At 42.7% G+C, this 288,358-nt stretch overlaps 5 protein-coding genes, 4 long non-coding RNA genes and 1 pseudogene across 24 annotated transcripts; 3 read left to right on the top strand and 7 right to left on the bottom strand.

Moving 5' to 3' along the window:
• Window positions 1-17,115: 17,115 nt before the first annotated feature.
• On the bottom strand, window positions 17,116-24,280 carry LOC134478985 (uncharacterized). The gene is made up of 4 exons (XR_010051821.1): window positions 23,936-24,280; window positions 22,730-22,946; window positions 18,079-18,253; window positions 17,116-17,762 (listed from the first exon to the last, which is right to left on the bottom strand). It is a non-coding gene; the product is annotated as an uncharacterized LOC134478985 (long non-coding RNA).
• Window positions 24,281-64,603: 40,323 nt separating this feature from the next.
• LOC102550849 (uncharacterized) lies at window positions 64,604-70,392 on the bottom strand. Of its 3 annotated transcripts, XR_005504787.2 has the most exons (4): window positions 70,283-70,387; window positions 69,798-69,833; window positions 68,304-68,419; window positions 64,604-64,794 (listed from the first exon to the last, which is right to left on the bottom strand). It is a non-coding gene; the product is annotated as an uncharacterized LOC102550849 (long non-coding RNA). The 3 variants fall into 3 exon arrangements; XR_010066527.1 differs by having other exon boundaries at window positions 68,304-69,833; window positions 70,283-70,369; XR_010066525.1 differs by having other exon boundaries at window positions 68,304-70,392.
• Shoc1 (shortage in chiasmata 1) lies at window positions 70,314-166,249 on the top strand. Of its 5 annotated transcripts, none has more exons than XM_039111043.2 (28): window positions 70,314-70,574; window positions 74,160-74,243; window positions 77,643-77,754; window positions 81,566-81,647; window positions 92,047-92,225; window positions 96,821-96,974; window positions 97,163-97,247; window positions 98,268-98,418; window positions 103,125-103,226; window positions 104,578-104,686; window positions 110,473-110,567; window positions 112,588-112,830; window positions 120,378-120,782; window positions 123,590-123,715; window positions 124,252-124,428; window positions 126,499-126,603; window positions 128,457-128,635; window positions 129,709-129,781; window positions 131,733-131,802; window positions 133,469-133,647; window positions 133,853-133,967; window positions 135,439-135,550; window positions 137,062-137,183; window positions 148,410-148,503; window positions 154,939-155,070; window positions 155,272-155,421; window positions 156,263-157,178; window positions 160,209-166,249. In XM_039111043.2, exons 2-28 carry the CDS (start codon window positions 74,178-74,180, stop codon window positions 160,307-160,309), a joined length of 4,434 nt encoding a protein of 1,477 aa, XP_038966971.1. In that variant the 5' UTR covers window positions 70,314-70,574; window positions 74,160-74,177; the 3' UTR covers window positions 160,310-166,249. The 5 variants fall into 5 exon arrangements, with proteins under 5 accessions (XP_038966971.1, XP_038966970.1, XP_038966973.1 ...); XM_039111042.2 differs by having other exon boundaries at window positions 133,850-133,967; XM_039111045.2 differs by lacking the exons at window positions 70,314-70,574; window positions 74,160-74,243; window positions 92,047-92,225 and having other exon boundaries at window positions 77,703-77,754; window positions 97,163-97,233; window positions 133,850-133,967.
• On the bottom strand, window positions 128,795-145,084 carry LOC134486939 (uncharacterized). Of its 2 annotated transcripts, XR_010066529.1 has the most exons (5): window positions 142,156-145,084; window positions 135,350-135,556; window positions 134,766-134,876; window positions 132,655-132,808; window positions 128,795-129,633 (listed from the first exon to the last, which is right to left on the bottom strand). It is a non-coding gene; the product is annotated as an uncharacterized LOC134486939 (long non-coding RNA). The 2 variants fall into 2 exon arrangements; XR_010066528.1 differs by lacking the exons at window positions 128,795-129,633; window positions 132,655-132,808 and having other exon boundaries at window positions 134,357-134,876.
• Gng10 (G protein subunit gamma 10) lies at window positions 163,912-170,805 on the bottom strand. The gene is made up of 3 exons (NM_053660.2): window positions 170,681-170,805; window positions 166,855-166,986; window positions 163,912-164,727 (listed from the first exon to the last, which is right to left on the bottom strand). The coding sequence occupies exons 1-2, from the start codon at window positions 170,759-170,761 to the stop codon at window positions 166,861-166,863; spliced, it is 207 nt and encodes a 68-aa protein (NP_446112.1). The 5' UTR covers window positions 170,762-170,805; the 3' UTR covers window positions 163,912-164,727; window positions 166,855-166,860.
• An 8,245-nt stretch (window positions 170,806-179,050) lies between these two features.
• On the bottom strand, window positions 179,051-201,364 carry Dnajc25 (DnaJ heat shock protein family (Hsp40) member C25). Of its 2 annotated transcripts, none has more exons than XM_039110251.2 (4): window positions 190,906-191,132; window positions 186,803-186,955; window positions 184,136-184,606; window positions 179,051-181,756 (listed from the first exon to the last, which is right to left on the bottom strand). In XM_039110251.2, the coding sequence occupies exons 2-4, from the start codon at window positions 186,923-186,925 to the stop codon at window positions 181,634-181,636; spliced, it is 717 nt and encodes a 238-aa protein (XP_038966179.1). In that variant the 5' UTR covers window positions 186,926-186,955; window positions 190,906-191,132; the 3' UTR covers window positions 179,051-181,633.
• LOC120103300 (U2 spliceosomal RNA) lies at window positions 183,904-184,074 on the top strand (annotated as a pseudogene).
• A 22,936-nt stretch (window positions 201,365-224,300) lies between the features above and the next one.
• Ptgr1 (prostaglandin reductase 1) lies at window positions 224,301-242,912 on the top strand. Of its 2 annotated transcripts, NM_138863.2 has the most exons (10): window positions 224,301-224,325; window positions 225,927-226,042; window positions 228,107-228,152; window positions 229,085-229,141; window positions 230,290-230,457; window positions 232,631-232,748; window positions 235,233-235,388; window positions 237,860-237,968; window positions 240,292-240,410; window positions 242,690-242,912. In NM_138863.2, the coding sequence occupies exons 2-10, from the start codon at window positions 225,937-225,939 to the stop codon at window positions 242,798-242,800; spliced, it is 990 nt and encodes a 329-aa protein (NP_620218.1). In that variant the 5' UTR covers window positions 224,301-224,325; window positions 225,927-225,936; the 3' UTR covers window positions 242,801-242,912. The 2 variants fall into 2 exon arrangements, with proteins under 2 accessions (NP_620218.1, XP_017448631.1); XM_017593142.3 differs by lacking the exons at window positions 224,301-224,325; window positions 228,107-228,152 and having other exon boundaries at window positions 225,930-226,042; window positions 242,690-242,905.
• Window positions 230,646-235,237, bottom strand: LOC134478984 (uncharacterized). Its single transcript, XR_010051820.1, has 2 exons — window positions 234,871-235,237; window positions 230,646-230,904 (listed from the first exon to the last, which is right to left on the bottom strand). It is a non-coding gene; the product is annotated as an uncharacterized LOC134478984 (long non-coding RNA).
• Window positions 242,913-246,412: 3,500 nt separating the features above from the next.
• On the bottom strand, window positions 246,413-263,759 carry Zfp483 (zinc finger protein 483). Of its 7 annotated transcripts, none has more exons than XM_039109213.2 (7): window positions 263,620-263,759; window positions 263,032-263,170; window positions 260,973-261,501; window positions 258,896-259,008; window positions 255,997-256,123; window positions 255,547-255,657; window positions 246,413-252,519 (listed from the first exon to the last, which is right to left on the bottom strand). In XM_039109213.2, exons 3-7 carry the CDS (start codon window positions 261,376-261,378, stop codon window positions 251,075-251,077), a joined length of 2,202 nt encoding a protein of 733 aa, XP_038965141.1. In that variant the 5' UTR covers window positions 261,379-261,501; window positions 263,032-263,170; window positions 263,620-263,759; the 3' UTR covers window positions 246,413-251,074. The 7 variants fall into 7 exon arrangements, with proteins under 7 accessions (XP_038965141.1, XP_038965146.1, XP_038965147.1 ...); XM_039109218.2 differs by having other exon boundaries at window positions 263,122-263,170; window positions 263,620-263,709; XM_039109219.2 differs by lacking the exon at window positions 263,032-263,170 and having other exon boundaries at window positions 263,439-263,701.
• Window positions 263,760-288,358: the final 24,599 nt, after the last annotated feature.

The raw sequence follows: 288,358 nt of genomic DNA, 5'->3' as shown, positions 1-288,358 counted from the left end.
AGCATTTAGAAATCTGCCTGCCTTTGCCTCTCAAGTGCTCAAACTAAAGGCCCATTCCTCCATGATCGGCCACATTTAACTTTCATTAAGGAGCAAAGGCTGTTGAGATAAACTCAGTTTGGGTTTAAGCACTCTACCAGGTAAGCACGAGTACCTGGAAAATCAGACTGACTTCGGCTTTTAGTTCTTCCGCTTATTTGCCACGTGGCATGAACAAGTCAGTTACTTCTGTGCTTTGTCTATAAAGCTGGAGTGATAAATTATCACACACATACATGTACATACACATATACATGTGTGCATGATAATAGTTCCAGGAATATTTTATTCTGTGAAAGTCTTATTTTTATTCTTTAATAGGGATGATACATCCATCAGTCTCATTTTATCTAGATCACTGGCTTTTTGTTTTTTTTGTTTTGTTTTTTTTTTTTAGCTGTTTTCTACCTATAAAAATTACAAATTGAGAAAAAGTGGGGTGGCCCATGCCTTCAATACCAGCACTCAGGAAATGAAGGCAGCAGGAGCTCCATAAATTTGCGGTCAGCCTGTTACATTTCCAGATAGACAGCAGCAATCTGAGAGATCCTTGTTTGCTTGTTTGTTTTGATACAAGGTTTCTCTGTGTAGCCTTGGTTGTCTTGGAACTTACTCTCTTAGGGTGGCCTTGAACTCAGAGATCTGTCTGCCTCTGCTTCTTAGTACTAGGATTAAAGCATGCATCACCACTGCCTGGCTGAGAACTCCTGCGTGTATCAATCAATCAATCAATGTATGTAGTAGAATTTTAGCAGGACCATTATATCTGGCATGAATTCTGGAGCGTTAGCACCTAAGCTTTGAAGTAGCCTTTGTCAGTGATTGTTAGGGGGATTTTTTTTTCCTTTTTTAAATACTCTTCCCCCCCCTCCCCCCCCCCCAGCTGGGCACCGAACCCAGGGCCTTGAGCTTGCTAGGCAAGTGCTCTACCACTGAGCTAAATCCCCAACCCCCTTTTTTTTTCCTTTTTGAAGGATTCTCAGGGTCTTTGCATAATGGCTTAGGTGATGGATCTTTCAAGCCAACCCCCTAGATCAGATAAGAAGTTTGGTATGGAAATTGACTTGCTAAAAGTGCATTTTGTATAGCAATAAAAAAGTTTCTGACCCAAATCCCATGGGGGAGAGAGCTGGACCCTCAGAAGTGTGGATACTCCTGAGAAGTCAAAGGAGACTACCCTCTGCCCACAGTCCAGACCCAAGAGGGAATCGCATAGTGACAACTGTACCCTCGGTGCAGGGACCTAGGAGCAATCAGGGGCAGGACACTTTAATTCCTGCCTGCGCCTAGAGCTGAAAGACAGACTCCAGGAGCGCTGACACACCTGAAATCAGAGCACCTGTTCACAGAAATGGCTGAAAGAAAACAGGAAAACAGTTCTACAGCAGTGCTGACACAGAGGCCTACAGCAGGGCCAAGTCACTCCCAGAAACAGCAAGACAAGCAAACACCAGAGACAACCCAATGGCTAGAGGCAAGCGCAGGAACCTAAGCAACAGAAACCAAGACATCATCAGAGCCCAGTTCTCCCACCAAAGGAAATACTGAATATCCAAACACACCAGAAAAGCAAGATTTAGATTGAAAATCACATTTTATGAAAATGATGGAGGACTTTAAGAAAGACATAAAGAACTCCCTTAAAGAAATGCAGGAGAACACAAGTAAACAAGTAGAAGCCCTTAGAGAGGAAACACAAAAATCCCTGAAAGAATTACAGGAAAACACAACCAAACAGGTGAATTGAAAATGGAAATAGAAACAATTAAGAAAGCACAAAGGGAGACAACCCCTGGATATAGAAAACCTAAGGAAGAGACAAGGAGCCATAGATACAAGCATCACCAACAGAATACAAGAGATAGAAGAGAGAATCTTAGGGGCAGAAATACCACAGAAAACATCGACACAACTGTCAAAGATAATGTAAAATGCAAAAAGCTCCTAGCCCAAAACATCCAGGAAATCCAGGACACAATGAGAAGATCAAACCTAAGGATAATAGGTATAGAAGAGAGTGAAGACTCCCAACTTAAAGGGCCAGTAAATATATTCAACAAAATCATAGAAGAAAACTTCCCTAACCTAAAGAAAGAGATACCCATAGGCATATAAGAAGCCTATAGAACTCCAAATAGATTGGACCAGAAGAGAAATTCCTCCCACCACATAATAGTTAAAACACCAAATGCACAAAACAAAGAAAGAATATTAAAAGCAGTAAGGGAAAATGGTGAAGTGACATATAAAGGCAGACCTATAAGAATTACACCAGACCTCTCACCAGAGACTATGGAAGCCAGAAGATCCTAGACAGATGTCAGATAGACGCTAAGAGAACACAAATGCCAGCCCAAGTTATTGTATCCAGCGAAACCCTCAATTAACATAGATGCAGAAACCAAGATATTCCATCACAAAACCAAATTTATACAATATCTTTCTACAAAAAAAGAGTTTCTAGGAAGCTGTCAGTGTTCAGTCCTGGCGAGGCTGATCCCCCTGCTGCTTGAGAAGACCAGATTCATCCAGCAGTCTCTCTTTCTTTGATCTTTCAGCATAACCCGGAACACCAGCAGGCAAACAAACAAACAAATGAGTACTCTGAAATATTTATCTGTTTGATTATTTGCTTTGTTTTGTGCCCACCCTCCACGCTCTCTCTGTATAACCACCCTGTCTGCCCTGGAACCTCTTTGTAGACTAGGCCGGCAAACTCGCAGAGATCTGCCTGCCTCTGCCTTCTGAGTGCTGGAGTTAAATGTGTGTGCCACCATACCTGGATAAATCTGTTTTGGTTTGGTTTTTGGTTTTCATTGTTTTGTTTTTTGAGACAGGGTTTCTCAGACCAAGCTGGCTGTGAACTCGAAGAGATCTGCTTACCCTGTCTCCCAAGTGCTGGGGTTAAAAGCATGTGCCTGGCTGCCGACTTTCTTTTAATTATATAATTTTTTTTAGATGCTTAGTGAAATTCACTGGTAATGCCACCTAGGCTTGGGATCTTCTCGTGAGGACACAGGCTTGGTTTTCTAAAAAAGATTTATTGACTTACATTTTACATGTATTTTTCCTGCACATATGCTTGCATATCACACGTATGCACTGCCTGCTGAGGCCAGAACAGGGCATTGATCTCCGGGAACTAGAGTTACAAACAGTTGTGAGCCATAATGTAGGTGCTGGAGATCAAACTTGGGTCCTCTGCAAAAGCAGCCAGTGCTCTCTTACATAGGGACAAACCAGTTTAAAATAATCGATTGTTTAAAATTGTCATTTATTGATAAGAAATGACAATATTTTCTCCTGATACCTCAGGGTTTTGAAGTCTTAAGAAAGCAACATCAATTAAGTTTAAAATCTTTACTGTGTGAGAGAGAGATAGAGAGGAGTGAGACAGAGAGAGTGAGAGAGAGCAAGAGAGCGAGAGAGCGAGTGAGAGAGAGCAAGGGAGAGAGAATGAGAGAGAGCGAGCAAGAGAGAGCACAAGAGAGCAAACGAGAGAGAGAGAGAGAGCAAGAGAGAGAAAGCGAGAGAGTGAGAGCAAGCGAGAGAGATTGAGAGAGCAAGTGAGAGAGAGCATGAGAGTGAACGAGAGAGAGCAAGTGAGAGAGAGCATGAGAGTGAACGAGAGAGAGAGCAAGTGAGAGAGAGCATGAGAGTGAATGAGAGAGAGAGAGAGAGAGAGAGAGAGAGAGAGAGAGAGAAAACAGGGTGCAGATGTGTTCCACAGAAAACAGGAGTCAGACCCCCTGAGATGAAGCTACAGGCAGTTTGATCCACCTGACCTGAGTGCTGGGTACTGAACTTGTGTCCTCTAGAAGAGCAGGCACTTTTAACTGTTGAGCCGTATTTCCAGCTCCCTGTATTGTTTCTTATTCCCTATTCCTTAGCTCTCCACTTTCACCTTGTGGGGAAGTTCAGCAGGATTTAAACTGATGATGCTTTCTCCTTTGTTTCCAACACCTCTGTGCTGAGGGAGAAGGACTAACTTTTCATAGCCTGAGGTGCTACTCCACTGGCACACAGACCCGAAACTTTATCAAGACGACTCTCTGTGCAAGCCTTAAGCATAATTAATAGGCTTGTGGAGCAGTTTTCTATTTCAACCACCAGTCCCTAAATTTTTAGGAATTCGTTTCTTTTTAGTTTATATCTATGGGTGTTTTGCCTGCATGTATATCTGTGTACCATATATATGCAGTGCCTGCAGAGTTCAGATTCCCCGGAACTGGGGTTACAGTCCGTTGTTAGCTCCCATGTGGGTGCTGACAACTGAACCAGGGCTGTCTGGAAAAGCAATCAGCACTCTTAAACACGGAGCCATCTCTCCAGCCCCCTCAACTGCCGATCTTTAGTCTCCATAGGGAGACAATATTTTTTCCTACAGTGGGCCCCCCGGACACATCATTAGTCTGTGTTCAGTCCCCAATTAGTTGTTATCTTCCAAGTGCGATAGTGCAAATGGATTAAAGCTAGATCCGTAACCACTTGATAGTGGGATACAAGTAGAAAATTGCAAAGAACGATAGACTAGCAATTGGCAGGTCTGGACTGGATGCCATGGTGACAACAGCGCTCTATTAATGAGGCAAGAGAAGTTAAATCATTTACACGAAGCCGCATTGCTAATAAACAGACCAGACAGCTTGTAACTTGAATGTGTGAAGGGTGAGCAAAAGCAGTATCTTGTTTCGGTGACTTTGCTGCTCCGCCACTGGGATCCCTTGGAGTTCACTTTGGCTCCTCAGTTGTCCTTGCTGTTGTTCTGGGACAGGTTCCGAGATCTTAATGTGTGCACGCACGGGCCAGGCATCTTGGCAAAAATGCAAATTGCAATTCAGTGAACCTGGAGTGGAGCCCGAGAGTCTGAATTTTTAATGAGCGCCTGGCTGTGCACGCAACCTGCTCTATGGATCCTACTTGGAGCAGCAAGGCTCTGACCAGCCGTGTCACCCACATCTGGATTCATGGGATGGTCTGTCCTCGGGTAAGTAGGATAATGTTCCAGTGCGTTTGCTCGCCTGCTTGCTTTTCCAAGGTTCCTAGCTGTGTTCACTCAGTCCTACTCACACATTTCCGTCCCTCCTCCAGACTCCAACCCTCCTATAGTTACGGCATGTTAGCACTGCAGAAAGATAACTCTCTTACTCCCTCTCTTCCTACCTACCCCCCCCCTTTCTTTTGTGGTTTGGTGATTGAACCCAGGGCCTTTCACGTACTAAACAAGCACTTCTTTGAGCTACAACCCTATCCCCTAAAACTGAATACTTTATGTTAACTTGAGATATTTTACTGTGATAGCATGCATATTCGGTGGAAATCAGGCTGTGCCCCAGCAACACTGAGGAGGAAAGAGAAATTTTCACTAACATTTATACACTCTTGTGTTACAATACCTTTCCCAATCTTTTATAACTTTCATGAGTATGTCTGGACCTTGGCTTTGATCTACTCCGTTTTTTGTTTTTTTGTTTGTTTGTTTGTTTGTTTTAATCTGTTTACTTACTTTTTTGACCAGACTGTCCTTGAACTCAGAGAGATCTGTCTGTCTCTGTCTCCCAAGCCCTGGGATTAAAAGTGTACACTAACCAGACCCCACTTCAGCCTGCCTTTTTTTTTTTGTAGAACACAGTACCACCAGCACAGGGCTGGAACTACACTTAATTGCCTGGACACTTCCTTATCAGACACTAATTTTAAAAATGCACTACAAGCTTGCCTGAAGCCTGATCTTATGTGAAGGCATTTTCTCGATTGAGGCTTCCTCCTCTCTGATGACTCTAGCGTGTGTCAAGTTAATGTAAAACTAGCTAGCATACCACTCTTAAGCCATGAGTACATCTTGCCTGAACAAATTGATATTGTCGAACATGGGGTCTAGTGCTGAGTCAGACCATTGATGTCTTTCCTCCTCCAGCAGATTGCATAACACCTTCCAGCACTACAAAAGATAGACAACAGGGTGGAGGGTTGACATTGACTTCTCCATGCCCTGCAATCGAAGTGTGTGGTTTCTTCAGCAATAGGGGTCTCCCCGTCTACTTCTCGTGGGCGACAAAGAGCAATGGTAGTAGCTAGTGTTGTTTTTGCAGATCTTTAGGACCTTGATGACCATGGCTTTGCACTCATAAACTCACAGACATCTGTTGTTACCTCCCTAAACAAACACTATTTGAGCTGAGAGCTGAATGAGATAAGACAGCCTTGCAAATGTGTACAAAATTAGAGTTTGGTGTACAATATCAAGCCAGTAAATTCCAGCTCGGATGAGGTAAGGAGGCTCTCATGGACCTCAACCCAAACTGGGAACACTGGCGTTGATGGCAGCTGACAAAGAGATAGTCACTCTTCTTTGGAGTTGAGGCCACTGTAGATTGCCCATGCTCTAGTGGATGGCCCCATACCCATGCATGTAAAGGCAGCACTTATGACACAATTGGTCTTGAATAAGTATTTGTGGAATGAATGGATGGATGGATGGATGGATGGATAGATGAATGTGCTTAGCTTCTAGGGGGTTCCCACAAAGGAATCCGGAAGAAGATGTTCAGCAAAATCTCCAGAGTAGTCTGGTCAGTGTAGCATAGCACCTTCATTTAAGTGAAGTCAAGCACAAATCAACAAAGGCATACAATTTTTGAACCTGCCATTCACACATTTTTCTCTTTAATTTAATAGCAACCCTACTTGGAAGGAGTCTGCGTTGCCAAACATAACTTGAGAATTTTCTTCCTGTTTCTTCTCTAGAATATTAGTTTATTTCCTAGCTCTTTCCTGCATATATATGTATATATATTTTAGATAAGTTTTTGTTGTTTTTGAAGAATCATACATGTATCTAAAGCATTATTATAGCCCCCTCAACTTTCTCCTCCAGCTTGCTCTGGATCATCCAGCATGCCACCATATCTGGTGAACAATGATTTTAAGAAAACTATCTTTTTCTTGTTTTTCTCAAAGACAGGGTCACGTGTAGCCCAGAGTAGTTTCAAGCTCCTTTTGTTTCCAAGGATGATCTTGAACTTCTGATCCTACTGCTTCCGCCTCTGGAGTGCTAGGATTAAGCATGTATCACCACACCTGTGGGGGTATCTATGGATACCAGATCTACTGGAGGGGGAGTTATAGGCAGTTGTGAGGCAGATGGCATGGGTGCTGTGAACCAAACCTGGATCCTCTGGAAGAGCAGGAAGTGCTCTTAACTGCCGAGCTATCTCTCTCTAGCTCCCCACTCACTGTACATTAGTATAAAAATAAAATAAAATTAAAACTTGGGTGTGGTGGTGCATGCCTTTAATCATAGGGTTCTGGAGGCAGAGATAAGTGGGTCTCTGAGTTTGAGGTCAGCCTCATCTACAGAGTGAGTTCTAGGACAGCCAGGGTTTCATAGAGAAACTCTGTCTCAAGCAAAACAAAACAAAATAACCAAACCAAACCAAACAAATTTAGACACTAATCACTTTCACATTAAAAAAATTGTTACAATTTCCAAAGAGTTAGTTTAGAAATGTTTCCCCTTCACTTGAGGGTTGGTCTATCAGTGGGAGTGTGATTTTGAAAAAGGAATTCTGTGTCCAGTAGCTCAGCACCTGATGAGAATTTTAGGTAGCTGAACCTGTAGTGTAGAAACTTCAAGAAGGTAAAAGGTCACAGTGATCCCGTTTGTAAGTATACTTGAGGTCATGTTGAAGCAGCAAGGTAAGTTCCCACCCACCCCAAACTACCCCTGTGAGAATACTCAAACACTCAGAATAAAGAAAAAGCTCTTTAACAGCATGTGACCAGTTCTAGCTAACACCCTAAGAGAAACCAGCTCCAACAGAGCATTTTAACAGCTTATAGACATTTTAGGATTTAACATTCCACATATCCCACCGTCTTTAAATTTCTTTTAGGTTCCAACCCTATGTTACACTTTGAGCAATTAAAAAGAACCTAGCAAGTTTGGCCATTTTGGATTGGTGGTCGATTTACTAACAAAGATATTGTCACAACCTCTTTTGAACTTGACCAGTGCTATTCTTTTCTAGCAGATTTTATCCAGGGTTTACACAGATCATCCTGCCCGTCAGACAGAATTATACTTATCTTCATAAAGGAACCATGACTTAATGGCCAACCAGGACTTAGGTGTCTGTAACCCAGTGCTGTCCCCTTAGAGCTGCCTGCTAGAGCTGTGTTCTATGATTTGGGAAGAGGGCCTAATTGTCAGCCGTTTTAGTGAACAAAACAAGCATATTCTCAGTAGCCTAAACTTTAATCGTGTTAGAGGCATCAACATTGTCCCACCATTCTAACAGGTCAGGCTGCCTATTCTCCAGTTACATTAAAGCCATGCTCCTTCACCTAGATCCATCTTACTTTGTGAAACTTAGTATTTCGTAAGATAGTTTATGGGTAAATCCTATATATCATCAATTTATTACTCTCAGTTCTTCCTTCTCTTCACTTTCACAGATGCATGAAAGTCTCCCAGTATCAGTATTTTGGAAGCTGACTGGGGCAATCTTTCAGTCTGTTTTAGGAGTGGAAGATTTTTGATGGCCATAAAAAAAAAAAAGAGTCTAGGTTTCAAGATGATGTGAAGTTGATGTTAATAGAGCATGATACAGTCAGTGGAGGAGAGTCTTAGAAGATCTGGCCATAGTGAAAAGGCTAAGACACAAAAGGGCTTTATGACAAGGCTGCCATTAGAGCCTATGATTGTAGTGCTAGTTAATCTGTTTTAATCTCTTGGCAGTGTGTCTTCTGCACCTGCCCAAGAGTTTTGGATTTATGAATGAAAGACATATATATGTCAGCTTATTTTTAATATGTCCTAAGCAGCAAAATGGTTGGGCACTTCCAAACTTCCACATGGCTAACACACTCTCTTGACGAAGCAAGCACAGTCAGACACCGGGTTCTCCAGGATAGGAGCAAGGATTAAAAAAAAAAAAAGGCAATTAGACAACACTGTAGCATGACCCTGCCCAGCTCTTAGATTGAAGCGGGTTTATTTTTTCCCAGTCTGCTTTTATACTATTTTTTCCATTTTTTATTGGATATTTTTTATTTACATTTCAAATGTTATTCTCTTTCCTGGTTTCCTGTCCATAAGCCCCCTATGCCCTTCCCCTACCATAAGGGTATTCCTCCCCATCCACCTCCCCTTACAGCCCCTCAAACATACCTCTGCATTTGGGGTCCAACCCTGGCAGGACCAAGCTTCCCCTTCCACTGGTGCCCCAACAAGGCTATTCTTTGCTACATATGCAGTTGGAGCCCTGGGTCAGTCCATGTATAGACTTTCAGAGGAGGTTTAGTCCCTGGAAGCTCTGGTTGGTTGGCATTGTTGTTCTTATGGGGTTGCAAGCCCCTTCAGCTCTTTCAGTTCTTTAGTTCCCCAAAGGGGGTCTTGTCCTCAGTTCAGTGGTTTGCTGCTGCCATTCATCTCTGTATTTGACATGATCTGGTTGTGTCTCTCAGGAGAAATCTGTATCTGGTCCCTTTCAGCATGCACTTCTTTAACTTCATCCATCTTATCTAGTTTTGGTGACTGTATATATATATATGGGCCACATGTAGGGCAGGCTCTGAATGGCCATTCCTTCAGTCTCTGCTCTAAATTTTGCCTTCATATCCCCTCCTATGGATATTATTGTTCCCCCTTTTAAGGAGGAGTGGAAGCATCCACATTTTGGTCATCATTCTTCTTGAGCTTCTTGTGATCTGTGGATTGTTTCTTGGATAATTCAAGCTTTGGGCTAATATCCACTTATCAATGAGTGCATACCATGTGTTTTTTTCTGAGATTTGGTTACCTCACTCAGGATGATATTTTCTAGTTCATTCCACTTGCCTAAGAATTTTATGAAGTCATTGTTTCTCATAGCTGAGTAGTACTCCATTGTGTAGATGTACCACATTTTTTAAATCAATCCATCTGTTGAAGGGCATCTGGGTTCTTTCCAGCTTCTGGCTATTATAAATAAGGCTGCTATGAACATAGTAGAGCATGTGTCTTTGTTGTATGTTGGAGCATCTTTTGGGTATATGCCCAAGAGAGGTATAGCTGGGTCCTCAGGTAGTTCAATGTTCAATTTTCTGAGGAACCTTCAGACTGATTTCCAGAGTGGTTGTACCAGTTTTCAGTCCCACCAAAAATGGAGGAGTGTTCCTCTTTTTCCATATCTTCGCCAGGATCTGTTGTTGCCTGAGTTTTTTAACTTAGTCATTCTGACTGATGTGAGGTGGAATCTCAGGGTTGTTTTGATTTGCATTTCCCTGATGACTAAGGATGTTGAACATTTCTTTAGGTGCTTCTCGGCCATTTGATATTTCACAGATGAAAATTTTTTGTTTACCTCTGTACCCCACTTTTTAATAGGGTTATTTGGCTCTCTGGAGTCTAACTTCTTTTTTTTTTTTTTTTTTGGTTCTTTTTTTCGGAGCTGGGGACCGAACCCAGGGCCTTGCACTTCCTAGGCAAACGCTCTACCACTGAGCTAAATCCCCAACCCCAGGAGTCTAACTTCCTGAAGTCTTGGTGTATTTTTGATATTAGCCCTCTATCAGATGTAGGATTGGTAAAGATCTTTTCCCAATCTGTTGGTTGCTGTTTTGTCCTAATGACAGTGTCCTTTGTCTTATAGAAGCTTTGAAGTTTTATGAGGTCCCATTTGTCCATTCTTGATCTTAGAGCACAAACCATTGGTGTTTTGTCCAGGAAATTTTCCCCAGTGCCCATGTGTTCGAGACTCTTCCCCAATTTTTCTTCTGTTAGTTTGGGTGCATCTGGTTTGATGTGGAGGTCCTTGATCCACTTGGACTTAAGCTTTCTACCCGGTGATAAGAATTGATCGATTTGCATTCTTCTACATGCTGACCTCCAGTTCAGCCAGCACCATTGGTTGAAAATGCTATGTTTTTTCCATTGGATGGTTTTGGCTCCTTTGTCAAAGATCAAGTGACCATAGGTGTGTGGGTTCATTTCTCGGTCTTCAATTCCATTCCATTGATCTACCTGCTTGTCTCTGTACCAATACCATACAGTTTTTACTCTGTAATATTGCTTGAGGTCAGGGATGGTGATTCCCCTAGAAGTTCTTTTATCGTTGAGTATAGTTTTCACTATCCTGGTCTTTTTGTTATTCCAAATGAATTTGCAAATTGCTCTTTCTAACTCTATAAAAAAATTGACTAGGAATTTTGATGGGGATTGCATTGACTCTGTAGATTGCTTTTGGCAAAATGGCCATTTTTACCATATTGATCCTGCCAATCTATGAGCATGGGAGATCTTTCCATCTTCTGAGATCTTCTTCAATTTCTTTCTTCAGAGTCTTGAAGTTCTTATCATACAGATCTTTCACTTGCTTGGTTAAAGTCACACCAAAATATTTTATATTATTTGTGACTATTGTGAAGGGTGTCATTTCCCTAATTTCTTTCTCAGCCTGTTTATCCTTTGAATAGAGGAAAGCTACTGATTTGTTTGAGTTAATTTTATAGCCAGACATTTTCCTGAAGGTGTTTATCAGTTTTAGTAGTTCTCTGGTGGAACTTTTGGGATCACTTTAGTACACTATCATATCATCTGCAAGTAGTGGTATTTGATTTCTTCCTTTCCAATTTGTATCCGTTTGACCTCCTTTTGTTTTCTGATTGCTCTGGCTAAGACTTCGAGTACTATATTGAATAGGTAGGGAGATAGTGGGCAGCCTTGTCTAGACCCTGATTTTAGTGGGATTACTTCAAGTTTCTCTCCATTTAGTTTGATGTTGGCTACTGGTTTGCTGTATATTGCTTTTACTATGTTTAGATATGGGCCTTGAATTCCTGTTATTTCCAGGACTTTTATCGTGAAAGGGTGTTGAATTTTGTAAAATGCTTTCTCAGCATCTAATGAAATGATCATGTGGTTTCTATCTTTGAGTTTGTTTATATAGTGGATTACGTTGGTGGTTTCTCATATATTGAACCACCCCTGCATACCTGGGATGAAGCCTACTTGATCATGATTGATGATTGTTTTGATGTGTTCTTGGGTTCAGTTTGCAAGAATTTTATTGAGTATTTTTGCGTCGATATTCATAAGGGAAATTGGTCTGAAGTTCTCTTCTTTGTTGGGTCTTTGTGTGGTTTAGGTATAAGAGTAATTGTGGCTTCATAGAAGGAATTTGGTAGTGATCCATCTGATTCTATTTTGTGGAATAGTTTGGATAGTATTGGTATGAGGTCTTCTATGAAGGTTTGATAGAATTCTGCACTAAACCCGTCTGGACCTGGGCTCTTTTTGGTTGGGAGACATTTAATAACTGCTTCTATTTCTTTAGGAGTTATGGGGTTGTCTAGATGGTTTATTTGTTCCTGATTAAACTTTGGTACCTGGTATCTGTCTAGAAAATTGTCCTTTTCCTACAGATTTTCCAGTTTTGTTGAATATAGGCTTTTGTAGTAGGATCTGATGCTTTTTTTTTTTAAATTTCCTCAGATTCTGTTGTTATGTCTCCCTTTTCATTTCTGATTTTGTTAATTTGGATACATTCTCTGTGCCCTCTGGTTAGTCTGACTAAGGGTTTATCTATCTTGTTGATTTTCTCAAAGAACCAACTTTTGGTTCTGTTGATTCTTTGTATAGTCCTTTTTGTTTCTACTTGGTTGATTTCAGCCATGAATTCGATTATTTCCTGCCTTCTACTCCTCTTGTGTTTATTTATTTCTTTTTGTTCTAGAGCTTTTAGGTGTGCTGTCAAGCTGTTGATATATGCTCTCTCCTATTTCTTTCTATAGGCAGTCCGAGCTATGAGTTTTCCTCTTAGCACAGCTTTCATTGTGTCCCTTAAATTTGGGTATGTTGTACCTTCATTTTCATTAAATTCTAAGAAGTCTTTAATTTCTTTCTTTATTTCTTCCTTGACCAAGTTATCATTGAGTAGAGCATTGTTCACCTTCCCTGTATATGTGGGCGTCCTTTCCTTATTGTTATTGAAGACCGGCCTTAGTCTGTGGTGATCTGATAGGATGCATGGGGTTATTTTTATATTCTTGTATATGTTGAGGCCTGTCTTGTAACTGATTATATGGTCAATTTTGGAGAAGGTACCATGACATGCTGAGAAGAAGGTATATCCTTTTTGGATGGAACATTCTATACGTATCTGTTAATTCCATTTGGTTCATAACTTCTGTTAGTTTCTCTATGTCTCTATTTAATTTCTGTTTTCATGTTCTGTCCATTGATGAGAGTGGAGTGTTGAAATCTATTATTATTGTGTGAGGTACAATGTGTGCTTTGAGCTTTAGTAAGGTTTCTTTTATGAATGTAGGTGCCCTTGTATTTAGAGCATAGATATTTAGGATTGAGAGTTCATCTTGGTGGATTTTTCCTTTGATAAATATAAAGTGTCTTTCTTTAACTTTTTTGATGACTTTTGGTTGAAAGTCAGTTTTATTCGATATTGAAATGGCAACTCCAGCTTGTTTCTTCGGACCATTTGCTTGGAAAGTTGTTTTCCAGCCTTTTACTCTGAGATAGTGTCTGTCTTTGTCACTGAGGTGTGTTTTCTGCATGCAGTGAAATGCTGGGTCCTCTTTACGTGTCCAGTCTGTTAGTCTATGTCTTTTTATTGGGGTATTGAGTCTGTTGATGTTGATCAATATTAAGGAATAGTGATTGTCACTTCCTGTTATTTTTGTTGTTAGATATGGAATTATGTTTTGCGTCTCTCTTTTGGTTTCATTGAAAGGAGATTCCATTCTTACTTTTTGTATGGCATAGTTTCTCTCCTTTTGTTGGAGTTTTCCATCTATTATCCTTTGTAGGGCTGGATTTGTAGAAAGATATTGTGTAAATTTGCTTTTGTCATGGAATATCTTGGTTTCTCCCTCAATGTTAATTGATAGTTTTGCTGGATATATAGCCTAGACTGCCATTTGTGTTCTCTTATGGTCTGTATGACATCTGTCCAGGAACTTCTGGCTTTCATAGTCTCTGGTGAGAAGTCTGGTATAATTCTTATAGGTCTGCCTTTATATGTTACTTCACCTTTTTCCGTAACTGCTTTTAATATTCTCTCTTTCTTTTGTGCAGTTGGTGTTTTAACTATTATATGACAGGAGGAATTTCTCTTCTGGTCCAATCTATTTGGTGTTCTGTAGGCTTCTTATATGTATGGGCATCTCTTTCTTTATGTTAGGGACATTTTCTTCTATAATTTTGTTGAATATATTTAGTGGTCCTTTAAGTTGGGAGTCTTCACTCTCTTCTATACCTATTATCCTTAGGTTTGATCTTTTCATTGTGTCCTGAATTTCCTGGATGTTTTGGCCTAGGAGCTTTTTGCATTTTACATTTTCTTTGCCAGTTGTGTTAATGTTTTCTGAGATTCTCTCTTCTATCTCTTGTATTCTGTTAGTGATGCTTGTGTCTATGACTCCTGACTTCTTCCTTAGGTTTTCTATCTCAAGGGTTGTCTCCCAGGGTTTTCTTTATTGTTTTTATTTCCATTTTTTAAATCCTGAATGACTTTATTCAATTCCTTCACCTGTTTGATTGTGTTTTCCTGTAATTCTTTCAGGGATTTTTGTGTTTCCTCTTTAAGGGCTTCTATTTGTTTACTTGTGTTTCCCTGCATTTTTTTAAGGGAGTTATTTATATCCTCCTTAAAGTCCTCCATAATTATCATAAAATGTGATTTCAAATTTAAATCTTGTTTTTTCGGTGTGTTTGGATATCCAGTATTTTCTTTGGTGGGAGAACTGGGCTCTGGTGATGCCAAGTAGTCTTAGTTTCTGTTGCTTAGGTTGCCTCTCGCCATCAGCTTGTCTCTGGTGTTTGCTTGTCTTGCTGTTTCTGACAGTGGCTTGATCCTCCTGTAGGCCTCTGTGTCAGCACTCCTGTAGAACTGCTTTCCTGTTTTCTTTCAGCCATTTCTGGGAACAGGTTCTCTGCTCTCAGTTGTGTAGGCCTTCCTGGTGACTGTCTTTCAGCTCTCGGGGCAGACAGGAATCAGATGGGTCCTGCCCCTGACTGCTCTTAGGTCCTTGCACCCAGGGGGCACAGCTGGCACTAGTCGATTCCCTCTTGGGTCAGGAATGTGGGCTGAGGGTAGTTTCCTCTGATTTCTCAAGAGTTTCTGCATTTCTCAGGGTCCAGCTCTCTCCCGCAGGGGATTTGAGTGAGGGATTTCCAGCTCCCAGTGGAGCTGTTTGACTGGATCAGTTCAGCTCACAGACCAGAACTGTAGGTATTGTCAGCTGACTATTCCTATATTCTTGTATCTAGAGGTACTCTGCAGTTTCCTCTTGGACCAGGGATGTGGGCAGAGTTGGGCAGATGTGATAGTCTGTTCTGCAGTCTCAGGATGGTCTGCACTTCTGGATCGCTTTTATACCATTTTAATTACACGTAATAAGGTCAGTTCTAGGTTAAGGGAACAAGCAAGACAATAAACACAAATAATCAAGGACCAAGCAAGGCAATAAACAAAGCCCCGTGATCACTGTTTCTAGTGGCTCATCAGGATGACCAAGACATCTGAGCCTTCCCTGTCCCAGCCCAAAGTCAAGTTCTTGCCCCAAGTCAGATTCCTGCCTGATCTTACTTCTGCGTTTTGGCCCAGTGTCAAATTCTTGCCTGAACCCTACTTCCTTGTTTGGGCCCAATGTCAAATTCCTGCCAAGTTTCTAGAAGTTGTCCCTCAATCTCTCCAACTCTCCTCTCCGATATCTCTGGATTATTACTTATTAAATCTATATTTTATCTTTGTTGCCTATGCACCCTTTTGGGCAGCTCTTCTGGGGCCACTTTTTCCTTCGTACCTATGTTTTGGCCCTCTCTCCCTCTTACACCTTTTGGCTGTGGTCTATCTCTTATTCCCTTGTCATGGAGGAATCCCCTCTTTCTCCTCTGTGTTCTTTGCCCTGGAATCCTAAAAGTTCTGCCTCTCTCTGTGTGTCCAACCATAAGCTGTTGGCCACTTTATTTCTCGATCAGAGCCAATTGGGGGCAGGCTTCCTTTAGCCTACGTGTGAGACACTGCAAACAGATTTTTGGGTAACATAATTAGCATGAGAACCTGAACTGCTACATTTACCCCCTTTTGTCCTCTAAAAAGGCCTTTTCGTTTACATATACATCGAACATAATTACATAGCAGTCATGTAAATTATGAGATATGATATAGACTAAAGGCATCCAGTCCATCGATTTTGTCAATTTAGATATATTGTTTTATCATCTATCCTGAGCCTATAGTTCTATACGTGAATTATGTTTTGATATTGACTTGCATTACCATCTGAAAACCATCATTTCAAATCTAGATCTTTCTAAATTTTAAACAACTTAGGCTTGATTATGTAACTATAATTAGTCTTCAACCCTGTCAGAGATCTGAGAACAAATTAATTATTACCTGAATATGTAGGAAGCACAAGGACCTAGCTTCCAAAATTATATAATTTGGAGAGACACTTAGCTGTCTGAAAAGTCCTGTAATTTCTTATAACATTGGAGCATCTGCCTTTAGCCTTCTGCCAAACCATCTGGCAGACCTTATATAAAGAAGGAAATATGAAGGACTAGCTTACTCTGTCTTGGCAGAGCTAAGATGCTGACTATCTTATATGTGTTTTCTTTCTTGGACAGTATTCTTTGTCTGCAGGTAATTCAGGGTGACCTTGCCACGATTGGCAACTCTACCTGGAGGCAATGATATTTAATATCTTCTTTGAACCATAAAGGGGGTACTGTCAGGAGCAAACATGTCTTGAAGTCAAATGATCTTTAATAATGAAATAACATTGAATGTCATATTCTGTGGGTTTCTGATGTTTTTGAATATTTTCTGATGATTTTGAAGATCTATGCAAAGTATATCTGAACTGTTAAACCTTAACTACTCTTAGCTATTTTTATTTGAGTAATACTCATTACATTTTATTGTAATAAATCCGAATCTAATAGAACCAGGAGTTTGTTATCTGGTCTTTAACTTGCATTACTTTCTCATCCTAAGTAGTTTGTAACAGCAGCTATAGAAGGACTGGGTCAAGACCTTGTATTCTTTAATGAGTTACATAGGCACAATGCCTAAGAGTAACAATATTTATTTTTAAATTTTGTATCAATATATAAAAATTTATAACAATGAAAACCTTAACTCTATATCAATATATAAATTCTATACCAATGTAAGAAACTATAACTCCAATTTTCTATCAAGTATAAAGATTTCTATCCGTGTAAGATAGAACTAAACAATGTTTTGTTCAAGAATAAATTTAGTAATTCACATCATCTATTTCTTCCCTGTTTAAAATTATGACCATTTCCAAATTATCCCTTAAAATGACAACTATCTATAATTTATAAAATAACCATAACCAGACACCCAAACCCAAGGGATTGGGATGACGACTCTTCACAACTTTTTCCTGCTGAATAGAGGTGTTGACAGATTCTTTAAAGGAGTGGGGAGGAGTAGGAAAATAGCTTTAGTATCTGTTATCCAGTCTTTGTATGCTTAGAAGGCTTGGGGCTTGACTGAAGTTCTTACTGGATCTGTCTGAAAGGTTGGATGAAGCGAGGTCATCTGGAATCACCAGCTATTCCTGAAGCTGTTCTGGAAGCAATTCTCTGGAGATAGCTTCAGGAGGCAGGGGGCTGGAACAGCAGGTCACATCAGCATCCCCAAGGATGAATCCCATCAGAGCTGTATATCCTGCAATATATGAACCTCACAACCAAAATTTTAGTACTATAAAGATATTTGTATGGATTGTGCAAGATTCACAAATTAGTTAAGGATGAATTTTTGCTTCTTGTTTGAGCAGGTAGAAGACAACTGTCTTTTTTATGAGTTCATTTGATCAATAACCAATTGTAATAAATCTTTATTATGTCATATGAAGGAGGGCATGAAGAATCTTAAGGATTCCACAACCAACAAGATTTATTGTCTAATTTTAGCTGAAGTTTTTACTAGAGACATTTTTATGTCTAAGTCAGTTACTGGGCTGTTCCCATGTGGAGGAATCAGCAGATCAAGTTACCTGCCCTGTTTGATGTTCTCAAACTTTTCTTTTCTGTAGCCAAGATCTTCAGGAGGTCTTCCCCTCTCTTATCTGGTCCATATCACTCTGGAAGGGGTCCAGAGCCTTTTCTTCTTTCCTATTAACATGGATACAGAGCCGCTCTCCCAAAATAGCATGTCCTTGGTCCAGTAGCCTGAAATCATCAAAGATATAAATTGATTCAATTTAGTAGCTTGACCTCTCTCCCAGAGGATTTTTTAATATAACCAAACCCAGAGCCACACGCTGAATAGTAGGCAAGATAGGGCGATGGCATGGATTTGGGATGCCGTGGCAGAGGTGAAGATGAGATGACAAACTCTAAAAGCACTTGGGATGCTTAGTCAACAGCACACATTGATCATATGTGGGAGGGCCAGAGGAGTTGGAGATGACATCTAGGTTTCTGTATTGAGCAACTAGTGATGTCATCATTGTCTCCAATCAAAGCTACAGTTGCTAAAAGAGAAAGAGGACACCTCCTACTCGTGAGGGCATCTGACCGAGTTCTAGACCTTGTGTGTAGCACCTTTCTCCTGCTCACTCTGCATAGGATGTGCATAGCTAGCCTCTCCCTCCCCCGTTAAACCACCTCCTCATCACCAGAGAAACGTGTGAGAACTAAGCCCAACTTCGAAAAGGCCTTCAACACATGCACATAAAATATGCCTATGCACATAAAACGTATGTTTTATGTTTACCAAACGTATGAAGAAATTGAGAAAGGCATGTATGTTGGATAGAGTTGTTTTATGCTCAAAATTTGCTTCTCATACTGGTATGAGGGAAATGAGACCCTTACTTCAAGAGACATAAGGCAGTTTTGTTTGTTTGCTTGCTTGTTTGTTTAGACACAGGGTTTCTTTATGTACCTGTCCTGGAACTAGCTCTGTAGATCAGGCTGGCTTCAAACTCTCTGTCTTTGCCTCCTGGGTGAGTACTAGGATTAAAGGCGTGAGCCACCACTGCCCAGTTAGCACATAAAGCATTTTTAATACACCTAGCTGCAGAAAGGGACATTGGCATAGAGAAAAGGCCTAAGACAGTAGTTTTTAAATCTCTGCCCAGGAGAAATTCCTGTCCTTTTTTGAAGCAGCATAGGCTGGGACTTTAGAGATTCCCAGTCTTGCAAAGCCCTCTTCCCAAATGCCTCATCCTATGAGTTTAGAATTAAAAACCTTGTCTGATGGATAACTTGTTACTGCCCCCTTTTCTGATAGTGGGGTCGGTCATGCAGCTGATGGATGGTGATATTCCATTTCTCAGAGTTTTAAGACAAGCAGACACCAGCTCGACCCAGTGTCTCCTGCTCATCTGTAACTCTGATGAACTTTAAATGTGCCTCACATTGAAAACCGACCATAACAGTGTATTTCTTTTACTGGCAAGATGGTTTGGTAGGCAAAAAGCTCACTTCTCGAGTGTGAGGACCTGGGTTTGAAACCCCAGAACCCACAAAGAGCCAGGAGCAGCAGTGATCATCTCTAATCACAGTACTCCTACAGAGATGAGAGGTATTGTGAGAAAATCCCTGAACGCTTGAGGGCTGGCTAGCCAGGTTATACATCAATAAACTACAAGAGTCTATCTTAATCCCAGTACTTAGGAGGCAAAGGATGGTGGATCTCCATGAGTTTCAGGCCAGCTGGTCTACATAGTGAGCTCCAGCCAGGACTGCATAGAAACCTTGTCTCAGAAGAACAAGGAAGGGGGGGGGGGAGGAAGAGGGAGAGGAGGAGAAGAAGAACAACAACAACAACGACAACCAAGCCTAGCATATAGTAGTCACTTAATATACACTTTGTATTGCTTCTGTGAATCTCTATGAAGATGGGAGGTTTCTTTTTGATTTTCCCTTGTTGTTAGGAATAGTGTCTAACAAAGATCGTATAATAAACACTGAACAAACAAGATCCTTGATGACATAATATTAGCTGTCCTCTCAACATGGAGCCTTTTCTATTTCCCTAGTAACAGAATCTGAATTCTTACCACTGGCATCGTCTCCTGGCTCTCTTACAACTAGTTTGGTCACTGAAACCTGAACCGAAATGTTCATGGGCCTTTCACGAGCGCCATAACTGAAAGCGCCCTCTCCTTTTCTCTGCTTTCTGGCTTGATTCTGAAGCTGTCATCGTGTAGCACAAAAACCTTGTGGGTTAGTAAACAGGCACGGAGTTGGGAGACAGACATAGACTAGACTGAGGGAGGAAGCCCTTTGTCCCCAGAGAGCTGCCAGGCCAATCTGAGAGCTTTTCCTGCTAGACTTGGGATGAATGAGAGGAAGATGTTTGGGTAATCAGAAGCATTGTTGTTTTAAAGACTTCTGGTTAAATGCTGTCCAAATAATCCAAGTTAAGCATTTCAAATGTAAATTGAAAGTACAGCTATATAAACCCAATTATTCAATCTCTGAGATTTATAAAACAATCATTAATAGTATTTTAGTGAGAGGTGGGTGGTCAAAAATGAATGGACGGAATAAAGAGGTCTCCCCTAAGAACGAGGAGTTACTCTTTATAAAACATGTTTAAGAGGGGAATGTGACTTGGCTCACTGAAACAGGAAAGCATTTTGAGGACTGAGGATGTAGCTCAACAGTAGAATCCTTGCCTCGCATGCACAAGACATGGGTTCAATCCTCACTACTGAAAGGAAAAAAGGGGGACATTTGAAGCCCAGTATAACCAAAATGTCATTGTATTTGGTGAAGTGAGTCTGAAGAGACCAGCTTTACCCCTCGGGACTTGAACATGGATCACATATCATGTCCATAACAAGAAAATAGGAAAACTATGTAAATTGAACAACTGTGATTGATAAACTTTCCCCACGTACATGAATTCGTTCCAATATCCCATTTGGATATGTAGGTGTTGAGAAATTTTACAAAAGAAAACAAATGCAAACCAAAAAAACAAAACAAACAAACAAACAAAAAAACCCGAGGCTGCTACTATCCGGTTGGCTTGCTCTCAGGCAACCGGCCAAGCAAGTGGTAGAGACAAGATTGAAACCTGTTTGGCTCTGGAGTCCTCCTCCTCCCTGTGTAGCCCTAATCTCTCACAGCCGCCAAGTACATACTCAAAGGCCTCCAGACCTGTGTTCTCACCACAGGCTAAAGATAGTAGTCCCTGTCTTACTCCCTTTGTCCTGGCCTGCCCTGACCTGTTTCCTAGCACTTGGGGATTAACCGGATTTAAGTCAGTTTTCCCTACAATTCTTGATGTCAAACTACAGGATCCCATTCACAGGGTGACAGCGACTCCTTAAGTCTTTCCTCAACTGCTTTGACTGGCTTGAGCCTGCTTTTCCAGTGCCAGCAAAATGCAGGTGACTCAGATTGAGATTATAAACCTCTTGCCAGATAGGAGGAGAGAGTGGCTCCTCTTTTGGCTACACCCAGATTTTCTTCTTTCCCAGAGTTTTTCTTGCTTGGTCAGAAGACTCCAAGCCAGCTCCACCTCCTGTGTCCTCTGTCTCAATGAATGCTGTCAACATCCATCCTGCTGCCCAAACCAGGATCCTCTGACTCACTCCAAATACCAATTCCATCATCTACCACATAAAGGAAGCTCCCAGTCTCTGTTTCCCAACATTTTCTATGAAAATTTGCCTCTCTCCATCTCCTATTTCAGGCCCCTATCTTCTCTCGTCGAGATGATGATTCTCAACCTCTAGGGAGGACCGCTGCATCTGAGCGGTGGCAGACAGTGTGTGCTTATTCCCTTCCTCTTGTTTATTGAGGTATAATTCACACACAGGAAAGAGCCCAAAATGTTTTCAAAAAGGTTCCTAGAACATTTCCAGCACCTCAGAAAATCCTCCGCATGCCCCCCATTTGAGCCATCCGAACCCACAAGGTAGCTATTGTTTCTGACTTCTGTCAGCATAGATTAGATTTGCCTATCTTAAAAATTAATATACATGGATACATATAGTAGATTAATATTCTATTCATTCCTTTATCCTTTTATAATTTATAATAATAATAATAATAATAGTTTTGTTCTTGTTTTTATGTTCATTAGTGTTTTCCTTGCGTGTGCATCTGTGTGAGGGTGTGGGATCCCCTGGAACTGGAGTTAAAGACAGGAAGGAGCTGCCATGTGGGTGCTCAGAGTTGAACCAGGGACCTCTAGAAGAGCAGTCACTGTTCTTGGCCATCTCTCCAGCCCCGGGTGTAAGTTATAGGCCAGTTAGATTTATATAGCGAGACTGTCCCCCCCAAAAAGTTTAAAACATGTTGACTCCTCCAGAAAGTTAATTTTATTTGAAAAGCTGCATTAAATATTATTCATTTTGACTGCTATGATTGTGGCTATGTTTTTGTCTCCGTGTGACTGAGGAGGACAGAGGGATAGCAGACTCCTGGGAGCTAGAGTTACAGTTGTGAGCTGCCAGATGTAGGTGCTGCTGGGAATTGAACTCAGGTCTTCTGCAAGGATGGTGTGTGCTCTTAACCACTGGGTCAACACTTCCATCCCAGTGGATGTGTTTTTAAAATGTGTATTCCTTAGGAAAGTTCCTTCCCCAGTCATGTTACCTTCTGTGACTGTACTGGGTAGATGGCAGTTAGCACAGGAAGGAAAAGATAAAAATATCCGCAGAGAAGAGAAGGAGAACTCACCTTTGCTTTGTGTTCCCCTGAGCAGCGCGCTTGGTATACGTGCCGTTCACTTCTTTATAGCTTTGTACCGTAGTCAGCGGTCTGCGCTTTATAAATGCAGAACTGAGAGTCACGGTTTAAACGATTTGCCCGTTTCTTAAACTGTGTGTTCGTTTTCATTGTTTGGCTTCATTTCATTGTTTGTGTTCATTTCATTGTTTGCAGCGAAAGAAATAACCTTGGGATCAAAGGAAGCAGAAAGGAAATGACAGATATATTTAAAAGGCTCAGTAAATTATCTCTGAATTCTACGTGAAGGCCGTGCAGGGCCCGAGGGTAGCTCCTGTGAGCCGGAGAACCAGTACTTCAAGGTTATCCTTGGCTGCATAGTGAGTTTGAGAACAGTTTGAGCTTCATGAGGTCGGGTTTTTCTTTTATTATTAATTATTATTTTGTTGTTGCTGAGACGGGGTTTATCTGTGTAGCTCTGGGCTGTCTTAGAACTCTACAGACCAGGCTGGCCTCTGCCTCCTGAGTGCTGAGATTAAAGGTATGAACCCTCAAGCACCCTGCCCCCTGCACCCTTTTTTAAGTGAGGGAAAACTGGAGAGGAAAGATACGGTGCTGGTAGTCTTATGCCAACTTGACACACAAACTGGAGTTATCCGAAAGGGGGGGGGGGAGCAATGCAAACAATGTGAGAAGCCTTATTTTCCTATTTCTTCTCGGGCCTTGGCTTCATGAGTTTGGATGGCCAGAGCCTGTTTCTAGAATGCATATACTGCGTGGAAAACTGTTTTTCCTGAACCACTTGATACTCTTGTCCATTATGCATGGGTGCCAACCAGGACTAGGCATCATTTGGTTTTCACTGAAACAGGTCCCACCCTCACTGGGCCTCTACTGCAGCCTCTGACCTTTCCTCCACTGTTGTGTGAAGGACTTGCCCCTCCTCTACATCATGCTGGGATAGATCACTGTCTCTGAGTAACCTTATAGAGAGTGCTTATTCAATTCAGATGCTATTTTCAGAGCTCAACAGACCAAGCTGAAAAACACTTAAGTAACCAAAGATTACTATATAAGCTATCTCAGAAAATCTTAAATTGGCAAAACAAACAAAAAATCAAAGTAGCAACAATAAACCAACAAACCAAACAAAAGAGAAACCCCAAAGATACCCCCCTGACTGTCCATGATGTTGTTCATGTTGAACAGGGCACTCACCCATTCTGGGTCACAGCTTCACACAATAAGCAGGGTCTGGACCGGAGCAGTGTCCTCAGCTCTAATGAACCAGGTGTGGGGGTGCACGCCTCTGGACCGGTGATAGAAGCCGGTAGATCTCTGAATTTTAGGTCAGCCTGGTCTACATAGTGAGACCCTGCCTCAAAAAACCCGTAAAACCAAATGAAATTCCAAAACAAAAGACAAAAAACAAACAAACGAATGCCTGCACCCTTAGTCACCTTCCTGTGCCCACTCCTAATCAAAATCTCAGACCACTTTAGTAACTGTCCCTTCTGCCATAAATCTCACTGAGAACCACGCTAGACCATCTATCTCTGCATATCCCTACCAGAACTCCCCGAGGGGATGAAATAACGCTCTATGTTGTTCTTGAGAATTTTGTGTCCTGTGGTTGAGGCTTGGATGACGGCACAAAACCATCTGTTGGTAACGTCATGAATTGTCCTTTCGCCTGGCTCTCAGCACAAAGAAAGCCACATCCAGTACAAAACCAAGGGCCACTGTGTTCAAACCTCAGCATTTGCTTGTCTTTCAGATATGCTGAGCAGCGCTGTGGGCGCTAAAGGTCTTCTATAGAAGATCACCACGGAGTATACCTTCCTGGTCCCTAAAGACAGTACACATAGGATGAGAAGGTCAGAAAGGAAATCTATAGAAGGGTGACTTGCTTGTCCTTCTTACTGTCACCGTTACTGTGGGGCCCACACATCACACAGTTATCAAACGTATGCACTTGTCTTAAACATGTGCATGCCGGTCTACTGTCACCAACATAGTAGGGCTCTATCTACCACATGCATACTCCATGCTAACCCATTTGTGCATGAGCCTGCACGCACCCTGCCTCCCACACTCTTTGTCTCTCATCTTTTCCAGATAGGACACATAACCTGACACAGAAAATGTTTTACAGAGCTTCCCTATAAATAGACACATATGTCTCAATGCTAGCCCCCCCCCACAGTTGTTCACTACTCTCTAAATCCATGTACACACTAAGCAATGATCACGTCCCTGTCACATGTTTGTCCCATGCTTTATTCATTAGCTCACACTTAGCTGCCCAAGCACACTGATAGTCAATCTATTTACATAGACCTACTTCTCTATTAGACGCCATACTTACCTTCACTCTTGTAAGCTCAGATCACATACGTCACTGTGTTCATAACCAGAGTTGAGTTTCTACCAGCCATTCTTGTAAATCCATATATGCATATGCTCTTATACAAGTACAACACACACACAGAGAGAGAGAGAGAGAGAGAGAGAGAGAGAGAGAGAGAGAGAGAGAGACAGAGAGAAAGATAGAGACAGAGACAGAGAGACAGAGTCAGCCTCCATAGCTGGCATATAACATACTGGGCTACCATAAATTCACATCCATGTTCTGTGAATATCATCCATGTTGCCTCTAAGATAACACATGTGTTGCCCCTACTCCCCTTGACCATTTTATGTCTACACACCGCATGTACTTCTCTAATATTTGCAAAAACTAGAGATGTCACTTCCCTTCATACAAAGCAGTATTAGAAGACTGGTGTGTGTGTGAGAACCCCAGCGTTATGTCGGGGTGATGAGGACGTTCCTCATACCTACAGGTCTTTCTTTCTGTGTAAAAGGACTAACTTGGGCTCCATTGGAACTGCTTCTTTTAGGCAACACATAGCATTTCCCTCCCAGTCACCACACATTTTAAATTGTTACACCATGTTCCTCTTGAAAAGGTCAAGGAAACCTTGGCCACACATAGCAGAGAAACATAGCAACCAAAACAAAACTGGAAAACCAAGACCTTTTACTTTACACAAACAGGAACTGTTTCCTTGCTTTTGAGCTCTGTCAGTCTGAAACCGAGGGAGCGGGCGCCTCATCAGTATGGACGCAAACCGGGTCTGCATTGCAGGCTTCAGGAGAATAAGTCTGCGGCTTATGCAGTGTCTAAGGAGAGGGAAGTAACAGGCACGGAATGTCCTTGATTCCTAGGTTGAGGAACGATCTGACAGTGAAGTCTCATTGTTCCCACTCTGTGCATTCAAAATAATTTTCTTTAAAAAGAAAATCAAGGAACTAAAGGGATCACTTAGTAAGGAACTGATTTCGATGGCAAGAAGCCACAGGAAAATGTCAGATAGAGTAGCATAGCATGTGCCACAATTACAGTGCTGGCAAGGCAGAGGCAGGAGCATTCCTGGGGCTCATTCATCAGCCAATCTAGTCTAATTGGTAAGCGCCAATCCAACGAGAGACCCTGCTTTAAAGGAGGTGGATGGCTTCCTAAGGATGACACCTAGGCTGTCATCTAGCCTCCACACATTTGCACACACATGAAACCTATCCCCTACACATTCACACTCACACACATAAAAATGATTTTCCCAGAGTATTGATGTTAATGGCCCTAGATCTTTTATTCCTTTCCTGTGGAACCAGATCTATCAATCCCAAAAGTGTACAGGGTATATATTCTATGACTACTCCATTCAACAATTCAATAACTATTTATTGAACGCTATGAATTCCATCCACTGTGAGGACTACTTTGGATATAATGGGGGAGAAAAAGACACACTCTGTTGTGAAATTTAGAGACCATGATGCCATAGTTGCTAAACCAAATGACTTGAATTAAGGATTAGAATTATGAGAAAGAACTTGAGTAAATGGGGAGGACTGGCAACATGGACTGGGGAAGAGACAATAGTTGTTCAATAAACTCAGGATCTGCCAGTCATTCTGCTATTTCGTTAGAAGAGAAACCAGATGAGTGTCAGCAAGAGTGCAGGATTGGATGTTAGGTAAAGCTAAGAGGGGGTTGGTCTCATTCAGAGAAGACGGAAAAGATAACCAATTAGGTTATAAGGCAGGTAGCTCCTGGGTGTTTGGAGCTCCATAAAATGCTGACTTTCCAAGATAGAACACAAGCATTCAAAACTGATCCTGAATTTTAGCAAGGCCAATAATTTTTAGTATAAATATGCACTACAGAATATTCGTAACATATGTTTTAAAACTATCAAATTTATGTATGTTATATTTACCTATATGCAGTAAGCGTTCAGGACCATGACAGGTAAGGCAGGTTGAGGTCTCAGATCTGTGTGATGAGATGACATTTGTAACTGTATGGAAAATAGATATAAAGTCCCTGGAGTCACACTGAAGAAGCTATAACCTCACAGACTCCCCAGTGAGGAAAGAGAAGCTGGTGGAGGCCAGACACAGGAAATTGACAAGAGCTGACATAGCTAGAACCACTGAATAGCCATGGCCCATTTCTTGCATGAATTCCATGCTGTAGAACCTATGTCCAAACCAAAATCCATCCCAGGTACTATATACAACCATTTTGATTTAGTTGTGGTGTGTGTGTGAGTGTGTGTGTGTGTGTCTGAATATGTGTGTGTGAGTGTCTGTGAGTGTGTGTGTGAGTGTGTGTGAGTGTGTGTTTGTGTGTGTGTGTGTGCATTGCATGTACAGGCCAGAAAATAACCTCGAATGTCATTCATCAAGAGTTATCCAACTTGTTTTCTCAGAAAAAAGGTTTCTCACTGGCCTGTAGCTCACCAAATAGGAGAAATTGTTTGGCCAGTGAGTCCCAGGGATTAGGCCTGTCTCTACCTCTCCAGCACTGGGATCATAAATGTGTCATCATGGCTGTGGATTCTAGGGATTGAACTCAGGTACTAATACTTGTACCATGACAAGCACTTTTCCCCACTGATCCATCTGCTAATCCCTTGTGTATATATGTCCTAATTTATTACTTTGGGAGACTAAAAATGGTAAACAAGGCTGGGAAGATGGCTCAGAGGGTTGAAGGTGCTTGCTGTACAAGTGTGAGAACCCCAGGATCCACGTAGACACCAGAAGTACAATGCGAGCATCTTCAGCAACTGCTTCTTGCTTCAGAGGTTTATATTAAGCTAATACCTGATTAAAAAGCTGCCACCCTAGTCCATATAGAAATTGAATTTCCTCAGATTCTCTTTAAGTAAGATACATTTCTCTGTACAGAGGTGTTAGTTTCATAGCAGCATTCCACCCAGTTGAAATCATCTTCAAAACTCATTCTGTCATGTTAGATATCTTTACTGGCTTTGAGTCACCTGTAGATTTGGTAATTCTATTACCTGTGTCTTCATATATAGTCCTATTAAAAAAAAAAAGCCAAACAGGGCAGGGCCAGTGACAGACCGGAATCTCCACAGGAGACTTACAGCCAGATGACTTAGTAATTCCATCATTCCAGGTATGGCTCTGGCAAGTATAAGAAAAGGAACTCTCATGTTTCTTTTTAAATAATTATTTATTTATTTAATTTATTTTATTTATGTGTGTACACTGTAGCTGTCTTCATGACACCAGAAGAGGGCATTGGATCTCATTACAGATGGCTGTGAGCCACCATGTGGTTGCTGGGAATTGAACTCAGGATCTCTGGAAGAGCAGTCAGTGCTCTCAACCACTGAGCCATCTCTCCAGCCCAAGTCTCATGTTTCTTATGAGGTGAAAAACCTGGAGAATTGTTTGAAGTTGCTTTTAGGGTTTATGCTAGAAACCTGAATAACTATCTGAAACATTTAAATGCTTTAGGAGTTACTGGGAGTCATAAGAAGTAGTAAGGATGGGCAGAGGAAGGAAGACGAAAAGGAAGTTCAGAGGTCAAGAGAGATGGAGAAAGAGCAGCATTAGCATCCGTTCTGAAAGTCATGTGACGTTCTTTGAAGATTTATCACTTCCTGTCCTGGAATACAAAATAAAGCTAAGAGGCAGGCCTTAAGGAACCTTCCTTCTGACAAACCTGAATGGACTAAAAGGCCACATCAGACAAAAACCAGGCTTCCTGAAGGTTGAGCTAAGCCAAAGCAAAACTTTTTGAGGCTTAGTGTCTACTTGACACAACTGGTCATACTCCCTATCTTATGGGGGAAAACAAAAAAGAAATTACTTCAACTCTGAAAGAAATACTCCCAAGAAAATCAGCTGGAAGTAATCAAGAAATGATTTTCTTGACTGTTCGATTAATGATAATTTCCCACAGCAAATCACAAAAGTAACTACTAAAGCAAGCTCCTACGGATAAACCATTTTCTTGGTGTTTTTTTTTTTTTTTCTTCCTTCCCTGAATTTGGTAGTCATATGCTTTTGACCAAATGATTCAGATTTTAGTCTCCTCAGCTTTGGGAAGGATTCTACGATGTTTAAGATTAAGGAATACTTTGATTTTACTCAAATTTTTTCAGTTTGAGTGACCGGGTCACCTGATGTCTCTATGCTATCTGTGTCTACTTTCACACAATGTCTTCCCAATGTGCAGGTCATTAACAGTCCCAGCAGGGCTCTCCACTGCATACAAAGCCCTGTGGACTGTCCCTCCTGCTTAGATACTCATTTGCCCTTCCCTGCTTGGCTCATTATTCATGGTTGAAAGAATGAGTTCAAGAATTTCCTCGGTGAAACTCTTTCCCCAGTGCCCTCTTGGGGCAATACAGGGGGTGCGCCTGGTTCCTGACTGCCTAAGTGTTTCTGTAGCAGGAGAGACAAAGGCTCAAGTTAGTTCTTGTTCCTTACTCTTTACAGGGCTTGGTGCTAGACAGTGGGTACTTAGGACTTAGGATGGGAAATGTCGGGGGAGGCCTGGTGAGCATGGATTTGTCCTGCGCAGAAGCTTCTGAGACATCAATCAAGAAAGCGAAATCAAGGGGTTGGGGATTTAGCTCAGTGGTAAAGCGCTTGCCTAGCAAGCGCAAGGCCCTGGCCTGGGTTCGGTCCCCAGCTCCGAAAAAAAGAAAAAAGAGAAAAGAAAAGAGAGAGAGAGAGAGAGAGAGAGAGAGAGAGAGAGAGAGAGAGAGAGAGAGAGAAATCAATAACAAAGTAAATTGGTTAATGCCATTGGACCCATCAGGAGGAACGTAGGCAGGGACAAAACTCAGAGGATGAAGACTTTAGACAAGATTTGACCAGAAAGGGGGAAAGGATTGGAATGTATTGAGATGATTTTGTAATCACTCTAGATGCAGGGTAGAGACTCAAGATCTTTAATATGGTTTGTTGTTTGTTTTTTACTTCCTCTGTAAGTTACTAAGTGAAGTCATTTTGTGGTAATTAGGGTAAGCCACTGAAGGAGGAAGTTGGAAGAGAAAAGAAATATTTTTACTAACTGCCACAGGGGCATTAGGAGAGTGAGGGCCAGTGATGTATTTTATGAAGGTCCAGATGCGTTTCCAAATGAGTCAGACGAAAGGCTAAGGTGATAAAAAGAAAGATAGTATTTTCCCAGTGCTCTAATCGGTGGGAAGAACTAGGAGCTCAGGTTGGATCAGGAAGAGATAAGCAGAAGAAAATGAAAGAGAAACAAAAAACAAAGCCCAAAGGTTGATAAATGTTAAGGTGGACAATCAGGTCTAGAAGGAGAAAGTTGTGAGAGGCATGGAAGGTTGAAGGCAGAGAAGAGGAGACCACAATTTAAGCTTCTGGAAGTGAAGTCCACAGGGTTGAGAAGGTCTAGGAGTCATCAGAAAAGTCATCCACCTGGGCCTTGTCATAGCTCCAGATGACTGTGAAGTTAGAAATGAGTCAGGGGTTGGAGGGACGTTGGGGAGAGGCCAGTAAGAGGGTAATCGTCATCAAGGAAGGTAGCCGTAGGCTGGAATAGAACCTAGTGGCCTGCTAGGGTAGTGCTTTGAACAGAGTAAATTTACTTGCAGAGGATCAGTGGTCTACAGAAGGAACTGGCATGTGGCAAGAATAGATGCCGTTTTATGCATTAGTAGTAGATGGAATATGGAAGGATTAATAGGGGGGAAATGTCCCTGGGAAAGACAGTATGTAGGATATGCAGGAAGAAAGGCTGAAGCTGTAAAGTGTCAGTTATCAGGGCCTGGGGAGCTCAGAAGACATGAAGGGAAGCTGGAGACGGGCCTTGGGTGTAGGAGTGTGCTTTCCCTACTCCATCCCGCCTTTCCTTAACCCTTCATTCTCTTACTATTCTGAAAATTAACACCTTACGGTGCACAAACTGAGTGGTACCCCTTGGTATTCATATTGTCTGAGTCATTGTCCTGTTGTTCAGAGATCTTCCCAGATTCAGGAAAGGTTACCGAATTCCCTGATGCCAGCTGGTCCAGCAAGTCAGGAAAGAACAGGACTCAGTGGTTGTGTGCTCTTCAGTGATCCTAACTCACCCTGGTTCTTGCGTCCCTCTTTTCTTTTACTTTGAGCATGACAGGGTAACCCCAAATTGAGAGGAATCCTTGCCAACAGATTCTCTGCTATCCTCTTTGAGGACTCAAGCATTCAACACCAAAAGTGAACGAATTCTTGGGCCTTCTTTAAAAAAAACAAACAAACAAAAAAACCATGTGCATGCTAAAAAGGCAGTCATCCACGTCTACCTCCTATTTCCCAGGGCAATCATGTCCAACTGTACATGTGTCCTGTGCTCTAACTCATCTCCTCCTCTTCTCTTTTCTCCTTAGCCTTCCTCCTCTTCCCCTCTTCCTCTTCTCTCCGTCTGGCAGAATGCTTTCATTTAATATCTCACAGAGCAAACAGCTAATATGAAGGAGAAGGAAGTCACCACCACTCATCTTAGCACAAAGTCAATGTGAATCTAAAGCGGAAGCCACCTGTACTCTCAGGGTAGGGCTTGGGATCCATGAATGCGGCCAGGGCTAGAGCAGCTCCTTTATGTCTTCCTCTAAGACGTTCTCTCAGCTAAGCAGCCCAACTCCCGGAGGAACTCATTTGCCGACTTGTATATACTGCTTACATCAGCAGGCTGAGGGGAAAGGCTGCTAGACGTTAGAGAGGAAAGTTTAAACCATGGTCGCCAAGCCAACAAGGCAGACGTGGCTGACCATGCGGAATTGACTGCCTTTCTAATCTTTTTCTGGTACCCATCTGACAGGAAGAGAAGCCCGGGCCTATGATAGGATGAGGCAGATTAGTAGACGGAATGCTATCCGTCAGCACTGACTGGTCTAACCTCCACCTGCTCTTCATAGTTTCCCTCCACTTAGAATGGATGCCAAGAATTTTTTAGGATCAATAGCTAGATATACCTCTGAGATGAGCTATTCTTGTTCTAGGTACTGGCTCCTCTCTGTCCTGTTCTACGGGACATTTAGTTATATATAGTTCTTAATCTTCACAACAAGCCCACCAAGTTGGTGCCATTTTTTTAAAATGAGAAAGCTGAGACAGTACTTTATTTACTATCATAAAGTTATTAAATAGTTGAGCCAGCTGAGTTTGTAGGCCTTGCTCTTAGGGTATGTCACGCGGAGACCTTTGCTTTATACTGATAGGGCTGTTTATGCTTGTGCAGATTGTACTTCAGTGAATGAAACCTGCCACAGATGGAATGAGGCAGCTGGGACTTGGGGAAATAGACGATTCAGAGTGCCAGAGAATACTAAGGCCCTTTGATGGATACTGATCTCTTCCCTGAACATACATGTAGGAGTCTCATACCCATTATATCTGGAGGCCCCCAGATATACTTGAGAGAGGAAGAATGTTTTTCATTCTGACGAGACTCATAATGAAAACTGTTGGATGTTGCAAGCTACAGTCAGCTGGGTTCATACTTGTGTCATACCTGAACTTGCACCATTAACCAGTTCATCCATTCCAGTGTGCAAATTTATCATAGTTTCTACTGCCATAGGCACACACTGGCACACTGTGAGCAGGCAAGGCAGGGGGCAGGAGGAAAGAAAGGGAGTCAACAGGACTCTCCGGGTCTGCTACTATTTACCTGTCAAACAGAATCTCGATTGATCATCAACTCTATGACATGCGCGTTATTATAAGTGTGGGGATCTCCTCTTGACAGATTAGGAAACTGAGAACAACCTTATTATTAAGAAGGGGGTGGAAGCAGAACTTCAAAACTCCTGTTTTGTTTTGGTTTGGTTTTTCACTGTGGCACCCCGCATACTCACGTATAAGTGGGAGGGCTGGCATCTTCGATAAAGGCTTGAAGAACAAAAGGAGAGGCTATAGCTAAGTGTGATAATGTTTAGTATAACAAGCCAACAATATCCTCGATAACCTTAGCAATAACTACACAGAGAGTGGCTGGTAGAACTCATAGTCCCAGTTGGCTCAGCCAGGATCTTTCTAACCTGAACTTCCTTCTAGATGCAGACACAATGCTTCCAACCTCTGAAAACCAAGCATGTCTAACCCTGCCCTGATAATCAGTCCTGTCTTGGTACAGTCAGGAAAGTAAAGCCCGGAGATGTATGAGGACCTTGTTAGAGCAGGTCAGGTCAATGTCAAAATCAGGCCCCAGGAGGTTTCTCAGATGACAAGTTGAGCCCAGGAAATCAGCACATCTGTGCCTCCTTTCCTTAAGTGTCTAGTGTATTGCTTGAGATCCTCTAACGTTTCTAAAGGAAAACGTCAGTGAGGATGAAGAACATATAGTTCCATGTGGGAGATATTTGATATTTGGAGGATAGAAATCGAACGTGAGAGGTGACTACGAGGCAAAAAACATAGAAGACTCATTATGAAGTCTGCATTTTCATTAGAGATGTTAGGGGCTGGAGAGGTGGCTCAGTGGATGAGCACTGACTTCCCTTCCAGAGGTCCTGAGTTCAATTCCCGGCAACCACATGGTGGCTCACAACCATCTGTAATGGGGTCCAATACTGTATTCTGGTGTGTCTGAAGACAGCTAGTGTTACTTGTGTTCAGAAAATAAATATTTTTAAAAAATGTTGTGGGGTCTTCAAAAGTAAGGGGACACATCAGGAAACCCCTTCCAATGATTTGTTTATAAGAAGAGATAGAATTTACAGCCATGCCAACCCTCTTCCTCCACCCTTCCCAGTGTTTCCACTATGCCTGGTAGATTCCCCGACCTGCTCCCTAAAGCACCATCGTTAGAGAACAGGGTTATGCTTCCTGGAATAGAAAGTCCCTTTGAGGGAATGAGAACATGGCGGCTATCCCCTGAGACCCTAGCCTCATGGCAGCATATGTTCTAGATTTTTTGCCCTGGCTCATTCCTTTGAGTGGCTCACCTGTACAACTGTACCAAGCAGTGAAGTCTTTTTGTTTTTCTGTCAGAGAGCACACTTCAGCCAGGGAGCACGTCTGTTTGCCATGCTGTAACTCCCCACGGAAGCCTATCAGCCAATTCAGGTGCAGGAGATGGCGTTATTCAAGCAAATGTAACTGCGTCGAGCATTATTCAGTTCTAATTCGTATTTTTTCTACTTGCTCCTTTGGCAGTGTCCGATACGACTTATCTCACCTTATCTCCTCTTATCAGCGACTTTCCTAAGTTTAAAATTGGCACAAGATCTTTGGCCTCTTTTTTTTTTTTTAAAGATTTTTATCTATGATATATAAGTACACTGTAGCTGTCTTCATGCACACCAGAAGAGGGCATCAAATCCCATTACAGATGGTTGTGAGTCACCATCCAATTCCCATGTGGTTGCTGGGATTTGAACTCAGGACCTCTGGAAGAGCAGTCAGTGCTCTTAACTGCTGAACCTTCTCTCCAGCTCCATTTCTGGGCTCTTGTTGGAACACAGAGCTTAAAGAGTCTCTGACAAGTGAGGGCAGGATAAATGGGAGAAGGAAGGGGAGGTGAAGAAGAGACTGAGAGCCTTTGTGACAAAGGCCATGTCTCTGTAATGAAGTAGGGCTGCATTTACACCAGTGACACATAATCAATTACCTAAGTGGTGTGTCTCAGTGCCGTGGATTCCAATGTGTCAGTCCTCTACTGCAGATGTGCAACCACTGGAAAACGTTTCAGTGCATGCGTTTGGCATCTGAGAGATAAGAGCACATCACTTAATCATAGGTTTCCTGTGTGTTTTGTTTTGCTTGACTGGTGAGCATTTGTAACTCGCAGAAATGGAGGCTCCTCCCCAATACACAGGTCATTCAACCTCAGCACACAGGACTGAGCGGAGAGACCTGGATTGGGACTACCAAATCTGACAAGGAAATGTCATCTCAAGGATGGTACTTTAGCCTTCGTGGAAGATGACAGTGGTTTTGTTCTGCGTCCTGCAGAAATCAGGGCATTGACATAAGACTGTTGCAGTAGGCCAATTAATCCTGCTCAAACCAGCCCCGCAACAGCCTGTTCCTCACTACCCATCCAACATTCTGAGTTCCTAAATGGAAGACACACACACACACACAGACACACACAGACACAGACACACAGACACACACAGACACACACAGACACACAGACACACAGACACACACACACACACACACACACACACACACACACACGCGCGCCCGCGCGCGCGCGGCCTTATATTTTAATGTGCTTTAAACAGTTCAATGGCCCCTCAAACACTCCTGAGTTACTGCTTACTAAAATCTATATCCTATCTTTGCTGCCCTAGACCCAGTGTTGAGGGAGGGGGATGGGGTCACTCTTCCCCAGCTCTTACATGATTGGTGTGCTCTGTCTTCTGCACCTCTCAGGCCTGGACCTTACTCCTTTCTTGGCATGGCAGTTCTAAATCCTCCTTCCTCTTTTGGTCCCCTTGCCCATGAATCCCAAAGTCCCACCTCTGTCTCCCTGCCCACCCACTGGACACTGGCAACTTTATTTAACCATCAGAACCAACTGGGGGTGGGGACCCTCAGTCCTACATGTGGATTCTCCTGCAATTTGTGGAACCAAATTAACATAATACAAGCATGATGGATTGAGCCGACCGCTGTGTATCTCACCATCGCTGTCTGCATTGTCACCACTACCACCGTCAGTATTGATATCCTTTCCTAAATAAATTTCAATGAGATCTTCGAGTTAAGCAGGGAAAAGCCTACTCCTCTTTAAAGTTCTTCTGTATTAGGCAGAACTTACAGACTGTCTCTGTATATTAAGGGGACTTATTGGAATGACTTGCAGTCTGCAGTCGAGCTAACCCAACATCTGTGAGTGGGACATCCAAGAGTCCAGTAGCTGCTCAGTCCCACAAGGCTGGTTGTCTCAGCTGGGCTTCCACATAGGCTGGGATCCCGAAGAAGTAGGTTCCAACAGGCGCGCTGGCAGGTAAGTGCAAGCAGGGGAAGATGAGAGAGCCTTCCTGCTTCCATTGTCCTTATGTAGGCCTGCAGCAGAAGATACGGCCCACATTAAAGGTGTGACCACCACACCTGGATTTGGAATTGACTCTGTCCCAGGCTGGCCTTGAACTCACAGAGATCTGCTTGCCTCAGTCTCCTGGGATTAAAGGCACGTACTACCTTGCCTGGGCTTAAGCTTTTCATGACCACTATACCTCAAGATCTGGATCAAAATTGAGTGTCATTCCAAGGCAAGATCTGGGTCAGAAACCTGTGTCTTCCAGCCTCAAGATCGGGATCACAGGTGTGCCCTCCATTTCTGGATTGTGGTTCATTCCAGATGAAGTCAAGTTGACAGCCACAATAGCCATCACACCCTATCTGTAGTTGACTTGCACTTGCAAAGGAAAAATTAGTTTTCTCTAACAGAGTCTCATTGGCTATACTGACCACATTTAAGGACAGACCCCCAGCAGCAGATGACCAATGCAAAATGAACTCAGTGGAGACACCGCCGGAACCTGAAGGAAACAGACCGGATAAACAGTTCTCTGCACCCAAATCCCGTGGGAGGGAGAGCTAAACCTTCAGAGAGGCGAACACGCCTGAGAAACCAGAAGAGACTGCACTCTGTGCACATCCAGACGCCAGAGGAAAACACCAAACGTCATCCGGAACCCTGGTGCACGGAGGCTCCCGGAAAGAGCGGCGCAGATCTTCCCGGTTGCTGCCGCCATGGAGAGGACTTAGGCAGTACCCCACGAGCAAACTTGAGCCTTGGAACCACAGGTAGGACCAACTTTTCCCCTGCAAGGAACCTGCCTGGTGAACTCAAGACACAGGCCCACAGGAACAGCTGAAGACCTGTAGAGAAGAAAAACTACACGCCCGAAAGCAGAGCACTCTGTCCCCATAACTGACTGAAAAAGAGGAAAACAGGTCTACAGCACTCCTGACACACAGGCTTATAGGACAGTCTAGCCACGGTCAGAAATAGCAGAACAAAGTAACACTAGAGATAATCTGATGGCGAGAGGCAAGCGCAGGAACCCAAGCAACAGAAACCAAGACTACATGGCATCATCGGAGCCCAATTCTCCCACCAAAGCAAACATGGAATATCCAAACACACCAGAAAAGCAAGATCTAGTTTCAAAATCATATTTGATCATGATGCTGGAGGACTTCAAGAAAGACATAAAGAACTCCCTTAGAGAACAAGTAGAAGCCTACAGAGAGGAATCGCAAAAATCCCTGAAAGAATTCCAGGAAAACACAATCAAACAGTTGAAGGAATTAAAAATGGAAATAGAAGCAATCAAGAAAGAACACATGGAAACAACCCTGGACATAGAAAATCAAAAGAAAAGACAAGGAGCTGTAGATACAAGCTTCACCAACAGAATACAAGAGATGGAAGAGAGAATCTCGGGAGCAGAAGATTCCATAGAAATCATTGACTCAACTGTCAAAGATAATGTAAAGCGGAAAAAGCTACTGGTCCAAAACATACAGGAAATCCAGGACTCAATGAGAAGATCAAACCTAAGGATAATAGGTATAGAAGAGAGTGAAGAGTCCCAGCTCAAAGGACCAGTAAATATCTTCAACAAAATCATAGAAGAAAACTTCCCTAACCTAAAAAAAGAGATACCCATAGGCATACAAGAAGCCTACAGAACTCCAAATAGATTGGACCAGAAAAGAAACACCTCCCGTCACATAATTGTCAAAACACCAAACGCACAAAATAAAGAAAGAATATTAAAAGCAGTAAGGGAAAAAGGTCAAGTAACATATAAAGGCAGACCTATCAGAATCACACCAGACTTTTCGCCAGAAACTATGAAGGCCAGAAGATCCTGGACAGATGTCATACAGACCCTAAGAGAACACAAATGCCAGCCCAGGTTACTGTATCCTGCAAAACTCTCAATTAACATAGATGGAGAAACCAAGATATTCCATGACAAAACCAAATTTACACAATATCTTTCTACAAATCCAGCACTACAAAGGATAATAAAGGGTAAAGCCCAACATAAGGAGGCAAGCTATACCCTAGAAGAAGCAAGAAACTAATCGTCTTGGCAACAAAACAAAGAGAATGAAAGCACACAAACATAACCTCACATCCAAATATGAATATAACAGGAAGCAATAATCACTATTCCTTAATATCTCTCAACATCAATGGCCTCAACTCCCCAATAAAAAGACATAGATTAACAAACTGGATACGCAATGAGGACCCTGCATTCTGCTGCCTACAGGAAACACACCTCAGAGACAAAGACAGACACTACCTCAGAGTGAAAGGCTGGAAAACAACTTTCCAAGCAAATGGTCAGAAGAAGCAAGCTGGAGTAGCCATTCTAATATCAAATAAAATCAATTTTCAATTAAAAGTCATCAAAAAAGATAAGGAAGGACACTTCATATTCATCAAAGGAAAAATCCACCAAGATGAACTCTCAATCCTCATCTTCGATTGGTTTATATACAAGTGTGCAATTTCTAGGCTTGAAAGTAAAATGATGCTATCTGGTGCTGGATAGAGGAGCCTTATTTTTTATTATGGCAGCTTGCTATTTTTGTAACATGGTGATTTGGTTGAACACAATAAAGTACAGTAGTAACTGATCTCCCCCTCTTCCTGGATGAGTGAGGAGATGATTAAATGTTGATGTCAGCATCCATGAGCATATTCAGATGAGCTTCTGCTTCTGTTGAAAAGGATGCTGTGTTTGATTGTGGTCCGAAGCTTTGAAGCACCACTTGGCATCTCCTTCCTTGGCGGTCTCACTGTTTAAACATAACAGATTTGATAGCTTGTTGGTAAGGTGAGGTCCAGCTTGTCTCCACTTGGTCATCTTCATGTGAATCTGGTGGTTATACGGTTTTGTTCTAGGGATATTTCATTTTTTTAATAACGGTTTTAGCTGACATTCATGGAGAGAATGAATCCTTAGAACTGTGCCACTAGTGAAAGGAAATCCTGTCTAGAGTATGTTTCTTTACAAAGCTGTGTCACACCATCCTTTGGGCCCTCTGCTGGAAAAGTAGAATCAAGTCTCAAATAATGCCTTTTAAATTGTATCTTCTAGTATTATAGATGTAGGACAGTACTGTATCATACCTCTGTGGATGTAAAATAGCTTGTACCTGCTTTATGATACGTAGTAGTGACCGTGCTTTATCAGAGCTGTTTTTAATGATGTTGCTCAGAATGTTTTCTTTCCAGATGATGATTGAGAAGCTAATTTTTAAAAAAAAATGGTGCCAGGTACCACAAGAGTAACAGAACTGTGCTGTTTTCTCCGGTTTTGTTTTTTTACTTTTTTTTTTTTTTTCCGGAGCTGGGGACCGAACCCAGGGCCTTGCGCTTCCTAGGCAAGCGCTCTACCACTGAGCTAAATCCCAAACCCCCACTTTTTTTTTTTTTTTAATGGAGTATGCTGGATGTCTCTACAGTTTTGTTCAGATGACTGCAGAACCTGGAAAAGCTGTTGCTGCTGTTGATGCATAACACACTGCTATTATTGGTCTTTTTATATAAATATAAATATATATATACAGATATATAATTTGAATTTTTTGAAACTTTACCTGTGCTGTCAACTTTGGAAAAAAGTATCCCCGTTTACTGTGTTGAGTTGGCACTGTACAGAAATTAACAGCCATATTGGTCTAGAAATGTTGAACTTAAGTTTATTCCATTTGTACAGGGGTAACACACTGTATTAAATATGTAAGGTCTTATATACGTGGGTTTGATTACAAAAACTAATAAAGTATTCTCTTAATTAAAAAAAATGAACTCAGTGATATCTTTGTAGATATTTTTGGTCTCATATAGCTTTGTTTGTGCATTTTTTTGTCTTACTGGTACTTTGCTTGTATATTATGGTTTGTAATTTTGTATTTTATAGGTACTGTTGTTTATGTGTGTGTTTCTTGTGTTATTTTTTTTTCTTCATTATGGTTTGTTTTCTAATGAGAGAGACAGAGAGGGGGAATGGGGGAGTTGGGTAGATAGGAGGAATTGGGGGAGGGGAAGTGTGATCAAATATATTATCTGAGAACTATTTTTTCCAATTAAAACAAATCCTTAAAGAAAGAACCTTAAACACTGGTAGTCCATCAATTTCTGACTCAGGGGCTAGTCCAGGTAGTTCTCCATGGACTCGTTAAATAAAAAATAAACCCTCTGTCTCAAATCTGGAAATACCAAAGTACAAAGAGATAAGTAAATCTCCCTGATAGCTCTGTCACCCTCTTCCAACTTCCTTCCAAGTGATGTTTAATCTTTCTGGGAAACCTTATCTGAAGGACGAGCGGGGTTCTGGCTGACCAATGAAAACACGTCTCTCCTTACAAGCATCCTAATGACTGCTTACTGCTGCCTCCTAGCGAGGGGAACAAATGCAGATGCACCAAGCAGGAGGGAAGGTTTCCCTACCCCTTCACCTCCCTGCTGGTTGTGAGAATTTATGGCCAACGTTCCAAGTCAAAGCTTTTTGCCTTTTATTTTTTTAAGTCACAGAAACCCCATAGAGATGTAGTTCCTTCAAACCATACACATCCCATGGTCCCACCGGATGCCAATAGCCGTTTCTTCAGGCTACATGCGACCTTTCTCCCGCTGCTTCCCTACTTCCTCCTGGTTTAGTCTGGTAAGCCTGTTGTAACAGTTCAGGATTTCTGCTGTGTTCTCTCTGTCAGGATGATGTCCATTCTCAGGCCTCTTTACCTTATCAATTTTATGCAAATCTGCTGACTCTCGTTGACATTCACGGCAATCCCCTGCAGCTTTTTCTCCCTTCTACCATATCTGCCTTATACTCTTCCTTAACAAATGCATTCTGCTTGCAACTGGGTGGCAACCTTTGAACTGAACTGTGCTTCGATTCTTTCCCCAAAACACTGCTCAGCCAATCTACGTTGTCAGGACTAGAACCACAGAAATGTTTTCCAATGCTGAGCCAGATGACAAGTGAGGGTCATATATGTCCCTCCAGTGTCCCTAGGCCATGTAAAAGAAATGGTTGTAGCATTATGATGGCTAAAAACACAGCCGTCGTGGTCAGTAACATGTAAGTTCTTAAAGTATCTTCAATTAAGATGTCATATTTCAGGTGATGGCTTTGAGTGACTTTTGTTAATATGTCTACCCCAGACTTTACTGGGTTGTTTAATCACCGTGTTTAAGAGAGCTATAAGCACTGGCTAGTGAAGTGCGTGTGTGCGTGCGTTCGTGCGTGTGTGTGTGTGCGCGTGCGTGCATGTGTGTGTGTGTGTGTGTGTGTGTGTGTGTGTGTCTGTGTGTCTGTGTGTTCCTGTATATATTCATATGGATGTGCAGGTACATGTACATGTATGTGCACATGTGTGTAGAAACCAGAGGAACATGTCTGGTGTTGTTGTCAGTCTCTCTTCATTTTAGTTTTTGAAGCAGGAACACCCACTGAGCCTGGAGCTCATTGACTGGGGTAGGCTAGTGGTAAGCCTGGGACCTCTAGGGACCCTCCTTTTTCTTTCTTCTCCCTCAGCACTCTGGCTACATATACATACCGCTTTTTACATGGTGCTGGGGGTCTGACCTTTGGTGTTCCTGCTTATGTGGCAAGCCGTAAGAGTAACTTTTATTCTCCTGGAGGAATTGTCATCTGCAGCCTTACTGCCTCTCTCTGCTAACCGAGGCCTACTCCTGGAAGCTTCGTGCCTCCACATAATCTAATCTAGGTCTAGAATGTATTTCCAGTCTCTGACTGAGACTTGCTGCTGAGTAAGCTCACCCTTTCTAGCTCTTTTTGAACTCTGGCTGAATTCTACTCACCCAGCAAGCAGTTTTTCCACTGTGCCATCTCCCTAATCCTATTTTTCATATAGTTTAATGCTCTCATACTTAATCACTGTAATTCTGCATCAAGTTCCCTGGAATGTATTTAGTTTCTAAATTTAATTGTGTTCAATTTAGTGAGTACCCTAAATGTAACACCTTAATATTCCGATGATACAATTGAATCATTTAGGGGCTGGAGAGATGGCTCAGTGGTTAAGAGCACTGACTGCCCTTCCGGAGGTCCTGAGTTCAAATCCCAGCAACCACATGGTGGCTCACAACCATCTGTAATGAAGTCTGATGCCCTCTTCTGGTGTGTCTGAAGACAGCTACAGTGTACTTACATATAATAAATAAATAAATCTTTAAAAAAACATCATTTAGACTTAAGTTTTTAAAATGCATTTACTCTTGTATTTTCTGTATATGAATGCTCTGTCCTCATGCACATCAGAAGGAGGAATGAGATCCCATTACAGATGGTTGCGAGCTACCATGTAGTGCTGGGAATTGAACTCGGGATTACTGGAAGAAAAGCCAGTGCTCTTAATCACTGAGCCATCTCACCAGTCCCTACACTTAATTTATATAGTGCTTCCATGCTATAAATTTACTCAGATTTATAATTGGAACATTTTTAGTAAGTTTATAAAATTGTATCTCCTTCCCACAGTCCAGGTTTAGAGTGTCTCTATATTCCCAAAAGATCTCATGTTTAATTTAGTCAGTACTGGTTCAATTCCTCAGGTTCATGAAATCACTAATCTGTATGTCTCTAGATTTTCTTTTTTGGATATTTCATATAAACAAACCGTACATTCTTACTTAATAAATCTATACGATTTTACAGTTTACAATGTGTGGTCTGTTTAATTGAGTCCAATGTTTGTTTGGCCATGCTGTTCATTCCTTGCTCAGATGATATTTGGGAGGGCAGGGCTTTGCTTGAGTGCGTTTTTAAGTATTTCTTTTGTTTTGCTTGGAGATAAGGTGTCATTCTATAGCCCCGTCTAGCCTGGAACTTGCAGAGATCTACTGAGTATGTCTCCTTAGTGCTGGGATTAAAGTGCTTTTCCACTTACTTCTTATTCTTTTTTTTTAAAGATTTATTTATATATGAGTACACTGTAGATCTCTTCAGACACACCAGAAGAGGGCATCAGATCCCATTACAGATGATTGTGAGCCACCATGTGGTTGCTGGGAGTTGAACTCAGGACCTCTGGAAGAGCAGTCAGTGCTCTTAACCGCTGAGCCATCTCTCCAGCCCTTACTTCTTATTCTTGAGACAAGAGCTGGCTATATGGTCCAGGCCAACAGTGGTGATCCTCCTGCACCAGCTTTCTTGAGTCCCTGGTGTTAGAAGCAACTGCCAACATATCTACCTTGTATATTTTTTATTTCCAGACTTTTGAGTTGTCTCTTTTAGATATGCACCTGCTCTAGATCCATGTATACCTATGTTGTTTATAATCTTATATTTTAAAAGGAAGCTATGTCCAACTTGATGTACATAAGTATCCCCACTTTTGTTTGATCGTCTATAAGAAATTACTCTGGGGTGAATAGCTATTCTGGTTGTCACCTCTCTCAATCCACGGAACGTTTGTGTTTTGCAATTTAAGTGAGAACTTATTACTTCCCAAGCCTTTATCTGCCCCTCTTCACTCTTCCTTGCCTATTTGCTTTTTTATCTGTCCACTATGCTCCCTCAGGCCCTACTTCAGAACTCCGTCTCACAGTAGTAGGCTGCAAATGACATTAAAGGCAGGGAAATTTGCTGGGCAGTGACGGGGTTGGGCACACCTTTAATCCAGCACTCTTGAGGCAGAGGCAGTCAATTCTTGTGAGTTTGAGGCCAGCCTGGTCTAGAAGCAAAGTGCCATGACTACACAGAGAAACCATGTTTCAAAAAGACCAAAACCAAACCAAACCAAAAGGACTAGGGATGGACTGCTTACAGCCAGTGTACGGTGTGCTGGCTCATCTCCTGGTTTTAAGGCTATTACCCAGCCTGGACCCACTGCACTTTATGCCTCTAGCTCATGAGTGTTTGCTCCCATTCAGTAGTTAGAAGCATGCTTTCATCTCTCTTCACAGCACTCGAGGGTGCCCTAACACCCTCTCCTAGTCTACCTCGTACATAACATTTACAACCTCTCTCAGCACACTTGCGGCTTCCGTGCTTGTCTCTGGTGTGTGTTCCCATTCTTTTATTGGATTTTATGTATCTGGTGTTTGAGTGTGGTTACATCTTATGGTTTTCTCCACTTATGCTATATAAAAATTATGTTTAATATTTATATTAAAATAGTTATAAATACTTAAATGGTTGATGGGGATTGTGAGAATAAAAGAGGAGAGCAACCACAGGAGAAGCAGACTGTCCCCTTCAGAATGAAGGGCAGTAGTCTCTTCTCGGAGAGGAAACTGTATGGCAAGGGTATGCTTGCTGAGGGGGAGTCGGTGCTGAATGGCAGAAAGGGGAACTTGCAGGGTGTAAAATACCATCTATTGACCTCCTCCCAATACCTCAGAGTTGTAAATACCAGTGGGGGTTTTGATGTGTTAACCTTCCTGTCAGAAGTTTACCAGCTTCTAACTGCCTAGTGTGTCAACTTTCCTGTTAGGAGTTTCTCAGCTTGCCCGAGGCTTTTAGGTCATTAACCATTCAATGGCTGGAAGTGTAGGGACAGCAATGGTCTTTCATGGTGCAGTTGCATCTTCACTGGAAGTCTGTCTCACACATGGATTGTGACTTTCCTAAGCATTTCTTAATATAGATTCTGGGATTTCTAATTGGTTTCTGTTTCATTTGGGAAGTCATTTGCCTTTTCCCTAAAAGTTTTCAGACTTTATATGGAAAGATGTATGTGGAAGTTATCTCAGAGACATTTGGGATCAGAAAGAGTTAACAATACGTTAGGTCTTGGTGGTGGCCGGTGGTGGGGTTGTGTCAAGCTTTATGCCTGGTTCAAAAGCCATCAGCATCTGTACAGCAGAAGGTGACTTGCAAGGGAAACACGCTTCCCTATGGGAAGCGGTCAAGCTTTGGCATAAAATCTGCAGGGAAGATAAATTCGTTTTAGGTAGAATAAGGAACATCTGAATATTGCTTGTGTATTTCCAGCGTAGACTTAATGAGCTGTTCCTGAATTTTGCATTCCCTTAAGCCATGGTCAAACGATTGAGGCCATAATGGAGCTCTGGTTCACAATAGCTGCACTCCTTCTGTACCAGACAGAGCCAGCATGCTTCCCTTGGGGCAGGATTGCTGAAGTACCTTTCCAGTAGGAGAGTGGGGAGTTAAACTCTTTCCACTTCTGTCTCCCTTGTTTGTAAACAAGGAGTCAGCTAATTGCCTGCTCAGCCCTTGTAGAACATAGACAAGGAAGCAAGGCAATCTCATATCACGAGACGGAAGTTTCTAGGTTGATCTCATCTAGTCAGATTATCACCTGACTTCAAAGCTTATAAACTGATCATGAAAGCCTAACTCCAACTCCTACACGACATAATGTGCACGTCATGGTTACCTCAAGTCTTTATGAAGAGGGTGGCCCCTAGACCAGGTGATTGACAAAGCTTCTAATGGGAAGGGCTGGGGTGATGGGACTATTACATATTTTGAAGCTAACATATGGAGTGACATAATTTTCATTTGTATGAGGTGGCTTAGACAGAGCCAGACGAACTGCTCATAGACTGGCAACTTCCAAAATACACTGAACGGGGCTGGGCATGGTGATGTATCTCCTTAATCCCAGCATTTGGGAGGCTGAGGCAGGTGGATTCCCTTAAGTTTGAGGTCACCTTGGTCGACACAATGAGTTCTAGAACAGCTAAGGCTACCTAGAGAGAGACCCTGTCTCAATAAAAACAAAAACACAGCAAAGCAAAATCAAGCAAACAAAAAAGCTATTCTGAATGCTTTAGCGGAGAAATCCATTTAACCAACTAAACCATCTCCCTGGTCTTATTTTTCCACTTTTTAGTGGACACAGAACTTTTAAAAACTAGATTTTAAAGACCTGTGATAAAATAAGACAAGAACTTCCCTTTAAATCGTACTTAAGTATATCATTGCTTTATAATCTGTAGCATATAATCCTATTTATATCACTGTAGAACCATCACTGCCTCCACAAACTTTTATCATCCAAACTGGAATTCCAGGATATCACCTATGACACAATAACTCTCCATTTCCTCCCCCTGCAGCTCCTGGTGACCACTATGAATTTTCTGTCTCTGTACATTTGCTTATTCTAAATATGTCATATGACTAGAAGCATACAGTATGTATCCTTTTGCATTTGGCCTATATAATTTTATGGGTTTCACTTTATAGGTTCATGCATTTTGTAGATCATGTTGTGCACAGGTTCAATGAAGTACAAACATTCAGGTAGCAATATAATTGGATAAAAAGCATAGTAGCTAATGCTAGTGGGTGGCGTTAGGAAACTGTTAGATTCTTTCTGGCCTCTCTGTGTAGCATCCTCTCCCTTCTTGTAGGTATATGAAGAGGCCCCTGAAATAGTTGTCCTATGGTTTTTATCAAAGTATGTCAGAGAATGTATTGAGATAGAAAGGCAGTTGGAGTTGGGGCAATATATTTAGACTTCATTGCTTGCTTTGGGGAAAATAAGTTTTCATGGCTTGTCTTAGAGAAGAGAAATTTTAGTCTCCATAGCTAAGAGGCTTGTGAGTCAGGGGTCAGAGGAGAACTTCGTTTTGGACACCTCCACTTTGCGGTATTCTTTTCTGAACCCCAACTTCAAAATGAAGTTCCCTCAACATCTGCTACCTGCAGGATTTGAGAAGCTGCAGTCTGAGAGCTTGACCTCAGGTGAGCCTGGGTCAGACCTGAGAGTCAGTCGGCCCTGCTGGAGACTGGGCTCCACAGATTGCGCCATCCCTCCGCCACCACTGTGGGAAGCCTGCTGATAGTTTTCCTGCTCTGCTGTGCCTCCCAGGGCTAGGCAGAGACATCTCGTCCACGTCCTCTTGGGGATGTAACTGGAAGAAGGCAAAGGACAAACACCACAGTGCACACCATGAGGCCAAGATCCTTCAGGTCTTTTCCTGCCAAGAGGTGGAAATTCTACTTCCTCTCAGCTACACAAAATCACTCTCACCTCATTCTGTATCCTTCTGGAGTCAGATGATTGCTGCCTATGCTCTATAGACAGACAGCCTTAGGATTTTCAAAGTCAAGCTTCTGAACTTAAAAATTCATTCCCTTTCATGAAACTGAATGGTTATGATCTAAAAGTTTCTACTTGGAAGTCCATTGTCTTTGCAGTAAATTTCAAGAGCCTACTTCAGAATCCCAAGCCAAGAATTTGAGATTTTGTTCTTGGGTGTAGAGGCAGTGCCTTTTGGGGCCTTTGGATGCTACCTTCTGGAGAGGGTAGTTTGCTTAAGAAGGCCCAACAATCATAAGGCATTTTAAAATATCATATAGCTGTTGAATTGGATATATTATTACTGATCACGGATATCAAGTCTCTTTCTTAGTATTACTCAGAGTATGAGATGAACATCAAATAGTTTCTCAAAACCACAATATAGGGGTTGTAGAGAGGGCTCAGTGGTTAACAGAACTGGTTGCTCTTCCAGAGTTTCTGGGTTCAACTTCCAGCAGCCACATGGTAGTTCACAACCATACCAAGGGATCCAGTGTCCTCTTCTGTCCTGTGCGGTACACAGACATACATACGAGCAAAATTTCCATACAAATAAAACATAAATAAAAGTCATGTATATCAGGGCATCAGAGAGCCCTGGGAGATGAGAAGGCAATAGGATTTTAGTGCATTATTTTGGAAGGAGAAATGGTTAAATGGTGATTTAAACAAAGCAACAAAAAGAGGAGACCATGCTGAAAGTGCATGGAACATGTACCTATACTTAGGGAAAACCAAAGTACAAAATTCTTTCCAACCTAGGGGAGCCAGAATTCAAGAAGCCATTGTGTTTCATTAGATCCTGCTTAGTAAACATTAGATCATGACTCTCAATTAGTTTCAAAACAATCAGAGAGAGCTTTTAAAGTTATAAAGGTGAGACAGGGATGGCCAACACTCAAAGCTGTGCTGTTGGTCAATTCATTTTAGCATAATTACATTGTTTCCTACACAAGGGATCCTTAATTTAAGGACTGAAGTCCATCCCGGCACTGGGGAATAGCTCTTTCTGAGCAACGGGAAAGTCATGTTTGGGGTTCTGTTATGGTTGCTAGTCTCGGTAGCATACAACTTTACTCTCAGCACTTGGGAAGCTGAGACAGGTGAATCTCTGTGTGTTTGAAGATGGCCTAGTCTACATAGTGAGTTCCAGGACAGTCAGTACTGCTAAGAGAACCTGTCTCAAAGTAAGCAAGCAAGCAAGCAAGCAAGCAAGCAAGCAACCAACCAACCAAGAAACCAGCCAACCAACCAACCAACCAACCAACCACCCAACTAACAAACCAACCAGCCAAACAACAAACCAACCAGCCAAACAACAAACCAACCAGCCAAACAACAAACCAACCAGCCAAACAACAAACCAACCAGCCAACCAACAAACCAACCAACCAACCAACCAACCAACCAACAAACCAACCAACCAACCAACCAACCAACCAACCAACAAACAAACAAACAAACCAACTAACAAACAAACCAACCAACAAACCAACCAACCAGCCAACCAACCAACTAACCAACCAACAAACCAATTAACCAACCAACCAACCAACCAGCCAACCAACAAACCAACCAACCAACCAACAAACCAACAAACCAACAAACCAACCAACCAACAAACCAACAAACCAGCCAACCAACAAACCAACCAACCAACCAACCAACTAACCAACCAACAAACCAACCAACCAACCAACCAACAAACCAACCAACCAACCAACAAACCAACCAACCAACCGACCAACCGACCAACAAAAAACCCTGAAAGACCCTATAAGGTTGCTTTTGCATTAGTCAGGATTCTAGTAGCTTTATCACCTATTATTAAACCTGTCTCCCCTAGAGAATTTGTTATAAAGATTGGGAAAGTCCGCTATGATATCTCAAATAGGTATATTGAAAGTTGACTTTGAAAAATGCAGTTGAGAAGGGATGTTTATTAAAGCTCTGCCCACTGTTGGCATGGATAGACACACTTTATAGAGTCCTTAGAAAAACTCCCAGTATTTTGTTGTCGTTATAATTGCAAGAATTTAGCTAATAGGTAATTACATTTTAAAGAATGCCCATGGGTTAAGAAGTCTAGTTTTGATCATCTGTAACTTTTATTCCAGTTTTTGAGCAAGCTTGGGTCAGTTGCCAGAGAACAAGGGAGGCCTTTACCAGACCAGTTCAGGGAAAATGTTTAAACAGTGCCCAGAAGCTGGAATGGAATAGGTTATTAACCTCACATATTAGAAGTGTGGAAGTTATCTCGAGTCAGGTGTAACAGTAGTAAAGACATTTATTCATCTAGCTGTTGAGAGCAGTGTTCAATAACGTGCTAGTCAAATCATTTAGGAAACATAATAAGGCCTTGTTTATAAACTTTGGGGTAATTTTTGAGATCCATTTTAGAAATAGCATCTATGATCCATTCTATGTCCCAAACAACTCCAACAAATACATTAATTTCTACTAATCTGACAAGCTAGGTTAGTGGGTTGTAGTTAAGAGATCAAATTGCCTAGTTGGGTGTGATGGTAACACACCTGCAATCCTATTATGTGGGAGGCAGAGGCAGGAAAGTGAGAAAGTGAGGGGGAGGAGTGGAAGAAGCGGGGATTGTTGGGTAAATTTAAGCTAACACTTTAGAAGTAGCATGCAATTTAGTCTTTGTCCAAAGAACATGAGTGAGTTTTAACCTTATCCTCATTAGAATTTATTTTAAAGGGGTCATTAAACACAGACAGGGTGTTGTAATCAGGTCTGGGGGGAAACTGAATTGTAGTATTATAAAGAAAGAAACTCAGAGAGGGAGAACACAGTGGAAGGGGCAGTTTAGTGAGTAAGAAATAGGAAGTGATGAAGAGAAGATCTCTAAGACTTTGCAAGCTGGCTACAGTGTGGAAATGCCCTGGACAACTGAGTTTTCCATATAGGTGACTTTGTACACTTGGCTGCCTAGATAACCAGTTTAAAGTTTGCTTTTCAGTTGAGTTGTTTAATTCTGTGAGCTTTTTCTATAACCAACCATACAAATCAACCCATTTTAAAATACCAGGAGCAACTCAAACGGACTAACATTGTTTTGTTTTTTTGTTTTTTTGTTTTTTTGTTTTTTTGTTTTTTTCGGAGCTGGGGACCGAACCCAGGGCCTTGCGCTTCCTAGGTAAGCGCTTCCTAGGTAAATCCCCAGCCCCACATTGTTTTAAATTATTAGTATTTTCAATACAGCATGACAGAAATTTACAAGAGGGCCTATAGGTTTTAACCATAAGAAAAGGCAGACTTATGTTGTCTGCCAATCTCATTTGTAGAGAAAGAACTCTCCAAAATTGCATGGGTTCGAAATGAAAGTTGCTGTTCCAAAAACTTGAGTGCTCACATAAGCAAGGGAGTCTTCTACACAGCCAACAGTATAAGGGTGTTTGGACAAAGGTTCAAAACCTGGATTAACAGAACAGGAGAGTTAGAAACTGACACTATGTCTAGCCCCAAATGTGGGGGAGATGATAGCACACTAAAGTGCTCTGTTTGATCCATAACAGCATAAGAAGTAGACATCACGGTGGATTCCACAGGGAACACTTGCTAACATCCCTTACCCCAGACTCAGAGAAAGAAAAGGTTGAAAAGATTAATAGAGTCTTCAGGAGACATAACTAAGTCAATACTGAGGGCAGTTGGAAAAATGAGTGTTTGTGTGAACTATTGTTAAAAAAAGAAAAGAACAAGGGCTACATGACTGTTAAAAGACAGAAGAATATGTAAGCAGAATCCAAAACATCCATTAACCAAGAGTCTGAGAATCTCTTGACATGCAACTTGAGTTTCTGCATATATTATGACTGTCCAGTGTTCTGGTTGTGTCACATGTCTTCAGTCAAAAAGGTTGTGACAAACAAGGTTGACATTTCTAGGAAACAGTTGAAATTTTAAGTCTAGCTTCCAAAACAGTCCCCTGGATCCAATTCAGACTTTCAATGTTGCCTTAATTGCAGTTTTCATTTTATGTTCATGGTAGATCACTGTTTAAAATGGAATTTCACAATAGGTGTGTGTGTGTGTGTGTGTGTGTGTGTGTGTGTGTGTGTGTGTCTATGTATGTGTCTGTGTATGAATATACATGCAAGAGAATGTGTGGAATTTTAAAATACAATTTAGGGCTGGAGAGATGGCTCAACGGTAAAGAGCACTGACTGCTCTTCCAGAAGTCCTGAGTTCAATTCCCAGCAACCACATGGTGGCTCACAACCATCTGTAATGGGATCTGATGCCCTCTTCTGGTGTGTCAATTTACTTTGCTTTTGTTAATCATATAACCCACTTCTGAACCCCACAAACACAACCACAGAAAAGAATCCTACAATCACTAAAGGCTGCCTAAAGTTTATTGAGCAGTGATTGTGGTTTGAAAGCCAGGGTTTACTAGTCCATTGTTATCTCTGCCCTTAACTAGCTGTGGCTTTGACAAGGCCTTGAGTTTTTTTCCTTCACTAGCAAAATCAGATTTACAAGGACTGCTCTCATATTCAAATTAGTGTCCTGGGTGTTCACTAATTTGCTTAACAAGACTTTTCAACGTAAACCACTTGTACTCTATTTGTGATGGATTGATCTACACATACTGCATATTTAAAGGTTTTGGCAAAAGGAGCACTTTAATCAGTCCCATTTCATAAGAAATAAAGGCTTCTGATGGTGCAGCACAGGCATTTAGATTCCTCTCCATGAATGCCGTTCTGAGAAAATGAAATATTTTGTTTTTATTTTTTTAATTTATTTTATTTATCTGAATACACTGTAGCTGTCTTCAGACACAGCAGAAGGCGGCATCAGATCCCATTATAGATGTTTGTGAGCCACCATGTGGTTGCTGGGAATTGAACTCAGGAGCTCTGGAAGAGCGGCCAGTGCCCTTAACCACTGAGCCATCTCTCCAGCCCGAAAATGAAATCTTAATTCCCAGGACCCATGAATGAAAGGCATATTAGCTCTTACTGGATTTTTCATAATATTTAAGCCTCTGTCATCATCATTGTAATTATTAATTATTTTAGGGTTTTTTTTTTTTTTTTTTTGAGACAAAGTTTCACTGTGTATCCTTGGCTGCCCTCTTAGACCAGGCTGGCCTCAAAGTCACAGAAATCTGACTGTCTCTGCCTCCCAAGTTCTGGGACTAAAGGTGTGCTCCGCCAGCGCGGGCTCTGTCTTCCTTATTATGTTCCCTTTGATTTCGGTGAATCCTACGGAGCCCAAACTTCCCAGTGTTTTCAGAAAATGAGTCTAGAAGTAGGAATCATTTTCCCCCAAGCAAACAAAAGTACTACACCTCCTCCTCCTCCTCCTTCCCCTCTTCTTCTTCCTCTTCTCCCCTTACATCTTCCTTTCCTCCTCCCCTACTTTGTTTTGTTTTTCAAAACAGGGTTTCTCTGTGTGGTCCCAGCTGTCCTGGAACATACCAATCTGACCTCGAACTCAGAGATCCAGATGCTTCTTCTGCCTCCAAGTGTTGGGATTAAAGGTATACACCACTACCCCTGGCCATAATCTTCTTTAATATATGGTTTTAGATTTATTTTGTTGTGTGTGTACCCATGTAAATGTGACACAGCAGAAGTCAGTTCTCTCCGTACACCCTGTGGGTTCTGGAGATGAAACACAGGCCATCAGTGGCAAAGCCCCTATTCCAATTCATCTCAGTGGTCCTGAGCTACACAAGCATCTTCCTCTCCTCCTCCTTCTCCCTTCTCTACTTCCTCCTCCTTTTTGAGATGGGCACTCACTATGTAGCCTTGGGTATCTTGAAGCTCACTATATAGAGCAGGTTGGCCTCAAATTCAGAGTAATCCACCCATTTCCGTCCCCCAGGGCTGGGATTAAAGGGGTGCACCACCTCCCTGAGTCTCACAGTCTTCTTAAAGCAAGTGGACACTCATGGGAGTGTCTCCCATCCTTTAATGTCAGGACTACATAATGACCTTCAGACAACCTCTATCAAGTACTCAGCAATGTCCAACACATGAGGCAAAGGAGAATTCTGTGCCTGTAGCCTACTGGTGTCTCCATTCACCTGCCCAGTTTGTTTCTACAAAAGCTTTAAAACTATTTTACATTTGAAGGAATTTAAGAGACTTAAGTTGCTTCTTTCACGAGATTACGAAGTCATAAAGTGATGGAGCCAGTACTGTTTTCCGCCTGTAGGCACAGCCTCAGAGCAGGGATTCCCAGTGTGGGCCGCTCTTTAAACTGTTGTTATTCCCTCACACAAGTCTCCTGACAGTGATTCCTCTGTGACTTAACGAATGTGGCAAGGCTATTTAAGGATGACTTGGTTCCCAGACATCACTTCCACAGGAGCTGGAGAACAAATATTTGCCCATACTGTAGGTAAGGACACACTCTACCTCACTGTAAAAGCCACTTTTCAAAGTTATTTGAAATGACATCTTTCTCCCACTACCTGTCCCCTCCCTGACATTTCCGTGTTAAAAGACATTTTGTTGTTTTTTTGTTGTTTTTGTTTTTTGAGATCTATAGAGGACAGTGAGCCATCAGTATAAGAGTACCTCTTTCGGGCTGGAGAGATGGCTCAGCGGTTAAGAGCGCCCGACTGCTCTTCCAGAGGTCATGAGTTCAATTCCCAGCAACCACATGGTGGCTCACAACCATCTGTAAAGAGATCTGATGCCCTCTTCTGGTGTATCTGAAGACAGCTACAGTGTACTTATATATAATAAATAAATAAATCTTTAAAAAAAAAAAAAAAAAAAAGAGTACCTCTTTCTTTATCCTTGGGAAGATATGGTTATGTCTTGTGGTTTCCATGGTGCCTACGTCTCAGGCATTCAGCACAGATACACTAAGTTATGAATCAGGCAAACTTGTTCTCTCATGTGCTGACATGAGAAGCCATGTGACTATCACATAGACAGAGGAAGACAAGCTTGCTTGTTGTCAGGCCTCTCTGCATCAAATCCCACTCAATTCTCCATTAACCTTGTGAGAATGAGGAAATAACAGACCTGTTAACCTCCATGCTGAAGATCCATCAGCCACACGCTGAATCACTCTGGAACCCACATCCCACGTTACCCTTGTTTTTCTCCTAGGCTTAGGAATCAGCTGAGGTTTAAGTATACGTGAAATTCATTTTCGGTGTTTTATTTTTATGTTGCTTCCAGCTCACATTATAATGGCTAGAAATGATAACCTTGTAAAGTGGAACTAACTTTTTTCCCAAGGACAGAATGACAAACTTTGTTAGAAATGTCCCTTGCTTGTAGGTCACATTTACATTAAAGTGTAGGCTGCACTGTCTGGCTCTGTATCCCACTCTGTGACGGTTTCCAGTTTAAACCAGGTCTGGGTGCAGGGTATCTGGAACACATGAAAGATGTCAAATGGTGGTGCCGGCGGCAGCAGTGGCAGCAGCAGCAGCAGCGGCAGCAGCAACATTCTGTGAGAGGATGGGTCTTGGGTCCTGCAGGGACTGTCACACTTTGCAGCTTCAAGGAACTATTTATAAAACGTAAAATCCATTCTTAACTTGTGGGAGACATCAAAAATAAACAAAATTAAAACTGTGGAATGTGGCCCATAGAGGTAGCCTATAAATCACAGCTGACTGGTGCCTAGACTGCATTCCTGTTAAAAGGAAGAATTCAACCCAGGACATTTGTGTTGGTTCCTAAGAGACCCTGCACTGCACACAATTGACTCCTTTGGAAAATGTCAAAGGCTTTTCTCACTAATATCAGGTACTTGAGCAGTGTTGACCTGAAGAGCCTGAGTGCCTAAATCACAACCTTTGCCTTCTCATGGCCTGTGACTTTGAGATAATCAGACTTATCCTGTGGCTCAGAGCTTGGAGCCTGTCTCATGACACTCCACAGCATCGTTGCTTTAGGATATTCTTGTTGGTGAGAGCATTAGTACACTTGCCTGCATCCAGAAAGAAGAGATGGTCACCATGGTGGTGTACACCTAGAATCCCAGCGCTCAGGAAACAGAGGCAATGGGGTTGTGAGTTCAAATCCTGCCTGGGCTAGATAGTGAAAATCTGTCTCAAAAATAGTAACAGCAACAAGCAAGGATGAGGCATAGACACCTCCCCATGTGAGGGGAGAAAACCATCTGAGGACAGGTTTTTTTTTTTTTTTTAAAGCTGACATGCTTTTGGAAAACCAATTCTAGCTTACACTTTTGGACTTGGTGACTCCTCAAGCATTCCCAAACTTACTAACATTAGTTCATTACTTTGACAACAACTTTTCCTATTGCTGCAGCAAAATATCTGATTGAAGCGACTCATAGGGGATTTATTTTGGCTCACAGTCAGAGGGGGCCGTCCATCATAGTAGAGGCTGGGGGAGCCTGTGGTCTGTGGTGGTGAGAGCTTTCATTGTGGCTTGTTCACACCTTGGAAGATCAGGAAAAAGAGGACCAAAATCAGAGGCAGATATGGCCTTTAAGGTGTTCCTACAGTGACCCCCACCTCCGCTAGCTAGGACACAGTCCCAAAGGTTCCACAGCTTCTCCAAACAGCAGGACCATCTGGGCGCTAAATATTTAAATACGCAATCCTGTGGGAGATGTTTGACTTTTATATCATAACAAACAGCACTATACGTGTGTGTGTGTGTGTGTGTGTGTGTGTGTGTGTGTGTGTGTGTGTGTCTTTCTCTGATTTTAACATCATTTAAAATCTTTGTAGGAGGTTCTTTGCATTGGCATGGGCCTACAGAATGAACACTAGCGAGATTCTGTTCTTAGCCACCTCCAAGGACAAGGATTTCATACAATGTAACTAGAACTACGGATTGATAGGTTCAATATATGCTGTCAGAGTACCTAAAGATACAATTACCAGAGAGAAGAAAACAACTGTTAACTCTATATCCCTGAATGATTGCTGGGAACTTACATGCTGGTAACTTAGGTCAAAACTGAATTGCTACTTTGTAAGTTTTGTATATCATAGTATCATTATTGTTTGTCTCCTGCTATTATTTCCCTTTTGTTTTTTTTTTTTTTTCTGTGATCCACTGTTCAGGACCATGTTCCTTGATTTACACATACTTGTGGGTTTTCCAAATTTCCTCCTGTCAATGACTATCAGTTTGATATGACTGAGGGAAAATAAAGAGACAAGACATGATTTCAATTTTCTTAAATTTGATGAGACTTGTTCTGTGACTTCTTTATTCTGAGGAATGTTCCTTGAGATTTGAGATGATTCTTGTCTTGTGCTGGCTAGGGTTTTGTAAATTTGACACAAGCTAGAGTCACATGAGAAGAGGGACCTTCAATTGAAAAAATTAACTCCATAAAATTGGCCAATAAGAAAGTCTGTCATGCATTTTCCTGATTAATGATTGATTGATGTTCATGCTTCCAGTTTACTGTGGATGATGTCATCCCTAGGTATATAGTCATGGGCAGTATAAGAAAGCCATCTGAGCAGGCCAGAGGGAGCAAGTCAGTAAGCAGCACTCCTCCATGGCCTCTGTTTTACTTTCTGCCTCCAGGTTCCTGCCCTAACTTCCTTTGGTGATAGACTATAATGTGAACTGTAAGCTGAAATAAACATTTTCCTCTGTAAGTTGTTTTGGCCATTGTTTTTATCACAGCAACAGAAACCCCAACTAAGACATACTCTGCTGCTGATAGACTTCTTTGTATAATTCTGCTTGGTGCATTTGGGCTATTGTGTCCTTAAAGACTGCAGTTTTCTTAATGACTCTTCTGTCTGAATGGCCTGTCCATTGTTAAAAGCAGGATACTAAGGCCCCTACTATGACTGTACCTTATTATTGGTGCTGTCCATTTCTCCCTTTAGTTCTGTGAATACTTAAGTAATTAAGTAAAATATACATTTTTCTATTATTATATTACTGGATGATCTGTTCCCTTTATCACTCCACATTGACTCTGTCACCTATCATATTTCGAATGACAGTGGTTTTTTTTTTTTTTCCTGATAAAACAGTCACCCTATTTTGGTTTGGTTATCACTATCATCCTCAATGATTTGTTAATTTTTATAGCTGTATGCTTTAACTCTGTTATCTTTTTTGCAGTTTCTTGAGACCTTTGGTTTTCTTTTTTCAAGACAGGGTTTCTCTGTGTAGCCTTATCTGTCCTGGAACTCACTCTGTAGATCAGGCTGTCCTCGAATTCACAGATATCCACCTGCCTCTGACTCCCAAGCGCTGGGATTAAGGCATGTACCACCACCTCCTCATGCTTCTTCAGATTTTTAATTTGTGGTTATCAAGGGTTTATATATAAAATTTTATGAATATAATAGGCTACTTTAGCCAAATAACTTCAACCATATAAAGTTTTCAATTTGCTTCTCACTATTGCGGATTCTCAGTACGACCCTTTCCATCTTCCTGTGTGGTGTCACCATTAAGAAATTGCTGTTAGGGGTTGGGGATTTAGCTCAGTGGTAGAGCGCTTGCCTAGGAAGCGCAAGGCCCTGGGTTCGATCCCCAGCTCCGAAAAAAAAAGAACCCAAAAAAAAATTGCTGTTATATTGTTTGCTATGGTTATCTGTAGTGTCTATGCCTCTAAACTTTATTCTAAAATTAAAGGTGATTTATATACCACCATTATAACAGCAGCATCAGCCCGGCATTTTAACAAACACCTTCAATTTCAGCACTCAGGAGGCAGAGGCAGGCAGATCTGTGAGTTTGAGGCCAGCCTGGTTTCCATAGTGAGTTCCAGGACAGCCAGAGCTACAGAGAGAGATCCTGTCTCGAAAAATAAATACGCAAATAATCAATAACAGCAGAATCTTCTACATTTGCGTATTTACTTTTAGCAATGGAGCTACCAGATTTGGTGTTTTTGAGACGGTGTCTACTGTGTAGTCGAAGCTTTCCTGGGCGTCACTAAGGAGGCCCAGTTGACCTTGTGTTTACTAGGATCCACCTGCCTCCGTGTGTGTGTGTGTGTGTGTGTGTGTGTGTGTGTGTGTGTGTGTGTGTGTGTGTGTGTGAGAGAGAGAGAGAGAGAGAGAGAGAGAGAGAGAGAGAGAGATCCACCTGCCTCCGTGTGTGTGGGGTGTGTGTGTGTGTGTGTGTGTGTGTGTGTGTGTGTGTGTGTGTGTGTGTGTGTGTGTGTGAGATCCACCACTCTGTGAGTGCTGAGATTGTGGCACCATATCACCCGTGCCCCTTTAAGCTTGCATTTCCCACGCGCCATCTCGAAATGAGTTTCTTTGGTTTGAGAGCCTAGCCTTTAACGACCGAGAGCTTGGCAGCTCGTTCTTTGTTCTCGGGCAAAATATCTGAGCCACAGGACTAGATACAAAGGGTGGAGCTTCCCCTTTACTTTAGGAACAGGATACTGTGAAGCGGCAGCGGTGGAGGCAGCAGCCTGCAGCCTCAGCAGCAGCAGTTTCTGGCCTTCTTCGCTTTCACAGTCCCAGATGGAACTTTTGCCTAATGAACCTACGGGGCAAGAATGACCAGGGCCCCGGTGGTCTTACCACGCTTGGGGTAGTCTTTAGGAAGAAGGGAGAGGAAAGCATAGTGGCACATCTGCCAGGTTTAACTGTCTATAAGTCAAAGCTGGGGTGTGGGCTGAGAAATGTTGGTTGCTTTCTTCTCATATGGGGTCTCCTGACTGGGAGCGGACCAGCCCCATCTTGGTCACATCCATCCAAGAGTGGAGGCCTTGTCTTAGACACTAGGGAAAGAGAGACGGTAGGAAGCATGTCATGGCTCATGTACCATAATCCCATAATCCCTTGATCTCATTCCCTGAATTTTATTTAAAAAAAAAAAAAGCAAAAAACAATTAGTAGGTTTTCATAAATAGATGTTTCTTTACTTTCCAGTGTTCTTAGCACAACTTCCAGATACTTAACGGCAGCTGATTTTAAAAATAATACTCAGCAGTTAAGGGAACCCCCGGAGAGTAGGACATGAACCAATTCGTATCGATGGGCAGGAAGTGAGACACTAGTTTTTGTCTTCTTCCTTTTTTTTATAAAAAAGATTTATTTATTTATTATATATGAGTACACTATAGCTGTCTTCAGGCACACCAGGAGAGGGCATCGGATCCCATTACAGATGGTTGTGAGCCACCACGTGGTTCCTGGGATTTGAACTCAGGACCTCTGGAAGAGCAATCAGTGCTCTTAACCACTGAGCCATCTTTCCAGCCAGAGAGTTTAGTTTTTAAAAGTAATTTGGGCAGATGATTGGCAAAGTTTGTTATATGTCAGATAGTAAACATTTTTTCTTTATGAGAAAAATGGCCGTTTGCACCCATTCAAATATGCCATTGTACCACAAAAGTAGCCACGGATAATAAAATAAAGGTCTGTGACTGTGTCCTAATAAAATTTCCATTGTAAAACAGATTTGGTCCATAGGCCATGAGTTGCCAGCCCCTGCTATAGATCAAAGCATAACATAGGTGATTTGACCATGACAACATAATAATGATCAATTTTTCTTATAGAAAATGTGATGAGGATATATATATATCATATATATATGAGTCATACATATATGTGTGTGTGATCACAAAAACATCAGTGGTCCATGAACAGTACAGACATTTATACTAATTAAAATCAGTCATCTTGCTATTGTTTGCCAACTAAACAGAACTCACAGTTTCACCTGCTTTTCATTGTCCTGACAAAGGTATATTTATAAAGGTCAAAAACCAGAACACATTATCTTTAATAGTATGAAGCATCTGCTCTTTGGTTGACTGTCTTCTTGAGCTCCGTGGTCTGTGGATTGTATTGAGTAATTCGAGCTTCTGTGCTAATATCCACTTATCAGTGAGTGCATATCTTGTGTGTTTTTTTTTTTTTTTTTGTGACTGGGTTAACTCACTCAGGATGATATTTTCTAGTTCCATCCATTTGCCTATAAATTTCATGAAGTCATTGTTTTTGATAGCTGAGTAATATTCCATTGTGTAGATGTACCACATGTTCTGTATCCATTCCTCTGTTGAAGGACATCTGGGTTCTTTCCAGCTTCTGGCTATTATAAATAAGGCTGTTATAAACATTTGGAGCATCTGTCTTTGTTGTATGTTGGTGCATCATTTGGGTATATGCCCAGGAGTGATATAGCTGGGTCCTCAGGTAGTGGAATGTCCAGTTTTCTGAGGAACCTCCAGACTGATTTCCAGAATGGTTGTACCAGTCTGCAATCCACCAACAATGGAGGAGTGTTCCTCTTTCTCCACATCCTCACCAGCATCTGCCGTCACCTGAGTTGTTGATCTCAGCCATTCTGAGTGGTATGAGGTGGAATCTCAGAGTTGTTTTGATTTTCATTTCCTTGATGACTAAGGATGTTGGACATTTCTTTAGGTGTTTCTCAGCCATTCTATATTCCTCAGCTGAGAATTCTTTGTTTAGCTCTGTACCACATTTTTTAATAGGGTTATTTGGCTCTCTGGACTCTAACTTCCTGAGGTCTTTGTATATTTTGGATATTAGCTCTCTATCAGATGTAGGATTGGTAAAGATTTTTTCCTAATCTGTTGGTTGCCGTTTTGTTCTAACCACAGTGTCCTTTGCCTTACAGAAGCTTGGCAGTTTTATGAGATCCCATTTGTCGATTCTTGATCTTAGAGCATAAGCCATTGGTGTTTTGTTCAGGAAATTTTCCCCAGTGCCCATGTGTTCAAGATTCTTCCCCACTTTTTCTTGTATTAGTTTGAGTGTATCTGGTTTTATGTGGCGGTCCTTGATCCACTTGGACTTAAGAGGGTGATAAGATCGATTTGCATTCTTCTACATGCTGACCTCCAGTTGAACCAGCACCATTTGTTGAAAATGCTGGGTTCCCCCCCACCCCAACTGGATGGTTTTAGATCCTTTGTCAAAGATCAAGTGACCAAAGATCAAGGGTTCATTTCTGGGTCTTCAATGCTATTCCATTGATCTACCTGTCTGTCTCAGTATCAATACCATACAGTTTTTAACACAATTGCTCTGTAATACTGCTTGAAGTCGGGGATGGTGATTCCCTCAGAAGTTCTTTTAATGTTCAGGATAGTTTTAGCAACCCTTGGTTTTTTGTTATTCCAAATGAATTTGCAAATTGCTCTTTCTTTTTTTTTTTTTTTTTGGTTCTTTTTTTCGGAGCTGGGGACTGAACCCAGGGCTTTGCGCTTCCTAGGTAAGCGCTCTACCACTGAGCTAAATCCCCAGCCCCCTCTTTCTAAGTCTATGAAGAATTGAGTCGGAATTTTGATGGGGATTGCATTGAATCTGTAGATTGCTTTTGGCAAAATGGCTGTCTTTACTATATTAATCCTGCCAATCCATGATCAAGGGAGGTCTTTCCATCTTCTGAGATCTTCTTAAATTTCTTTCTCCAGAGACTTGAAGCTCTTGTCAAACAGATCTTTCACTTGTTTGGTTAGAGTCACACCAAGCTATTTTATGTTATCTGTGACTATTGTGAAGGGTGTCCTTTCCCTAATTTCTCCCTCAGCCTGTTTATTCTTTGAGTAGAGGAAGGCTACTGATTTGTTTGAGTTAATTTTATACCCATTCACTTTGCTGAAGTTGTTTATCAGGCTTAGTAGTTCTCTGGTGGAACTTTTGGGGTTACTTAAGTACACCATCATATCATCTGCAAATGGTGATATTTTGACTTCTTTCTTTCCAGTTTGTATTCCTTTGACCTTCTTTTGTTGTCTGATTGCTCTGGTTAGGACTTTGAGCACTATATTGAATAAGTAGGGGGAGAGTGAGCAGCCTTGTCTAGTCCCTGATTTTAGTGGGATTGCTTCAATCCAGGACATTTTTTAAATAGAAGAGTATTACATCAGATTATCACACCAGAAATTAAAATTTTAACATTCTCAATGGTTTTATTTCAGAACTAAATCATCAGCAGAACAAGTAAAAAATTAAGAGACATATTTGTACATGAATTTAGCATATTTAATTATATGATAGTGACATAGTTTTTAAAAAAGGGTAAATTAATAGTTGAATGACATATTGTGTTATTCAAGTATCAGAAGAGTAAATTATATGTAAAAACATTACTTTATAAGTATCTTTCACATCATACATACATGTGCAAACACACCCTTATAGTTTCTAAATGTAAAAGACAGCATAGTTAAAACAGAAGGAAATACACTGAACATTTAAACAATCTTTTGGATTGCAGTGGCTTTTCTAAACATAGCTCTTAAAGGAGAAACAGCAAAGGAGAGAATAAATTTTCCTCAGGAAATTGATAGAAAATGAAAAACTTACCCCCAACTTTCTAGCTACCTACTGTCTTTAAATAACATGACGAAACGTTTGTTAAAGGTGTGTTCTCAGGTGTATAATAGACACGCCAACACGTTGCTGCCTAAGACGTTTTATGAGGTGGGAGGGTTTGCTTTCCTTTTGGTGAATGAATGATCAAAGCTTCCCAGGAAGATGAGCCATAGCCTTGGAGTGCTCCTCTTTTCATGACCAACAAACCTCTCATGATTCTCTATCTGCAATAATCTGTTCTGAACACACGTTTACTCACTGGCTCAATGCTTACTCAGTAGCTACTGAGAGAGAGGTGTGTGCTAGGACATACGGTGTAGGAGGATCCACACTCTGAAGTCACAGTAAGTGTCTCGTCACCTCCATTCTTAACCATAACAAAGCAGTCAAGGATATCTCGAAAGACACTAAGGTCTGGGAAGGAGAGAAAAAGAAATATATAGGTATTCCATATTTGACAGATATGATATAGGATACTCTGGATATTTGAGGCATTTGTTATAACTTATTCTAACTTAAGCTTCCAAGTTCAGGGACTTGAGAGATGGCTCAGCACTTGCTGTCCTTGAATAGGGCTAGGATTCAGTTCCCAAAACCCACATGGCAGCTCACAACTGTAACTACAGTTCTGGGGAATTGGATAACTTTTCCTGGCCTCCTTTGCATGTATGTAGTACACAGATATACCTGTAGGCAAAATACCCAAACACATAAACATAAATGTTCTAAAAATTCCAAGTTTCAGCTGAGACGATTCTTGCTATTTCTCAAAAAATATTTTTAGATTTATTCTTTTTAATGTGTATGAGTGTCTTGCACACATTTATGTATGTGTACCACATGCATGCTTGTTACCTGTGAAGGTCAGAAGACCTTCATGCTTGTTGCCTGTTGGATCCCCTGGAAGTGGAGTTACAGTGACTGTGAGTCACCATGTAGCTGCTGGGGGCAGAACTCAGGTCCCCTGCAAGAACAATAAATGCTCTTAACCGCCGAGCCATTGTCTATCTTTGAGATGGGGTCTTTGCAACATCGCCCAGGGTGACCTTGAACTTGCAATCTTCCTTCCTCAGCTTCCTGAATGCTGGGATTACAGGCATGTCACATTGCACTCAGCTAAATTTACAAATCTAGCTGGTGGTGGTGCACACCATTAATCCCATAGGAGAGAGACAGAGGTGGTCAGAGGCAGGCTATATAGCCCATTTCTGTATATCAAATCTCAGGACAGCCAAGCTACATAGAGAGGGAGCCTGCCTAAATAAGTAAGGAAGCAAGGAAATAAATACATAATGCACACATACAGATATATATATATATATAAATACATAAATAATATGTAAGTCTAGCAATTCATTTTATTTATTTTTTAAGCTGACTCACTTTTTATTTGGTTCATAGTCCTACTATAATATGTTCTTTTGTGTTCTAAATGGCTAGATTTCCCAACAGTGTTGTTACTCTCATGCAATATTAGTTATAGATCAATTATTCTTTTGTATCTTTACAGCTTATCTGTTGAAATAATAAGTCATTATTTCCTTGCTATACTTCTGCAGTCTTATGACACTAATTTCCTCAGGGAATGATTGCTTCTTATGTAAAGATGCTGGTTCCCTGAACACTTGACAGCTCTCACCAATTAGCATAGTTCCTTGCATATAATATGTGCTTAAAATAATTTACGAGGGCCGGGCAGACAGTTGAGTGAGTAAAGACACTTGTTGCCAACCTGATGACCTGAGTTCAGTACTTGGGACCCAGAGAGTGGATGGAAGGAAAAGACTCCCTGCAGGTTATCTGCTCATCTCCTCACAAGTGCCCATACACACACCCATACATACCACTCACCAAATACATAAATAAATGCAGTAAAAATCATTGATGAGTGAGTCTATGAGTGAACGATGATACCTTACTGGACAGAAGGCTTGTGTACTATACCTATGTAATTTTGGGAAGATCACTAATTTTGCTAGGCAATAAAATGTGAGACATTTTAGGGGAATATTACTCAAGGAAAGGTTAGATTGTCGTCTGCTTTCCCATCTGCCCCAAGGAAACAGTGAACCAATTATTGTATTTATTTCAGCCGATATGTCAGAATCTAAGCCTACATGAATTCTTCGGTGCACATAAAAGGTGCAGCATCTTTTACGTGAGATGGCTCACGGTCTAAAACCTGAGTAGTTGACCATGTGAGAGAGGCCATCATGCCCACAAAGTTGAATAACGAAAAAACAAACAAACAATCAAACAAACAAACAGCAGCAGGTTCCCACGCTTCATTTCTGGTGTATGCCAATGTGAAGCTTTAGCTTTCTCTTCTGCACCTGCAGAGTTTCCTTAATGCTAGTGTCACTGCATCCACAGCTCTCTTTCAGCGGTAATTATCAACTTTCATCATGCTGAATATGCTCTGCTAAAAAGTTCTTCCTGGTCTATTGATGCAAAGCAGTTCCTTCAGGAGGATCAAAAGATAGTATAAGAAGTCACACCTATACATTAGTTCTCAGAGACAACAAACCCCTTGTGTAACACTGATGCAATGCCCTTTTCCTTCCATACATCCAGAATTTCTGCACGATCTGGTTTGAGCTGATATGCAATTCCATCCCAAGAAGAATATTTGCCACATTCATGCCACGCTCCCTCAGCATGCCTGTGCTCGGGCCTGTGGGACACTTTATACACATCGCTATCCAGGCAAGAACACTGAAAGCCTGCATTTAACAGAAATGCAGAAATAGTTACTTCGAAAGGATTTTTAGAAGAAATGATTAGGTTTTTATTTCAGTGATTACCTTGAGTAAGGCATAAAGATAATTAAGGCATGGCACATAAACCATGATCTCAGGAAGACTATGGTCTGATAGGTAGACATGAGTCAAACAATTATTATTGTGGTTTTTTTTTCTTTTTTTAGTAAAGCACTGCTCAACAGCCTTGAGGGGAGGAAAATCTGTGAAATGATTTCAGACGTTATGCTGTAGGTGGTGAGCTCCGAGAGCTTGAGCATAGTGGTGAGACCCTCCATTAGTTAGGATAAAAATAGCATCCTGGCGACAATACTTAGATTTTTCCGAAGGAATGTTTAGGAAAAAAAAACAATAAAACAACAGAGCCATGTCAGTCAAGGATTTGTGACTGTCCTTCTTAGCATCATCAGCATCTGAGGAAAAGTATGTTTTTATTAAACACAGGACATTTTCATCATGGCTACATGGCATGTGAAGGGAACAGTGATTGCAATGGAGTTTCTCCTTCCCATGATGATTCGTGATCATAGTTTATATTCAGGTATGTGTCTGGGCTTGTTTTATTTACATTTAGATTTAAACTAACGATGGTGAAAAAATGATGAGATAGAATTTACAGAGAAATGTGATTGTTAAGGCTGGAGAGGTGGTCCTTGATTGAAGTGACTCAGAAGACCTTATTCAATTCCCAGCATCCCGTCGGGCAGCTTGCAACAGCCTGTCCCTCTAACTAGAGGAGGATCATAGGATCTCTAACCTCTACAGGCACCCGCACTCACATGCATGACTGCACACACACACACACACACACACACACACACACACACACACACACGCATGCATGCATACAAACACACTTAAAAGTTAAAGAAATAAAAGTAATTGCTAAAACGTTTCAAACTTTTAAAAATCATGATTGAGTCACATCGTGATTTGGGGAGGGTAAATTTTCCTGGATCTTGATAAGGAAAACCATCTGTAGTCACTTACGAAATGTACAGAGAAAGTATGAGGGAAGACACACAGCGGACTGAAAGCAAACATTCTTTTTGGATGATGTGTGTAGCCTTATTAAGATGGTTGCTAAAGCCAGACAACCTGGGTTTAAAATTCAGTATCATACTTCCTAGCTAACTTTGGGTAAGATACTTAAGCATTCAATGCCTGTTGTGCTCATCATATATTATATAGAACTGAGATGTAGCCAAGTGTTTCGGATAAACCAAATTCTAAATAAAACTTGGCACTTAAAAGCTTCTTATTGAAAGAAAAAAAAAGCTTCTTATTGGGGCTGGAGAGATGGCTCAGTGGTTAAGAGCACTGACTGCTCTTCCAGAGGTCCTGAGTTCAAATCCCAGCAACCACACGGTGGCTCACAACCATCTGTAATGGGATCTGACACATCTCCTGGTGTGTCTGAAGACAGCGACAGTGTACTCATACACATCAAATAAATAATATTTTTAAAGCTTTTTATTATTAGCATGGCAGAGATTGCTATATATTTCCCAACACCTGGTCTCTCCTTATTTAAACAGACTCACCCACTTGTAACTAGGTATGTTAACAGTCTGGCATGAACACTGTATAGTCTAGTTTTTACTACAATCACATGTAACCGTGTGGCTAGGGCCTGATCAGTGACATGTACCATTAGTGCCATGGGGTAGCTGTTGAGAACCTTCCTCAAAAGACACCTGGACAATCTACCTACCTCTCAAAAATTATAAGAATGGAATTATTGGGGTTGGGGATTTAGCTCAGTGGTAGAGCGCTTGCCTAGGAAGCGCAAGGTCCTGGGTTCGGTCCCCAGCTCCGAAAAATAGAACCAAAAAAAAAAAAAAAAAGAATGGAATTATTAAAAGTTAGTGCAGATATAGGGTAACAAGAACTGTCACTTTCTCAAAACATGTTGACATTTATGAGCAAGCTCGGAAAATTCTCTAAAGGTACATTCTAGAGAAATATACAAGCGTACTAGGGTACGCATACCAGGATATCAGTGGGAAGGAGCATAATCTGTAATAGCCCTGGGTTACAATAAATGTAGACGGCTGAGGCAGGAGAATCACGGGTTAAGGCCAGCCTGGGCTACATAGAAAAGCTTTATCCTAAAGGCAAGGGTAGTAGCAGAAAGAAAGAGGGAAAGGGGAAAAGGAGAAAGAAGGGAGGGATAGGGGAGAGGATGAGAAGAAGGTGGGTTGGTTGGTCAGTTCTGGCTTTTGTCTTGAATGTTTCTGTCCAAGGCCAGTTGTCTTAGGCCTGTAATGAGCTGCATTTCACAGCAGGGAGTGTGTGACTAACGTTTTCCCTTTCACTGCTGGAAGAGGAAGGGCCAAGGGCCTAGACTAGGTTCCAACACCCCTCCTGAGGTCATGACTTGGATTATCTAAGTCTTTCATCAGTGCCCATGTCTAAGAGACTGTGTCTATCACCTTCTAGTACTGCCAAGTGCTTGGGGGACCAAGCCTTTAACACATGGGCTTTCGAAGGACATTTTGGATCCCAACTAAATGGCATCAGCAGAAAAATAAAATGAGGTATATTTATAAAAAATATTCAACATTAAGCAATTCAATAATATCCACTGCACAGAAGAATTAGGACTAAAGGAACACAAAACGTAAAGATTTAAAAATAGGCAAACCATCATGACTTGGGCAGAACACTTTTGAAGAAACGCAAGACAATGATCAGTATAAGTCAGGATTATAGTAATTCCTAGGGAGTGAGAGAAGCATGCCCCAGGGAAGAGTTGTAATTTCAAGAGGAAATGCAGGGCTTCTGAACTTCCTACGAGGTTATGTTCCCTAAGTAGAGCAGAGGTTTCATGGATATTTCTTAACACATCTTTAAAATTACACATTGTCTTGTATACGTTTGCATATCAGTATCATATTTCACAATTTAAACTGCACACACACAAACACGGATCCTGTAGGCCATAGTTCATTCTTTCCTCCACCATGCTACCTTCTAAATACTGGTTCTCTAAGCCCATGAGAATAAAGGCCACAGTAGACCTATCAGGGTAATGAGACAGAGGAAAAGTAAGTCACCGGAGGACTTGGTGGGAGAGCTGGGAGGACGGACTGACAGACAGGCAGACAGAATTTTCTATCAAATCTGAACCCCTTACCTTTGGACTTATATTATTTTGAAATGTCCTGTTATTTCTACAGCTAGATTTTACTTTAACTAATATACCTACCTAGGGATGGCCTTAGTAGGGATGGCGGGGCTCCAGTCCAATCCCTTCCTCTCCCAATGGTGGGATGAAGAACTTTGTCCTAGTCACGAGCTCCCTGGTGTGGTATTCTGTCTCACCTAGGACCGAGATTTTAAAAAAGACAGACAACCTACCCAACAGAAACATGGATCTGATCCAATACAGACAAACATGCAAATATAATAGCCAGTTCGTGTAAGGGAAAAGCCCAAGGGTCTATAAATACCTAAAAAGTGTTTAATTATCAAATAAATATAAAGTACTTGATATGTTATATTGGTGAAATTTTCTAAAGAGCAATTTATTCAGTATTGCTGTGTAGTGTACTGCTGGGTATTCAGAAAAATTATCCCTCTTGACATTGTTAAGATAAATTGCTATAATTTTTAAAAGGTAAACAAGACATATCCATCAGTTTAAGTGGTCTCATGACTTGAGATAGCAAATCAAAAAAAAAAATCCCATAGAAATTATTCAAGAGCAAATATCTAAGATTCTTTCTGTGACCTTCAGATGAAATCCTGGAAGCAAACGTTAGCTGTGGCATACTGAATAAATTATGGCAAACAGTTACCATGAGATACCCTATTATTCAGCTGGAGTTTTGGGTTTGTTTATTTATTTTTCCAAGACCGGGTTCCTTTGTGTAGCCCTGGCTGTCCTGGAACTCACTCTGTAGATCAGACTGGTCTTGAACTCACGAAGATTGGTCTGTCTCCGCCTCCTGAGTTGGGATTAAATGCATGTGCCACCATTGGCTCAACTGTTTTTGTATTAAAGATGTGTTAGATGGATGGATGCTGGCCTGGAAGGTTGTTCATTATTGTTTAGTGATGAAAGTGAAGTGCCATTTTATATTTCTGACCAACCAACTTTGTATTTATCTAGCTGAGAGGTTTGTATTGACATACAAAGTATCAAAAGACAGAATCTAGATTTTTTTTTAAAGTTATTTTGGGCATATGGGGAGGGGCATGCATGCCCCAGCCAGTGTGTAGGGGTCAAAGGACAACTTGTGGGAGTCAGGTCTCTCCTTCCACCTTGTGGGTACCAGGGTTTGAACTTGGGTCGTCAGCCTTAGTGGCAAGTGCCTTAATTTGCTAACCATCCCACTGGTCCTGAAATAGAGGTTACCTCATCTGGGAGTCAGGACTGAAGTGAAGGTTACTTCTAAACATATCTTTGGATGATTTTACTGGTCCTATTGAGTCTGTATTGTTTTTCTAATTAACAAAATTCTATAATTTTAGTTTTAATAAAATGTGTGGAAGAATGCAAAATAATGTACTCCATTGGCAGGTGGGTCACAAAACTGTTGCTAAATGATAATCCATATTGCATAAACCTGTGCAAAATAGAATGAAGTAAGGGACTTAAGGCAATGAAGTGGCTTATCCCACTGACGTTTCACAATATGCTTTTCAATATTAGCTAGAAAGAGATATGAATTATATAAAATAAATTAATACACATTACTTCCTGCAATCTCCTGGGAAGAAGCTCAGTGCCAAGCTGTACCGTGAAAAAGAAAACAGAAGTTAGAAACACAAAGGAATGAGCTGTTCTTTATCAGGGGTGGTGTAGTTATTCTAAGTGAGAACGTGTGCGGGAGTGGCCATCAATCAAGATCTAAAATCCACACATTCCCATTCAAAGCCCTGCCTCAAATTTCCTTTCCGCCACACCTCAAATGTTCTTTCTCCAGTACTGTACGCCACCTGGCCACACACCTACATCTGTCTCCTCCCTTTTGCCCTCAGTCGATTTCTGAAGCCACTTGATTCCTGAACTCTCTCAGAGTTACCCGTGAAGAGCTACCCGCCATGCATTGCTTCTGGGGACATCAGCTAATTAACATGGTAGCCAGATAAAAATAAGACCAGACTCGGCTTTTACTGACTTCCGGTTGACAATGCCTCCGTCATACCTCACCCAGCCACACCTCACCCTCAGCGTCATACCTCACACCCAGCGCCACACCTCACCCAGCCTACCAAGGTGGGAACGAGGCAGGGACTCAGGGCCAGAACGGGCTGACGGCCCTAGACTGTCACATCCTGGCAACTGATCAATCAACCCAGAGGGCGGAGTCTGGCCTGGCCAATGGGAGTGTTGAGTTCAGCGGCCATCTGAGGTCACGTGTTCAGGGGGCGGGGAAATTGCCTCCTACTAAATCCAAAGCCGCGGATTTTCTTTTTTACCTCAACGAGTGAGAAGCCGGCCAGAGGGGAAGGAAGGCCTCTCTAGCTGAGGGTAAGGAAAGATTTGAGGAGGCCAAAGTATAGCCGCTCAGAATTCTCTAGAAGGCAGATTTCTGAGGCGTGGTTTATGTAGCCGAGGAGGGATGAGCTCTCGAACCCACCTTCGGCCCACTTCGGCTAAGTCCGTAGGAGCAGGGAATTCGAACGGCCTGACAGAGGCCAGTGCGATTGCCAGCCAACTAGCTGCATATGTTAGGGGAAAGAAACCAAAACGCACTTTCTCTACAATTTTACATGCTCCTCCGCCTCCCAACCTCACCCCATCCCCTCACCCCACCCCCCACCCCCCACCCCCTCACCCTCGGTAGGAAACAAAGGTTGTTGTGATTTCTCTGAGGGTGTGTGGAAGGGAAGACAATTCCAGGATGCCTTCATGTAGCGGGAGAAGATGCAGCTTAAACTCAGATTCAGGCTCATCCTGAGTGTTAATATTGGTAAAACTGATTTCCCCAACTTTGTGTCCAAGAGCCTGACCTAATTGTTAAGTATTTTGATCCGCTATTCTGGTAGGGGGGAGTGGAAAGGAAGTATAAAATCTTTAGAAGTAGGTTTAAAACTAAATTTGGGTAATTGCTACAGTTTAAAAGTTAATCTTTAAAAAAAAAAAAAAGTCTCTGGCCAGTGTGGTGTCGCACACCTTTAATCCCAGCTCTCACGAGGCAGATTGTCTCTGGGTTCGAGGCCTACCATAGTGCAACTTTGTCTCAGAAATCAACAAACAAACCAAAAGCTAATTTTGACCGTGAGTATGCTCGTCTATGTGTTTGATTGGCCTTTAAATATAAAGTGTCTTTTCATCCTATCCCCCTACCAAACGAAGGTGGGTTCAGACACCTGTTAATTCAATGCAATAGAGTTAGCATGTGAAATTCTGACAGGGAGTATAATGTACGGTATCCTAAGTAGTTCATAGCATGAATGTCAGTTATCGAAGCCAATACAAAAAAACCCAAAACCTTTCTTCAAAGTAGTCTGAGGGAGTTGCGACTCTAAAGCTGATAGAAACACAAGGCTTTACACGGAAGGATGGAAAGTTGAAAATAAATGCTAACCATAAATTGAGTTGTAGACCGAGTAGAATTGTGCTTGCTTTTAGTCTATAAACCTATTTCTAGGATGATACACAGCCATAATTTCCTGAGAAAATGTAACTTTAAGGCAGGAAAATCTGGAGCTAGAGCTATGGCTTGGTGGACTGCCTACTCTTTCAGAGGATCTGGGTTCGATTCCCAGCACCCAAATGGCCGTTATCAACATCGGTAACCCCAGGAGCTCCAAGGGCACTAGGCACACGCATGGTACACAGACACACACGCAGACAGAAGAACACTTATACATATAAATAAATTTTTGAAAAAGACATGGAAATTGTAGAATTCGTCTGCTTCAAAGACTGCAATACAGTTTGTGGAAAGGCACAGAGGTGTAATGAGTCTAAATTTTCTCAGATAGCCATCAGTAAAAGGATGCCATGTTGACATTAAGGGTGGGTGCAGCACACAGCTGGCACCATACTTAAGACAGTCAATATCAAAATTCATCTGGAGTGCACATTTGCTCAGTTTAATTGAAAGACTGTAATATCTAAAATTTTCTGCTATTAATTAAAATCGTGTTATATATTATTTTAGAAGTCTATTTGCTTTTAAGACTCCAGCAAGTTGAATAATTAAGGTTATTCACTTTGGGCGGATGAAATGGGTAAAGGCATCTGCCAGTGGGCCTGAGGATCTGGGTTTGATCCTTAGGACCTTCAGAATAGGAGAGAACAGAATTCCATGAGTTGTTCCTTCACACACACACACACACACACACACACACACACACACACACACACACAGAGAGAGAGAGAGAGAGAGAGAGACAGAGACAGAGAGAGACAGAGACAGAGAGAGACAGAAAGAGAGAGAGAGAGAGAGAGAGAGAGAGAGAGAGAAATTAACTAAATAAATGAATAGAGATGCAACAAAAGTTTTACAAAAAGAATATTTACCAGATGATGACTGAAAACGGGTTGACTATAGCCCTCTCCTGTGGATAATATCTTCAGGTCTTCCTTTTTTGTTGTGTTTTTGTTTTGTTTTCTTTTTGAGGACAGGGCTTTTCTCCATAGCCTTGGTTGTCCTAGAACTCACTTTGTAGACCAGGCTGGCCTCAAACTCAGGGATCCATCTGCCCCTTGCCTCCTGAGTGCTGGGATTAAAGGCCTGTGCCACCACCACCCAGCTGTGTCTTCCGGTCTTCAGACTTACACCACATTATATAGGACAAAGGATAAGCCTCAAAAAATGAAATAATAATAGCTCTAGGCAAAGGACATTTTATTAAACTATTTATTTAATTTGATAAAACATTATTGACACACTTTATGTAAGAACATCTGACATCTGAATTCCTTGAGACATTTTGGTTGTTTTTTGCAGGGGTAGGGATTGAGCCACAGCCTTGGGCATGCTAGTCAAGCCCTTTGCCACTGAGCCTTCTCAGCATCCCTCAGAGTTTATTGATTTAGAGAGTACCTCACTACACTACGAAGCCCAGACTGGCCTGGAACTCTAAATCTACTTGCCTCCTCATTCTCCCCCCCCCCCCCCCCACTGGAGCTGGGGACTGAACCCAGGGCCTCGAGCTTCCTAGCAAGCGCTCTACCACTGAGCTAAATCCCCAACCCCTTGCCTCCTCATTCTTAGTGCTTGGATTGCACACACACATCACAACATCCCAGTCTTCCCAGACATTTTAAATGGCAAAAATACCAATAACTATTTGATAAACTTAGTAACTTCTGAGGTACTGTTCTCTGATTTCTATGTGAGAACTACCTTGGCCTAATTCATTGTTCTCACCCCAGCCCCTTTGATTTTCTAAGTGAGAGAATGGATATAATTTCAAAACCTAACTATTTCGTTTTTAAAATGGGTTTTAAGAACTTTTAATGCCAAAGCACTATATTATCACTTTTTAAAGATTTTATTTATTTATTTATTAAAGATATGTATTTTTCCTGCATTCCTGTCTGTGTTCCACATATGGTGCAGTGCCTTTGAAGGTCAAAAGAAGGCTTTAGATCTCTTGGAAGTGGACATGCAGACAGTTGTAACATGTGGGTCTTGGTACTTGAACCTGGGTCCTTGACAATAGCAGCCAATGCTTTTAAGCGCTGATCTATCTCTCCAGCCCTTAATTTCTTTATTATAGAGTTTTGGCCTTGGTTATTTAATTTTAAAATCACTGGAGAAACACAGTTTCCCTGGATAAAACAGTGTCCGTTCTTGCCACTCTGGCCTCTTTCAACAAAATTATATGTTAAGCATATTTGAACTCACCAACTTGTACGGATTAAATGACAAGATAAAATTATATATATGTATATATAATTATATATAACACACACATATATTAATAACAATGTACTTATTTTCCATATTAGATTTTCTGTCACAAAAATAAATGTTGCTTTATACTTTTACCATTTAGGACCCTTTGAAAAAGAAGTGAACGAAAGGTTTGTGGTTAAGAGAGTTCTTTCCCCTCTTGGCTTTGCTATTTTACCAACATTTAACTTTTATGTTTCTAGATACTTCTAGAACTTTGTATGGCTTTGAACGGAAGAGCTATGTTTTCAGCCTTCAAATATTATGCAATAGACTATTTATATGAGGTATGATTTTACTGGCTTGCTATCCATTTACTGTGAATTATTCTTAAAAACATGTTAGGTGTATTCAGTACATGATAGTTTTCAGTAATCCATAGGTTAATCTTCAGTTGTTTTCAGAGTCATTAAAATTACCTTATTTTTTATTGTAATTAAAACACTCATTTGTATGTGCAAGCGTGTATGTGTATACATGTTTGTGTTTGTACATGTATGTGTGGTACATACTCTTGCCACAGTGTGTATGTAGAGCTTAAGATGACAGCTTGTGGGGGTTGGGGATTTAGCTCAGTGGTAGAGCGCTTGCCTAGCAAGCGCAAGGCCCTGGGTTCGGTCCCCAGCTCAAAAAAAAAAAAAAAAAAAAAAAAAAGATGACAGCTTGTAAGAATTGGTCCCATCTTCCCACTGTGTGGGTCCTTGGGGCTCAAACTCAGGTTATCAGCATTGGTGCTAAGTGCCTTCAACCTCTGAAGCTGTCTCACTAGCCCTAGTATCAACCTTTAGTATTTCTTTAAAAGACCACTTTTTGTAAGGGACTTTTAAATTAAAACAATTAAATAGCAAAATAAGTCTGAAAAAAAAAACTTTTGGCAAGTTTGAAAGGAGAAGAGACATGGGGAGTGGTGGCTCATGGCTGAAATCCCAGTACTTGGAGAGTTAACACAGGCCCCTGAGGGCTGTATAGTGATACCCCATCTCAGACAGAGAAAAGAATGCATAGAAGGAAAGAGTGGCACAAAAGTAATCCTGGTCATTGTTCTTGTGACAATAGCACATGTCTCGATGAGCCAGATACTTTGTCCACGTAGTGGATTATGTCATTTGATCCCTGTAAGTACCCATGTGTCAAATATTATTCTGTAGGTTTTACAGCTCCACAGTTAGCAAAATAATGTCCACAGAAGCTAAGTAGCTTGTAAAGATGCCAGATGTGCATTTCAAGTCTGGGTAGATTGTTAATAAATGAGTCGTAGTAGAGGTCATGTAATAGTTCACTGTTCTGATAAACTTAATTGACAAGTTAAGATTTCATTTTTACTATTATATTAACCTGCCTCATCTACCAACACAAAAATATTCCAGTCAACTAAAACTCCATTACATTTTATAGGATTAAGACATACATATAGTCAGCTGAGCGGTGGGGGGGGGGGCACAACTTTAATCCCAGCATTTGGGAGGCAGAGGCAGCAAGATCTCTTGAGTTCTAGGCCTACAAAGTGATCTCCAGGATAGCCAGGGCTATGTGGAGAAATCCTGTCTTGTAAAAAACCAAACACAAACAAACAAAAAAAATCAAACAAACGAGGCATATTTTTTCAGGTTCTATTTATTCTCTCATAACTGAGAGACACAATTATGTGGTTATATGCTTAGGTAGGAATCACAACTCAATGTAACATTTATTAATGTGCTGATTACTTACAAAAATGAAGATACTCAAAAGTCCTTAAAGACTTGTGGTGCCTTAATTTCTTGCTAGCATACTGCATTCCTTGGTGATGCTGAGAAATGTCAAATCTTGTAGAAGATGTGGGACTTTAAAGAATCAATGAAGGAATAGTAAAAGCCATCCAAATAACAACTAGGAATAGTAAAAGCCATCCAAATAACAACTAAGGCTTTTATAAAGATCTTGCAAAGTAAGAATGCTTAACAGATGAGAGAAAGAAAATGATATGAATATCCAAGGACTCAGAGATATCTTGCTAATTTAAAATTTTTTTATTTACTCATTTATTATATATAAGTACACTGTAGCTGTCTTCAGATACACCAGAAGAGGGCATCAGATCTCTTTACAGATGGTTGTGAGCCACCATGTGGTTGCTGGGAATTGAACTCATGACCTCTGGAAGAGCAGTCGGGTGCTCTTAACCACTGAGCCATCTCTCCAGCCCTTAAAATTTTCCATAACTGGGCTGAAGAGGTAGCTCGATGGTTAAGAGCACTGACTGCTCTTCCAGAGGTCCTGAGTTCAAATCCCAGCAACCACATGGTGGCTCACAACCATCTGTAATGGGATCTGATGCCCTCTTCTGGTGTGTCTGAAGACAGCTACAGTGTACTTTTATATAATAAATAAATAAATCTTAAAAAAAATTCCCAGTAGGCTGGAGAGATGGCTCAGCAGTTAAGAACACTTACTGCTCTTCCAGATGTCCTGAGTTCAAATCCCAGCAACCACATGGTGGCTCACAACCATCTATAATGGGATCTGATGCCTTCTTCTGGTGTGTCTGAAGACAGTACACTAACCTAAGGAATAAAATAAATAAGTCTTTTTAAAAAATTTTTCCCACAACTTATCTTCTTTTTAATCAAGGAAGAAAACAAATGCCACTCTTATCATCAAATATAATTTATGGGAAAATTATACCAAAAGCAATTATAAACAAAAAATTTTAGATGTAAGTTATTTCTTGTAACTTCCTTTTTTAGATGAAGTGCTAGTCAAGCTTTTTCCCTGTTTACATGTGTCTTTGGTCCTCATTTTACATAGGCCAGATTAAATGATCTTTTATACCACTTATTCTTGGATGATGGTAACCTCTTATTTAACATAACACCTTTGGCAACATAAAACATAAAGAAGAACACAGTCATTTTTGCCTGGTTGTGGAATAATGAATTCCATGGGAAGTCAAGGTCTCAGGAGAAGCCTGAATAGAGGAGATACTTCCTCAGCTGAGAGAGACAGCTACAGAACAGCAATGCCTTCTCCGCAGAGTAGACTGCGGTACTGTGACTGACCACAGTGTGAAGGTGGGAGGTGGGATGGCTAGAGGAGGGACTAGCCTATCGCCACAGCGTAATGGAAGTAAAGTTGGAAGTCAAGGCACAGCCTGGGTAGAACGTGAGCCAATCTGCAGGTTTATCCAACTGATAACATCCTTTCTGTGCTGCTCACTCGAGGCAGGATCTAGCTGGCTGATACTCAGTATGTAGCCCACACTGACTTCAAACTAATAAGCCTCCTTCCTCAGCCGCCCAAGGGCTGAGGTTAGAAGCAGCACCACCATGGCCACCTTAACATCTGTTTAAAGGAAGAGTTTTATTCCTTAGGTTTACTTTTGAAATCAGAAACTTGTTTTCAAGTTTTAGCATAGGAGACAAAATTTAAGAGAATGGCATGATACTAGTTAATGGAAGAAAAATCACATTACTAAGCAATACAATACTTATAATACTAATTTTTAGCTAAGCATGCATATATTTTAGCCTGTCATAGAAAATGCTGTTTGTAAGACAACTTGGTGATATTATTCTCTATTATGTGGTTCTTTAATTTGGCATTTTTATATCAAACATACTGCCTTAAAATTTATATCAACTTATGACAATAATATTCTGAACATTGGTAAATAGTATATGTTAAAATTATTTTACCTTTTCATACAGAACACAGTTAAAGAAAGGCTTTACAGAGATGCTTTATTGCTTCAGATCCCTTCATGTTTAAATCAAGATAGAAAAATTATTGATGATAAATATAGGAGTCCATGGACAAGAGGTACGTTTGGTTTCATTTCTGGGAAATTATTCTGAGTTCGATCTAGTAAGTTAAGAAACTTAGCACTGGGTGAGAAGAAGGAGATCTGAGATGTGAACAAATTTTGTGTTATCAAAGGCTTTGTACAATGTAACATGGCTTTGCTTGTCTATTTATATTTATAAAAACAATAGCCAGAATGTCTATGTGTCCTTGAAACCGTGTTCAAATTTAAGCCCCACTGTGATTGTATTCAGAAGAGTGGTTATGAGGCTGGAGATTAACACTCTCCTACAAGAGATCCTGAAGAACCCCCTCTCCTTTCTGTCCTGAGAACACAGCAGGATGAAGCAGAAGAGAAACTCCAGCAGATACCATATCTGCCGGACTCTGGTTATTGGACTTTCTAATCTGTAGGACCATGAAAAATAAAGGTTCTTAGTTGAGTCACCTAGTCTGTGGTATCTGGGGCGTAGCAGCTCAAACTGGCTCATACAGTACAAATAGGAGAAACCATTGGGCAGTTTTAAGAAAAAGACTGAGAGAACCCTTCTAAAGTTGTCTAAAAAAGGGGAAGGGCATGGGTTGGGCATCAAAAGCAGAGACATGGGGACTAGTAAGACTGCTCAGTGGGTAAGGATGCTTGCTGCCAAATCTGACAGCCTGAATTTGAACCCTGGAACCCTTGGGACTGGAGGTGAGAACTGACTCTGACATACACACACACACACACACACACACACACACACACACACACACACACACACATTGTAGCCTTGCAGTATAGTGGGCAAAGAATGGGAAATGAACACAGTGGGTTTGGGCAGCACTTAAGAAATGTTTGTATGATGTAAAACATTATTTTTTTAAAAAGATTTGTTTATTGCGTATACACTGTTCTGCCTGCATGTATACCTGTAGGCCAGAAGAGCGCACTGGATTATAGTCTAGATGGTTATTAGTGGTTGCTGGGAGTTGAACTCATGACCTCTGGAAGAGCAGCTAATGCTCTTAACTTCTGAGCTATCTCTCCAGCCCCCAAACCTTTCTTTTTCTTTAAAGAAAAGTTTACTGAGTATCCTGCAAGGAGCAGTAGCATTTCCAGTTTGAAGTAAAATGAAGCAGTAGCTCAAAGGGAATGGGATAAACATTTTTCTTTCTTTCTTTCTTTCTTTCCTTCCTTCCTTCCTTCCTTCCTTCCTTCCTTCCTTCCTTCTTTCCTTCTTTCCTTCCTTCCTTCCTTTCTTTCTCTCTTGTTTTGTTTTGTTTTGAAACAGGCTCTCTCTATTATGTTGCTCTGGCTGTCCTGGAACTTGCTATGTAGACCAGGTTGTCCACCTCCCTCTTCCTCCTGAGTGGTTGGGTTAAAGGTGTATGTCACCATGCGACGCTAAGTGTTATTTTGTTAATGTGGTTTTCTTTTTTTTTCAGTATTTGATAAAAAGACAACTTGGAGTGCTTGTTTGCAGAAAAGGGAAAAAGTAACTTAAGAATAAAGAGGAATAGAATCAAGAGCACCAAGAGCTTTTGGGGCTCAATAGGAGCCAGAAGTCTTTTCCCTGTCACAGACAGGGTGATAGGGATCCTAAGACTCACAACAGTAGGCTGGTAGGATTGGTGCTGGGAGATGATTAGTTCTATTTTATATTAATTTTGTATGTTTGCAGAGGAATTTAATCCAACAACATGGCTATTCTGGCCAGGGATCACATCCAAAGATCTTCTAGGTCTGTGTGATCTGGCTGGAATGACACATCTTTAATCCTTCTGACTAGAATATAGTAATACCTTTAATCCTAAATTGTGAAGATAATTTTGTAGAAGGATGCAACCATGCTTTAAAGTGATATCTAATTGAAGGGCAGACCAAGTAATGAATCAGAGAAAGATTTGACAGAATGAGTTAGAGAGAGGATACCACCAACTCTCATGAGAACAGCTCAGGAAAAGAATCGACTTAAGAGAGCAGCAGAGAGATGAGGGGGAAGAGGGGCGGGAAAGGGAGGAGGAGGAGGAGGAAGAGGAGGAGAATGTAGTTTTACAGAGACAGGTTTCAGGGAAGACAAATCAAGCCAGAGAATCAGAAGGAGCCAGAAGATTAGAACAGATTGCCAGAGTTCAATTGAGGCAAAGCAGAGCAATTCAGTGAGAAGCTGAGAGAAGCCAGATTGAATCAGTCAGTTTAGACAAGACTGTAAGCCAGAACAGCTCAATTGAACCAGCCAGTCAGGGTTCAGAAAGAACTAAAAAGGATAATCTTACTCAGCAGTAAGCTGGGATGGCAATTACACCTGGTGATAAAAGATACATTTACATGTATAAAGGCAAAATTATAGACAGAGCAGTGGGGAGTACATATTGGACATTTGAGGGAAGAATGTGTGAAATAACTGTCATAAGCAGCAAGAAAACTGCTTTTAGTAGAGGATGTGTTATTCTTTGTGAACGTTGGATGACTGTTTGAAATATGATGTGCTCTGAAATAAGATAATTAAGCATGGGTAGATGATTTCCTCCATATACATAGAAAGTTGAGGATAGGGCTTTTCTAAGTTAGTACAAGGGAAGGGAAGCAAGGGAATCAAGCCTTTCTAAGGCATTGATTGTAGGACTGACAGAGAAAACTGAATGAAGAAGAAACAAGAAACCATGATGAATATACAAATGGAGGGATTACTGGATTGTAGGTAATAATCATGTTGAAGATATAGAAGAGTAGCTCTCTTTTAAATATATGTTTATTTTATTTTATGTATATGAGATTTTGGCAGCATGCACAAATATGTACACAACATGCATGCCTGGTAGGATGGATGCCCCGGAAATGGAACTGCAGACAGTTGAGCTGCCATGTGGATGCTGGGAATTGAACCTGAGTCCTCTGGAGGAGCAGCCAATGCTCTTAACCACTGAGCCATCTCTCTAGCCCTAGAGAGTAACTTCTATCAGGCTGTTGCTCTGAAAGTAAAGGAGAGAGCTAATCATTTCTTCCTCTTTAAAAAAAAACAGAAAAAACTTATATAACAGCTGCTAAATTTTACTGGGTATTTGCAATATGTCAGTCATCATTTTTATTGAGTGGGTCATCACGTTAAATATCTATAGCACTACTATGAAATAGCTATTGTTCCCAATTCGTATTTAAGGAAACATATATAAAGGTTATGAGATTTACTCAAGATCATGAAGTAAATAAGTAGTAGCACAAGGATTACAGTCTAGGCTGAGTGATTCCCAGATGTGTTTTCTGAACCACTACCATGTTTTTCCACAAGGTGTGCATAAAGATGTAATATAATTAAAGTAACAACCCTAGGCAGAAGTAACATCGAGGGACACTGCTACGCTACTACTCAGGGTAGAATATGCAGCTGCATATTCTGGCACAATAATATAATGCCCCTCTTCTTAAGGAATCAAGGATCTAATTTGAAAAGTAATGTACAATGCATACATTTCAATACAAAGCTGTATATCATTAGGTTGGTGATATTAGGGACCTTTAAGGGGAGTGCATCAGAATGAACTGGAGTGCTTAAGGAAAGCCCTACGAGGCGGAGCACGAATTGTTGAACAGGATCTAGGATCCTACTAGCACTGTCTAAGCAAAGAGAAGCTGTGAAAAGGAGGGAGTTATTGATACATTCAGATGATATTTTCTTGACTGTTTGAGTTTAGAGTAAGCAGATTACAATGATCACTTTGAAAAAGTAATTGTATTTGTGAATAAGTAAAGATAACTCCATATGAAAATATGGATGTTTGGCTTTTTTCTGTTAAGTGTAAAAGGATATTTTAGAAGCTAATATTGACTATTTCTTTTTGACCTCAGCTATTCCAGTTTTGGAAATAACAGATAATTCAATCTTGGATGAGTGGAGAGCAAGATTCTGTGTGGAAGATGTTCTTGAGAAGTATGTATCCTGAATCTCAAATTCTCTTTATCTGTAGAAGACAAACAGTAAGCTCCTCCGACTCCTGAAAATCCCTTTACTTCCCACACATTTTCTTCTTCAGTCTGGTAAAAGCTCTGATTTCAAGCACAAAGAAGAGGCTGATTGCCAGTTATTTATAGCCTCTTTTTATCCTCTCCCCATTTACCACAGTTTAATTATTACTCTCTTCGTTGACGTTACAAAAGATACTCAGAAATTAATGGTGGCATTATTCTTTTAGCTAATATGTCAATCTTCTGAACAAAGTTTATTAATCTGTATTAATATTAAACTCCATTTAATAAAAATGCAGACTTAACACCATTTTCTAATGTATTCTATCAACATTATGTATTATCCGCTCTGTCATCCTTCAGATATTTGCATATTTATGTGTGTATACAAACTAAGAAACAAGCAAAGATATAGCTGTGCATTCAAGAAACAGCTTAGGGGCTGGAGAGATGGCTCAGCGGTTAAGAGCACTGACTGCTCTTCCAGAGGTCCTGAGTTCAATTCCCAGCAACCACATGGTGGATCACAACCATCTGTAATGGGATCTGATGCCCTCTTCTGGTGTCTGAGGACAGCAACAGTGTACTTATATATATTAAATAAATAAATCTTTTTTAAAAAAAAAAGAAAATAGCTTAAGAACAGAGCATCACAATCACTGAGCAAAGCACACTGGCAGAGGAGGAGTGTGGAGCAATGAGAAGAAGAGGATGACTGTCCTCCTGCACCTTGAATCCAGAAGCTACAGTTCTCAGTACTAGTCCAAATAATGAATTGCTTCTCTTGATGCATAATGTGCATCAGACACAGGAGAGATGTTGTTATTATTCATATTTCTAAACATTTGTGATTTAAATATTTCTTTTTACATTTAATTTTGTTACTTATTCACTTTACATCCTGCTCACTGCCCCTTTCCAGTCACCCTTGCTCATAATCCTTCCCCCATCCTCTCACCTTCTCCTCTGAGTGCGTGGAGGCCTCTCTGGGTATGCTCCCACCTGGCACATCAAGTCTCTGTGAGGCTAGGTACTTCCTTTCCCACTGAGACCAGACAAGGCAGCCCAGCTAGAAGAACATATCCCATGTACAGGTAACAGCTTTTAGGATAGCTCCCATTCCAGTTGTTCAGGACCCACATAAAGACCAAGCTGCACATTTGCTACATATGTGCAGGGAGGCCTAGGTCCAGCCTATGCATGTTCCTTGGTTGGTGGTTCAGACTCTGAGAGCCCCAAGGGTCCAGGTTACTCTGTTGGTCTTTCTGTGGAGTTCCTCTCCCCTCAGGCCCTAATTTAAATATTTCTTAATTGCAATGAAAATAAATGACAAAAACCCCATCACATTTACTTCTATGGCTTATATCCAGATTTCGTTTATTTTTATTCTAAATCATAGTCTGCTGTATGGACATACCACATTTTACTTTACCTGCTCATTAGGACAGACATTAAGGTTGTTTTTCCTTTTTTGCAATTGTAATTCTGCTGTTAACCTTCATATTCAAGTTTTTGTGTAAACAATTATCTAGGATTGGAATTACTGGGTCATACAGTAACAACTCTGAGGAACTGCCAGGTGTGATCCAGTCAACTGTACTATTTATATTTCTACAGGTATCATACAGCTTTTGATTTAGTCTCATCCTTGCTAATACTTTATCATCTGTTCTTTGCCTTATAGCTGTACTAGTGAGTTAAGAGGACAACAGGAAAATAAACATAGGGTTAGTATCAAGAGGAAGTTGTCGCCCCCCACTCCCCACCTGTAAACACACAATCTTTGTGGTCATGTATTATCGCTTCCAAACTGATCCAACAGAGATGGGTCCAGGAGGAGTAATAGTCAAACCTGTCCCTCTCCCACATTTGATTTCCTGATGGCTGATCCCAGCTATAAATCAGAGGGTAAAAGCCTGCTTTTAAGTGTTTTGTGTATATACCACATACAAATCCTGAATCAGATCTGTGGTTTGCAAATGCTTTTGTCCTGTGGTTTGTCTTCTCACTTTCCTGATGGTGTCCTCTGACGCACATCTTAAAACTTTGATAGTTGAACTTGTGTAGCTTCCCCTCTCAGAAGTTCATTTAATATTATATATATAAGAAAAATTTACACACCCCAAGGTTGTGAGAATTTACTCCTTTATTTTCTTTTAATTTATTTCTTCTAAGAAGAAAATAAAGAAATTCAAAGAAAAGGAGGCTATCAACTTGAGAGTTGGAGATGTGGGAGGTGCTGGACGGAGGAAATGTTATAATTCTATTTCAATTGAAAACATTTTTAAAAACATAAATTAGATCATGAAATACCTCTAACACACAAATCCCATGAGGAAGAGAGATGAACACCCAAAAGTGCAGACATACTGAGACCACAGGACAGACTGCCACTTATGCACACCTCTGCCCATATCCCTGGTCCAAGAGGAAATTGCATAGTGCGTCTGGACACAGGAATATAGGAACAGTCAGCCGCCAGTACCGGTGGTTCTGGCCTGCATCCAGGACTGAACTAAACCGGCCAAAAAGCTCCCTGCACCCAAATCCCGTGGGGGAGAGAGCTGGACTCTCAGAAGGGTGGACACTCCTGAGAAGTCAGAGGAGACTACCACAGTCCAGATCCAAGAGGGAATAACTGAGTTGCAACTGTGCCCCCTGGGTGCAAGGAACTAGGAACAATCAGGGGCAGGACCCTTCTGATTCCTACCCATGCCTAGAGCTGAAAGACAGTCTCCAGCAGTGCCTACACACCTGAAATCAGAGCACCTGTTCTCAGAAAAGGCTGAAAGAAAACAGGAAAACAGTTCTACAGCAGTGCTGACACAGAGGCCTACAGCAGGATCAAGTCACTCTCAGAAACAGCAAGACAAGCAAATACCAGAGACAACCCAATGGCTAGAGGCAAGTGCAGGAACCTAAGCAACAGAAATCAAGAATACTTGGCATCATCTGAGCCCAGTTCTACCACCAAAGAAAATACTGGATATCCAAACACACCAGAAAAGCAAGATTTAGATTGAAAATCACATTTTATGAAAATGATGGAGGACTTTAAGAAAGACATAAATGACTCCCTTAAAGAAATGCAGGAAAACACAAGTAAACAAGTAGAAGCTCTTAGAGAGGAAACACAAAAATCCCTGAAAGAATTACAGAAAAACACAACCAAACAGGTGAATGAATTGAACAAAACCATCCAAGATTTAAAAATAGAAATAAAAACAATAAAGAAAGCACAAAGGGAGATAACCTGGAGACAGAAAACCTAAGGAAGAGAAAAGGAGTCGTAGATACAAGCATTACCAACAGAATACAAGAGATAGAAGAGAGAATCTCAGGGGCAGAAGATACCATAGAAAACATCGACTCAACTGTCAAAGATAATGTAAAATGAAAGAGCTCCTAGCCCAAAATATCCAGGAAATCCAGGACATAATGAGAAGATCAAACCTAAGGATAATAGGTATAGAAGAGAGTAAAGACTCCCAACTCAAAGGGCCAGTAAATATAGTCAACAAAATTATAGAAGAAAACTTCCCTAACCTAAAGAAAGAGATGCCCATAAACATACAAGAAGCCTACAGAACTCCAAATAGGATGAACCAGAAGAGAAATTCCTCCCGTCACATAATAGTTAAAACACCAAATGCACAAAACAAAGAAAGAATATTAAAAGCAGTAAGGGAAAAAAAGGTGAAGTGACATATAAAGGCAGACCTATAAGAATTATACCAGACCTCTCACCAGAAACTATGAAGGCCAGAAGATCCTGGACAGATATCATACAGACCGTAAGAGAACACAAATGCCAGCCCAAGTTACTGTATCCTGCAAAACTCTCAATTAACATAGATGGAGAAACCAAGATATTCCATGACAAAACCAAATTTACACAGTATCTTTCTACAAATCCAGCCCTACAAAGGATAATAGGTGGAAAACTCCAACACAAGGAGAGAAACTACACTGTACGGAAAGCAATCTTGCAATGAAACCAAAAGAGAGACACAAGCATAATTCCACCTCTAACAACAAAAATAACAGGAACAATCAGTATTCCTTAATATCTTTCAACATCCAAAGACATAGACTAACAGACTGGATACATAAAGAGGACAGCATTCTGCTGCATGCAGGAACACACCTCAGAGACAAAGACAGACACTACCTCAGAGTAAATGGCTGGAAAACAGCTTTCGAAGCAAATGGCCCGAAGAAACAAGCTGGAGTTGCCATTCTAATATCAAATAAAATCAACTTGCAGCCAAAAATCATTAAAAAAGATAAGGAAGGACTCTTCATATCCATCAAAGGAAAAATCCACCAAGATGAACTTTTAATCCTAAATATGTTTGCTCCAAATACAAGGGCACCTACATTCATAAAAGAAACCTTACTAAGCTCAAAGCACACATTGTACCTCACACAATAATAGTAGGAGATTTCAACACCCCACTCTCATCAATGAACAGAGCATGGAAACAGAAATTAAACAGAGACATATACAAACTAGCAGAAGTTATGAACCAAATAGATTTAACAGATATGTATAGAACATTCCATCCTTAAAGAAAAGGATATACCTTCTTCTCAGTACCTCATGGTACCTTCTCCAAAATAGACACATAATCAGTCACAAAGCAGGCCTCAACAGATACAAGAAGATTGAGATAATCCCTTGCATCCTATCAGATCACCATGGACTAAGACTGGTCTTCAATAACAATAATAACGACAGAGAGCCCACATATACAAGGAAATTGAACAATGCTCTACTCAGTGATAGCTTGGTCAAGGAAGAAATAAAGAAAGAAATTAAAGACTTCTTAGAATTTAATGAAAATTAAGATACAACATACCCAAACTTATGGGACACAATGAAAGCAGTGCTAAGAGGAAAACTCATAACTCTGAGTGTCTGCAAAATAGAAACAGGAGAGAGCATATATATCAGCAGCTTGACAACACACTTAAAAACTCTAAAACAAAAATAAACAAATAAACCCAAGAGGAGTAGAAGGCAGGAAATAATCAAACTCAGGGCTGAAATCAACCAAGTAAAACAAAAAGGACTCTGCAAAGAATCAACAAAACCAGGAGCTGGTTCTTTGAGAAAATCAACCAGATAGATAAACCCTTAGCCAGATTAACCAGAGGTCACAGAGAGTGTGTCCAAATTAACAAAATCAGAAATGAAAAGGAAAACATAGCAACAGAATCTGAAGAAATTAAAAAAAAATCATCAGGTCCTACTACAAAAGCCTATATTCAACAAAACTGGAAAATCTGGAGGAAAAGGACAATTTTCTAGATAGATACCAGGTACCAAAGTTAAATCAGGAACAAATAAATCATCTAAACAACCCCATAACTCCTAAAGAAATAGAAGCAGTTATTAAGTCTCCCAACCAAAAAGAGCCCAGGACCAGATGGGTTCAGTGCAGAATTCTATCAGACCTTCATAGAAGACCTTAAACCAATACTGTCCAAACTATTCCAGAAAATAGAAACAGACAGAGCACTACCAAATTCCTTCTATGAAGCCACAATTATTCCTATATCAAAACCACAGAAAGATCCAACAAAGAAAGAGAACTTCAGATTAATTTCCCTTATGAATATCGATGCAGAAATATTCAATAAAATTCTTGCAAACTGAATCCAAGAACACATCAAAACGATCATCCATCATGATAAAGTAGGCTTCATCCCAGGGATGCAGGGATGGTTTAATATATGGAAATCCATCAACATAATCCACTCTGCAAACAAACTCAAAGTTAAGAACCACATGATCATTTCATTAGATGTTGAGAAAGCATTTCATAAAATTCAACACCCCTTCATGATAAAAGTCCTGGAAATCTCAGGAATTCAAGGCCCATACCTAAACATAGTAAAAAGCAATATACAGCAAACCAGTAGCTAACATCAAACTAAATGGAGAGAAACTTGAAGCAATCCCACTAAAGTCAGGGACTAAACAAGGCTGCCTATTCTCTCCCTACTTATTCAATATAGTTCTGGAAGTCCTAGCCAGAGCAATCAGACAATGAAAGGAGGTCAAAGGGATACAAATTGAAAGGGAAGAAGTAAAAATATCACTATTTGCAGATGATATTATAGTATACTTAAGTGACCTCAAAAGTTTCACCAGAGAACTCCTAAACCTGATAAGGAGCTTCAACAAAGTGTCTGAGTATAAAATTAACTCAAACAAATCAGTAGCCTTTCTCTACTCAAAGGATAAACAGGCTGAGAAAGAAATTACGGAAATGACACCCTTCACAACAGGCCCAAATAATATAAAATATCTTGGTGTGACTTTAACCAAGCAAATGAAAGATCTGTATGACAAGTACTTCAAGTCTCTGAAGAAAGAAATTGAAGGTCTCAGAAGATGGAAAGATCTTCCATGTTCATGGATTGGCAGGATTAATATAGTAAAGATGGCCATTTTGCCAAAAGCAACCTAGAGATTCAATGCAATCCCCATCAAAATTCCTACTCAATTCTTTATAGAGATAGAAAGAGCAATTTTCAAGTTCATTTGGAATAACAAAAATCCCAGGATATCGAAAACTATCCTCAACAATAAAAGAACTTCTAGGGGAATCACCATCCCTGACCTCAAGCAGTATTACAGAGCAATAGCCATAAAAATTGTATGGTATTGGTACAGAGACAGGCAGGTCGATCAGTGGAACAGAATTGAAGACCCAGAAATGAATCCACACACCTATGGTCACTTGATCTTTGACAAAGGAGCTAAAACCATCCAATGGAAAAAAGATAGCATTTTCAACAAATGGTGCTGGTTCAACTGGAGGTCAGCATGTAGAAGAATGCAGATTGATCCATTCTTATCACCCTGTACAAAGCTTAAGTCCAAGTGGATCAAGGACCTCCACATCAAACCAGAACTGGGGAGAGGATAGGGGGCTTATGGACAGGAAACCAGAAAAGGGAATAACGTTTGAAATGTAAATAAAGAAATATATCTTATTAAAAACAACTTGAGGGAAGGTCACCCAGTGTTACTTGGGTTTACCCACATATTCTCTTGGCCCTGGAACAACCAGGTCTTGAGGGCTCAATGTTAGCATTGAAATACAAGCAGCATCAGACCTACTTACTTAAATGTCCTGTTAGTGGATTTTTTCCTTTGATGAGTATGTCGTGTCCTTCCCCATCTCTGCTGATTAGGTTTGAAGTCTGTTTTGTCAGATACTAAGATGGCTACACCAGCTCACTTTAAAGGTTCATTTTCTTGAGATATCTTTTCTACCGTTTTACCACCTTTTCTTTTTTCTTTTCTTTTTTTTTTTTTCTTTTTTTCAGAGCTGGGGACCAAACACAGGGCCTTGCGCTCGCTAGGCAAGCGCTCTACCGCTGAGCTAAATCCCCAACCCCTGTTTTACCACCTTTTACTGTTCATCTTTTTACCCTTTTGTCAAGGATGACTATCCTTGGTGTAAAGGTATGTTTCTGGGTGCAGCAGAAGGATCTGTCCTGTTTTCCATCCATACAGTTAGTCACTCTGTTGGGAAGCTGAGACCGTTTGTGTTGAGATAGAGCAGTAAGCAGTGCTTGCTGATTCCTGTTACTGTGCTCTTGAGTTGTGTGCGTGCGTGTGTGTGTGTGTGTGTGTGTGTGTGTGTGTGTGTGTGTGTGTGTGTGTGTTTCCCCACTTTTAGTTTGCTGGTCTAGGATTACTTTTTCATTGTGCTTTTGTTAGGTGTAGTTAACCTCTTTAGGCTGAAGTTTGCTTTCTAGCACCTATGGGGCTGTATTTGTTTTTATCAAGGAATGTCTTATTATCACCATATATTGTGATTGAGGGTTTGCTGGGAAGAGTAGTCCAGGCTGGCATCTGTGGTCTCTGAAAGTCTGTAGCACATCTGCTTAGGCCCTTCTGGCTCCTAGAGTCTCTATTGAGAAGTCACCTATTATTTTTATAGGTCTACCTTTATTTATTTCTTGGTCTTTTACCCTTGCAACTTTTAATATTTTCTTTCTTTTCTGTATGTTTAGAGTTTTGATTATTATGTACCAAGGGGAATTTCTTTTCTGGTCCAGTCAATTTGGTGGTCTTTATACTTCTTCTGCTTTGATAGACATTCTCCTTCTGTAGGTTAGGAAATTTTTCTTCTATGATTTTGCTAAAAGTATTTTCAGTGCCCTTCACCTGGGTTTCTTCTCCTTCTATTCCTATTATTCTTAGATTTATTTGTTTGTTTGTTTGTTTATAGTGCCCCAGATTTCCTGGATGTCTTGTAAGAGAATTTTTTCTTTTTTTCTTTCTTTTAGACTTAACATTTTCTTTAACAAGGTATCTATTTTTTTTTTGTTCTTTTTTTCAGAGCTGGGGACCGAACCCAGAGCCTTGCGCTTCCTAGGCAAGCGCTCTACCACTGAGCTAAATCCCCAACCCCTCTATTTTTTTTTAGTGTGTCTTCCATACCTGAGATTTTTTCCCTTCCATATCTTGTATTCTGTTGATGATGTTTACCCCTTGAAGTTCCTGTTTGAGGTCCTAAATTTTTCATTTCCAAATTTCCTTCAGATTATGTTTTCTTTATTGATTCTGTTTCCACTTTCAGGTTTTGAACTGTTTTGTTGATTTATTTCTACTGTTGGTGTTTTTATAAATTTCTTTAAGGGATTCATTCATTTCCTCTTTAAGGAGCTCTATCATATTCATAAAGGCTCTTTTAGGTCTTTCCCTGGTGTTTCAGGTATGGTGCAATACTCAAGGCATACTGTGATAGGGTTGCTGGGCACTAATGGAGACAAGTGACCTGACTCTTAGTGATTGTATTTTTATGCTGTTGTCTAGGCATTGTAATTTTGGGAAGATCTTAATTCTAGGTGCTGATATCTGGTCTTGTCTATATTGAGTGGGTGTTTTATTCCTGTGTTTCAATTGCTGTCTCTGGTACTTAGGAGAGTGCGTTTGGTGTCTGTGTGTTTCCTGGTAGGAAATTCTTCTAGGATCCTGATAGGTATGTTCCCAAGGGATTCTGGGTAAAATATGTTTCTAGGTATTGAGAGGTGACGGGGTCTGCAGGAGGGAAGGAAGCAGAGTGTTCCACAGAATGTGCTTAGTTCCCTGGAATGGGGATGGGAGAGGCCACAGCAGTTAGTCTACAGAACTAGGGATGAGACTGAGGGATTGGACTTGGAGGAATGGAGGGAGAGGTGAGGATCTGCAGTTAGCCATCTTGCTCCCCTGGCCTGAGTGGCTTGAGGGTTCTCAGAGAGTGCCTGCTGGAGTTGGAGGCTGGGTACAGCAGGTGGTCTGCTACAGGGCTGGGGATAAAACTGGGGCACTGGATTTGGGGAAGAGGGAGAGGTGAAGATATGGAGTTTTGGAGTGGCCTGTGGGTTTCCAGAGGGTTCCTGCTTGGGCTTGGGGGCTGGGATAAAACAATGGGGAGAGGGGATTAGGAGGGGAAGATCTGAGTGATATTGAAGAACAAGCATTGATTATAAAATATAATGGAAGTCTGCCAATGAATAGCAAAAGTTGCAAATAAGTAAGTAAAAATAATCAGTGTAACTTATACAAAACTACTTCTGTTTTTAGGAGATGTGTTGTTAGGAAATTATTAAATAAGCACATATAAATAAATGATGCTTGCATTGTTGCTCATAGTAACAGTCCCAAAAATATACAAATGTCCAGTAGAAAAGATGGTTAAATCAATGACCGTTCATTTCATATAGTAGCTTTCAATCAGCTTAGCAGGTTGCTTGAAGTAATTAAGTGAAAAAAGATTTATTTTGGTCTGCAGTTTTGGAGTCCGTGAGCATACCAATTGATTTGGGCCTGTAGTGAGCTGGCGTACCATGGCAAGGCCACACGGGGGGAAGCAATGATGCTCAGATCATGAACCCAAGTAGAAGAGGAAAGAAAGGGGCAGAGCCCCACTATCCCATTTAAGGACATACTCTCAGAGGCCCAAACACCTCCCAGGCAACCCTGTCTTTCCTAAGCTCTGCTGCCTCCCACTAGTGCCACTCGGGAAGTTATGAAGATCCAAAATATAGCAGTAATATGTGGAATTCTGGTGTTCCTCCACAAATAGAATGTCAATGGTGAACATGTGAATAGACCCACTCTCCGCAGCTCGGTAGGAGAGGGATCATGGGACACTGTGTGTGTGAACAATGTGCGATTCTGTTTAAGATCCTTGATGATTTTGAATAGTCTTGCATTCCTTTCAAGTGGCGGGGACTATAGATCATTTTTCTTAGTGTCCACTGGAATTTGGCAGTTTCCAGGATGAACACATACTGTTTATTAATAAAAATGTTTTAGGATACATACAGATAAAGTCAATACTTTTATATCGCAGAAAGACAGTTACAGGAAGGATGATTAATGGCACATTTGAGGAAATTGTTCCAAGTTCCAATCCAAACTCTCCATCTGGGGTAGAGGACGACAAGTCGGAGCCCTGGAAGGGCTACGTGGAAGACTTTACTCCTGTCAAGTGCTCCCCAGCCTACCCGGGAGTGAAAGTGGAGCACCAAGGTAGCAATGTTAAGTTGTTTCCCACCAATCCCACTGATAGACGTAACTCCATTTCTGCTTCTCAGTTACGTTCTAAACGTCTTTATTTTATTAGGCATGTCTACCTCCATGACTGTTAAGTCTGGCTTTTGCCATGCTAACAGTATTTTCTCTTTCACATTAATATACTTTTCACAGATGGATTTCTAAGTTTAAGTTTGCCAAAACTCAAAATAACCTATACAGACCTGACCCTGGTATGTTCCGGCATGGTCTGCAATATAATCGTCTCTGGGTTCAGATCCTGTGACAGCAGAAGTATTGTGGGACAGTAAGTTTTAGGTTCTAAAGTTATTCCGGTCTGCTGCTTCTCAAAACAACCCAAAGGTACTCAGTCTTATCTAATGTACGTGAAAGCGGACCTCAAATCAGAGATGGAGAAATGCACCAAGTTTTAAAGAGTTTTTGTCAGAATTAACTAATTTATGTTTTATCCAAACTGTTTTCTAAATCTCCTTCCTCTCTAGCTGGCCGAGTTCTTAAAATGTTGCTGAGAACTGGCTTCTTGTATTGTGATGGCCAATTCTCTGTCTAGTGGCAAACTTGAAGGTTCGTTATATAATCATTCCTGCTATTTAAGAAATGCTATAGCCGGGAGTGCTGTAATCCTTAAATTCGGCACCTTTAATTCCAGAGACAGGTGGATCTCTGTGAGTTCAAGGCTAATCTGGTCCACAGAGTGAGTTCCAGGATAACCAGGGCTGTATAGACAAACCCTGACTCAAAAAAGAAAAAATTACTGTAGCTAAGTTACTTTACTGTTGTTTTGTGTGATGTAGTTTGGGGAAAATTGTCATTGAGGCTTGAGGGTAGATTATGGTTTTAGTTTTCTTTTATAATTTCTTTATCTTTATTTATTATCAAAACTTCTTGTAAAATTTTGTGGAGATGAAAAATATATTTATATTACTTTATATATGTATGTAGGGATATTTATAAAAAACTAACAGGCTACACACATGGAGCTGTTATTATTCTGTGGCAACTACAAGCCATTGTTGGATAAGATCAATTAACTAAGATAAAATAATGCTTATTGGGCTGGAGAGATCGCTCAGCCATTAAAGGCTAGGCTCACAACCACAATAATGCTTATTTTCCATTTGTGTCTTGTATCATATATATCATTTTATTATCTTTGTAATCTATTTTTTGTAGTTATATATTGTCTTAGTTTGGGTTCCATTTGTGTGAAGAGACATCATGGCCAAGGGAACTCTAATAAAGGAAAATATTTAATTGGGGCTGACTTATAGGTTCAGTCCATTATCACCATGTCAGGAAGCACGGCGGTGTGCAGGCAGACTTGGTGCTGGAGGAGCCGAGAGTTCTACATCTTGATCCAAAAGCAGTGGCAGGACACTATCTTCTGCAGGCACCCAGGAGGAGGGTGTCTTCCACACTGGGCGAAACGTTTCTCGTTATTTCACTGAGGATAACCTTGGAGATAGAAACATTTCACTGATTTTGTCCTTAGCTTTAGCAAGCACCACTGGCGTAGTGAGAATGGCTTATCTCCGGCAGCCTTGTCCTCACTGGGTTCATCACTGCTGATACTGTGGAGAACACGTAAGCCAGTGTGGTGAGAGAATGTATGTTTTACTTGCATCTTTCAAAGCTACTGGCGTGTAGTGGCTATCTGTATCTTTTTCTTTTGTAAAGTGAGTCTTATTTTTTACTGGCATGCATTTTTATATGTAAAGACACCAATAATCCAAATGCATTTAACTTTAATCTGATTAGTTCTGCCGATGTTTCCCCTTGTCGACTCTAGTACTGCATTTGTGCTTAGAAAAATGTTTCTCTATTATATAACTTTTTCATTAAGGATTTGTTCGATTTGAGACAGGGTCTCTCTGTGTAGCCATGGCTGGTTTAGAACTTACTTTGTAGACCAGGCTGGCTTTAAACTCAGAGAAATCTGCCTCCTGAGTATTGGGGTTTTAAGTGTGTGCCATGACACCCCACTAAGATTTTTAATGTTTTATGTAATTTTATTTCAGCTTTTTTATGTTTTTATGTTTAGGGACATTTGAAAAAATGTTTAAACATTTTGGTGTTTGTTCCAATATCATTTAGCTAAGAGTCTTTCCCTATTATTGATAATGCTTCTATTAAACAAGAAGTTCTTACCACTCCAGCTGAATTCTGAACTGTCTATGGCTTTGTCTATTGTGTCGGTGTCATAATTTGCACTCTTGTATACCTGTGACGTATGTTAACTGTTGGTTTTTCCCTCGACTTGGTGTATTTATTTATCTAGATTTACTTTATAGTCACTTTCCTAGAAATAACAACTGTTGGAAAGTCAGGGTCAGATCCTTTAAAGTGTTTTGGTTAGTTTTCCTGGCTGTTTTCATCTGCTTGACTTGGGTCTCCTGAGTAGACAGGAGTAACTCTTGTAGAGTTCCCTGTCACCAAGCCTCTTGTTTCTGCTTCTTTCATAACTAACCCCGTTGCATTCCTGCTTATCATTTGTCTATAATAGAGTCATACCGTGTGAGCACACATGCTTGCTGTGGAGTGAGAACTCCGGGCATACAGCTCCCTGTATTTGCATAAGGAAGCAACCACCCCTTGTGAAAACAGCCTTTGTCTAGCAGCATTGGTTGTGGAGACTTGCTGACCTCTAGTGGCTGCATGGAAAATGGTAGTCGAATTGAAGGGACTGAAAGGGTATAGGTATGCTGCTAAGTGCGGCAGACATATCAGAATGTGGTTTTATTTGGGATGCCAGGCTCAGAGCTTGTGTTTTAAAGAGTTACAAAGAGATGGGGGATATAAACCAATGTTGTTTCACTCTTAACATGACTCCATTGGTATTTGCAGAATGGGTGGGTGACACAAACAAATAAACCACCTTTAATTTTCTCAGATAAGCCCTGAGATTGGCAGGAACTTAAATGATTTGGATGGTCACTGGGTTTTGTTGTTGTTGTTGTTTTGTTTTTTTTTCCATTCACTGATGTCTCTTTTTCTTTTTTTTAATTGGATATTTTTTATTTACATTTCAAATGTTATTCCCTTTCCTGGTTTCACATCCACAAGCCCCATATCCCTTCCCCCTCCCCCTCTTCTATAAGGGTTTTCCCTACCCATTCATCCCCTTTGTGCCCCCCTCCCGACATTCCCTTATACTTGGGGGTCCAACCTTGGCAGGACCAAGGGCTTCTCCTCCCATTGGTGCCCAACAAGGCTATCCTCTGCTACATATGCAGCTGGAGCCATGGATCTGTCCCATGTGCACTCTTTGGGTAGTGGTTTAGTTTCTGGAACCTCTGGTTGGTTGGCATTGTTGTTCTTACGGGGTTGCAAGCCCCTTTAGCTTCTTCAGTTCTTTCTCTAATTCCTCCAACAGTGGTCCAGTTCTCAGTTCAGTGGTTTGCTGCTGGCATTCACCTCTGTATTTGACATGCTCTGGCTGTGTCTCTCAGGAGACATCTATAGGGGGTTCCTGTCAGCCTGCACTTCTTAGCTTCATTGGATGGCCACTTAAGAGGCTGGTTCATATCTCAAGTTCTTCTTTGATACATGATTTGGCACAGGCAAGGGATGCTCCCAGCTGCTTGTCAGATATTGATTAGGTGCATGCATATCACTTATGTAGTCAGCCATGAGAGACATCACTACCTGAAAACTACATGCTGTTCCTCTCTGAAACTGGCTGCCCCACTTAACCGAAAGACTTGTGTTCAGAACAAGAGACCTGTCCACTCTCCATACTCAAGGAGGCTTTTATGTTGGAGACATTGACTTTCTGAGCATTTCTTTCTCTAATTGTCCATTTTCTTCTCTCTTTTCACTAAGAAATTAATTGAAGAACTGGGCAGGTTCAATGTTCCCATCCAAGACTTAGAAACTCATGCAAGTAGCCAAGAGTCTAACCCAAACATAGAAGGTTAGGAGAGAAAGGAAATTTTACGTTCCCGGTTAATATTACCAGCAGTGGGTTTTTTTCTTTCTTTCTTTTTTTTTTTTTTTCCGGAGCTGGGGACCGAACCCAGGGCCTTGCGCTTGCTAGGCAAGTGCTCTACCACTGAGCTAAATCCCCAACCCCTCCAACAGTGTTTTTAATATGTAAAGTCTATCATAGTTTCTAAGTAGCTGTTCCAGTACACAGTTTTCACTGCAGTTAGCTGTGTGTCAGCCTTGTATGAACAGCTTTATAATGATGGAGTCAGTGGTTTCATATGTGTTTTCTAGATCAGATCCAGGCACTGTGTGTCCTCACAGATGCAGAGAACAGAAAACCAGACTCAGCCAGAGCCCAGGATTCTTATTTCTTTGAACCTTCTGGTGCGGTTTTAAAGACTATTGATTCAGCCGTCTTTGTTGCTAAAGCACCTATCACACAGTGCATCTCTTTCTTGTTCCCATGTGCTCAATAACACTACGTTCTATTGAGATTTTCCTTTTGCTGGGCACCACAGTCTGTGTTTTATATACATAGTATAATGGAGAACTTAACGATTCAGTGTGCTTGAAGAATCTGTTAATATTTAATGTTTAGACATCTGGTCTAACTGTTAGATTTTTAATTCCTTATTTCTTTTCAGGATTACTTATTGATGAGGAAATGATTTTCATGAACAAAGCAATGGATAATCATCTGCCGACTGTGAATACTCTCTTGAGCAGACTAAAGCTCTATCTGGTGAAGGATCCGCTCTTAGAGTTCAAAGAAGGGCCCTGTGGAAAGGATAATTTCATGTATGTAACTCCCAGTCTGTATTTGCTCTAACACCGGAGAACATCCTCTGTACAGCCACAGGTTTAGATGCTGTGGGGAGGGTTCCTCTGCTTCATCTCAACCTACATGAGAGTCTTTGTGTATTTAATTGGCAATGTTTATCAAATGTTTTTAGTATTAATTAATCTTGTTTTATTTTTGATTTAAGGGAGTGCTTCTCTGTTCAAGAACATTCAGAATCTTTTGTGAGAGATTTCCGTATGGCTGAGGAGACCTTTTGTAAGGAGAAACTAGTATGTTTCAATAGAATCATAACACTTGCTTTCAGTAATGTATTTATAGAAATAAGGGAACATACCTTTATAAGTTTTAGTAATTTACTTTAACTGTTTACAACTATCATGTGAAAATATTTTAATACTAAGTTGACTATATATCAATTATAGAGTCAAATTTACTTCTAAATAATGAGTCTCAGCCATAGCTGAGGTTGAAGTTGGACCCTACCCAGTTACATCCTGAGTTAATTGGTCTAGTGGGCAGTCCAGGTACAGAGAACTTTTAAACCTCTTTTAGCAACTTTAATCACTATATTTGGTATAGAAATGTAAGTAGTTACATTTAAAAATTATAAGCTAAATTCTATTATTATCATTCTAATTTAAGTACACATAATGTTTTGTGGACATCTGAAACATTTTAAATACTGAGACTTTTCTTAATACTTTCAGAGGATATACACACAAGGCAGTAAAGGTACTTCAAGGGTTTCCTTACAGATAAAACGTGAACAACTTGGTAAAGATATTAACTTGCTTATGAATTCCTGACTCCATTTAATCTCCCTTCTCTTGTTAGTTCTGAGTGGTGCAGTCTCACATGTTGAGAAATATTATCTATGAGGGTGAGAGAAAAATACAACCCCTGGGGCGTGGTAGAGATGAGCTCTAGTCACAGCCATCTATTCAGTTTGTGCTACTTTTCTATCTCTCATTTTCTGTGGTAATTCTTTTTAATTTATAATTTCTAAAACTTATTTTACTAGTGAAAATGAAGATACAAACACATTTAGAGATACTGTATGTCACTAAGGTGATGGAAATTATAAAAAGATTATTCAACAAAGGCATTGCTTGTAAAAGAAACCTGTTTTTGACTTCTAAACCTCTATTTCTTGAAAGTGTGTATGGCATTCAAGACAGAGTACAACTTGTTTAAATTTTAGTTGCCACTAAACAAACATATCCATTTAAGAACTAAATGTATTTCCTTGGAACTATTCTGTAATTTTTTTAAATGTTATATTATTTCAGCCATCAGTTTTTCCTTTTGAGCTTAAATCCTTGATGTCTACAAATTCCAAACAAGAAATTCTGGTTCTACCACCATCAAAACTGAAGGAGTTATTAGACTCAATACCGAAAACAGTGGACTCTGTAGATGAAAATGAACATTTCAACAGAGGTGAGAGTGCACTTAGAAATGTGTTCCTTGTGAAACTCCTTGTTGTTGGAGTTGTTATTGACTAAAATACTTTACAGAGGTGCTCTGAGTTACCTGACGAAGGCTCGGGGGGCATGGCCGTTAGACTCTTCTCCCACTGTCCCTTTTTCTCTGGTGCTGGATTTGAGTCCAGGCCTTTGTGGCTAGCAGGCACTCTACCACTGAGTTCCGTCTCTGAGATCCGACTTAGATTTGGTTATTCTGCAATTCAGTAAAATGTAACCATATATGTGATCTTCCTGTGGCTGGTCTCTTTCACTTACCATAATTTTTTCAAACTTATGTATGTTACAGGATGTATCAGTGCTTTGTTGATTTTTATAACCAAATAGTATCCCATTGTAGAGATGTTTTCTCACATTTTATTTACCCATGATGCATCTGTTGACAGACATTTGAATTATTTATATGCTTTAATGTTATAAACTTGCTAAATATTTATTTAGAAGTTTGTGTGTTATTTATATCATTTTGGTTTAACTTATTAATGGGTTTTGTCCTATGCTTTTCCTACTTCTGTAGTTTTGTTGGTCTTCCCTCGTACTTCCAATGCTCTGCCCTTCTCCTGCTAATCCCCTTCCTTCCCTTTCTCCATGTCGCGTGGATTCTCTTACCTTTTAACATTCTCTTTCTCTAACTGCACTTTAATAATTAATTTTAAGTTTTTGTAATTATACTTATGTACAGAAAACTTAGCAGGGTACATTTAGCCCAGTTCAGTGGCAAGTTCTTTAGTCTTTACCTTTTTCCAGCTTGGCAGTGTGAGCCACAGACTTAGGGCCTGGGGTGTTGCCTTCCCATAGGCAGCAGATCTCACTATATCTGTCATTATAATTGGTTCTAATAGATTCCACCAGCTTAGCCAGAGCACCCTTGTCTTCCAAGTTACCCTGTGTGAAGGCAGCAGTGGTGCATGTCTTCCTGTGGACCAGACTGGCCTTTCCCTTGATGATGCGATAAGGCACCCCATTTTTTGACACAAGGCAGGCAGGAAAACCACCAGCTCAGTGGGGTCTGTCTACATCATGTGCAGTTACCACCAGCTGAGCATTCTTGTTATCCACCAAGGTGGTGACCATATTGACCCCTGCTCGGAGGACAGGTGGCCTCTTAGTTGGGACGTCCCCTTTGTCAGCAGTTTTCTTCTCAGCACGGGCCAGCAGCCTTTGCTTCTTCTCCTGCTTTGTCTCTGGGCTGTACTTGTGGGCAAGCTTAAGCAGCTGGGTAACTGTTTACTGGTCTAGGGCCTGGGGGAACTGGTTAATGTCAGGAAGCACTTTGAGCAGCTTATAGAGGATGGCGCTTTACCCCTGAAGCCGATATTACCAGAGCCATTTTATGAAGTGGGTGAGTTCTCTTTGGAGCTTAAAGACCTGTCAAATGCCAAAGTTCTTAGACGTTTTCTCAAACTGGGATCACTTTTTGGCTTCTCTTCAGTCTTCTTTCCTTTGGGTACCTTGCTTGGCTAGAGGAGATGAAAGAAAATTGGCTCCAGTTATATAATTCAGCACTTGGTCCATTGCCAGTTGACTTTTATGCTGAGTGAGAGAGATGGGCCTTGTGTCATTCTTGTGCTTGTGGATATCCAGATTTCCCAGCACCAATTTTAAAGAGGCTGGGTTTTCTGTTTGTTTTTGTTTGTTTGTTTTTTAATGTCTGTTTCTATGCTTTTGTCAAATAATGCAGTGACTGTAGCTGTGTTGGGTTATTTCTAGTTCCCTGTCTCTCCTGCTGGCTGACATGTCCACATACACGTGTTTCGTTTCCTCTCAGGATGTGTGTGAGGGCAGAGCTGCTGCATCATGGGAGCCCCACCGCGTAACTTCCTGAGGAGCTGCCAGAAGGTGTGCCTGAGCGCTTGCAGTGGTTTCAGGGTTCTGATGACTGGCCTCCTCTTTTAAACTTGTTATCGGGCATTGAAATACCTGGCCTAGTGGGTGTGAATTGGTAGCACCTGGTAGTGGGCTTTGATGTTCCTGGGTAGATTTTCATGTGCTAACAGCCATGTATGTACTGTCCTTGGCTGCTTTTCATGTGCTAACAGCCATGTATGTACTGTCCTTGTCTGCTTGGTTTAGATACTTTGTCTGCTTTTAGTCTGGTTGTTCTCCTGTGTGTGAGTCAGGGTGTTTCCACACTGCTGTCTTAGTGAATGATGCTGCGCGTACACCCGTGTGTAGCTATTGCTCTGAGATACTGTTTGTGCTCATTCTGGATGGCTGTCCCAGCAGCAGGCTTGCCAGACTGTGTATATACCAGCTCTATTTTTAGTTGTACTAATTCACATTTCTAGTCACAGTATATGAAGATTTTTGGATTGTATATAAAATGAGGGTATGACCACTCCAAGGTATGGCTGAGGAGAACATTTTTATTGTGGATATGAAGGAGAGAACAGCCAGAGGCATCTGCAGAGTAGGAAAAGAAAATAGTAGACTAAACATGGCAGCAGACTGAGCTGGGTCATGGGGGAAGGGGAGATGGAGAGTGAGAAAGAAGAGAGAGGGGGAAGGGCAAAGACAGAGAGGACCAAGAGGCCAAAATGGCAGCTTCTATAGGAATGAGAACCTGGAGGAAAAGAAGCCCTGGAGTGACGTTCAGGGTAGGGGGTAGGGTGAGAAGAGCCAGCAGAGACTCTGCAACAGGTACTCATGATGCTCAGAGATCGGGAGGCCAGCACGCATCTCGACATGCTAATAGGCACCACAGTTAGCCATCTGTCCTCTTTCTTTTGGACCTGACAGACAGTTCATCAGTAGCATATCAAAGCACAGCAGACTGTTAGGATTTTTTATCCTGAAAATTTATTGAATTTCTTTATTCCAGATTTTATTTTGTCAAAGCCTTGCACTTATGTATAATATCACAATATCTGCAAACAGACATAATTTGACTACCTCCTTTTCAGTTTGGATACCTTTTATTTCTCTTTATTGCCTCACTGTTCTGTTGGGACTTTTAGTGCTGTGGTGAACAGTGATGGAGAAAGCAGACATCCAGCTCTTTCTTTCTTAAGAAGCCTTCACATTTGAGGATCAGCTAGCTGTGTTTTCCTGTTTTTCTTCTGTGGCTGTTGTTTAAATTCTGCTATCTCCCACTAATGAGAGTTGATTCTTGTTTATTTCACAGTAAGTTGTCGGTTTGGCTCAAAATTTATAAACTCTCCCCCACATGAGGAGTAAGTTGAAGTCTCTGTTAAGTGTTTTCAGTCTTAAGAGTCCTTCATGAACTCCACAGCAAACATAGTTCAGGAGTTAAGGATTTACACAGAGTATGTTTGTAGAGAGTTTGGGGCCTCTCTGTTGCTCTCTCCTTTCTTGAATCCACTTTCCTGCTGCTTTGTTAAACCCAGACTCCAGCAAAGATAGATTTGTCTTCAAAAATGTCATGACGAGGAGACTCATATTGTTATCCAAGTTCAGGTTAAGAGCTGTAAATGGGAAAGGACCCAGGGTCGGTTACTCCCAGTTGTCTATGTGCTTTCTCCTCTGACTGTCATTTTACATATTTGTGATTCTAAAATCCCACCAACTATACGACTCATTATCCACTTAATAAAAATGTAGGGGAAAGAAGCCTTCTAAATATACATACTGATTATAAGATAAATAATAATTTTATAAACAAAATAGAAAAATCTGTGTTACACCCAAGGAATTAATGTGTATTTAAGAGTTGTTTATAAGAGCTGTGTGTTAGGGCTGGAGAGATGGTTCAGCCACTAAGAGCACTGACTGCTCTTCCAGAGGTCCTGAGTTCAAATGCCAGCAACCAACCATGTGGTGGCTCACAACCATCTGTAATGGGATCTGATGCCTTCTTGTGGTGTGTCTGAAGACAGCTACAGTGTACTCACAAACATAAAATAAATAAAAATCTAAAAAAAACCCAAAAAACAAAAAACAGTTGTGTGTTAGAAAGGATAGCAAGTAATGAGGCTGGGAGAGGGCCAGGGCAGTACAGAGCTCAGCACAGGCAGGAAGACCTGAGTTTGAGCCCTCAGCACTCACTGAAAGCCAAGCATGCATCTACCTGCCTGTGGTTCTAGAGCTGGGAAGAGTGAGATGGGCGGATGCCTGCGGCTTGCTTGCCTGTCTGCCTAAGTCAGATCAGTGAGCTGGGGGTTCAGTGAGAGACTGTGTCTGAAATAGAATGTGGGAAGTGACTGAGGAAGATCCCCAACATAGACTGCTAGCTTCTACGTGCACATATATGCAGGCACATGCACGTACAGATACAGAAACACGTGCACACAATAACAATAATAAAGTCATAGCACAATATGCCAGGCAACTGGAAAAGGAAATAACCATTAACACAGACCAGTGCCAGGAGGTATGATTGAGTGGCAGAGTGCCCAGCACACCCAAGGCTTGGTTTTAACTGTAGAACCACAAGTAGAATTCCAGCTCAATAAAGTTTAGCAAGTCAGCATTTGTGGCTGGAAGACTAGGTTTTTGAAAGAGTCCGTGTTCTTACTTACCCCATCTTACCTTTCAATTGTTTTGCAGATTTTTGCATTTTTATATTTTTCGGTTGTTTTAATTGATAGATGGGGAATGAAGGGAATATGTATCAGAGAATATGCATTACCTGTTATGTCAACATTTTTTTCAGAATATGACTTTAGTGGCACTTTGCTGATAGTTTCTTCCATTTCCTTTCAGATCTTTCTTCCAAGCATGGATTTGATACTGAGGATATAAGCTGCAGCTCCACAGAAAACTTAACTTGTGCAAGACTTTGTGAACCAGAGTGCGACGAGCCAGGTAGAGATTTTGCCTGTCATTGACTTCAAGGGTCACCTATAGGTGCAAAAGTACACTGCGTTTGCATTTGTAGTCTATTGTGAATCGGGTTTTGTGTTCAAAACTCAGTGCTTATGATCCTCCTTGTCATCTTTCTCTTTTTCCACCCCTTTATATTTGCTCTGTCAGAACCTTGTCAGCAACAAAGGTGGGCATGTACACAGCAGAGTTATGTTTGATCGGATGAGTGGAGAAAATAATACTAAAATTAAAATGCTAATCAGTAAAGTGTGTGCCACAGAAGCATGGCTACCTAGCTGCTGTCCCCAGTACCCAACCACTGATAGATCTGGCACCAAAATATGGCAGAGTCAGGGTGTAAGACACCCTGCATTGACTTAGTGTGTATATACACCTTATATACACATAATCTTAAAGTATACCTGACTATTTTCAGGCCCATTCTATTAATTTATAATTCTGACAAGGACATCTAGAGTCATGACTCACTGAGGTAAAGAGTTACTCCTCCATTTCCCTAACATCACCAGTATTTACTATGGAAATAAAATAGTGCTGTTTCCTAAATGCTAACAACATAAGCCTGCAGGATGAAACTCTCCTTATACACAAAGCCCTTGGGATTTATCCTACATAGCAAGCTCAGGAAAGTTCAGCCAACACAGTAGTTTTTAAAGTCACAGCTGTCCCATTGAAATACCAAGTGATAAATTTGTAATTCTTTATATAGATACACTTTATATAGATTTAGGACTGTTATTTTGTATCTCAAGGAATCTGAATTTCTTGTGTTGTGTGTACCTGTGCACCCATATATGTGAGTGGGAGCCTGAGGTCAACCTCAAGTACTGTTCCGCAGAAGCCCTCCAGGTTGTTTTCTGAGATAGGCGCTCTCCTGGAACGTTGGGCTCGTGGAGAAAGGATAGTCTGGGATTTCAAGGGCATGTGTGCCCTCATGCCCAGCTTTTTACACAGGTGCTGGGATTGAACTAAGGTTCTGCTGCTTTACCAACTGAGCTGTCGCCTTAGCCCCACCCCCAATCTCACTGTCATCTTTTCTCTTCTTACCGACATATTTTGTTGCCACAGCAAAAGCTATATAAGCAGCACAAATTGAATTTGGTGACAAAAAAAGAGGGAGGGGGCATGAAGTTGGGATAGGGGTGTGGATCTGGGAGGAATTGGGAAAAGGGTGGATATGATAAAATACTATACTAAATTCTTTTAAAAATTAATACAAAAATTTTTGCAATAAATTGACCAAGCCAAATATTATTTGCAAGAGTTCTAAATCTTATCTTATACAGTATTATATATCTTTAATTTCCATTTAATATCATTTAATTTCCAGGAGAACTAGAAATGCCACCATCCCATCTGAGCTTACCAAGGCAGCATTCTTCAGTGAATTCGTTATACGCAGGATTTCAGACATTTCCGTTTTCTGCTGCGTGTAAAATGTAAGTAAAGATTACATCTAGAACCGAAGCTGCAGTTCAGGACAAGCAGTTTTTAATGAAATATCTCCATGTAAAGGCAACTTCCAAGACATTCTTATGAAAACATATGAGACTGTATAGTGTGTATGGAGAGAGCACAGGACTATATGTGCACACATCTGTGGTTCCCACAGACTGTTTATTGTTAGATAGTGGTGCAAGAAACGCATAAGTCTGACTTTGCTTTTTCACCGTATAATCTTTTAGAGTAAATTTCAGAATTTTGAATGTGATGTTACTATTAAAAGTATCACTACTAATATTATAGTAATATTGCTATTAAAAGTAAATAAATCGAAAGTTGTAAGGTCCTAACAGAAATAAAATGACTAAGAAATTGCCTCTGAACAGTTGCCCGTGGCACTCACTGCCATGTAAGGCACATTGTGTGGATTAGTTCCATAATAGATACCATACACTGCATGGCATGAACAATAAAGTCTTATTTTCTCACTGTCCCAGAAGCTACTGAATTTGTTGCATTGGTTTTGACTGTGTAGGATTAAAAGGTACTCTAGTGACTTCCTTTACCTAAATATCTCCAAACACAGTCATCCTCTGCTATTCTGAAATTGAGGTTTTGAGATATGGATTTGGGAGGTCACATAAGCGTCTTAAAGCTCTGTATTAAGGTTACCAGGTTCCCCCACTTGCTCTTAGTTGCTCTGTGCCTCAGACTTTCTCTGCAGTGCTGAGTGTCTACTTAAAGACTCTACAGGGTCTTCAAAAATATGACATGAATATATGTGTGCATACATATTCATCTGTGGGGAGGATGAGCTAAGGGTTCCAGAATAGTGTGTTCATCAGTGTATTTCCCAGAGGAGCACCAGGCCATCCTAATGCATCTCTATCAGAGCTGTCCTCTGACCTTGCTGACCGTTGTTGCCTCAGTATTGAAAATACCAGAAGTAGGGGTTGATCCATAAATCTGTTCAGCACCCAGGGTTATTGCACAGAATTGTCTGTGGTCCTAGAGTTGATACTACAAGGCTTTCAAATCATCATATTCTAGTTAGACCATGTTATATATCTTTTGTTTTGTTTTGTTGTTTTGATTTTTGAGACAAAGCTTCTGTGTGTAGATTAGGCTAACCTCAAACTCAGAGAGCCACCTGCCTCTGCCTCCCAAGTGCTGGGATTAAAGACCAAAAAGGCCTATCTTAGCAGGCCAGCATGCATGGCTGCTGACAGAGTCTGAGATAGCTTTGGTGTTGTCTTTTATTATGTAGCAGACATAAATGTGGTGCTTCCAAGGTAAGCTGGTCTATTATCTTGGAATAAAGCTACTCAATTTTGCTTCTTATTCAAGTCACTAGGAACTTAGTACAGTCTTCGTTCCCACAAAAACTGGAACTTAATGAGACCTACACCCCACCCGTCCAGGAGAATTCCAGGCATGCCTGGAGGTCCTTATGATTGGTTCCTGGCTGCTCTTGCTGAGTGGCTGCTGTAGGATAGCTGCAGGGAGTCGCAGCCAAGGACCCAGACGTCATCACTGGTTCTGCACACATCTTTAATGGTCTGTCTGATGTCTAATGAGACAAGGAGGATCCGGCACTGGGTGCCTTGAGTATATCTTCATTCTGTCTAGGAATCACTTGCATTTGTGTATGCTGTGTGTGTAAAACTCAGCCATGAGCTCAGCATATATGTAGCATGAATGAGCTCTGGAAAAGCATGGCATACACATTCAGTCATGTATGCTCTAATACTGTAGTCCCTTTGCTAGAGAGAAAGCTTTTTATCTGCAGGGCACAGCCTTTATTGGGCTCTTTTACTCTATTTTGTTTATCATAAAGTATCTGGGGAGGCAGGTTGGCAAGACAGTTTGGGGGCTGTCTTTTATTATGTGGCAGGCATAAATGTTCTGTTCAGAATCAGGAGTCAATATACATTTGCATAATCTTAAATTTCAGTTAGCATTCAAATATTAACCATAATAACTCTTTTTAATTATTTTATTTTTGTTTTATGAGCATTGGTGTTTGGTTTTTTTGTTTTTGTTTTTGTTTTTTTGCTTACATGTAAGTCTGTGTGAGGGTGTTGGATCCTGGATTTATAGACAGTTGTGAGCTGCCATGTGGGTGTTGGGAATTGAACCCCGGTCCTCTGGAAGAACAGTCAGTGCTCCGAACCCCCAGGCCCTCTCTCCATCCCATACAGTAACTCTTTAATCTATTTTCTATTTATTGTTGTAACTCAAATGGCTAATGAGACTTTAGGAAACAAGTCTTGCCTGATGCATTGTGATTTGGCAGCTAGAACAAAATGGCTTTTAAAACAGTTAATGGATCTAGAATCACTCGAAACAACTGAAAGTTACACACCACTTCGAGAGATAAGTCACTTCCATCTGGTTTCCATGACTAGAACCTTTAAAATTCCCGTTTAAAAAACGTTTTAAGTCTAAGCGTTGAGATTATTGATGTAATTTCAGCATTTGGCAGTCTGAGCAGTAGAGTCATAAATTTCAGACCACCTGGGCTACATGGGTTACCTGTATTTTTAAAAAAGTGTGCCTTAATTATAAAGCCAAGAGAATGTTAATTTTTTTGTGGGGGTGAGGAAGGAAAGGAGGGAAAGATCATTTAACTCACAGTTTCATATAACAGAGCATCATCAGAAGCAGTGAGGGCAGGGCCTGGGGTCAGGAGCCAGTGCAGAGGCCATGAAGCAGTGCCGATTGTTGGCCTGCTCATGTCTTGCTTAGCCTGCTTTCTTATAGAACCCAGGCCCTTCCCCATCAGTCACTAATTTTAAAAAGTGCCCTACAGGCTTGTCTGTATCAGGGAGGCAGTTTCTCACTGAGGTTCTCTCCTTTCAGATAACTTTAGTTTGTGTCAAGTTGACACGAAAGTAACTGGCCAGCACACCTTTGTGAGAACTTTAGCTTGTCTTGTGCTCTGCTGTGAGTAACTAAAGGTTCTAAGAACTCTCCCCATACCTGTGTGCAAAGTGAGGCTTTTGCAAAACCTCAGAAACTTATCTAGAACTCTGTGTGCTGAGCAGTGTGGCCTGCAGCAAAGCAGCTTTAGCCAGAGGAAAGGTACCTCATCCAACCTCATCTGCCTCGTTGTAAGTCCAATGGCCGTGTTATAGAAACTGTGTTGATGGGAAGACAACAAATCCCAGAGCATCATGGGAGATGGGTGGATACCTGCTGTGACTTTTCACAGTGGCACAGGCGGGTCAGCTCTCCTAACAGGGCAAAGGCACAGAGAGTGAATCTTGGTGGTTTTACTTGGTTTTCAGGCTGTTTTCAGCTTTCAAATGGGCACCAGCATCCCCTGCCTCTGCTTTCTGCTGAGCCATGAAGTACACAGCTGTCTGCTGCCCAGTGCTCCTACCACCATGATGTTTACCCAAGCTCATGGGGCTACGCTCTTGGACTGAACCCTCGGAAACCAAGAACCAAATTAAATTCATTTGCCCTTAATTTATTCCTTCAGTTATTTGGTTACAGTGATGGAAAGTTAACTAATACAGAAAATGTTCTACGCACAGTCAACTTTACACCCAGACACTTCGCTTTAAACACAACACCCCATCCCATGTCTCCAAAGGCTCTAGTCCAAATGTATTCAGTCTGTCTCTTTGCTTAACTTTTCACATGGTTTGAGAGTCCAAATTCAGAGTCTCAATGGAGACTCAAGGCAACCTCTTACTTGAACCTCTATAAAATTAAAAGGAAAATTATATTGTGCTGATTACAGCAGGAGTCCCCTTCTGAAATGGAGGAAGAGGAGCGTAGAAAGGAAGGATGAAAGTAGAGCCAAGCCCCTCAGGACAAACACCAAAGCCTGCAGTTTCACGTCCAGCCTCTGAAGCACTCAGTCTCCTGACGTCTGCTCCAAGGGGACCCCTCGCTTTTTAAATTATGTTTTTTTTATTGCTGTGATGAAACACTGTGGCCAAAAATAACCTGGGAAAAAAGAGTTTGCTTGTTTGTTTGTTTTCTTACACTGTCGAATCACGTGGAAGGCAGTCAGGACAGGAACTGAAGCAGGGCAGGAACCTGCAGACAGGAGCTGATGCAGAGACCAAGGAGGGTGCCGATTACTGCTCAAGTCTCATGGCTTGCTCAGCCTGCTTTTTATAGAACCCTGGACCACCATCCCAGGGATGGCAGCACCCGCGATGGGCTGCCCTCCACCCCCATCAATCATTAATTTTACAGTGTCCTACGGACTTGCCTAAAGCCCCACCTTAAGGAGACATTCTCCTCATTGAGGTTAGGGATGTCTTTAACTTGTGTCAAGTTGACATCCAAATAGCTCTCTTGGGTTTGCTCCTCTCATTGCCTGTGATCTTCCTTGGTAGACGTTCCGTATGTTGGCGACTCCAGCCGCCCAGGCTTTCACTGCAGCTTCACCTTCACCAATCAGCTCCTCCACTATCAAGTGCTCAGAGCTCCATGAAGGAGTGTGTTTGTTACACACTACCTGTCCTTCCAGGTCTTCTTTTTAAAATGTGGGTTGAAGTCTACATGAAGCCATACGTTTTCTATTCTGTATGCCTGGAGATCCAGCATCGTGTCAAGATGCCAGTGTCTTCTGCCAGTTAAAACATAGTCAGGCCACCCCACACCATGGCTATAGCTGTGTCTGAGGAGCTAGGAACTTGAACTAATGAAACCACTTCCCTTGATGGCCCTGTGGGAGCAAGGTGTCCCACCACTCACTTCTCAGGAAAGCATGTCGGATGAGTTACACCTCAGAGCCTGTTGTGTGGATCCAATTCCTGAGATGCCCACAGATACCTTTCTTATGGGAACGGTGCACTGCTTAGCTCCTCTTTAGTGGTGCTGATCCCTTTATTAGACCATCTTCATTATCTAGAAATTTAAACACCCTTTTCTAGCCAAATTGCATGTTTTCCCTATCCTCCCAACTCTGTTTTTTAGTCCCAAATTTCACTGTAAACTTGTTACAAGTAGACACCAGTAATCAACCATTGTCATGGCTACAACCAGATATCTGCCTGAAGCAGCTTAAGTGAGGAAGGGTTTGCCTTGTTTCAGGTTTCAGGGGTTTAGTCCATACTGGCTTGGCCTGTGTGCTTGGGCAGTGCATCATTATAGCAGTAGGAGCTTATGGCGGAGAGCACTGTTCACTCCATGGTTGGCAAGGAAGCAGAGACAGGGAGGCTAATGCTCCTTTGCTTTCTCATTCTCTCCTTTTGTCCTTTCCTTTCATCCTGGCCTTGGGCTGGTACCACCCACGCAGCCCTCAGTTGATGGAAATGCCCTGACTGATATACCCTGGCAGACACACATCACTGTGCCTCGCCAGTCTCTCTGGTGGTTCTGAATCCAGCCACGTTAATGAGAAGATTGAGTGTCACAATCATGTTTGTGCCCACAGGACTGACTGAGAAATTTATTAATACCAAGTCTTTTTTCCTTTGGTTTTCCAAGTTTTCTCTGTGTAGCTCTGGCTGTCCTGGAACTCACTCTGTAGACTAGGCTGACCTTGAACTAGGAGATCTGCCTGCCTCTGCCTCCCAAGTGGTGGGGTCAAAGGTGAGCACCACTATTACCAGCTGGTGCCAAGTCTTTAAGAGAAGGAAAAGGTAATTCGCAATTTGGTTTATTCAGCTCTATTTCAGCTTAAGCATTTACAAAATAAAGTTTATTTTTACTTGCATTTACATGTAAAAAACTTAGAAAAGTACTTTTCTTAAAATATGGTTGAATAAAACAGCCAATACTATTGATGAATTAGACTTTGATTCTTCCTTCACAGTAATTTGCTGGGCGCTGGAGAATCAGCTAACACGTATTGTATGCTGTGGCAGCTGGGGAGCTGCAGAAACTCTTGGGTCTCGTTCTTGCTCACAGGTACAGAGTGCTTGCTACTGAATGGCAAATAGAATGAAAAGAGTACGATGTGACCGTTTCCTATCGTGGAACGCACACCAAGTCCAGGTGTCCTCTAGAGGCTCACTGTATAAAGTCAGTCTTGCTGATTTTCTCATAGTTCTTATCTAAGAAATAAAGAGAAAACAGACAATCTAACCTATACTTATAGATGTATATGTGTAATTCTTTGTATTTCTTAGTCTGTTCTAATGTGAAAAGTAATGTTAAATTTTTCATTTCCATTTTTCAAGCTTTCTAAGAAGGATGTTTAAAACCTTTAGCAAACTCCATTTGTAATTTAATAGAATAATTTTGAGTTGAATAAGCCCCTCCAAGACTGTCTATATACAATGAGAACAATGAGAAACTGTGTATTTTCTAAAACATGTATCTATAAAAGACACATACAAGCCGGGTGGTGGAGGCTCACGCCTTTAATCCCAGCTCTTGGGAGGTAGACATAGGCTAATCTCTGTGAGTTTGAGGCCAGCTGGTCTACACAGCAAGTTCCAGGACAAACATCTGGCTATGTAGAAAGACCCTGTCTCAAAAAAGAAGTGAAAATAATGTGAAAGTCCTTGTGAACCATGACAGTGAATCACACAGATAGTTCTTTCTTTCTTTTTCTTTCTTTCTTTCCTTCTTTCTCTTCTTCTTTCTTTCTTTCTTTCTTTCTTTCTTTCTTTCTTTCTTTCTTTCTTTCTTTCTTTCAAGACTATGACTCCTATAGGCTAGGCTGTGCGGCTCAGAATGATCCTGAACTGTTAATCCTCCTGCCTCCAGGATCAGATACTCATTTTCTCATCTGTGATAATGAATCAGTGATTAAATTTTCCTTCTAAATATATTCAGTTCTTTGCTGACTAAGTCAATAAAACTGAAAATAATATCTACCTCATAGGATTCTTCCATGTATAGCTTAGAAATGATACTTGGAAAATATTTAGTACAATGACATGCTTTTGGTAATTGCTAATATTAATGCTGGTACTTATCTGTTTTAGTTATTAGTGTTAAAAATATCATCCCAAAATTATAATTTCAGAATTTCTGATGTTAATTTTGGGTGGGTGCTTATAGCACAGACTGTATGTCAGGTGGTTGTGCTCCTCCATTTCTTCTGTATGCTATGATTCCACCAGCTGGGCTAAAAGTGTCCACATAGTAATGTTCGTATCATAATGCCCAAAATGACATCACCCTGAAATCTGGGCAAGTGTGTCTTATTTAAGCTTGCTATAATGAGTTAGAATTCATGACTTAATAAATCTTCTGTTCTTCCAAATCTTATCAAGCACATTAGGTTAGTAATTTTCTTAAAGATTTATTTATTTATTATATATAAATACACTGTAGCTGTCTTCAGACACACCAGAAGAGAGCATCTGACCTCATTACAGATGGTTGTGAGCCACCATGTGGTTGCTGGGATTTGAACTCAGGACCTCTGGAAGAGCAGTCAGTGCTCTTAACCACTGAGCCACCTCTCTAGCCCTAGGTTAGTAATTTTTAAACAATCAAAATGCAGTTCTTTTACTACTAAATTTGGAGGGATTTTAACTTTTTGATAGTCCAAAGATTGAATAAATCCTCTGAGGGCTGGGGAAGTACCTTGGTTGATAGAGCTGGGTTCAGTCCCCAGCGCTGCATGGACTAGGTCTGTTACCACATGCCTGTGGATACCAGAGCTCTGGAGGGGGAGGCAGGAGGTCAGTGCTCAGTCATTCTCAACCACACTGAAAGTTCAGGACTGCCTGTGCTGTAGGAAACTACCTCAAAGGGAAAAAAAGGAGAAGAAGAAAAAATTATTTGTGTGATTTCTATTGTTAAACTGTTAAACTAATGTGGATTTGTACAAATATTAAAACTTTGAGAACAATAAACCAGATATAACTTGGAGTTTTGCTATTTCCTGCTGTCTGAAATACATTTTATGAGAAAGCCCAGTATGAGTCAGTTTACTGTTTTTCATTAATTTTTCCCTGTGTTTGTTTTCAAGTTCCAAGATTTCAAGAAACCAGCAGTCAATATTCACTTGCAGATATGAGGAACATTTTTTCTGTCAAAGGAGACAGCCTTGTGATTCACCCTGCAAAAACAAAGGGGTGGAGACAAGCAAGACTAAATCCAGTAATGGCTGAAACGTTGGAGCATCTGCAGGCGTATCTGTGTCATAATGGTCTGTCTGCTCAGGAGACTAAGCTGGAGATCTTTCTGCCTACAAAAGTACTTGAGCTGGAGTGTAAGTGTAGAATAGTACATGACGTGCGTGACCCCTCCTGTGAGATGTACAGCACTCGGTCTGTCCTCAGTGACTAGGGAAGCTGTGGCTGAGGCTTAGCATTCCCAGTGTACCTCTGTTCTGCCGTCTTACGACCTCTGGCCTTCCTGGGCTCTGCTTTCTTCTTGGGAAAAATATGGGAGTTTCATCAGCTAACCCTAAAATCCTACTCTGCCTAAAATTTTACACTTTAAAAATTTCTAGCCATTTCAATAATAAATATGTGTGCGTACTTTCAAAAATTAGTTTCTACAATAAGTAGTAAGTTTCAGTTGTAAAGGATTTGAGAAGCATAGTTTGAGAAAAAGTTTGTTATAGACAGTAAATAAAAGTGAGCTTTAGGTATTAACATCAATTGGAAACTGGCCTAAGGAGATAAGGAATTGGGACACAAATTAGCACGGTGTTCTGGAAGAGTGAAGGCTCCGAGTTCTTATGGGAGGAAGGAGGACAGAGTACAGCAAAGGTGTGGGAGTCCATCCCAGTCCTAAAGGATTCATGGGGCAATAAGGGCATTGGAGGATCAGCCCTCATCAAAGGAAGTCTTCCTGACCATTACAGAACCCCACTGCTGAGCAAAGAGGACAGGTTACTGACTGCACGATGGGTGCCCAGTCCCAACCGACTCACCTAAGACATCTGAACGTCAGGGAGCATAGTGGGAGGGAATGGGACGTGACAGAGATTGGATAAGAACCGGAGGAACAAGAAGTTTGCTGTGAGACTGTCTCCAAGAAACTCGGGAGAAACTGTGTCCATGAAGTATTTTCAACATGGCTGCTTAGCAAGACCTGAAGAAGAATGTCAGCAGTAGCATGCTAACACTGATGGGGATCTTCTGGGGCCTCAGCCCTGCACAAAGTACTCAGGAACTAAGGAATGCTGGAGAAAGTCTTCTTCAGGGAAGAGCTTCCGCCCCGAGCTGGTTCTAGAATACCAGGTGCTCAGCCATGCAGTCATAAACTCAGAAGCATGTATGGACTGAGCAGGTGTATCTGTGTACTGGGGGTGTGATGATGTAATCACATTTTAATTTCAAAAATAAAAATATTAGAAGAGTTTAGGACTACTGTAAGAAAATTAAGCAGAAGAAAACTTTATGGGGTCTTGAAATATCCAACATATCTAAAACTGTATGGAATATCAGAAGCAACAAATTTGAGGTTAAAGGAAACCATTCTTACTCCACTAGAATTGTTATAGTAGTTTAATCGTGAAGTTTAAGAAGCAGTAACCAGCCAGGCAGTGATGGTGCACGCCTTTAATCCCAGCACACAGCAGGCAGAGGCAGGTGGATCTCTGTGAGTTGGAGGCCAGCCTGATTTACAGAGCAAGTTCCAGGACACCAGGGCTGCATAGAGAAACCCTGTCTCAAAACAACAACAAAAAGAAGCAATAACTGTTTGTAGACCCCATAGCCAAGTTGTCAGAGTAAGGGTGTCTAGAAAAATAATTGTGGATGAAAATAGTCAGGAAAGTAAAATAATCAGCAGTTTCTAATCATTTGATAACCAGATTATCTAATCAAAAGCTTCAGGGTTAGCGAATGGCAGCCTCTGTGTTCATTCTTGACTCCGGGAAGCTTCCGGTTCGTTCTTACAATGCTAACTGTGGACGACTTCCGGTTCGCTCTTACAATGCTAACTGTGGACGACTTCGGATGCTTACTGTTGGTGTTGCACAGACTGGCCTCACGGTCTCACATGGCAGTAATGCGCCCGGACTCTTGACTAGTTTCCACTTTGAACAGACAGACCATGCGATCGAAGCTAACTCAGACCTTAGCGCTCACAGGCCGAGGCAGGTGCGAGCTGTCCTTAAGCATTACTCTCACACTTGTCTCCTAAATGTGGTAGAATGAGAGAAAAGAAAACCGTCTCTTGTCTCAGTGTTTCTAAGAAAAGCAAAGACGAGGGGGCTAAGGATGAGCTCAGTTGAACAGTACCTGCCTGGGTTTCACAAAGGCCTGCATTGGATCGCCAAATCTCATAAAACTGGAGATGGAGGCTCATCTTACAGTCATAGAACTTAGGAAATAGAGGCAGTGGATAAAAAGTTCAAGACTGGGCCGGAGAGATGGCTCAGTGGTTAAGAGCACTGACTGCTCTTCTAGAGGTCCTGAGTTCAATTCCCGGTGGCTCACAACCGTCTGCAATGGTATCTGATGCCCTCTTCTGGTGTGTCTGAAAACAGCAACTTGTTCATATACTTAGGTAAATAAATCTTTTTTTAAAAAAAAAGTTCAAGACTATCCTCAATTATATAGCAAATCTGAGGCCATCTTGGGCAATGTGAAACCCTGTCTCAAAACAACCACAAAAGCCCGCATAGACCATTTTGAAGGAAGAAGGCACATTTTTTTTTCTTTTTAAAGATTATTGTTAAACACTAGCCATATACTTCATGTGGTTAGATTATTTAGTTGCTCCAAATCAACCTTATGATATAATTTATGTACACAACTGTACCCATTCCCTCTATGCAGCTGCAGGAAAGCCTCGGTGGTGTTTGGTTGTGGAGGAGTGCCCACACCCCACTAAGTAACCCTCACCTACACGCTGTAAAAAAGCCTCACAAATGTGCTGGGCTCAACTGAACTTTGGTGTAATCATGCCTCTGTTGGGACCTCAGGAGGAGGGGCAGACATTGCTTTATGTCTCCTTCGGGGAGCGGGAAGAATTTTAGCTATAATTGTATAACTTGGTGCATCATGACAAATGTATGTACCTTTAAAACCACCATAACTAAAAGAATATTTCCATCCCAGAAAGTTCTCTTTCAGTCATTCTCCCTCTACCTTATTACTTTCTACAGCTTTTCCCCTCAGTCCTCAGCAAGCCCTGAGGTTAGTATCCCCTGTTCATTATAGAGTCAGGTAGTGTGGACTCTTTACTGCCTGGACTCTTCAACCCACCACAGCATTTGTGAGATTCATTCATGCTATGTGTAACGCTAATTCAGCAACACTTCTATGAGTGTTCTTGTGCAAATCTTTTTTTTAAATATTTGTATTTTTTGGATATTTTATGTATTTACATTTCAAATGTTATCCCCTTTCCCTTCTCTCCCATACCCCCTCCTCCCTCTCCCCTTCCCCCTCCTCCTGCTTCTATGAGGATGCTCCCACTCCCACCCACCCACTCCTACCTCAACGCCCTGGCACTTCTGAATATTGGGGAAACAAGCCTTCACAGGACCAAGGGCTTTTCCTCCTATTGGTGCTGGACAACGCCATCATCTGCTACAAATGTGGCTGAAACCATGGGTCCCTCAATGTGTACTCATTGGTTGGTGATTTAGTCCCTGGGAGCTCTGGTGGGGTCTGGTTGGTTAATATTGTTGTTCTTCCTGTGGGTTTGCAAACCCCATTAGCTCCTTCAGTCTTCTCTAATTCCTCCATTGAGGTCCCCTTGTTTAGTCCTATGGTTAGCTGCAAGCATCCTCTTCTGTATCAGTAGGACTATGGCAGAGCCTCTCAGGAGACACTTATATCAGGCTCCTGTCAGCAAGCACTTCTTGGCATCAGCAATAGTGACTGGGTTTGGTGGCTGCATATCAAATGGATTCCCAGTCTCTGTATGACCTTTCCTTCAGTCCCTGCTCTATTCTTCGTCCCTGTATTTCCTCCCGTGAGTATTTTGTTCTCCCTTCTAAGAAGGAATGAATTATCCACATATAATAATTTGGTCTTCCTTCTTCTTGGGCTTCATATGATCTGTGAATTCTTTCTTAGATATTCCAAGCTTTTAGGCTAATATCCACTTATCAGTGAGTGAGTGCATACCATGTGTGTTTTTCTGTGATTGGGTTACCTCACACAGGATGATATTTTCCAGTTCCCTCCATTTGCCTATGAATTTCATGAAGTCATTGTTTTTGATAGCTGAGTAATATTCCATTGTGTAGATGTACCACATTTTCTGTATCCATTCCTCTGTTGAAGGGCATCTGGGTTCTTTCCAGCTTCTGGCTATTATAAATAAGGCTGCTATGAACATAGTGGATTGTGTGTCTTTGTTATATATTGGAGCATCTTTTGGGTATATGCCCAAGAGAGGTATAGCTGGGTCCTCAGGTAGTGTAATGTCCAATTTTCTGAGGAACCTCCAGAGTGATTTCCAGAATGGTTGTACCAGTTTGCAATCCCACCAACAATGGAGGAGTGTTCCTCTTTCTCCATATCCTCACCAGCATCTACTATCAATTGAGTTTTTGTTAGCCATTCTGACTGGTAGGAGGTGGAATCTCAGGGTTCTTTTGTTTTGCATTTCCCTGATGACTAAGGATGTTGAACACTTCTTTAGGTGCTTCTCAGTCATTCAGTATTCCTCAGTTGAGAATTCTTTGTTTAGCTCTGTATCCCATTTAATAGGGTTATTTGATTCTTTGGAGTCTAACTTCTTGAGGTCTTTGTATATATTAGATATTAGTCCTTTATCAGATGTAGGATTGGTAAAGATCTTTTCCCAATCTGTTGGTTGCCATTTTGTCCTATTAACAGTGTCCTTTGCCTTACAGAAGCTTTGCATTTTATGAGGTCCCATTTGTCAATTCCTGATGTTACAGCATAAGCCATTGGTGTTCTGTTCAGGAAATTTTCCCCTGGGCCTATATGTTCAAGGCTCTTCCTCACTTTCTCTTTTATTAGTTTGAGTGTATCTGGTTTTATGTGGAGGTCTTTGATCCACTTGGACTTGAGCTTTGTACAAGAAGATAAGAGTGAGTCAATTTTGGGTTCAGTCCCCAGCTCCGGAAAAAAAGAAAAAGAAAAAAAAAAGAGTGGGTCAATTTGCATTTTTCTCCATGCTGTCTTCTTACAGACATGGTAGTATTTTTCTTGAGAGAATATACAGAAGTAAAATTGTTGTTTATTGTTGCTGTAGGTGCTTTAGGTTTATATTTGATTTTATAAGAAATTATTAAATTGTTTTCCAAAATTCTTTCATCATTATGCATGCCCACCAGCAATGTGTGAATTTCAGTTACTCTGTGTCCTTGTCAACATAGTAGCAGCTATTCTATGGGCATGTGCAATGTTTATTATGGCTTTATTTCCCCAATGCCTAATAGTGACGAGTATCTTTACATACTTGGTGACCAGATTTATTGTAATAGAATTTACTATGCAAGTTAAATCTAAATTACACACACAATTTCAGAAAACTTATTAACCCTTTCTTTCAAATCCCATAGCAGTCACTCTCTGTTCTACCCAGCTGTAGAATAACTAATTTGTACTCTGTCTCTATGAAGTTGCTTCTCCTAAATATTCTTTATAAATGAAAGCTGTCAAATATTGGTCTGTTGTGACCTACTTTATTTACCATCATGATTCATCTATTGTAGGGTGTGTGTGTGTGTGTGTGTGTGTGTGTGTGTGTGTGTGTGTGATGTTCAAATCTTTTGCCAACTTTTTAATTAGGTTTCTTTTAAAATATTAATTTATAAGAATTTAAAAATATATTTTATATTTAGCCCTTTCTCCAAGGATATGTATGACTCATTGTAACCAGTCAGCAACAGCGTTTTACTAGAATATCTTCATTGTCTGGCAACTGGTATTAAGAAAAAGAGATGGACTGGAGAGATGGCTCAGTGGTTAAGAGCACTGGCTGCTCTTTCAGAGGATCTGGGTTCAATTCCTGGCACACACATGTCTGTTCAAAATTGTCTGTAACTCCAGTTGCAGGGGATCTGACACCCTCACACAGACATGCTTACAGGCAAAACACCAATGTACATGAAATAATAAATAATTTTTAAAAAGAAAATGCGTATTACTGATTTTAAAAGAAAAAGAAAGCCCCAAATATCTTGTGTTTAAACATTTCTCCTTACAAAGCAACTTGGGAATAATTTAGAGCTAAATAAATGCTGCCTCAAACCAGGCAGATAAAACATAAATCAGTGCGTTCAAACCTCTAGCACGTCTATCTCTAGCACGTCTATCTGCTTCCGAACCGACCGGGAGAGGAGCACAGTCTCATTTAAGAAGGCCAGCAGACCCGTTCTGCATTTTGTATAGCTGTTGTCGGAAGCAGTTTATCCAGAGATCAAATAGACTGACAGATAAGACAAACAGGGATCCCCACTGCCTTTAGGCAGCCCAAAGCCAGGACCACTTCCCAGTGCTGGCACCGATATTGAGTCTAGTCAGTGCCATGTCTCTTCCCTCCTCTGCCAGCTACATGCACTAGAAAAGGAGCTTAATTAATTTAATCAAAATGAAAGAAAATAGTATTTCTTATATTTTCCATACTTTTATAATACATATGTATATATATCAAACCTTGAAAGTTTTTAATCATGTTATGCACATTTTTGCTTATACTTTATTTTCTTTTATTTTATTTTATTTTTTTTTTTGGTTCTTTTTTCCGGAGCTGGGGACCGAACCCAGGGCCTTGCGCTTCCTAGGCAAGCGCTCTTCCACTGAGCTAAATCCCCAGCCCCATACTTTATTTTCTATGCTTTACTTTCCCCTCCTATTTCTCTCTTTATTTCCTCTCTGCCCACCCTCTCTTGACCTCCTTCTCTCTGCCCTCATCTCTCTAATCTAGGGATTGAATTTACAGTGGAGCATAAAGCAGTGTATTTCGTGTTCGTCACTGAACATCATCCTCAGCCCAGAAAACTTTCTCATTAAGGAGATGGGAACATTGTTCATGGCATAGGAGACCTTTTGTGATTTTGTACAAAATGTAAATTATTTAACTTTCATATGCTATAAATAAAATTACTGAAGACACACTGAAGGATGAAGCTGCATAAGTCAGTTGAACTAGATTTCAAATTCATTGCAGAATTATCTTTGTGATGTGTTGCATAAACTATGGGTCAACTATTATAAAATGTCTTTTAGAGAAAATAACCAATTTAAACAAAATTAAAATAAGCAATAAAAAACAAAAAAATTAAATAATTTTTAAAAAAGAAAAAGAGATGGCCCAGTGGTAGTAGTGTGCGCCTTTAATCCCAGCACCCAGGAGGCAGATGCGGGCTGATCTCTGAGTTCAAGACTAGCCTGGTCTACGGAGTGCGTGCCAGGATAGCCAGGGCTACACAGGGAGGCCCTATTGGGGGATAGTGGGGGTGCGGGAGGTTGTCAGGTGGTGGTCATTCGTGCCTTTAATCCTAGCATTTAGGAGGCAAGGACAGGCTAAGCTTAAACAGAGTAAAAGAGTTCCAGGAGACAGATAGATAGATAGATAGATAGATAGATAGATAGATAGATAGATAGATAGATAGATAGATAGATGATAGATAGATAGATAGAAACAGCAAAGGAAGGAAGGAAGGAAGGAAGGAAGGAAGGAAGGAAGGAAGGAAGGAAATGGTAAGCCTATGACTTTTTTTTTTAAAGCTTATTTTATTTAGAATCAAAAATGGATTTTCCAAATAGTAAACAAACTACCTCTAAAGATCAAATTATGTTAAAAGAAAATTACAAGTAAAAGTATTCATTTAGGTGTAGAAGTCATTTTGGAATCTTATTTTCTTATTTCCAGCGTGGCTAGAACCTAAGAATAGCCCCTCGCTCCTCCTGCCAATCAGTGAGAAATCTGCAGACGCTCACCAATTACATCCCCAGAAGAGGCCGTCTTCAGAACGGGAAGGGCCACGCCTTCGTTTGTCTGCTGAACAACGTGCCTCTGTTAAAAATTCAAACATGGAAGCAAATCCAAAGAGTGGCCAAGAACCAGCTGCTCGAATGATGCAGAAGACGGACAACGGCTGTGTTGGACTTGGTAATCCTGTACCGTCTGTTGAGTCAGCCTCCTCTTCACAGATCAAGACATCTTATGATAAAAACCGAGATGATTTGGACCTTTTGAGCGAGTTTATTATTCTGAGAAGTAAACACCAGACTTTCTTGTCAGAAGCTGAAGTCAAAAGCCAAGACCAAAACAATGGTGGGTAACGCAGTAAGATTTGCCATAGACATGTAACAGCTTGCACTGGGCACTGTCCATTACACAGTGCAAGAAAAAGGCTCTTTCAGAGAAATCGTACAGTTTCTCATAGTGACGGAGAGCACCACTGATACTTATTATAGATAGAGATAGGTGTGTACATATACATTTAGGTATGGATAGAAATATGCTTTCAAGGATTAAAGGCAAATTTCATTTGTAACAAAGCTATCACTTATAAAACCTGCTTTCTATAACTTAGATATATAAATTTAGTATTCCTAACTTGATCTTTCTTATTCACTTACAATCCTATCTCAGTACTTTTAAAAATAGTTTTATTAATTCTTCAAAAATTTCAAACATTGTCCTTTTAACATTATCATTTCCCCTTCCCCTCATCCTCCCATATCTTCCCTCCAATTCACATTTATCCAACTTCATGTCCTCATTCTTTAAAAGATTGTTGTATTTTATGTGCATGGGTATTTTGCTTGCATGTATGTGTGCACTGTGTGTGCCTGGTGCCCATGGAAGCTAGAAGAGGATGTTGGAGCCTTGGAACTGGAGATGCAGACAGTTGTGAGCTGCCATGTGTGTACTGGCAAATGAACTTGGGTCCTCTGGAAGAGCAGTAACCGATCTTAATCTCAGAGCCGTCTCGTCAGATCTACTCCTTTTTTAACCCATCAAATCTCATTAGTCTATTGTGGCCAGCCATTGGAGCATGTTAGAGGCTGTACCCTTAGAGGAAACTAACAGTCCCTCTCCCAGCAACTCTCAGTTACCAATAGTTCCTTAGCTAGGGGGTTGTCTTAGTATTTAAGCATACTTTATAATATGAGTTTAGACATTTTTCTCATTTAATTGCTTATTAATCTTTATAATATTATCAAAGAGTTTCCATTTATACTGTAATAATTATATTTTCCCTCTTGTAACCACATCAAAAGTAGTACAGTGAGCCCCAGACCAGTCTCAAAAGAAAAAAGTAAATAGCAACCAAAGACACCAAAGATTGTCCTCTATATCTACACACATGCACCACGCACGTGTGCACACTCAAACACACACACGCTCACACACTCACACACACACTCTCACACACACTCACACACTCACACACACTCATATACACACACTCACACACTCACACACACTCATATACACACACTCACACACTCACACACACTCATATACACACACTCACACTCACACACGCACACACTCACACATACTCACACATACACGCACGCTCGAGGGAAAGAAAATTTGTTGTTTTTAGGTTTGTTTCCAGATTCTACTCCTCTTTGGGTTGAAAAGGAATCCCATGTTAGTTAACACTGGCACCCTCTTCTGCTTGTTATACTTGTGAGAAGAGCTTATAGGGACACATTAGCATCATAAATAAGGGCCCACAGCAAACATGTTGAAAGAGATAAGAAGGATACTTTCTTATTTAAAAAAAAGCTAACTTACTAACCTTTAAGAGAGTGCTGCTATTAAGAGGGACTGTGTCCCTGACATTCTCTCAGTTAGTGTGATGCTCCTGGCCTTTTCGTTCCCGTATATATTCCTCCCCGGTCAGGTGCAGAAAGAAGTGTGTAAGTTGTACATTGGGGGTGAAATGGGTGTACACTTAAGAGAATGCATGCCCAAAGAAAGAAGTGTTGTGAGCCTCTCCCATGTCGCGACTCTGTCCTGGTGAGAGTCCCGGGCCAGCTTAAGCGAGGACTGAGTGGGTCGGTACCTCTGGCAGACATTTAGTCACAAAGCCCACTTGTCTCTCAAGCCCTGTTCTCCACCTTGCTTTATTAGCAATAAAGGTCATACTTCACTTCTTGCCTTATTTCACGGTTAATTGGGAATGAGAAATGTTATGACTTTAGCCCTCTCAAAAATCTCAATAATTAACATCACTTAAGTGAACCTATTCAGAGTACTTAAAATTAACTGGCAGTATTAACTTGAAGTAACAATCTGGTTTTGTATGTTTTTCATCGTTTTACTTGGGTCACTTTTATTTTACTAAGGTGGGATCTTTCTGTGTAGCCATAGCTGGCCTTGACTCTGTGGTCCTCCTGCCTTAGTGTCCTAAGTGCTGGGATTATAGGCAGCACAGGCCCCCAGGTCCCACTCCATCAGCAGACTTTTCACCTCACACGAAAGTGTCCCAGGCTGGTGGCACAGTTCAAAAGCATCTTATGTTATTGGTGGATGACATGAGTAGTTAAAATAGCTGTACATACACATGTACATATACATGAAGTCTCTAAAATACTTAGAAAATAAGAAACCCAACATGCATTGAAGACTGTATCAAATACCACATTGCATATTGAAGGAGGAGTGGTTTTTGGCCTGGAAGTAAGGAGGGCAGTTACCTAAGATTTCATGTAGAAAATGGCTGAACTGAAGATTGTATAGTAAACCTGGTGTGCCTGGGACAGAAGGGAGACTCTGGAAAGCCACAGAGGGGTAAGGGACAGTGCTGCTGTCTTTTACGTGTTAAGAACTGGTGTTGGTGTTTGATCCTTGTAGTTCGGGTAGGCATCCGAAATCATACTTTTCCTATGAGGAATCTAGGGCTGCTTCAGGACTGAGGTAGAATTTGGAGCAGACGCCAGAGTTTATCCCATTTCCCTCACCCACCTTGCTTCTCAGCACAGTGTTAGGTCCACTGATCTGGGTAATTCATTTAACTCAGTCTCAATGGACTTCCATGAAGATTTAACCACTATGATTTTAAACACAGTGTTAAAATAAAGCAGCAGCATTTCTCCTGAACAATTTAATGTTTTTGCTAGAATTTCAAGATAAAGAAAAATATTCTTTGACTCTTCAAGAAGAAAGTCCTGTTGTTTCTAATAATAAAGCTCCAGAGGAAAGATGTCAGGAAAGAGCAGATGATGTCATCAGGATCCCCGCATCAGGTAAGCAGTGTGCTTTCAAGATCACTGGGAAGTCTCTCCTGAATTTCTAGAGCATGCCGTTTTTTTCCATGTAATTGTCTTTACCTGTGTCAGAAACTTTTTTTCTTTTCTTTTTTCCTTTTTTGGTTTTTCTGGACAGGGTTTCTCTGTGTCTCCCCGGCTGTCCTGGAACTCACTGTGTATACCAGCCTGGCCTCCAACTGAGAGATCTGCTTGCCTCTGCCTCCCAAGTGCTGGGATACAGATATTTCTTAACTCTATTTCTGTTTTCAAGTTATTTCCAGACCTGGGATGCCCTGTGCTCTGCTTCTGCCTTTCTCCTGTTGCCACACTCCAGATCACCAATTGTCACTCCTTCCTTCACTAAAGCTGAAGCCACTTTCCTGTTCCTGTGAGAAGGAACTGCAAGAGCCTCCAGTCTGTCTCTTCGCCCATGGTCGGGCCCCTCCGTGCCTCACCACAGGCAGGAGGTGTGAGTTGGGTATCAGAAGCAGCACACCGTGCTTTTCACTGATTTCAGTGCTGTTGGTTTTCAGACACCCAGTGCCAAGCATACTGTCTCCTAGAAGCCACAGCGATCCCTATCTTACAGAAGCTCGTTTGCCTTTGTGCCTACCCTGCTGCTAACTGGAAGTTCGCCACTGTCAATTTTGACCAAACAAGATTCTTCTTAAAGGAACAGGAAAAAATAATAAATGATGCTATTCACCAAGGTGAGTACAGATCAGATCCCTGCCACCCAAAGGATACATTTTTAGACAATTGTAGCAATGCAGACCTCAGACCTGAAAGAAACCTTGACTGTAATTTAGCATGTAGTACTCACATCTGGCCAAACCCAGAAGATTCTCAGTGAATCTCCTAACACACGTGTTATTTAATAGATCTGCACTGCAAAACCAAAGTTAACCCTATAACCACTCACAGTGGAGCTAGTACTTGGCCCTGCTCTACCTAAACAAAACCACAGAAAGATATAAAGGATGATTTCCAGTGAACTTAACTGCATCTTATAATGAAATATAAGGTGTATAAACACAAAATATCCAGCACCCAACAACGTAAAACTGAGGATGTCTAATATAAAATCATGTTACCAAACACACACAAATACAGGAACCACAACCTGAAATGAGAATAATCTACTGAGACAAACCTAAATCAAGGGGACAGGAATTATCAGAGGCTGTTAGCTCATTATAACTGTTTCTGCATAGGCAGAGGGGTTTAGACTCCTGACAGAGAGCCAGATCCAGGACTTACTGCTGTCATTGCTGACCTCTAACAGTGTGGTTCTGGGGAAGGAAAGAACAGAGAAAAAGATTTTGAAACAAGACAGTGGCTTTCTACCGTTCCTTACCCACATGAGCCCTTTCCCTTCTGCTCAGACCATGGATTGAGGCCTTCTCTTAGAGTTATTTCTGTCCTTGCTGTAGCTTGCCCTTTGGGGTTTGCAGTTGCCTGTAGTACAAGCCAAGGCACACTAATAGAAAACAGTAGGACACTTACCATTTTGAGCTCTTACCCCCTTGGCCAGTCTGCCTGCTGCCACTCACTTTAAGGTCTGGATGGTGGCCATGTACTCTGCTTCATGCTTAGAGTTAAATCAGGGCACCAGACACGTGCACTGTGCTCACCACATGTTATCTGGACCTAGTCTGTTAGTGAAGTCTAACTTTCTAAGTCATTAAATTACACAGATAGTAACAAATTTGTAACTTCTTTAAAAAAATGATGTAGGTGGGCTGGAAAGATAGCTCAGTTTTTTAAAGAACGTTTGCTTCTCTACCGAGGACCTAGATTCAGTTATCACATGACGGTTCATAGTACCTGTAACTTTAGGTTCTAGGTGTCTGTAACCTTCATCTGTCCTCTGCCTGTACATGGCATACATGAACTCACGCAGACACATACATACACTTAAATATAAAAATAAATAAATCTTTGCTGGACATGATGGTTCATGCCTTGAATCATACAACTCAGGAAGTAGAGGCATGTGGATCTCTGAATTTGAGGCCATCCAGAGCTACTTAGTGAGACCCTGCAACAAACCAACAGCAACAAAAATGAAATAAAATAGAACCATCGAGATGGCTTTGCACATAAAGGCACTTGCTGCCAACCCTGATGACCTGACTCCTAGAGCCCACATGGAGGAAGGAGACAGTCTTGCAGGTTGCCTCCTGACCTCACACACATGTATGGCACATGACACACACGTGTGTGGCACATGCATGCCCTCTACTCCTCACTTCACAGTTTCACATGCAGAGGAATCCAAGCATTCATCTCCAGGGTGTTCTGGAAGTGTGTAGAACACATTAAGGAGGCAATTGGCTCACCCCTCATGAGTCTTAGTTCTGAGCTAATAACACTTTCAGATATCTATCTCCATTTCAAAGTACTTTTCATTTACAAGTCTCTAATCTATCTTAAACAACTAGCAAGTTACTGATTTAATTTTCTTCTTGGTTGGAGCTGCTGTTTTCCCCCAACAATAGTAAACATAATGTAACAGTCATTACCACTAGGGGTGAGCTCTGCAGTTAGTTGTCAGGGTTCAGGGCTATCCTGAACATCACTTATCCTCACTAAGGCTGAGTCCTCATCTGTAAATGAGGATTACAGTCATCCTGAGAGGATTATGGAGAGCCCATGAGGTAACCTGCTTATACACAGCCTAGCAATTGTAAGCACTTGCTAACAGATATTAGCTGTTATTGGTAATCAGAACTGATATATTCTAAAACTCTAATGGATTCATCTTTTTGCTTATATAGATAAAAATGATGACAGAAAAATGACGTTCAAGCATGCTGCTCTCTTACATCTGCTGGTGACAATTAGAGACGTCCTTTTAACATGTGGCTTGGATGAAGCATTAGGTTGGTGGAGAAATTTTTATTATTTTCTTCTTGTTGAATATTTCATATGATATAACTTACTGTTCTGAAAAAGATGACACTTCTGGAAAAGTTATATAGCCTTCTCTCCTATTACACTGATCACTTTGTCATAATTATTAATGGGATATATACATATATAGTACATATTATATGTATTTCAATGCTAGGGATCAAACTCAAGACCTCTTAATACTTTAATACCAAATAAGCAGTCTATCACTGAGCCACACTCCCAGCACAGAATGGAACTATATATATTCTGATTATGTCCTTTGTTCTAGGTCTGAATTGCTGAGTTCTGATGGCCTTATAGATTTAAATGTATAACTGTTATTATGCACTGAGTTTGACATTTTGTCATATACATTTTAGGCCCTTAGTGCATGTTTGGAACTTTGCCTTAATGTTGTACAAAATAGTGTCGCACTTACTATACAGGATAGGGAGCCATTGGAAAGATACAATTTGCTTTTAAAGTTAATTCTGGGGCTGGAGAGATGGCTCAGTGGTCAAGAGTGCTCTTGTAGTGGACCCCAGCTCAGTTCCCAGCACTCATGCTGAGCTGCTGCCTCTGGGATTATTGCCTCTGACCTCCACAGCACCTGCACTCATGTGAATTTACCCCCAGCACATGCATACAGATAAGTAAAGATACAATAATTTTGGGGACTGAGGTCAGAGTATCCCTGGCTGTCCTGGAACTCACTGTGAAGACCAGGCTGGCCTCAAACTCAAGAGTTCTGCCTACCTCTGCAGTGATAGGATTAAAGGCGTGTGCTCCCATGACTGGCCCACACTAAATCTTTTTAAAAACTTAAAAGTCAGACAACAGTCTTGAGGATCAGGTCTGAAAACCTTAGGAAGTAAAACGTTAGTCAGTCTCTCAGTTTCCTGACAGCCTAGCAGCACTAATGTAAGTCTTAACATGCATGGAGAACATATGGAATGAACTAAATACCCTAAGCCAACATTCACTAATTACTCAAATCTAGATCTACTAAATAAGACCCTTCAAGGACAAGATTTAGGATCTTTCGTGTTTAAATCGCCCTTAGTGGACAGCTATGGTTGTGTAATCTTGTCACTCCAGCTTTGGGTAGGCCAACAGGACCTCTGGAATTTAAGACCATCCTGCAGATTATAGCAAGACCCTGTCTTATGTGATGATTTAGATCCCAATGTTTTAACAGAGGCACATATTAATTATGAGTAAATATTATTTTTACCCTGAGTTTATATTCTAATGAGGTTGTCATATACACTATATAAAAAAATTCAGGTACAAAGTTATGTAAATTAAATACTAAGAAAATTCCAGTGAAACAAGGTTTCAAAAGGGTTTCCATTAAGTGTAGATTCTAAGATTTACAGGAAGAGTGAATTAATGTTCAGGAAGCAGGAAAGAATAGGATATATTCTTTTCTGTGTTTGGGTGTTTTGCATTGCCTGTAGAGATCAGAAGAAGGTATCAGATCATCTGGAACTAAGTTTACAGGCAATTGTCTATCATGTGGGTGTTGGAAACTGAACCCCAGTCCTCTGGGAAAACGCCAGTGCCTTTAACCACTGAGCCATCCTTCCATTCCTGTTAATTGTCACTTAAGCTTTATTTCTAGCCAGGCATGGTGGCACATGCATTTAATCCCAGCACTCAGTAGGTGGGGGCAAAGGCAGGAGGATCTCTGTGAATTTGGGGCTAGCCTGGTCTGCATAGGGAGTTCCAGGACAGCCTGGGCTACATAGTAAAAAACAGAACACAAAAAGATTTCTTTTATAGTGAGTTATTTTCAGAAACATTAAGACTTAACATTTCCCTAATTTTTCTTTAACAGGATATTTGTCAAATGCAAAAGATATCTACAAAAGTGTGTTAGACTCCTATTTGGATAACATTTGGAGACAGCTGAAAATTTTACAGTTCATTAAGGAAAAAAGGCCTAAAACCAACTATAAGGTCCAAGAATTGCAATGTCAGATACTAAGTAGGCTACAGAGTCAACAAAAAATGAAGGTTGAGTATTGGGCTGAAGCAGATAAAATAATTAGTATAAAGAAGGGGGTGTGGCACAGTACCTTTAACTTTGAGGTTATAAAACAGGCCGTTTGGCCCTTGACAGTTTTCTTCTTAAGTAACATAAGAGTAGCCTCAGACCCAGAGAAAGGGGGTGTGTGTCATTGTCCACTGCCTTCATATTTAAATGCTTTAATTCCTGCTGTAAGCTGTTGTCTCAGATTGTGGACATTTACATCATAACATAACTGTCATGATTTACTTTTATGTAATGGGGCAGAATCTCATCTGACGTGATACTGTAAAAATACTTATGTCTTGGATTGTATTAGAAATTACTTTCTCACCCATCCTCCATCAATTATATGAAAGCTGAATTAATGAAGTTTTAAGACAAAATGCCTCTTCAAACCTAATCTAGCAGGAAAACATCACACATGGTCATATTCAATCTGAATATAAAGTTATATGAATTTTTCCCTTCCCCCCTCTGCCGCTCCTTTATCCTCAACTTTATAGTCTCTTGAATGACTTTCCTAAGTTGTTCAATTAAACCTTAAACCTTAAGTTTACCATTAAACCTGACTCACTGCTCCCTTCAGAAAGAAACCACATGATAAGTAGGAGAGTACAAGTTACTCCTCCATCCAGTGATGTTAGACATGGGGTTGAAGTTAACAGTGACGAAGCAGGCCGAGACAATTTGTCCAAATGTTCTAGACATGTGCTAAGACTGACCCAGAATACTTCCCTCACTGATATTTGGTGTTTCCAGAGTTGAGAACAGGATTGTTTGCTGTGTAACCTGTGTGCTCTGCTTTTGTTTTTAAGACAGGCTTGGTTCTCTGTGCAGCAGAAGCTGGCCTTGGCCTTCAGGTCCTCCTGCCCAGGCCTTCTGATCGCTGGGATCACAGGCTACCACACCTGGCAGCTCTGTGCTCACTGATGTCACCTTTATCTGACCAGCTCATTTTGCTAGGTTTCTCACTGTAGCAAAACTATGGGAAGGAAAAAAATACAGAAGAGAAGATTGATCATTCAGCAATACATGTGGGATTCTTACTTTTGACTAGGTACTGATTATAATAAGAATGAACTCAGATGGAGAAAAGCATTTGCTTATTAAAACCCTTAAGAAAATAGAAGGTAGGGGCGTTTATCTTGTATTTCATTTAGTAAATGTTTTAAGTTATAAAAATATACTCATCTAACAGGCATTGACATTAAAATACTATAAATTTGTCTTCTCAAAATCTAGGACTCACTGGGGTTTCTCCAATGGTTTGATTCTCCAGTTGCTCAAACTTTCATCAGTATTTAACTGACAATCTTTAAATCAATTTTGACTATAAGTCTACAATATATTTATAATTATTTATATGTATTATTATTAAGAATATAATTTCATTAAGACATGTTTTTAGATTACTCTATAGTTGCTATATTAGTACTACCCGCTTAAAACTCAGTTTTGTAAACAAAAAATTTCATGAAGACGTAGCATAGTAGGTCTTATAAGCAGTAATTAAGGAGATGGACTCTAACCCAGTTTTCTTAGGTCACTGCATTCCTCAGCTCTGAACACTGCCTATGTCGGCCCTTTCTACTTTTTGGCTTTGGCCATCACTTGGGTGCCGTCTCCATCACACTATAATGGGAATGTTGCTTTCTCCCACAAGACTTTGCCTCCTCTGTAGCCTTGTGTGTGGGCAGTAGTGGACAGTAGTGAATGGTGGTGGACAAGAGTAGTGAACAACAATAGTGGACACTGGTGGACAGTGGTGGACAACAGTAGTGGAGAGTGGTGAACAGTGGTGGACAACAGTAATGGACAGCAGTGGACAGTGGTGGACAACAGTGGACAGTTGTGGACAACAGTGGACAGTGGTGGACAATGGTGGACAACGGTGGACAGTGGCGGACAATAGTGGACAATAATGGACAGTGGTGGACAGTAGTGGACAATAGTGGACAGTGGTGGACAACAGTTGTGGACAGTGGTGGACAACAGTGGACAGTGGTGAACAATAGTGGACAGTTGTGGACAGTAGTGGACAACAGTGGACAGTTGTGGACAGTGGTGGACAACAGTAGTATACATGGACAATGGTGCATGTATGGGGTCCTGATGATAGGGGAAATCTAGTTTCATCTTCCACATGTTTACAGCACATCTAGTAAAGCCCCTAATTTTTCTTTAGGACCAAATCTAATATGCACTTACTTAGACTTTAGATGATGTGAATTACCATAAGGAAATAAGAAAAATCCTATTGTCACCAAAGCTATGTGCCATCAAGAAATACTACACATAATGGTTAACATCACTACGTATAATAGCTTTGTGAAATTTACAGTTGACTGAAGTAGAGTGCAGTATAATTTAGACTTGGCTTAATTGTTCTTTAATTAGTTATGTCAACCAGAAATAAGCTGATGGCTGTATGGATACAGTATTTGAGATTTATATTTTGTTTATACATGCTAATAAGAAATTTAGATTAAAATTAAAAATCATGAACGGCTGTCATCCAGTAGGTCTTGTGTTCCTTATACAGTCAATAGACAAATGCACACATTCACGTCACATTAACAGACACTCCCTTGCTGATTTCGTTATGTACTTATGTTTTTGGCTAGAGAAAAGGTAATAATCTACTATGATTTAGGGCAAAATAAGATTAAATGCACAAGTAATGAGTATTTCATATGGCTGTTTTAAAATTAAATGTTTGACTGAAATTGTATGGCATAAAAAGTTTAAATTGGGGGTTGGGGAATTAGCTCAGTGGTAGAGCGCTTGCCTAGCAAACGCAAGGCCCTGGGTTCGGTCCCCAGCTCCGAAAAAAAAGAAAAAGGAAGAAAAAAAGTTTAAATTGTTATGATCTCTGTGTATACACACCAGAAATGTGTAACCTTATGTTTTAAGCTTTCCGATAAGTAGACTTAGAAATATAACCTGGACAATCATATTTCAAATAGCTTCCTTGTTTACAAATTTTTAGATCATTTTAATGAGTGACACTGGGAAAAAATTATGAACAAAACTGAAAAAGAAGAATCTTATTGAAAGAAAACTCCCCTTTTTTCCAAACAGGTTTAACAGTGACTGTTTTACGTTCAATTGCAAGAAAAGATTTTCTGGAAACTACTGGTGTTTTAAAAGGGTAAAGTTGTATTTCTTTAATGTGCAGCGTAGTTCCCCAGGAAAGGGGAAATCCCTCCTGCAGTCTGGCTGAGGCCACAGGAGTAGCCAGTAGCTCTAGGGTGATGCTTCCAGAGTTCAGGGTAAGGAAATCTGAGACCCACAGCTTTACTCTCCTCGTGAAAAATGCCTCACACCAAACATTTTAACTCAACATAGCCTTGTATATTTAGTAAAGTAAGCATCTAGGGATTTAATTCAATATTATTTTAATATCCCAAAATTATCATTATCGTTGTTAGAATAGAAACAAAACTGGCACTCAGCACTCAGGAGGCAGAGGCAGAGCTCCACAGAAAGCCCTGTGGGTGGGGTGTGGTGGGGAGGGCAAAGGGAAGAGGAGGGAAAGGAAGGGGAGAGAAGGGGAGGGGAGGGGAGGGGAAAGAAAGGGAGGGGAGGGGAGGGGAAAGAAAAGGAGGGGAGGGGAGGGGAGGGGAAAGAAAGGGAAGGGAGGGCGGAGAGGAGAGGAGAGGAGAGGAGAGGAGAGGAGAGGAGAGGAGAGGAGAGGAGAGGAGAGGAGAGGAGGAGAGAAAAAAAAACTTTTAAAACAGCCTAGTTTCTCTTCCGTCTCTTGGCCTGGCTTGTCCTATCTCCCTTTGTCCTCCGGAGGGCCTATTAATTAATAATAGGCCTATCATTGTGTTTTTAAATGTCTTTATCTTGCCTTATTTCACGTAGAAATTATTTCTAATATTGGGATACAAGTAATGAAAAGAAATATAAATAAAATAGAAGCCCACAAAAACTAGACAGAAACACATTTTAATTTTTATTTATGTACATAGAGTATTCTTTGTATATATATGGTGCATACCAGAAAAGGGCATCAGATCCCATTATAGATGGTGGTGGGCCACTGTGTGGTTGCTGGAAATTGAACTCAGGACCAATGGAAAAGCATCCAGTGCTCCTAACCACTGAGCCATCTCTCCAGCCCCAGCATCCACACTTTTAACTTCTAGATTGAGCTGGATAGAAAGAAGTAGTAGGGGGTTAGTTACAGTGGGCACTGTGTCACGTGAAGGTGGTAAGAAGACGACGCTTACACTACTGTGTCCATCGTCTTTGTCTTCATGAAACACTCACGAGGCTGGTGGAAAACAAACAAATCTGTCTGGCAGTCGACACAGAATGCCCTAATATGGAGATTTTCAGCAGTAAGGCATTGGTGAGGTGAGGCAGATTTCTCCTCTTGACACCCATTATCGATAATACTCGGGTAAAAAATTCAGAGTTACATTTAGGATATGAGCATATGAAAGATTGTATGTTCTGGCATTTTTTAAAGTATGATCATCAGAGAAAAAGATAAAATAGTGGTGTATGCATTTAATCCTAACACTCTGGAGGCAGAGGCAGGCTGATTTGTGAGTTTGAGGCCAGCCTGGTACCAAGTTCCAGACAAGCAGAGCTATGTAGAGAGACCCTGTCTAAAAATCGCAAAGGAAACTGACAACAACAAAAGGATACAATGAGATGAATACAGTTAAAAGAAGTGAGCAGCAAGTGTGCTGATGTTTTTCCAGTTGAGTGGGCAGAGGTCAGGCGAGCACAGGAGCCATCTTTACTGCTCAAGCTAAGGGGTAGCACGTGTGTAATTCCCTTGTCTTGGCGTCTTTTGTCTCCAGCACACATTCCTGTGTGGTCGTGCACAATTACAGTATCAGAGAGGATTTCCCCTGGAGCAGCTTCTCTCTCGTGGTGGAGTACAACCACGTGGGCCACTCCTGCTGGGCCCAGCACTGCCAACAGTTGGATATACCTTTCCTGGCCTTTAAAGTTGCTGTTCCAGACACGGCTCTGCAGAGTAAGGAGACAGGCCAGCATCCTGCCCCACTAGAGCAGGGCTGTCCTGTTCACAGAAAGACTTTTCCTTGTTCCAATTGCTAGTCATAAAGTAAACATCGTGTTTATATAACGTCTCTAACGTGCACCCGCATCACTGCTCTTTAATAAAAAAGAGAAAGGTGTGGCAGAAGAAAAAGTAAACATTTCATCCTCTTACTTAGCAGATGCCCTGCTGGATGGATTTGGTGGGTTTCTCTTGAAAATTCCGATTCCATATGTATTTTTTGCATCTGAAGGACTTCTTAATACTCCAGGAATACTCCGGCTGCTGGAGTCTAAGTAAGGCACTGCGTTTGAGTTGTTGGTCTTATGTGTGTATGTTCTGATAAGCTAAATACTATGCCTCTCATGTTGGATTCTGGCTTACTATATTCTTGAATATTCTAGTCGTTCTGACCCGGGACTAGAATATATAAGAACGGCCTTCCAAAGAGTTTATCAGTTTATATTTCTAATCCCTAAACCATAACATTGAACACCTTGTTAGGATATGTACTAACTTTATGAGCAAAGTAAAATCTAATTTTTCTTTAAATTTGCATTTTGCTTAAGTTTCTCTTTTTACCAGCACATATAGACATCTTCTGTGTTTTCTATAAACTACATGTTCAAAGATTTGAGTCATTTGCAAAATTGAGAATGAGAATTTTTGCTTAAAAACAGCATGGAAAACAGGATTATGAAGGTCTGAATGGATGGTTGAGTCTTTAGGTCATTAGTTTTGGGGTTATACTAACATTGAGTGCTTTAAATTAAAAAATAGTGAACCATACCGCACAGGAATATTGAAGTGCATGTCAATGAAGGATAATTGAATTATTGCTTCAGATAAACTCCAAATCAGCATTCTGTACTTTTGTTTTCATTTGAAAGGCTACCAGGCATTCATCAAAACATGTTAGCTGTGTACACAGGGAGTAGGGTTGCCGCTCAGTTATAGAGTGTACTTTGTATGTGTCTGTCTGTGAGGCCCTGAATTTAACCTCCAGCAACAGCTTGACCTCCAATATGAGGTCGATTTAAAAAGAGAGAAGAAAATTCTGATGAGTGGGACCCTGTAGCCTTTTGATGAGGTACCTGTGCTTCATGAGAAGGAGGATAAATTGGTCAAGACGTTTGTCATGGAGAAGACAGACTAGTAATCAGCACAATTACCAAGACAGCATGAACTTCTTAAAAGGATTATCACTGTAAAAAGAAGAGAAGAGAAGAGAAAAGAAGTTAGCAGGGGTTGTAGAGAAGACTCAGCTAATTAGCACAGTACCTGCAGAGGACCAGAGTTGGGTTCCAGAACCCAGGTTAGGCAAGCTCATAAGCACCTGGAACTGCAGCTCAAGGTGATTCCAGGGATGTGATGCCCTGTTCCGGCCTCCACTGGCACTGCGATACACATGAGTTCACACATGCATGCACACACACAAATAAACACACATGAAATTAAAGTACAGTTTATAATAAATAAGTAAAATGAATAAAGAAAAATGTTTATCTTGAGATGAACACAACTCAAGATAAAACCAGTAGAAAATGCACCGGAGTCTTTCCGTGTGAGCAGCTATAGAGTAGAGGAGAAAGGTTTGTAGTTTCTTTTATATACTGAATAAATCACAATTTTCTTCCCAAAACTCAGAGTAGGTTGAATTATGAAAGAAAACCAATACCCCACATAATTTAATACTCAGAAGGGCAGCTCGATACTCAGAAGAGCATTCTTGGCATTATTTTCCCTGAAGAATCTTGTCTTTTGCAGCTATAACATCACACTCGTGGAGAGATGCTGCTGCGAGTCACTGAAACTCTTTGGAAGTACAGAGCGTTATGTAGTGCTGACAGTCGACGAGCAGACGGCTGTAGTTGTGCAGGTAAAACTGTAATAAAAAATAGAAATTCAGGCTGGAGAGACGGCTCAGCGGTTAAGAGCACAGGCTGCTTTCCAGAGGTCCTGAGTTCAATTCCCAGCAACCACATGGTGGCTCACAACCATCTGTAATGGGATCTGATGCCCTCTTCTGGTGTGTCTAAGACAGCGACAGTGTACTCACATGCATAAAATAAATCTTTTAAAAAATAAAAATTCAGGTGGGAAGTGGATCTGGGAGAGATTAGCATAAGGACTGGGAATAAATATGCTCAAAGGTATGAAATATCACATTAAAGTATATTAAAATGGAAACTCACACATTAAATACATGCAACTCAGCAGTCAATTCTCTGCCAGATTAGGTGACCCTCTCCCACTGAGAATTGATGTACGGCAGTGTGTGTGTTGGGGGGTTGGATACCTGGGCCGCTCCACCCTCTCAGAGGAGAATGGGAGGGGAGATAGTGGAGGGACTGTGTGGAAGGCGGGCAGCATTTGGGATGTAAATTAGTAATACCTACAACTATGTGGGACTTAAGATGTATATCAATTCTTGGAAGAATCTTTTTATGTTTGTTCGATTGAAGTGCTGGTTGCAAAGAAGTGGAGATTGGAAATCAGGTTTGAAGAGGTAGAGAGTATAAGTTACTGGTAAATGTGACAGAGTACACTCTGATTTGATGAGCAAACATTACAATATAAGAAACTATAATGGGAAAGTTCAAACTCTGGATCTTTTTTCCTTTCTTTCTTCCTTTCTCTCTTTCTTTCTCTCTCTCTTTCTTTCTTTTCTTTCTTTCTTTCTTTCTTTCTTTCTTTCTTTCTTTCTTTCTTTTTTTTTTCCGGAGCTGAGGACCGAACCCAGGGCCTTGCGCTTTCTAGGCAAGGGCTCTACCACTGAGCTAAATCCCCAACCCAAGCCCTTTAAAGACACCATGAGTCTTGATTATTTAAAGTTCCTAATTGTTTGTTGACTTGGAAGAAATTACTTAATCCCTAGTTATAGAACTTACTGTTGGAAGAAGGGCGTGTCATGGATCCCACACTTTATCAATATGTCTTACTACAGGACAAGACAGTCCAAAGGTGAAGAGACCCGAAGTCTCCTCAGCCTGTCCTTTAATTGTGCGGGCAGGCTCCAGGGCTTACCTCAGGCCACCATGCTTGCACGGCAAATGCTCTTTCCCATTGTTATTCCATAGGCTTTAAAATGTACTTTCTGCTCCCTAGAGCAGCCGTATCCCAGTCCACAAAGAGCGTTGCCATTACAGGAGCGCTAACTCAGCGATATAGTCATATCCTGGGCTCCGGAAGACTCACAAGGCTCCCTACTGACGCTGTTCTTTGTTTTATGTCTACTGCAACTCTCCCCGTTTCCATGAGACTTTAATTTTTCCATGAAATAGAAAACCATACCTATGCCTCTAAAGTTATCATTTATATGCCACAGACTGTTGAAGTTTGTAAACAGTAGTCAACCTAATGCATCTTTTGTTTTCTCTATTTTTATAGGACCTAGAAGAATTACATTATGAGAAGGCATCAGACAATATCATTATGAGATTAATGGCATTGTCGTTCCAGTACAGCTGTTGCTGGATAATACTATATTCCAAGGAAACACTAAATTCACAGTAGGTAAACGTTTCTTTATCCATAGTCATAGCCTCCTTAGTCAGTCCTCTCTGCACACAGATGCTCATGTCATGTTATCCATCTAGTGCACTTTAACCGAGGGATTCTGGGGATGGAGGCATGACTCTGGAGACAGACGCTGCCTGGACGTTCTGTTCAGATCATCTCCTCCCACCCCATCTCATTAAGCATCACTGTTTTAAGTGTTTTATTTCTTGGTAATTTTGGGCTTCTTTGCTAAATGATAAATCACTTTTAAACCTCATCTAAAATCATGTTAATAAGTCTAACAACTTCCTCCTGTACTTTGATAACCAAAACATTAGAAAATACCATGTCCAGACAATGCCTTGAGTCATATCCTTTACTGATAAGCAGAATGAAACGTTTCTCTTTTATCCTCTGCAAACTGCCCTCGATTCCCACTCCTCTGTGCCAGTCTTTGCTCCTGTCTCAGGAATGCCAGTACTGTCCTTTCACCGCTCTGAAGCATGTGTCTGTTGTCAGTTGTGTGTCACTCCAGACTCTTCAGTTCCGTGCCCCTCCCGGGCCTTTGATTGTCCACCTCTCTAAGAACTTTCCCCTGTCTATATCTTCTTTGTGTCAGTCTCTAAATATATTTGTTATGAGTTCTTTCTCTTTTGTTCTATTCACTATACATTGTATCTACTACAGCTTTGTCAGTGTCTGTTGGTATAGAATTACTACACCCGTAGTCTTTCCAGGGAATGAATTATTAATCTCTCAATCTCTCTCTCGCTCTCTCTCTGGCTGTCCTGGAATTCACTCTGTAGACCAGGCTAGATCTGCCTCCCAACAACTGGGATTAAAGCCATATGCCACCATGCTCCATAAAATCTCTAATTCCTTTTTAAAAACTAAAAATTTATTTTATGTATGTGAGTGACTGTGTAGTCACTGTCTTCAGACACCAGAAGAGGGCATCAGCTCTCACAGACGGTTGTGAGGCACCATGTGGTTGCTGGGATTTGAACTCAGGACCTCTGGAAGAGCAAGCAGTCAGTGCTCTTAACCACTGAGCCAGCCAACTCTCCAGCCCAAATCCCTAATTCTTTACTAAATATTTCTACCCTCATATTCCACAAACTCCCAAAGTTAGCATGTTCAGATCTGAGCTGACTGTGTAATCCCTGCCCTTCACACCTTTGTTTCTTCTTATCTGTCCTTTAGCAATTTAACATTGCCTCCCATCCATTGTCCTGTAGTCATAGCCCCAGGACCTTAGCATAGATCCTATTTCATGTTGATTGTTACACTGCTAGTTGTCTTTCTGTCTCCACATAACCTCAGTGTTCCTTTATGTGGCGTGTCATATACTCCGATGATGTCCCTAAAGCCCAGATCTTATGAAAAGCCTTTACTGAGGGGCTGGGAAGGCACCTGAGTCAGTAAAGTGCTTGGCACAAGGAACTGACTTCACTTCCCAGGGCCTAGTTAAAGACAAAAGTCAAGCATGGTGGTCTGAATTTTAATCCCAATGTTAGGGAGGCAAAAGCAGGTGGGTCCCTATTGCTCACTGGCCACCAGCCTAGCCTAGTTGACAAGTACCAGTGAAAAATCCCACGCAGAGAGACCCTTACTCAAGTCTTGGGAAATCGCAGACCCCAGACACGGAGAGACCATTTTGGATGTAATAAACAAAGGCGAGGTTTATTACAGAGACCTATTACAGAGATCTCCGGGCCGACACATATCCCGCACAGGAGACAGAGGTGTCGGCCTCGAAACTCAAAAGTCAGAGGGTTATATAGAGAAGGCTAGGGGGTTTTGGCGTGGTTACATACAATTGGCTCATTCAAACATAGCAGTGAGAACAAAGCAGAAAGAGTACGTGTTAGAAGTCAGGGGCTTATCAGGGTCTGGAGGATGGCTCTGAGTGAGCTGGGGGGAGATGTCTTTCTGCCAGACGTCCCATGAATCAGTCCCATTAACTCAGGCTGGTTCCTGCATTCCTTTTCTTTATGGCTTGCCAGTCCTGCCTGGACAGTGTTTCCTGTGCTCCTTTATCTTTATGGCCTGCTAGTCCTGGCTGCAGGGCTTAGCCCTGGGTCTGTGGCCTTTTGGGGTTTATTCTTTTAATTTTTATATTTCTAAACCTAGAATTCGTATAATTTTCTTTTCATTCCCGTCTTCTCCTACTAAATAATTCTAATCTTAGAATTTTGATATCAAGTCTCATATTTGGTCTCACCAGTTGTCCTAACTGACTGGTACTGTTGTCTCACAACCATCAACCGCACAGCACCCACTCGATTTTTAACAAAAGCAATTAACCTGTTTGTCATGTAGGAGCCAAAAACTAAAACCAAGAAAATTATTAATAATGGCCCAGCTGTAGCAGAGAGTAGGGTAGTCATCCAGGGAGATCTACTAAACTAGCTCTCGAACCATCTCTGATGTGTTTTTCTGTCTGTCTTTTGTCTAACCTTTTTTTAAGTTTATTTATGGAGTCTTTAATTACTCCTGAATGGTCTGTATAGAAGCAACGTTTTTCTTTCAGTATAGCACACAGACTCCTTCTTTAAGGAATATCAGGTCTGATCTTTTTTTATTTTGAAGGACTACCTCTGAGAGGGAGGTTAGGTATTCTTGGAGGTCAGCTAAAAAGTCTTTCACTCTTTTTATATCTGAGTCAATGGCAGTTCTGAATTCTCTATAAGCTTTGTATTGTAACAGCAGATGTCCTTGTGCTGTCCTTGTAGCACCTAGATAGCCCTAGCCCTAAGTAATTCTCAACTCTTTTTTTGTGTGTGTCTTACTAAGTCTTTAGCATCAGGATTCCAATCTGGACACTATCTGAACCTATATATCAAGGTCATGACTGTCTTTCAGAACTTCTAAACTTATACAGGTTGTGATCCCTGAGGCACAGTCCCAAGAAGTGTTAGGAGTACTAACATATGTAATGTTACATCATTTGTAATAGAAATCAAGCCTATCCCCACACCTATCTCGATGGAACCCAGGACAAACATGACTGAATTTCCCTCTAGGTCCCAGCTCTCAGCCCTAACAGCTAGTACACGGCTGGTGAGGGCTGAGAATTGACGGCTGTCAGGGTGGTCAGCAGCACCAGGTACAGTCCTTTCTATCGAGGCTCGAGTGTCTGGGCTCCGTGTCGCTGCTTCCGACCTGGAACTGATGGGATGTCTCAGGGGTCTCCGGGGCATAGGCTGCTGTCAGCTGTGAGCAGATTTCCTTCTGTATCACCTGTAGGTCTTTTAGCCTGGCATACAAATCATTATTACTATGGCACTATGACATGTTGGTTCAGTAACATCATCTAATACAGTCAGGGGAGCTGAGGCCCCATATAAGATCTCAAAGGGGGTAAGGCTGAATCTGGAAGGGGTATTTCTTGCTCTGAAGAGAGCAAGAGGGAAGGAGAGTCACCCAGTCTGTGCCAGTCTCCATGGTCAATTTGTTTAGGGTCTCTTTTAGAGTTCTATTTATTTACTCTACCTGTCCTGAACTTTGAGGTCTGTAAATATAATGTAATTTCTAATCGACCTCTAAATACTTGGCCACACCCTGGCTTACCTTGGCAACGAAAGTAGGGCCGTTGTCTGACCAGATTACCTTGGGCATTCCAGACCTGGGGAAGATTTCTTCTAGTATCTTCTTGATGATTGTAGAGGCCGTCTCTCGTTTGGTGAGGAAAGCTTCTATCTATTCCTGAAAAAGTATCTACAAGCAAGTTGTTGGCTTCATCAGGGCATCTAAGAGATGGCAAAGGCATCTGTAGCGCTGATGTGCTGGGGGGTAGAAGTTCAGCCATCCCAGATGATGTCGTGTTGTCTACCATGGCAGCACCCACTTGTCTCTGACCTTCATTCATGAAGAGAACTGTTCCCGTCTGTGGACAAGCTCCTCAGCTTTCAGCAGGGGTCAATCAGCCAGTCGTAGAGGTCTTTCCTCCACCCATGGGCTTCTGTCAGTGTTTGACACTCGTGTTGTGGTGGCTCCAGATCCGGACCGGGCAGCAAGGTGACCAGATTGTCCCCAACCGGTGGAGAATCTAGTCCATGGCAGCTGACCAGTGGTCCCATCTTTTGGGACACTCTATCAGCCACTCTATCACAGTTTAAGTCCTGGATTGGGTGATAATTGTTAGTGCCCGGCTGGCAGGAGTGATGTGTTCCAAGCAGAAAAGCACTAAGCCATTCATCTCCCAGCATCAGTTACTGGTGTACTGAGACAGGTCTTAAGCTCCACATTTATAGTCTGCAGATATGCATACACCTGGCCTCACCCAGCCATTTCAGCCCACGCAAGCCATTTTGGAGAACAATTTTCTCATGAGCAAGGGATAGGGGCAGTCAGGGATGACCATGAATTAGTGGGTGGGTTACCCGGCCCACGCCAAGGTCCACTGTTCTTCGGGCAGTCCATAAGTATTGTTCGTTGCCAGTAGCCCCTTGCACTCAAGGTCTTTGGATATTGGCCCACTGGGGGGCATAGGAGCACAGAGCTTTGGGTCCCTGTATCCACAAAACAACTGGGCGAGCTTCCCTTCTATCTCTGTGCATAGCCAGCACCAAGAGGCTCTCCAGTGTCCCCTCTTGTTCTTTCTGGGGCAGTCCCTGACCCAGTGTCCTTTTTCTTTGTATTAGGCACACTGATCTTTAGCCAGGAATTCTCTTTTGTTGTCAGGTATTATCTTCCTAGGTTCTCTAACTACTGTGGCCAGTATATGTTCCTCTCTTGTCTTTTATCTCTCTTTAGCTCTTTAACTTCTTTTTCTTTTTGTCTCTTTTTTTCTCTAGCTTCCTGTTCTTTTTACCTCTTTCTCTGTAACTTGTACTAACTCTCAGCAACTTAACTTAACCCTTTAAATTTCTGTAACATTCTCTTTATATCTTTTCTTTATCTTAGTCAGATTGGTGGGGCATTTTCTAGCCCCTCGGAGACCCACCCTTGGAGCCTGGTGGCAGACCTGGCACTCCCTACCTTTAGGCGTCTGAAGAGAGCTGGCAGAAGTGAGGGCCTTCCATCCATCTCTGGAACACTTTTTCTGGCCTCTAGTAGGATTCTGTCTTTCCTCGGTGGTAAAGAAGACCTGTAACAGTTACTAACAAGCATCTCAAATGGGATGGTGAGAAAACAAGGGAATCTTGAGAATAGAGGTCCACTGAAGAGGGCAAATAGCATTTAGTCACACAGCTAAGCCAGGAGGCTTTCTTGGGACAAAAAGACCTTGTGAGCAGAGGGGCAGTCTATCTGTTACCGGTTGTCTCTCTGGACTTAGATTTTCCCTTAAGGAGTACCTTCCTTTAGTGCCAGCTCAGTGGCTTTATCGCTCAAGAGACCCATCCTCTAAATGGCACTAGGCTTCCAGTAAGAACTAATAACAAAAGGATGGAGAGACGTTAGAACCTGGGTGTTCGATACTAAGCAGCTGACGAAAGAATTGTAACCAGTTCACCTGGGGCTTTCAGGACCTCAGTAGCAGCCCTTTACCAAACTGTCTCAGTGGGCTAAAGGCCCATGGAAAAGAAAACATTAATCCTGACCTTGGCCACAGCCAAAGCCTGAATTTTAAATTTTGACTGGCAAAACAAAACAAAGTTCTTTACAGTTTGTTGTAGATTTTTTGAAACTATTTTAGGGGCTTCTCTGTCCCCCAACCTGGGACATTTCGACCACAGGGGCAGGAACTGGCTGCTGTGGGGATAGGATCAAAGGCACTCTCCATGCTAATGATGACCAGTGAGAAAAGTAATTTAATGTTGGAGACTGACTCCTCTCTTGGAATAGGGCCAGCAGATAAGGCAGGCTCCCTAAAGAACTTTTCTTAATGAGCACTCTCTTTCTGTGAGCAAGAGTTGAAGGTCTGGCCACTAAAAGCAGAAATTTTTTTCTTGTTCTTGTTTTCTTTAGAGTCCTCCCCCACCTCACTCTCAGCCTTTTTAGATCATTCTTCTCGTAGCATTTCTAACACAGCCTGTCCCTTTTTTATAGCCTGTTGACAGCATTTCTGATCTTTTAGGCAGCTACGCACTAAGTGCCATACCGGCTGAAACTCTGCCTTTAAGATTTCTTGCTCTCAAGCAAAATTTAAATCCTTTTCTAGCTTATCTCAGCTGTCCACCGTGAGATTCCCAGAGATCGCGAACCAAGGTGTAGTAATTCACTAAGAAATCTCTCTATAGTGTTTCTTTTTACCTTAAGCCTTTTCCTTTTAAACAGCTCCTGAAGAGCCAGAAAAATTGGGTGAGACTTGAGAAGACCCCATGTTCGCTGTAGCAGCTCCGCAGCTAATTTCGCTCCCCCCTACTGTGTGTTGGGAGCACAAGCACAGATAAAACACTATGTTTTAAAAAATTAACGTTGGCTATCAACCAACACACCACCACTCGAGCGGGGTCCATAAAATTAAGTTTCTTACTCACTATACTTGTTTCATACCGGAGGCCTAATCTGGGGAATTTTTATTATTGAGCGGTTTTGTCCTCAAGGTTTTTGTTAATGTCTGTTTACACAACTGTTAACAGCAGCTAGGCTGATCAAGGGGAGTAAAGGGAGGGGCATCTCTCCTTGGGGAGGAGGCTCAAGAGAGAAAGACAAAACTCCCTGGCAGAAAACAATTTCTCTCAAGCAAATTATTTTTAACTTTTAACTTAAGCACCAAGAGGACCAAGTAAAACTCTTTGACGAACAAAGCAAACAGTTTCATGATTTCAAACACAGTCGTCAGTCCAAGATTTCAAACACAGTCGTCAGTCCAAATTCAAACACAGTCGTCAGTCCAAAATTCAAAAACGAAACAAAAGCCAAAAAGACACTCGACAATACCACAGAAAACAAACCAGACAAACAATATCAAAACAAAGCATCTTATAACCAATTTTCACAGATGCCTGGTACCTTCAGTACCTGGCCCAAACTGCAGCTTAACCTTAGCTGCTTTTGGGATGAGATGGACCATCTGATTCCACCTCCCAACAGGATTTTAGAGTGTCCTCTTGTCCTAACATCCGTATAATGGTCCACCATCAAAGACAAAGGGGTTATCACAGTCTGCCCCATGGCAAAGAAAAAGAACACCAAACACAGAAACAGAACACAAACAGCAGACACTAAGGAGCACTCTGTCTCCTTTGTTCCAGAAAACCACAGTCAGGTCCTCCTGACTGCCCACAGCCGGGCTCTTCCGACTGTTCTCCGCCCGTGGAACGTCTTCCAGGGGCTGCAGCCTGCGGGCCCCGGGGCGTCCCCCGCTTCCGCAGCCAGAGGGTCCTCACAAACCACAAAGGCAGCTGCACTGAGTGGGGATACACATCCACTCTCCTAGCACAGGGCAGGAAATACACATCTGCCCTCTTAGAGCAGGGCAGGAATACCCATCTGCCCTCTTAACACAGGGCAGGAATACCCATCTGCCCTCTTAACACTGACCAGTACTAAGACACACATATATACACACACGGCGGAACCAAAACAGAGACAGACACAGACTGACAATTGCGGCGCCGCTCACACAGAAACACTCAGACAAACATCCAACTCACCTCCAAGGGGTCTTCGGAGTCTGGGTTGGTCTCGAAGATCCCGGACGAGCCCCCACGCAGAGAGACCCTTACTCAAGTCTTGGGAAATCGCAGACCCCAGACACGGAGAGACCATTTTGGATGTAATAAACAAAGGCGAGGTTTATTACAGAGACCTATTACAGAGATCTCCGGGCCGACACGTATCCCGCACAGGAGACAGAGGTGTCGGCCTCGAAACTCAAAAGTCAGAGGGTTATATAGAGAAGGCTAGGGGGTTTTGGCGTGGTTACATACAATTGGCTCATTCAAACATAGCAGTGAGAACAAAGCAGAAAGAGTACGTGTTAGAAGTCAGGGGCTTATCAGGGTCTGGAGGATGGCCCTGAGTGAGCTAGGGGGGGAGATGTCTTTCTGCCAGACGTCCCATGATCAGTCCCATTAACTCAGGCTGGTTCCTGCATTCCTTTTCTTTATGGCTTGCCAGTCCTGCCTGGACAGTGTTTCCTGTGCTCCTTTATCTTTATGGCCTGCTAGTCCTGGCTGCAGGGCTTAGCCCTGGGTCTGTGGCCTTTTGGGGTTTATTCTTTTAATTTTTATATTTCTAAACCTAGAATTCGTATAATTTTCTTTTCACCAGGACAATTACAGAGCCTGTAATTACAAAGCAGTAGACAGCACCTGAGAAGTGACATGTGTGTTGTTGACTTGTGGCTCAGGCACAGCTGAGAACACTGAACCCCAGGCAGAAGCAGGCAGATCTCTGTGAATTCAAGGCCAGCCTGATCTACATAGGAAGTCCCAGACCAACCAGGGCTACATAGTGAGACCCTGTCTCCAAACACATGAAGGAGGGGGAGGAAAAGAAAAGGTCATTAACTTCTGGCTCCAAATGCATATGCTCCTAGTTACCTACACACTGGCCAGTGTGTGAGGTGCTGGGGACATGACCCAGCTGGATGGGGGCTGCTTCCCTGCCTTCAGTTAGCCAGCCTCTCTACTTCTGCAACTGTTTCCCAGAGAGAAACTGCACCCAGTCCCTTAGAACCTGCCCCCAGGCGCTTACTGTGTTTCCTCCTCCATCTCCTTAGGGTCCTCGTGGACCCTTTGCATCCTGTGAACTGCTTAGCTCTGTGTCTTCTCTGTTGGTTCTTTGGAGGATTTGTTCTAAAGCTCGCCGCTTCTGTATGTGAGACGCTCAGAAGTTGTTTGTTGAATTAGTCGTCTTTCCCACCGAATTGCTACCCCGTTTCACACTTTTATCCCTATAGTACCACAGCCCACCTAACTCACAGTGGCTTTAAGTTCTTTAACGTGGTTGGTAAAGAAGGTATCAATGTATTTGACATTGCCCGTGACTTTCTTCTCACTTTCTGGATGCTATTTTTTTACTGTTGTTTGTTTGTTTTCGAGACAGGGTTTCTCTGTGTAGCCCTGGCTCTCCTGGAACTCACTTTGTAGACCAGGCTGTCCTCAAACTCACAGAGATCCTCCTGCCTCTGCCTCCCAAGTGCTGGGATTAAAGGCAGACACCACCACCACTTTTTTTTCTTGATGCTATTCTTATTTCCTAGTTTACCAAACTCTCTCTGAATAATTGTTATGAGAACAGATACATACCCTTGGCTCTTAACTCCTTTTCCGTTAACATGCGGCCCCAGCAAGTCATTTATCCCTTTCCACATGAACTACAAAATAAGGGCTATGGTCTGTGCTTTAACGCTGTCACTTGGAAGGTTAATAAGGCCTGTGAAACACTTTATAAATCACTTTAAGCTTCATCCAAAGCATAGTAATTTCTTAGATGAATTGCTCATCTGGACGTTTTCTAAGGTTGCTGTTAGATTGCTGCTGTTTACATTTCATTCTGTGGTTCAGTTGCAAAACAGGGAGAAGCAAAAGGCCCCAACCTGTCTTTACCTATCATGTAAATATTCTTAAATAGCTTTATTTTTATCTGCATATACAGTATAATTTATTTATGCTATCATAAAATACAATTTTTTCAGAATTGTAAGTTTCACGGTTCTATATCACTAGTGATTGTATCCTCAGCTGACCAGATGAGAGGAATTGAGAAAGCAGCAGAAATGATTTGAACTAGCTGAGTTGTTGAGGCTGATAGTTTCTGTACAAGGAAGAGCTCAGCGACCTTTAAGATAGCCTTTGGTTTGATGTTTGCCGGAAAGAGGCATCATGTAGTCATACTCGAGGCTATAATTTATTATAGTCCAAGGTAAACAACCTATAATGCAAAATTAACAGGAGAGGAAGCTCACTCTTCAAAGCCCGGAGGAAGCCTCCAAGAGTCTTTTCCTAGTTTACTTAGAGTGCTTAATATTCTCAGCAACAAGTCTGACAGCACTTATAAACCTTCGTCCAGCCAGGAGGTTTAATAGAGACACATGACCGGGGTTAAGGGCTTAGCACAAGTTGGAGTTTTCAGTGTTCAGAAGGTAAAAAGTGTTCAACAGCATTCATATTATTTGTACAAACAGCTTGGATAAAGTAAGCTACTCTATCGGTCTTTTACTCTGTGGAAAAACTTTGTCTGGGTGTTGTGACAGCATTTGTGGGGAAATGCAAACATGTCTACTTCCCCTAGGTAGGAAGCCAATGACCAAATAAGGCTACCACCACAACCCAGCTCGGTGACCAGAGTTTATTAAGTTACTTACAGGAGTGTGGGCGAAGGGTTAACTGTAGGAGCAGAAATGAATCCACATCACCAAAAACCCACCCCAGGGTGGGGATGGCTCACCAAAGCTGCAAACCTATAACTCAGTTCATGGGCAGCTTGACAGGTTGCAGGCAGCTCAGCTGGAGGCAGCTCAGACCACCCAAGCCGCCTGGAAGAGACAAATCAGCCAAGCAGAGGCTGCCTGAGGAGATCAGCCTGAGACAAATCAGCCGAGATGCCTGAGGAGGCAGAGGCCAGCCGAGATGCCTGAGGAGGCTCAGACCAACCGGACTGACTGGAGAAAACATGCTCCACAATATTGAGCTGCCTGCAGCCTATGCAGTGAGCTCCAGGTTCCCAGCTTTTCTGAGTTGTTAGCCATGTTGGGGTGGGCTTGGGTGACACGGCTGTCTTTGAGTCATTCCTGCCCCTACCCCTCACCCATAGTCCTGTGTGTAACCACAAGAAAGCACATGGTTCACCAGGCTGGAGTCTAGTGGTCTTCCTACCTTGGTCTGTCACTGACTCCCTATGTGGGATGGATACACGGTTGCTCACATCTCCCCAGGAACACTGTTAGACAGCACAGAGGAAGAAGCCTAGACTGAGTACTTGCCTTGGAGTTCTTAGTGATAAACTGTCCTTCTCCTCACTGCTGCTTAGACTATCCGTAGGGAGTGGGTAAAGAGAGAGCCATGTCTCAGAGGACAGCTGTCGCCGTGGCCCTGGTTGGTAACGATTGAAGGGAAGGTGCTCGTGGCGGTACCCTGCTCTTCCACCCAGAGGTGGAGTATTCTGTGTGTCTAACTTTAGTTGGTGCAGTCGTCCCTGGAGCTAAGAACAGAATGGGTCGGATCTCGCCTTACCCCTCATCTCGCTCCATACACAGCCTCACAACCCTAGCTTTAATAGCACGGTTAAAGACAGGAGGTAGAAATGTCTTTTCTAGAGGGTGGAGTAAGTACAAAGAGAGGTGGACATGCTTGCAATAAAATGTCCAATGAATAAACATACAATAATAAAATTCTTCTTAGGTACCACCTCACAGAAAAGGCACTTCATCACCTCGCACAGATTTATGCAGCTCTGGTGTCCTCCGGCCTTAAATCTGAAGAACTGGATGTAAAGGTACCACTTCCCTATACATTCAACTGTTAGGTTCATAAACAAGGAACACTTGGACATAGGCGCCCAGTGAAAAGCACTATTAAACAGACATAGCTCCTTAAGAGCCAATGAAGAACAGGGTCAAATTATGAGATATATTACCTTTGAGTTTGTTTAAAAGTGCTTATGTGTGTTTGTTTATGTACACACATAAATACATACAAGCAAATAAATAAGTGGAAAAAACTTTAAGCCTGGTATGGTGCACACGCCTGTAATCTCAGCTCTCAGGAGACTGAGGCAGCTGATGGTGAGTTCAAAGCCAGCTAGGGAGCTATATAGTGAGACAATCACAAAAACCAAAACAATAGTGGTGCTTCTGCTTCACTTAAAATCAAGCCATAGTTAGAACTTTAAAAAACCAACTCAGGATATAAAGAAAAATAAATGTCCTTTGACCAAAACAAGTTATTTATGAAAGCTATACCAAGTTCTATCTGCTACAGACACTTTGGTAGGGCAGTGTGCCTGGTGAGCTCCTCATCTGGCCTTTTCTTATTATCCCACTGTAAAATGTGGGCATTTGCTGAGTCCAGGGTTCATTATCTTTCTACTATCATTTCCACTTCCCTCATTTAAGGACTCAGATATTCTCACAGCCTTGCTGTAGTTTCCTTCTTTTTTTTTTTTTTTTTTCCTTTTTTTTTTTTCGGAGCTGGGGACCAAACCCAGGGCCCTTGCGCTTGCTAGGCAAGCGCTCTACCATTGAGCTAAATCCCCAACCCCATGTAGTTTCCTTCTTAAAATCCTTCTGATGTTTCCAATCTGCACCTATATCCTGTCAACCAGTTGGAAGTCTCCACATGAGCATCCTGGAAATACCTCAGACTCTGTGTGTCCATATGCAACTTCTCTTCTTCCCCAAAGCTTGATTGGCAATGTCACTGTCGAGTGGTGTGGCCCTCTTTGTGTGGCTGTGGTATCTCTGGAGTGAGTCTTCCACTCCCACCTCTGCTTCTCTACGTTCAGGCATCCATTACTCTCATGCAGATTTTTAAAATGCCTTCCTAAACAATCACCCTGTTTACCTTCTCTTACTCCATCACATGCAGACACCAGTCCCATTGCTAAGATGCAGCTGTGGGAATCCACGCCCTAGACAGTAGGTCCTGAAGGTGAGGGCGCTTGTCTGTTTGCTCCTTTATCCTGGGCACTTCTGTATCCCAGCACAGCGCCAAGTAGCAGGCTATTGATAAGGACTCACAGTTAAGTCCTCTTGCTCACGTACCCTCCATGTCTTCCTGCCTCATTCAGGGTAGAGTCAAATTTAGGTGGATTCAAAGTTTAGTCCCTAGGTAATCATTTGCGCCATAAACCCCATCCAGTCGTGTGCAACCAGTGAAGAAGTGTCATCTGGCCTTTCCTCCCCAGGAGTCCTGTTGCCTGTCTCGTAGAGCTAGGTTTCAAACACCGCCTCTGTGAGGAACCCTGTCCCAGTCAACAATCTCATGGCCCTGCCCCATTACTCCTTACACCTTTATTGCAGTGTGATATGTTTGTTGCTGGTATTTTCTTTTGTTCTGTTCTTGATTTTGAGGCAATGTAGTCCTGGCTGGCCTAGAACTCAAAGATCTACCCACTGACCAAGCCAGCTCAGTCAACCGGGTCTCAAGGGAGGGATAGGGGATTGAAAAGAAAAAAAAATTAGACAGCACTATAACATGATTCCAACCGGTGCTGAGGCTGAGGCAGGTCAGTCCTGAGGGATAAACAAAGCAGTCAAGGAACAAACAAGGCATAGACAGAGTAGGTGAGGAACAAACAAAGCATAGGCAGAAGTCCCTGATCACCGTACTCAGGGCCTTAACAGGCCCACCAAGATACAGAGAACACATTCCTCAGCTGTACTCATCTTGACTCTTCGTCCGAGTCCTAGCCCAATGTCAAATTCCCGCCTAGAAAAGTAGCCCCCAACATCTCCACAATCTACTTCTCAAGTGCTGGGATTAAGGTGTGCACAACTCTGAAAGGTAAGAACTAAGTCCTTTGTAGAGCTGTGGCATCTTGTGCTGTGTGTCATACAAAGACAATATATTCAACAAGCATGTACTAAATAGAGTTAAGTCAAGTCATAACCTGTGAAGAACATCAACAAAGATCTTTGTGAAAATTTCAATCTCATGAGGGATACTAAACACAAAAGTAAATTCCTAGAAAAGTTATCTTTAAATAAATAATGAGGATTTAAATACAATTAAATATTCAAAGGAGGATCTTCTGCTTGGTTACCCTTTTCCCAGCATGTGGTAAATAATTATATGTAAAATTTGATATCAGTAAAGTGGCACTGTGTTCAGACACAGGGACACAGTCCAGAGAAGGTATCCCCCGAAGAAGGCACTTGAGGGTAAAATGGAGTGCTACACCAGCCATCCATTCCAAACAAAAGTCTGCTTCCACCAGATAAACTACTCCAGAGGCTTTTCAGGCTCATCCTAAGAGTAGTCCACTTTGTTTGTTCATTCGTTTTTTATAAACTTTAAGATGTGATCAAGGCCAATTTGTTATTAGTTTGTTAGTATGTCATTATATGCCTAGGCATCTCATCGTTCTGACTTGGTGTCATTACTAAAATAAGTTTGAGAAAGCCGGGGATAGCTTGGTGGGTAGAGTACTTGCACGCATGCACAAAGCCATGGGCTCAGCCTCCAGTGCCACATGCACTAGAACGGTGCATACTGTAATGGTGGAGGCAGGACGGTCACAAGGTCAGGGTTACCTTTGGCTACATACGGAGTTCAAGGATAGCTTGGGCTATATGAGACCCTGACCCAAAACCAAAAACAGCCAGGGGCTCCTATGCCCAGATGTATTATGTACGTGTTACTTTAGTGTATGAATTGTCACTTTAGTTACCATAGCTTTTGTCTCTTAGAGAACATCCATATAAATTATCAGCACCTTTTTGTTCCCAGGCATCTTAGCCATAAAAGAAGTACTAGAAAGTCTAAGGACATTCTCTTAAAATAGAAAAAGGTACTGGTGGTGTTATCTAAATTTTGTTCTTGTTTTCATTTGTTAATCTTTTGTTTGTGTGGTACTGATAATCAAATTCAAAGTCCTGTGTGTGATAGGCAAGCAAGCATAAAGCAGTTATAATCTTAACCCTCTAATTTTAAAAAAGCTCTGTGAATTTCCTATGAGCTCCCTTTGTAGATGATACATAAATATATAAATATACAACTTCAGAAATAGACCTCTCGAACCCTTAGTGTGGGCATGAGCCGCAGAATTCTTATTCTGATCAATGACCGCAATATCCATCGCTACCGCAGTAGAGTTCTACTTAAATGAAGCTGTTTATCACCCTGAGAACATCTAAAACTAACAATGAAATAACCGTGTGCCTAACAGTACATTTCTATACACTGTGTATATGTTTTGTATAAAGTTAGGAAAAGTTTCTTTTACAATATATGCACTCCAAAAAGAAGTATGCACTGACAATTTTGGCTTAATATTCTGAAAGACACTAGCTGATATTTATTTTGTAAAACCGTACCCATTCTTGTGTGTAAGACTCAACCTTAAAGTGTCATGTACCGAGGCGCAGAGCTCGTCAGTTAGCTGTGTCTCCAGTCCTGGTGCAGTCTCTGGAATCGACATTATTTTATTTCCCCTTGGGCTCTGGCTCTGTTGCTAGGCTACTGCTGGCCTAACAAACGCAGGTGCTGCGTTTCAGTTGGTTATAAACTGATGCGGACCTGCTGGGAGTGCACCTGGTCTTCTGCTCCAAACAACCGAGCCATCCCTCCAGCACTCACTGTCTGTCTGTCTGTCTCTCACACACAATTATGGCAAGAATATTTTAGAATCAAATAAGCTAAGCTAAGGTTAAATGAAAAATGAACTAAAATGAACACTCAAAATCAAAACATTTTAAATTTTATTTTAGTTACTACATTTTGAGCAAATTTTATATAAGCCAAGAATGCATTTTGATCATACTCATTCCAGTTCTTCCCACTAAGTTCTTACATTTCCTTTCCTCTCCCCTCCCAACTTCATGCCCTCTTTTTTCTGTTTGTTTTTTTGTGTTCTGTTTTTTTATTTTTATAGCTCACTCAGTCTTATTTGTGCTGTTTACATATTCATGTGTGCTCACTGGGAGCATGATTGACCTAGTGGGGACTACATTCCTATAGAAAACTGATTCCCGGACTGGAGAGATGGCTCAGTGGTTAAGAGCACGGACTGGGGGCTGGGGATTTAGCTCAGTGGTAGAGCGCTTGCCTAGTCAAGCGCAAGGCCCTGGGTTCGGTCCCCAGCTCCGAAAAAAAAAAAAAAAAAAAAAAAAAAAGAGCACCGACTGCTCTTCCAGAGGTCCTGAGTTCAAATCCCAGCGACCACATGGTGGCTCACAACCATCTGTAATGGGGTCTGGTGCCCTCTTCTGGTGTCTGAAGACAGCTACAGTGTACTCATATACATTAAAAATAAATATTAAAAAAAAAGAAGAAGAAAACTGATTCCCCCTTCCTGAGAAGCATCAGTTATCAGTAGCTCCTGTCTTAGTTAGGGTTTCATTGCTGTGAAGAAACACCATGATCAAGGCAACCGTTTAACTGGGGCTGGGTTACAGTTTCAGAGGTTTAGTCCATTATCATCAGAACAGAAAGCATGGCAGCATCCAGACAGACATGGTGCTGGAGGAGCTAAGAGTTCTACATCTTGATGTGAAGTCAGTCAGGAGACTGAAATTCCATACTGGGTGGAGTTTGAGCATGTATATATGCTCAAATACATATAGTCTCAAAACCCCCACCCAAGTGACACACTTCCTACAACAAAACCACACCTACTCCAACAAGGCCACACCTCCTAATAGTGCCACTCCTGTAGGCCACACATTCAAATACAGGAGCCTGTGGAGGGGGTGTGTATATGGGGTATGGGGGAAACCTATTCAAACTGCCACAGCCCTCAGCTGGGGTGGGAGGTTGTGAGCCTCTCTCTGACCCATGTTGAATGTTCATGGGCCTGACAGCTGCCTCTCTCCTAGTGTGAACCCTGAGCCTTTTGGTGGAGGTGTGACCCAGATGTCGCACTGTGGCTGGGCACCACAGACTTCTCTTCTCTGCAGTTGTGTTTCTGCATTAACAGTGCACGGTCCACTGCACAGAGGTTTCTCTGATGAGGCCTGAACCGCGGTAATCTCTGGGCATAGAGGTATTAATTTAGACCTGAGTCTGCTATTACCTCTACACAACAACAACAGCAGGCTTACTCCTGGAGCCCGGGACTCTCCCGCCCACAGACCCTTGTCCACATCCAGAGCACTAGGTGAGCTCCTGCAAGCAGAGCTCACGTTTTATTTTAACACAATTTTAACCAAATTAATTTGTAAGTATCTTTATCTTCCATGCCTAAGATGGTTTTTAAAAACTATTACACTGTATTTTTATTCTTATTTTCAATTAACTACTAGCAAATGTGAAATATTAGATATTTTCAAATCATTCTTCTATAAATGAAAATGATACTAAATAAATTTTAAAAGACTTTATAAGTAAATGCCAAATGAAAATAAGAAAAATGAATTCCAGAAATTAAACAATAGGATACAATATCGAAAGAAAGAAAGGGTTGGGGTGGTGGCACGTGCCTTTAATCCTAGCACTTAAGAGGCAGAGGAAGGCAGATTTTTGTAGGTTTGAATCTGTCGTGGTCAACATAGTTTGAGTCCATCCTGGTCTACATAGCAAGTTCTAGGACAGTAAAGGCTATATAAAGAGACTTTCTCTAGTCACCAGGTAGTGGTGTACACCTTTAATCTCAGCACTTGGGAGGCAGAGGCAGGAGGTCCTCTGTGAGTTCTAGGCCAGCCTGGTTTGCAGAGTGAGTCTCAGGACAGCCAGGGCTACATAAAGAAACCCTGTTACAAAAAACCAAAAAACCAACCAAACAAAAAAACCAAACAAACAAAAACAAAAAGAGACCTTCTCTTGGAAAAGAAAAGAAAGAAAATTGATTTGGTTATTCTCATAAATAAAAGATCTTGCATTTGACATGCACACAGTAATAAATTACATATAAGATGATAAATAAAGGGGACTGGAGAGATGGCTCAGTGGTTAAGAGCACTGATTGCTCTTCCAGAGGTCCTGAGTTCAATTCCCAGCAATTGCATGGTGGCTCACAACCATCTGTAATGGGATATGATGCCCTCTTCTGGTGTGTCTGTGGATGGCTACAGTGTACTCATACAACTAAAATAAATAAATCTTAAAAAAAATAAGAAAAGAAAAATGTAAATAATATTTGAGCTTTTTAAAAGAAATGATGAGTAAAAATTCACTACTTAGATTTTTTCCCTTTATCTCAAACTATTTCTGAATGCTACATCTTGCTTCCTAATATTCTCCTGCAATCTAACTTATGAAAATTATATTTTAGGTTATAATTGCCCCTGGAGTAGAAGAGACTGCTTTAATAATTCGACAAATTGCAGACCACAATTTAATGATGTCGAAGAGAGATCCTCATGAATGGTTGGATAAATCCTGGGTGGAAGTTTCACCTTCTAAGGTTACTTCTTCTAAATGTATAATTTAAACATTTGTGAAGCAGACAGCTATGAACCCCAACTCCCTCACTGATAGCTTATTTTTTTCCACACTCTCCAAATCGAGTTCTAAACCCAATGACAGCTGGTTTAATCTGCAGTCTAAATTAAAGTAGGTCACTCTCAAAAGACCCTGACTGAGGAGGTGCCGAACTGTTTTCCAGGAGGAAATGAACCTGCTAGACTTCCCCTGCATTAACCCACTGGTGGCCCAGCTCATGCTACACGGAGCACCTTCCCTGCACTGGCTCCTGAGAGCAGCTCCTGCTGAGCTCCAGGAGCTCCTGCCCCAGGTTCCAGGCAAAGTGCTGAAGGTGGGTCTGTGGCCCCTCCTCCTATTTGTACCACATGCGTTTCTGAATGACAGTCTCTGGCTTTGTTCTGGATCTCACACAGGAAAGAAATAATTTACTTGAACTAACTTTTGGACAGAATGGTCATTAGCTGCCATTTATGACATATGTTTTAAAGCTACCGTAGATAATTCAGCACAGTTTATCACATTATAAGGCATTTTGAAATATCATTGTGTTCATAAATATTCAATTAACACATTCATATTTACCCTTCCAAGAAGTTCTACCTCTCTCTTCCAGAGGTTCTGAGTTCAATTCCCAGCAACCGCACGGTGGCTCACAACCATCTGTAATGGGATCTGATGCCCCCCTTCTGGTGTGTCTGAAGACAGCGGCAGTGCACTTATATACATAAAATAAATACTTCTTTAAAAATAAAAGAACTTCTACCATAGTAGGGAAGAGAGTTTTAGAGTTATTGGTGATATTTTAAAATTTTTAGCATGGAATAGTATTCATATATAATTTGAATAACTAAAATAAAATCCATTGTATTTGTTGTGAAACTAAAACTTCTCTAAAAAGTATAAAATTCCACTGCAAGCTGCTAAAAAAAAAAATAGATTACGGGGGTTGGGGATTTAGCTCAGCGGTAGAGCGCTTGCCTAGCGAGCGCAAGGCCCTGGGTTCGGTCCCCAGCTCCGAAAAAAAGAAAAAAGAAAAAAAATAGATTACGGTGTTCTCTTTTAATGGCATTTAATTATTTCTTCTGTTAGTACACGGCACAATGTAGTCCCTATGAATTTAGCTAGGTATTGTCTTTGTTTTCTAGATTTATTACTGTTTTTTTAATTTTCAGCATTTTTGTAGCATCACTTCCTTGTTCAAGATTAGTTCTCCCTCCATGACAACGTCTTGTCAGATTTCATCACTTCAGGAAGATATGAATCAAACCGATCTCTTTATTTCTCAGAGGTCAGCTCCTATCATTCAAGACCATTATTCCTATGACATCTCGGAAGAGACGGTGCGGAGAGACACAAGCTCTCCTAGGGAGCTGAGAGAAAGGCTGCCGCCATGCTTGTTGCCCGCTGCAGCACCGCACAGCCAGAGGAGCCGCTGCTCGGGCTGGGAGGGCTCCGGTTGTGGCCCTAACCCAGTGCAGAGGAACCCCTTCCTAATGAACACCGAATCAAAGAAAATCACGAGGCCCGCCCTTCCTAGCCCGAGGCATTCACAGTCAGATGTCTTTTCTCTGGGCCTAACGCAAGTAAGTTGCGAACCCAAAATGCCACAAACTGATTCTCAAAGAAGAGGCTCTCAGGATTTTGTAAATTGTCCTGAAACAAAAGGACCCAGAAACGTGCAAGTGTCCAACCTTGTCTTTTTACCAGAGGGCTCCCAGCCCCACCTTCACTGGGACTTTAAGAAAAACAGTTGTAGAAAACAGAGTTCTTCATTCCCTCCAAGCTGTGGAGCCGAACAGAGCACCTACAGCAAACGGTACTCTCAAAAGGACGACTTCTCCAGAGATCCGCCCGGGCGCGCGTGGGATGAGCTGCAAGACGTCACCTGTAGAAACGCGAATGCTGGGACTAAGGAGACTTTTTGGAGAGAACCTGTTCCCAGTTGGGATTCATTCTGTGCCACTGATTCTAATGTAAACCAAAGAGGATTCAAGGGCCTGAATTTCTGCCAAAGAGCCGGAAACTACCTCAGACAGAGAAGGCTCCCTGGATCTTCCTCTAACTGGGGAGATTATGAAACACCAACAGGTAACAGTAACAGTAACAGTTGACACACCTACTTCCCGTTATAACATTAAAGCCAAAAGTAGGGGCTGAAGAGATGGCACAGTGGCCAACAGCGCTTGCAGAGGACCCACGTGGCTCCCAGCAGCCACTCTGGGCAGCTCACACTACCTGAAACTCCACCCCCAGCGGATCCCGACACCTGCGGGCTCCTTGGACATACCCACATGCAGATGTGAACACATACACGTAACTAAAGTAATAAAAATATTTCAAACCTGATAGCTCTATACTCAAACCTCAATGAATGTTTTGTTTAATTGATACACTTAATGTTCTCCATTAACTTTGGGCTTAAAAGAAAATCAAACTTAGTGGTATAACAAAACATTTCAAATTCTTGTAGTATCAAAGGAACCACATAGTAACTTAAGTTTAAAATAGCACTCAGGAGGCAGAGGCTGGAGGATCTCTATGAGTTCAAGGCCAGCCTGATCTACATAGTGAGTTCCAGGACAACAAGGACTACTCAGGAAAACCTGTTACAAAACAAACAGACAAACAAACAAATGAGAATAGAAAGAAGAAATTTAAAATAAAAGTAGCAAACTTACTTAGAGCAGAAGACCATGATTACAGAGAAGAGTCAGACTCTCTAAGAACATGTGTTTATTTGGCTAAGATATTAGGGCTGACGATGGCTCAGTCACTAAGGTGCTTACTGTGCAATCATGAGGACCTAAGTTTGATACCCAGAACCGACGTACAGGAGCCCGGCATTATGGCCATGGCTCTAAATCCCAGCGCTTGCGAGGTAGAAACAGGTGGATCCGTAGGGCTCCATGTCAGCCAGCATATTTGGTAAGCTCTAGGCCAGTAAGAGATTCTGTCTAAAAAAATCAAATTAGGATTAATGGTATCTGAGCGCTCTCTCTCTCTCTCTCTCTCTCCACTCTCTCTCTCTCTCTCTCCCTCTCCCTCTCCCTCTCCCTCTCCCTCTCCCTCTCCCTCTCTTTCTCTCTATTTTTCCCTCTCTCTCTCTCTCACACACACACGCGCGCGCGCACACACACACACACGCACACACGCACGCACACGCACACACACGCACACGCGCGCGCGCACACACGCACACACACACACGCACACAGTTGCTTACCTCTATTAGGTAAGAACCCCTATTATCTTCTCTTTGATGGATATTTTTGACTTGGCTGATCATTTTATCATATTGCCTTTTAAAAAAAAAGATTTATTTTTTCAATGTGAGTACACTGTCACTGTCTTCAGACACACCAGGAGAGGGCATCAGATCCCATTACGGATGGTTATGAGCCACCATGTGGTTGCTGGGAATTGAACTCAGGACCTCTGGAAGAGCAGTCAGTGCTCTTAACCGCTGAGCCATCTCTCCAGCCAAGGACAATTTTGTTTTCTCATTTCTACTCATTATGTCTTTATTTTATATATAAATATAATATATAAATATATAATTTCTTATAGCATTGACCTGAACATCTAGAACAAAATGTAAAGATCTCATAAGGCATATGAACTTAGCTTTGTCATGAAAGGTAGTCGGAGAAGAGAAATTTAAGTTTCAAAGCTTCTTTCATAGTCTTCTTCATAAGATCAGAGGGGGCTCAGAAAAAAAAAGACCTTAGGTTCTATGTTTTGTTAAAAGAGGACTTCCTAATTCTCACTGTTTTCACCCTGCCCGCGCCCCCTGCCTGCCCGCGCCCCCTGCCTGCCCGCGCCCCCCTGCCTGCCCGCGTCCCCTCCCCTGCCTGCCCGCGCCCCCTGCCTGCCCTCGCCTCCTCCTATGGCTCTGTCTGTTGTCTCCTGTCGTAGACTTCCTTCTGCTCTCATGTCACACGTCTCCTGTATCGTTTTATCCCGGCTCCTGTGAAGGCCTCCCTCCTAGTTTGATGACCTATAGTAACCCCGTACGCACATGTGCAAATCACAATCCAAGAACCTCCTGAAAGAAAAATATTCACGACTGTTTCTCATCACCTGCTGTTCACTTAAAGCACTTTCAATTCTGCCCCGTGTTCTGCAAATGTCACTTCAGTTTTAAAGCTGCATAAAATCCTGTTGTTTATAGGTACAGGGATGCTATTAATTTGGTTCCTGATGTTTAGTTCTGATTTTTCATAACAAGAGTCATGATGGTGTTGTTTGTGCTTTATTATATAGCTGTTTCATAAATGACCCAGATCAAACCCCACCCTTGGACTCTAGAACAAATCACACAAGTGAACTCTATAGACTCTTGAACATGGATCACTTCCCTATATAATTCTCCCATTTTCTCCACGAGGAAGTTTCTAATTCTGACATTTAAGCTTTTGGACATATAGATGGGATACTCAAGATATCTATGTACATTTTAATTCATTTACTTTTGAATAATTTTAGTTTGCATGTGTATGTGTTTGGCATGTTTGCATGTGTGTATGAATGTTCATGTGTGGGTGCACATTTCCTGATGCATGTGCACATGTGTGTGCACATAAGTGGAAGATGCTGTCTGGAGCTGTGCACATACACATGCACACACAAGTGTACACACACATGCACTTGCCCCCCCCACACACAATTCACTTGCATAAGTGAATTAGAATTTCTAAATAAAGATGTTGGAGTAGAAGCTGGACAGTTAATAAAATGTAAACATATAGAACACAGTATGAACAGTTCTGGTGGTTTACAGAGCCAAGGAGCAAAGCAGGTGTGAGTTCAAAATCAGAGTGAGCACTGAACTTATTCTAGTCTGAAGATGTGTTGGAAACCTTCAGGGATTAGGAAGCCTGCCTGAGTTGTTTATTTCTAATGGTTTTATTTAAAGATATTAGAGCCAGGAGAGACTTTGGAGATCAAAGAACCTCACAGAAGAGGATAATGGAGTCTGGGGATAATGAATGACTCACACAGTCTATGGGTGCACTGATCTTAAACAGCCACTGGGGACAGGTGCATTCATGTTAAAAAACAAACCATGCTTCATATCTGCTTACCCCAATAAATGGTTTTCTTTTCTCCCTTTGACAGACTTAATGTACTCACAAGCACCACAACCTAAGAAACGCCGTCTAATGTATGAGAAAGTCCCCGGAAGAGTGGATGGGCAAACCCGGCTGAGGTTTCTGTGAAAAACAGAAGGGACAATGCCACCTGCCAGATTCTACTTCCTCATGACAGTGCAGGAACAGTCAGTCAAGCTTGACGCCTGACGACAGAAAATGCTATTGCTTTGCAGGTCCTCAGTGTTTCTGTATAAGTCTGCTTGTCTGACTTATCAGTCAGTACAATATGCACAAGGCCCCAGAAGTACTCAGATTCACGTCTACTTTACAAGGCTTTTGTCTTTTTAAAGGTTTGTGTTTGCACTTATGTGTATGCATGCGGAATGTGTGCATTCTGGAGGCCAGAGGCCCCATCATAGTCTTTTTTTTTAAGTTTATTTTTTTTGTTATTAAATTGTGTACGTGCATGTTGGAATGTGCATATGGAGTGCAGCCCCTGTGGAGTCCAGCCAGCAGAGGGCATCTAAGCCCTGGAGCCTTAGTTACTGGTGGTGTGATGCGGTGCTAGGAACCACAGTCCAGTCCTCCCCAGAAGCAGCAAGCACTTATAACCACTGAGCTCTCCTGAGCTCCCACACCCCTGCACAGTCTGACAGTTGGAGTCAGGAAGTGAGGAGCACCACACAAGGGCAAAACTGCAGCCAGAGAAGCTCTGAGCAGTTCCCCCAGCCCAATGAGAAAGAGAGGGAAGAAATGCTTGCAACCTAAGCTGTGGGAAGGGCTCACATTCTGTTGTTTGTTGACTGACTGACTGATTGACTGATTGATTGATTTTTGAGCTATCCTGGAACTCACTGTGTAAACCAGGCTGTCTCAAACTCAGAGGTCCACCTGCCTCTGTCTCCCGAGGACTGGGACTAAAGGTGTGAGTCGCCACCACCACCACTACCCATCGAGAGTTCCGTTCTTAATACACAAACAACCCTTTCAAACTGGAGGGAAAAGGAAACTTAATAGAGTAAGTAAAATATCTAAACATATTCTCAGAACAAGACAAATCTGTAAATATTTAGGATAAGCAACCTCATGATTTGTTTCAGAGGTGTTGGCTACTAAATAACTGTTTTCACCTCTCACATTGACAGGAGGTTGGAAATACAGACTCCTAGTCAGCCAGTCAGAGAAGACCGCTTTCCTTCTGTATTGTCTGTCTGTCCTTTCAGAGCTCCCTCTAGACAACAGCTAATAAATGTAAGATGACTTGACCCAGGAATTACATTACTAAGAATTTATCTTAAACAAATATTACCTATAACATGAAACCTATTATAAGTACAGCTTGTAATAGGTAAAACTTGTATACTTGCTACTGGAGGACAAAGCAAACATTTAGAGTATAGAATACCGTGAAACTTATTAAGAAACTAAGTGTGCTCTGACCATAGTGAAAATGGACCGTTCCAATTTGCTCGAAATGATTTTATACATATGGGGGTGTTTGAGCAAGTGTGGATCCCACACTTTCTGATGCATGGGAAACTGCTGGGGAGTTAAGCTCAGTGGTGTGATTCCCCACAGAGCTCTGGGATTGGTTCCCAGCAGTTCATAAACTGGGTCTGCCAAAGTCAATGATCACTACCATTGGCTACACAACTGGTTTGACACTGACCCTGGAATAGATGAAGCTATTCAGAGGGGGGAAGGCTAAGAAGACTGGAGTGAAGCCCACTAAAACGGGCTTCAGAGAAAGGCACGGAGCAGGGCCTGAGGCTTCGTAAGCTCACAAGGTGCCGAGCAGCCTTGTTCTGCTCCTTTCCTCCAAGTTTTCTCCCATAACCTCTGTTGTTGTTTTTCTTTTCTGTCTTTTTTCCATTTTTTCCTCACACAGAAAATGCTGTGCTTAGACGTTCCCTGGCCTGGCCAGGGGGCTGCAAGTCCAGAAGCAAGCGTGGGTCTTCTTTCACCCCACTGTGCTCTCCTCAGCCAGCTTAAGGTGCAGGACGCTGTGCTCTCACTTGCTTTGTCTTATAATGTTGTCCCTGATTAAACTTTTTAGTGTTAAACTCCTAACCCCATTTTCCTATTGCTTACTTTTAATGAGTAGATAATTTAAGGCTGTTTAAACTTTTCCCTAGCAGTGCCAAGACACTTCCAATTCATGTTTTGTAATGAATATAACAAGTACCAAAATCTAACACTGCCAAAAAGGTAATTACAGCACGCCAATTTTTTCTTTTTTTTCTTCATCTTTATTAAATTGACTATTTCTTATTTACATTTCAATTGTTATTCCCTTTCCCAGTTCCCAGGCAAACATCCCCCTAATCCCTCCCCCTCCCCTTCAATATGGCTGTTCCCCTCCCCATCCTCCTCCCATTACCGCCCTCCCCCCAACAATCACGTTCACTGGGGGTTCAGTCTTAGCAGGACCCAGGGCTTCCCCTTCCACTGGTGCTCTTACTAGGCTATTCATTGCTACCTATGAGGTTGGAGTCCAGGGTCAGTCCATGTATAGTCTTTGGGTAGTGGCTTAGTCCCTGGAAGCTCTGGTTGGTTGGCATTGTTGTACATATGGGGTCTCGAGCCCCTTCAAGCTCTTTCAGTCCTTTCTAAGATTCCTTCAACGGGGGTCCCATTCTCAGTTCAGTGGTTTACAGCACGCCATTTTATCAGTCTGAACACTCTAATGCAGTATTTCCAGACCAAATGGAAACGAGCAACACTTCAAATCAATCAAACCCACCTGAGTATAGAGACTGATCCATGACAAGGCATGCATTAATATAATTCTTCATTAAGGAAGCATTATAAGCATTATCTAATTTCCCCTAAGATACTTCACAAAGTTCTGCATGTTTGTTTGTTTTTTAATTTGCATGCAGGTGGGTTTCAGTGTGGCATTTTCATCATTTGTTTCAATTTTTAAAAATTATATTGTTTAATTCAGCAGCTTCCAAGGCAATCTCACTGACCCATGAAGTAGTTTTTGTCCTCCATGTTTGAGAGAGAGATACAGAACAAGTATTGAATTTCCTCAGATAGCTGTCAGGCTGCGGGTCCCTTCTTTCACTGGCAGATTTCCTATATCAAATCAGCTCCTGAGCAGGTGTCAGTCCCTCCTGACGCTGCTGGACCTGACCCTCCTGACGCTGCTGGACCTGACCTGCCTCCACCTAGAACAGTTAGAGCTGTAGAACGTTCACGGCTCCCCTGAACTCCCTTCTGCAGTGCTGCTGAAGGAGACAGTGCATCCAAAGAGGGTTTAGTGTGGGGTGGAAACTTGGAACAATCACTGAAATCCTCCTAACCGAGACGCAGGACACACACATACAATGCTAATGGTAGGAGGCAAGAGTTTGAAAGAACAAACAACAAAAATGATAGCGTAAAACTGCAGACAAGACTAAATGAAAAATAGAAACATCAAAAGGACATCCAAATTATGATTAATTTACTGATATCTGAGTGATGCCTGGAGTTAGGGAGGCCCAGCCCATGGCTTCATTTTCTCCACTTTGTATTCCTACGACTTCTCCGTGGTGAATGCCGGGCGACGTCAGAGAGCAGCTGTGGCTGGGAATTGAGGGTTTTTCATGTTATGCTCACAACTGTATTTGGAGGCACTGATGGAGTTCTACAGGGGTTCCAACCCCAATCTCACCTTCTGCACTCACACTCACCAGCAAACAGAGATCCATGGGGCCCAAAAGACCACACCAAACACAAACTACTGTTGTCATGGAAAATGATGAATTAGGCAAAAATTTTATTTCCAAGCTCTTCAAAGATAATCACAAACACAAACTTTCCTTCTAAAAGTGTCCCCAATTAAATCAAAGGCACATCACCCCCAATAAAATATGTGTGACATGAATTCTTTTAGGTTATAATATCTTCATATTTTGTTTTTAACCAATTGCAACGTTCTAAGTGTAGATCACATTTAAACATTTTTAAAGGCATGAGCACACTTTTCAAAGCATCAGACACAATTATAAGTTGTAGAGTACAGGAACTAAAGAAAGTTCTAATGGCTTCACACGGGAGGGCCACCTAACAACACATCCATGCTCCGTGTGCTAAGGAGCGGCTCCCCAGCTTCCCGTCCAGGTCAGACCGTTTGCTCACTGGGACTGGAAAGGCCTCCTTTACGAAACCAGCATATCAATCATTCCCCAATTTATACTTTGTCTAATTTAGTAACTGTAAATTTTTATGAAAATTTTTTATTACAGTATAAAAATGTTAGGAAAATTACAAATACTCAGTTTTCGGAAATACAACATTTCCATCCAGAAATGCAAATACCCAGTAAACAAAACATGCCTCCATCCCAGGCAGGGCCGCACAGGCTTGACTGAGAGATGCACCCAGTGAGTTTGGTAATGAGGTTAAAAAATAAGACAAAACATTGATTTCTGTAGAATTTTGACCTAGGACCAGGCCACAGAGAAAATGATTTGGCTCTTGAAATCTGTTTTCTTGGGACTTGGCGGTAGTCATCCATCACCATGCACACACAGGTTCCTCAGAGAGCTTCTTCCCTGTTGAAGAGAGTTCCATTGGTTTTCAATTTAGTGAGATTTACTTGTAAAGGAACCTTATCATTTCACAGGACCCCAAAAATGCACAACACAGAAAACATCTCGTGAATGCAATAGAATGTGTGAGCACGCCCTCGGACAGACAGCACTCAGGCCGGGGCTTCGTGGAGGACTGCCGTGCCCTTGGCTGCGTAACTCCTTTCTCATAGCGGAACTGAACGTGAACAGTTTCCTTTTACAAACATGTGAAAAGGATGATCACTTATTGTGTAAATACAGAATTTGAAATACGTTGGTCCCAGGACTGATAACCTAGAAATACGGGAATGTCCGGGGTGAGGGCCTTGCACATGCTGGGCAGCTGGGCTACACTGCTTTTGAGACAGTCGTCTTGAGTTAGCCAGGTCACTCTTGAACTCACCCAGTTTTAGTTTCTTTATAGTTTTTAAGGTTGGTGGGTAGGCAAAAGTGGAGACTGCTGGATTCATACTGGTTTCACCATATCTTACACAAGAGCCAAGCAGGAAGTAGGTCTAGTGGGAAGGGCTGCTTCCTCTTGACACAGAGCAGCCTGGGGGAGAAGTAGGGAGTCCACAACCAGGGCATGCACACTAGTGGCTTACCCTACCTCTCCTGCACTCTCGTTGAGAGTGGACAGGATCTATACTTTTAAAATGGTTTTAATAAAGAGGATTCTTTCATAAATCTCCCCCAAAATTAAAGTGTTTGGAGCCCTACAGTTTATAGACAAAGGAGCCGCTGATTGTTATCGTGAGCCAAACAGGGCATCCTGACAGTCACTGGGTAGAACTGCCCTTCCTCAGAACGCCAGGCTCTGAATCATTTCAAGATCTACTTAACAAGAAAGCCTGAGGTTCTGTTCTGCTGATCACTGAAAATAAACCTTTTGTAAATCTCCTATGACATACTAGTTTTTCATGTCAACGGGTATATCAACAAAATATTTTCCTGATGCTGGCTTTCCTGAGTGAACAGTTGTAAAAGTCTGCATTAGCCATGCCTGTGTGACTTACCCTTCCTTCTGAATCTGTTGGGGACGGGGTACCATCTGGATTAAGCCATTTAAGATCTTGGAATGTGGGTTCATAGTTTCCGTGTTCGTTCTGGTGTCTTTATTCTGACTCTGACTTGCTTCTGGACATCCTGAGTCTCATTCATGGTCAGCTTTGTGTCTATTCCTTGCTGTGAGTTCTTGGTTCTAAAAATGCCTTAGAGGTTTCCTGTTTCATTTCTTGCCTTGGCCCCTCTCTCTGACTTTTTTCCTTTTCCCTACTGTTACAATTTCTGTTAGATCCAAATGCTGACTTGTTATGTAGTTGGTTTATGTTAAATTTTTAACTCTTAAGGTTGTACTTTTTTCTATAGAAATGTTTGTAATTTTCATTTTTATCTAGTGGATTAAACTTCATATCTATAAATCATTAAAAATATAGAAATGTAAAACCTCAATGCAAAACACTCAAATTCATGTCATCCTAATTAATAAATCATCAGAAATGTGTCTTCAGTTATTGGCTACTAAAACTCGTTAGCCCTTTACACACACACACACACACACACACACACACACACACACACACACACAGAGCAGTAGACCATCAGCTACATTTGATCTTCCATGAAAACAGAGATATGACCCAGGCATTGGGGTCACATGTCTTTAATCCCAGCCCTGAGGAGGCAGAGACAGGCAGATCTCTGTGAATTCAAGGCCACCCCACAGACCAAGTCCTCGGTTGCACAGACCATAACAAACAAAACAGGGCTATTTAGGGAGCTGCTACAGAGAAACAATAGCCCATGGCAGGCTCGAGTTAGCTCGCTTGCTCCTCAGTCAAGTCCTTCGTCCCAGCAGCTGCTGTCAGCAGACCACAACTCTGGGATGCTGTCAGGGCAGAGAGGGAATTAAGGTCAAGAAATATTGCTGGTCAGCTCAGTTAAAGAGTTCATGTGTGTAAGGCGACGTGCAGGGAAGCTACAGCCCAGAAGCACCCATCGGGCAAGGCAGCATTCTGACAATCTTTTTCAACCTCTGTTGCCCAAATCCTTTGGGAAGCTCCCTGAAGACACTATGGCCCCAAGATGACACAGTGCACCCCAACTCACCAGTCTTCAAAGTAAAGCACAGGACCTGGGCTCCCGGAAGGGGTTGCTTCCAGCCGGAACACCAAGCAGCAGGGCGTCCTTGCATGCATTCTGTATGCAGTACTGCTGAAGCTCTGCAGCTGCCTGAGAGACCTGAGACAAAGCAAGCACAGTGTGACCGCCGCTCGCCGCCCCACCGCTCACCGCCCAGCTCACAGCCAGGCGAAGCAGCAGGCCCCACACAGCCTGAGGTGGGACACCACTGCTGTCATCCAAGGCTCTCTGCTAATTGCAGCCACTCATCCCCACAATGGAAGACTATACACTTCTACGATTGAGTATGGGATACTTTCAAATTGCTTTAACAAGGGAAATGTAACTTTAATCCATTTAGAATTCTAGTTTAAGACCAAATTGGTAAGGAAATGGCTCATTCTCAAGTTCCCAGTACAAATATGTAAAACACGAACTGATAATCTAAAGCTGCCGTGTGAACGAGGTTGGGGCTTGGTCCAGTCTGTGCGGAACAAGCGACAGAATTATTCTGTGCGGTTCAGAAGTACAGCTTGCTGGTTAGGAATGTGGTCTCTGGGGCTGAGGGTGGGGCTCAGTGATCGAATGCTGCCTAGCACAAGGGAGGTCCGGGGTCAGTCCCTAGGACAAAACACAAAAACAACAGTATTCCAGATAATCATCATCATCGTCATAATAAATAAAACAAGGCCGTTATGTTTTAGCCACGGTCTGCGTTTATATGTTGAAATTTAATCTCCACTATGAAGGGTGGAAACTTGTTTATGTATTTTTTATATATGGGTGTTTTATCTGCATGTATATCTGTATCCCAAAAGAGGACACTGGATTCTATTAGACTACATTACAGATGGTTGTGAGTCACTTGGTGGGTGCTGGGAATTGAACTCAAGACCTCAGGAAGAATAGCCAGTGCTCTTAATCACTGAGCCATTTCTCCAGCTCCAAGACCTTGGACCCTCTAGAACCATAAACTAAAGTAAACTTTTTAAAAATCTTACTCTGTCTGTGGTACTTGGCTATTGGCAACAGAAAACTGACTAATACATGTTCCATGTATGTTCCATATGTTACATGTATGTTATAGCTGCTTACCATATGTTTACAGTTGCCACCAAGCTTCTGAAAGGCCTTAGGGATTTGCTTTTAGAGCTAGAATTTTTAAAATACAATATAACCAGACTAACATTTAAGCTAATTTTTCCATCAATTGAAACTCAACATTTTCACACTAATTATAATTAGAGCTAATGGTTTTATGTAAGTTACTGATTTTCAAAGAAACGCAGAACCAATCATGCCCAGGGACTGTGTGTCAGGGAACTGGGTGAACTCTACATGTGGGGAGTAGGAGACTCTCTCAGGACCCCTGGGGAAAGGAGACCAACCAGACCCTAGCATAAAGGACTTGGTGATAAAGGTAAAGTGGGGGTGAGCAAAGAAACAAGCTGAGGTCGGTCAGGACCCTCAGCAGAGGCAAGGGAGAGACTCTGGGAGGCAGAAAACCAACCTCGAACCCTGCAAGCCGCCTCCTGCCATGGAGGATGGCTTGTCCCACCTGGGTTATCTGACTCTCAACTCCGGAGGAGGATTCCTCTGGACAGCAATCTGCAGTCCCTGGGAAGGGCCTGGCCGATCTCTCTCAGCAGGCCAAGAGCATCCAAGACTAAGCCCTGAAATGAAGCTGACTAGTTCTGGAACATGACTCCCTTTAAGTACTGCCCAATTTCACCCGTGTGTGTGTGTGTGTGTGTGTGTGTGTGTGTGTGTGTGTGTGTGTGTGTGTGGTGATCATCCACAATCCTTTTTCAAGTGCAGGTAAGAGTCTCTTCCCTCTATAGTGTCCATAGGGTGAGCAGGCATTTGATTCAGTTTTCCTTCTAGGTCTGATGCCCAATGGTACCGAACACTTTCAACAACTCTTTTTCGTTCCCTATTTTCTCTCCTGGGCAGCTCTGTTCTCTGCTAGGAGCTCCAGCCAGCACCCGTAACTGCTCCCTTTGCAAAATGAGGGAAGAGGGAACACAGCTTCAATCACCCCCCCAAGAACCTTTTACTCTCTTACGCCGAGCTCGCAATGACCACTAGTTATCGCTGTCCCCTGTATGTCTTCATCACCAGAAGCTGACTTTGCTCCCTCTTTCTTATCTGGGTCCAGCCACACCTTGGTCTCTGACTTCACCCCTACTTTCTAGCATACTTCCTGCTCACCTCCTACCTGGATCAAACTCCTTTAGCTTTCTGCCCTCAAAATCCTTGGTAGTCAGATGCTAGCAAGGAAAAAGGAACCACAAGCGGTACAGGCCCCCTATCTCAGTGTCCAGGTTGCGACTGCCCAGGGACTGCCCAGGCCGGTGAGCTCCATGGTGGACAGTAAGCACTTCCTTCACCCTTTGCTAACGCCCGGTCCACTGTCCCTGTTTCACAACTTCCCACAGCTTGTCCCACAGCTTCCTGTTTCACAAGACTGTCATCGCCAAGACCTGTAATCCGTAACCAGGCACTCTATACACATCTTCACCTTTTTTCCTGACCCAAAGATGTCACCCCAAACCCTTGTCCCTTCTACATTCACCTTGTCTCCATTTTCTTTGACAAAAGGACAAAATAAATCTTTCCTATCAACCCCAAACCCTTTTATTTTGGGAGTAATTTTTTAACCTGCCCGGCCTCTTACAAAAGTCCACTACACCTTCCACTACACCTTATGGCGAGTCTCTGTACCCCGTGCTTCTGTCCCTTTATCTTGTAAACCTGGGTATCTGAAATCATTTTGTTTATTAGTTTGTTTACCGCATCCACCTGCATCCCCTGGAGTAGCACCGGGTCAAGGGTTAAGAAACTGACTAGCACAATGGTGTGCTCAAGCAATCCACACAGAGAATTACACTAGCTGCCAACCAATACACGTTCAGCCAACAGAGTGGTAAACACTGGCTGTATTTGCAGGCCTTTAATTTAATTTTATCTCAGGGGTGTTTTGCCAGCATGTCTGTGCACCACGCGCATGCCTAGTGCCTGAGGAGGCTAGAAGAGGGCATCGGGTCCCCCAAAACTGACATTACAGATGGTTGTGGGCCTCCCCCCCCCCCCGTGTGTGTGTGTGTGTGTGTGTGTGTGTGTGTGTGTGTGTGTGTGTGTGTACGCGCGCGCGGTGGGAATTGAACCCGGGTCCTCCAGAAGCCAGTGAGCTGAGCCATCTCTCTGGCCTCCGCACCCCTCTTTTGACAATCCTCTCTTCATCTTTCTCTTCTGAACTATCCCTGGCAGCACGTTACAAGTGCTGCTCTTTGTCTATTCACACGCCTATATTTTAAGGACCTCTTTCGGCCTCTGTCCATGCAGCGAAATCTCCCCTGGATATCTCTGTAAAAATCTATAGATCCAAAACCTAACTCATTTCCCCAACTCTCCCTTCCGATGCCCCAGCTGAGGAAGGCCGAGGATCCTTCTGTCTCGCTCACATCAGTTCAGGCGGTGGCCTCCCTCCCCATCTCTAAGCAGCATCTTCCAGCAGCCCGGCTGGCAGAGTCTAGGCCGCCAGCGTGTCGCCAGCGGGCTGTGGACACGCCCACGGAGCCCTCAGATCTGGTCCCTGGGACAGTTTGAGTCGCCGGAAGCACCCGTGGAGCCTCCAGAGCTGACTCGGGGATCCGGCCTGGAGCCATCCCGCACCCACGCGCGGCTCGCGAGCACCCGAGGCCCCGGCGCGCGCCCGGCCCAGTAGCCGCCACTTCCGCCCGGCCGCGGCCTCCCGCGTGTCGCTTGGTCGGTGGCGGGGCTGGCGCCGGGGTCCGGCTGGGCAGGCGCTCACCTTGATCCTCTCCACGCCGGCCTCCAGCTTCAGCTGCTCTACCAGGCGCTGCAGGGCGCTCACGCTGGCCCCGGAAGACATGGCGACTAAGGCTGCGAGCAGCGGGCTCGGCTGGGCGGAACCGCAGCCGATCGGGGTGCCGCCCCGGGGCGGGGAAGCCGCCGCGCCCGCCCTGATGTCCCTGCGCTGGGGTCGCGAGCTGCCCGGCCCGGGTCGCTGCTGCCTCGGAACAAACCTAGGTGGCGCCTGTGCTGCGAAGGGGAGGGCACTGTAGGACTTCCATGGAAGAGCAAGTCTAACCTTCAAGGAAATCCTACTTGTTGGTCTGATACCGAATAAAATTACACCAGCTCTCTCACCTCCTATGGCCTTTGTTAACAGTCTTCTCCTGAGTGTTTCTTTTTAGTGTGCACATTACAAAACTGAGATCATTGTGTAAAAACTTGAGGTTTGTTTTGTTTTGTTTTTGTTTTTTTACATTACTATGTAATGATTCTATCGCCATCTTTGCACACCATCGTATCTGTCAATATTCGCTAACCTGGGTAATGCATAAAGACAATATCGGTGGACTTGCTAAACTTCAAGGCCCAGAGACTTTAAAACATTGGTTTAATTACTTAAAAATAGCTTCAAGGCTCAAATTCTCATCTCCTGACTCAACTCTGAGGGTTGGTCTCGTCCTCAAGGTGGATAGACTCAGTAGTGCTGTAGGGGGAAAAATCCATGCTTTCCTTTAGGCCTGTCTAAACATATGGGGGAGGGAGTAGGATCCTCGAATGGGTTTCCCTGGCTCATAGTGAATACCTGCCTTCCCTTAAACCAATTGCTACTTTGATTGCTGAAGTACACAATTTCCCGGCTGCTGTGTTTTCTCTGTACCTAAGAACTATCCAGGACAAAGTCATCCACAAAACACCCCACAGCCAGTCTCCATCCAGTGAGCTTTTTTTCCCAAATTGAGGCAGTCCGATTGATCATCCTAACTCTGGAGTTCCATCTGGGCTCATCTGAGGTTTTCTTCATGGCCGCTACATCGCTACAACTGCAGGTCAGCTTCTCCTTCTGCAGGTCAGCTTCTCCTTCTGCAGGTCAGCTTCTCCTTCTGCAGGTCAGCTTCTCCTTCTGCAGGTCAGCTTCTCCTTCTGCAGGTCAGCTTCTCCTTCTGCAGGTCAGCTTCTCCTTCTGCAGGTCAGCTTCTCCTTCTGCAGGTCAGCTTCTCCTTCTGCAGGTCAGCTTCTCCTTCTGCAGGTCAGCTTCTCCTTCTGCAGGTCAGCTTCTCCTTCTGCAGGTCAGCTTCTCCTTCTGCACAATCCTTGTTTATGGGATTCCATAACAAATACTAATTTAAGGGCCAGTCCCGATGAACTTCCAGCATGAAAACCTCCATCTCAGAGTCTGTTTTCCTGAAGAACTCAAAACTAAAACACCTAGTCATATAACAGAGTGGAAAATGATTTTTTAATTTTATTTATTTTTACACTCCAGATTTTATTCCCCTCCCTGCCCACCCTCTGACTGTCCCACATCCCATACCTCCTCCCACCCCCACCCCTCTCCTTGAGGATGCCCCCCACACCCCACCAGACTTCTAAATTTCCTGGGGCCTCCAGTCTCTTGAGGGTTAGGTACATCTTGAGAAATGTTTTTTATAAAGAAAAACTGAGGAGTTGGGGATTTAGCTCAGTGGTAGAGCGCTTGCCTAGCAAGCGCAAGGCCCTGGGTTTGGTCCCCAACTCCGGAAAAAAAGAAAAAAGAAAAACAAGAAAGAAAAACTGAGATGTTGTAAAAAGTGACAGAAGAGAGTATAAACTCCTAACGCTAAGCCCCTAAAGCAAGTATTGTTAGCCATAGCGTTGCACAACTGGATCATAGTTCATCAACTACCCTATCACTTAATACAACAGTAACTACAAAACTTGTGCTTTCTGCTCTGCTTCCTAGACACCATGCTAACAGTAGAAAGGATGGGTCAGCCTGCCAATATCTATGCCAAACATGGTAGCACATGTTTGTGATCCCATGGCTTCAGTGGCTGAGGCAGGAGAGGCTGAGTTCAAAGACAATGGGGATTAGAAGATTCTCGTGTGTGTGTGTGTGTGTGTGTGTGTGTGTGTGTGTGTGTGTGTGTGTGTGAACTTACTCTGTGGACCAGGCTGACAGTAAACACAGAGATCTTCCTGCCTCTGCTGGAATTAAGGTCAGCAGTGATCTTTCATTTAAAAAGATCAACCGGATGTAAACTTTTGAACTTTTCCTGGTCTGTCTCCTGGTATGCAGTGACAGTTTTCTGAAGAATGGCCGTCTGTCTTCATGCTCTTATTGTACAGCCTGTGCTGCTATTCTTTGTCCCTGGCAGTGGCCTTCCTAACACTGCGATCCTGTAATACGTACGGTACCTCAAGTTGTGCTGACCCCAACCAGTTGTTTTCATTGCTATTTCATAACTGTAATTTTGCTAGTGTTATGAATCAGTGTAAATATCTGTTTTCTGATGGTCTTAGGAGATCCTTATGAAAGGCTCATTTGACCACCAAAGGGGTCATGACCCACAAGTTGAGAACCTCAGATCTAAAAGATAAAAAATGGTATCTTGCATCTTTTGGTACCCTGATAATGAAATTTCCTATATTCTCTATAGTGTATATTCTCTATAGTGTATATTCTCTATAGTGTATATTCTCTACAGTGTATATTCTTTTTTTGGTTCTTTTTTTCGGAGCTGGGGACCGAACCCAGGGCCTTGCGCTTCCTAGGCAAGCGCTCTTCCACTGAGCTAAATCCCCAACCCCTATAGTGTATATTCTTTATAGTGTATATTCTCTATAGTATATATTCTTTATAGTGTATATTCTTTATAGTGTATATTCTCTATAGTGTATATTCTTTATAGTGTATATTCTCTATAGTGTATATTCTCTATAGTGTATATTCTTTATAGTGTATATTCTTTATAGTGTATGTGTATGATCTCCTGCGCTTCTGCTTGTGTGTGTGAGTGCTTGAAGCCAGAAAAGGGCAAAGGATTCCCCAGAGCAAGAATTACAGGCTGCTGGGAGCCACTTGATGTGGGATCTGGGAAGCACACTTGGAAACTCAGTTCTCTTCCATGCTGATCTGTCTCTCCAGCCCCATCCTGTATTCATTTTGTGAGCTATGTGTCCACAGTAAGGAATAATGTGGAATTCTGTTCAGGAGAAGCAAGGTGATATTTCTTTTTTTTAATTATGTATTCCTTTTTATTTCACGTGCATTGGTGTTTTGCCTGCATGTATGTCTGAGTGAGGGTGTCAAATCTTGGAGTTACAGATAGTTGTGAGCCACCATGTGGTTGCTGGGATTTGAACTCAGGACCTCTGGAAGAGCAGTCAGTGATCTTAACCACTGAGCCATCTCTCCAGCCCGAGGGGTGATATTTCCATGTGTGGTCTTCTAAGCCACTGAAGGTGTTTAACACTAAGATGCTTGTGTGATCTATCTATGCGGCACTCACCACTGAAGCGATGGTATTGAGGTGAAGGCTTTGAACTTGCCAGGGTACCACGATGCCTGTACAGTGTGCAGTCTGGAATCCGGGATGCCCCGTCTGGGCCCCTCTATCATGTCTGCACACACTTGCTGCTCCAGACCGCCTCAGTGTTGTTCCCTGCTCTTCTTCAACAGCAATGTCTAATGTTGAGGAAAGCAGCTGATTGGGATAAAGCCCTGTAGCAGTAAAAAATAAATCGGCAAGACCAGTTCCTGGATGGTTGCCCTCTCTCTGTAGTTCCCGCTCCAATGGGCCATAGGAACTAGTGCTAATTTATCTCAGCAGCTCCTTGCTGGCCCATGGTACTCTCTAACCCAGGCGGCCCATGAGTCGAATGCTTTCACTCACAGTCCCCTTGGCAAGTAGTTACCACTCCAGGCACAAACATCCCAATTCCATGGCGGGCTTGGTGCTTCCGGCCACTGTACCTTCTCTTGAACTCAATTAAGTTGCCACATGAAAAAACACACTTGGGCTGGAGAGATGGCTCAGCAGTTAAGAGCACTGACTGCTCTCCTAGAGGTCCTGAGTTCAAATCCCAGCAACCACGTGGTGGCTCACAACCACCTGTAATGAGATCTGATGCCCTCTTCTGGTGTGTCTGAAGGCAGCTACAGCGTACTTATATATAATAAATAAATAAATCTTTAAAAAAAAAAAAAGAAAAAACACACTACACAATAACCTCTGATTCAATTGATAGGATATCATTTGCCCATCTAGACAGCACAAAATCCTGTACACACCCATCCCTTAAGAACAGTCATAACAACCTGTAACTATGCACAGAGAGGAATCTTAACATCGGCCACCATGCCATGTTCTCTCAGTCTCTCTCTCTGTCTCTGTCTCTGTCTCTGTCTCTCTCTCTCTCTCTTGCTCGCTTGCTCTGCTCCCTCTCTTCTAAAACTCTTCTCACACCCATCCTTCTTTCTTGTCCAATGACAGGCCTCATTCTATCCTGTACCTGCCTTCCTGCATAAACACATCAACCTACAAAGCCCTGCACCCCCAACATGACCCACAGTCAAGAGGGCTGTCCCCTAGAGAAAGACACAACATCTGTGGGCCTATGCCGTGCTTGTACTGCACCAGAGAGACTTCTCACCCAGAATTAGTACATGGTGGCACACACTGCACACCTGGGACGTTGAGGCAGAAGGATTGCTACAAGTTTGTGGCCCGCTGGGAATACGCAATGAAGGGGTCACAAAACCCAAACAAAGCATCTTCATTCTCGGCTCCGAGAACAGCAGCTTGGTTTTGAAATGTTAGTGTCCTAAAACATCTCCTTTGCCCCCGGCCCAGCCCAGGATCTGCAGGCCTCTAATCCTCTATCCTGTACTCTCCATTCTACTAATAAAGTCTGCAAAAGGACAAATCCCTCCATTCCCTAACCAACCAAGAAGAAACCTAGAGCGACACGACATCACACTGACCTAAGACCATAGAATTGCTGAAGATATCCTAAATCCTTTTAAAACCAAGGTGCTGGTTAAAACTCAACTGTGTATACTTTAAAAATAGCCATGACTTTGCTCACGTGCAAGCAATCTATCTACTTCAGACCCATGTAAATTATGCATGCTTACTTACATTAGAGCTATATGAATTCAGTATTTATATCATAGAACCTTAAATCCTGGTTATTTAAAATATCCCATTGTACAGATGAGGAAACCAGAAGAGTAAATGACTTGGTTATTAATAACTAGGTTATCAATAACTAGGTTACTAATAACTAGGTTATCAATAACTAGGTTACTAATAACTAGGTTCTAGTTCGGTTTTATTGTAAACACATAACAGAAAGTTGTCACATTTTCCCAATCAGACTATTATTCACCCAGACATGGCTTATTCCAGTGTCTCAGTCACAGGGAGACCATACTTAATTCAATATTCTATAGTTGCTAGATCTGAGGTTCATATAGAATTTCCATAGACCTCTGTGTCTAGTTTACTGTATTTGGTTTGGTTTTGACAGAGTCTATGTAGCTCTGGCAACCCTGGAACTTGATATTTGGACAAGGTTGGCCTCAAAGTCAGAGATCTGCCTGCCCCTGCCTACGCAGTGCTGGAATCGGTGGCACCTGCCACCACACCTGGCCCCAGCAGTCCCATTTGCAACATGGGCTGCTTGTTAGCAAAGCAGCCTTCCATTCAAACAGTATTTCCAAGGTTTAAGTGTTAAACATTTGCTGTCCTTCACACCCCTCCCCCCAAAATAAACCCAGAGGATAAAAAAACATTTCTAAATATAAGTGCAATAGAACTGAACTAGATAGTTCCCTAAGCTTTTTCCCATGTAATGTTTAAAGAATCCTTTGTGCCAACCAGTGTTAGATTCCAGGCAGGAGGCTGATGCATGTTAAAAGGCTGTAACTTTTTTTTTATTCTTTTCTTATACATTGCATCCCAACCACAGCTGTCCCTCCATCCATTACCCCCAGGCTCACCTCCCCACCTCCCTTCCCTCCCAGATCAACTGCTCCTCCATTTCCCTTCAGAAAAGTTCAGTCCTCCCAGGGATATTGGCCAAACATAGCTTAACAAGTTGCAATGAGACTAGGTACAAACTCATATCAAGGCTGGATGAAGCAACACAGTAGGACGAAAGGATCCCAAGAGTAGGCAGAAGGGTCAGAGACACTGGGATCTGTCAGGAATTCCACAAACTATAACATATACACAGAGGACACAGCCCAGACCCATGCAGGCTCCCCTATGCTCCAAGAGGAGAAACCCAATGAAGATCTCCATTTTCTTTTCTTTTCTTTTTGGTTCTCATCAGCTGCTGGAAGGAACCTCTCTGGTGACAAGCTGGCTAGGCACTGATCAATAAATATAGCAGAATATTATTAAAAATCATTTTATTGTTTTTTCTATCCTAGGTTTCTGGGCTACCCAGCTTCTGGTCCTGGTCATCTAGCAGTGTCAGGCATGGGCCAGAAATTAGACCAGTCATTGGTTGGCCACTCCTATAGTTCTGCCCCCCTTTGCCCCCACACATCTTGCAGGCAAGTATAGGATTGTAGGTTGCAGGTTTTGTAGCTGAGTGTCCCATTCCCACCACTGGAAGTTGCCTGGTTACAAAGTTGGCCATCATTTCAGGTTTCACATCCTCCATTAGTAGAAGTCCTCAATGGGGTCACCCTTGTAGAAAGCTGGGAATTTCCACTCCACGGTTTCCACACTGCACCCCCATCCCGCCTCCCAAATGCCCTCCAATTCCAGTTGTCTCTCCCCATCACGATCCTCCTGTTACCATTCCCACCTGCAAAACCTATTCTAATTCCCTTTCCCAGGGAGATTCATGTGCCACCCCCCCCCCAGCCCTTCTTGTTACTTAGCCTTCCTGGGCCTGTGGACTGTAGCATATCATGTACTTAACAGCTAATCCCCACTTAGAAGTGCATGTCTGTCTTTTGAGGTCTGGGTTCCCTCACTCAGGATGGCTATTTTTTCTAGCTCCATTCATTTGCCTACAAATTCACAGCCCTGTTTGTTTTTGCACAACTAAGTAATGAGTCACATCTCTACCTGCCCTTCAGGTGAGGGGCATCGAGGCCATTTCTACTTCTGCCTACTATGACTAAAGCTGCTATGAACGTAGCTGAGCAAGTCTCTTTGTAGTAGGGTGAAACATCCTCTGGGTATATGCCCGAGAGTGGGCACTGTGTCTTAAGGTAGCGCAGTTCCCAATATTCTGAGGAGTCACCATATTGATTCCCATAGTGGCTGAGTTTGCACTCCCACCAACAATGGAGAACTGTTCCCCTTGTTCCCCATCTTTTCAACATGAGCTGTCACTTTGTGTTTTGATCTTTGCCTTCTGACAGATCTAAGATGGGACCTGAGTCCTTTTGATTTGCACTTCCCTGATGCCTAAAGATGTTAAGTGCTTCTCAGCCATTTGCGATTCCTCTGTTGAGGAGTCTGTGTCTTGAGGTAGCTCAATTCCAATAATCTGAAGAACCACACCGTATTGATCCCACAGTGGCTGTATAGGTTTTCAATTGGATTGTTTGGTTTGCTGCTGTCTGGTTTCTGGAGTTAATATAGTTTGGGTATCAGTCGTCTTTAAGATGTAAGGTTGTAGGTTGCAGTTCTGTCCTATCGACAGTGTCCTTTGCCTTACAGAAGCTTGTCAGTCCCATAAGGTGCCATTTATCAATTGCTGACCTTAGTGCCTGCACCTTTGATGTTCTGTTCAGGAAGCTGTATCCTGTGAGAATATGCGTTCCTCATTTTCTCTTCTATCAGTTCAATGTGTCTGGTTTTATGTTGAGGTCTTGGATCCACTTGGACTTCGGTTTTATGCAAGGTGATAAGTAGGGACCTATTTGCATTTTTCTACATGCAGACATCCAGTTGGATCAACACCATTTGTTGAAGGTGCCTTCACCACCCCCACTATCTCTTTCTGGCTTCTTTACCAAAAATGATGAGTCCCTAACATGTGGATTTATGCCTAGGTCTTCAATCTGATCCCATTGACAATGTGTCTGTTCGTCAGTCTGCGATTCCATGCAGTGTTTATTACTACAGCTCTGTACTGGAGCCTGAAGTCAGGGATGGTGATTCCTCTAGAGTTGTTACTGCTTGGGATTGTTTTAGCTATCCTGGGTTTTCTGTTTTTCCATATGAAGTGGAGTATTGTCTTTCAAGGTCTGTAAAGAATTGTGTGGGAATTTTAATGGGGACTGCACTGAATCTGTGGACTGCTTTTGGTAGGGTGGCCATTTTTACTATGCTGATCTTACTGATCCATGAAGGGATACAATAGGATGAAATTGGGGAATTCATAACACACCAATGAAGAAAGGACTAATGGCAGATCTGTTAGGAAGACATTTATATGAATAAAACCCACAGCGTAATTTTGAAGACTTCAATTAACACGAAGCGATGAGACACAGGTGGCAATAAACAGCCATGTTCTGACAGCCCACCCCTCCTCCCTGCACTGATGGGGCTGGAAGGGCCTGAGTCCTCTTGGAGATTTTGTTTCCGTGGACAAGTGCAGTGAAGTACAGCAATGGCCTTTCCTTATCCTGAGAATCTGAAGCACAGTGAACAGAGGGAAGGGGAAAACCCCACCATCTTTCTTTTAAGAGTCCACTTTGATTCATGCAATGACTCTGACCAAGTTCCCACATAAACAGCGTTCAGTGGACAATTCTAGAAATAGAATACAGAAATAAAAAAGACAGACAAAAGAGTACCCAGAGATACATAGAGTCCTCATTAGCTGAACATCTTTCTCTTCTCCTTACAGAGGTGTGCTAGTCAGTCTTTGCAGTCAACCTGATGACTTCAAATTAACTGCAAACAGAACAGAGCCTCATTGAGGGTGGTCTGTGGGTATGTGTCTGCGGGGGGGTGGGGGTGTCATATGATAATTAAGTGCTATAGGAAGCCCCAGCCAACTGTAGGCAGCACCATTCCCTAGCAAGGAAATGCTCAACATGAGAGGCAAAGATGCATATATTTTCTCCTTGCTTTCGTGGTATGACTGTCACCTGGAACTGTAAGCCACAGAGACCCTTTCTTCCCTCTACCGCTTTCTGTCAGGGTGTACCAGAAATGAACGTAGAAAAATACAGGCAATTAGAGACTTTTGGAAATGTTGAGGTACAGTAGTAGTGGTATTTCTTTCTGGTCCTTATATGACATAAATTTATTCTTAGATAATAATGAGCAACAGGTGCTAACTATATGATTCTCCACAACCATAAAGAATAACAAATGCACAAACATTTCCAACTAATGTTTACAGAACTCTAAATAATTATTCCAGAAGCCCAGAGCTTCAAAGAGCCCTTCTGACAGCCTAGTCAAATTCTGTTCTTGTAACCAGCAACTGAAGTTCACGCACATTAAAATAGCTGACTTTAATCTTTTGGCTAATTGGCGAGGATGGACTCATGCATGCAATTTGGACTGAACTTTGTGTGCCTGTGTGCATGCAGATACACAAGTGTATGGGTATATGTGGGGCCAGAGGACAGGCTTGGTTTTCATTTTCAGGCCTCTCTACCTTGTTTTCTGAGACAGGTTGTGTCTGAGTATGCCACCACTGCCTAGCATATTTTACATGAGATGGTGTGTGGGTGTGTGTGTGTGTGTTGCTCAGAGTCAGTCACCATTGTTTGCAAAGTAGTGTTTCACCAACCAAGCTATCCAGTCCTTGGGCTGAGCTTTTAAAAGGATCAATTTACTTCACTTAGAAATCAATCCTGCATACCTACTATGCTACATTAATCTTTTAAAAGTATATGCTACAAAGGCAGTATGCTAATCTTTACATATCTTCCCAGGCAGCATGACGTATGACAACCATTTTATTAACATGAAGCAGTAGGCAGATCTTGAACAGGAGCACTGTGTATGAGTGTATATGGTACTTCAGTAGAGATCAGGTTTGACTCAGTCTTTCTGCCATTTACTTTCACTTCCCTAAGTATAGACACAGAGGGCGAGAGCAGCTCAGCCATGCCTGTCTTGTTTCTAGCTTAAATGCACGTAAAAGCCCGCATGTGCATTACAGTTTAACCACAAGTAATTCAGGGATGGAGGGAGGGAAAGAAGAAAAAAGGAAGAGGAAGAAAGAAAGAAAGAAGAAAGAAGGAAAGAAGAAAGGAAGAGAGGGAGGGAAGGAGAGACAGAAAGAAGAGAGGGAGGAAGGCAGGAAGATGGTGGTATAAAAGACCTTTTTACAAGGTCCCCTCTGCAGAAAGGTTTGAGAAACAGTCCTATGAGACTGTAACTGAGGACATCCCACAAGGACGTGATGTAACCCACTCTCCTGGAGAGTTTCGATCTTATCAAGAGTAGGATCACTGGGTGGGACTGTGGGTGGGGCTGCAGAGGTTCTAGAAGGCTCTCCTAGAGAATACATGAACGTGCTTGAATCTGTAAGGACTACAGTAAGGACAACATGGCACTGAATGATTCTCCTGGAGAAAGTGTGTCCAGAAAGACACAATAATCTGACCGAATGCTGATGTCATTTTGTTGTTGTTTTGTAAAAACAGAGACCAGGAAAGGAGGAAAACGTAGTATTATGAAAACATAAGGAAACACTCTTGAAGAAGAAACACTTCACACAGAAGTTTTAAATGGTATCTAATAAATTTCATGTCAAATTTAACTAAACATATAAAAATTTTAAATGGCAACTAATAAGTCCCATGTCAAATTTTTTTAAACAAAACCCACAAATAGATTATAAAAATTGAGCCGTCATAAATGTCTTCTGTATAAAGTTTTAAGGGAAAGCTGAAATGTCTACATTATTCTGTTTAATCATGTACTTGTGTGAGCGTTAGTCACCGCTGAGAGCAGCAGGCACATTTCCAAGTAACCACTATGCAAGTGACGTCACATCCAGAGTCCGGCATAGCAGTGCCCCATCTCCCTCAGTCGTCCACAAAGGTCAACCGCCCAGGCCCCTCGTTCTTCATCCACCTGCGGTATCGCTTCCACCGAGGGTCGTTGGCCAGCTTTTTCTTTAACTCTTCCTCCTGTTCCTGCTTGTAGACCTAGGAGCACACACAGCACTAAATGACTGTATGGTACAGAGAGACCTGTCCTGTTTTCATGGCATTCTAGTTTACAAACAGAAACTTAGGTGAGCATGTTGACCTGCTTCCTGGAGACGGACTCAAACACTGAGGTCCTACTTGAATGTCCAGAGTGAGAAAAACAAGAGCTACAATGTCGCTCTTTTGTTTTTGTGATGGGGTGTTGCAATGTAGCCCAGGCTGGCCTGGACCTTGCTGAAGTAATTCAGACTAACTGAATTGACAATCCTGTCTCAGCCTTCCAAGGTCTAGGATTATACCAGGCAAACACCATCCTTGGACCTGGCTTCAATTAGTATTTTCCCTGACCAAGGAACAAATTGGCCATATATATAATATATGCAATTGCCTCCAAATTGAATTTAAATCTACTTTTCAAAGATATTAGCTGTTTTTTCTCTAGAGTTACCAAGGAAGGTTGTATGAATGACATAGATTAAGAATCAAGAATCTCTAGTATTTCTTTAAGCTCTAGTCACCAAAGCTAAATGAAAAACTTCTTTTTTTTTTTTTTTTTTAATTAACTTGAGTATTTCTTATATACATTTCGAGTGTTATTCCCTTTCCCGGTTTCCGGGCAAACATCCCCCTCCCCCCTCCCCTTCCTTATGGGTGTTACCCTCCCAACCCTCCCCCCATTGCCCCCCTCCCCCCCACAGTCTAGTTCACTGGGGGTTCAGTCTTAGCAGGACCCAGGGCTTCCCCTTCCACTGGTGCTCTTACTAGGATATTCATTGCTACCTATGGGGTCAGAGTCCAGGGTCAGTCCATGTATAGTCTTTAGGTAGTGGCTTAGTCCCTGGAAGCTCTGGTTGCTTGGCATTGTTGTACATATGGGGTCTCGAGCCCCTTGAAAAACTTCTTATAGCGAGTTTTATAGCCGCATTAATTTTTAAAAAAATGCTTTCAAATAGTTCATTTTTTAAATAAAGCCTCATAATATAATAATTCAGCCAATACAAAAATCTGAAAAGACAGGGTTTAAAGCAAAAATCTTTCAAAAAGCTGTACTTGCGTGTGCGTGTGTGGATGGTGGTGTGGTGTGTGCTTATAAATACGGCTGCACACGCGTGAAGCAGGCAGAGGCTGATGGACATGCCTTTTCTCTACCACGCCCAGCTTTGAACCCAGATCCTGCATTGGTCGGCTGGCTGGCTGGCCAGTGAGCCTCTTGGATCCATCTGTTTCCACAATACCTAGGCTTTCATGTGGTTCTTAAGAGCCCAAACTGAAGCACTCATGTGAGGCAGGGGCCTGACCACAGAGCCTACTAGTTCTTCAAATAGTTTTAAGAGATAAATAATTGTACATTATCTCCCATTTTTAGGTAATTTATACAAAGGAATATATTTGCTTGCCAAACATCTGGTAACTCCTAATTTTACTCCCATTAAAAATCTATTTTGGGGGAATAGAGATGGCTCAGTGCCTAAGAGCACTGACTGCTCTTCCAGAGGTCCTGAGTTCAAATCCCACCAACCACATGATGGCTCACAACCATCTGTAATGGATCTGATGCCCCCTTATGTTGTGTCTGAAGAGACAGTGTACTCACATACATAAAATAAAATCTTTTTTAAAAATCTACTTTGAACATTACAAAGTGAAGTTAACTACAAAACAATGGACCATCTAATGCATCTTAAATTTCTTTAGACTCTTTCTTGTGCTTGAAGCTTATATTCTTACATTAGCAGATCACTGTCTCCAGGACGCAGGGCAGGGAGACGGCTGGCGCTGTCAGCATTGTGGTTAGATAGCTGAGTTCCTCTAGATAACTCTTGTAGTGTAAGGGTGAAAAGTAACACTTAATAACAAAATGTCCCAGGTTTAAAGGCTTTGCAATGTTGATTTAAATAAAAAGGAAGTAACATTCCAAAGTGTGATAGAATCTTCAGAAAATTCTATGATTAATTATTTTGAAATAAACACTTATTTTAACAAAATTTCTTTTCTTTTTTTCTCTTTTGCTTTTTTGGAAAGGAAAAAATTGATTAGTACAAAACCCAGAAATCATTGAAACCACCCGTGCAGTCTGACTACTCCGTCTTTACCAGGACTGGCTGATTAGAGTGCTTTAAATACAGCTTTAAAAAAGAAAAACCATCGCTTCTCGGCCTTTTGGCTAAGATCAAGTGTAGTATCTGTTCTTATCAGTTTAAAAAAGAAAAACCAAAAACAAATGTAAGTTAAATCCCCATTGTCCCACTACAATACAGAGCCACATTTTCAAGAAAACTAGGAGCTGCACTCATCTTCTACCTCTTGGACTTCTGAAGTGACTCCATGGACCTGCGTGTGGCAAGAGACCATTTGAGGGCAGCCACTGGTACTCACCTCGTAATTCTCTTTTATCCAAAGCTCCCGTTTGAGAAACATTTCTTTCTGATGGTCCTCCAGGCTGTCGAACTGAGACTGGGACATCTTCATGGACTTGCGTATGATGTAAAGCCTCTCCTCCTCCCCGTACTCCTTGCCTTTGATGTTAAAGTTATAGACCCACCGGCAATACCAGGCTATGTAGGAGCACAGGTGGACAGGGGCGAGGAGGACTTGGAACAAGAGGAGGTCCCGAACTTGAGGTTTCTGGTAGCCCCCCTTTATGTCTATCTTACTTTTTATAATATTCTTTATGATGTTCTCCTCCTCATCACGGATTTCTTCTTTGGACTTCTTGTTTTTCCCCTTTTCTTTGGCTTTTTTGAGCAGTCCCTGCTCCTTGGCGATCTCTGTGGCCTGGATGCGGTACTTGGGCACTGTGGCTAAGTAGCTGATTGCTTTGTTGTAGCTGTTCCACCAGCTGAAATACTGGGACAGAAAACAAATAAGTCACTTTATTAGAAAATGCCATCAAAAGAAAGCAACGGCAGAAATCCCCATGAATGCCCCCCAAGAAACCCAGCCAAATGAAACTGAGGATCTCGGCCAGGTAGGCTGACTCTTTCTTGTAGCCCCAGCACTGGGCAGGGGGAGGCAGAAGGATCAGGAGTTGGAGACCAACCAGGGCAAAGTAGAACCTATCCCAGAAAAACAGTAACAACAGTGACTCGAAGACTTCATTAGTAACACACCTCCCTTCCCTTTGCTCACCAGAGTAAGATTAACTGCACAATGTCTAGCAAGATATTTGTTCTAAAATTAGACAGTTGTGACCTCAAGTCTATTCCTTTTTCTCTTTCCAATAGGAATGCTTACCACATCTGGATAACAAAGACTCAAGTATATTTGAATTCTATCATTGGGCTCTCATACGGCACACACATGCGTCAGTTCTACAGGATAACACCGTGAGATCTAACAGAACCAGAAGGAAGAAGGGGAGGGCAATACTCCTACAAATGCTAGTAAGTCGAAATACACCACTTTGGTGTTTATTTTAATAAGAATTTTTCTTATATCAACTGAATGTTGTTTCTAGGAATTAACGTAGAGAAGAAATCTCTCGGGCTAGAGAGAAAGTTCAAAGGTTAAGAACACAGGATCTCCTTGCAGAGCACCTCGGTTTCTTTTCCAGCTCACACAACTGTAGGGATGTCTTGTGCGTTGTGTGGACGTATCACCTGTCAATAAAAAGTTGATGGCCTATCAGCAAAAGGCAGGAAGTAGAAGGTGGGAGTTCCAAGAGAGAGACTGGAACGCTGGGAGATAGAATCAGAGGATTCAAAACCAAGACTCAGAGAAAGTTGGACATATGAAACTGAGGAGAGGGAACAGCCATGTGGCAGACACAATAGTATAAATGGGTTAATTGAGCTAGGAGCTAGCTAGTTAGGGAGCAAGCCTAGACATTAATAATAAGTCTCCATGTCATTAATCCAGAACTGAGGCAGACATAGAAAAAGCCCAACCTGTAACATACAGCCACCTGTATCTCCAGTTGCAGGAAATATGACACCCTATTCTGGCTCCATAGACACAAGGCACACCAGTGGTTACACATACATTCATGCAGGCAAACACAAATACACATAAAATAAAAATAAAGCCTTTTTTAAAATTGAAAGTAATTCTCAAACTTGCTGACTGTCTCCTCCTGAGGAGCTCTTTTCCTCCAGGTGAGTACAGGATAGCGTGGTCAGTTTAAGAGTGACAGGGAAGAAACACTCCAGGCTGAACTGGATTCCTGTGGTGGTTTAAAACCACAGAGAGTTCATGTATCTCTCTGAATCTGAGCAGTTTATGAGAAATCACTGAAAAGCCCTATAAAGTGCATGACATGATCTGGCTGCCATGTGGTAGCCAGATACCCTAGGAGGGAGAGGAGGAGAAGTGGACTTTGCTGGTGGGTGTGCAATGATATCTGAGGTGGACTGACTGACTGACACTTGTCCTGTGACCTCAAGTGTTCGGTGTTACTGTTGGGAGGGTTAGAAGCGTCTAGGGTAGGGAGCTTTGCTAGGGAAGTACAAGCCTTGGGTGGGCTTTGGGAGTTGACAGTCTCGCTCCACTTCCCACATGACGAACTGTGGTGAACGTCGTCAGCTGGCGTGCTCCTCGGGCCACCATGCCTTCCTCACTGTGATGGACTCCCTGTGGAACTGTAAGCCGCAGTGAATGCTTCCCTCTCTAAGTTATTTTCGTCATGGTATTTTACCACAGCAATAGAAAAACATCTGGTAGACTGGTCATCACTAGTTCCTTAGACGCCCTGATGACAAAGATTCCCCTGCTAGGGGACTGGGAGAAGGTGTGCTCATGTATAATATATATTTGTATGAAAAGACCCATCACATAATATAGCATCGTGTGTAATGAATATATACAATGAAAAAATCCTATTATTACTCGGTGTTAGAATAAATGAGTATTTTTCAAGTGTAAAAAAGTGAATCTCAACTGGAAAACAATTTACAAGATCTATAATAATTATATTATAATAGGTTTAATATTATATACATTATATATAATATATAAGATTATTTTATAATATTATAATAGATTTAATGGCAGTAGGAAACAAACATATATTTATACGCAGAACTATATACATTCATGAATACACACCTGAAACACTGAAATGGCACACACGCTGACCAGAATCACCACCCTGACGTCCACTTTAGGGGCTAGGCGCCTGCTGTAGTAGTGGTAGTAATGGCTGTAGTACTCTTCTGGGTGGTCCAGCATGTAGTCATAGTCCTTCCGTGTTTCTTCATCCTGTGAAGGGAAGGGTATTCAACTTTAAGAGCCTTGGTTTGTAATCTGTTAACGCTGAACTTCATAATTACGAGAGATATAAATATCAAATTGAAAAACTTCTAAAAACTTTCCAACACTCTTAGAGGCATGTATACTAACTTTGTTATAAAGACAGAATAAAAACATTCCCCAAATTCATTAGCAGTGCTAGTATTCTGGGAAAGCCCAACACTGACAACAGCTAACCGTCAGCTCTATATGCTATAATACAACACAGAGTCCCTGTGACTTGAGGGCGCTCTGGCGTTGTTCATAGACCACAGAAAGGACAAAGGGCTCAGCTCCCATTTATATTCACAGTTGGGGCCAGCTTTGTCTACAAAATTTTCTGCCAAAAGCAATGATTAAGGTAGCAACAAGCAGGTAAAGCCAGTCTGTGTCTAACCATCTCTAGGAACACTGAGACATCTCCGAGACAACACAAAAGGTAAAGTCTAGATTTGTGACCTTGGGAAAATAATAAGTTTTTCTGAGCTTCATTCTTTGTAAAACTCGATACTACCTATCCTAATCTTTTCCATGGCTGTTCTGAACTCAGATGACACTGCACAGTCCCCTTACAGATGTGCAGAGCTTCACCATTATAAAACAGTGACACAGCTGCTTCACAGATAAAGTAGCCTGTCTTCCTGATCACACAGCCTCTGTTCGAAGGATTCTGAAATGCTTTAGGATGTGTGCACTTGGTGTTTTGTTTGTTTATGATGTGTGGGTATATATGCACACGCACTTGTGCATGTGAGTACAGGACGTGAGTGCCACAGCACAGGTGTGGCGGTCAGAGGATAGTTCCCAATGGCAGTCCTTACTTGCCACCTCATCCGAGACAGACTCTTCTTGTTTGCTGCTGTCATCAAGCTCGATGACCAGCATGCTTGCAGGGACTCTTCTGTCTGTCCCTCCCACCTCACTGTAGAAGCCTGGGCTTACAGATGCCCAGTACCACACCTGCTTAAGTGGGTTCTGGGGATCTGAACTCAAGACCCTCAGGCTCACACATAGCAAGCACTTTTAACTCCTCCCGTAGCATCTCCCCACTACAGTAAACACTTCCTTAAGTTATCTTTTATTTTCTTATGTAGTCAATATCTAACAGATAAACATTTTATTGAGCTACCTGGGAGCATATAAAATTTAATTTTGTCTCAAAAGAAACCTAATTTTCAACCTGTTCCATTTTACAAAATGGTAAAGACTGAGACCGAGTCACAGTTTTTGTTTAGTATGGTGTGCAATAGAAGCATTGCAAAACTAACGATAATGACCTGAGAGGTGCCCTTCCAGTTTAAACTGCTCACCCACCGAGCTGTGCCTTCTGAGTGACGGACTTCAGATTTAACCTAGGGCCTGTCACTGTGGAGACATCACGGTCTGTTTAGGGCTTGCCTCCTCTTAAGTCCTGCAATATGTATCTTCTTATAATTAAAATAACAAGATGACTAATGATAAAATCTTCCCTGTGTTTACCAAAATCATCATGTGTTAATTTCTATTAAAAACTCTGAACCTGGGGCTGGAGAGATGGCTCAGTGGTTAAGAGCACTGACTGTTCTTCCAGAGGACCTGAGTTCAATTCCCAGCAACCACACGGTGGCTCACGACCATCTTTAATGAGATTTCATGCCCTCTTCTGGTGTGTCTGAAGACAGCTACAATGTACTTATATATAAATAAATAAATCTTAAAAAAAAAAAAAAACTCTGAACCTGGAGCCAGAGAAATGAATGGCTCAGCAGTTAAGAGTGCTCACTGCCTGCTCTTCTAGGGGTCCTGAGTTCAATTCCCAGCAACCACATGGTGGCTCACAACCATCTGTAATGGGGTCTGATGCTCTCTTCTGGCATGCAGACAGAGCACTCATATATATTAAATAAATCAAAATAAATCTTTAAAAAAACCTCTGAACTTTAGTAAGAGTGCTCAATAAAAGTTATCCCACATCTATCACACTTAAAATATTTTAAGTCTCACTAGCATAAGAACGCTAGTGTCAAGTATCACGGTACCTTTCAATGTTGTACAGCACCATGTGGAGGGCCAGGATAAGAACTGTTACACATAACCAAGAGACAGCTCGGGCTGACACTGCCTTCAGATTCACGTGTGTACATTCTCGTGTCAAAGGGTTTTCTCGTGGAAGTCTCTGCTGTCAATGACCATTCCTGACCCAGCCAGCACCAGAGTCCAGAGCTTCTAACTGAGGGGCCGTCTCTACAGTAGTCACACAGGCAGCTCTGAGCACTAAAGCCCTCATCTCTTGAAGTGTCTCACTTGATACTTTAAGATATCCCTCTTCTTCCACCATGTTTTTGGTCCTGGTGGCTAATTTTATAGAAACGTCCTTATTAGGCCTGAAACTTGATTTTAACTCAAGCTTCTAATCTTGACAGATACTTTATGAACTGTATTCAAGCAAGATTCTTTGTGCTCCAACTATGCATGTAATTTTGAAGCTAAATGCCACACTGAACTCAGACTCTGGCCACCCTCTGCCAGCAGTCAGCAGAACCCTCTGGCTGGCTGTTGGGCTGCACTCCTGGTTAAGGCACACAGCAAGGTCTTTGAAACCTGGTGTATGGATACCAACGTGTGTGGCTGTTCACTGCTCTTTCTCCCTTCCTCTGAGTGAAGTCCACACTCCATGGGACACAGATGCCACTCCTGCTAGAGCATCATCACATGCAGACCTTCCCCGGGCCACCACCTTCCTCTGACTTCAGGTACTGCACCCCTCTGAGAGCATGGTGGCGAAGCTCCAGCAGCTCCACGCCCGCCTGTGTCCACCTCTCCTCAAAGAACTCTTCCAGGCCTGTTCCCAGCTTCCTAGGTCCTGACACTGAACAACACTGTAATCTAATCCCACTTCTCTTAGGATGGTTTCTTTTCCTAAGGGGCTCCGTAACTGCATGGGCCTGTTCTGATTTTCAGAGAGTAAAGCCTCAGCCACCTCTGTGCTGTATCATTTACTCATTTTAACTCTCACTGTAAAACCTTTTTGTTCTACAACACAAAAATGATTTTCGAGCAAAAGCATTCATGTAATTTAAAAAAATATTGGAAGTTGGTACAAAGTTCTCTCAATGGACAGAAGTAAAAATCCTATTTTTCAGTAACCTACAAAGTTTAAGACACACAGCTACCAAGAACAAGCAGGCAAAGACAGAACAGGAAGGCTTATGTCTCTTTAGGGGGCTGTACTAGAGAACTGAGGTGCATTATTAATGTGATCGCTTTCCTCCAGAAAACATCTCAGAAATGAGGCTCCTAGGTTTCTCACATCAATGCTTCCTTATGCTCAGATTTAAATTTCCTTGGCATGCAACCATGCTCCACACCAACTGAAACTCACCTACCCAGTTCTTTCCACAGCAGACAGCAACTTCTGGTTTTGTTTTCTCATGTCTTTGAACATGTAACCCTCTCTAAATTGGAGCCTTTTTTCTGCTGCCTCAAACAGCTTTTTGAGGTGATGAGAACTGAACCCAGGCCCTTAAGCAAGCTAGGCAAGTGTTCTACCACTGAGCTACACTCCCTTAGCCCCGGAACACTCTTACTACACCGAGTACCTAGTCATTATAGCACTTATCACACTGTAGTCACTAGGGGTTTCTTCATCCTCGAATGACAACTTCTCAGGAGGGAAGTGGTAGGGTGCTCATTAATCTCTATGGTCCCAGGACCTAGCTCAGTGCCTGGCAGTCAGTGTGTCACTTCAAAATTGAGTAAGCTATTTTCAGTTCTCCTTCTTTTCCACCTTTCTCCCGCCACACAGGTCTGCAGCTCACCAGCAAGGCTGGATGAGTGTTCTATCACAAAAATGTCAGTTTGACAGAAACGACTGCTTGACTTTACAGCTCATGAAAATATGCTACTGTGGCTAAAACATGTCGAACAGTTTAATATCTTACCTTTTAATAAGGTAGTACTTTTTCTTTCAGCAATATTGTGGATCTTAAGGTCCCAGGGTCAGGAGATTCCAACTTCTTTCCAAAATCAAAACCTTTACACTTGTTTCTTCCTGTCCTGAGCCTCGACAAGCAGGGCCATACACTCCTTGTTCCTAATGTCTACAGAGGTAAGTGGTGCTTCTGCTGGTGTCCATCCATCCCAATCCTCTTGGGCATATGCAGGAGGACTGGAATATACAACCACCAATATCTAGATCAAAGGTGAGCAAAGGAAACCCACACGCAAAGCAGCACCGAGCCCTGCTTCTCTCATGAAAATGACCGCCCCCACCCCAGAGAAAAACCAGTACATCCTTGGCTTAAAATAAGGTATGCACTGCTTACTTTTAATAAACATGAATTGCAATGTAAGATACTGCAGACAGTTTTACATCAAAATGTTCTACTATACAGAATGGGGAAAGCATTTTCTGATGGTAAAGGCCAGGAATTAAGAATATATGAAAATGTACTTTTTGTTCATTTTTAAAAATACATATTACTCTTATTAACACAGCATATGTGTGCTCTCTCTCTCTCATACACACACACACACACACACACACACACACACACACACACACACACACACGATGATGCTTCAAAAATAAAATGTGTTCCCTTACATTTTCTCCCAGGTCATTACATCCTGCTAAGAAGCAGAAAATTAAATGCTATGAGTTGTACGTTCTTTCTTGTTCCCTGTCCCCTAGTCAGTCACAAGTGCAACTCCCTTACCTGTCTTCTCATGCTAATGTCTCTAAAAAGTGCATGATTCAACCACCTATGCTTTTGTGACACATCTACTGTCCCTGGCTTCTCCTACTCTCAGCCATCTTGAACTTATTCTAACTGTAACACAAACAACCCCACTTCAACAAGCTCAAACACAAGTCTGTGCTTTCTGTCTCAGCTAATGCTTCCAGTGTGTAGGCCACCTGACCTTTTACTCTTCCTCTTCAGCATCAGAGCACGGGATCAGTACTAGGTTAATCACAGGGGATGAAGACACCAGCAAGACACAGCCTTAGCCTTAAGAACCCTCCTTTTTAGAAGAATCTAGGAAACAAAAAGCACAATTTCACGCGCTACCAAACAAAGGACTGAGGAACTCTGCCCAGGTCCACAGGTAATGAGGTTCAGCAAATGAAGTGAGGTGGGAACTGGGTCTTGAAAGTGGGTTAGAAGTGTTGGACCTGCTGCAAGATCAGAACCAGAGCTAAGGTACTGAGGCTCTGAACAGCAGACAGGCACAGCCTAAGCAATGGGGATATTTAAGAAGCAGTCGCAAAGAACCAGAAAGTATGACTAGAGTCAGTTATTGTCTCTGATGTTCAAAAGTGAAATGCTTCGAATATGAGGACAACTGCATGAAGTATAATTGTTTACTTTCAAGACATTTCTGTTGCATTATTTTGAAAAAGTGCAAAAAATAAAGAAAAAAGTCGATAAGGGATAGCTTTTAGTGATTAAACAATACGGAGGACTTATAATTAAAAGGAAATACAACAATCAAAGAAGCCCAGCATAGTAGCACACACTTTAATCCCAGCACTCAGGAGGCAGAGGCAGGTGGATCTCTGTGAGCTCAAGGCCAGCCTCAACTACACAGTGAGTTCCTGGACAGCAAAGCCATGTAGAGAGAAAGCCAGTTAAAAAAACAAACAAACAAACAAACAAACAAAACAAAACAAAACAAAAAACAATGAAGACAAACCAGAAAAAAAAATCAAAGGAGAAGCTGGATATGGTATTGAAGTTTCTAATTATATGTAATATGTGAGCTGGATAAGAATGAGGGACTAGGAAGCATGTCTGGAGCCTAGGGGAGACGGGAAGGAAAAATGATGGGTACACTTGTATCTCCAGGGATCGGTCATTTACAACCTTGGAGAGATGTGCTTTGTCTGCAAATTACCTCCTTCAAGTGTCAAGACAGAAGTAAGTTGTGAAAAGCTGGTAATAATGCTAATATGTGTGTTATCAGTAAGGAAAACTACCCAGAGAGAGGCAACTGATTACTATCTTATCAGCACATCAGCAATCCATGTCAGACTTAAAATGTGCAGCAACAACTTTTCTCTTTTGAATGATGTCAGTATCTCAGAGGTTTCCTTATCGATTAGTGAGTTAGACTACAGTCTGACACTCACTCTTTTTGTACCTGTATGAAAAGCATCATTCTCTTTTAAAGTTTAGTCTTTAACAACGATAGCAAAAGTACTTGTGCTCAGATAAGAGGCTGTTGAAAACCCAAGCTGGCAAAACAGGCAGGGGTTGGAGCCAAGAGCTTAAAAGTCAAGTCAGCCACACAGCTGAGTCTTCTAAGAAGGAGCTTAGAGGGAGCCGGTTCAGTGAGCAGAGCTCTGTAGCCCCTGCCGTTCAGGATGCAGAGACAAAGGAGGGGCTCCAGCAGGCTGGCTAGACTAACTAGCTTAGATCAGCTTCCTTCTGGTTCAGTAAGAGACCGTGTCTCAGTCAGTAAGATAAAGGTGGTGGTAGCACACTCCTTTAATCCTGCCACTCAGGAAGCAAAAGAAGCAGATCTCTGTGAGTTCAAGATCAGCCTGGTCTACAGAGCAAGTTCCAGGAGGACAGCCAGGGCCACACAGAGAGACCCTGTCTTGAAAAACAACAACAAAAAATGCAAAGTGATTAAGGAAGTAACCTAATATCAACATCAACCCTTGGCTTCCACATCACTCAGACACATACGCACACAAAACACACGAGGGCATCCACACGTTACTACTCATGCATCTATCACATGCACACACACCCCGAAACCCAAAGGGTTTAAAAACAGAAAAGAATACACAAAGACTAAAGCCTAAAAAAGTAAAGCTCACAGCGTACGGTTGGAAAAAGACTTGAAAGTTACTAAGACGGTTCCACAGTAGTCCTTGCCTAGCATATCCAAAGCCTTTAGCTTAATTTCCAGCACCAAAAATAATTAATAATAAAACAACAAATTGGAAAACACTAAGTAATGATGTAAGAAAAGATGGCTACAAAGTGCAGAGGGGCAGCAGCATGTGTAATCCCAGAGACTCTGAAGACTGAGACAGGAGGATTATAGATGTGAAACCAGGCGCAGGTTTTTTGGCAAGACTCTTTGAAAAGAAGACTGAGATGGAATAGATTTACTGAGCATTGCAAGAAATTAGGAGCTTAGGACTAAGCCAGCCTCCGTTGTAAATATTCTTTCTAATTTTGTTAACACACAAAGAGATACAAAATTATGCTCCACTCGGAGACCATTTCCCCTGACAACAAAAGTCACAAGCCAAGGATCAGAAGATTAGAGCCTTGTGCAGTAGTTACAGAGAAGCTGGACAGTTAATCCCAGTGCTTTGATCCCACAGTGTGCTATGCTGCTGGCTCCAGTCACAGCTCATGAGAGCTGCTTCCGGAAGAAATGGCCTGGTCACAAAGCGAGTCTGCCTTTGCCTCAGGTCCCTAACACATCTCAGCACTTTCCCTTGGGCTGCTCTCTGAAATCAACATAAGATGGTATTATTTTCCCATCTTAACATCTGCTGTAACTACTCAAAATATCAAGTTCAAACTTTTGGATGAAGCTTAAAGAGTTGAGCTGAGGGCACAGCTCCGTTGGCCGAGTGCTTGCCCCGAATGCTTGCCCCGAATGCTCAACACACAGGGTTTGATCCCTAGCACTGCACAGAGCCGAGCCTGGGGAGATGGCTCTCGGTGGGTGAGAGCAAACAACAAACACCAAACACACAACACCAACAACAGCTCTAAGAAGAAACAGGCACACAAGTGCAGCACTACAGTACTAGTACTTCTGAGGAAGAAGCAGGAGGCTCAGAAACAAGTTCAAGGCCATCTTCCTCAGCTACATAATGACTATCTCAAAATGAGGAGAGGGGAGCAGGCCGGCCATCATCTAACCCCAAACGAGTCTGAATCTTCTGAAGTAGTTTCCCTCCCATGTATATTCTACAGGTCTAGAATCTAGAAATAGAGCTAGGAAAAGAAGTTTATAAAAAAGTAAAGGTCTTTACACTCTTCTTTTATCCCAGAACTTCCTCATGAAAAATCTGCATGAGCTATGTTAAATGCCAACTGCTGGGGCCAGGAGTAAAGATCAGTGGTGGATACTTGCCTAGCGCACACCAGGTCCTGGGTTCAGCCTGAGCAACTGGGGTTAGTTTGTCAAGTAGTCAGCTCTAGTCAAGACTAGAATTATTTCACATTAGAAATTTGGGGTTGATCAAGTGTTTTGATTAGCTGCTAAAAACATCACATAATCATAGCATCAGAATTAAGCATATGGTATACAGATCAGCCTCTGACAGAGTGGGTAATAACAACCTGAATTAAGGGATTAATTAGAGAAGTTCTTTTCAGTAAATACAAGTAGTACGAATGCTATCACGTCTTTCTGAACTTGTGGGAAGTCACCAACCACATCACACCTTGCAACTAACCACATCACACCTTGTGACTAACCACAGGCAGGGCCTCACAGTCCCTACAAGCATTGCAGGTACTCATGTGCCATCAAAGCAGGCATGGGAAACTAAAACCACCTTCAGTCTATGATCTACAGCAGTGGTTCTCAACCTGTGGGTCTCACCTGCTGGGGTCACATATCATACATCCTTCATATCAGATATTTACATTATAATTCATAACAGTAACAAAATTAGTTATGAAGTAGCAAAGAAATAATTCTATGGTTGGGGACAGCACAATAGGAAGAACGGCACTAAAGGGTAGAAGCTTAGGAGGACTGCGAAGCCCTTCTCTGTAAGGGTCACTTAATGTGACTGTTCCTTACTATCTAACTTCCATGTCTTCATGACAGCCACGCTTTAGTACAGTAGATACCCAAGTCCTGATATGCTCAATGCCTTACATAAAACACACTTATATAACCTATCCCTCGTTTAACAACACCGAGTACAATGGAGTGCTAAGCAGTAACTGTCACACTGGACTGTCTAGAAAACAAAGAAAAGGTGTGTCCATGGGCAGTACATTTATTTTGAGGCAGGGTCTCAAGCAGCCCAGGCTAGCCTGAAAGTTCTTGTGTAATCAAGGATGGCCTTGAACTGCAGACCTTCCTGTCTCTTAACTCCCCAGGAGTGTGCTACCACACCAAGTTTTTACTGGGCTAGAGATCGAACCCAAGGGCCTCATGCATGTATGCATGCAGGCTGTGTACAACTGAGCTGCATCTCAGACCCCAGACACTTCCCCACCCCTCCAGATATTTTGCATCTGAGTTTGGCTGAATCCCTGAAAGAAGAATCCATGGGCACAGACAGCTAACTGTACCAATCACATAAACCGCTGATTAAAACCTTCATGCCTGTAAAGAGCTGGAGTGTTGAAAAGTGCACTTAACTTTTTCTCCCTCAAGCAGTCTGCGGGTGGGGGGGACCTCACTCCTGTAACCTTGAACACTTGACTCTACACTTCTGTTACTCCTCAAGTTTTCCGTCTGTCAGGAATGCCCTCCACTGTCAACCACGGTGACGCACTTTCAGATCTAGCAAAAGGGTACGCTTATTTGTCTCTAATCCCCGAGAATAATTGCTTCCTTCTCATACTGAAATGTGAACCGTAGTGCATAATGTAAGTAAAGTATGACCACACAGAAAGTATCTGTCTCCCTATTTTTAATCAAAGCTTAAAGTCAAGCTGACCCTGGAGCCTCAAACCTGTAATCTCAGCTACTTGGAAGACTAAGAAAGCTTGATTATAAGGTTGAAGATCTGTCTGCTATCCAGTGAGTTCAAGGCCAGCCTGCGTAACTTAGACGGATGATGCATCAAAATTAACTTTTTTAAAAAGTTAAAATTGAAAAACAGAGGCGGGTGTGTGTCATGGAACGGCCTGTGAACCCAACTCTTGGGAGGCTGAGCCCTGAGGATAAGGAGTTCAAGGTCACTCTCAGCTACAAAAAGTTTGGGCCCAGGCCATATAAAACCCTGACTCCAAACCAAGTCAAGCCAAGGCAAACCAAAATAAATAAATAAATGAACAAATAATAGTCTAGACCAGCACAGTGGCACGGCCTTTAATCAGAGAGCAGATGTAGTAGAACCTCTGAGTTCAAAGTCAGTTTGATCTCCAGAGTTCCAGGATAGCAAAGCCAGTTTGATCTGCACAGAGTTCCAGGACAGCCAAGCAACACAGTGAGAGCTGACCTTGAAGAAAAGAAAAAGGAAAAAGTTCTGGGTATACAGCTCAGTGATAGAGTTCCTGCCTCACATATGGAAAATTCAACTCTTGGTTTAAAAACAAAACAAAAACAGGGAGAGAGCTGTACCTCTCGTTGCCTTGGCTCCCCCTAGCACCTTTTGTCAGCTCAGGAAGGGATGGAGTCAGAAATCTCGGTAAGAAACCAGCATAAGTCAAAGCACAGGGCAGGGAGCACAAAACCCTCTCTAAGTGCTAGGAGTTCTGCCATCCCAGGCACTGACAAAAAGAAAACTACGCATTGTTCTTATGGTGCCTTGCTTCCAAGACAGATCTAATCTCTTTACACGACTCCGACTTCTCAGATAACCTTCACACCAGCAATATTCCTATGACCTTTCCTATGTTCTTGTGATGTTTCAAACACCGTCAAAGGCTACTTTTTCACTTCTTACCTCATCACTGTTCTGACTGAATCTTTCCTGGCTGCTCCTGCATTTGCTCACTCTGTGCTACTTCCTGTTTTTATCCATTTTTTACCTACATCCACAGTTAACTTTGCTCTCATTTTAAAGCCCTAAAGACATTACAGGTAGAAAGTACAGGTTTCCTCTCGTGCAGGATACTTCACTCACAGCTGTTCGGTTCCTATTGTTTGTACCGTTCTAAAATCACGGTTTGAGTGAAACAGCAAAGTGGTCACACATAACCTTGTCAAAATGCCAGAAACGCAGTTCCAATTTCCATCCTATCTGAACTGTCTCCAAGTGAGTTTAATTAATAGTCACTATCTCATGTGCCAGACATTGTGCTAGGTCCTATGGATACACATGGCAGACGGGTACGTTTAGTGCAAGAGAAGGGCTCCTTGGGTTCATGCTCAGTGTGATAAGTGCTATAGCCACAGAGGACACATGGCCAGACTGGAGTGTTCCACCTCAGGAGACTCAGTGCTGACTGAGCCAGTGAGGCCACTTACTTCCAAAGTCTAGGAGTTCTCTCAAGCCCCAACAGCCAGAAAAGCATGACACGCTGCATTAGCTTTACTCAAACAGCAGTGTGTGAAATCACAACTGTAAAGTGCTTGCTACCAGGACCAAGTGGATCTTTGCGGTAGCCTCTGCACTCGGTCTTTGCCCTCCATCACCCACCCCTTCCCTGGGTTTTCGTCCAGCTCCTCATGGACAGGTGGAATCATTTGAAGCTAAATTAGTAATGACCAGGTGTCTTACCTTCTTGTCTCATTAATTGTACTTAAATCCCGTTGCTGTACTTAATTTTTAATACAAAAAAAAAAAAAAAAAAACCAGGAAAAAAACCCAAAGCTCACCTTGCTCTCAAAGGGGCATTTATATGAACAAACCACCCCAGAATCACAAACTCACGGACAACTGAACACAAATGTAGTTCCCATGTTGAAGATGCACTTATGTTCAACATTTAGGGACAGGCTTCTGTGTGCCATTTTCACCCTAGAGCCCAGAGCCCATGGAACTCAATTTCCTCTACCAGTCTACCTGACCAGTTCCTAGCAATGTTCATCTAGATTTCTTACCCCCCACAAATCCTTGCTCCGTACTGAGGATATAACACAAACAAAACAGCGATTACGTCTGCATTGCCTCAGTGGGACAATGGGGAGATAAGCCGGTCCTCCAAACTGGGTAGCATCTTTCTTAAATCTTTGCATGACTCAGAAATGGTGTTCTCAGGCAACGTTTTCGGTTCTCCATTATGGCGGAAATACACATTGGATAACCTGTCTGCCTTCCACACCACGGCTTTTCGAGTCCTTTTGCAGGTGAAGGCGATGTAATGAGCAGAGGAGGCATTCAGCGCTCCATCGAGAAGCTGAAGCTGTGTTCGTCTCTACATTCTAAATAGGTATTTCCAGAGTCCTGCTGTGCCTTGTGGGTAGTGCAGCTAGGAAGCTGGACACTTCCCAGGGCCTTTCTGGTTCCCTGCCGGCAGGTGTTAGGAGCTACTACAAGTACAAACAGAGTCAAATAAAATGTTACTTTCTCTAGATACTCTGGTTTGTTTTGGGGGGTAGGGTGGAGTGGTGGTGGTGGTGGTATTTATTAATTTGGAGACAGGGTTTCTCTGTGTAGCCCAGCTATCCAGGAACTTGCTTTGTTGAACAGGCTGGCGTCAAACTCAGAGATCCACTGTCTCTGGCTCCCAAGTGCTAGGATTAAAGCTGTGTACCACCAGGCCGGCCCACAAGCCCCTTGTTCTTGAGTGGACATTGTTTTACCTCACTTTTCACTTGCTGATAAATCAGTTCTAAACTTTAGGGTAGAGACCTTTAGAAGCAACCATGCAGAACAACCAGATTAGGCCTTGGAAATAGTATCTCCAAGAAAATGGCAAAACTATTTTGAGCCCCAGGAGTCCTTCCACTGAGAATATCATCTGCTGTCACTACATTTTAGTCCTGGCACTATTTCTTAAAGTTCTTAAGAACAGGGTTCACGGGGTTGGGGATTTAGCTCAGTGGTAGAGCACTTGCAAGGCCCTGGGGTCGGTCCCCAGCTCCGGAAAAAAAAAAGAAAAAAAAATCTTAAAAACAGGGTTCACCGTTCCCATGTCACCCCTGCCCACCCATCTTCTGCCCCACAAAACCTAGGAGAAGGCAACAGGGCTTCTGCTCTCTCAGCAAAGCCCCTAGTGCACCAAGACCACACATTCCTCAGCAAACAGCTTGGGGTTCCTGTGCTGGGTTATTCTGGGTGGAGCCAGTTCTTTTTGGTTTTTCTGAAGCCTCTTCTCTCAATCACTCTTTCCTCTAATTTCAGCCCCTTTCTAACAGCTCCCCTGTCCCTCAATGGAGTGTGGATAAAACTGTAACCTCACTGGCTGGTGAGAGTTTAGTAAGTGAAGTCCACTCTTAATAGCTCCAGGTGTCAAACTGCTCTAAGCCTGAAAGAACAGGAACTTGACTCAGAATTTTCAATTCTGTAAAGCTAATCTGAGGACTAATCCGCCGTTAACCATAATACAGCTATTCAAAGTAGTCATTACAAGCAGACAGGAAAACGAAACAAAACAGCTGTGATGGAAACGCTGCTCTGTGCTGCTCAGTCTCCTGATGGGAAACAGAAATACCACCATCAAGCATGGCTTAGAACAGGTGATTTCTTACATATAAGGTAGTAATCAAAAAAAAAAAGGGGGGGGGTGCGCCAGGCTAAATCTGCCTATCTCCACAGCACGCAATAAAACCTTTGTCAAATCACTAAAAAAACAATTTCCCCTACTAATTCTCAATCTTCTACCCCAAGTCATTAAATGGATATTAAGAAACAACTATCCAAGGTCACTCGGGGGATGTCAGAGTCAAAAGTCATAGTCTAGTCTTTGGACTTAAAGTTCACTGGTTTGTGTGTGTGTGTGTGTGTGTGTGTGTGTGTGTGTGTGTGTGTGTGTGTTTTTCTAGTTCTTTAGACCTAAGCTAAATATCATTGACATCATCCCAGAGGCCAAACTTCTGCCCTATCAAGTTGACACGATCAGTTAATAGTATTTCACTGTCCTATCCCAGATCCTAGCACCGACAATCGCCCTGTTTCCCGAGCATGCACCTCAAGTTATCAGGATGCCTTTTACACCAAAAATAAAATAAGTGCAAAGCTCTGCAGAACAAGTGTCCAAAAAGAGAACTGGCTGCCCTCCAAAACTGTCCACGAGGAGGTGGCCATGCTGGCTAATGGGCCGAGGTGGCTCTTGCTCATAGCCACGTGGGAAACGTGGACGTCCTAAAGGTCCAGGCGGCGGCAGTGTGCCGGGGTCATAGAGGACCTGATCACCCGGCTGGGAGACCCAAATCTCCGGCCACCCAACTGCGCTCGTGAGCCTCACCTTGAGCGTCTCGTAGGCGGTCGCCACTAGCAGGAAAGCCTCAGCGCTCGGCGGCGCGCCTCCGGGGCCGTCTCCGGGCTCGGGCCGGTAGCGATCCGGGTGGTAGCGCCGGGCCAGCTGCCGGTAGGCCCGCGCGATCTCCGCCTTGCTGGCCGAGCGGCTCACGCCCAGCACCTCGTAGCAGTCGCGCGTGCCGCAGTACAGCCCTTCCACCAGGGCCTCAGCGGGCCGCACCAGCAGCGGGACCAGCAGCAGCGGTGCCAGCAGCAGCCATGGGCGCTGGCCCGCAGCCCCGGGTCCCCTGCGCCAAGCGAGCCGCGCCGCCATCCCACCTCGGTCGCCGCTCTGCCAGCACAGCGGCCACTGCAGCTCTCCTCAGCGCCGGGCTCGGCCCCGCTACCCGGTCCACGTCAGCAGGCCGCGCCTGTGCGCAGGCGCAGGGGGCGTGGCACTGCAGCCACTTCCGTCCCCGCGCGTTGCTACGGGAGAAGGACGCCTTAGCCTCCCGCGGCTTCCCGAGTGTTACCAAGCCGGGTAGCCTTGGAAGCTCAGTAGTCTATTCTGAGGCGGAGGTAGGTGTCTGACCGTCGGAGGCGGTCTTAGCCACACGTGCGGCACAGTCCACACGCAGGAATAGCCACACACCACCTTCTGGACCTCGGGACTTCATCCGCTGCCGTAGGAACTCTGGGCTTTGGCATCCTATCTCCAGACCCTGGACACCATCTTCCCTCTAACCCGAACTGAAGATGAACTTAGACAATTGCACTGCCTCTCTCCCAGGAACCCTGAAAGTCGGTGGCCTTTTAGTTCCCTGTTTCTCTGCTTATTTATATATTGGGGCAAACAATTAGTTGCCTGGAGGATGTAAAACGTTTAGTAGTATCCCTGTACTGTTCACAAAGGTGTAACACCATTCACCCAAATGTGGCAATCAAAATACAGCTTAAGATCTTGCAAATGCCTCCAGGGAAATGAGGTGGTGTGGGGAGATGCTCCACTAAGTTTGAATTTCGGATAAACAACAGTTTCTAAATGTATAATTTATTTGTTGCTGTGACCAAATACCTGCAAACAGCAACATAAAAGAGGGTTTATCTGGGCTTAACGTTCTAGGGAACACAGCCCTCACAGCCTGGAAGGCTAGGCAACAAAGTAGCTGGTTACATGTTATCTGCAATAAAGAAATGAAAAGGGTGCCCAACTTATTTTCTCCTTTTTATTTGAGCCAACACCTCACTGCATACGATGGTGGTGTCCATATTCTTACCCCAGTTAAACCCCTCTGGAAAACAGCCTCTGAGATGTGTTTCCATGGTGATTCTAAATCCACGTTAACTATGACCAGTATATCCCACACGACTGACTTTGTACTTTTCCAGGTCTATGACTGGGAACTGGTCTTTGGAACCTATCGATTGGGATTGATCTGTACACCAAGTGAAGATTTGATAGACAAGGTTAGATAGTCAGAAGGAATACGATTAAAATTTTCTAGTATCAACATGGACTTTAGTCCAATATAATACACCTCAATTATTTCATTTCAAATCAATTCAAAGTGAATCAAGTACAAATACCTTTCCCAAAACGGGAAGTTTCTATTAATAGTCACATTTGTGGATTTGAAGAACACTCACACTGTGGTGATTTGAATAAGAATGGTTGCCTTAGGCTCAAATTTGAAAGCTTAGTTGCCAGAGAGTTGACTCTGGATAAGATTAGAAGACTTGAGAGGTATAGTATTTGTTGGAGGAAGTGTGTCATTAAAGGTAGGCTTTGAAAATTCTCTCTCTCTCTCTCTCTCTCTCTCTCTCTCTCTCTCTCTCTCTCTCTCTCGGCCTGTGGGTGCTCAGCTACTTCCCTGCCCGCCGTGCCTGCTGCCATGATGACAAGAAACTAAGCCCTGTGAGACTAAGCGAGACTCCACTAACGGCCTTCATTTCTAAGAGCTGCCTTGGTCATGGTGTCTCTTCAGAGCAATAGGACAGTGACTAAGACACGGAGGTAATTCAGACCACCACAGGAAGTCTCAGAATTAAAATTTTTCAAAGTGTAACCAGAGGGTGCTGTCACACCCCACTTTTGATTTCAGCACTCTAGGAGGCAGAGGTAGGCAGGGCTGAGTTTGATCTGCAGAGTGAGTTTCAGGACAGCCAAGACTACACGGAGAAATCCTGTCGCAAAAAAAAAAAAAAAAAAAAAAAGAGAAAAAAGTTTCAAAGTGTGTATAGTGTGTGTGTGTGTGTGTGTGTGTGTGTGTGTGTGTGTTTACTGTTTGTTAGCTTTTTCTCACCGTGTGGCCCTGGCTGATCTACAGTTACTGTTGTACACACCAAGATAGCCCTAAATTTGTAACAATCTTACCACCCCTGCCTCCTGAGCCCTAAGGTTAAAGCATGAGTTACCACGCCTAGCTCTTTTTTTTTTCCCATGTGTGAGTGCATTGTTGCTATCTTCAGACACACCAGAAGAGAGCACCAGATCCTGTTCAGATCGTTGTGAGCCGCCATGTGTGGTGGCTGGGAAGTGAACTCAGGACCTCTGGAAGAGCAGTCAGTCTTCTTAATTGCTGAGCCATCTCTCCAGCCCCCTTATTATTTTTGAACTGTATTTTTAAAAGGTGATTTGAACACTGTTTTGGACTTCTTCTTGGTGATATTTATCATATTTACCTCACTGCAAGTAGACTGATGACTGTCCTAATGATGTAGAGACGTGATTCACAGTATGGAAACTATCAATTTCATGGTTAGCCCTATTATTTAATTTAGCCAGATTTGTATGAACGAAATCTCTCTTTGGCCTTCTCAACCTATGCCAACTTTCTGTGAAGAGGGAAATCCTAAGAGTTGTGAGCGATTTCCATCCCTGTAGTCCTGGCATTCAAGATATAGGGGATCAAAATAGTGAAGCTAGCCTGGGCTACATGGTACACTCTTTTCAGAAAAAGGAGAAAGAAAGGGAAAGGTTAATATGTATTTCCCCCATTGTTCCTGAAACCCATCCACTTCAGAAGGAGAAAATTATCCCCGTGTTAAATACAGTTTTCCTCAGATTCACTATTCAGTACCACTTAACTCACTAATCACCACATTAAGAAAGTGGTTTTCGGCAGCAGCTCTCTGCTCCCAAACCCCGTGGGAGAGAGACCTCACCGCCTGGTCAGGTGGGCACTCCCGAGGCTGCAGAGCGGAGGAGACCACCAACACTGCCCACCCCTGCCCACATCCCTGGCCCAAGAGGAAACTGTATAAGGCCTCTGGGTTCCCGTAGGGGAGGGCCCAGGAGCGGCAGGACCCCTGTGCCTGAGACACCGCCGGAACCTGAAGGAAACAGACCGGATAAACAGTTCTCTGCACCCAAATCCCGTGGGAGGGAGAGCTAAACCTACAGAGAGGCAGACACGCCTGGGAAACCAGAAGAGACTGCACTCTGCACACACATCTCGGATGCCAGAGGAAAACACCAAACGCCATCTGGAACCCTAGTGCACGGAGGCTCCCGAAAAGGGCGGCGCATATCTTCCTGGTTGCTGCCGCCGCAGAGAGCTCATGGGCAGCACCCCGAGAGCAAACTTGAGCCTCGGGTCCACAGGTAAGACCAACTTTTCTGCTGCAAGTGACCTGCCTGGTGAACTCAAGACACAGGCCCACAGGAACAGCTGAAGACCTGTAGAGAGGAAAAACTACACGCCCGAAAGCAGAACACTCTGTCCCCATAACTGCCTGAAAGAAAACAGGAAAACAGGTCTACAGCACTCCTGACACACAGGCTTATAGGACAGTCTAGCCACTGTCAGAAATAGCAGAACAAAGTAACACTAGAGATAATCTGATGGCGAGAGGCAAGCGCAGGAACCCAAGCAACAGAAACCAAGACTACATGGCATCATCGGAGCCCAATTCTCCCACCAAAAGAAACATGGAATATCCAAACACACCAGAAAAGCAAGATCTAGTTTCAAAATCATATTTGATCATGATGCTGGAGGACTTCAAGAAAGACGTGAAGAACTCCCTTAGAGAACAAGTAGAAGCCTACAGAGAGGAATCGCAAAAATGCCTGAAAGAATTCCAGGAAAACATAAATAAACAAGTAGAAACCCATAGGAGACACAAAAATCCCTGAAAGAATTCCAGGAAAACACAATCAAACAGTTGAAGGAATTAAAAATGGAAATAGAAGCAATCAAGAAAGAACACATGGAAACAACCCTGGATATAGAAAATCAAAAGAAGAGACAAGGAGCTGTAGATACAAGCTTCACCAACAGAATACAAGAGATGGAAGAGAGAATCTCGGGAGCAGAAGATTCCATAGAAATCATTGACTCAACTGTCAAAGATAATGTAAAGCAGAAAAAGCTACTGGTCCAAAACATACAGGAAATCCAGGACTCAATGAGAAGATCAAACCTAAGGATAATAGGTATAGAAGAGAGTGAAGACTCCCAGCACAAAGGACCAGTAAATATCTTCAACAAAATCATAGAAGAAAACTTCCCTAACCTAAAAAAAGAGATACCCATAGGCATACAAGAAGCCTACAGAACTCCAAATAGATTGGACCAGAAAAGAAACACCTCCCGTCACATAATTGTCAAAACACCAAACGCACAAAATAAAGAAAGAATATTAAAAGCAGTAAGGGAAAAAGGTCAAGTAACATATAAAGGCAGACCTATCAGAATCACACCAGACTTTTCGCCAGAAACTATGAAGGCCAGAAGATCCTGGACAGATGTCATACAGACCCTAAGAGAACACAAATGCCAGCCCAGGTTACTGTATCCTGCAAAACTCTCAATTAACATAGATGGAGAAACCAAGATATTCCATGACAAAACCAAATTTACACAATATCTTTCTACAAATCCATCACTACAAAGGATAATAAAGGGTAAAGCCCAACATAAGGAGGCAAGCTATACCCTAGAAGAAGCAAGAAACTAATCATCTTGGCAACAAAACAAAGAGAAGAAAAGCACACAAACATAACCTCACATCCAAATATGAATATAACGGGAAGCAATAATCACTATTCCTTAATATCTCTCAACATCAATGGCCTCAACTCCCCAATAAAAAGACATAGATTAACAAACTGGATACGCAATGAGGACCCTGCATTCTGCTGCCTACAGGAAACACACCTCTGAGACAAAGACAGACACTACCTCAGAGTGAAAGGCTGGAAAACAACTTTCCAAGCAAATGGTCAGAAGAAGCAAGCTGGAGTAGCCATTCTAATATCAAATAAAATCAATTTTCAATTAAAAGTCATCAAAGATAAGGAAGGACACTTCATATTCATCAAAGGAAAAATCCACCAAGATGAACTCTCAATCCTAAATATCTATGCCCCAAATACAAGGGCACCTACATACTTAAAAGAAACCTTACTAAAGCTCAAAACACACATTGCACCTCACACAATAATAGTGGGAGATTTCAACACCCCACTCTCATCAATGGACAGATCATGGAAACAGAAATTAAACAGAGACGTAGACAGACTAAGAGAAGTCATGAGCCAAATGGACTTAACGGATATTTATAGAACATTCTATCCTAAAGCAAAAGGATATACCTTCTTCTCAGCTCCTCATGGTACTTTCTCCAAAATTGACCATATAGTTGGTCAAAAAACGGGCCTCAACAGGTACAGAAAGATAGAAATAATCCCATGCGTGCTATCAGACCACCAGGGCCTAAAACTGGTCTTCAATAACAATAAGGGAAGAATGCCCCCATATACGTGGAAATTGAACAATGCTCTACTCAATGATAACCTAGTCAAGGAAGAAATAAAGAAAGAATTAAAAACTTTTTAGAATTTAATGAAAATGAAGGTACAACATACCCAAACTTATGGGACACAATGAAAGCTGTGCTAAGAGGAAAACTCATAGCGCTGAGTGCCTGCAGAAAGAAACAGGAAAGAGCATATGTCAGCAGCTTGACAGCACACCTAAAAGCTCTAGAGCAAAAAGAAGCAAATACACCCAGGAGGAGTAGAAGGCAGGAAATAATTAAACTCAGAGCTGAAATCAACCAAGTAGAAACAAAAAGGACCATAGAAAGAATCAACAGAACCAAAAGTTGGTTCTTTGAGAAAATCAACAAGATAGATAAACCCTTAGCCAGACTAACGAGAGGACCCAGAGAGTATGTCCAAATTAACAAAATCAGAAATGAAAAGGGAGACATAACTACAGATTCAGAGGAAATTCAAAAAATCATCAGATCTTACTATAAAAGCCTATATTCAACAAAACTTGAAAATCTACAGGAAATGGACAATTTCCTAGACAGATACCAGGTGTCGAAGTTAAATCAGGAACAGATAAACCAGTTAAACAACCCCATAACTCCTAAGGAAATAGAAGCAGTCATTAAAGGTCTCCCAACCAAAAAGAGCCCAGGTCCAGACGGGTTTAGTGAAGAATTCTATCAGACCTTCATAGAAGACCTCATACCAATATTATCCAAACTATTCCACAAAATTGAAACAGATGGATCACTCCCGAATTCCTTCTATGAAGCCACAATTACTCTTATACCTAAACCACACAAAGACCCAACAAAGAAAGAGAACTTCAGACCAATTTCCCTTATGAATATCGACGCAAAAATACTCAATAAAATTCTGGCAAACCGAATCCAAGAGCACATCAAAACAATCATCCACCATGACCAAGTAGGCTTCATCCCAGGCATGCAGGGATGGTTTAATATACGGAAAACCATCAACGTGATCCATTATATAAACAAACTGAAAGAACAGAACCACATGATCATTTCATTAGATGCTGAGAAAGCATTTGACAAAATTCAACACCCCTTCATGATAAAAGTCCTGGAAAGAATAGGAATTCAAGGCCCATACCTAAACATAGTAAAAGCCATATACAGCAAACCAGTTGCTAACATTAAACTAAATGGAGAGAAACTTGAAGCAATCCCACTAAAATCAGGGACTAGATAAGGCTGCCCACTCTCTCCCTACTTATTCAATATAGTTCTTGAAGTTCTAGCCAGAGCAATCAGACAACAAAAGGAGGTCAAGGGGATACAGATCGGAAAAGAAGAAGTCAAAATATCACTATTTGCAGATGATATGATAGTTTATTTAAGTGAACCCAAAAGTTCCACCAGAGAACTACTAAAGCTGATAAACAACTTCAGCAAAATGGCTGGGTATAAAATTAACTCAAATAAATCAGTAGCCTTCCTCTACACAAAAGAGAAACAAGCCGAGAAAGAAATTAGGGAAACGACACCCTTCATAATAGACCCAAATAATATAAAGTACCTCGGTGTGACTTTAACCAAGCAAGTAAAAGATCTGTACAATAAGAACTTCAAGACACTGAAGAAGGAAATTGAAGAAGACCTCAGAAGATGGAAAGATCTCCCATGCTCATGGATTGGCAGGATTAATATAGTAAAAATGGCCATTTTACCAAAAGCGATCTACAGATTCAATGCAATCCCCATCAAAATACCAATCCAATTCTTCAAAGAGTTAGACAGAACAATTTGCAAATTCATCTGGAATAACAAAAATCCCAGGAGAGCTAAAACTATCCTCAACAATAAAAGGACTTCAGGGGGAATCACTATCCCTGAACTCAAGCAGTATTACAGAGCAATAGTGATAAAAACTGCATGGTATTGGTACAGAGACAGACAGATAGACCAATGGAATAGAATTGAAGACCCAGAAATGAACCCACACACCTATGGTCACTTGATTTTTGACAAAGGAGCCAAAACCATCCAATGGAAAAAAGATAGCATTTTCAGCAAATGGTGCTGGTTCAACTGGAGGTCAACATGTAGAAGAATGCAGATTGATCCATGCTTATCACCCTGTACAAAGCTTAAGTCCAAGTGGATCAAGGACCTCCACATCAAACCAGACACACTCAAACTAATAGAAGAAAAACTAGGGAAGCATCTGGAACACATGGGCACTGGAAAAAATTTCCTGAACAAAACACCAATGGCTTATGCTCTAAGATCAAGAATCGACAAATGGGATCTCATAAAACTGCAAAGCTTCTGTAAGGCAAAGGACACTGTGGTTAGGACAAATCGGCAACCAACAGATTGGGAAAAGATCTTTACCAATCCTACAACAGATAGAGGCCTTATATCCAAAATATACAAAGAACTCAAGAAGTTAGACCGCAGGGAGACAAATAACCTTATTAAAAAATGGGGTTCAGAGCTAAACAAAGAATTCACAGCTGAGGAATGCTGAATGGCTGAGAAACACCTAAAGAAATGTTCAACATCTTTAGTCATAAAGGAAATGCAAATTAAAACAACCCTGAGATTTCACCTCACACCAGTGAGAATGGCTAAGATCAAAAACTCAGGTGACAGCAGATGCTGGCGAGGATGCAGAGAAAGAGGAATACTCCTCCATTGTTGGTGGGATTGCAGACTGGTACAACCATTCTGGAAATCAGTCTGGAGGTTCCTCAGAAAATTGGACATTGAACTGCCTGAGGATCCAGCTATACCTCTCTTGGGCATATACCCAAAAGATACTCCAACATATAAAAAAGACACGTGCTCCACTATGTTCATCGCAGCCTTATTTATAATAGCCAGAAGCTGGAAAGAACCCAGATGCCCTTCAACAGAGGAATGGATACAGAAAATGTGGTACATCTACACAATGGAATATTACTCAGCTATCAAAAACAACGACTTTATGAAATTCGTAGGCAAATGGTTGGAACTGGAAAATATCATCCTGAGTGAGCTAACCCAATCACAGAAAGACATACATGGTATGCACTCACTGATAAGTGGCTATTAGCCCAAATGCTTGAATTACCCTAGATGCCTAGAACAAACGAAACTCAAGACGGATGATCAAAATGTGAATGCTTCACTCCTTCTCTAAAAGGGGAACAAGAATACCCTTGGCAGGGAAGAGAGAGGCAAAGATTAAAACAGAGTCTGAAGGAACACCCATTCAGAGCCTGCCCCACATGTGGCCCATACATATACAGCCACCCAATGAGACAAGATGGATGAAGCAAAGAAGTGCAGACCGACAGGAGCCGGATGTAGATCGCTCCTGAGAGACACAGCCAGAATACAGCAAATACAGAGGCGAATGCCAGCAACAAACCACTGAACTGAGAATAGGACCCCGGTTGAAGGAATCAGAGAAAGAACTGGAAGAGCTTGAAGGGGCTCGAGACCCCATATGTACAACAATGCCAAGCAACCAGAGCTTCCAGGGACTAAGCCACTACCTAAAGACTATACATGGACTGACCCTGGACTCTTGACCTCATAGGTAGCAATGAATATCCTAGTAAGAGCACCAGTGGAAGGGGAAGCCCTGGGTCCTGCTAAGACTGAACCCCCAGTGAACTAGACTGTTGGGGGGAGGGCGGCAATGGGGGAGGGTTGGGAGGGGAACACCCATAAGGAAGGGGAGGGGGGAGGGGGATGTTTGCCCCGAAACCAAAGAATTATTATTAAGTATTAAATAAATTTTAAAAAAAAGAAAGAAAGTGGTTTTCCTGATTCCCCAGCTCTTCTCGAATTCATATTTGGAATAAGCAGAAAAATAATAGTCCACACAACTCATCCCTATTGTGTCTATATCTTGTATAGATACAAGAATATGACTTCTTGCTTGTTGCCACTAGAACGTCACAGAAAAATATGGCTGGGCAGAAATTTTGGAAGAGGAGTCTCCTGGTTGTTTCCCCCAGCTTGTTCAATGCACCCAATAGACAGCATGCTGGTTCCCAAACTTTCCACCAGAGGGTGCTATCACTCCCACATGATCTTACACTTGTTTTACGCCTAAAATCTGTAGCTTTAATGGTTTATATTAGCCCTTACCCTCCTCAGAATTTATGAATGAAATACTTTTTTTTTTCCAGAGCTGGGGACCGAACCCAGGGCCTTGTGCTTGCTAGGCAAGCGCTCTACCACTGAGCTAAATCCCTAACACCATGAAATACTTTTCTAATGCAAACAGAGTTAAATGGATTAAAGGAGAAGCTTAAAATCAACCCTATGCTTACTGTTAGAAATGTTTCTATCGAGTTGAAAGCATTGATTTTTTGTTTGTTTGTTTTTAGCTAACTGTACTATTTAAACTCTGGCAGGTATCAAAAGAAAAGATATTGGAAAAAGATCTCCTAATCTCAAGTCAGATTTTGGTGCAGTTTCCTGAAATCTGCCCTGGCTGTGAACCACTATACCCTTCTGAAACAAAACAACCTCTGGACGTGAAAAGAGATGTGAATCCTTAAAAAAGATAGACAAAAGATACCAAGAGGGTTGTCATATAATAAATTACGTGATTTTTTTTTTTAAAAACTGATTACAAAAGAGTTAAGAATATGTGATAAAGATCCCCAGGTCACTGAACAACAGATGAGTCTGCTTTCAGTCACGTCTGCCCCATCCTTGCCAGGTCCCTTGCTTACCAAGAAAATTTTACTGGGCTGGTGAGAGAGGGGGTTCAGTGAGTATCGGCACTTGCTACCAAGCCTAACAACTTCTTTGATCCCTGAGACCCACAATGCTGTGGAATACACATGTACATGTACATGCACACACACCTCTCCTGGAAGACCTTGTGCCCTCAAAGTCTTTGGCTCTGATCCCATGTCTAATTGAACGTAAGCAACCTGGACCAGAGACATGAAGTATAAACTGTCACCATTGTCAGGGTAAACATGTCAGTGACACAAGGGTGTTTCCAGGGATGGGAGTGTGAAGAGGAGGCTCTGCCAGCCAGGCTCCGTGCCACCCAGCTTAAGCTGGAGGAGAAGCACCGTGGGAACTGCCTAGTGCACTGTGTGACTAATCAAAGCAAAGTAAGGGAGGGTAAAGTGGGGGCCACCAGAAATGACCAGTGAAATGTCAGCACAAAGTGAAACATTGCCATCTGAGGTGAAGGTATCCGAAAGGACCATGTGCCTGAAAACACTGACTGGAAAGACCCAGGATTAGGAGCAGTTTAAAGCCCAGGAGGACAAGCAGTTCAGGGTAGCTGGGAAGACTGGGGATGGATCTTGGTGCCCAGACACCCAGTGTGAGGGAGGAGGCCCAGAAGAGGGCATCAGCTCTCAGTGAAGCTGAAGTGGCAGGCAGTTATGAGCCATTCCACATGGTGCTGAACTCATTTGCTCTCAAGAGCAAGTGCTCTTAACTGACGAACAATTCATTTAAGAAAGTTAAATTCAGGGGCTGGGGATTTAGCTCAGTGGTAGAGCGCTTACCTAGGAAGCGCAAGGCCCTGGGTTCGGTCCCCAGCTCCGGAAAAAAAAAAAAAAAAAAAAAAGAAAGTTAAATTCAACCAATGACCTGACTCCTGGAGCTCAAGTCTCAAAGTAAAATAACACGAAAAAGAAAACCAAGGTAACACAGCTGCCCCGAAAGTTACTAATTCCACAGTCACGGTCAGCCCCTGTGCAGGACTTCCTACCTGAAGGATATGCAAATAAAATTGTATTCATGGAGTAATCATAGTACAAAAGTCCTTATTTGTGGGGTTGGGGATTTGGCTCAGTGGTAGAGCACTTGCCTAGGAAGCACAAGGTCCTGGGTTCGATCCCCAGCCCCGAAAAAAAAGAAAAAAGAAAAAAAAAGTCCTTATTTTTTTTCTACGTAAGAGACTAAATTAAATTAGTCTTTTGTTGTTGTCCTTTTGAGACAGGATCTTTCTATGTTTCCCTGGTTGGTCTGGAACTTGTTATATAGACCAGGCTGGCCTTAAGCTCACAAAAATCTTCCTGCCTCTACCGCCCCAGTGGTGGGATTAAAGGCACATGCCATCACCCCCAGCTAATTTGTCTTCTTTAAGTGGTGTGAAAAGAAAATTCTAAAATATAGTTACATTTACCAAGTGAACTCTAGGTTTTCCAGACATTCTGTAACAGAAAGGGAAACATGCTGCAAACAATTCTTTCTAAAGCTCTAGCTCCCATTTGGGGTAAGAGGGAGCTAAATTCAACAGACGTTTCTTCCACAGCTCCTGAGCACCTTACCAAAACCTTGCTTGGAGGAGGCATGGTAATAAGTATGGACAAGTGTCAGTGTTCTGGCTCCCATCCCACAAGCCCTGCCCTGTGCATTCCTTACTCACTCTGATTCCGGTTATCACCTGGCACGCGTACCTGTAAATCAGGTTCTCTCTATCCTAAGATCTACCACAGATTCCCAGCTTAGGGTCTGGTTTATGGAGCCCAGGCGGCCTTGTTCTGTGTATTAGCCCTGCATCTTCTGCGTCGTCCTCTTCCTCCCATCCACTGCCGCTGCATTTTCTGGAGACAAGCCTTAAGAGAATAATAAAATATGAGTTAGGAATTCGGTTATGAGATACCTTCATGTATCCTTGCTTTAATTTCCCCCACTCCCTGCAATTTCCCTATGGAAAGGACCTTATAGATTTAGAGCCATTCAGGTTTTTGCCTGAAATATCCAACCTTGAACCTCCCATTGGCCCACAGTTCTAATTTTACAGCTTCCCATCTGTTGCCACCGTACCATACCATGGAGTTTCTATATGTTGCCATTCTGTAGACCAGGCTGGCCTTGAACTCAGAGATCTGCCTGCCTCTGCCTCCCAAGTGCTGGGATTAAAGATGTGCATCAGTACACCAGGCAGTATACTCCTGTGTTTCTCTAGCTGTTTTTAATCTGTGGGGTCCTCATTTGTCCCCAGGTAACATTGATGAGTATTTAACCCTTCACCAGTTTCCACAGACAACTGAAAGATCCCAATATTTAGAAATCTTTCAAAAGGATTTTGCTAATTATCAAGGAATCATGGGAGTGGTTCTATTATGTAACACAAGGTTATAGTCTCCTCTCTCTAAGAGAATTGTTACACTTGTGTATTTTATGTGTGTTAAGGTCAGAGGACAACCTGCAGGAGTCAGTTCTCTCCTTACACCCATGGTTCACAGGGGTCCAACCCAGGCTGACAGGCTTGGCAGTGAGCACCTTTATCCTCTGAGCCACCTCAGCAGTCCCTGGCTTCCCTTTTGGGTGTGAAATAGGGAAATCCAGGTTCTCTTAGAGTTGTTAATTTCCTCCTTTGATGCCTTAGATCAGCCAATACCCATTTCTTAAGAAACTTTGTCTTTGACTCCATATGACTCTTTTTTTTTCTTAAGTGAAGTGTGGCCCATTCTTTCAGAGGTGGGAAATACTCCGTTTTATTGTGTAGAGCCCCTTGACTCCATGCAGAATCAAAACCAATTCTTGCTTTGTCAAGACTGTCTAAATTCTATTAAACATCAGCAAGTCCACTCATGACCTGAAGGGCTGAGTGTGCTTAGTGGGCTCTAAGCATAAGTCTCTGTGTCGATGATCCTGGGCTGGCACTGGGTAGACAGCCGAGACAGAGCAAGTTAACAATGACAAAGTATAGAGAGGTCTGAGGAGGAGCGGGGAAGTGGGGAAGGACTCACAGGATTGGCATTTAAGCTAAAAGCCCAAAAGGTAACAAACCAATCAGGCAAAGAGAACAGATATTCTGGGCAGGACAATGTGCTCAAGATCCTGCCGTTTCAGAGACTTCAAGTGTCTGATGACGTAAAAACCATCATAGCTCGAGTGAAGTGGCGGAGTCGGGGCGAGATGTGGCGACTGAAATCAGCTGGGGTGCTGTGAAAACACTCCCCAGTGGTGAGTATCCAAGAGGCAGAAGGACATAAGCTGCTTAAGGAAGGAAGTCGCCTGACTTGGTTTGCGGTTTAAACATTCGTCATTGTGCTCCAGCTACCAGATGGAGAAAAAGATGAAGCAGAGGTAGATGCAGGCGGACGAGATGCGTTATTTGAGAAAATGATGGTGGCTTGGACCGCACAATGGCATGGGGAAAACAAATGCACCAATAGAGGATCTGGAGGAGAGACAGCAGTCCTTGACAATGATCTGACTATAGTGCTGAGAGGGAAAAATCACAAACTAACTGGAGAGGGAGCTTTTCAACATTAATACCAGGATCTCATGATGCTACCCATGTTCCAGGGTCCTTCTAAATAAACTTTATTACAGCCTGTGAACTTCATAATCACAATTGGGCACTGTCCCTCCATGTATTCCCCATGAAGGAAAAAAATGCTCACTCTAAATGTCCCCCCAAATCCCTAAAAACATCTATTTATATCTCTAAGCCATGTGATGGCTTCTAATGGCAAGGGAAATTGGTTAGCACACTGCTACTGCTACAGCACCGGGATTCTCACTAACAAGGAAGCAAGCAAGAATGCATCTGCCTTCGGCTTAAATCAGAAACCCAGGTGAGAGAATGTCAAGTTGGAGACAACAGACAAATCTATCAGGAAGACCCTTGAGCATGTGAATTCATGGAACTTGGAAGAGAGGGTAAGCCAATTTAAATGGGGGAAGTTTCCGTATATAGGTAGTTTTTTGTGTTTTGTTTTTCAAACATAAAACATTCTGGTTAATCCCAAAGGGATGGGTTATGCAAGAGAGAAAGAATAATGAAAGTAGCTCAGTGAAGTTAGAAGATTAAGACAGTCCTTTCGGGAGAGCTCTTTTCCAGAGAGCTGGGAGAGCTCCTTTCGGGAGAGCTCTTTTCCAGAGAGCTGGGAGAGCTCCTTTCGGGAGAGCTCTTTTCCAGAGAGCTGGGAGAGCTCCTTTCGGGAGAGCTCTTTTCCAGAGAGCTGGGAGAGCTCCTTTCGGGAGAGCTCTTTTCCAGAGAGCTGGGAGAGCTCCTTTCGGGAGAGCTCTTTTCAGGAGAGCTGCTTGCTGTTATCAGTGGCAGAAAGGTGAACAGGAATGCAAAGACGTTTGTCGTCTCGATCACTAAAAGATGAGATTTTTGATCCATGGCTTTGATGTGCTCAGGAAACACAAGGTCAGCTGCTGAGAGCAGAAGTGAAAGTTGAACCCAGGACAGCCCAGTGTGAGAAAGCAGGTTGAGCAATTCTCGAGTGCCCCTGTGCTGTTGTGACCAGAGGAACACCTGTCAGTCTAGGCTGTGTGGTTTGCTCCAAAACTATTCAGATGTCCACAGTGTGGAGGAGGGAACCCGTGGAGGAGGGGAGGTGTGGAGAGGAGGTGTTGAGGAGCAGTGGTGTGGAGAAGCTAGAGGCTCCTTCATTTCTGCTTCGGGGTGTCAGAGGATGGCAGAAGGGGGGTAGTGGGGGAGCAGAGGTGGGGGTGGGAGGGGGAAGCTAATATCACCTCCTTAGGAGTACTTACATCTGAACTAAACCAAACCACACAGCTCCTTCACTCTTACCGTGCTAATCAGCAGACAGAAAGGAAAACACCTCATACATTGTAACAGTTGAGCTTTATGATGTCCGCTAGGCCAACTCCCAACAGCCGCTGTCCCCAGTGCCTGGCAGGGGAAGGGAGGCTGTTAGCATCACCAACCTTGCAGTTCTGGCTCCAGCCAAACCCAGTCTGGGACAGGGGGACTCACCGAGGAGCCTTCCAGACAGATCAAAGAACGTTAGATTAATTTGACAAGTCACCGTCCTAAGCCAAGTTTTTAGCAGGTTTCATTAGCAGAAAAATCTCCCTTCTGCTCCTTACAAACAGAACCTGGAGGGCCAACACGACAGGGTGTATGAGGCGGAGGATTGACCTTTGACTAGAGAAGGTGAGGGGATGCGAAGGCTAGGGTTTGTGATGAAGTTTGCCATCAGAGATGGACCAGGAGATAGCACCAATGCGGGTTCAGAGGCCACCCAGGGATTGGACCTGGAAGATACTTTGTACCTTGAAGATAATTATTCAAAGTGACTGGAAGATAAGGGCACACAAGGCCATTTAACTTAAACACACATATACCTCACACCCAGGTCACAAAGCAGGATCAACATTTCCCTGTAAGCTTAAATTTTTCAAAACCTACTTTTAATATGGGTTCTCAATCGTTTTAACCTCCCTTCTAGCCCACCACCCACCAGAGGTAGTTATTAGAATATGGAGGAGTGGACCGATTTAGAAATTGTTCTTTGGAGCAAATCCCTTCTGGGTTGCCAGGAACTCAGCAGTTCAGTTGACAGGATTCAGCAGGGGCTTGATCCACTCAGAATATTTCACAAATATTCCAGCTCAGTAGTGTCCAGTTCAGTAGTGTCCGGATAGCAAACACAAATCACAGGGGTGGCACAACCTAGCAGAAACAGCCAGGCCTCAGCTGAAGTGGCAGGAATCAGCAGGAGCGATTAGGGCCAGCAGGGACTCCAGTAGTTTTCTGTCATGCCTCTCTTAAGGAAGCAAAGATCAGCGAAGACAGCAGACAAAGGAGTGTTGCAAAGCTAACCATGCAAACACTTCTCCGTCACTGTTCCTTGGGTCCTGTTTATACCTCCTCCAAACATACAACGTGTCCACTGGTCTCACCTCACCACGTCTTGCCTCAGTGCCTGAGTCCGTATCATCTGACATCACTCTACCAATCAACCTGAGTCCTTGGAAGCAGCCAGAAGCCGCCAGAACACCACTGGAATTGTTTTTGGTGTTTCTCTACGGAGTCAGGACAAACAGAGCTCAGCTACACATGGGTATCATTATCATCACATGTCCTCTCACACACTCGCTGAGCAAAACATGCTTTCCTTCACCTGTGTCTGCTTCAGGAAAACACCGCTTCACATGCTTGCCCCAGCAAAACACCATCCGACACAAGTGACTTTCCAAAGAACCCTTAAGTGTCCGTTTCCCTGTCTCCCCCTCCTGTGATATAAGAATCTATATGTCCTCAAATACACTGAAACCCTAACATTGAATCATAGAGGCATTTCTTAGGGGATTGGTCTTGAGGGTGGAGCCCTCATGGTTGGGATTGGTGCCCTCAAAAATCTACCCAGTAGTTTGGCTCTGAGGCCATTCATAGTTTGCCAGTTGCCCTAATCCACAGTCTATGTTCAGACCCTAGCAGCTCTTTCAGCCATGACTGTTTTGGCTAACTAACCCCAGGCTTCTCTCCTATAGTAACTTGGGGTCATCTGTTGTCACGATTCTTTTGCCCTCTTGTTCTAGAACAGTCCCTAAATCTTTCTCTGTCTCCCTTGGCCTTAATGCTTTGAAAGACCAAAACATATACTTGTTGTTCTGTAGGGTTTGAACGTGAGTTTGTCTGCTCTCTCCTCAAGTTCCAACCCCAAGCTATGCACTTCTGTGAGGATACTGTGAATTATTGGATTATTACTCTCTGGAGACCGACTATCGGAAAGCACAAGATAACACCTATTTATCTCATATTACCAGTGGGACTTGGGCCACTTCTCTGCCAAGACTTTCCCACTGTAAAATTACCTTTGTCCCCTTAATAAATAACTGGTAAAGGGGTGTGTCAGTATTCACTGGACAAATACATCACTCCCCACCAGCCTTTCACTTACACCTTCCCGCTCAAGCTTCTTCCTGAGTCAGTTTTTTTTTCTTTTTTTCTTTTCTGAAACAGGGTCTCTCTGTGTAGTCCTGGCTGTCCTGGAAGTTGGTCTGCAGACCAGTTGACCTTGGACTCACAGAGATCCACCTGCCTCTGCCTCTCAAATACTAGGTTTAAAGGCACGCACGCACCACCACCACCACCACCACCACCACCACCACCACCACCACCACCACCACCTAACATTACCTGAATCAATTATTACTATAATAGTCACAAAATCGTGCCATTCCAATCCTATCCTCCTGGCTACCATCTGTGCTTTAGGGAGATCATTTCCTTACATGGGGATTAGTGAAATTATAATTTATAGATTAGCATGTCTTACTGTTGGGTTATGTGGGCACTGACTGCTTGCTCTGATGTTCAGTCTTTTTTTTTTTTTTTTTTTTTTTTTTTTTTTTTTTTGGTTCTTTTTTTGGAGCTGAGGAATCGAACCCAGGGCCTTGTGCTTGCTAGGCAAGCGCTCTACCACTGAGCTAAATCCCCAACCCTTGATGTTCAGTCTTATATTTGGTCAGTGGAAGCTCCCAGAAAGCAGCTGTGTCCTCTTGACAGACACATTCCTTTCTTTCTGCCATGCCCCCCCCCACACCCCCCATTACTTGCCACAGGCTTCCTTACTGATAACGATGTTTCGGGTTCCTCTTGGCTTTTTAGGGTCCCAGCCCAAGTGGGGCAGTAAGAGTGCCTACTGGAGAGTTACATGAACTAGGCAAGGGATAGAATGCTGGGAGAACTCGGAAGGGAAAACCAGAGAGACACTCCTCATACCCTCAACTGATTCTCATGAGAGAAATTGCCCTGCTCACAGAAACTTCCAGAAATCCTGTAAGCGTGACCTTCCTTCAGTTTGCTATTTCCTACATGAGGAGTCTGCTTTACCATGGGGTTGGGAGGTCCAATGCCCAGGGCAAAGTGTCAGCTCCAGAAAAGACTAACCAGGTTTCCAGTCACAGCCCTGGAACCTACATAGTCTCTAGTGTGTGCTGCTTTGCCTCTCGCTTCCCCGAGGCTCTGGGGAAGATAACAGTACCGAACACTAGCCAAGCTGGTGCAAGAGTCACAGCCGACACACCACCGCCTGCCTCTCCCTCATATGCCACAAGAGGCTGCCCAGAGCTGGTATCCTTCGTGCACTACAGTTTTCCTGCAATTATCAAAATAACTGCACACATTGGTTTTTAAGGGTGTGTGTGTGTGTGTGTGTGTGTGTGTGTGTGTGTGTGTGTGTGTGTAAGGGCTTGAGCGTACTCTTGTACAAGTGCAAATGCCCAAGGGGCCAGAAGAGGGTATCGCTTCCCCTGGAGCTGGATTTCAGGCGGCTGTGAGTTGGAACATACTCTGGTCTTCTGGGAAAGCTTGCTCTTAACTGCTGAGTCATGTCTCCAGCCCTACAAACGGACTCTGTCTGGTTTCACAGCATCTCACCAGACTAGTGAAATACAAAGGTTGTCATGAAGAAAGGGGGACACGCCTTTAAAGTTTCTAAACAGATCGCCACGGAAGAACCTACCGATAATTACTTTATCGTGTGCTCTACACGTTGTATTACCTGGGTTATTTGACGAGGAACATTCTTTTATTACTCTAATGTTTTAAGTTACTTGTTCTCTCGGGTCACTAGATCAGAGTTCATTGAAAACCTAAGAGCAAACGGCTAAATTTTCTCAGAGCAAAGTAAAAGAAATCTCTTTCCTCAGTCCACTGTTCCGTACTGGAACTCTGTGAACTGTGTGTTCACCATGACTTAGCATAATCTTCATGACTTATTGGTAAGTCGTGCAGGCTGACTAAGTCTGAGTGTTACCAAAGCTATGATTTTGACTTGGCACAGTCCCTGGTCCCTTCTATGGCTGGAGGTTGAACCATGCTCTCACACACAGTACTTAATCCCTCCACCACTGAGCTACACCCTGGCTGTGTCTCATCCCTTTGCGATCTTTCCAGCGAGTGAGCATTGGAGATACTTCATGTTATGGGCAGTTTGTTTCTGAGATTTTCACTTGGCAAAGATTTCTCTCACTGGCTGTTTTATTAGTGCTTTCAATGCCCCAACCATAGTGTTTTTAAACTATGTTAGCAAAGCTCTTTGTTAATGATTAGGGGGTGTGGCCTTGTTGAAGGACGTCTATTACCTGGCGTGGGCTTTGAACTTTCAAAAGCCCACACTAACCCAGTCTCTGTCTGCTTGCTTTTTGCAGATCAGGATGTGAGCTCTCAGCTACTGTTCCAATACCATTCCTGCCTGCCTGCTGCCACGATCCCCGCCATGATGACCATGGACCCACCCTCTGCAACTGTGAGCAAACCTCCAATTAAATGCTTTCTTTTAAAAGTGCCTTGGTTGTGGTGTCTTTTCACACAAACAGAACACTAAGACAACAGACTCAGCCCTGCCCGTTCCCGGGTCAAATCTGCATTCTACAGTTCAAGAAACCAACCCCACAGTGTCTTAAAAAGCACATCCCTCGGGCCCCATAGAGGAATCCAAAGTAGGAATCCCAGAGCTGGCCAAATGCTCAATGATCCGTACGCCTTTTATCGTCCTCTACTGATGCGTACAGTGAATGACTTCCTTGTAGGGAGTCGCATGAGTGGCTCCTCCACACTTCAGGCAGGAAGGTCAAGGAGAAAATTCGCTGTGCCCATTGAATGTGTTTCTGTATTTTACCAACAAACAGTAATTTTCTTAAAAGCTCTATCCTTCTCATTTGGCTTCTGCATACTGCTTAGAACTGGAACACAACCCCAGCTGTAAAGAGGGAGGCAGTCATTCGCCTGGGCTGCTTGTTACACTAACAAGAGTAGGGTATTCGTGGTCCAGAAACCAGAGAGAAGAGGTCCTAAAGGGCAGGCCACATGTCTGCCACTGGACTTATCAAGAAGGAATGACTGGCGCGTGCTCATGTCAGACTCTGTGTCCGTGCTCATATCGTCTGCTGCTTCAGTTGTTTCTGCCAGAGAGTACAGGAAGCTATAACTGCCCATGCCCTAGATGGGAAAGGCATGTTGTAATCAGATGTTACCCCGTTCATGGGCCAACTACCAGAGAAACAGGCAGCTGGTTGACTGTGTCTGTGGGAATCTTTCCTTATCCTCTGTTAAGAAGATGAGATAGGGTGTGTTGGAGTTTCTAAACTGCTCATGTGTGACTGGGGACCTGGGGCCCCAAGGGTGGAGTCTTTCCTACCCATTGGTGCTTACAGCACATTACCATAGCTCAGCTGCTCATATCGCTCTCTCCCATTTCACTCAATTTACGTGTTTGGAAAGTTTTCCATTTCCTACTCTTCTTACTACAGGTTACTATTATAACATGTTCCAGGTATGTGTGGGTGCATGCGTGTGCCTGGGTGATGTATGTGTGTATGTGCACATGTATGCATATGTGTGTATGTGCACCTATGGTATGCATGTGCATACATGTGTGCACGTAACTATTTGTGTACATGAGTGTATGCATGGTATATGTGTGTGTGCACCTCTGTGTGTGTGTGTGTGTGTGCACCATGGGTGTGTTCATGTGTGGTGTCTGTGTGTGTATATGCACATGTGCATGTATGTATATGTGCACTCATGTGTGTGCTTGTACGTACGTGTGTGCACACACACGTGTGTAGTTTTTTGTGTTCTTTTTCTTTCTTCTTGCCTTTTTTCTCTTTTGTTTGTTTCTTTCAGCCTTCATTTTTTTCTCTTTGTTTCTTTGTTATTTGTTTCTTTGTTTGTTTCCATTTCTCTGTTCCTGTCTCTGTGTGCCTGTGTCTGTCTGTCTGTCTACCTCTCTGTCTCTGTCTCTGTCTCTGTCTCTGTCTCTGTCTCTGTCTCTCTTTCTCAGACAAAGTCTCATGTAGCCCAGGCTGGCCTCAAATTCTTCTGCCTTTGAGCTGATGTTCTCAAAGATGCTGCACTGTAGTAGGAAAGGAAGAAAGAAAATGAGGCACGTAATTCAACATTATCCCTGTACATTAAACAACACCATCCATTGTTCACGTTACACAAGAAGAGGGGGGCTTGGATGTTTCTTGTTTGGTAAATGTTCATGCCCGAGGCCCTGGGTGCCATGCCTGCACATATAGCTGGGTGTGGTGGATGATGCTCTTAAGCCCCGCACTAGGAAGGTGGGGGCATATGTGAAGTGTTCAACGTAAAACGTTCTAAGACGTGCAGACAAGGGAAATGATGTACTTTGACATATGTAAAGAACAGAGACATCTAAGATCAGGTGTGAAGGTTTTTCCTCTCCTGAATCATCCTTCCTGCCTCCTCACTGATGGCCTCCCTCTCCTGGGTCCTCACTTGCCCCTCTCCCCACTTGCAAATCCCTGGTGTCTTCCTGTGAAGACACCAGTCACAATGAATTGAGTCCTGACCTTTAAGGGCCTCAGACAGAGGCAGCAGTAGAGTCCCGCCTAATTCCCTGACATAGGTCCCTCATATGAAGTAATTTAATTTTTTCCTTTAATGATCCTTTCTCCAAATGTGTTTCTATTTTGAGCTAGGATGGGATGGGACTTTAGCATATAATTGGGGGCTGAATTCAGTCCTTACTAGAGAGTTTGCATAAAATGTGACTTTTACATTGTGGGGTATAACCTAGCAATCAAACAATGTTGTGGACTTGATGCCTGTGGAGATAAAGGCATTAGCATAACGTAGTTCTTCATTCAAGGGTGCATTACATTATAGCATTGTTGTCATGGAGCAGCTATGGAGAAGAGGCAACCCCAGCGTTGAGGAGTTGGTGGCTGTATACCTCAAGTAGGGAATAATACGATACGGTGTAATAAACCAATAATAAACTGTATCTATATCTGTCTATTTGGAAGATGGCTGTGACATTAAATCAGACACACACACCCCAAACCCCTGAGGCTGGGGACACAGCTCAGTGGCAGAGTACAGGCTGAACATCTGTGAGGCCTGGGGTTCAACCAAACAAAGACACAAGTAAATGAAGAAGTAGAAGGACTCCACTCGGTTAAAGGCCAGGGAAATCCTTCATATACATTTCTGAATCATCGGAGAAAAGATGAGAAGCAGTCAGGAACAGTAACACCCTGGATTCAGAGAAGGGGGATGGAGACCAAAGGCTTAAAGCATTCCGGCACTATGGCATGGTTTAGGAGATTAGCTGAGGCCCAGTGTGCCAGCAAAGAGGCAAACCACTCGCTGAGATCACCGCTCAGTGTGCCACAGGTCGGTCCAAATGTGAGACAAAACTTGGGAAGTGAGAGGGCAGGAAGGGAGAGAAGCTGGTCACTCAAAACCCTGGGTCAGTCCCCTACTAGGGATCAGAAACTCCAAGATAAATGCCAAAGCTGCCTTTAGAGATGCCATCGCCTCAAGCAAGGTCGTTTGATGAATGTTTGCCACCTGGAGTTTTTAAAAAAGAACTGAGTGCTCCCTCTGCCCTGGACAGGATCAATGTTCTCCAGGAAGCCTTCTCAACGTTTCTTTACAGAAGGGCGATCTTTGGGAAAAAAGTAAACCAGCTTGCACCCCACCCCCTCCAATATTTACACTTAGGTGCAAATTACATTCTTTGGTCGATGTGACTTAGACTTTGCCCAGAGGGCATAGGTAGTTTCTTGTTTGCTTCTGATGTGAATATAAATTGTGTACTTAAGTAAAAGAGAAAAAATTATTATTTACACACGCACGCACGCACGCGCGTGCGCGCGCGCGCGCACACACACACACACACACACACACACACACACACACACACACACACACACACACACCCCTCCCAATGTCCCTTCCCTGCTGTGTGTGGAGCAGACACTCCTAGCTGCTCTTCCCTGAGAAGCCCCGCCCTTTCCGACCGCCCGGTATAAGTCAAGCCTTGGGCTCTTTGCAGAGCATTCAGAGCGGCCTCCCGGGAAGGAGTTTCTGTGAGACTGTGTAAGTAGACACACAACTCTAGTTGAGCCCTCCTTTCTCTCTTCCCGCTCCCCCACCCCAACCCGTTATTTTCCCCCCCGCCGAGCATCAGAACCTAGTAGAGCAAGTTAGGTCAGGTTGTCTGGCGGCCCTGCAGGTTCTGGGAGAGATTGAGACCCGCGCTAGGAATCGGGCAAAATCGGCCTGCAGTCCCGTTGTAGGTGCATGCAGCCGAACTGCCGGCGCCCACAAAGGGCTGGGCTACGGAATTTGCAGGATTGCTAAACTGATGCAAAAGAGAAGACCGGTGGGAATTGGCGCATGCAGTGTAAAAAGGCAGACTGGCAGGCCAGGCCGTGCGCCCAGAGGCCCCTTTGCAAGGGGCTCCTCCTAGACTTGTGGAGAGTTCAGAAGTCCAGGCGCTGTCCTTTTGGAAAAGACAGAAATGTAGAGTGTTAAAACAAAATGGAAATCCGCCTATGAAATAGATGGCTCCGCGGGTGAAGGTGTTTATCACACAAGTCCCACAACCTGGACTTCCAGCCCTGAAAACACGGGTGGAAGGCGGGAACCCACTCCCGAAATCTCTACAGGCTCTCGGTGACACGCATGCGCCCTCACCCACACACCTGCATCATGTTCCCACGAACTAATAATAACAAACTAGAGTCAAGCTGAGCGAGCATGTCCGTTATCTCGGCCTGTGGGAGCAAGAGGGTGGGAGGCTCCAAGACAGCTTTCTGCTACTTAGTGAGTTCAAGGTCAACCTGAGCTCCACAGCCAGGCGCTGAAATCAGAAAAACAAGTTGAACTCAGAAATATGGGGTAAAATGATAGTTACTAGAGGCGGAGGAGGGTTAGAAGCGTTAGTGAAAGGGCACAGAATCAGGAGTGCGAGCGACTCCTGTCAACAATAATGATTAGTTCAAAACAAACGGATTATATCTCCTCATAAAAATGGGAGTTTAAAGAAGACGGGTGTGTTAGGCTCTCTACATTGTAAACACTGTGTCCCATCAAGGTAAGTTTTATTTTATTTTGTTTGTTTATTTTATTGGTCAGTTTAGAAATCTTACTTCATGAACCCCCCCCCCCCCCCCCCGTCACAAACAGCGACATGTCAATAGGAAGGGCTGGGCTTTGGATTGGCTCTCCACCCTCCTAGAGTGAGAGGGACATTGTGAACCAATTGTTTAGCCTTGATTGCTTATCTGAAGATTTCACTGGGGTCCCACGTGATGATGTGCTGCTCCGTGACACCTTTGTTTATCTGTTGGTATTGTCTGGAGGCAAGTTTAAACCAAATAATTGATTTCCGCCTCGGAACCAAAAACAAGAAAAAGTTAGATAGAGCCATGGCGCCCCCTAGTGGCTATGAGGTGCATGCTTCTGTAGGGGAAAAAAAAAGTGGACTTTGGTTCCCTGTATTTGAGGCTTTTCCTGGATTCACTGCAGGAGAGGTGAGAAACTGCAGGCATGTGCAGTGCTTAGCGTAATACCAGAAAGTTCTAAGTGGATGTAATAAAACGATAATACGGTACCCGATAATGGGGCTGTGCTTTCTGACTTCAGTGCTATGGTGTGAGATGGCCTTTGAATTTACCATGTCCACCGTGTTCTAGGTTCATCAGGATGGTACAAGCTAAGACCTGGACCCTAAAGAAGCACTTTGAAGGCTTCCCTACGGACAGTAACTTTGAGTTGAGGACGACTGAGCTCCCACCCTTAAATAATGGAGGTAAGGGAGATCTTGGCAGGGGCTGCAACAGTTAGCATCTGCTGCTGAACAGAGCATCGTGAAGTTTGACTTCAGACAACAGTTGCTTTTCTTAAATTAGTTTTCAGTTCTCAGCATTAGCAGTTTGGCTAATATAAGCTGAGTGGTTCTTTCGTGGGTCTCATCTGGCCCAATGGTTTTAGGAAAAGTCTCATTCATCATTCTAAGGATAGCAGGCTTCTTTCTGGACTCAGGCTGTGGTTCCTGAGAGGCCTTTTTAGCCAGCCAGACTGGTTCTTTCGCTGGAGTGGTCCTGTGGTGGAGCTAGAACAGCCCGGGGGTGGCAAGCTCCAGTGTTAGAGACCTTTTCAAGCTTCTGCTTGTTTTACTTTCCTTAAAAAATCCCATAGGTCTGGACTGGAGAGATGGCTCAGGAGTTAAGAGCGCTGACTGCCCTTCCAAAGGTCCTAAGTTCAATTCCCAGCAACCACATGGTGGCTCACAATCACTTGTAATGGGATCAGATGCCCTCTTCTGGTGTGTCTGAAAACAGCTACAGTGTACTCATATAAATAAAATAAATAAATCTAAAAAAAAAATTCCCATAGGTCTAAGCAAACTGTCTAGATTCAAAGGCTGGCAAGTTTCTTTTTCTTTTTCCTTTTTGTATCTATCTATCTATCTATCTATCTATCTATCTATCTATCTATCATCTATCTACCTATCTATCATCTATCTATCTATCTATCTATCTATCTATCTATATCTGTCTATATCTATCTATATCTCTATCTATCTATCTATCTATCTATCTATCTATCTATCTATCTATCTACCTGTCTATCACTGCTCCCTCCTCCTCATGATCTGAGGTAACCATTGGGCCACATCCTTAACCCACAGAAGATTTCTTGACAGGACACAGTGGTGGGAGATCTCTGTATCCATTTTGCAATCTGCCACATAGACTTTTTTAGTTTGTTTTTTCTTTGAAGACTTAATGTCATCATGCCCTGTGCCCAGGAAGGAAGCTTCTTTGATGAAGCTCAGGCCTGGGTGCCTTACCCTTCATGGCTTCGACAGAGGAGGAAGTCTCCCGTGTCTTGGGAGGCCTGATGATGTCAGTGAGTTGAGCAGTCGTGCCTGGCCAGAGCCCAGACTGTGAGCGCTAACAGGGTGCAGTCGCTGACCATGCCAGAGTCACTGTCTTTAGTTGCAGTGGCCAAAACTTAGATTCAGAGTTTCAGAAAACACACAGTTGAAGTCACTGTAACAAAGTCCATCTTCTTTGGCATTCTTTGAGGTAGGTAATGAGATACTATGTGTCCTGGTTAGGTTTTTTTTTTTTTTTTTTTTTGGTCTAGTTGCCGCAAGCTAGGGTTATCTGGGAAGAGGAACCCCCATGGAGGAAAACAGCTCTACAGACAAGTCTTTAGACATTTTCTTTAGAAGTGTATTGAAGAACGGTTCATAGAGGAGGGCTCAGCTCACTATAGGCGGTGCCATCCCTGGATAGGTGGTGTTGTATAAGAAAGCAGACTGAATCAGTCATGTGAGTAAGCCAGTAAGCAGAGTTCCTTTGTGGCCTCTGCTTCTACTCCTGCTTCCGGCGATCGGGGCATGTAAAGGAACATAAACCCTTTCTTCCCCAAGTTGGTTTTGATCATGGTCTTTATCACAGCAGTAGAAAGCCAATTACTATACTGTGTACCATGGTGGTTATTAATGTGGCCTTGGGTAAGTCACTTACCTTGACCTTAAATAGGGTGAACCAATAGTTGATAACAGCAAACAGATAGACCCATCAAAAATAATACAAGTACACTATCATGGCCGCCATCATGAACTGGGCTGGGCCAAATGGGAAAGCCCGGGGGGTGGGGGGCTGAAAGTGAAGTTCAAGGTGAGAGCGTTTCTCTTACATGCATAAGACTCTGGAGTCCATTCACAGCGTGGGAAAATTAATTATGAACAGCATCTTCTGCCCCTAAGCAGAAAGAGCAGGCCCATTTGTTCAGAATGCCAGAACGTCGTAGCCGTCAGGTGTTGAGTCTCTGACTGCTGCTGGAATGCTTTATTTCGTAGAGGTCCTGCTGGAAGCCCTGTTCCTCTCCGTGGACCCTTACATGAGGTACTGTTTCCTTCCTCAGCTTCTTAGGTTGTGCGTCGGTCCCCGTTTTGAAGCACCGAAGCTCGTTGTTTAAGACAGGCCTTGAGTAAAACACCAGGCTTGCTCATTTCTCCCTGGATCGTATCCTCAATGGGATTCATGGCTGCTCATCTTCTATAGGCAAAGGACGGCTCTGTGCAACGCGCCTTCCGTGGCTCAGTGGAGTGCTTCCAAAACTGATGTGTGGGGGAGGGGGAGGCTAGCCCCCTACTTTGCCATTTCCTACTGCGATAATTGATCAGAAGTTACTAGGACTAAAACCAGTACTTCTCTTAGCAGTATCTATTTTTTAACTAGGTGGTCCATTGTTAACTCGAACTTATGACTCAGAAGACACTGAAGGTCAGGGAGGAAATAAATGCCCTTCAATGGTGCTTCGGCAATTTTTTAGCGTGAGGAATGCAGCCATCATATAGTTTTTTTTTTTTTCATAGCTTGTTGCAAAGATTCAACTCTAGGTATTGAAAAATACCATTTAACAGTGTTAACTAGCAAATGGGCAGGGTGGCTCATACCTTGAGAAACTGAGGCAGAAAGACCACAAGTTAAGACTAGCCATCGGGAGACTCCATTGAATGAAACAAAATCTTAGCTACCATCCTTTTGGGGTTGGTTAATGTTGGGGTAACATTGCTTTGCTCTGTATTCTGAATGACATTGACAGACACCTCCACACAAACACGGTGGTAGAGCTCTCACATTCATTCATAGAAAGCATATTTTAGGGATCGAGGCAGAAACACCTCACACTATATTTCACACAGTTGTGCTGCCTGGGCAGATTGGGTATTGTTTCAGCACCGTGTCCCAGCCTTTTGCCACTGGCTACTTACACAGGCTGTTGTCTTCCAGCTGGTCTCGCACACTAAGGATGGATTTTTTTTTTTTTTCAGAGTTGCAGCAAAAAAACTGAAGGAGGGCGACAGCATGATGGGTGAACAAGTGGCCAGGCAAGTATTTACACAGGTCCTGCTGTTTGGATAAATGTTTCCTCTAGCTCCTGCCCGGCCTGTGTCTGTCTACCTGCTGTCCACTGCAGCTCCTTCTCCAACCTGTGTCCTTTTTAAAAAAAACATTTATTTATTTTATGTATATGAGTACACTGTAGCTGTCTTCAGACACACCAGAAGAGGGCATCAGATCCCATTACAGATGGTTGTGAGCCGCCATGTGGTTGCTGGGATTTGAACTCAGGACCTCTGGGAGAGCAGTCAGTGCTCTTAACTGCTGAGCCGTCTCTCCAGCCTGTTTGTGTCCTTTGCACAAAAAGTCTGTAGGACTTTTCCTCTGCTTTATTGGTTTGCAGAGACAGCTTCTGGACCAGGGGTGTTAGTGTGACAAATATTTGGGTCTTTGCCTTCCTCCAGTGTCTAATCATAGCTTAAAATTATGGATATTTGTAATTGTGGCCTTCAGGTTTCATTTCATTTGCTTAAGAAATCTTCCAAAATGATGAAAAGCAGGTATTGATATCTTTTATGCTGAGAGCTAGCCCAGCATCCTGAGGAAGCATTAATTTTTATGTTAGAATAATTTTTCTTTTTCAGTGCAGAATGTCCTCCCTCCCTGCCTTACCTATCAGCAGTGTTCTGTAAAGTTTTACCTGTCAGCAGTCTAGATGTATTATGTCTACAGCATTCTGCCTGCATGTATGCCTGCAGGCCAGAAGAGGGCATCAGACTCCTTAACAGATGGTTGTGAGCCACCATGTGGCTGCTGGGAATTGAACTCGGGACCTCTGGAAGAGCAGCCAGTGCTCTTAACCTCTGAGCCATCTCTCCAGCTCTTTGGCGGTCTTTCTTCTGTAAAGTTTTATGTTTCTTGCCAATCAAGGAAATGAACACATACTTGTGTTGGCAGAGGATAGAGGACCCTTGCTCAGAAGAAGGGATGTGGGCAGGGACAGGAATGGATGCTGAACCAACTGTGAATGCTCATCTCTGAAGGCTCTCACAATGGCTAAGAATTAAGGGGACACCACAGGGTGTCCGTCATGGACTATTTACCTCAGTGCCCTCTTGTGCACATTCCCCATACAGACTCCTGATTCCCATGAGTGAAAAAGGGTGACACGTCCTACTGTATTTTCATCTTTCAGAGTTGTGGAAAGTAAAAACTCAGCCTTCCCAACGGGAACGATTGTTGTGGCTTTATTAGGTTGGACATCACATTCCATTTCTGATGGGAATGGACTGAGAAAGCTACCTGCAGAGTGGCCTGACAAGCTACCACTGTCTTTGGCTTTGGGGACAGTTGGCATGCCAGGGTAAGTGTCATGGGTGGGTTTTGTGTGTCAGAACACCCAACACTGTCACTTAATAAACAAGGAGAGATGTGAAGCAAAGACAGATGAGAGAAACATGGTAGAAAAAAGAAAGGAAGGAGCTCAAACTGAGAGGCTGTTAGTGGATAAATAAAGTATTATATACAAAAGAATACTATATAACACTTAAAAGGAGGGAAATGTCGACATTTATTATAATGTAGATGAACCCGGAGGACATTAAGAGATGTAAGTCAGGTACAGAAAGACATGGTCTCATTTTCATCTTGTGTCAGCTTCTTCTTTCTGTGTGGAATGCCTGGGAAATTCTAATGGAGGGAAGGTTTCTGCTGGGTCATGGTTTCACAGGCTTCAGTTCATCACTCTTGCTTTGGTGGACGAGGTGAATGATCATGGTGTTTGGGGGTTGATGGGGCAGACTGGCCCATCCTTTGGCACCCAGGAAGAAGAGAAACACAGTGAGGAACCAGAGATGAGTTGCATCTTTCTAGAGCATTGCCCACAGTGATCTGCTTCCCCCAACTGGTCCCCTCCTCCTAATAATGTCATCATCTTATTAATCCATCATTTGATAATGCTTTGATTAAATCAGAGCCCTCATGATTTAATCACTTTGCCAATACCGTATCTCTGAACACTGATGCTTTGGAAGCCAAGCCTTTATCACCCGCCCTTGGGGATGGAGCCAGCTCATCTGCAAGCTGTAATATAAGTGGAATCTCTAGATGGGAGAGTGTGATGATGGGGGCTGAGAGACAGGTTGGTCCAATACAAACCTTATTTAGGAGAGGTACGTCTAAGAGACACTGTCCTGTACAGCAAGACAAACATAGCTTAGGACAATAAGTAAGGTTGGAAATTAGTTATGTGTATGCTAATGAGCTCAATTTAGCTATTCGACTATGTGTGCTGAAAACATGTTATGTACAATACACGCATATCTTTATATATGACATCTGTGCAGTTCTTTCTTGTCAGGCTAAGGTAGTCTACAGGTATTCTTGAGGCTAAATGAAAGAGGAGCAAAATCATGTCAGAGATGCCCCACTTATCAAAGGCTCCAACATCTCCCAGTGTGGCCAACATGGGAAATCACTTTTTAACACACAAGAGACACTGAAAATCAACCTGTCTTCTGTGTTCCGTAATTCCAGTTACTCAGAAGTTAAGGCAGGAGGATACCTGAGACACAGATAGAACCTATCTTAAAAAAATAAAAATAAATCAAGCCAGGCGTGATGGCACATGCCTTCAGTCCAGCCTTCTGGAGGCAGAGGCGGACACATCTTTGTTTGAGGCCAGCCTGGTCATAGCATGTTCCAGGCCACCAATGGCTACACAGTGAAATCTGACCCAGAAAAAGAAAAGAAGGGGGTGGGGAGTCCAAATTAATGTTTTCTTTTCTAAACTGTTGATTTTTTAAGTTCTCCTTAGGCTAAGGCAGCTTAAATACCCCCCACCCCCATCCAGGACTTCTTTTTTGTTGTTGTTATCGACTTTCCATCTTACCTCTGTTTTGTTTCTGAAAGGAAGTTCTGAAAGGAAAGGTTTTGTTCCTTAGGTCAGTGTGTTTAGCTGAAAGCTGACTCTAAAGATCCCAGGGAGGTAGACCTCGAGGGGAGATGCTGGTTGCCACCGGTAACTGAGCCAGAAAATGTAGCACTTAGGTTGGAGAGAGAGAGAGAGAGAGAGAGAGAGAGAGAGAGAGAGAGAGAGAGAGAGAGAGAGAGAGAGAGAGAAAGAGAGAGAGAGAGAGAGAATGTATGTATGTATGTGTGTATGTGTATGAAATTGTGTTGGTATGTAATATATGCTTTCCCAGCACCTGTGAAATGGCAGGAAGATTGTAATTTAAAAGATTGGGCTACATGGCAAAGGGGGGAGGGAAGGAACTGAGGGAGAGAGAGGGGTAGAAGGGTAGAAGGGAGGGGGAGGGGAGGGGAGCAGGAGGAATGAGGAGGAGGAGAGGGAGGGAGGGGAGGAGTTGAAGGAGAGGGAGAACAAGGGGAAAGGGTAGAGGGAGGGGGAGTGGGAGGGATGAGGAGGAGGAGGAGGAAGGGGAGGAAGAGAAGGAGGGGAGAAGGGAGGGGGAGGAGGGGGAGGGGAAGGGGGAGAGTGAGAGTGCTATTCACGCATCCTTATTTTCTTTCCTTAGCCTCACTGCCTACTTTGGCCTGCTTGACATCTGTGGCTTGAAGGGTGGAGAAACAGTGCTGGTCAATGCGGCAGCCGGGGCTGTGGGCTCTGTTGTGGGGCAGATAGCTAAGCTCAAGGTAAGTGTCTTCCTCTAGTCAAGCCTCTGCAAGACCCACAGTGTGCACTGAGAACAGCAGCGCCTTCAAGGGCTCCCTGGGACTCGCAGTCAGCTTGCTTCGACTTGTTTAGAAGTTAGAGGCCGAGACAGCACAAAGAGGAGAAGAGGATAGTAAAGATGAGCTGACCAGTGTTGACTGCTGACTACAGGACAGGTCAGGAGTGGGCCCAGCTAGACTGCTGAGTGCTAGCACTGTTTTCTATTGTTCTTATTGTCATTATTGTTGTTGACTTAGTAGTAGTGGCAGTAATATTTTTTCTTTTCTTTTTTTTTTCCCCCGGAGCTGGGGACAGAACCCAGGGCCTTTCGCTTGCTAGGCAAGCGCTCTACCACTGAGCTAAATCCCCAACCCCTGGCAGTAATATTTTTACTAAGTATTCTCTTGCTCTTCCTTCATGATTGTCCCCAGAATTTTACAAAGAGGAACTTGTAAACCAGGAGTTGTCACCCACATGGCTTCATTGCAAAGGCGACTGCACCAGAAAGAAATGAGCGGTCAGCATAGGGTGGTGGGGCCCTTGTCTGGGAACTAGCTCCTACAATAGAAACGTAAGCAGAGTGTAGGCTGTGACTTGGGCAGGTCTCTGCTCAAGGGCTGCAGTCTGAGGGTGAGCGTACAGGAGAGCAGACAGCTCAGACCTGGTTGGGATTTGGCTTCTCATAGTGTGGATGTTCTCAGGCGACCTGCCTGGGTGATGAAGCTTTGCCGAAGGCTTCTGTATAGGACTTAGGATGTGTTCTTAGAGGGACAAGGGAAGGGGAAAAGAGTTGAATCTTGGGCAATATCCAATAGCCAAGGGTTGGTCTTCATGACTAATAGGAGCTTGAACATGAATGAGGTTGTAGGAAACTATTTACATATGTAAATACATAAATGGGAAAAGCTGCTGAATCTTATAAATACTGTTTCAGCATTAGTTGTGTTAACTTTACAAACAATGAGTTGCATTTGTTTTCCAGAGCCATTCTAGCCGTCCACATACCTTTGGAATTGATTAAGTGGCTTTGGGGTAAGGCTGGAAATTGAACCCAGGGTCTAGTACTTGATTAGCACAGGCTCTGCCACTGAGCCTGATTTGATAACATTTAGAGAGAATTTTGTCTGTCTTTTACATGTGAGTTTGATTAGAAGGTTTTGGCTTTTTCTGAATTCAGAATGTCTAACTACATCCAGCCTAGGCTAGACTTGTACAATGAATTAGAAGTATTTCCAATATATAGATTGCAAATGCTTTATTAAAAATATGAGGATCTGGAGAGATGACTGCATGGGTAAAGGAGCAAGCTGTACCTGCCTGATGACCCGAGTTCAGTCCCTGGTCCTGATGTCAGGTGCAAGGGGGAGGGGAGAGCCGACTCCACAGTTGTCTCCTGATCTCCATCTGTGTGCTGTTGCATGCATGCACACATACTCACGTGTCATGAGCACACACGCATGATTAATAATAAATATAAAGTCTTAAAAGTCCTCAAGGGGGTGGCAAATGGTGTTCTAAAGATCACTGCACTGTGCTGAAGAGAGGCTCAGTAGTTAAGAACACTGTTATCCAAGTTCAGTTCTCATCACCCACACAGTGGCTCACAGTCACCTGTATGCCCTTTTCTGGCCTTCCTAGGCACCTGCATGCACGCACGCACGCTCGCACGCACGCACACAACCAAAACAAAGATCACGGCACTGGGATAGGATATATGTCTTTGGGATAAAGAAAAGGTGCCCTCGAGTGAAGAACCCAGAAAGTCAGGTGACTAGGTTATTAAAGCAGCAGGGTGAAGTGAACTGGGATCTGCTAATTGGTCAGGCCAGCCGTAGCTGGGTTCTAGTCTGGCTTAGGAACCAGTTTCACCCTCAGGGTCTGTTGAGTTACTGTGGAGTTCCTCATGTATGAGGTATACTGTGGTTTGGATAGGAAATGTGTTCCCATAAGTCAAAGGCTTGGTCCTACTTCAGAAGTGGGACTTTGGTGAAGTGATTGGGTTATTGGGGGGCAGGGTCTGACCTCATCTGTGGATCAACTACTGATAGATTCATGGTCTGGTGGCATTGTTGGTAGATGACAAAGTAGAATACAAGAGCTTACCTGGGAGAAGTAAGTCACTGGGCTCGTGTCTTTGAAAGGTGTTGTAGATTCTCCTTATCTGTCTCTGTCTCTTCTTCTTCTGTCTGCCATAGTCGAGCGGCTTTCTTAATACCATGCCCTTCTGCTGTGATGCACATAGCATACTCTAGACACAGGAGCCAAGTGACTATGGGATGAAGCATCTGAAGCTGTGAGACAAAATAAATCTTCCCTCCTTTAAGTTGTTTTCTCAGATGGTTCTTCATAGCGTGGGAAAGTTGACCAGCACAACTTTCTTGGCCAACCTGATGGTGTAAACCTGGGAAAGTGGAATTGGACCATGCCTCCGTTTCCTTAATGGGCGGCATTTCCCCCTCATTTAGGGCTGCAAAGTTGTTGGTACAGCCGGGTCTGATGAAAAGGTTGCCTATCTTAAGAAGCTTGGATTCGATGTGGCCTTTAACTACAAGACAGTAAAGTCATTGGAAGAAGCTTTGAGGACAGCCTCTCCAGATGGTTATGATTGCTACTTTGATAATGTAAGTGGAAACTGAGTTTATCTGATTTTACCAATAAAGTATCACGTAGAGGGACATGTTTCTAAAGTTTCCAGCTAGAACATACGAATAAAGTACATTCTTTGGGGTGGGGGTGGGGAGATTTGCTAAGGTCTAATGCACAGACCATAGGGTTTATTCATTTCATCTGCATAGCCAGACGTAGTAGCTATGCCTATAATCCTGATACAATGCTGAGGCAGGGGGATAGCAGGATATGAAGCCTGGGCTTCATAGTGAGACCATGTCTTCCATTATCAAGCAATGAACAAACAAACAAACTGTAGAATTTTAGACGGAGGATATAACTCAGTAATAGAGCTGTTGCCTACCATGTACACAGCCCTGCATTCAATCTCAGCACTGCAAGAGAAGGGCAGTTACAGTTCAGACCTTAACCATGTTTAGTACCAAACTGTCTGTATGACCACAGTCTTAGAATATTCATCATTCCCCAAGGAAACATAAACCATCAGTTACCCTCCCTTTTCCCCCCAAAAATGTGTTCTTTGGTGCCTGGTTTCTTTCACTTAGCAGAATGAGTCCATATCCATCTATGTTGTGGTAGGTTCAGTCTTTTATTCTTTTGAACGAGTGAATGATATTTCATCGTATGGAGATACCACATTTTCTATGTATTCATCGGGTCATAGGCATCAAGTTCTTTACACTTTTTTTTAAAATCATTGTATAAGGCAAATTTTTGTTTGAATTTGCTTTCGTTTCTCTTGGGTGTTCACCTAGGAGTAGAATTGCTAGGCCACATGGGAACTTCATGTTTACATTTTGAGGAACTGCCGAAGTGTTTTTGCAGAGTGACTGCACTGTCTTACATGCCTTCCAGCGTCTAAAGGGTTAGACTCCTTCCATAGCCTCACTGCCACCCGAAGTTGCTGGTTCCTTTACACCTATGCTAGTCTGTTTGCAGTGATGTTTCAAGGTGGTTTTGAATTCTATCTCCTTGGGACAAATGACACTGCAGATTGCTCACGGACATACGTGTATCATGTTTGGGGAACCGTGCATAGCCTAGCGTTCATCTGGGTTATGAGGGTTCTTTATATGTGTGAGTACACGCCTCTTTGCTGCAGTCAGATTTCTTTATTTGCAGTAGTTGTGTTACATAAAGTCACCAGGATCACTGAACCATGGCTCCTAGGAGAACATTTCTCATGTGCATTATAACCTTAAACCCTAGCACCCTCCCCACCCCTTTTTGTAGCTTGTTTATTTACACACGAGGAATTAGACTCTGACACATCACACTAAGATGGTGTGTTATGTAATGGCTCTTAAACTCACAAAGTTGATATCCATTCTCCACTCTGCCCAAAGCCCGGGCTCACTGGCCCCATCCTTTGTCAACACTGAAACCCAGGAAGGCAGAGCGTCGCCCTGCTTGCTCAGTCTCTGCTGGGAATGCCTATGTCTGCAAATGACCTGGGTCCCATTTCGAAGGCACAGATGAATATTAGCAAGTAATACAGTTCACAAATATGGAATCCTGTGAGAGTGAAGGTTGGCTGGATATGGTTATCAGGGGTTTCCTCCAGCTCCACGAGCTATCACCATTCTCTGGATAGTATCCTCAGAAACACAGTTAAAGTTACTTCTATCATTGGTTGAGCATTTGCTGTGCTGTCTGAGAATGCTGTCTTCTCAGGGTCACCGATGTGCACTTCTCTGCTTCTACTAAGAGTTTAAGAGTTAGCTCTGACACTCCTGTCAGCAAACACGGTTATGCTACAGCTTGGGAGAGCCACTGACCTTTTCCGGTGGCTTATGCACCAGTTGCATATGTGGCTATGCAGCTCTGCACCAGCTGTTAAGGCTTTCCCCCTAAGGAGCTGTCTTGACATTCACTCATGTGGAAAACCAATTGGTAGCAAATGTAATGGTTCCCTGTGGACTCCGTCTGGTCCCACTGACCTGCATTTGCTGTTTTCACATTGCTTCCATTGAGCTTTGCAGTGTATTTTGAAATTGGAAAATGTGAGTCCCATAGCTTTGTTCCTCAAATGCCTTTTGTGTATTTTGACGCACCTTTTAGATTATAGGAAAATGAGACAATTGGGCTATGCAGAAGATTCTAATATTTAACGTACTAACTTATGTTACTACGTTACGTTACGTTACGTACTATGCTATACAAAGTATGTCCCTGAAATGAGGATGTCAGATGAAATTGTCCCCCTTTTGCAGATATCCTACGAAGCCCAGGCTGGCCTCAGACTCACTGTGTTACTGAGACTGACCTTAAAGTTCTGATCTTCCTGCCTCTACCTCCTGGAAATGTTCACTTCTGATGTATTTTACTGCCAAATTATAACTGTTGTACTGATCCAATTTTGTTGATTCTCCTAAGTGGATTCTTGAAAGTATGTATGTATGTATGTATGTATGTATGTATGTATATATGTATTTATTTATTTATTTTTGGGCTGTCTACTTAGGTCGGTGGAGAGTTTTCAAACACTGTTATACTGCAGATGAAGACGTTTGGAAGAATTGCCATCTGTGGCGCCATCTCTCAATACAACCGCACTGGCCCATGTCCCCCAGGTACCATGCTCCCGCAGACGTAGGAGGGCTGGACAAAGGGAAAATTCACAGATATGGGGAAGGGATGGGCTGACCTGTCTTCACAGGTGTGGGCTGACTTTCTAGAGCAGCAAGCCATCGGTGGTTTAATACGGCTTGACAGTTTTCCCGCAATGAGAACGAGAATGCTGCTCCGTCCCTCCTGCTGCATACACTCTTTGGTCGCTTTTATTTCTTTTGACTCGTTCACCTCTCTCTCCTTCACTCTCCGACACTGGAATCATTACCCCCTGCTTCTTCTTTACACTGCCCGAGATCCGAGAGCAGTATCAATCAAGACCCCTATCTGCCTTGCTTCTGCTCTAAGAGGGATGCCGTGTGAGCCTCTTACGAGATCAATGACTGACACATAACCAAGCCCGGTGCTGTTGATCCTCACACTGGGCCTCTGCTCTGTTGCCAGGGTGACAGATTTGATCACAGGACAACTGGTTACTTCTGTTCTGGGCTTGACGAGTATGAATAAAATCTCATAGCACCGATCGACAGCAGAACTGCCTGGAGACAGGCGCTTAGAGCAAAAGGAGCCGAGGAAGAACTGATTACAGAGTCTCTCTTGGGTTGTGGAGAATCAACCAGTTTCAGTAGACCTTGGAGACAAGCCATTATATCCACTAATTTATAGTCATATTTGCTTTGTGGCACTCAAAGTAGAAGTCAGCGTTCCTGTCAGCATGGGTAACAGCACACATTCCAGATTCACTTGGCAATCTCACTGACAGGGACAAACCCCTCCTCCATCTTCTTTTGCAATGGATGCTAAGGTGGAATCATGGGAAACCATCTGTCTCCCACCCAAAAGAGAGCTCCAGGGTATATTTTCTTAACCATCGTTCAAATAAATTGTTCAAAGAAGTATAACCAAAGATTTCTAGTAATTTGATCTAGTCTTTTTAGCAATTAGTTTTTGAAGTTTTAGTTACTCAGACAGATCTTAGAGTTGGCAACTGACCTTGTCTATTTTAACCAGATGGGGTTCTGCCTTGCTTCTGAGGCCCAGAAATTCTAGCCCAGTCCAGTTTCCTTAGACCATGGAGACAAGTCATTATTCCTACCAATTCATAGCCATGCTTGCTTTGTTGCACTCAAAAAAGAAATCAATGTTCTTGTCAGGATGAATAGCTTAGCCAAAGTATTTCAAATTTCAGCCTTTGTGCATGTGTGTGGTGTGATGTATGTATGTGTGTGTGTGTGTGTGTGTGTGTGTCTGTGTGGTGTGATGTATGTATGTGTGTGTCTGTGTATGTGTGTGTCTGTGTGTGTGTATGTCTGTGTGTGTGTGTGTGTATGTTTGTGTGTGTGTGTCTGTGTGTGTGTGTCTGTGTGTGTGTCTGTGTGTGTGTCTGTGTGTGTGTGTGTGTCTGTGTGTGTGTGTGTCTGTGTGTGTGTGTGTGTGTCTGTGTGTGTGTGTCTGTGTGTGTGTGTGTCTGTGTGTGTGTGATCAACCTTGGGGATCCTCTTGGGGTTGCTGAGACTATTGCTTCTCACTGAAGCCAGGGCTCATCAATTCATCCTGATGCCTGGCTAAGGATCAAGGGATCCATCTGTCTGGAGTACAGGTTTGAATCACCATGCTTGACTTTTACACGGGGTGCTGGGGATCTGAACTCACATCCTCATGCCTGCACGGCAGGCACTGTCCTAACTGAGCCATCTCCCTAGCCAAGGGTGAACCTTTAACTCAAAATGAAAGAAGGCTGCTGTGAGCCTTTGAAGAAGCACCATGCTGCAGGAGTGGTCCGAGCATGGACTTCTTTATGACTCAATGCGTTCATTCTGCATTTACACATGCCACTCAACGTGCGCCTGTTTCCACTGGTTCGAGACAAGGTTCCATTTTCCTGACTTCAGATGGTACTTTCTTCAAATTAGTGAATGGGCTTCAGTTATTCAAGGTGCCAGGCCTCAGTCCTCCCACCGCTTCCATCCCATTAGCTTCCACAGCTGAGTCTTGGCGAGTGAGACTAATCATGCGTCATGCTCGCAGACGCTAGCCCCCAGGCAACCAGGGCAGCCTTTTCTCCCACTGTTCTCTTTTCCCTTATGGAATATAATATACTCATGGGCTCTGGGGTTCGGGCTGTGAATGTCTCTGGGGCCATTATCCTCCCTGCTACACAGTTAGTGGCAGTGGGTGGCAGGCCCATGGATCAGAAAGGAGTGGAGGAAACAGAATGGTGGGGTTGGGAGTGCTTGGAGAACCTCGATAGTGATTTGTACTACCGGTGCTTCACTGTGGATACGCCCCTGGACTCTGCCCCACGAATGCACCCTACTTTTCCAGGCCCATCTCCAGAGGTCATTATCTATCAGCAACTCCGCATGGAGGGGTTCATCGTTACTCGGTGGCAAGGAGAAGTCCGCCAGAAGGCTCTGACAGACTTGATGAATTGGGTTTCAGAGGTAAGGGGTCCAAGCCACTCCATCTCCCCACCATAGGCTTTTGCAACTCACAACCCCCCAGTCTTTTGATCCTTTATATTCTTATTTTTAAAGATTTGTTTATTTTATATATGAAAGTACACAGTTTCTCTCTTCAGAGACACCAGATTCCATTACAGATGGTTCTGAACTACCATACGGTTGCTGGGAATTGAACTCAGGACCTCTGGATCTAGAAGAACAGTCAGTGTGCTTAACCGCTGGGCCATCTCTCCAGCCCCAATCCTTTACATTTTTGCTGTATTGTTTCTCTATGCCTGTTGGATCAATGTTTTCAAGTACAAACAGTCTTTTCTCATCTTAAAAAGCAGAACAAACATCTCTAACTTTCCTGCTTTGGCGTTGGGGGTAAAAACAGGGATGAAATCAGTGTATCACTGTGTATCAGGATAGTCTTGTCTCAGTATCCTGAACGCTGGAGTTACACACATACACCACCATGTCCATGCTGCTCTAAATTCCATTGCTATAAGACCCATCCATGTTATAACAGAACACTTGGAGGGGCATTGTCTATATTCGCACATATAGCTTCTTCCCATTCGTTGTCAGACAGGTATGCCAGGCTTCTACACTAACCCCATTCCGCCAACATTTGTCACGGGCACCATGCGTCTCTCGCTCTTGGCTCCAGGACCGTTTGCTGAACTCCTCAGTCCCATTTCCTCACTGTTTGGACTTCTTGCTAAATGAAGTTGAGCTGTCTTCATTTCGTTCTAATCCACTTCTTGGTTCCTTGACCCCACCGCCTACTCCCCAGCCCAATACTGGGATTGAGTCCAAAGGCTTCACAGAGGCTCAGCAAACATTTTTCCTCACTGACAGCCTAACTCCTCAGTCCCATTTCCTCACTGTTTGGACTTCTTGCTAAATGAAGTTGAGCTGTCTTCATTTCGTTCTAATCCACTTCTTGGTTCCTTGACCCCACCGCCTACTCCCCAGCCCAATACTGGGATTGAGTCCAAAGGCTTCACAGAGGCTCAGCAAACATTTTTCCTCACTGACAGCCTTTGCTTTTTTTTCCCCTTCACTACTTTTTATTTTAATGCATTTTCAGATTGACAAGAAAAAAATTGAGAGAACAGTACAGGAGGTTTCCATATATCCTCATATTCTGCCTTAATTTCCCCTACTGTTAAAATCTCCAATAGTATTTGCGTGAGCTGTCTAGGGCTACCGTCACTGAGCACCACAGGACGAGTAGCTCAAACAGCAGAAATTGATCTTCTTGAAGTGCTGGAGAAGGCCACTCTGAACTTGCTGGCCTCTTCAGAGGTTATTTCTCCTGCGTCTGCTGATGGTCATCTCTGGGGGTCTGTTCTACTCCCTGAGAGGGACCCCAGTCCTATTTGATTATGGCCTACTCATATGACCTCATTATATTTTAATTACGTCTTTAAAGGCCTTGTCTTAGAAGATACATTCTGAGGTACTGAGAAATTTAGGACTTCAGCAAAGGAATTTAGGTGGCGGGTAGGGCACAGTTCAGCCCACAGCAATGTTCATTCTGTATTTTTATTTCTTATACTAGATTTTAGCTTTCTATCTGGTGCGGACCTCTGTCCTTTTAAGGGTAGGAATGAGCTAGGGCTTACGAGTCATGGATTCAGATTCCACTTTTGTACTTTCTGAGGGCCCTCAAGCACAATGCAGGCCCATAAGTCTAGAAAGACTATTTGGCTATCACTGGACTATATTATGAAAAAGTTATCAGGTAGCTTGGGTTTCTACCTAAAACTCCTTTAAAAGCCAAAACCCTAGAGCTGGGTGTTGTGGTGCCTATAGTCCAAGGAGGTGAAAGGACCAAGAGTTTTAGGCCAAACTGACCTACAGTAGCTAAACCGTGTCTCAGTAGAACCACACATCCTGGACATGTGAAGTACATGAACAGTCTTCTCTGATGTGAACCCTTATCTCCCAGTCTCCGAGGTAACGTAGAGGGAACCTTGGTCGGAAGGGAGAACAGGGTATGAAGCTATGTGGCATTTACATTTACAGTCTTAGTTGAGATGTAGTGTTTCCTATCATCTGGCTACTAGCTATGATGTCGACAGCCTCCGCTGAGGGTACGCCTCTCTTCCGAAATCCCTGCACTGTTGGACTCTTGTGCAGTGGACCGCTGTGATGTGCCGTGTATAATCTGTGCATCGATTTTGTTATCCTCAGATGAGAGGGCCTACACCTACCTCAGCCTTCCAGGGTTCTCATATCAACCCGTAATATTTGTTGTTTCGATACAGGGTAAGATCCGGTATCATGAATACATCACTGAAGGATTTGAGAAGATGCCCGCAGCGTTCATGGGAATGTTGAAAGGAGACAATCTGGGGAAGACTATAGTGAAAGCGTGAAAAAAAATGGCTCACGAATGGCTTAACCATTTAATACAAATGCATATGTAAAACGTAACTGCAAGGAGTTTGGCCTATCTAATAAAACATGGTGGGTTTTTTCCATCTGTGATACAGAATGAAATCATGACAAACAACGGGCAGCATGTTTCTCAGCTCCCCCTGGGGGACCGTAACAAATATTGCCTTTGGTGTTGCTTTGTTGTTGTAATGAAAGCAATTTAGAGGAGGAAAGGGTTTTCTTGACTCACACTTTCAGGTCACAGTCTGTCACCAAGAGAAATTAGGGCAGGAACTTGAAGGCCTGCTTTGTAATCCATTCACACCCCCTCTAGCCAGGGGACTCAGTCAGGGCAGAAAACAAGGCTGGGCACTGCAGGCTGGTGTTCAGCTAACTTCCTCATACACTTAGAGGAAATGGTACCTCGCACAGTGGGCTAGCCTCCTCCATTGACCAGTAATAGACAGTCCTCCACAGACCAGCCTGACTGAAGCAGTTCTTCAGTTGAGGCTCTCCACTCAAGTGATTTCTGAGTTGTGCCAAGATGAAAGTTAAATCTAACTAAGACAGTGAATCTGGTGAATTTGAAGGCAAAGGATTTCTACTCCAATTGCTTATGGATACAAGGAAGGAAAAAAAAAAAGCCACATTGCTGATATATGCAGTTCTCAGTGCCAGCCCACACTGGTGTGCTGTGTAGTAAGGCTAACAGATCAAGGAAGGAATCTGTCACTCACAACAGCTGGACCTGAGCAGTATTAGGGGACGAGGCAAACTTTATACTGTACACTAGTACTGTCTGAGCCCTGAACATTCTGGAAATATTTGCTGACAAGGGCTGTTGCATAGAGAAAGCCTGTCTCAAACCTCCCTCCCTCTAAAAAAAAAAATAATAATCCCTGAAACCTAAACCTTTTAAAGCTTTGGGTCTATTCCCCACCCTTGTTCCTTTTCAAGACAGGGTCTTACTCTGTAGACCAGGCTAGGCTGACTTCAAATTCACAGAGCTCTGTCTCCTCTGCCTCCCAGGTAAGTGTCAGGATTAAAAGTGTGCATTAGCACAGCTGGCCATGTCTCCCTAACCAAGCCATTTAGTCCTAAAGGAGGGACGGGAGGTGCTGGCCAGCTGGGGTTTGGGCCGGGGAAACTGCCATGGCTTTGAGCAGGACTCACTGATGGAGGTGGGCTGCCAGGCATGCAGAGTCAGAGAAGGGTGGGCTGAATTGAGAGTGAACGATGAAGAGGCCGGGAACACTAAACGAAGTGACTGAACACAGTGAAGAGGGCTTTTGTTGTTTGTTTATTTGGAGTCCGGGTTTCACTCTATCCCTGGCTGCCCTGGAATTCTCTGTTGACCAGGCTGGCCTTGAACTCAGAGATCTGCCTGCCTCCAGCTGAAGAGGGCCTCTTGTCTCAGTGAGCCTTTCAGAGTCTGAGTGAGAGTGCCATCTGTGTGGGTCGGGGAGCATGGCCTGATCAGGGAGGCAGAGTCCAAGCAGGGTGAGGGGGTGTATGTTTGAACAGGAGGGTGACCTGGTGTGAGGACTCAAAGACAGCAGAACAAGGGGACACCACACACAAGAATAACCTAGTACAAGAGTTCAGGCGGCCTATGTGGAGTAGACCCATAGGGCGTCCCAGCAGGAGGTATGTGGTCCCGAGGAGGCTGGGTAGAGCTTCCACAGGAAGATGAAGGGTCTGGTACAGGCAGCTGGATCCCAGGCAGGTTGAAGAGGTGTTCATGCACAAGATCCAGCTAATGTGGACATCAGAGCCAGAGCAGACCTGCTGTGTGGCTGTGGGGCCTAGTGGGGGCTGTTGGAGACAAACAGGGCAAGGAGCACAGCAACCTAGGAAGTAGAGGGAGTGACAGGTCCAGAAAGTCTTAGCTGGAGGGGAGGGAGCAAGGATCACCTGATGAGAGAGTGGCAGGACACAAGGCAGTTCCATGTAGGTTTGATCCAACGAGGACAATAGAACCTGGAGTCTCTTACTGTCAAGTAAGGGCTTTATAAGCTGGGGTGATGCTTGCAGTGCAAATGTAATGTTGGATCCCCAGAACCTACTGAAAAGCCAGGTATGTATGTTGTTGGCCCTGGATGTTGGCCTCCTCCAGCATGGAGGAGGGGGAGGCATGGAACCCCCAGAGCAAACCAGCAGTGCCAGAGAGCCCTGTCAGTGACAGCCCTGTCTCAAGGCATAAGGTAGATAGAGATGGAGGAAGGACAACTGCGACAGGCTGGCTGCTCCCCAAGGGTGGGGGAAAGTGATAAAATTCTATTTTAATTAAAATGCATGAAAGACTTAAAGATTGTATGAAGACTTGAAACAAAAATAGACTTTTGACTTTTAAAAGTCTTCCAGGTTCCTCCCAAATATTAAAAGTACCCTAGGACACTATCCAAGGGACACCCCTCTGAGCTCCCTGCAGTGCCCTGGAGCCCCTTGTCACCTAGGTATGACCAATGGCTCTAAGCTGTTTCTAGGCTGTGGGGAGCTGACAGCCAATTAAACGTAGAGGGGCAGATGAAGTCTCGAATGTGGCATGGCCGTGCCAATGACCTCAGTGCCTCAGCTCCACTAGAGTGCCAAAGCCTTCTTGGCGAGGTTCGGAGGTATGGCAAGGCCCTTCTCTGGTCCAAGCACCAATGTTGGCCGTCCTTGTGAGTGCAGTGTATGCAAACACTACCAACCACTGCTTTCTCCTCTTGGATGAGGGCGGGCAGAGCCTGTTGGCCTGGGGAGACCTCCCGCAGAGACCAGCTTCCCTCTGCTTCTGGGTGCTGTACCTAAAAACATGCTGTGGTGCTGAGATACGGTAGTGGGTGGTGCACAAGCGGGGCGAGCATGGCCACCTGATCCTGCTACTCCTGTTCTCCTCTATTCCCTCTTCACCCACTCACCTCCCCAGACTGGTTTCCAGGATTAATGTGTGCAGGACAGAGCACTAGGTCACAGTCTAAAAGCTGTGGGCGCTGCATCTCTCCTTTCCCTGACTCTCGGAACTTGAAGGTCACGTGATCTGGATGGAATGGCTGCAAGATACTGCAGAGCAGCAAGATATTAGAGGGTCAGTCTGGGAAATTATCCTTGACTGAAGTGAGCTGCTGTAGCTTGCTTGACGAGGCATTTGGCTACCTTAAGAGAGTCATAGTTACTCCCGCCCTTATATCCGCGCTTCATTGAATTTCTTCACTTTGACATTCTCAGAGCACTGGGAGGAAATCACATCGCGTCAACACCTGCCTTGGGCCTTTGCGATGCTTTGTTTTAATTAAACAGTCGGATTCCCCTGGTTAACATTTCTTTCCCCAACTCTTCTGTCTAATTTGGTAACCAGTGGAGGCTATTGAGAACTGAAAATATGAATGGCACTTCTTTAAAAATAAAAGCTAGGGCTAATGAGATGGCTTCGCAGGTAAGGCGGCCTGCCACCAAGGCTGACAGTCTAGGTTTGATCCTTGGGAGACACGAGTACAGGGAGGGAATCAACTCCCATAATTGTCTTCTGACTTCCACACACATGACATGACAGGCACGTTCATGTATGCACACATATGAACAAATAAAATCTAAAAAAAAAAAAAATTAAAAAAACCCAAAGCAAGAGGTATTCTTCATTAAATACAACTTTATTGTTTTAGTAGATCTGTGATTCACTTTAACCAATGCACAGTACAGGGCGCTCTGACACTGCAGAGGAGCGTGCACTTTCGTGACACGCAAATAAGTCACCTATCTAGTCAGCACTGACAAGCTGACAAATGACATTTGTCTCCAAACAGATGGGATGTCATAAAGGATTACGTCAGCACAGCACGCGCTTAGCACAAGCGAGCGTTACTTGTACAGTTCATAACCACAAATCAAAGTGCTTCTTACTGGAATCGTGATTACTCTATAGGTAAAAATACATGGAAAAATATTTAAAGTTTAGTCAAAGGCATATTTCTAAGGCAGGATTCAGTGCAGACACAGAAGCTCATACTGTAGGTGTCACAGCAGGGAAAGAAGGAAAGAGGGTCCAATGCACATTCGCTGATGAATGCCAGTTGCGATTTACAGTAGCAGCAGCGGCGGTGGCAGCAGCAGCAGACACAGAGTTCAAGTATTAAAGATACACAGTAGGCAATACTGAAGACAGCACTTCAGATCTACATCTCTCTTCAACAACTTAGTCAAAAAAATTCCACAAAACCCAGCAAAATGAAATCTAAATTTCTAACCAAGATACCTTAAGTGATTTTTAACAGGTTCTGGGTTATAGGCGTGCCAGTTACACAGCGGCTGGACTCTTGCACATGCACACACACACACAAAGAGAACCACAGGGGGGTGAAAGTAAACCCAAGTATTACAACCCACCCAAAACACTTTGGGAAAAGAGGGACACTCTGAAAAGTACACACGAAAACAGCAAACACCGCACGCCACCTAACAATTCTGCTCAGTGTCAACATGAGCAAATTTACGCATTTCTCACAGAATATATACATTCCTATTATCAAAAATCAGTTGACTCAAAATTTGAAAAATTTCAAGTATTTTATTTTATTTTATTTTTTTTAGTTTTAGATGATCTGTGTAAGACATTGCTCAAGGAAAATTTTGATTATATTGTCTCCAAGAACACCCAAATTTACAAAGAGAAGCCACTTCATTGGCTCAAATCTCAGACTTCTGATTTATTAGAAAAAAATTTCATCTGTCAAGGAATTTCAGCTAGGCAGAAAGATTAGTTTCTTTCAAGAAGAAACTAATGGTAGCTGAGTTAAAAGACCAGAGGGGTTGTCCTTTTAAAGCAAGAGATGGTAGGTTCTCATTGCTCCGTTATAGCATATGACTCATGCTGGAAGTCAGTTTGCTAACGCAGACTCCCAAGAGGAGACAGGTCCATCTTCTCCGGTTCTTCCGTATGCATGAGCAATGATTAGTTTACGGAACCAGTGAGACAGAGGACATGTAATGACCTTGTGTTCTTTTATCAACACTACCCCATGACTCACAAGAGTTTAAGACTTCCTGCACTAGGAAGTCCAACCGAAGATGTCCTTGAATGCCTGCAAGGTTATAAGCCAAGTGAGATAAGCCAGGCACAAAAAGACACACATTGTCTTGTTATGTGTGTGACGAACTGACAAGAGTCAGGTGAGGAAAGGAAGTGGAATTGTGATGACTTGGGAGAGAGGAGGACGGAGAGTCAATCTCCGTGAGTTGAGTGTGGGAGGGCGGACGAGGGCTGGAGAGGAGCTGTAACTGCGTGCATGGACACCACAGAACGGTACGACCCAAAAGCAACCGACATGGCTCATTTTAGAGCACACAGAGGTAATTCTAAAGTAAAAAGAATAAAAGTAAACTCACTAGCAGAGGCTTTGTTGTCCCATGATGAAAAAGAAATTTCTATATAGAAACTCATTATGAAAAATTCTAAAGAACAAGGACTTGGTTTTAAAACTGTAGCTGATTAAAATACTTATCACTGTAAACTGACAAAAATGCTAAATGAGGCTTTAAGAAATTCTATGAGGAGTCATAAAGCATAAGTTAAAAACCCTTAGCTGACCTGACACTCTAAAAACTGACTTAAGTATGTGGGTGCTAGGTCAGACTGAATGGCTTTTGTGCGATTTACTAGCGGTTGATAAATATTTTGCAGTAGGGTTTGTAGTTTCCTAGAGTGCACAGTGAGGGAAAGCTCGTATTGGATGAGGGACTGCGTGCAGATAAAGAACTTGTATAAATACCTCAACTAGCCTGACTTTTAAATGGATAAGAAATTTGAGAAAACTCAGGAGATATATGAAAGGCAGATGATAATGTCAGTCATCAGGGAGATACAAATTAAAAGCACTGGAAATGCCCCTTATCAGGGTGACTAACATTTTTTTAAAGATTGGCCCAGTTGTAAAGGAAATGGATCCTTCACACACTGCTGGCCAGAACTGACAATGATGTAGTCCCACTGGAAAGCAGTGTGGCAGTTTCCTACATAGCTAAACAAAAATTTACATGGCCAGAAACTTTACCTGTAGATGTCTACCAAGCAAAATGGTTAAAATTAATGTCTACACAGACTTACACATTACATTCACAGTGTTGTTCCTAATGGCCAACCACCTAAGGAGAAAGAAGAGAATGTCCTCTCAAAGGTATATGGATGAAGTATCATATGGTAGAGTATTATCAAGCAACAATCAATACTGACAAACAACATCTTAATAGTAAGGGTCAGCGATGAGAATTATATATAAATGGTGTATCCAATGGGTACTCTTATTAGGGTGATGTTATGAAAAATGGATTATGGTAACAAATGTGCACTTCAGTAAAACTGACGAAAACATATACAAATAGCAAACCTTGGTTTTAAGCGTATGTATTCTATATTTTAATAAAATTGTAAAAAAAAAAAGTTTTGTTTCCAATCCCCAACTGAGACTGGGATAAAAATATCCTCTTGTGAAATTCCCTAGGACATTCTGGAACAGATCTCTTCTCAAGAGTTTTTTTTGCGTACTCCATTACATATTTCAATACAATATACTGTTTCAGAAATCCTTAAGCCCATGTGAAAGACTCATAGAAGCCAGATTCCTTTGATGTCAGGAATGTGTTTACTTGGTCCGTTTGGCAACAGCTATACTGATCAATTTATCACGAAGTAACGTCTGATTCTTTCGGGCTTTAGGACGAGGAGGAGCCACCCAGAAGAACCCACCCTTATATCCAGAGGTAGCATTTCAGACCTAAGCACATTACATCAGCAAATATTCCTGATATTCCTGAGCCTCAGATCAGCACTATAGATCCGTCATACCCGTAAGACCAGAGTTCTGGTTTAGCTCTCCCTGAATTGCCTTAAATGTCAACTTCAGGAACTTATTTCTATACCACAATCAGGTCCTTCTGGAATCTAATGACCCAAGACCCAAAATAACTCATTCACGGTCTTTAATTCCCTTTCCAGTTAGAAATTAAGATTCCATTTGTGACAAATTTAAGGAACACCCATCAATACCTGTACAGTCCATTCCATTGAAGTCTCGCTGCACAAAAGAAACTATCAACTACAGCTTACTTATGTGCTCTTTTCCTGACTTTCACTTCTTATCAATGGGGTCCCTTGAGATTCTAGCGTATGTATAATCCAAATGGCATAGTAGGAAAAAAGAAAAAAAATATCACATGCCTGCCATAAGAAAGGCAGCTATAAGAGAAACATGGCATTTAAAGTGGCAACCCTACCTCAGCTGGGCACTTGTGGAAATAATGGACTAATATAGTATAATTTGTATATTTTAAAAGACAAGCACAATTTTCTTCAACACACGAAATTCCCTATTTCTAAACAGTGAAAGCTTTGTGTGTAATACATACTTCACCTCACAGCTAAAACAGTCTAAGGCCCCAATCTGATTCAATGTAACATCCCGTGACTTCTGTCATACAGGATTCTTACAGAGGGCTGTGCTCACTGCAGGGAGATAATCCACCCTAAACAGCTAGTTTTTATTTTTCTCCTAGGACCGTTACCATTAGGACGGCAGGAACAAGCTCTCTGGTTTTTCAATCCACTGGGGCAAAACTCAAAAGATGGAGTGATTTGTGCAAATTAGAACAATCGCTGAAAGCGAACGTCATGGAGCTTCCCTGATGTGTTCTGTTCACCACATCCTAGATCCTATTCCAAACATTCTGTGTTCACATTAATCTAGAAGTTCACTAACCTGTACGAAGGCAATTGTCTACCGGGTGCGACAATTCCAACGAATTAAACATTCTCAAACTACTTCTGCAGTATCAGAGTATCAGATAAGAAGAGAACTGAGAAGTCTTCATCTCTTCAACTCCACTGGTAAAGAAACTTAGCCTTCAGAAGGTCCACGTGACTTGTTGAAGGTGACACAGTGGTTGGTTGGCAAACTGGGATGGAACCCAGGTTAAGGAGTCCCGTCATGTTCTTTCCCAGGTACGGCAGTGAAAGGGAGACCAAAGGGAGAATTCCTTAAGGAAAGTGTTTTTTGAACTTACGTTTGTCTTCTCAGAATCATGTCACTTCACACGCTTTCTCCGCGTCAACGTGACTTTACCAGGTCTAATCGAAACTGACCGCCCTCAAGAAGAGGGACCAATGGGGAAGAAGTCCCGGTTTGGGACCTCACTGAAGGCGAAAAGCTTCTCATCGATGCGGTGGGTCGTTTCCGATTTGAGCTTTTAAATAAGGGCACAATCTGAACTAAACTCCCCTCCACCCTCCCCCGGTCCCAGGATTACAGTGTACAGTGATGTCTAAGGTTGGCTGAGCGGCTTTTAAAGCTCTTACCACACTTCTTACAGTCGTACTTTACTCTAGTGTGAGTTTTGACATGTTCAACGAGGATCGTGCTGCGGGTAAAGGCCGCGCCACAGTAATTGCATTTGTAGGGCTTCTCTCCAGTGTGGGTTCGGATGTGCAAATTAAGCGACGAGCTCTGCCTGAAAGTTTTCCCACACTCTTTACACTTGTATGGTTTCGCACCGGTGTGGATTCTCAAATGCCGACTGAGGCGGGAATGAGAGGGGAAACCCTTCTCACAGTGAGGGCATTTGTAGGGTTTTTCTCCCTTATGGAGTCTTTGATGATACATGATGCTGCTAAAGAGGCGAAACGACAACCCGCACTCCTTACACAAGAATGGTTTCTCTCCGGTGTGGATCTTCTGATGTCGGGTAAGGCAAGAATTCTGCCTAAAGGCTTTCCCACACTCCTTACACTTATAGGGCTTCTCTCCGGTGTGTATCCTCTGATGTTTTGAAAGAGAAGAACTGTGAGTGAAGGATTTCCCACACTCCTTGCACGTATATGGTTTCTCTCCGGTGTGAATTCTCTGGTGCTGACAAAACGACGAGTTGTCGCTGAAAGCTCTCCCACAGTGTTTACACACATAGGGCTTCTCTCTGGTATGGGTTCTCTGATGCTGACTGAAATCATTCTCCTCGGCAAAGCGCTTCCCACACTCATCACACTTATAAGACTTCTTTCTCCTGTCAGTTTTGCCTTGTGGCTTGAGGGAGGGGCTAGCTTTGTGAGCATTTCTACATTCAACACACACGGAGCGTTTTGAACCGTACTCCAAGGCTTTCCCGCACTTCTTACACTTACGGGGCTCTTCAGTGTCGGCTTCCTGGTCCTTACTTGAGGTTTCATCTTGAAATAAATTCTTCCTGCATTTTTCACACTGAGAGCTTTCAACACACCCTAGGATTCGAGTAAAGTCTACCCCGCACTTACTACACTTCTCGGTCTTACGCAGCGAACCAATTTTAGGATGTCTCTTACGTTCAGTAGGAGACAAAGGGCGATGTGGGTCCTTCTCACGATCACTGCATTTCCTGGACTTCCCCCCACTGAGCTCTCTGCGGTTCACAAGAGCTGAATGAAAGCTGAAGGGTTTCTTGCCTTCCTTAGACCTCTGAGACGTCTTTGTTAAGAGGGCTTTCCGATGTTTGAGCATGGCGGAAGTTTGCTTGACATTCTTCTCAGAGGTCGTCTCTCCTGACTCAGCCTCCTTACTCTCATGGCTCTTCCGCCTGCCATGGTCTTTCTCGGGTTTGCCGAGCCGCTTCTGGAATTCTGTCTTCAGGCCATAGCCACCGCCGCTGAAGCAGTACTCTACTGTTTTCTCTAAAGTCAACTCTTCCATAAAAGCATCCAATTCACTTCTAGACTCACTCTCTAAAAGAGATAACAGAGCAAGCATTTCCCATCTGCAACAAAGGAAACTGCTATATTTGGGACAAACGTAGGAACACAGTAATGATTTAAAGAAATATGGCTTAGTTACCAGTTACAGCCGCATAAAACAGACAAGAGAAAAGGTGATATAGGAAAGCAAGATGAACGCAGAGGCTAAGAAAAACTGAGTGGAAGGTGAAAAGCTTGTGCTTTATGTGAGGAAAGCTGCCAGTCTTCACTCTTCTTACTAATTTCTGTACCAGGTTCAAGCCTACTCATTCTCTCTACTCCCAGACCTTATCTTCAAATGCTGCCCAAATGGCTGGTCCCCAGTGAGCACTGTATTTGCACTGTTTAATTAATCCTCACAACAACCAATGAAGTACATCTTGCAATTTATTTTATGGACGTCACAACTGGACAGAGAGGCAGAAGCTTGTCCAAAGTCGTATGTATTGGGAGTGGTAAAAGCCAGATTTAAGATTCTTTTATTTTAATTTTGTATGAGTGTTTTGCCTACATGTATATCTGCGTACTACATGTGTGCAGTGTCCATGGAGGCCAGAAAACTGGAGTTACAGATGGTGGGAACTGCCATGTGGGTGCTAGGAACCCAGGAAGAACAGGTAGCTCCCTTAGCTGCTGAGTCATCTCTCCGGACCCTAAAGCCTTATTTTAATTTGACACCACAGTCTATTCTTTTGATCCCTATATTATACGGCCATTCCTCAAAGCAGACGAATGCATTAAGTTTTACAGAAAATCACTTCACCCACACACACCTCTGATCAGTCTTCAGACATTACCACAGTCTGGCACTACAATCTTGAAGCCATTAGAACCAGGTATCCATTTATTGCTCCACCCTATCACAACACTTGGTAATCCTATTCTTTGGGTCTGAAAACCTGTGACCTAGAATGCAATGCCCCAGCACATTTTAATAAATCTGACAGGATCCAAGGCGCAAAGTCCGATGATCAAAATGGAACTTTCTCCAAAACCATATATTCATTGCATTTTTCTGAGAATTTTGAATTCATTTATTAACTGTATTTTTCATTCTGGTTTCCCCCTTATAGTGTGTGTGTGTGTGTGTGTGTGTGTGTGTGTGTGTGTGTGTGTGTGTGTGAATGCACATGCCCATGTACACATGCCCATTATATATGCATGAGGAGGTCAGAGGAGAATGCTGGGTATCTTTTGACACTCTCCACTTTTTTAAAAATACGGGATCTTTCACTGAACCAGGAGCTGGCTATTTCAGCTAGTCTAGCTGGCCAATAGTTGCTTGAAGTCTACCCGTGTCTGTTCCAAGGCTGGGATTACGGGCACAGAAATCCATGCTTGGCTTTTCCATGGGAGATTCTACCTGGGCCTCCATGCTTGTATAGCACTGAGCATAGCACGAAGACATCTCCCTGGCTCCAACCCTGGTCTTTAATCATAGAGCACAATCATCTTCCTTATTGTTTTAACAGACAGTTATGGCGGCAGCCCATGCCTTTAACCCTGGTGCCTGGAAGACAGAGGCAGGTGGCTCTCTCTGAGTTCAAGGCCAGCCTGGTCTGTAGAGCAAGGGTTATACAGAGAAACCTTGTCTTGAAAAACCAAAAAACCAACCAACCAACTCCAAACCCCCAGAACTTAAAATCCTACTATTTACAAGTTATGTGAATGTTTTCATATAGAATAGAAAAATTAAGATGTATTGTTATTTTTCTTATTTTGAAAAATACTTTTTTAATTAATTTTTATTTCATGTGCATTGGTGTTTGGCCTGCATATATGTCTGTGTGAAGTTATCAGATTCTTTGAGACTGGAGTTACAGGCAATTATGAGCTGACATGAGGGTGCTGGAAATTGTCTTTTAGAAGAGCAGCCGGTGTTCTTAACCACTGAGCCAGCCCAAATTCTGTATTTTTCTTTTAGATTTCCAGGTTCACTGGTAATTTTTGAAAATGGTATTTTTAATCAGTTACATAATAATCTATCCTATATAATTTATTGGTTTCCTTATTGAACGTTTATCGGACTATGTTCCTACAGTTAGGGGTATAGCTTAGTGGTAGAATGTATGTTTAGAATGCATGAGATACTGGACCCAAGTTTTGTTCTCGTTCTCTCTCTCTCTCTCTCTCTCTCTCTCTCTCTCTCTCTCTCTCTCTCTGTGTGTGTGTGTGTGTGTGTGTGTAAAACTTTACAGAATAGTTAAGGAATATAAGCTTCAATAGTCACCTCTGATCAGTGACCTTTAAGCAGCTACAGATTCAATTCCTAACAGTACTGCCGCTTTAAACGTATGCTTATGAGCCACTCGCATTTTCAGTTTTATCAGTTATCTCCTCAAATTGTTTGCTTGTGATTTCTAAATTATGTACTGCTAGCTCATTACTGATGGGTACGAGTTAAATTATTATCACTACTAACTCAACATAAATTATGTTAAGTCCCTTAATAAAAATAGCGTTTTAACATGTATAGCACTGCAAAACAATGCAATACCCATTCTGGGGATGAATCTCTAAGCTGCTGCTTAAGCATAATAAAAACAATTGTTTTTTATTTATGCAATTATAGTGGAAACAGCTGAGAGGTTGACTAAAGCAAATGCTTTAGAAAGTAGGTCAGAAAAGGCCAGTTCCAATTTTTTTTAAGGTATGTAACTGCATTTTCATTATTAAAGTGTATATTAAATAATTACAGACCATCTTCAGCTGAACATCCTTCTTCCCCAACCTCCTTTCCTTCCCCCTCACTCAGATGCACTGCACTCTAACGACGGCAATGCCAACTATGTTTTTCTTCACTTGAAATTTCCCCCGACAAATCTCTGGCTTGGAGATACACGTCTTAGCATCCACCTTTTGGAGGACCCAAACCAACAGTGCCCCCATTAACACCCCAGGAAGGCGAAGGCTCTTTTCTAACCATCAACTTTATAGTCTAGCGTTAGGCTCTCCCAGCTCGTCAAAGATTTATTTCCCCACTGGCCTGGTCAGCAACAGTTTTCATTTCCTTCTTACCTTTTACCGACTCTCCTGGTCTAGGGTCTTTTGAGAGTTCTTTTTCCAGTACCCTTGGCAACTTAACCCACTTCAGATGGGAAATCAAGTCGAATTTGGAAACAGGAGAGCCTGCTCAGAGAAAAGATAGAAAATGATTATTTACACATACAGCAAAGGTGACCCGATATTCATACTTAGCCTGTTTCTCTGAGAACGAGAAAGACACTGTCAAACATAGAGAAGGAGGAATCCAAGGAGGAAGGACAGGAAGGCATAACATTGAGGATGATGAAGTGAAGTAAAAACTTACTGAGAAGGGAGTATCACACAGAAAGTACATTTTAGGGTCCATTTTCAGGAATAGTCATGTCAGGTACCGGATAGTCACATGACACTTTTCTTTCAGATAGGAACAGAAGATGAAGAGGCTACCTTCTTAGGTGCTAGATCATGAAGAGATGCCTTTACCCAGAACTTCTAGGCTCCCTAAGTTCTCCAGCAGCACCTCCTTATATAGCTCCCTTTGAGAAGGTTCCAGCAGCTTCCACTCTCCTCTGGTAAAGTCCACAGACACGTCCTCAAATGTTACAGCTTCCTAGAAGATGAAACACAGCATCTGTGAGTGGTACTGGTTCCCAATAGACCTTAAGGATTCAGAGAAGCAGTTAGTGTTCGTTCGTTCTCTCTCTCTCTCTCTCTCTCTCTCTCTCTCTCTCTCTCTCTCTCTTGTGTGTGTGTGTGTGTGTGTGTGTGTGTGTGTGTGTGTGTGTGTGTGTGTGAGTTGGAAACTGAACTCAGGGAATGGTAAATACTATAAATGCTCTACCATGAAATTAGACTCACCCTTCTTACTTTTTGCCGTTAGGTAGTTCTTACTAAGTTGCTTAAGCAGGTTCTGAACTTGAGTTCCTCCTGCCACTGCCTTCCAGTAGCTGGGATTGTAGGACCATGTCCAACCAGGCCTGGTACATTTTTTATTTTTTAAAAGAATTTATTATTTTCATATACATGAGTGTTCTGCCCCATACATGTATGTATTCTGCATGTGTGACTTGTGCTTCTAGAGGGTAAGAGAGGGCACTGGCTCTGCTGGAATTAGAGTGGAGGACAGTTGTGACCTGTCATGTAGGAGCTGGGAACTGAACTGACGTTCCCTTGCAAGAACAGCCAGTGCTCTTAGCCACTACACCATCTCTCTAGTCCAGCCTTGTGATTTTTTTTTAAAGCTTCAAAGTGAGTTTCAGAGTACATATAACTATTACAAGAAACACAGAACAAATTACTGTATCAAATATTGACTGGATAAGGCTTCTCTAAACTGCTAACACTAATCAAGTTAACCCTAACACATTAATTTCTAAGATTAAAAGGAAAACCAGACAGGAGGGTATGACTGACACTGGCCATCCTCATATCTGTAGACTCTAAGCTAACTATAGATAACAATTAAATACATAGTAGCAGCTGTTGTAAACTTTAGTCATGATGCCTGTTATTAAGGAGAAAAAGTTTCTCCGGTTTCTCTTGTCAGTCCAGGCTAGCCTCAAACTGGCACAGGATCTCCTGCTTTGGTGCTTCTGGTACGGAACTGTAGGTGTGCCCCACCACACCTAGCTGCAGCAATGCTCTCAAATCTGCAGTCAAAGAGAATCCAGTTTGGTCATAGACTCGTGCTTATAACTATGTCATGGTCACACACAAGTATACTACCTCATTAAAATCACTTTTCCAGTTTTCTTTCTCCTTTGAAACTTGCTTGGAACCCACACTGGCTTCAAACCAGCCATCCTGACCCAGTTTCCAGAGCTCTGAGATTGTACAGGTGCACACTCTCATGTATAGCGTAAATTTTCATTTTCAGTCCGATAGAATTTAAAGCATCCTCTGTGTCAGGGAGGCAGGACAGGTGTCTTCGAGAGCTTGGATTAGCATCTTGTCAATGTTAAGACCATATAAAAGATACCAGGACCTGAGACTTCAAATGACAGAATTATATTCTCTCATAAGTCCAGAGGTCAGAATAGGAGATCAAGGAGCTGGCAGGTGTGTACTCCTTTGAATCCATATTTTGTCTCTTCTGGCAGCTGCCAGCATCCCTTCACCTTCCCAGATTGTGGTCCAGTACCTTCAATTGCGTCCCTGTCTGTATCACCACCATCATCACTCTGTGTTCAAACTCTCCGTGCTTCTTGGATGATGACACTCAAGGCTTACTCACATAACTCAGAACCAACTCCTCATCTTTTCAGTTCTATTTTATTAGCAATTTTTTTGCTTGTTTTTTTTCTTCAAAACAGGGTTTCTCTGTGTAGCCCGTGTTGTCCTGAAACTCACTCTGTAGTCCAGGCTGGCCTCGAACTCAGAGATCCACCTACCTCTGCTTCCCAGTGCTGGGATTAGAGGTGTTTGTCACCACTGTCTGCCCATCTTTCCAATTTTGGTAGCACCAATTCTTCATTTTAAAACCTATAGCTTAACTACACTTGCAGTGAATGATTTTTCTTCCAGCAAATAATATTTACAAGTTCCAGGGACTAGGAAGCAGATATACTCTTAGAACTCATACTTGTTCTCATATAAAATTATTACTTATAACTAATTTTTTCCCACCTAACTGGTAATTATGAGTACTGGAAATACTGCTTCATAACCAGTTGCTTTTCCCAGCTACTGTATGAGTTCTAGTCTTACTCAGTTGAACCCAAGGTCTTCCAAGTAGACAATAACATTGTCTGTAAATAATATGCCACTGTCTCTCACATTCCAACATATCTCATTTCTCTCTTATTTCACTTGGATGACTAGTATGTTCAGGAAATATTGACATTTTTTTTTTTACATTGTAAGCCCTGCTTTTTTTTTTTCCTTTTTTCTAATCTCCTGAGTCTACCTATGTGGGGGTGCTCCTTACCATATTAAGAAATTATAGTTCTATATCCACTTGACTCATTTCTGTCAAGACTAACTTTTGGGATTTAGTAAATGCTTCCTCCCCAAACATTCTGAGGATGGGGGTGGTACATTAAATATGTTGCAGCATGCCTGTGGAGGTCAGAGTTCAACCCACTGGAATCAGGTTCCTCCTTCTACTACATAGACCTGGGGGGCTGAGATCAGACTCACCTGCTGTAGCCTTCGCCCACTCCGCAGCCTCACTGGCCTTAAATGCCTTTGTTTAGCATTAGAACTATGTTACCATCTGTGAATGCCTTTGTTTAGCACTAGAACTATGTTACTGTCTGTGAATCCAGATCAACAGCAAGTAAACGGTGATCTACAAGTTGGCTTGGTTAATTCTGTATCTTTATGCTCCTCACTAATGTCTCAGTTTCCACTGAAGAAAGAAAACCAGTGGAGGAAAACTTACACGTGGCTCAGCACGTGGAGGAGCCGCCACCTCAGCACTTGGAGGAGCTGCCGCCATCGCTTCTTCTCCCAAATCTTCCTCTTTGCAAACATCAGGAGCCTGAGTGTTACGATCTGGGAATGAGAAAAGTCAATCTGGTCTTTCAGCTCCTCTCTTCATACCAAGTCAGCACTTACCACAACCGCTCAAGTTGGATTCGTTTCCTAGAATGGCTCACAGGAAATGTTTATTTGCTTATTTAATATGAAGGAGAGTAGAAAGGATACAACAGCCAGGTAAAAAAGCTGCATAGCTTGGCACTTCTGAACGTAGCTATGGCCGGGACACACCCAGACAGAAACTCCTTCCACACTTTCTTCATGGATAACCACCCTCCTGGAGTCACCATATGCCTAGCTTTCTTGAAGACAATTTCACCACGTGGGCATGATTAACGACACCACTGGCCATCATCTCTACTTCCAGCCCCTCCCTCTCTGGAGCTGTGAGTTCTAATCCTACAGCTGCATCGGGAATCAGCCTTCATGGGTGAATATTTATGGACATTTCAAATATGACCTCATTAAATTCAGGCGTGACTACAACAACAAGACAAATGTCTTTCACTTTACCATCTCTTGAGGGTTCTGGAACAGGTTTCAGGAACCAAGGAGGAAAGGACAAATGTGTTAATAAAAAAGCATTTATTGCTCTAGCCACTTGGCACATGACAAGGGTTATAGGGGCTACAGGCCCATGGGGAAATGAAAACCCAATACCTATTTTATAGCTGCAGTGTTTTGTGGTTCTCTGGAGCAGGGTAAAGAAATTAGGTTTTCCTTCTCTTTAGGATTCAGAACTGCCACAGAGATCATTTTCTATATTAAAAAAATGTTTCCCCCTTCTCTTTCCTCAAAAGATCTTTTCTGTTCTTGAGTCCACAAAAACTGGATTCCTTCCTTCAATATATCTTTAGCTTTACAATGAAGGGTTTAGAAAATACTTTTAATTTGTAAGATTGACCGAGGTAAACAAGCTTTGCTCAAATATTATTTATAGCTGTTGACTGAACAAAGGCATTACATTGACCTAAACAAAACAAACCCGGATGTGCCTCCAGGATTGCTAGCTGATTCCTACAGATACTAGCTAAAAAGCAAGAAAACTCCAGTGTGAGTTTAAGGGAGCAGAAGAAGGTGGGGTCTGGGTAAACTCACTGAGCTCTTAATGGGTGGGCAGGAGACTGGGTCAAGACCCCAGGAGCCTGAATGCACAGTGACTGAACATCCTCAGATGACAATTCTTTTTCAAGTGAGGGGAAATAATTTTTCAAATCGTACTTTAACCATCTTATAATAAGAACTGTAGGCATTTTTTTTTTATTGACCAGATAGCTGGGGCAAATTATATAAAGAAAGAACTATATAAAGATGGGAGAAAATTAATTTAAGGAACTTGCTCTTCCTCACAGACTGCTGTTAGCACTGGATTCTTCACTGTAGGTCTCTTCACACAGAGGCAATGAATGGGCAGAATGGATTCTACCACAAGCTCTAAGAAGGCTAGGAGGATGCACTGTTTACTGCCACCAATTTGATCTGTGTTCACACAGATAACCTGCCTACCTGAAACGTGGGCTGCCTGACTCCTCTCTGACCTGTTTATCGCCGCAACACGCTCACCTTCCAAAATTAGGGTCTCTAACAAGAGAGCCCCCCTCCCCACAATGTAGAACTAATCGTAAGTAATCTGTAAAACAGAATGTTTCCCTTAAATCAGTGGTTCCCAACCTTCCGAACGCTGCGACCCTTTAATACAGTTGCTATGCTGTGGTGACTCCCAAACATAAAATTATTTTCATTGATGCTTCCTAACGGCAGTTGAACCATAATGCAAAATCTGCTGTGTAGGATATCTGATATGGGACCCCTAAGAGGTCTTGAGAATCACTGCCTTAAATTATCCCTTATTTTTGAATATATAACTATAATTTTTATTTTCAATCTTAGCAGTATGGCTTCCTTTGAGAGGTTTACTTCGTATCTTAGGGGACTCCTCTCACCCCTCCCCACCCCGACACTCCCCCCGTAACTCTCACCTTCCTTTTCTTCAAGGGTTTGGTTCAAATCTTCTACCAGGGTCACCACCTCCACACTACTCTCAGGATGCTGAGAATTCACCCAAATCCTCATCTCTCCAGGCAAAACCCTCAGGAACTGCTCAAACACTAACAGCTCTAAGATCTGCTCTTTGGTGTGAATGTCTGGTCTCAGCCACTGCTTGCAGAGTTCCCAGAGTTGATTCAGGGTTTTTCTGGGTCCTTCTTCCTGTGAGTAACAAAACCACCTGAACTTCTGCCTGAAAGACTCCAGGTCCTCTCTTAACATACTTTCTTGGCCCCTCAGAGTATCCACTCTGGGGGCCCTGCTTTGTTCACTCAGAGGCAAAGCTGAAGGGTCTGGGGAGATGCCTGCCATCATGTCTGAGGGCACTAACGCTTGCATTGTATCAGCACCAGGAATCCAGTCCTCTTTACACTGAGAATCAGTCTGATCTGCTAACAGGTGCTATCTGTGCACGGAAAACTACCAAGAGCTCCAGGAATCCAACGTACAGTCTTGAAGGAACTGCCAAGAAGAAACAGAAGACATTAAATGAGCAAAGGGATAGTTAATTCTGAAAACATTGATTTTTTTTTTAAATCACCCACACAATGAACCTTCCCTCTCCACCTTTACCTATAGACTTAAGGGGTCAGAAAAGCTTCAGTCAAACTATTCTATTAAAAGGAAACTCTTTATGGAATAAAATCTCAAGAGTTAAATGAAGATAGCTAAATATACTCTGTAAGCAGACGGTTACTTCGCACTTAATACTCCTTACAAACAAATGGAAGCTCTCTCTGGTTCGAAGTTATCCAGGCGCAAAACTATTAAACAGGTCCTGTCTTCTCTTCAACGAACACACATTTCCTACCGGTCACTCAACTCTAACATCCTATTTCACATTTTACTACCAAATTTCTCCTCCCTACTCTTACTTTCCATATAATAAATAACCAAGGTAGACTTTCTCTATCTTAAAATTTATTTTATGTGCGTGAGTGTTTTGCCTGCCTGTATGTATGTCTGTGTACCACAAGTGTGCCTGGTGCCCATGGAGGTCAGAGGGCAGCATTAGATCCCTGGAGCTGAAGTTATAGACAGTCATGAGCTGCCATGTGTGTGCTGGGAATTGAACCTGGGTCCTCTGGAAGAGCAACAGGTACTCTTAACCTTTGGAGCTTCTCTCTTAAGTTCAGTTGTCTTCAATGCACTCTTGAGCTGTAGCTGAAGGATTTCTCCCAATACACGAAAGCTAATCCTGCCATTTCCCTGCTTGGAAGCCCTTACAGGGTCCACCAAGACCAAGATCAAAGCTGAGGGCACACAGAACAATCTTAGGATTTGCCTAGAAACCTCACAGACTGACACTGCAGCTATAAAAAAACACCCGACAAAACCCTTCTTAGAGTTTACACCAGAGAGATCCTTGCCCCCTCATCACTTGGAATGCTGCCTTCTTACTCGTCACAATCCTGTACTCATTCTTCAAAACAGGGCTCCTGGCACTCTAGCAGAGGAACCAGCCTTGATTCTATTCCTGTCACCTACACAGCAGCTCACAACCATCTGTAACTCCAGTTTCACTCTTCTTTCAAATGCACAGTGCAGATATGCATGCAGGCAAAACACTCATAAACACAAAGTAAAATCAGGGCCGGATACTGCTCAGTGATAGAACACTATCCACTAGCATGTGGAGGTTGTGGTTTCAACCCTCATTAACACCCACCACCACCACCACGGGTTGGGGGTGACCCCACAAAAAAAAAAACATATTAAAACCAAAAGCTCCGATTCTTCTCAGCTGACATGCCGCGTCACCGTGTGAAATTCCCTTTAATCTCTAAATGGCGTTTGGCACACCGCCTGGCCTATGCTGCACGCGTGCATTCATTCCGTAAAAGACTGGGATCTACAAAGGTGGGAATGGGCACTGTGGGGACAGGCGTGTAGAGAGATCTCTTTCATCTCGGAAATAGGACCCGAGATGTACCACTATTCGGCAGGATGTACTAGCCTCTTATTGCAGTTAGCATAGCGTTAACCACCCACCTCAGGACCCGACATGTCACAGGCGAGATGTCATTTATTTCTTTGCTAACCATCAGGCGCCCACCATGTCACCTGCACCCCTTTGGGTACCTGGGACTCCGCAGTGACTGAGACATGCGCAGCTGCTTCCATAGAGGCTCTGTGAAAATGTGACGCAGATAAAGGTTCTCAACGCGAAGGAGAAAAACAGCTACAATTTACCCCACAGGTGTCAGCTGGCAAAGCCTGGAGGCCTCCAGCTCTTTAGGAACGCGGAGGAAGAACGATCCAGGTTGCTGACAGATACAGCTAGGGATGCTGCTTAACATCTAATGAAAGGGACACACACATACACACGTACGCACGCGAGCAAACACACCAAGGAATTATCCGGCTCAAAATACCAAAGGTGGCGAAGTTTTCAAGACCTGAAAACTGGGAGGAATGGAAGGATGGGAGGACGCGGTGCTGCTGAAGTGCACGCCCACGCAGCAGCATCTGCAGCGCAGCGCCTGGTCCGCGGGATGCTCTGGGTCCCAATCCGCCCAAGTCGTGCTCGGGGCCCGCAACCCGCGCAGCTCCAAAACGAACGTCATAAACCACCAATACCTGCACCAACATCCGCAGCCAGCTGCACCGCAAGAAGCGTTCAGAACCCTGTCCCGCAGCAGCTGCGCGCGCAAGACTTCGGAAGCCTCTGCGCCTGCGCAAAGGCTATGAACTACGATTCCCGGGGTCCGCTGGCCTCGATTTCAGAAACTCCAAGTGCTTTCCATAGGCTCTTATCTGGCTTGTTGCGCATGGTCACTGAGAAGCGGCTGGGGGTGGGTGGGGGTGGGGGCTCCGCTGTTAAATTATTGCTGCGCCAGAGGCTTAGAGGCCTAGAACCGGCTTAGGTTTTTTAGATCTATGCAGCCCTGTTTCCACAGTAACCTTAAATCTTACTCAGCTTCTCCCATTACCGCTGTTCACTAGAATTCAAAGTGGAAAAAAAAAATCCACTGAGAAAGCATTTAGCGATGCTTTTAGTGCAAACCATAAGTAACGCAGCAAATACACTATACAAATGTCATCCTTTGGATTCCACACATGCCACCATGGTTGGAGGCCAAGCACCCTACACAAAACTTTGTTTGTACTGTTGCATAGCTTCTTGTGTTCCCCTTCCATCATGTACACCATGTCTAGGTAGATTATGTCCCTCCCAAGGAAGGACTGCTCAAAAGTCTAGTATCTTAGTTACTTGTTCTCCTACTGTGATAAAATACCCTGACAAAAGCAAATTAAGGAGAAAAGCGATTTATTTCAGATTGCGGTTCAAGGAATGGTCCTCAGGGCAGGGAAGTCAAGGCTGCAAGAGCCTGAAGCAGCTGGTCACGTGGCATCCACAACCCGGAAGCACCGGGCTGTTTAATGTTCAGGTCTCTTTCTCTGTTTATGCAATCTAGAATTTCCTGCCCAGGTAATGGTGCCACCTACAGCGGGCAGTCAAAATAATCCCACATAGGCATGCCCAAAGGCTGGTCTCCCAAGTGATTCTAGAGGTGGTTTAACTGATAATGGAAGACAGAGCCGTGGCATCACAGTATCAAGAGATGATAGTAGGATATGGAGGTGTACTGCAGCCATTGATGGGCAGGAAAATAACTCAAGTGAGGCAGGTCATAGTAGAGATGACCACACCAGCAGCATCTATCTGTCTATTCTAGATGTTCTTCCTACAAGTAGACTGTTGATGGAACTCCTCTGAGGGCAGTTTCTAGTTTTTTGAAACTAGGGTGACTTCTCTTAGCTCATAAAGACCAGAAATGGGCAGAGGGTACAGTTTAACCATACGGCAGCTGCCAAGGAGTGTGAAGTATGGTCCTGGGTTTGGTTTGGATAAAGGGTGACCTGTCCATTTGAATGTTTAAAAGCAGGATCCATCCATCCAACCCACATTTCTTTGTTTCGTTTTTGTTTTGTTTGTTTTTAACTTATAACAAAGTAGAGTTGTTGTTATTGTCTCCATAGCCTGGGTTGTACATTCTCCTAACTAAAACAGATAGTATTTACTCTTTATAGATGGCTTCTTTCATTCAATATTATGCCTTTGAGATTTGTCAACATTGTTGCTTATGGTTAAGAACTAGTTGATTTCATTGCTGCTTGGCATTCCCCTGTGACTTTTATTTACACTAGTTTCCTGTTTACAGGGCTCAGAATGCAGCGTCTGTTCTGCTACATGGATAGGGAAGGAAGTACATATGTGTGCTTATGTGTGTCTTTGTAAAGGGCTGGCTGGTTTTCTGAAACCCTTCTAGAATAGTGGTCCCCAGCCTGTGGGTTGAGACCCTCTTGGGGTTGAACAACCATTTCGCAGAGTTTGCCTAAAACCACCAGAAAACACAGATATTTATATTACTATTCATAACAGTAACAAAATCACTGTTATAAAGTAGCGATGAGAATGAGTTTATGGTTGTGGGTCACCACAGCATGAGGAACTGTACTAAAGGGTGGAAGCATTAGGAAGGTTGAGAACCACTGACTGCTCTAGAATCAACCTGAAACTGAAAAGCCAAGGACCTGCCTACTCCTCCCATCTGTGTTACAGAAAAGAAGATGTGCCAGGAATCGTTCATGAACCTCAAAAGACCACCAAGGAGCCATCTCTGATGTAATAGCATTAGGGTCTCTTTATTACAAACCCAGGCTTGGGTTCTCTTCCAACATAACCCTGACACAGCAGGACAGGAAGGGAAGGTGGAGCAGCCTTGAACCCTCAGCAGGACAAGTTTTTGTAGGAAAATAGGAGCAAGCGAAGGGGTGACGGAGGGGGTGTCCTGTCTGGCAAGTATCTAATAGAATGACTATAAGCCGACAGGTGGGTGCTCTGAAGCAAGACAACCACAAAGGGTCTGAAAGTACATCTGAAACAATCAGACTAATCTTTGATTCGCTGTTGTTAGGCAGTAACTAGGGAGTAATTCTGGCCAAGGACAAGCTGTTGGGTCCTTCCTGGTACATGGGTGCAACTTGGGTTCAGCTGTGGGTCAAGTTCTCAGGCCGTTTTTCTTTTCTTTAAGATGAAGGCTGGTCCCAAGATGGAGTAAGTTTGACTTCTCAAAGACAGTGCAGACAGAGGCATGTCCAGGGTCACTTAGACAGCAGCAGAATGGCAGCCAATCAGCTTTTGTGCAGGAAAAACAAGCCTTTGGGGAGAGGAATCCTCCTCCATCTTTAGCAGGAAAAGGACAAGACTGGATTCTAGTCAATAGTATTGGACAGGTGGGTTTTGTTTGTTGGCTTGCTGCCCCCTCACCCCCCGGAGCTGAGGACCAAACCCAGGGCCTTGCGCTTGCTAGGCAAGCGCTCTACCACTAAGCTAAATCCCCAACCCCTGCTCTTATTTTTTTTTTAATCTTGTTTATTTTCATTTTATGTGTGTGGGTGTTTTGCTTGCAACTATGTCTATGCACCACATGCATTCTTGATGCCTTTGAAGGCAGGCCAGAAAAGGGTGTATGATCTCCTGAGACTCGAGTTGCAGATGGTGGTGAGCTGACAGGTAGGAGCTAGGAACGGACCCAGGTCTTTTGCAAGAACAACTAATGCTTTCACAACTGAGCCATCTCTCCAGCCTCTGCTTGCTTTTGTAGTCCATGCTAGCTTTTAATATGCTATATAGCCGAGGATGATGATCACGAACTCCTGATCCTCACGCCTCTACCTCCTGAGTGCTAAAAGTGCAGGCATGTGCCACTGTGCTGGTTTTATGGGATGCTGGGGCTTGAACCCACAGCTTCTTTTGTGCTACCTAATGAACTACCTCTCTAGCTCTGCAGCAGTTGTTGTAAAACTTGATATTAGTTGAACACAGTGGTGCACATCTGTAATTCTAGCACTCAGGCTAAGGCAGAAGGATCGCATGTTTGAAGCTAGCTTGGGAAACATAGTGAGACCATATCTCAAGACAAAACAAAACTTCAGCTATTGCTATTGTTTGCTCCGGATGCTGTCTAATGGAGTAGAGGGGCACTTCTGAATGACACCTTGACGTAGCTTATCTTAGGCTGCCTCTTAGGTATCTCCTTAGGACTTGGAGGGTTCATGGTATCCAGTCTGTGGGCCCCGAGCTTGGAAGGTGCATCTCCTTCAGTGACACAAGTCCTCATCCCTCTGGCTTTGCTGGCACTCTGAGGATCTTAGTGCCAGCAGGAGGCCATGCTTCCCTCTCTAGGATAAAGGCTGTGCAAAGCCTTAAAGGGTGACAAGTTCTGGAAACAAACAGCCAACAAGCCAGATGTAAGCAAAGCTGAGCGGCCACTGGAGAGAGGGGAGAGGAAGGTGCAGAGCAAGATGAATCTTACCAGTGCAGATTCTGGGAGAGATATACACGGAGGGATTAACCCTCGGTGCCCAGAGGCCAGGCTAACTTCCTCAGGACAGAAGGAAGGGAGGCACAGGAGGACTTGCAAGGAAATAGGTAATGGAGGGCTTCTGAGGGATTCCCCACCGAGATCACACAGCAGAGGGGAGGTGGGAAAGGGGGCCTAAAGCTTGTTAAGAGGTTGGGTTGTGGGAGGGAGTATAAAATCTTAATTCAAAGGATTTACTCATTTACTCATTACTATACAGCCCAGTGGACTCACTCCTAAGTATTTATTCAGGAGAAATATAAGTATCTAGCTGCAAAAAAAAAAAAAAAAAAAAAAAAAAGAAAAAAAAGAAAAAAGGCAAAGTTTGAGTACGCTTTGCTAATGATTGCCAAATGCTGAGGACAAGGCAAATGCTAGGACCAGGGTACAGTCTTCCACTCTCAAAGACTGATGGCTGTGTGCACAGTGCACCCAATGTGCCATGGCTCGTGTGATTGGAGGACAATTTGGAGGAGTCAGTTCTCTCCTTGAACCCTGTGGTTCCATGGATGTAACTTAGGTCCCCAGTCTTGATGGCCAGTGCCTTTACCCACTAAGCCATCTCACTACTCCCTATATTTGACTTTTCATCACTGTGACAAAATACCAGCGGGGGTGGAGAGTGGGGGGGAAGAGGAGGAACAACTTATTTCTGGTCATGGTTTCAGATATTTTAGTCCATGGTCAGACGGCTCTGTTGCTTTAGGCCAACTTGTCTCCACCTTCCAATGATGTCACTCTACAAATACATTATGGGATTAATCCACTGACAAGGTCAGAGTCCTCAGGAGCCAAACACTTCTCCAGAGAGCCACGTGAGTCTTTGGAGGATACTTCATCACCAACCCAGACGGAGGAACTCTCATATTCATGAGATACCGCTCAGCAGTAAAAAGGACTAGATTACTGATGAAGGCAAATATGACCACACCCCAAAGGCAGCATGTAAGGTCACAGAGCCAGACACAAGAGGTAGGCCAAATGGTTCCATTACTATCTAAGCATTAACCAGGCCCAACCCCGCTAAGCTTCTGAGATCAGACGAGATCAAGCACACTTAGGGTGGTATGGCTATAGACACCATTCTATTTCTAAAAAGACAGATGAAGAGGCAGAAATCAGAGTGGATGGCAGGGCCTGGCAGAGGCAGGAAGTGCTGCGGCAGTGAAAGTCTTTACACAGTGGACCAATGTTATGTCCTGAGGGTGGTGGTGAGTGTGTGATACATAGTGTGTTTGTTAAATAGTCATATACATATAAGAGATGTGGATTTTGTTTTAGCTGAGCTCTACCTCAGTGGAAATGAAAGCAGGCTACGGTTTGATTGTGGTCTGTGCTCCAAAGGTTCTTTGGCTGCACATTTGGTCCTCGGCGTTGGTGTAGCAGTGGTAAGACCTTTATAAGGTGGGGCCCAGTGGGAAGGTGGGTATCTCACTTAGTTAAACACATAATTGTGGATATCACCCCAGAAGGCATTAGCTTGTCTGTGGATTGCATGAGTTCCCCAAAGAGTGAATGGTTACAGTTATACATCAATGGTATAACTTGGTGTCTCAGAGGCCAACCAGATGTGCATGCCTGATCTTGGACTTCCATCCTGTCAGCAAAATAAATTTCTTTTATTCGTAAGTATCTAGCTCCAGGTACTTTATTACAGCAACAAAAAAAAAAAAAAAAAAAAAAAAAAAGAAGGCAGGCAGTGATGCTGCACACCTTTAGTCCCAGAGGGAGGTGGATATCTGAGTTCGAGTCTAGCCTGGTCTACAGGGAGAGCTGCAGGACAGGCAGGGCTACACAGAGAAACCCTGTCCTGAAAAATCAAAACAAATACACATATTTTCATACAAAGTCTTCCATGGAACTACTCACAGTGGCTTACTGTAGTGATAGAAAACTAACTCCCTCTGAGGTGCAGGTACGGGAGAATGGATGAACAATTGTTATACATATGTATGTTCAAGGCCAGACTGAGGGACATAGCAAGACTCTGTCTCAAAGAAAGAAATGAACAGAAAAGGCAGGGGATAGGGATAGAATATATGCTTAGGAAGCATGAAGCTTCCAGATTCAAGCCTGAACATACGCGCGCACACAGTAAAACACAAATAAGTCACACTTAAACATATTATCTTCTGTCACTTGTTAAACATTAGAGAAAGTATAGACTGAGGCTGCAAATCAGTGACTGAGCTCATGCTTAGCATGTGTGAGGCTCTGGGCCACATCCCCTGTAGACTGTGATTTAAGCATACGTCTATTTGTTCCCTGTGCTAGCTCCCAAATGATGGACACGAAGATCTATTAAGTTCATTAACAAGCTGTGAGCATAGGCTGGGCAGGTTCTGAGCTATTCTAACTCTCTCGGGCTGCTAATCCCCAGACAAATGCCTGTTATTTGACAATCTGGTCTCACCCTGGCTCACTTTGGTCCATGTGTGTCCTCTGGTCCATGTGTGTCCTCAGGTCTGCTCTCTCTTCACGACCTCATGGTGAATTCTCCTGGGCTCTCTGTATAGTCTCTCTGTCTTCTTTCCTGGTGTTTCTTCTCTTATTTCTCTCCCCTGGGACCCCTGGTTGGGACCGGAAGTCCAGTCTCCTATCTCCTCTGCCCATCTCCAGACTGTTCAGCTCTTTATTAACCAATCAGAGATAACTGGGAAGCATTCTTTACAGAACATTGATACAGGAGATGGTTCAGTGATCATGCCAATGTTAGCGTCTGTCTGTAAACAGATCTCTGGGCACTGAAATGGAAACTTAAGGGTTCTTTGGAAAGTTGGTTGGATGGTGCTTTGCTGGGACAAACACATGAAGGAATGTTTCATTAAAGTGGACACAGGTGTGAAAGGCTAAGACTGATTCAGGAAGGAACGTTTCGTTGATGCAGACATAGGAGAGAGAATGTTCTGCTAAAGCAAGTGCATGATGAAGGGTTCTTTGCTAACAGGGTGCATGTATTGGTCCACCTTACATTTTCGTAGTTGAGTTGCATTTGTCAGGACTCTGCAGACCTGGGCTGATTGGATGCATGTGCTGAGGCAAAGCATGTGGAAGACAAGTGATGTCTGGAGGGTATATAGGACTCCACAGAATGACGGAGACAGAGCTTGGCTTGCTGGTACAGCTAGCTGTGCAATGCTTGCTTGTGGGTCTCTTGTCTTTGCTGATCTTTGCTTCCCTGAGAGAGGCATAGCCAAGAACTTCTCCTGGTGTCCCTCCTGGTCCTTCCCGATGACTTGAGCTGAGGCCTGACTGTCTGCTAGGTGTCGCCACTGTTGCTCACCCAACTCTACCAAACTAGACTGCTGGTGTGTCCGTGAAATGTTTGGGAGTGGATCGAGCTGCCACTGCCTGCTAAGCTGTGAACTGCCGATTTCTAGACAACACAGATGGGAGTTGCTCCAAAGAACCTTTCTAAACAGGTCTACTTCTTTTCCACTATTTCTGGTGGGAGGTAGGCTATAAGGGAGGTTAAAGTGATTAAGAACCCTCATTAAATATAAGGCTAGAGGGGACTGGAGAGATGGCTCAGTGGTTAAGAGCACTGACTGCTCTTCCTGAGTCCATGAGTTTAAATTCCGGCAACCACAAGTTGGCTCACGACCATCTGTAACGAGATCCGACACACTCTTCTGGTGTGTCTGAAGACAGTGACAGTGTACTTGTCATATATAAAATGAATAAATACAATAATTTAAAAAATAAGGTTAGAAAAAAAATTAAAGTTACAGGGCATAGAAACCAGTAACCGAATATACACTACACAAGACCAACCGTCAACAATCCCAATTACCAAAACAAACAAATATATTCTTCAGAAAGTGGAATTTAATTGGTAGTGGAAGAAAGCAGATCAGCCACCAACCTGTGAGACAGGCTACAGGGCGAGAGAAAAGGGCATGAGGACACTTTTAGAGATGATGGGCAAGTTCATTACACCATTGTGGGCAGTTTTCTAGGTATGTTCATGTCAAAACTCTTAAGACGTGTGCTTTATTGTTCTTTGATTGGACAATAGGTCCACTTTAACACTTGATAACTCCATGAATGTGGGGCTAGGGAGTGAATGTAACTAAGTGAGTGTTGGAATAGTAGACTGATAACTGGCACGAAAGACGGGAAGGCTTGAGCAGTAGAAGAGTCTACTTCACAAGTAGAAGATCAAGTGTAGGGTACATCGTTGGGAAAAGGTCTCCAAAGTGGAGTGAAAATGGAAGGCCAGAGAATGGGATAGCCCCACCAATGAGAGCAGACATCCCATATGATCAGGACTTAGAGTGGGAGAGCCCTACCAATGACATCAGACATCAAAATGCTTACTCAGAACTTAGAATAAAGAGGAAATATGAGGCCAAGTTGAACACTGATTTGCAAGCAGCACTGAGGAGCAGGGATGTTAGGTCGACCACCTGTCCAAGTGCAGTGAGATGTGAGAGGTTTAGTTGTTCATACTGGAGAGGACTGCACTCTGAGGAACATTAACAGATAAGGTAAGGTGTGAAGAGAAAATATAGACAATTTAAATTGGACAGCTTATCTGAACAAGAACAGAAGAGTTCCAGAGGGTGGCACAGTGTGAGGAGACTGCATTTACAAAGGGAACCTGGAAAAGAGATACCTAAACTGACAAGTCAGTTTACAGCTCTGTACTTGCCTTGTCTGAGCCTCGTCTGAAGAATGGGTACCTATGACTGGTTGATGCTTGGCTGCTCTGATTGGCGGAGACTTGGCTGTTCGTTGCATGAGTATGCTCATGATTTCCAGTTTATATACTAAGGTATGTGTCTTGGTTTGGGTTTCCATTGCTGTGAAGAGACAGTATGAAGGCAGCTCTTGTAAAGGAGCTTTTAATTGAGGCTGGCTCACAGTTTCAGAGGTTCAATCCATTATCATCATGGTGAGAAGCATGGCATCATGTGGGCTGACTTGGTGCTGGAGGAGCTGTGAGTTCTACATCTTGATCCAAAGGCAGCCATAAAGAGATTCTCTTCTGGGCTGGAGAGATGGCTCAGTGGTTAAGAGCACTGACTGTTCTAGAGGTCCTGAGTTCAAATCCCAGCAACCACATGATGGCTCACAACCATCTATAATGCAATCTGGTGCCCTCTTCTGGTGTGCCTGAAGACAGCTACAGTGTACTTAAAAATAAAAATAAGTAAATAAAATTTTATTTAAAAAAAAAAAGAGATTCTCTTCTGCATGAGCAGCGCCTCAGCACAGGAGCCTCAAAATCCACTCCCACAGTGACACACTTTCTCCAACAAGGCCACACCTCCTTTCACAAGGCCACACCTCCTTTCACAAGGCCACACCTCCTCCAACAAGGCCACACCCCTTCCACAAGGCCACACCTCCTTCAACAAGGCCACACCTCCTAACAGTGTCACTTCTCATGGGCCAAGCATATACAAACCATCACAATATGGTTCCTCGCATAGAACCCTAAGACAGAGTAGCAGTAGATGAGTGTGGTATTGTAGTGGGTTCCATGAAGTCATTGAGAATGGAGAAACTATGACACATGTTCCAGAGACCTCAGCAGAGAGTGTGTGAGTGCCAGTGGGGATGAGGTTGGGTCAACCCAGAACGAGGCACAAGAACATGGAGTGTGTAGTCCAGGAACTTCCATTATTATTCTTAGACTACTAGACTTCCTTTCGGTGGTGGTAGAAGGGTTGGTGTTGAGGACTGCAAGGTAGTCTTCGTTTGGGATAAATTCAAGCAGATATTACCTTCCTCAGTCTGGTAGTATCAGTAGCATGACTAACTATCAGTAGAGAGCCTAACTAACATGTCTGAGGTCTGGAGTTCCAGGTATTCCAATGCTGTTTCCTTTTTTTTTTTCTTTTTCTTTTTTCTTTTTTTCAGAGCTGGGGACCGAACCCAGGGCCTTGCGCTTGCTAGGCAAGCGCTCTACCACTGAGCTAAATCCCCAACTCCCCTATTTGTTTGTTTGTAGGTCTTTTTCCTCACAGATGCTGGGCCCATCTCATCCAAGTTTGGAATTTATTTTATGAAGTCCTCACTTATTTTCCCTGTGTTTCAAAACAGAGTCAGCTCTCGTGCTTGGGGTTGGTTGCCTGATCTGCAAAGGCTTCATTTTGGGGGTCTGGTCTGTGGGGACTAGATCTGCAGGAAGATTCACCAACTGGCTGTGATGTAGTCATGAGGTTTTCTATGTGTTGCAACCACTTCCCAGACTGTGTTCCCATTTACTTTATAGACTGCTCCACCCCCCCCATAATCTCTGCTTCTTCTGTAGCTCTCCTCTTTGAGAATCAATCTCTCTTTATCTCTCTCTCTCTCTCTCTCTCTCTCTCTCTCTCTCTCTCTCTCTCTCTCTCTCTCTGTGTGTGTGTGTGTGTGTGTAATGCTTATTTAGAAGGATTAGCATATTTAAAATCCATTCTAGACTTTCTCTGGCCTCCAGACCTGTTTCTCTATCTTTCTTGCTGAGTGGTCGTATCTACTCTGAGTTTTACACTAAAGTCTTTGAGACTAGGCTGTTGCCCTTGGGTCTCTTGGTCCTATCTGTCTTTGAATTGTCTCTTGACTTTGTAATTGATCTCTCTCTCTTATTTCCATCTGGAATGTTGCCACAGCTGCCAAAATAGTTGCTTCTCTTTGTCCTTGCTCTCCTGCCTTCCTCAAACACTCATGAGCACCTGGGTACGTGCAGAAACTGATGGCAAAGCAATGGATCATACTGGATTTCGACGAAGTGAAGATAACAATGAATCATTAATAGATGACTCCATTCTTATCGTCTCATAAAAGCAGCCATCCAGATTTTCCTGATATTCAATTTTTTTTGGCAGTAAATTCTAGAAAGGCTTTTTCTTGGTCAGAGAGCATAAAAAATAAAATGGTCAATTAACTTAGGAAAATCATCATTTTGGAAGGGTTTTTCCCATGTTGGGGAAGAATTTTAGGGTTTAGTCCTGAGTTATATTTCAAGATCTTTCTCTCTTTGAAATTAAAAACAGTGTGTGTGGGGTTGGGGATTTAGCTCAGTGGTAGAGCGCTTGCCTAGCAAGTGCAAGGCCCTGGGTTCGGTCCCCAGCTCCGAAAAAAAGAAAAAAGAAAACAAAAAACAAAAAACAGTGTGTGTGTGTGTGTGTGTGTGTGTGTGTGTGTGTGTGTAAAACAGTTATACAAATCTGACTGAAAGCCCAAAGCAGGGCCCAAACACCCAGGAGCTATAAAGTTAGCTGGGCTACATTATCTAGGCATGAGAATCTCCAAAATCAGTACTTCTAGAGAAATACAAGGACAGACAAGGAAGAAAGGAAGAAACAAACAAACAAACAAACAAACAAACAAACAAAAAAGGCAAGTCCACTTGGCAGAGGTCAACTGTTTTTTTCAGCATTTGTAAACTGAGGAAAAGTTAGTGCTGAAATAGTTCAAAATGCCCTGCCTCACCCCATGGGCAAGTTGTATCTGAGGCCAAAGGAAAGGAAGTGAGGTACAGCCCGCCCAGCTGGTTACAGCTTCTATCTCTTTACAAACATGGTTAGGCTAGTTCACTGCTTGTGATTGGCTGGGATTCATCTACTCCTTGCCAATGTGCCACAATCTGTTTCACATCGAGTTAGGCTCCAGTGCATTTACTAAGAACTGTAGAAAGAGTTTGAAGAACTCTGTCAGCCAGACTTAGTTTGGCAGCTTTGGGCCACACTGAACAATTCCACTCTGCTTCTCTTCATAGCGATTGTCTCAAATGTGTTCTTGATGGGCGCTGCGTGTTTAACAGACGCCTCAAAGGAGGATCCTCCGTGAGGGCTCCTCTTGTTTTGTGCTTCTGACTGTAGAAATGCACTCAAGCTGCAGTGCACCACGTGACCAGGTGGTCAGGCTTCCTCTCTGCTGTATTTTAAGTAGCACCGCCTCGATCCGGTTGTGGTGCCCGGTACAAATCCTCACTCTCTGACTTTTGTGTCTCAGTCCTTTTGTTTTTTTTTCCCACTCACCAGACAACCGACCCTCTCAGCCTTCCTTTTTCACGGAGCCCGAAGACAAAGTCCGATACAGGCAAAACTTGTATTTACTTTTAGTTTTTCTTACTGGCACATAAAATGTGTACATACTTATGGGGTTCTGTAGAAGCCTGGGACTTTTCTACACCGGCCTCTGTCTCCAAAGAGTGACACGGAAGCGGATATGTCTATTATTAGCCTAGGCACTATAGCTGGGCAGATACTGAGCTGGTCTAACCTGACTGCGTCCCAGCCTACTTCCCAGCCAGGTGGCCAGCTGTCCTCCATCTTATTCTTTCTTTGGCTGCGTCTGCTCTGTCCATGTCCTCATGGGGATTCCCTCGTGGCTTCCACTCAGGTCTCTCCACCTGGGACCCCCTCATTTGGTCTTGAAAGCTCCATCTTATCTCTCCTGCCCAGCTGTAGGCTGACCAGCTCTTTATTAACCAATCAGAGGTGATAGACAACAAGTTTTACACAACGTTGAGAGGGACGATGTTTCAATGATGACAATGCCAAGTTTGGACCGCAACCAGATCTCTTAGGTACAGAAACCAGCATCTGAGTACACAGTGCACAAACCCATCCCTTAACAGGGTACAGTATGATGGTTTACTTATTTACTTTGAAGTTACAGTTGTTTATGTAGGTGTGTACGTGTGGGGGCACACTATGTCAGGGCATGTATTTAGAGGTCAGAGGACAACGTGTGGGAATTGAGTCTCTCCTTCCACCTCGTAGATCCCTGAAATTGATCTTGGCAGCAAGTATGTTTACTGGATGAGCCATCAGCCTGGCCTGGTGCAATGTTTTGCTGTATGTGTATGTTGCATGATATTCATATTGGAGTGAGCATATCTCCTCTCACGTACCCATCATGTCTTCACGGGAGACATTCATGGCTCTTCTAGTTTTCCTGAAATGTGCCACATACTGTCATTATCCCTAGTTCCCTTGCCGTGCGCTAGAATTCCATAGCCTCCTAGAGCCAGACTTTGGCTACTTTGTGGGTTCTTCTTTCTTCCACCCTTCTCCACCCCTTTCTCCACCCACTCAACCCCACTAGATAGGAGAGAAAAGAGGATAGAAAGGAAATAGGGCAACATTATTGTTAGATTACTTCCTGCTGATTAGGGGCATTGAGTTCTTTAGGGACAAGTTTAATCTTTGCCATCAGTTCTTCTTGTTTCTTCTTTGTGCACTGCTACTTTACAAGTTATGATGTGTCCAACCAACAACCAGCCCAACTCCCAGGGCCCTAGCATTTACACACCCTCTGAAAAGTCCACAGAATCACAAATGTCACACAATCACAGAAACTATCTGCAGCTGACCAAATTATGCTCCCGCTAGAGCATGAAGCAAATCACAGTCAGCTGCTTTGGACAATCTGAAGCCTCTCCATATCCCACACCTGGGATTAAAATGAAAATATAGTCCCATAACATTTCTGTGTTTTTCAAAGAAGCTAAAATTCTCACTACAGCCTCTGTCTGTAAATGAAGCCTCACTGGAACATAACTGTGTTCCTTTGCCTAGGAATTATCTGTGGTTGGGTAGTTGTGAAAGACAGGTCCAAAGAGCCTAAATTCAATATCCAGCCCTTCATAGAAAATGTTTACTGTTGCCGACGTGTGGCTCAATGGCCAAGAGTTTATTTAGTAGGCTTTGACTCTCGCCAGGAAGAAAAAGAGTAAGCCAAGACAATTCAGAGCAAAATATTAGTGAGGGATGGAAAAAAAATCTAATCTGATGAAGCAGGGGACAGAACGTTCTAGGAGTATTCCCTCTGACAGCAAACAATAAAAGCAGGAAGAAAAAAACACAAGTTAAAAAGAAAGGAAAGGAGCAACTGGGAACGATGTTACAGAGGGTGTTTAGGGCTCTGGGGGAATATCAGGACCACTAGCTAGAAACAAAAACAGCAAGTGGAAACAATTGCAAACCATAGAAAGCAGCATAGGCTGGATGGAGCTTTTGAATGAGGAAAGAAAGCTGTGTTTGTTGACTGCAGGAGCCAAGCATGGTGGCAAATGCTTGTGATCACGGCACATAGGAGTCTGCGGCAGGAACACCCTAAGTTTGAGGCCAGTCTAGGCTAAATAGTGAGACTGTCTCAAAGCATGCTGTCACACAAATAAAGCCGCAAAACTAAATGGTAGCTAAGTAGTATAGGACTTAATTTAACATTCAGTATGATTGAAAACCTTGGTAAGAATCTGAGACTTACAAGGATGTGAAGAGGAAAGACAGAAGATTGAAGATGAACACAGTTAAAGCTATGATGCCATATGATGCTAGATTTCAGAGACTGTGGAATCTTTAAGAGGTTATATTTAGGGGAGAACACTAGTGTGGAGAATACCTTTGAAGGGGGCATTGGAACTCCAGCCCCTACCCTGTTCCTAGACGCTGTTAGGTGAGCAGCCCCTGCCCAGGACATACTTGTACCTGAGACAGGCCTCGAAATGCTAGGCAGTCAACTGACTTAAAGGTGAGCCTCACTAAGCTTCCCTCCCTACAAGTTGAATATCTTGGCTTTTGTTCCATGAATAGAAATTGACCAACGCAACCATCTACTGTACCCATTTCTTTAACATCCCACTAAAGTCACAGTAAAGGACTCGACAAGGGAAGTGGAAAGGAAACAACAGCAATACAGTTGTGTGAGTAAAAAGGCAGATGGATGAACGGGTAAGAATTTACCACATTCCAAAAACACTGATTTTTCTTAAAGGAGCATGGAGAGGGGGTGCTAAAGACATGGGACTTGGTGGCACTGAATAGATTCTTAGGGTAGTAAAGTTGAAAGAGGGAGGTGGCACAGGAAAGACTTCTGATTGTAATTCTCTTAAAAAATAAAACGAACCCAGCCACAGCCAGCTTTGTAGCTCAGTGAGACCTTGTCCAGCACTCATGGGCTCTAGGTTCCCAACACCATAGGAAGAATAAAATGAATAGAGGAAAACAGGCAGCTTAAAGGAACAAACACACTTATATTGCATACAGAGACTCTTAGAATTCTATAATCTAAGTGTGATTATGACTGTCTTTCCCTCTGTTTCATGTGTGTGCATGTGTGTGCATGTGTATAAAGTCTAGGATATCTACTTCATGTGTCTTCTTCATTCATTGTACCTTGTTTTTCAAGGCAGGGTCTCTCATTGAATGTAGAGCTCACAGATGTGTATATACCTGCTGGTTTGCAAGTCCTAGAATCCTCCTGTGTCTGCTTATCTAGTGTCCTTCTAGGTCCTCTCCTTTTGTGGGTGCTGGGGATTGAACTCAGGTCCTCAAGCTTGCAAGGCAAGCCCTTTATCAGCTGACCTTTTCTCCTTAGTCCATGACCATTGTGTTTTCTTTTGCAATGACAAAGCCTCACACATGGCAGACAAGTGCTGTACCACGGGACCTTCTCGACCTAGTGCCACTGCTTATGCTTTACAAATTCGGAAAGCCAGCTCCATATAAGTTGTGTCACTTTCCTACGCTCGCCCAGTTTATAAGTAGTTGGGGTGGTATTGAAGCCCAGGCAACAGTTTCTTAAATGTTCTCGCTGTGATTTCAGATCACACCCACTTCTAATCAGTGACAGACAGTGATGGCAAGAGCAGTCCTAGGTGGTTCCAGAGGCTGCTAAGTCAATGATCAGTATTAACCATCACACATGAAATTGTACCTAGAGGAAATGAACCACATCGTTAGCAAGCAACAGGACTGACAGCATGACAAAGGATCCGCTGAAAAGGAAAAGCCTGGGACCAGATCGATTCATTGCTGACAGACCTTTAAGGACTAACACTAAGACTTCTCAAATTATTCTAGGAAACAAAGTAAAGGAATGGCTCTAAACTCATTCTACAATGCTCAAGCCAGATAAGAGCACAACTGTAGAGTAGTTTTCTTGATGAACAGAGATGCTAAAATCCTTGCAAATCAAGTCCAACAACCTGCTGAAAACCATGATTGACTTGGTTTCGTTCTAGGGATGCAAGGACAGTTCCACATACGATGATCATCAGATATAAGTTTCATATCATATAATCATTTGAATAGTCACAAAACGCCTTTGATGAAGTCAAACATCCCTGAGGAATCTAGGAATATAAGGTTCATACTTCAGCATAATAAAGTCCATGTGGCCAGAGCAAGCACACACAAAATGACCACCGCTCATTCCAGATTATACTAGAGTCATAGAATATAAAAGGCAGGGTGGTGGCACAGAACAGAAATGTAGACGACTGAAATAGAAGCTACAGCCCAAGTTGAAGCCATATTTTTCGGGGGGGGGCGGGGGAGGAAGACAAGCTCTTTGGTAAAATGGTGGTGGAAGAAAGGCTAGCCCCCATGGACAAGACTAACATCAGATCTTTTTCACTCTGTACGAAAATCAGACAAAAATGGACCAAAGACCTTAATGTCGAACCTGAAACTTTGAAAGTTTTGCAGGAAAACATTTCAGGGTATGGGCACTGGCCACAACTTTTCAAATAGGACTTTAAAAGCCTAGAAAGAATAGAAAACACAGACTGTATCAAGTGAGAGCTTCTCCACATAAGACACAAATACCAGAGTGCACAGGACACCCACACATGGGAGGAATTGTCATCAGTTGGCCATCTGACAGGGCTTAGCATTCAGGTCATGAGAAGAACTAAAATCTATCAACTCTAAAAGAACAAATGATCCAGTCAGTGAACAGGGGAATAAAATCAACGGAGTCTTTCAAAGAAAGACTGTTACCTCCAGTGACAGGTAAAAATAAGGAAATTATCCAACATCTTGAGTGGCTAGAGAAATGAAAAAAGCAAAAGATAGGCTAAAATGCTCTGTCTGGCTCTGCCGTGCTTACCACCATGCCATGGTGCAGAAGTTATCATTAGAGAAGCTTCCAGAACTAAGAAGTAGGCTTCTTAGACCACAACAAACCCTGGAAAGGATTTGTGGGAAAGGCAACCCTTACGTGGCATTGGTAAGAATCTAAATTAGTAGAATCACTAAAGAAACCAGTATGGAGATTCTTCAATGAAATAAAAAATTACAACCACAGTGTGGCTCAAGAATATCATATCTGGGAGTGCCCTGGAAGCCATCAAATCACAATATAACAGAGTTCACCTGCACATCCATATTGGGACGTCACTAATAAGAGACAAGTGAAGGAATGAGTCTAAGTGTCCGTCAGTGGATAAATAAGGAGTATGGGGTATGCAGCAGGTATGCACAGTGGGGTATTGTTCAGACAGACAGACAGACAAGCTTATCATTTAGAGTAAAGCAAGTAATAGCCATCAGCATATGAACAGAAATCAGCCAGACCAGGAAGACAAACACTGCTTGTCCTCTCTCACGTGATGAGTCCAGACTCTAAAAAGAAGGCATGAAGGTGGACTAGGTCCTGTCTGGAATGAGGACTAGTGCAAGTGGAACCTGAAGAACAGGTGAGGCGAGAGTATGGTCAAAGTCCATTACAGACGAATATGAAACTGTCCCAGGGCTTGCCATTTTGCACAGTTAACAGAGGCTAGTAAAATGGAAAAACAAAGCAGTATCTTCCACCACAAGAAATGGACAGAGGTATTAAGCACACCAGCAGAGATGGGAGAAAACCGTCATCCTGGAGTTTGAGGTGTGAAATCTAGCAATGCGTACCTGTTTCTCTAACCGAGAGAATGCTTGCACACATTCTAATGCTCTGTGCACCTTGCTAGGCCAGTCTGGCCCCGGGACAACTCCATTCTGGACGAATTGTCTCTTGTCTTTCCTTTCACCTCTCTCGCTGGTCTAGGTTTCTTTGCTAGCTCCTTTCTCTAAACTAAACCACGCCATAGCCATAGTCTACCTTCTCTCCAGTCTTTTTCTTCCTCTACGTTTTCGTCCTCCTCCCCTTTGTCCCCCTTTCCATTTTTCTTCCTCTCCTTTTTGCTCAGCACTGGGACTTGAACTCAGAATTGTGCACATGCTACACACATCAGCTCCTTTTTTTATTACTTGTTTTCTTTTTTTCAGAGCTGGGGACAGAACCCAGGGCTACTTGTTTTATTTTTAAATTTAATTTTATTACCTTTTTTAAAATTAAATTTTATTCTTTTACTTATTCACTTTAATCCCTTTCACTGTCCCCCTCCCAGTCACCCTCTTCCACAATCTTTTTCCCTTTTTCCCTCCCCTTCTCTTCTGAGTGGGTGGGGATCACCCTGGGTATTCCCCTACCCTGACATTTCAAGTCTCTGCAAGGCTAGGCGCTTCCTCTCCCACTGAAGTCAGACAAGGCAGCCCACTTACAAGAACATATCCCACATACAGGCAATAGCTTTTGTTGTTCCAGCTGTTCAGGACCCACATGAAGACCAAGCTGCACATCTCCTACATATGGGTAAAGATACTTTAATGTGTATGGGTAATTTTGCCTGCTTGCAATGCCTGTGGATGCCAATAGAGGGTGCCAGACCCCCTGGACCTAGAGTTAAAGGTAGTTGTGAGCCAACATGTGGGCGTTGAAAATCTAACCCGGGTCATCTGGAAGAACAGACAGTGCTCTTAAGCACTGGGCTATCTTTCCAACCCATTTTACATATTTTTTTCAACTTTACAAAAATTCTATGTAATGAGTGACTGCAGGAACCATAGCGTTGCCTTGGCCTAGTCGCCTTGAGAGTCATGTACCACAGGTTTTTCAGGTTACAGGTTGGTCGGGCTCCTGGGGCACACTGTGCCTTCCAGTTCCGGAGAGACTGACACGCTCCCTCAAGCAGTGAAGCCTTCAGGCCAATTTGTGTTTCTCTATCTGTTCCCTTGGTAGCCAAGGAAGCACCGAAGCCTGCCTGACTGGACTGTTGGATTTAGACCTTACTCTTGTGTGCCCTGCGTAGCTTGCAAGCATCATTGTATCCTGGCAACCACAACTGTATTGATCCTGGCAACTGCCATTATATTCCATTTCTGATAAGGGTATAAAAAGTCTGACTGCCCTCAATAAAACTGTCACAGCCTCAGTCTTGCAGTGGTCCCTCCAACCTGAGCCTGGTCTCATTCCTTGCACTCATATCGAGTGACCTGGGCCTGGTAAGTAAGTACAGGTGCTTACAAATGTTTTGCCTTTGGATATGTATGCGTATGCTGTGTAAGTGTCTGGTGCCTGTAGAGGCTGGAAGTGGCCTCTGAGTCCTCTTTAACTGAAGTTACAGATGGTTGTGAGTTGCCCTGCTGGGAACTAGCCCAAGTCCTCAAGTATTCTTAACGACTGAGCCATCTTCCCATCCCTCTGTAGTAGTTTCTCTGTGAGCCACTGTCTTGTAAGCCAGAAGTCTGGGAACCATCCTTACTGTCTTCATCTCCCTCACCTCGTCTAGCACTGGCCTCAGCTGTCTCAATCTTGTGCTCATATAAGTACCTGTAATTCTATCACCTCTGTCCCAAGTCAAGGTCATTTCTCTCACTGTCTTGCTTATTATTAAAACAGAGTCTCAGTAAGTCTATTTCCATTCACTTGCCCCATCCCTTGAATAATCTTTTTTTAGAAAATTTATTTAATTTATTTTATGCATGTGAGTACACTGTCGCTGTCTTCAGACACACCAGAAGAAGGCAACAGATTCCATGGTGGTTGTAAGCCACCATGTGGTTGCTGGGAATTGAACTCAGGACCTCTGGAAGAGTGGTCAGTGCTCTTAACCACTGAGCCATCTCTCCAGCCCGAATAATCTGCAATTTGAATACTGCAAAAAATGTAATATTTTTTGGTTATCTCAATATGATGAAGCAGTTTGGTTTTTTCAACTTCCTGTTGCTCTGTGATGAAGGAAAAGGTACAGGGGGTATTAGCCGAGGAAAGAATTGACAGAAACACCGGGGAAACGAATCAGGGGTGAAGGAAGGATGGGGTGGTAAGGAATAGACATCAGTGTCAGTGAGACTCAGCCGTGTACAAAGATCACTGAACACTCGAGGTTAGTGGTGAACTTCGGAAGTGACAGTGGGGGTCTTTGTTGGGTTAGAGGTCAGATTCCAGAATGCCAGTGAGGAGACTAGGAGCCTCTTCTTACCAAAAGATGCTTAAAGGAAGGAGCCTAAAGCCAGATACTGAAGCATGGTGACAGCTCGGGGCATTTTACACAGAACAGTCGATACTTAAGATTAGTGAGATCTGGTTCTAAATGTTTGTCTTAGATTTCTCATTCCTTTTCCTAACAGCTCAAGTCTCTACCAAAGGGCAGACATGAGATCCTCTCTAAGTGAGCCAACTCTTAAAAAAAAAAAAAAAAGATTGATTTATTGTATTTATGTGAGTACACTGTAGCTATCTTCAGACACACCATAAGAGGGCATCGGATCCCCTTACAGATGTTACAGATGGTTGTGAATCACCATGTGGTTGCTGGGAATTGAACTCAGAACCTCTACAAGAACAGTTACCCCCCCCATCTTTATTAAATTGGGTATTTCTTATTTACATTTCAAATGTTATTCCTTTTCCCAGTTTCCTCCCGCTTCCCTTCTATATGGGTGTTCCCCTCCCAATCCTCCCCCCATTACCGCCCTCCCCCCAAGAATCCTGTCCACTGGGGGTCCAGCCTTGGCAGCACCAAGGGCTTCCCCTTCCACTGGTGCTCTTACTAGGCTATTCATTGCTACCTATGCAGTTGGAACTCAGGGTCAGTCCATGTATAGTCTTTGGGTAATGGCTTAGTCCCTGGAAGCTCTGGTTGCTTGGCATTGTTGTTCATATGGGATCTCAAGCCCCTTCAAGCTCTTCCAGTTCTTTCTCTGATTCCTTCAACGGGGGTCCCATTCTCAGTTCAGTGGTTTGCTGCTGGCATTCGCCTATGTATTTGCCGTATTCTGCCTGTGTCTCTCAGGAGAGATCTACGTCCGGTTCCTGTCAGCCTGCACTTCTTTGCTTCATCCATCTTATCTAATTTGGTGGCTGTATATGTATGGGCCACATGTGAGGCAGGCTCTGAATGGGCATTCCTTCAGTCTCTGTTCTAAACTTTGCTTCCCTATTCTCTCCCAAGGGTATTCTTGTTCCCCTTTTAAAGAAGGAGTGAAGCATCCGCATTTTGGTCATCCTTCTTGAGTTTCATGTCTTCTGTGCATCTAGGGTAATTTGAGCATTTGGGCTAATATCCACTTATCAATGAGTGAATACTTATCAATGTATGTTTTTCTGTGATTGGGTTACCTCACTCAGGATGATATTTTCCAGTTCCATCCATTTGCCTATGAATTTCATGAAGTCATTGTTTTTGATAGTTGAGTAATATTCCATTGTGGAGATGTACCACATTTTCTGTATCCATTCTTCTGTTGAAGGGCATCTGGGTTCTTTTCAGCTTCTGGCTATTATAAACAAGGCTGCTATGAACATAGTGGACCATGTGTCTTTGTTATGTGTTGGAGCATCTTTTGGGTATATGCCCAAGAGAGGTATAGCTGGGTCCTCAGGTAGTGCAATGTAAAATTTTCTGAGGAACCTCCAGACTGATTTCCAGAATGGTTGTACCAGTCTGCAATCCCACCAACAATGGAGGAGTGTTCCCCTTTCTCCACATCCTTGCCAGCATCTGCTGACGCCGGAGTTTTTGATCTTAGCCATTCTCACTAGTGTGAGGTGGAATCTCAGGGTTGTTTTGATTTACATTTCCCTTATGACTAAAGATGTTGAATATTTCTTTAGGTGCTTCTCAACCATTCGGCATTCCTCAGCTGTGAATTCTTTGTTTAGCTCTGAACCCCATTTTTAATAGGGTTATTTGTCTCCCTGCGGTCTAACTTCTTGAGTTCTTTGTATATTTTGGATATAAGTCCTCTATCAGTTGTAGGATTGGTAAAGATCTTTTCCCAATCTGTTGGTTGCCATTTTGTCCTAACAACAGTGTCCTTTGCCTTACAGAACCTTTGCAGTTTTATGAGATCCCATTTGTCGATTCTTGATCTTAGAGCATAAGCCATTGGTGTTTTGTTCAGGAAATTTTCTCCAGTGCCCATGTGTTCGAGATTCTTCCCCACTTTTTCTTCTATTAGTTTGAGTGTATCTGGTTTGATGTGGAGGTCCTTGATCCACTTGGACTTAAGCTTTGTACAGAGTGATAAGAATGGATCGATCTGCATTCTTCTACATGCTGATCTACAGTTGAACCAGCACCATTTGCTAAAAATGCTATCTTTTTTCCATTGGATGGCTCCTTTATCAAAAATGTGAACATAGGTGTGTGGGTTCATTTCTGGGTCTTCAATTCTATTCCACTGGTCTATCTGTCTGTCTCTGTACCAATACCATGCAGTTTTTATCACTATTGCTCTGTAATACTGCTTGAGTTCAGGGATAGTGATTCCCCCTGAAGTCCTTTTATTGTTGAGGATAGCTTTAGCTATCCTGGGTTTTTGTTATTTCAGATGAATTTACAAATTGTTCTGTCTAACTCTCTGAAGAATTGGATTGGTATTTTGATGGGGATTGCATTGAATCTGTAGATCACTTTTGGTAAAATGCCCATTTTTTACTATATTAATCCTGCCAATCCATGAGCATGGGAGATCTTTCCATCTTCTGAGATCTTCTTCAATTTCTTTCTTCAGAGGTTTGAAGTTCTTATCATACAGATCTTTCACTTGCTTAGTTAAAGTCACACCAAGGTATTTTATATTATTTGGGACTATTATGAAGGGTGTCATTTCCCTAATTTCTTTCTCCGCTTATTTCTCTTTTGTGTAGAGGAAGGCTACTGATTTATTTGAGTTAATTTTATACCCAGCCACTTTGCTGAAGGTGTTTATCAGGCTTAGTAGTTCTCTGGTGGAACTTTTAGGATCACTTAAATATACTACCATATCATCTGCACTCTTTTTTTTTTCTTTTTTTTCCGGAGCTGAGGATTGAACACAGGGCCTTGTGCTTGCTAGGCAAGTGCTCTACCACTGAGTTAAATCCCCAAACCCACCATATCATCTGCAAATAGGGATATTTTGACTTCTTCCTTTCCAATCTGTATCCCTTTGATCTCCTTTTTTGTCTGATTGCTCTGGCTAGCACTTTGTGAACTATAATGAATAAGTAGGGAGAGAGTGGGCAGCCTTGTCTAGTCCCTGATTTTAGTGGGATTGCTTCAAGTTTTTCTCCATTTAGTTTAATGTTAGCTACTGGTTTGCTGTATATGGCTTTTACTATGTTTAGGTATGGGCCTTGAATTCCTGTTCTTTCCAGGACTTTAATCATGAGGGGGTGTTGAATTTTGTCAAATGCTTTCTCAGCATCTAATGAAATGATCATGTGGTTTTTATCTTTCAGTTTGTATATAGTGGATTACATTGATGGTTTTCCATATATTAAACCATCCCTGCATATCTTGGATGAAGCCTACTTGATTATGATGGATGATTGTTTTTATGTGTTCTTGGATTTGGTTTGCAAGAATCTTACTTATTGAGTATGTTTGTGTTGATATTCATGAGGGAAATTGGTCTGAAGTTCTCTTTCTTTTTTGGGTCTTTGTGTGGTTTAGGTATAAGAGTAATTGGGGCTTCATAGAAGGAATTCAGTAGTGCTCTATCTGTTTCAATTTTGTGGAATAGTTTGGATAGTATTGGTATGAGGTCTTCTATGAAGGTCTGATAGAATTCTGAACTGAACCCATCTGGACCTGGGCTCTTTTCGGTTGGGAGACTTTTAATGACTGCTCCTATTTCTTTAGGAGTTATGGGGTTGTTTAAATGGTTTATCTGTTCCTGATTTAACTTCCATACCTGGTATCTGTCTAAGAAATTGTTTCCCCCAGATTTTCCACTTTTGTTGAATATAGGCTTTTTTAGTAGGATCTGATGATTTTTTCAATTTCCTCTGATTCTGTTGTTATATCTCCCTTTTCATTTTTGATTTTGTTAATTTGGACATACTCTCTGTGTCCTCTGGATAGTCTGGCTAAGGGTTTATCTATCTTGTTGATTTTCTCAAAGAACCAGCTTTTGGTTCTGTTGATTCTTTGTATGGTCCTTTTTGTTTCTACCTGGTTGATTTCAGCTCTGAGTTTGATTATTTCCTGCCTTCTACTCCTCCTGGGTGTATTTGCTTCTTTTTGTTCTGGAGCTTTTAGGTGTGCTGTCAAGCTGCTAATATATGCTCTCTTGTTTCTTTCTGCAGGCACTCAGAGCTATGAGTTTTCCTCTTAGCACAGCTTTCATTGTGTCCCATAAGTTTGGGTATGTTGTACCTTCATTTTCATTAAATTCTAAGAAGTCTTTAATTTCTTTCTTTATTTATTCCTTGACCAGGTTATCATTGAGTAGAACATTGTTCAACTTTCATGTATATATGGGTGTTCTTTCCCTGTTGTTATTGAAGACCAGATTTAGCCCGTGGTGGTCTGATAGGACACATGGCATTACTTCTATCTTTCTGTATCTGTTGAGGCCTGCTTTGTGCCCAATTATATGGTCAATTTTGGAGAAAGTACCATGAGGAGCTGAGAAGAAGGTATATCCTTTTGTTTTAGGATAGAATGTTCTATAAATACCTGTTAAGTTCATTTGGTTCACGACTTCTCTTAGTCTGTTTATGTCTGTTTAATTTCTGTTTCCATGATCTGTCTATTGATGAGAGTGGGGTGTTGAAATCTCCTACTATTATTTTGTGAGGTGCAATGTATGCTTTGAGCTTTAGTAAAGTTTCTTTTATGTATGTAGGTGCCCTTGTGTTTGGAGCATTAGATATTTAGGATTGAGAGTTCATCTTGGTGGATTTTTCCTTTGATGAATATGAAGTGTCCTTCCTTATCTTTTTTGATGACTTTTGGTTGAAAAGCAATTTTGATGTTAGAACGGGTACTCCAGCTTGCTTCTTCAGAACATTTGCTTGGAAAGTTGTTTTCCAGCCTTTTACTGGAAAGACACTGGGTAGTGTCTGTCTTTGTCTCTGAGGTGTGTTTCCTGTAGGCAGCAAAATTCTGGGTCCTCATTACATATCAAGTT

This window comes from Rattus norvegicus, chromosome 5 (assembly GCF_036323735.1).
Source record: "Rattus norvegicus strain BN/NHsdMcwi chromosome 5, GRCr8, whole genome shotgun sequence".
In the NCBI taxonomy this organism is placed as follows: Eukaryota; Metazoa; Chordata; class Mammalia; order Rodentia; family Muridae; genus Rattus; species Rattus norvegicus.
This window is presented reverse-complemented; position numbering and strand designations above follow the sequence as displayed.

Coding starts and splice junctions, on each gene's coding strand:
- Shoc1 (XM_039111042.2), top strand. CDS start 74,178: ATGGCTTTGAACGGAAGAGCTATGTTTTCAGCCTTCAAATATTATGCA. Junction 96,975..97,162: donor TGTGGAAAGGATAATTTCAT/GTATGTAACTCC, acceptor TTTTGATTTAAG/GGAGTGCTTCTCTGTTCAAG. Junction 135,551..137,061: donor AGACGGCTGTAGTTGTGCAG/GTAAAACTGTAA, acceptor CTATTTTTATAG/GACCTAGAAGAATTACATTA.
- Gng10 (NM_053660.2), bottom strand. CDS start 170,761: ATGTCTTCCGGGGCCAGCGTGAGCGCCCTGCAGCGCCTGGTAGAGCAG. Junction 166,987..170,680: donor CCGGCGTGGAGAGGATCAAG/GTGAGCGCCTGC, acceptor GCTTTGTCTCAG/GTCTCTCAGGCAGCTGCAGA.
- Ptgr1 (NM_138863.2), top strand. CDS start 225,937: ATGGTACAAGCTAAGACCTGGACCCTAAAGAAGCACTTTGAAGGCTTC. Junction 229,142..230,289: donor ATGGGTGAACAAGTGGCCAG/GCAAGTATTTAC, acceptor TTCATCTTTCAG/AGTTGTGGAAAGTAAAAACT. Junction 230,458..232,630: donor GGGACAGTTGGCATGCCAGG/GTAAGTGTCATG, acceptor TTCTTTCCTTAG/CCTCACTGCCTACTTTGGCC.
- Dnajc25 (XM_039110251.2), bottom strand. CDS start 186,925: ATGCTGGACCACCCAGAAGAGTACTACAGCCATTACTACCACTACTAC. Junction 184,607..186,802: donor GTGCCATTTCAGTGTTTCAG/GTGTGTATTCAT, acceptor TTTCTGTCCCAG/TATTTCAGCTGGTGGAACAG. Junction 181,757..184,135: donor GGATAAAAGAGAATTACGAG/GTGAGTACCAGT, acceptor GTGTGCTCCTAG/GTCTACAAGCAGGAACAGGA.
- Zfp483 (XM_039109213.2), bottom strand. CDS start 261,378: ATGCAAGCGTTAGTGCCCTCAGACATGATGGCAGGCATCTCCCCAGAC. Junction 259,009..260,972: donor AACCCTTGAAGAAAAGGAAG/GTGAGAGTTACG, acceptor TCTCATTCCCAG/ATCGTAACACTCAGGCTCCT. Junction 256,124..258,895: donor CTCCACGTGCTGAGCCACGT/GTAAGTTTTCCT, acceptor TTCATCTTCTAG/GAAGCTGTAACATTTGAGGA.